The sequence below is a fragment of the Cavia porcellus genome, unplaced genomic scaffold (genome assembly GCF_034190915.1).
Source record: "Cavia porcellus strain 051 isolate PalLab524CR breed Dunkin Hartley unplaced genomic scaffold, mCavPor4.1 scaffold_1, whole genome shotgun sequence".
Lineage (NCBI taxonomy): Eukaryota > Metazoa > Chordata > Mammalia > Rodentia > Caviidae > Cavia > Cavia porcellus.
Genome location: NW_026947484.1, coordinates 45,998,424 through 46,286,781, shown reverse-complemented (window position 1 = coordinate 46,286,781; position 288,358 = coordinate 45,998,424). Strand labels below are relative to the sequence as shown.

At 40.0% G+C, this 288,358-nt stretch overlaps 2 protein-coding genes and 3 long non-coding RNA genes across 14 annotated transcripts; 1 reads left to right on the top strand and 4 right to left on the bottom strand.

Annotated features, from left to right (window-relative positions):
* Positions 1-41,821: 41,821 nt before the first annotated feature.
* Tmx1 (thioredoxin related transmembrane protein 1) lies at positions 41,822-53,958 on the bottom strand. Its single transcript, XM_003471822.5, has 8 exons — positions 53,738-53,958; positions 51,369-51,484; positions 50,325-50,370; positions 48,417-48,545; positions 46,095-46,140; positions 45,901-46,002; positions 45,559-45,625; positions 41,822-43,528 (listed from the first exon to the last, which is right to left on the bottom strand). Exons 1-8 carry the CDS (start codon positions 53,887-53,889, stop codon positions 43,350-43,352), a joined length of 837 nt encoding a protein of 278 aa, XP_003471870.1. The 5' UTR covers positions 53,890-53,958; the 3' UTR covers positions 41,822-43,349.
* Positions 53,959-146,868: 92,910 nt separating this feature from the next.
* LOC134475772 (uncharacterized) lies at positions 146,869-155,254 on the bottom strand. Its single transcript, XR_010047011.1, has 2 exons — positions 154,773-155,254; positions 146,869-154,322 (listed from the first exon to the last, which is right to left on the bottom strand). It is a non-coding gene; the product is annotated as an uncharacterized LOC134475772 (long non-coding RNA).
* A 186-nt stretch (positions 155,255-155,440) lies between these two features.
* Positions 155,441-263,168, top strand: Trim9 (tripartite motif containing 9). Of its 9 annotated transcripts, none has more exons than XM_005004537.4 (14): positions 155,442-156,431; positions 214,137-214,232; positions 216,587-216,709; positions 229,019-229,129; positions 230,183-230,336; positions 237,357-237,514; positions 240,472-240,610; positions 248,540-248,620; positions 252,247-252,435; positions 254,916-254,957; positions 255,475-255,498; positions 256,302-256,551; positions 258,808-258,970; positions 261,088-263,168. In XM_005004537.4, the coding sequence occupies exons 1-14, from the start codon at positions 155,610-155,612 to the stop codon at positions 261,148-261,150; spliced, it is 2,415 nt and encodes an 804-aa protein (XP_005004594.1). In that variant the 5' UTR covers positions 155,442-155,609; the 3' UTR covers positions 261,151-263,168. The 9 variants fall into 9 exon arrangements, with proteins under 9 accessions (XP_063103619.1, XP_005004594.1, XP_005004593.1 ...); XM_005004536.4 differs by having other exon boundaries at positions 155,443-156,431; positions 256,302-256,605; XM_063247521.1 differs by lacking the exon at positions 254,916-254,957 and having other exon boundaries at positions 155,443-156,431; positions 256,302-256,605.
* LOC134475774 (uncharacterized) lies at positions 243,338-247,320 on the bottom strand. Of its 2 annotated transcripts, none has more exons than XR_010047014.1 (3): positions 247,166-247,320; positions 244,690-244,757; positions 243,338-244,001 (listed from the first exon to the last, which is right to left on the bottom strand). It is a non-coding gene; the product is annotated as an uncharacterized LOC134475774 (long non-coding RNA). The 2 variants fall into 2 exon arrangements; XR_010047012.1 differs by lacking the exon at positions 247,166-247,320 and adding an exon at positions 245,527-246,376.
* Positions 263,169-279,485: 16,317 nt separating the features above from the next.
* On the bottom strand, positions 279,486-285,487 carry LOC134475770 (uncharacterized). The gene is made up of 2 exons (XR_010047010.1): positions 284,823-285,487; positions 279,486-280,313 (listed from the first exon to the last, which is right to left on the bottom strand). It is a non-coding gene; the product is annotated as an uncharacterized LOC134475770 (long non-coding RNA).
* Between the last annotated feature and the right edge of the window lie 2,871 nt (positions 285,488-288,358).

The following is a 288,358-nucleotide window of genomic DNA, read 5'->3' as shown; positions in this document are numbered from 1 at the left end:
CTTTCTACTCAACAAGGTTTAAAAAAAAAAATAGAAACCATGCAAGGTCTGGAAGGAGCACTTCAAAAAGCCAGTTTGCCCTTCTAGTAAGCCTTGCAAATCATGCAGGGCCCAGGAAAAGAGAGGCCAGATTGCCCTCCCCACAAGCCAATCAGCATGCGAGCTGAAAATCATGACCCGCCCCCTCCTCAAAAGCAACTGGCTGATGGGAGGACAGTTACAAAAACAACTAAATGCCTGTACTGTTTGATTGACTTTGCAGGCCCAAGGCCAGTAGTCTGAGCACCTACTAGGAGGATGGCAGTGTGCAGTATGGCAATTATGGGGGATTTCCCTCTAACTTGTTTTTGAAATCCAATATTGTTTTCACTGTTTTGTTTTGTTTCAATTTATTGTTTTGTTTTATTCAATGCTCTGTTTTGATTGGTTTTATTCTTTTTTTATTTGATTTTACTATGTCTGATAGAATGGACAACTATTGTGAGGATAATAACATATATTATGGTGGTCGTTGTTTATTTCCTGTTATCCTGCTTTGAAGTTCTATAACACTTTCACTGCTTTGTCTTGATTGGTGTCTTAGTTAATTTTTACTCTTAGCTGAGACAAAATACCTCATGACCAAAGTTGGGAAGGAAAGGTTTATTTCTTACAGATTTTGGAGGTTTCAGTCCATACTCAGTTGGCTCCATGGCAGGGTGGCATGGTGGGGCCGCAGTTCATGGCAGCTGCAAATGGCAAGGCAGAAACCAGCAAGAGAGGGAGACATGCCTTCTTCCTGCCATTACATTAGGAGTGGAACATCGTGGTTCCACTCTTAGGCCAGTGTAGCACTCGCACCCCTAATCCAAGAGCTGGACAATGAACCAATCACAAATGCATCGTGTAAATGCATGAGGCCTGGGGGCCACTGACATAAACGATGACAGTTGACTTTCCTCTGTTTTGTTGAGTTTTTTTCTCTTTAAAATAATAAACAAACAAATAAATAAACCACCATTTTCCCAGTCTACCTTGCAGCAAGAAGTGACTTCATGCAGGTTCTTACTGGTGGTATCTGCTAGGATGGCCTGACAATCATGGCAAAGTGGGGCTGATAGGAAAGCATCAACTTTCCCTCGTTGTCCTGCCTGAGAGGAGACATGGGGTCTGAGGTGGAGAATAAAGCCACAAGCGTGAGGGCAAAGTGGCCACCGGCTTAAGAGCAGCGGTAAAGACACAGCCCTGGGTGACGTCATCCAGCTCAATCAAGGCAGCAGCGTCTTACTTCGAGCCTTTCTGCCTTATTAAGTGAAGAGATGGGAAGGTCACGTTCTGTAAGGTGCTACTGGCTGAGTGTTGCCTTACTCACAGCCAAATCCAGGCGCTACACTGTCACTCAGCCAGCAAGCAGCAAAACATCAGGGGCCCAGAGACTGTTTCTTATGCTGTCTTCATTAAGTCAGAGAGCTTTTCTAGACTAAAGCTTTATAAATGTACAGCATCTAGAAGCAGTGCTAATGGAAGATGTACCTATGCATGGAAGAGAGGTGTTGTACAAATTCTTGCAAAAATGAAATTAGTACCTTGAGGGTACAGTTTCAGTCTGGAAACTATGTGAGTGTTTATGCAATATCCCTGTTACCCTTGTAGGACAGAAAAGAAGTAGAAGACCAGACACACCTCTGCCTACTTGTGAACCACACAAAATTGATACATAAAAGCTAAATAAATGTTAGCTACAATTCTAGTTTAGGGATACTACCACCAGCTGTCCTGTTGATTTACCAATGTCTACAGCGTCTGTGGACATGAATTTAGGGAGTTTTTTAAAAATGCATATTTATCTAAACAAGGGTTATTGCTATCTTTTTACAAAATCATAAGTAAGCTAGAATTATTCAGGCAGAGAAAACATCCCCAGAAATTAGAAAGACTGTTCCCTGCTGGAAGCTGGGAAGCTAGAGAACTACTTCTTACAAAGGACTCAGGACCAGGTGACCCAGACAAGGGCCAGAGGAGAGGGGACACACCCCCTACCCCTGCACTGGACATGGGAGGGTCTCATTCAGGCTCCTGCTAACACCATTCTATCGTTCCCAAGAGAGCAGAACATGAGTGATTAGACGCTGTCCTCTGCTAAGAATTTTATAAAGCTGTATTTTACAGAGCATCTTTGTAGCCACATCAGGTCGGCTCTGTCTCCCATTTTAGAGGCAGAGATTTGAAAATGCAAGATCACACACCAGCCAGCATAAGGAGAGCTCATTAAGACCCTGTGGGATCTTACCCTGCTGCTCTGTAACCTGGTGGTCACACTCTCCCTTAGGCTTCCCAGCCTCAGCCACCTTCCCCGGCCAGGCCTAAGGCACCACTCAGTCCACGCCCCTCTGACCTCTCATTCTGACCTCAACATCAGTCACTTGTTTAAGAAACCTGTGTCTCAGCCCAACCTCAGACCAGTTATCCTTTTGAGTTTCCACAGTGCTGTGTGCCCCTTAGTGCTTCAATTGTCATTAGCTAATCAATTGACTGATAGACTAAATGGATTAGATAATGATTTGTTTACTCTCTGATGCTGGCACCAGAGGGCTTGGTGTATTGAGGGCTGGGTATCAACATCTCCCTTATCCAAATAAACAGCTAACTGTGAGCAAAGACAAGTCATTTTGCAATAAAAGTCACCTTTGAGACAAGTCTCTATGCTACCCTTCTAGGTCTTAAAACCAGAATGCAGTCCCAATCTCCTCCCACTGTAAAAACTATAGATCCCTCTCCCACCCTGCCCCCCTACATCCCACCCCCAATCTCCCCACTCCCAATTTCCAGTACTGAGAATTGAACTCAAGGCCCTAGCTACATTGCCCAACCTCTTTTTTATTTTATTTTTGACAGGGTCTTGCTAAGTCACCAAGTTACCCAAGATGGGTTTGAATTTGTGACCCTCCTGCCTCAGCCTCCCAGACTGCTAAGATTATAGGCCTGTGCCACCAGACTCAGCTCTAGTCCCCTTTTTAAAAATATTTTCACTGGGATGAGCATGAAGGCTGTACAAAGGCACAGACAGTCTCTTCCATCCTTGCATCCCAGCACCTCACACAGTGCTTAGTTTGGTGGTAACTGTCTTAGTTACTTTTTACTGGTTGTTAAGACAAAATGCCTGACACCCAAAGTTAGGGAAGGAAAGGTTTATTTCTTACAGTTCTTGGAGGTTTCAGTCCATACTCAGCTGGCTCCAAAGCAGGGTGGCATGGCAGAGCTACTTTTCATGGCCCTGGCAAACAGCAAGAGAGACACACACACCTTCTTCCTGCTGTTACATTGTATCCTGGCTCCACTCCTAGGTGAGTGTAGCACTCACACTACCAATCTGATATCTAGACAACAAACCAATCACAAATGCTAGATTTGGATGACTCCATAATTGCATGAAGCTTGGGGGTTATTGACATACACTATGACATTCCGTCCCTGACCCCTAAAGACTCATACACATCTTTTGTATAAAAGACACTTAATCCATCTCCAAGAGTTGCCAAAGTCCTAACAGGTTCAGCATTGCTGAAAAGTCCAAGTCCCAAGTCTCCTCCAGATCTATGGCAAATTCTTAACCGTAACCCCCTATACAATGAAACAAAGTAAAACATTTCCAAAATGCAAAAGCACAAGATAAACATTCCCATTCTAAAAGTTACAAACGGGAATACAAAGCATTGGAAACAAAGTAAGTCCAACATCCAGCAAGGTGAACATTAAGTCTTAGAGTTCTCTGCTTGGCATCTGAAATGCTCTGTTTGCAAGCTCCAAAAGGCTTGGGTGATTTCACCCCCATGGCACTTCTAGGGATTTCAGCTCCTGAAGTTTCATTCTTAAGCCCCCTCTGCTCGACTTTTGCAGCTTTCCTTGGATGATCCACGTTCTTGGCTTTTCCAAACTTCTGGGGTCTCTAGCATGTACCTATGGCCTTGTGAGGTATACCATACGATCAGCAGTCAGAGGATGAGAAAGCTAGGGCTCTGCACATTATGCAGGCACCACTTGCAAGTGGACAGGTGCAGCATTACAGCCCCTACCTGGAAGATAGTGTGGAAATCCCTAAAAGATAGAAGGGAAATGGTCACAGTGGGCAGAACTTTGAGCAGGGCACTTGGCAGTACATTTTGCCTGGAAGAAGAAGTGGCCAGATGTGAGACTGTACACTGATTCATGGGCTGTAGCCAATGGTCTAGCCAGATGGTCAGGAACTTGGAAGGAACATAATTGGAAAGTTGGTGACAAAGGTATTTGGGGAAGAAGTATGTGGATAGACCTGTCTATATAGGCAAAGGATGTGAAAATATTTGTTTCCCATGTAAATGCTCGCCAAAAGGTAACATTAGCAGAAGAGGACTTTAAATAATCAAGTAGATAAGATGACTCATTCTCTGGACAATGGCCAACCTCCTTATCCACCACCCTAGTCATTGCCCAGTGGGTCCATGAACAGAGTGGCCATGGTGGCAGGGATGGAGGGTATGCATGGGCTCAGCAACATGGACTCCCACTCACCAAGGCTGATCTGGCTACAGCCACTGCTGAATGCCCAGTATGCCAGCAGCAGAGGCCAACACTAAGCCCCCGATATGTCAGCATTCCTGGGTGATCAACGTGCATCCTGGTGGCAGGTTGATTATATCAGACTTGATATAATCAGGGACCGCACTTTGTCCTCACTGGCATAGACACGTATTCTGGAAATAGATTTGCCTTCGCCACGCGATGCTTCTGTCAAAACCACCATCCATGGACTCACAGAATGCCTTATCCACCATCATGGAATTCCACATAGCATTGCCTCTGACCAAGGAACACATTTTATAGCTAAAGAAGTGGGCTTATGCCTATTTCCTAATTCAGACAGAGTGACATGTGGTCCAGAACCTTCAGGAATGAAGGTGTGGGTCACTCCACCAGGGGAAGAACCAAGAGCTGCTGAGGTGCTTGCTGAAGGCCAAGGGAATACAGAATGGGTAGTAGAAGAAGGAAGTTCAAAATACCAGCTACGACCCCATGATCAGTTACAGAAAAGAGGATTGTAATTACTATTTCTGCCCAAATATGGTTCTAATGTAACATAATGTTAGACTTAATGCTGGTTCTTGGGAGTTGTTAAACCTGTGTTATAATTGTAAAGTTATAAACTGATACGAGTAAGCATCAACCAAAGAAAACTTACATTCTATTCTGGTAAGGGACTTATTGCATTTCCATTTGTACAAAGAACAGTTATAACATGTTAGGTGCAATTATATGCATGTCTGTGTATCTGAACTAATTTAAAGAAATGACAAGTTGACAAGGGGTGGATTGTAGTGGTTGATTGATTGTGTCAGTTTGAGACAATTAGAAGCTTAACTAAATGGGTTTAGCATCTCTACACCCTAGGGTGTAGAAGACCCACCCTAGGGTGGCTCATCCCCTGGATGGTTTAAAAGGGAAGGAGGAAGGACAAATGCATTCCATTCTTTGGAGAAGCCCCAGTCTTCACCTTTGTTTGGATGTTGTCTCCTGGCTTCCAGTGTAGACTCTTCAGCCTTCCATCATAGCCCTTTTGGCCTTTGGTGCAGACTTGTACTGCACACTGGGGTGAACTCCAGACCTTGGATTGAATCCTTCAGCCTCCAGCATGTAGACACCCTCTGCACACTTCCTCATGAGACTCTATGGCTGCCCATTGTAAGCTAATCTTGTCATTTCTTTTACATTTGTATATCTTGTGTTATATCTGTTTTATTTAGTAAAACCTTGACTAATACAGTAACCAACACAGTTTTTGCAAAATAAATGAACAGGAAAATGAAAAAATGATTTAGGACTTTCTAGTGTCTTTCCACTACACCACTAGCCTCCTCCCAAACAGGATGCTACAGAAACAGCTGCCTGGGGTGGTCTGTTCTCCCAGTCTTCAATACACAGCCTTGGAAAAGCACATCCCCCAATGAACTATTCTTGGTTAGGGCTTCTGCCTCAATACTCTGTGTTCAACAGCCTCTCAGGACATGTGTTCCTGGGCTGGGAAAGTGCCAATGCGAAGGAGGCAGACCCAGCAAGAGCTTCCCAGCTGCTGTGAGAGGGCTGTGGCCTCAGGACCAGTTTATCATGGCCCTGTAACACACATCTCCAAAGAAGCAGAAGCAGCCCAGGAATCCTCTTGCAAATCAGTTTCGGAGATAAGGAGAGGCCTTCTCTTCATCCACACTGTCAATAGTTAGAACAAAATCTATTCCAGACCTTTTTTCCAAATCACCTGGAGAGGTTGCTTTGGGAAAGCCAAGCCCAGGACTCTGCACCAGCCCTACTGCACCAGAACGGCTAGTCCCAAACCAGGGAATCTGCTCCAAACAAGCACTGCAACACACCCTGACCCTTGCTAACCTGAGATGCTCATATTCCTAAGCCAACACTGAATCTAGGCTGAGCATCAGTGTAGGTCAGGCTGAGCCTGGGAATCCATCTAACCTGGCCTTTTTATATTTTGAAATTACAGTATAACTGTCACCAGCAGTGGCGAGTGGCCTGGGCCTGGCCCCACAGCCTTCTCCCAATCTTATCACAGTCAGGGTATCTCTGACCCTGCTAGAGGGAAATGAAAGGCCTGGGCCCTGGGTTGTGTCACTTAAAGACAAAGTTCACAGGAGCAGATTAAACCTGGATGCCATAGGAATGTGGTGGCTTTTCTTTGTTTATTTTGAAGAAGAGCAGAGACATTTGGACAGCCAAATGCCAACACTAAGAATTGCAGAGTCATTTGCTGAGTGCCTCTGCTCACATGTCCTTCTCAGTGACCACTGCGTGTAGATTCAGCTCCCTGCTAAGGCAGCACAGTCACCTAAAGTGACCTTTCTCTTGGAGGGGCCCTGGCTCCAAAGCGCTAGGGCTCTTTCCTGCTTTCAAACGTAGATACTTTTAATACAGCTGTGTCACCCAGGGCCCATCACTCACCTTTATGTCCCCAAGGGGCACAGATTCCTCTAGATTTTTCATAAAATTTGGGGGAGTTTCCTGGAGTCCCTTCATGGAACTCTGGTTACAAGTCCCAGACTAAGACCTATCATAAACATATTGGATACTGGAAAGCCCAAAATGTCTAGAAATTTTTTTACTCAAAGAAATTCAAGGTGTGAATGGGTAGGAGGAATCAAGAAACAAGTCTGTAAATATTTTTTATTCATGATTTGTTTGTTCATAGAAATCTAGCAAATATGTAAATATATGCCATATTTAATTTTCTGGTGCTTTTATTAACCTGAAGTATTTTGTTATTTTAGGGACATTAATAATTGATTTTACAGAACTTAATATGCTCATGAAATAATCATGCTTGGTAAGTTTAAAGGTATAATCTTGGAGAACATTAAAAATTTAGTAGATACATTCACTTTAAAATGTTTTATGTTTCATATGGAGTATTGAAACTGCTAGACTTTCCACAAGTCTATCTTGTTCTTGTTGTTTGATAAAAAGCACCCTCAGACAGGACACTACTTAAATAAAGAACTATACTTTGGGGCTGGGGATTTAGCTCAGCGGCATAAGCACCTGCCTTGTAAGCAGGCAGTCGTGAGTTTGATCTCCGGTACTGGAAAAAAAAAGAACTATATTTTTTATTGTAAATCCTTTGTTCCTCTTAAGTTCATCTCTAAGGGGAGACAGAATCAGCTCCCTCCATCCTCGGACTGGTTCCATCTCCTGTTTGCTGTCATTTAGGCAAGCAGTGCCATAGGCATAACGGGTGTTCCTGCTCTTACACTGCCTGGTAAACACACCAGGCCCTGCAGTGGACCTCAGAAGACGAGGCCACCCAACAGAGGAGGAATCTGGCCTGTTTTTGTTTTCCTGTGAAAATGGCAGTGGCTCCTGGAGTGTTGTAAGACTGCATTTGGACCATTTTCCATTGATCCTAAGACACATTTATCTTGCACACCACCAAGCTAGAGCAAACGCTATCCTTTACACTGCACAGCCTGAGGCTGTGTCAAACATAGTGTAATCTTTAGAGGAAACTTTTAAGTAGTTATTGAACTCAGCACCAACTGTAAACAATGTATGTATTTCAATTGAAGCAATGACAGTATGAATGGCTCTGCTTATGCTTTGACTTTATCAACTAATGTATCTCCACAGGCATGGCAGGCCCATCCGGAGATGCTGAGATGGGCAAATGTGCATTCTAGAGTCACTTAAATGTGGTTCCAGCTCCCCCTCTTTGTTAATGTTCTAGCAGTGGTCATAACAAAGATAAAGAGGAAAATAATTATGACTGAGAATAGGATATTGGTGAAGGAATAGTCTTCCCTGTTCCTATAATGTCCTGATTCATTTTCATGGTTTTTCTATGTTAAGGTCAAGGACTCAAGGTTAACTTGTTTTGTTTTGTGAAGGGGTGGGTACCAGGAATCGAGCTCAGGACCTCATACCTGCCAGGCAAGCACTGTGCCACTGAGCTATATCCCCAGCCCGCCTCAAGGTTATCTTTCTAACCCACCCATCCACAGTACGTCATGTATCTTTGGTATCACCTTTATGTCAGTATCCCCCCATAACTCTTTTCCCTTCTTCAATTTGTCTCTTTTACTCTTCTAATAATGTAGAAGTAAAGGCAAGTAACTGACTTCCTACTTATTTTACCAAAGCTAGTATCATGGCTTTGAGTTTGTGATCAAATTCCTCCCTCTTCTAATTTTTACCATGATTCCCATAACGCGGTTAAGTGACAGAGACAGGAAGAGACTAGGGTTTCTACAGATGATGAAACAGTGTGGTGGGAAAACAAGTCCTAGCACTCAGCGCCAACCCCCACCACAAACTTGTGTTTGCTCTCAGACCTCAAGGCCCCCAAGGGAAGAGCCAGCCCACAAACTGAAGAAACTGTTCCTGAGATCTCCAGAAGGATCTCCCACCACAAGCCAACCTCCAGGACTCCAAGAGCCTCCTTCTCCATGGCCAGCTTAATAACCACCCTAGAAAAGAACGCAAGTTGCACACTGGGCAGTGTGCTGCTCAGACTCAAGGATAAAAGTCAGGACCATCCCCCAGTGGCTCAATTTGGCAGTGAGGGAAGAAGCAGCAAGAGACTCTTCGTCTCGTGAATCAGATGACAGTTACAGGTCCCTGAAAATTGTTCCAGAATCTCTTGTTTACGCAAGATCCTATAAATAATGTACTTGGACTTAGGCAGTTCCTGGACATTACAGGAGTCATTCATGTCTGCATCGAATAACATCTAACCACAAAATTCACATAGATGAGCTTTTTTCTCATGGTCATTTCTGCCCAAGTACAAAGAGTGAGCCAGTTTCAAAAGGAAGCAGTGTCCCGCCTCTGGCATTCGGGTTTTCTTGATTAACAGCTGTTAAAGAAACCCCTTCATCTTCTCCCTCATATGTGGCATTCCAATTTCCTGGCAGGGGTTGATGGGGAATATTCTCTAGGATGCAGAGCCGCAAGGCCACTACTCAAATAACTGTAGGTCCTCCTCCCTGGGCCTGCCCGCAGCATTTCCTGCCGCCTTCCCACACCACCCTGTGCTTCACTTGCCTTTTCTCAGACCCTGGGCAAGACCCCTGGAGCCTCCTATTACCGAACTACCCCAGGGAAAGGAAAACTCCTCTTAAAGGGTCAGGGACCCCACCCTGCCAGGGCCTCTGCTAGGTCTAAGGCTGTCAGGAGTGTGTGGCATTTGTGAGTTGGCTAGTGGTTGGGGATTTTCCAGTCTCTTACTATTCTGGAAAAGCAACAGATTTTTTCATTTTAAAACAAGATGTAGAAGTGTCACTGGAGCTCTGGAGACTGACAAATGGAATCAGAACCTTGGCTTGGTGGAGCCAGAGTCTTTAAATCACTACAGACACAGACAGCCTGGCTTCTTCCCTGCCCCATAATACGTGAATATGAATATGGGCTTTTTATTATCTTCCCCACATCCTCTCTTGGGAAAGAGGACAGGGTTCCGGCCTTGGCTTTTCCTGCTGACCCTCAAGCCTAGTGCACAAAGGCTTTGTTGAAACTGAAATTGCAGCCGTTTTCCTATGTGTTTCCTTTTCCTCTGGATATTAACGCTTGAGAGACGTGGTATATAGGGGAGGCTGGGGTACAGCCTTATCTGCAATAGTCCTCTCTACAGTAACAGCAAATATCTATCTATATCAATATATTCATGCATCCTTTGTCCCTATTTTAACTTAGCTTCCTTTAATTTCCTGTTCCAATCATGTTGTAAGGTAGCAGGACTCAGATGGCACATTCAAAGAATTTAACTGAAAATTATTTAAAAGACAGGACAATTTTCAGAGGCCAGTCAGTCAGAGTCTCATTAGGAAAACAGAAACTACACCAATTAGTTTAATAAAGGAAATGTAATATAATGAATTAGTCTAAAAGGTTTGGAGCTACTGATGTGAGAGCTCTAATGCAGTCAGATTTTAGAGACAGAAGCAGAATGGTGGTTACTAAGGGCTGGAAGATAGAAAATTGTTCCAGATCCTCTTGGAATGAGTAGTTGTTTTAATGGGTACAGAGCTTCACTTTTGCAAGAGAAAAAAGTTCTGGAGATTAGCTGCTCAACAATGTGAATATAGTCAGTACTACCAAGCTGTGCACTTAAAAATGGTTGAAAGAGTACATTTTGTTATGTGCTTTTCAGCACGATAAAAAGAAAAAAAGGTTCTACATCTAAATTTGTGAAAGAGAATATATAAAAGTAACCCAGAAAAGTAACTGCAGAAACAGTTGTTACCACTCAGCCAGGAACAGAGGGAGGGTGCTGTGGGGTGTGACTGCCCAGAAGCTTGGAGTGGGCACAGATCTAGGATGCGGGCCTCTGCAGAAGAGGTGGGAGCAGTGGGTAAGCCCCCAGCCCAGCCCAGCCCAGCCCCAGGGGTGGATCTGGGATGGCAGAAATGCCCCTGGGAGGACCCCCTCCTGCTGCAGGGATAGGACTGCTGTGAAGGGGATTCTATCAGGAAGAGCCAGCAGGAGAGTCTGCCTCCTTCCTCCAGCCTTGCAGGCTCCAGTAAGCCCCACCACCACTGGTACACAGACAAGACAGCCAGCTGCTGGCCAAGGAGGATACGATTCCTCAAGTCCCAGCTCTAGTACTAAAGAGTGGGGCAGAGAAGGGTGGTGGAGCAACAAGAGCTGGATAATGAGCACAAAAGATGTAGGTTTAAGAGACAGGTAAAACAAACACTGGAAACAGCAGGAAGTAGTTCCCCTAAGCCTGAGGGGAAAAGGAAGGAATGATGTTAGGGGAACCTGTCTCATGAGGGCCAGGGCCAGTGCCCAAGGAGACTTGGCCACCTGACAGGACCTGGGGCCTTCTGCCTAAGTCATAGCCCGGCACAGTGAGGACTGGACAGAGTTAAGCACAGAAGCCCACTGGCCACTCCCTCCCCGACATACTGATCTGAAGCTGCCACAGCTTAGCCAAGCCCAAGCACCATGTTTAACATTTATTTAATTACAAATAGAATGGACCTTCTACCTTTATTTGCTTCTTCCTTTCCCTGCCTAAGGACAACAATGAAATGACAATGTTGAAATTCCTCCAGGCTAATGTACATCAACTCATTTTCTTCTTGAAATTTTAGCAATAACAGCACAAAACAAATTTGCCTTTGCTTTAAAAATCTAAAAATGGTGATTTTTGTTAAATTTACTTGCTACCACAATGTTTATAACCGCTTGTCACAAATTCCCTAGGTGTAAAGACTGGATTGAGTGTCTATCACCTGCTGCTTCTCTAGCAAACTGTTGAGACAATGCCGAGGTTTCAGCCTCCCCTCTAGCATGGGCATGATGATAACTCACGTCTCACAGACTTGTAGTGAGGCTGAAGTGAGAATGGAGGGAAACCCCTGAAAAGATAAATTTTAATTTCAGTTGCCTTTAGCTCTTCCTGGGTCTCGGCCTAAAAGGCCACCACCTTGTTATCACTGTCCTGTCATCATGGTTTCCGCCCTGCCATAGGGCCCCTTCCATTGCCCTCAGAACCTTTAAAATAATGTTTCAGAGCAACAAACTTTCTTGGAGGGAAATGGGAGATGCGATTTGGAGTCAGAGAGCGTGGTTAAATGTGGGCTTTGCCACTGACTAATTACAGGCTTGTTTTGTTTTTCATTAATAGGAATAGCCACCTACGACTCTTGCCCTCTTGCCTTTGCCTCTCCAGATCCATTGCTCATATTTTTCTGTCCTATATTGTGTCCCACAAGGGAGACCTTTACAGACCGAACAACTTGGGCTCCCTTATGTGTGCATTTGCATGAAGATGGTTTGAAGAAAATGAAATATAGAGAGCAGGAGAGCAAGGCCAGGAATGGCAGTAAAAAGATTAGGTGAGGAAAAAAGGGCAGAATAACATAAAACATTCACAACTAAAAATATGGCATGTTAAGGAAATGATACACAAAATTATACCTAATATATATCATTTGTATGAAACTCTAGAAAATGCAAACTAATGCGTTGGGACAGAAGGCAGCTCAGTGGAAATAGAAGGAAAGGTTGACCACAGTAGGGTAGAGGGAATTTTCTAAGAGTTATGGAAATATTTGCTTTTTTGATTGTGATAGCAATTACATGGCATGTACATTTGTAAGAACTCACTTACTTGTACAGTTTAGAATACCTAAGTGGATACAGTTCATTACATGTAAATTTTATCTCTATAAACTCATTTTTAAATATTCATGGGATAATACAAATGGAAGCTATGTCTCATGGAATTCTAGCTGTGATTTTGCTATCAATCTGTGCAACCTGGATGTACACATGCCATGGCCCAGTGAGCACATCTCTTGGTTCACAGATGACTGCTGTTTTATAAGCAACAATCAGGAAAAAAAATAAATGAGCTGGGTTCTGAAGGTTTCTGAAGATGGGACCTTCCCAGCACACCAAACTCACTGATGAGATTGCTCTTCACAGAAATCAGTTATAGAGGTTTTGAGAAAACAAGATGAACAAAGAAATTGTCTATGGGATCCTGATAAGGGTCTCATTTTAAAGTAAAAAGAGTACCAAGCAATGAATTTTTGAGTTACATAATGGAGGTTAAAGGGAGCAAGAGAACTCTCACTGGCAGGAATAAGTCAAATGAGAGTGTTAACTTTTCCAATTTCACTGCCTTACTGTTATAAACTAAACCTAACAGTAGATTTCAAATGTCAAGCTTTCAAGTCCCCAATTACTGCTAAGAAATACTTCAAAGACATACGAGTAAACTTCTATTGATTCAAACATAAAATGTGTTTGCCTCAGCTACCCTGTGCTAATTATTTGAGGAAATGTAAGACAAAATAATTAGCTCCATCTATTCTGAGCTAAGCAGGGCCCGTCCACTTTAGGTCAGGGCAGTGGCAACAGATTCCTAAAGCCAGCCTTGGACCTAAGACAGTGGGGGCCTGGGATGCCAGTCAGTGATGGCTGAGATGATCAGCTCATTTGAGGAACCCCTCCATGAGGCCTTCACTATGGCATTTTCATGCAGGCAAAGCAGTCCTCTCAGAGAACACTTTTCTGGAATAAAAAACAGTTTTGTGATATCCTGTCAGCACCATTCACAACTCCATGACCTTACAACTTTAAAGACATGCAAAGCATCTTCCATTCCCAGTGAGATTACACATACCTCAAAAGGGGAAGAAGACAGATTGGGTGGTATGGTATACAGTCTATGTTTTTCCTCAAAGAGCTTAATCTGAAATATTAGTATTTTGTTTCTCCTTTTCTACAACCTAAGCACTATTGTTTGAGTTGCTTAACAAACAGTACCTGACAAGCAGTGTTAGCAACTTAATGCAGGAAAGGTAACAGACCAGCTTGTGAGAAACCTACTTACACCTGCTTTGAGATCTAGACTTCTGAGAACAGAAAATTCAACTTTTTGTTCACTCTTTCAAAAAATATTCATTGCCTTCCTGTTATGAACAAGTTCTGTTCTAAGTGCTGGGAACACAGCAATGAGCAAAACAAAGTACTCTCCATTCTCAGCTTACAGTCCAGTTAGGAGGGACAAGTAAAACTCAACAACAAAAAGATACTGCCAGATTAATCACAACTGTAACATAAGAAATTGAAAATACGTTGGTATACAGTGAAAAGCAGAATCATGGCAGGAAAGGTATTACATAAATTTCCTATGCATGTGAAGCATCTAAAACAGTCACAGAGAGAATGGCAATTGCCAGGAAATGAGGGGGAAACACGGAGTTGCTACTTAACAGGTAGTAAGTTTCAGTTACTCAAGATGAAGATGTCCTACAGATCTACTGTACAAGGTTGTGCCTATTGTAAACAATGTTGTACTGTAAACTTAAATATTTGTTAAGGGGGTAGATCTCAGGATGCACGTCACCTCTGAGATGCAAGAACACAACCATCCACCAACTCCAAGTGAGTTCTACATTTTGCTTCCCCTTGGCATGGGGCAGCAGAGGCACAGACCAGCCAGCTGACCTGATCCTAGATGAGCACAACATCCAGGGAGAGAAGGGAACAACCAGACCTGGTGAGTGTTGACATTCAGGCCTACAGACCACTCAGACCCCTGCCCTGAGACCAGAAGGCTGATCATGTTTTCTATTACAAAGGGAGCAAGGACACTGCTTGGCTTGAACAATAAACAGTCTGGGGTGAATGGACACAGGAGCCTCTGGTGTAGAGAAGACACTTCAAAAACCCACAGGTCCTAAAGCTAGTGGAAAAATCATGAATAGCTGGATTCCAAGACTGCAGATCTTGGAAAGAAACTGACATAGAAGAATTTCTCTTTGATTCAATTCTTTTTTGATTTTTCTTTTCTCCCCCCCCCCCTTTTTGGGTTTTTTCTTTCTTTTTATTTTTTGGTGTTTTTTTTTTCTTTTTTAGTTTTTCTCTCCTTTTATCTTTTCCCCTTTCAACTTTTTGATCTTCCTTTTACTGTTCTTTTATTTTGTTTTTCTTTTTTCTTTGTTCTTTTCTGCAACTGCCAACACTACTTTTTTTTACTCCCCAATAGGACCCCATCTTACTTTTCTTCCTTTTTTTTTTTGTTTTTGTTTTGGTATTGGGGATTGACTCATGACCTTGTGCTTGCCAGGCAGGCACTTATGCTGCTGAGCTAAATCCCCAGCCCTATCTTCCTTCTTATAACCCATTAATTTCTTAAATTTCATTTTTTTTAATTCTTCAGTTCCCCATTCCCTCTCTTTTTAGTAGTATAACTACCTCTATGAGTATAATTAGTAATAAGCTTTATGACACTCTAGGTAGCTACTTAAGCTTATGTTATTGGCTATTGTTCTATTTTTAATAGAGCTACATTTATTCCATTAGTAGCTGTTTACTCCAGGCCAAAACTTAGTTTGTCTTAGTGTTCATACTGTAAGCATAGATTTATTTTCTACGGTTAAGAATGGTATATTATTAGTCCTTAAGATTTGTCAATATTCAGTTTGTCTTGGATGCTATAATTGATGCTGATTTTACTACTACAGCCAAGATGACATAGCTGTTGCTACTAATTGGTTTTCTTGGGATGTCAGTATCTGGAATGCCTTGGGATTGCCGACAATACTGTGGCCCACTTCCAGACAGCGGGGTACTGCCAACATGCTGCAACCTCCCATCTTAAGTAAACAGAAGTGGTTGCATCTTGGGACAGAAGCAAAGGCCAAGTAGACATTAACCAAAGAGGTCTCCATACTAGAAACAAAGCTTTCCACTATACTCAACACACAAGCCTCAACACAAAACAAACAGAAAACAGAAACATGAGAAGACAAGCCCAACAAAATGCCTCCAAAACTCCCAGCTTTCCCAAAGCTGGTCCATGGGGCATCAAAGTGGAGGAAATGAAAAGCCACATACTCAAATTATTCAAAATGAAGATAACAAAACAAAGCAAGAAGGTATCTAGCAAGCTCATAGAAGATAAAAGCATCAACATATTTGGCCAATTAAACAATATCATCACTGAGTCTACAGAAAACACTAATAAAGAGCCTGCACAGCTATATGATATAAAATATATTTAAAAATGACCAGCTTAGAAAAGAATTAGTCCGCAAAAAGCCTCCAAATAGAAGTTTAGGAGGTTAAAAATATTACCAAAGTATAGGCAGCAGAAGTAGCCAGTGTTTGGAGTGTCAGAACTAGAATACTGGGTTGTTAGTGACCAATTCATGAGAGATACTTTAAAAACAGCAAGGGAACATGAGAAATGGCTCCAACAGCTCCTGGATGATACAAAGAAGACTAACGTAAGATGAACTGAAATTAGTAGAAAATCAAAAGACAGCACAAATGGCATGAAAACCTGTTTGCTGAAATAATAGCAAAGAACATTCCCAGTAAGGGCCAAGGATTTAACATACATATATGTGAGATGTAGAGGTCAAGAGGGAGGAGGGAGAAGGGATGAAAAAGGAATGAAGATGTGTTACATCCATGCAACAACTCCTTACACAGAATGCAAACATCACATACTGCAAACCTGTTTTCATAAAAAGCTTAAAGACAGATCGTACATTAACTGTTCTTAATACAATGGGAAACTTTAAAATCTTAATAAATAAATGATGAAGGGTGGGCACCAGGTTATGGGTTGGACAGTGAGGTGATGGAAGTCATGGATGGTCACCCTGAGCAGGTGACACCTGAGCTGAGACTCAAAGAGAAAGAAACAGCATGCAGAGAGCGGGAAGAAGCAGAAGACACCCAAAGGCACCATGTACAAAAGTGCGGAGAGTTTAACAAAACCAGCTACCCACCCTTACCAAAGATGAGTGGGAGGAACAAAAAGCAGCCCTGCCTACAGGGCAAAAGGGAGGAGTTATTGGGGGGGGCTTCAGTAAAGGGAATGGGCAACCCAGCTAACCATCCAGGAAGAACATGGGGAGCTGACACTCTTGCTCTCCAATCTGCCAGTGTTTCCTACTCGCCACTTCCAACAGGAAGGCAGAAAGCAAAAATCCTTGTATCTGCCCACCTGCCACAGAGAAAAGCAAGAAGGGAGGCAACTGGCCTCCGGCAGGGCAGAAGGAAGGCAGCAGCCCAAACAGCAAGGGCAAATGCTGGGGATTGGAAATAGTGCAGCATGTTCAAGGAAGACAAAGCCACTGTGCTGGAGTCTTGTGGATAAGGTAGAGGATAAGGGAGGAGAAGACCAGACCAGGTCAGGCAAGGCCTTGGAGAACATGGTGAGGTGCTGGCACTTTGCTCGGCTGACTGGGAGGCCTTCAGAAGGCTGGGGTGGGAGATCTGATCCAATCCTCCACTCAGAAAGGTCATCATGACTGCTGTGTGAAGGATGTTCCACAGGAACAGAGAGGGGGACAGGCAGGAAGCAACCATTGTAGCAGGGGTACAACAGACTCACCCCAGAAAGCAAGTATGCAGAGAAATGAGACTCCCACTTGTCTAAAGCTTGTCTATTCTTGCTCACTGGCTCCTCCTCAACATGATGACAAAAAGGGTACAGGAGAACTTTAGGCCAGATGCAAATCTGCCTCTGGCTAAGTGTGCACCTCCCTAGGTTTGGGCATTACTCCTGCTCCCAGGACATAGTAGGGGAAGAAAAACGTGCATGCCTCATGAGTTTAGGGGGAAAGAGCCATCAAAACCATAAAGGGTCCTCTGGGTCTCCAGCAGTGTTCCTTGTACCCCCACTGCTGGTCCTTGGTGACATCACCACAGGGGATGGCTGAGATAAAAGCCAGTGTCCATTGGTCTGTCCTCCCTCCCAGCCCAGTAGGGTGCTGGTGATACCTGACTGCCTCATTCATCTTGGCTTCATGGGCTCCACGGCCCCTCCAAGAGTCTCTGTGACTGTTTATTGAGATATGTCAACCTGACCTGACTCGAGTGAGAACCACTTAGCAAGTTGGTAAGGCACACCTCTGGGCCTGCCTGTGAATGACTGAAACATAAGCCCGCAAACCAAGGGGTGAAGACCCACTGCAGTTGTGGGTGACATCGACCCATAGACTTAGATCCTGGGTAGAATAAAAAGGGAAAGAAGCAAGCATGCCCATTTCTGCAGACTCCAGTCTTTGCCATCACCTTTGAACATCAGTCCCATTTTTTCAGTCTTCCCAGGTGGACTCACACTGGCGAGTCTAGGGCTTCAAACTTGGGCTGGTATTGCAGCCTGGATCCCTCTCATCCTGCAGCACTCATCTTCTTGGCCCCAGCAGTGATTGGATCCTCTGGGTTTCTGGCAGGCGGCCAGCCATGGACCGCCCCCTCCACTCCCAGCCTCTGATCTTGTAAGCCTAATAAATCCCCTTGCATGAGTGTCCATATATTTCCTATTGACCTGGTCCCTTTAGAGAACTTTACACAGCTGTGGCCCCTTTCTCAGTGGATGCCAGAGGCCCTGCTGGCTGTCTACTCTGTGGCATGTCTTAGGAGAACAGAGGAAGGTTTGGGACTCTAATTAGACTGTCACTTTTCCTCACCTAACCACCTCTGTTTATTTCATCTGGTCAACCTCCAGTTTGGCCAAGAAGGTTGCTAAGGAAGCTTCTAGATGACCTCTTGCCAGTGTCCTAGACTGGAAGCTAGGCAGGTGTCCCTCTGACCCGTTTTCCTCAAGGCATTTAACAGACTCCCCTCTCTCCATCTACAGCACAGAGGGAAAACAAGATGCCTCTGCCTCCCTCCTTTCTATCTTCTGCCTCCAAAAGTCTCCTCAGGGCTGGGGATTTAGCTCAGCTGCACACTGTTTGCCTGGCAAGTGCAAGATCCTGAGTTCAATTCCTGGTACGAAAAGAAAAGAAAAGAAAGAATGAAAGGTCTCCTCAGGCTGGATCTTCATTACCATGGCTTTCATCTTCTGACAGCCAGTCTTATCCCTGGGCACTAATGGGAAATAAAGTCTACATGTTATAGAAGAGATTAGTAATCTTTCAGGGTAAATCTTACCATATAAATGTAAACAAAAAATCATAAAATCCTTTGTTTCCATGCATAGACTAGCTTTTAAGCCTATTGTCTTTTTTTAGAACCACATTTTTTTTATGTCAGAAGCTAAATCATAATTTTTTCGGCATTCTGTTATCCCCTCCTAGAGAAAAATGTTTTCAGAAGAGAATAGGATGGTAGATTTTTCGAACCCATAGCCAAAATCACAGGCATTAGGCAGCTCTCTGAGTGCTCTGGGTAGGAGATAAGCATAGCTTGTTATCTGGTAGAAGTGAAATCTAGAGAGTAGGAGGGGGAGAGAGGGCACAGGTAGCAGGCTGAGGAAAGAAACATTGTCAAGGTGGAATTTACAGAACCGGCGGATGAATCAATTAGATGGGAGAGGATAAAGAAATCAGGGGAACCAAGAGTGACTCCCAAGTAATAGACAGATGGTGGTCCAGTTCCCTGGAACAGAGAGTCCTGGAGAAATAAACAGACTTGATGTGGGAAAAGCAAGGGTTCTGTTTTGATCCTTGTAAATTTGAAATTCCAATGAGACATCTAGCGGGTAATGTCAAGTAGGTCGCTCACAAGAGAGGTCAGAGACAAAGAGCAATTTAGGAGTCAGAAGCACGCACAGAACGCACCAGGGCTGTAAGCATCTCCAGGCCAACTTGCCTCAATACACAGAAGGAAAACTCCAACCCAACCCCAAAGCTGCCTCAGACAAAGCTCTCAGATGAAGCATAGCACTTATGATCCAGATACAAGCACCACAAACGTCACAAACCTACCTTGAATGGAGGAATAACCACAGACAGAAAAGGACATGGGCATGTTGGAACTAGGTCCTCATTATTGTTCAAGCTTTTAGTGCAGAGAGAAGTTATCAGTTATCATGAAGAAAGTTCCTGTAAAGAGGGAAGCCAACAAGAAATAGAGTGTTCTCTTAACAACTTGGACTTTTCTATCAACAGAGGGGGTTGTGATATGCAGACTATTCAGCCCAGAAGCAACCTGGAAGGTGGCTGTCTAACTCTTCAAGATGACCTGTGGTTTAGGTTTTGGCTACACACATTCCTGTTTTTTGTTAGGTAGAAAAAGGGAAAAAGAATATGTGAACCTCATTGGGAAAAGGGTGGAGAAGGAACTGGGGCAGTGACATACTATTAGCCAAGGAAATAGGATGCTCAGGGAAACAGCCCCATCTGCTGAAACAAATTTCCGTCTAGGTTAGGGAGAAGAAAATGCGCATTCTTTTTCAGGAATTATTACTAACAACTATAACCTTCTCACTCCCTCTAGAGGTCAAAGGTATGCACAACATGTCTTTAAAAAATCATCGATGCCGCATCATTTTTCACAGCACCTTCCTTCGTCACTTTAAGTACTAAAGTAGGACAAAAGAAAAGCAAGAAATTAAAATTCCTCTAGTGTTCTGCATACTCGAACACTGCAAGCCAGGAATGGGAGAGGGGTTGCTTCATAAGCAACGCCAGAGTCATGGTACTAATCAAATCTGTCAGATTGGCCTCATGAGATGGATGGGGAGAAAATGCTATGCTGTGTTAGTCTTCTCTAACTTATTCGTCCAGACGACTGATTGATTATTCCAAAGATGAACAGGTTCAACTGCATGTATATTTAAGTGTATAAGATAGATAACCATATTACTGAGTTCTGTTGGATCATTGAACGGAATTGTTTGCAGTCCCACTGTTTGAAAGTCTACTTTATATGCTTTAAGTTTGTAACTTGAACAACTGTTTCTAAGATGACAATATGTAATCTATTAACTAATGATTTCCTACTGTTTATTTTTTCTGAAATTCTGTATAACTTGTACCCTTTTTCTGTTTTTTTTTTCTCCTTAAATAAAATTTTTAAAAAAAAGATGAACAGGTTTGTTAGGATGATGATCCCCCTCACATCAGTGGAAAGTCATGCCAGAGGAGCAGTCTGAAGTTGGTCTCAGCTCTCTGAATTTGAGCAGACACATCACTGTTGCCAGGCAACTTTGATCTCTGGGTGTAGGTGCACACAAAAGATAAAAGTACCTCACAATTCTAGGGAATCTACTGTGGCCATAATCACAGTGTAACATTGTGTCTACCTAGTGCAGCAGCTGAATGAAGGAAACAAGTCCAGGAACCAGGACAATAACCCTTAATAAAACTGGGGCCCAGGGGCTGGGGATTTAGCTCAGCGGCATAAGCACCTGCCTTGCAAGCAGGCGGTCGTGAGTTCGATCCTTGGTACCGATAAAAATGAAAAAGACAAAAAAAAAAAAATTCAAAAAAAAAAAAAAACTGGGGCCCAAGGGGCCATTCAAAGGTTCAAAGTGGCCCTGAGACTAACTTTAGGAAGCTTCATTTCAGCCTAATGATTTTATAAGAGAATAGACACTGATAATATTTGGACAGGAGGAGTAATGTCTTATAGCTGTGGGTTCAATTTGGGTAACTGCGTTTTACAAGTATATAGCCAGAAGGCAAATTTCTCTAGCTTTCAAGATTATTGTTGCAATAATTAGCTATTCTTTTAGGACAACACTAACTCAGAATGTTGTCTGTGACCACAGGCAACAAACAGATAACAAATTCCTCTAGTGTTTTCCACTTACTCTGAAAAAGTACATCATGACCAAGAATAAAATGAGCAAAAACTTTAAAGATGGTTTCATCTACCTTAGTGTATAATAAATGTGGTAAACCAACGGGGCAAAGAAGGACTTTTAACAAAAGGTGCCAAACCAGTGAGAGGCCATGTGGAGAAAGAAGTAAAATTAGATCTATATTTCAATCCACAGAAAAGAACACTCCAGATGTATCAAAGATCTATATATAAAAATAAAACCTTAAAAATGCTGCAACAAAACATGAGTGAATCTCTCTTCAATCGCAGTGCAGAGACCAATACTTAAGGTACAGGCAATACAAGATTGGTAACTGGATCATATGAAACATGTAATAAAAGCAAAGAAATACCCAACTAAGAAAGGCGAAAGTCAACGGATAAAAGGAGCAAATATCTGCATCAGACACTTTCTAAAATGTAGAGCACAAGCATGGCAGTGGTAGTGCAAGCCCGCCAAGCCAGGATCGTGAGCTTGAGGTCAGCTTGGGCTACATACTGAGACCCTATCTTTAAAAACCAAAAATAGCAAAGCGCTCTTAAATGCCAAAGGATAAAAGACCAAAACACCCAACATGAATAGACGACTCCAAAATATGTCCTTAAGGGGGAGAAGTTACAAGAGGTAGATATATATATATATATATATATATATATATATATACATACATATATATATATATATAACAATACTGAGATATTGTTTCTTACCTATCAGGTTAGCAAAAATTTTAAAAAGAATACATTTTATTGGAAAAGCTGTAGGAAAGTTTTTATGTATTGGCTGTGGGAATAAAGATTGGTATAACCCTCCTGGAAGAAAATTTAATTAAACAAAAATCAATGGAATAGTTTGTTCTACAGAGTGAATAGGTACAGGGCAGAAAATACAAATAGCATAGTAGCACTGGCAAAGATAATACAATTTTTCTATTTCACTACAGTTTAAAATAACTCTGACTCTTAAAACTATATTAATGCATATCCAAAATAAATACATAAAATCATTATAATAAGCCAGGATTTGGAGTAATTCAAAATGGAATAAACAATAACAAATGAACTTAACTTGTATTACAAATGAATTATATGGCCACATAAAGGAGGAAGGTATAGTTGAAGCTACCACAAGCACTTTGACTACTATAAAAAGAAGCAAAATCCAGAAAGGAATTGTACTTGTATGTGTGTGCATGGGATGAACAGACACATAAATATTTCCAAGCTTTATCTTCTGAGAAGGTCTGGAAGCAATGAACACATCTAGTTTCAAGATCTGGGTTTTAAATACCACTTTTTAATAAATAGAATCAATGCTCAATAGGAAAAATGATAACAAAAAGAAAAAGCTCAAAAGTGATAAGGGTAAGCTCAAAGGACATAAGAACTAGACGATTTCCAATGGCTGAAGTAGAACCCTTTGAATAATACATATGATACAATGGATTAATCCCATGCATCCAAATTATTTTAAAAACTCCAACTAATAGTGGAGGATTCCAACTAATAAATAATGAAGGAATAATGAATATCATCATTAGATGAATACCTTGAACCATCAATGGATGATAAAATAAATAGGCAAAAGTATTATAAAAAACAGACGATTTCTGTAGTCTCAAAGCATGTCCCTACAAAAGATGCATTACAGAGAAACAAAGTCACACTACAATGCAGAAATTTTGTGTAAAACTATTTTAATAATGTGATCAAAATAAAAAGGTCTACTGATGTCAGGTACACCCTGACATAACACACTGAGAAGGGCACAAGCCCCTTCCTCGGGATTCTTGCAAAAACTGCACAATCTCACTCAAATCATGAAAGTACATCAGACAAAGCCAGTGAAATAACTGACCAATACCTCCAAAAATGTGTAGGTCATAATAGACAAAACAAAATTAGAGCAAACACAGACATGACAACTAAAGTGTTGTGGGATCCTATTTAAGAGTTTGGACGACTACAAGGACCACTAAAATTTGGGAAAATGCTAAATTTGGGAAAACTGGGAAATTCGGGAAACTTAAATGTAAGAAAACTTACAATTTCAATTAAGTTTGTGGATTAGCTAATGGCATACATCAGTATTCATTTCCTTATGATTTTATTGAATAAATTTTAACACAAGAAGGCCGAGTTAAGGGTATACATGGGAACTCTGTATAATTTTTACAAATCTTTTCTGTAAATCTACATGTATTTCAAAATAAAGGAGTTCTACAAAGTGAAGGCATTTCCACGTGTTATATTTCTGAAGGGAATGGTCATGTGGAATATCCTTTTTATTATTACTGCAAATGTTGATGGGTAAATCATATAGGGAGAATGTTAGGCAACAAAAAAAAAAAAATCAGTGGGATGGTATCCGGTTTAAATCATCCTGAAATAATATGTAGCCCATTTGCTCATTTAGTGGGTCTAGGAGAATGTGACAATAATGTGCTCTGTATGCTACTCATTTCCAGAGGTCTAAGCAGAACTCTGAGGTCAATAAGTAACACTGAATGCATTCTCTGTGCTGAGGATGGAGTTGGGTTCTGCTCAGATCACAGAGTTATACCGAACATGAAGTTTGAGTCGTTCTGGCTTTACTTCTTAGTTAATTCCTTCATGGCCATGCTTAACTACAGGAAGTGAAGTCAGTGGATAAGCCAGAAGTTCTAAGATAAATAAAAAATAACATCCCATCTATAGTGAGAGTCCCGTACCTATTAGACAGCTCAATTCCACACCACAATGCTTTCCCTCCTGTCCCCCTGTTCAGTTGCTGACCCCTGCTCTAGCTTAATGGGATTACTTCCAATTACCTGCTTACTAACCAGCCTTTGTGTGAGGCTCTGCTTTGGAGAAGGGGAGGTCATAAGGAGAGGGACAGGGAGATTCAAACTAAGAGAAAAATACAGGCTTGCCCTTCAGGACAAGTTGCAGGGACAAATAAGAAATAATCAGAGGGAACACACTGTTAAGTTCACAAAATGCTCACAAAAACACCTATAAATGAGAACTGTATCCCAAGGAGCAATCTAATCCAAGAGGCAGATGATAGGATAAAACCTGAAGGAATCTTGGAGTAGGCCAAGCGGGCACCCACATCCACAGAGAGAGATCTCAGGGACCACAGCAGCATTTTCTGGGGAAAACATGACTGCTGGACGACTCCATGACCTCAGCTCTAAGACTTCATGTGTGCATGAGCTCTTTACCCTTAGTCAGCAATCAAGATGAAAAATGAAAGCGTTTGCACTTGAGAAAGAAAAAGAGGCATTTCAGGTCTGTTTATCTCAAAGGCAAGTCTGACTTTATTTTAAAGAGATTTCCTATGTGAAATACTAGATAAGAAGTATTTGTTTTTCATTTTTAAAAAGGGAGGTAGAAGAGCCTATTACACACAATCAAAACTTCTATTTGTCTACAAAAATAAATTCAATCATGCTGCTAATCTTTAACAAAACAGAATCACATTATCTTGTATTTTGCATACATAACTTCTGTTGCAGCTTTTTTCCCCACCTATCCCCAGTTGGTTTTGGTTTACTGCAGTGTGTGTGGGAGACTCTGGGGATAGAATCCAGGGCCTTAGGCTGAGAGTTTGAGGCCAGCCTGGACTACATAGTGAGTCCAGGCCAGTCTGAATTAGAGTGAAACCCTGTCGAGAGAAAGAGAGAGAGAGAGACAGAGAGACAGAGAAAGAGAGAGAGACAGAGAGAGAAGAAGGGAGGGGGAGAGGAGGAGGAAAAACAGCCAAGCATAGTGATATACATCTACAGTCCCAGTGTTCCAGGAGGCTAAGGCAGGAGGATCACAAGTGCAAGCCCAGACTGGGAAACTTGGCAATTTAGGCAGACCCTGTCTCAAAATAATAATAAAACAGGGGAGGGCTGGTGCTATAGCCCAGTGTAAAGGCCCTGGGTTCAATCAAGGAGGAGGAGAGGCAGGGTACAAATTAGGAAGTACAGCCAGCACTCAAGTTCCTTATGACTCCAAGAAGTCAACTAGAAAGAGCCAACTTAGATGGCAGGTCTCAAATTTGGTCTTCAAGAAATCAAGCAAAACTTCAAGGACAACTGGGCAAAGGGCTCCTTCTGCGAAACTGAATGACTGCTCCCACACACGGCACACATACAAAGGGTCTCTGTGGAAATGAAAAGAATACAAACCTGTCTGACCCTGTTGAGTTCACCTGCATCACCTCCAGTGCTCGACCACCAACACCTGATGGGGATGGTGCAAGGAGCCACAAGGTGTGTTTCCTCAGCATGTGGAATCAGGCTGCTTCCATTTATCTTTTTGTTTCTCCATCTGGGTGCCAGGCTGTTAAGAAATGTAGCATTTCCTAAAATGGTTCTCAAATAGCAAATCCCACTGGTAAAGTCAAGATCACCACATCCTGTTTCAGAGCTGGTACACTGCACAGATGTACCTGGTCAAAAGGAACCCAAGGGCCAAGGAGGCCTGAGCCCAAGAAAATGCAGGAATATAAATACATATGTGAGCTGCATATAATTTATGATTTCAAGATACCCAATCCTCATGAACCTAGACCAGAGCTTCAGAAACCTGTATGCTATTATTTTATCTAGTAAATGAAGAATTTTTTAAATTAATCCTGCCACAAGTATCAAATGAATTACAAACATGACTTTTCCAGGGTAAAAGGAAATTTATTTTTGCCAATTTAACGAACTATAATGTTCTCTGCTACAAAACATAGGTTTTTACCCAATTAAGACCTTCAAAGGATAGCTCTCTCAAACACTTTGTCTACCACTTCTCACCCTCCTCCTGTAAAGGCCACTCTCTAACCTTTATAAATCTAAAGGCTAGCTTTAAGGAAGGAACATACATAAAAGTTCCAAATTTAAAACTTTGTAATATTTATTTCGCATTAGTTTAAATTTTCACTAAAATGAGAAGAATTTATCAATTGAAGCAATTGGTTATAAAAGCTTAAGAGACTGAAATGACACAGGAAAACACAAATTCAGCTGCCAAGCCTAACTAATGATACTATTTGATAGTGAATGTAAGGAACACAAGCAAGGCATAACTTCAGGACTCAGCTAAAATTTTAAACTCAATTCTGTGTTTGTGTTTCACTGACCCTCTGCTTGTCTAAAGAGGGCTCCAATGCAATAGTGAAATTATCTTCTATGATCAAAGGTTTCTGGTAACATTTAATTTTCTTTAAACACCACCAAAGTAATAGGAACTTTTTTTTTTAAATTTTTAAGGATAAATGGGTAATACCAAAAGAGTACTTCTGTTTCTAGCAATGTCGTGGAGTGGATAACTTGAGAAAAACTACCAAGACAGATGCCTAAAAGCCTAAATGAATTTTTAAAAAATCTGTTTAAATTCATGACCAGGCATTAGCAAAACTCCTCAGAGACCAAAACTGAAGCAAAAACTGGAATCCAGTGCGGCAGCCAAATCTCACATCAGAGCCTCAGGCACCCCCTGGTGGACAGGAGGTTGCAGTTTCCCAGTCTTTGTGTGGACAGAAGCAGTGAAGGAAAAGCCTGGAGCACTCTAGGAAAAGCACTCTGAGCACTCTAGGAAAGGTCCTAGAATGAGGTCAGAGGAGACCCACCTGCAACTCACTCTGTGGTAAGAAAGGCTAAAGAGCCGCATATCCGTAATCAATAATCCCAGCCTTCCAGCAGGCTGAGGCAGACGATGCAAAGTTCAGGCCCAGGCTGGGAAACTCAATGATTTACACATCACTAACTCTCAAAAAGGGAAAAAATTAAGGGAAAAAGGCTTGCATATAGGTCACACAAGGGCTCTGAATTCAATTCCTAATACTGAGTGACAAAGACAGAGACAGACAGACAGCTGGCTCACCCACCACACCAAACAGATACTGGAGAATATGTGTCTATTTCACTCTGGCTCTGGAAGAAAAAAAAATACTATAGGTTTTTACCAAAAGTTGGTCCTGAATTCAAGGGCAAATTGCTAGTATACTTGGGTCTGAAAAACTATAAGTTGAGAAATGAATGCAAATCCTTAGGATCTGACTGCCAGAGTGCCAAGAATTTATGTGGAAAATATGGACTTCAGATCAAAAGTCTTTACACACAAGAGGAAACAAACACCATGACTGACACAGAGCACAATACAAAACACTCTGTCAGACCCACAGTGACTGTAAATACAGAAATGAAGACTGCAAGTTATTATTCTATCAAATGCATTTAAATATGAAAAGGTAGTACTAAAAGCATGAACAAGCAGGCTTCTCAAGCAGAGTCTAGAAACACACAGAATGTCATGGAATTTAGAAACTCAAAGAAGATTAAACAGAAGATGAGATGTGTTTAAAGAAAGAATAAAGACAGCTCTGAAGAAATTATTCAGAATGAAGGAAAGAATAATATAGAGAAAACATAAAAGGAAAGTTGAGAGAAACAGAAGTTGAGAACAGAGGGAAAAGCCAGGTATGATGGTGCATGGCTGTAATCCCAGCTCTCGGGAGGCTGAGGCAGGAGGATTGCATGAGTTCAAGACCAGCCTGGACTACAAAGTGAGTTCAAGGTCAGTTTGAACTGCATAGTGAGACCCTGCCTTGAGGGGAGCGAGGAGACAGAGAGACAAAGACACACAGAGAATAGAGGGAATATGTTTGACATAATACTGTACTACCAAAGACAATAGAGAACATGTGGAAGATTAACAACATAATAGCTAAAACCTTTTGAAAACTGATAAAAGGAAAATTCCTCAGATTAAAAAACTTGAAAAGCCCAAAAAACCTTAAATAATTACACCTAAACACGAAAGAGCAGATTCCAAGAGAAACCAGAGGAAACATGACAGATTTTCTAGAAAGAAACTAGTTAATGACTATTTTCAGAATTTCAGAAGATGTGCTCTAGGAATAACTAAAATGATTCAAAATGATTCTTCAAAAAGTAAGCAAAATAAAAGTAGGTAGGAAAATCCAAATTAATATCACTGCATAAGGCAACAACAATCATAACCCCTAAAGTGTGGGATTAAAATATACCAAACTAAAATAAAAACTAATGACATAGACCTTTGGAAGTAAGTAAAAATAGTAAGTAATTTTAGAAACTTTTAGTTAAAAATGCTTATTAAAATTTTCAGAAGAACCACAAAATAATTAAAATAGCATTATTTTCAATGGGGGAAAAATAGTTACAAAGAAACAATACAAAACTGAAAAACTCTCCATCAACCAAAAGGAAAGGGAAATATATAAAGCAGAACACTTATAAAGTACAACATAGGATAATAAAAATAACCCCTAATATATCACTAACAAAACCATCAAAGCTCTAAAGTCTTCTGTAAAAGAAAATGCTTGTCATTCTAAGAGCCATGCCCAGTACCTCTTTTGTAAAGTACTATTTAATCACACTATGGTTATTTACATATTTACAATTTACATACTATTATGACTGTTCTTATGCATCAATGGCAAAGTGAGCTCTTAAAAATCTCATTCTGGATTTTCTCTTTAATTATCATAAGTCTTTCTATGTATTTACCCAAGAAAGATCTGCAAAAGCTTTAAATGTTCTGACAACTTCATGGGAATCACAGAAGCCAAAGGTTTACAATCATTTCTGTCTCATTTTTCTCATCGATGGAACAAAATACCCCAAACCCAGCACCCAAGTTAAAGAAGGAAAGGTTTATTTAGTTCATAGTTTGTAGAGATCTTAGATCATCATCGGCTGGCTCCAAGGAAGAGTGGCCTGGCCAGGGACCTCACAGACCAGTAACAGTTTATGGCAGGCAGAAGGCACCAAAAGCAGGGAGTGACCACAGCAGCCCTCTTTCTGTCCCTGACATTGCATCCAGGGTACACGCCCTTAGGACTGGTAGCACTCACACCCTAAGCATGGACCTTCTTCCCATTATCCTCACTCAGAACCATGCCAAACCAATCAGTGGACTATTTTAATACCCACACTCTAGATCCAGCCATCTCCAAAAAGCTCCAGATGACCATGGTATGTCTAGACACAAACTTCAACACTCTCTTTTTACCTGGAGCAAAACCTATTGAGCTCATAAGAGCAATAATCACAAACTAGTTCTGCAGACCTGGCTTACGGATCACGTTTAGATTTGCTTTACACTCTGGCACTGCAGAACCTGCGGTGTGCAGGCATGCGCATTTCTCACATACCTTCTGTGCCCTTTTGTGAAGTCCTGTCACTCACCTTTCCTCACCTCACATTTCCATTTGCTGTTCATACTGCAGAGAAATGGGTGACTGTCACTGCTGTCCATGCATGATCAATCAAAACCTGAACTTGTCAATGTGCCAAATCTTAAGATTCACATGGGGAAACATCAGGAGGGAGATACTATAACACATCTTCAGATATGAAATGAAGCAAAATTTGTCTAGTCTGTCACTGCACTCACCAGAGCTTATTAGCTAGAAATGAGTTAATACATAAAGTATATTAGTTTTGAGGGCATTACATTTTTAGCTTGCTTTGGTTCCAATAAAGGATTCTTGACCTCAGAATTAAGACAGGACTTACAGGTCAGCTGGTGTGTGAAAAATGCACATGCCTGCAAGCAGCAGATTCTGTAGTGCAAGAATCCAAACCCAACCTGGAGACATTTTCATCATAGCAATGCTAAAGCACACACCAAGGTGACTACTAGGACCGGGAAGGATGCACCCAGCTTTCACCAGTTCCATTCGCTTTTGATCACATCAGGTACCTGCACTCACTCATTTAATAGGTGTATTAGATGGCTTATAAGAATAGCCAGAAATTCAAAATCTCCTATCACAGAGCTAGAAAGAAGCTCCTGCCTCCCCCAAAACAGTTTAGGACCATGTACAGGAGCTACCTTTCATACCTTAGCTTTGATACCTTTAACTTTCACAGTGCAGAGCTTAGAACTGCTGAAGAGATGGTGAATATTTGAATGCTTCATCCACTTGGACAGGTAAAATGCACTATTTCTCTTCCACTGTAGAGCTACCCAACCACTCTAAAGGGTCCCAAATCATTGCCAAACATTTGACAATTCCTGTAGTAATGGGGTGTGATTGGGCGACCAACGACAGGATTTTTAACACAGCTAGACTTGTAACACAAAAGACTATTGGCCACTACCTGAAAACTGATGTTTGTAACTGGTGAACCCCTGTCCTCAGGTTAGTTCCTGATATCATAGGTCTGTTTTTTACTAATTTCCCCTCCTAGAAAGAAACATATGATTGAAGAAAAAGTGGGCCTTGGTTTGAGAAAATGAAAACCTTTCAAAATGAATTCACAATTGCTATCTTTTCAAGCCTCTTCTCTTTACAAGGCCTGAGAGATAGAGGACCTCAATGCTTTGGTTAAGAAAAGCAGGACAGTTCTACAATGCCAGCAGGCTAAGAAATTCCTCACCCTTGAACTAAGAGCTCGTTAAACAGTGGTATCTCAGAGGAACATGTGCTGTTTTAGGGGAAAATAAGGAGTTATCTGCAGAGTTCTCTGCTATCTTAACTATGGCAGGTAATGCAAGATCTGACCACATGAATCAGTAGTGAACCCCCCTTTAGCATAGGCCAAAGACTGATGGTACAAGGGTGAAAAGGAAACATGCAGGAACATAAGAGATGGTTACCATCGAACATCACCAATGCAATTAAAATTAAAAAATAAACATTCATCCTTATTACTCTATCTTCACATGAACATGGAGATTGCCACTATGCTTGCTTAGGCAGTACATATACTAAAATTGAGATTGCTACTAACTGATAAGTTGCTTATGCTAACAGACCTTCCAGGCCAGGTTTGGGTTCTATTTAACAATACAAACTGGACATTTTACTTTACAGCTGTACCACTCGGCATGGCTTCCAAAAACTCTACTCAAAGCCTTGCAAAGTATGAAAAAATCAACTGGTTTTGACACCTGGATCCTGGACTCCCATTTGTCTTTCACGAGCTGTGTAGTGCAAAACTTCAGTTCATTCAGTGCTAATTCAATGAGTGGTTTCCAGAATAATCCAGAATTCTATGGCCCCATAAAATTCTCTGAATTCTAAAAAGTACCAGGGGATTCGCCCTGATCTGGGGACCCAGGCCGGTTCCCCACCGGACCAGGGACCAGGCCAGATCAAAGACTGTGGCAGTGGCGGCTGGAAGCTCTGCCCAGCCTGAGGAGACACTCTTCCTGGCCTGAGGAGCAGGCCATAGTTCCCTGCTGGGTCCAGTGAGTGGGGTCATCGAAGGGTACCCCATCCCAGGCTGGTGGATCTCTCTCCCACACCTGAAACAACACTTGAAGCTCCCAAATACAGGAAAATGACAAAATGAAAGTCCAAATTGCAATCTCAAACATCCAGCCTATCCCAAGAAAGCCCAGGAGCCATGTGCATAGAAGAAAACACATGCCACATGACTGAAATACCTGAAATAATGGTAACTGAAATAAAGAAGCAAGTATGGGAAGCCTTAAACGAATTCAAACTAGAAATATTCTCTCAGATGAAAGAAGAATTGATAAAAGAAATGAAGCAGATGATAAACATAGCTAAAGAAGATGCAGTTAAAAAATTGGAGGAACTAAACAAAAAGATAGAACAAAAAGATAGAATCCCTGGATGAACAATATAAGAAACAAACAGAATACATAAAACACATGCAAAGAGATATACAGGAAATCAAAAACTCCATTGAAAGTTGTAAAAACCGCCTCAATGAATGTGAAGATAGAATCTCAGACCTCAAAGACAAGATTGCAACCAGTGAACAGGAAAGAAAAGATCTTTTAAAAATAACAAGAAATCAGGAAATAACAATTCAACACCTACAGGATGATGCAAAGAGAAACAACATAAGGTTGATAGGGATAAATGAAAAAGAAGGGGACAACATAAAGGATGTCAAGAGGATATTTAGAGAAGTAATAGCTGAAAATTTCCCAAACATGAGATTGGAAACTGATATCAAGATCAATGAAGCATATAGAACTCCAAATAGTCACAACCAAAATAAATCTACACCCAGACGTATAATAATGACCATCCCAGAAATTGAACAAAAGAATAGAATATTAAAGGCTGTCAGAGAGAAAAGATAGATCACCTATAAAGGAAAACCTATCAGAATTACAGCAGACTTCTCTGCACAAACAATAAAGTCAAGAAGAGCCTGGAGTGATGTATTTCAGATCCTAAAGGAAAATGATTTCCAACCAGGCTGATGTACCCTGCAAAACTGTCCTTCAAATTTGATGGAGAAATAAGATACTTCCATGACAAAGATCAGCTGAAAAACTTCATGATCACCAAGCCAACCCTGCAAAGAATACTGAAAGACAGCCTAGATACATTTAGGAAAAAACCACTAAACAAAGCAGACAGTTGAACAGAGCAGAAAGATAAACATGCAACAGCAGAAAGATAATATGTCAACAATAAACCAATTTAAAACAGTTCTTACTATTAATGTAAATGGCCTCAATACACCAATTAAAAGAAACAGACTGGCAGAATGGATCAAGAAACAAAATCCAACCATATGCTGTCTACAAGAAACCCACCTAACTCAAAAGGATACTCACAGACTCAAAGTCAAAGGATGGAAAACAACACTTCATGCAACAGGAACCCAAAAAAAAGCGGGGGTAGCTATTCTGTTTGCAGACAAAGTCAACTACAAGCCAATAATGATCAGAAAGGATAAAGAAGGTCACTACATACTGGTTAGGGGAAAACTCCAAGAGGAAGAGATAACTATCTTAAATATATATGCACCAAACTCCAGAGCACCCAGTTATATAAAACAAGTACTAACAGAAATGAAAAACCAAATCAGCAGTAACACAATTCTGACAGGAGATCTTAACACACCATTGACACCAATGGACAGATCAACCAAACAGAAAATCAACAAAGAAATAAAAGAACTGAATTGCACCTGTGAACAAATGGACTTAATAGAAATATACAGAGTATTCCACCCAACAACAGAATAAACATTCTTCTCAGCAATACATGGGTCATTCTCTAAAATAGACCATATATTAACTCACAGAACATATGTAAATAAATGCAAAAGAGTTGAAATTATCCCTTGCATGCTATCGGACCATAGCGCCATGAAATTAGTAATTAACGATAAAAGATACTGCAAAAATCCCACAAACACATGGAAACTGAATAACACACTCCTGAGTAATCAGTGGGTCACAGAGGAAATTAAAAAAGAAATTAAGCAATACCTACAAACCAATGAAAATACAGATACAACTTACCGGAATCTATGGGATGCAATGAAAGCCGTCCTCAGAGGAAAATTTATTGCACTGAACTCCCATATCAGGAAAACAGAATGAATACAAATAAACAACATGATGCTACACATCACACAGCTAGAAAAAGAAGAGCAAGTCAAGCCCAAAGCCAAAAGAAGAAATTATAATAATCAGAGCAGAAATCAACGCAACAGACTAAGAAAACAATCCAAAGAATCAACGAATCAAAAAGTTGGTTCTTTGAAAGAATAAATAAAATCAATAAGCCCCTACCAACCTTATTTTAAAAAAGGGAAGAGCTCAAATCCATGCAATAAGAAATGAAAAAGGTGAAATCACTACAGACCCAATAGAAATACAGAAGATCATCAACACCTATTTCGAAAACCTCTACTCTCAAAAGTATGATAACACAGAAGAAATAGACAGATTCTTAGAAACATATGAAATACCAAAGCTAGATCAAGAGGATGTAAAACTGTTGAATAACCCAATCTCTGTTAATGAAATTGAAAATGTAATTAAGTCCTTACCCACCAAGAAGAGCCCAGGCCCAGACGGATTCACTGCAGAATTCTACAAGAAATACAAAGAAGACCTAATACCAACACTCCTCAAACTCTTCAATGAAATTGAAAGGGAAGCAATCCTTCCCAAGTCATTCCTGGAAGCAAATATTACTCTAGTACCAAAACCTGAGAAAGACCCAACTGAAAAAGAGAACTACAGACCAATCTCCCTAATGAACACAGATGCAAAAATCCTCAATAAAATATTGGCAAATAGGATGCAGCAAATCATCAAGAAGATTATATACCATGACCAAGTGGGATTCATCCTAGGCATGCAGGGATGGTTCAACATACGTAAATCAATAAATGTAATCCACCATATCAATAAAGCCAAAAGTAAGAATCACATGATCATTTCCATAGATGCAGAAAAAGCCTTCAATAAGGTCCAACATTCATTCATGATAAGAACTTTACAGAAAATTGGAATAGATGGTCTTTACCTCAATATAATAAAGGCTGTCTTCAACAAACCAACAGCCAGTATCATACTAAATGGCCAAAAATTGAAAGCCTTTACTTTAAAATCAGGAACAAGACAAGGATGCCCTTTATCACCTCTCCTATTTAATACACTACTGAAAGTACTAGCCAGAGCAATTAGACAAGAGAGAAAAATAAAAGGGGTAAAGATAGGAAAAGAAGTTAAATTGTCATTGTTTGCAGATGACATGACACTCTACATAGAAGACCCCCTAAACTTCATTGAAAGACTCTTAGATATAATAAATAAATTCAGTAATGTAGCTGGGTACAAAATCAATACTCAGAAATCAATAGCATTCTTATACACTAACAACAAAATCAGAGAGAGAAATAAGAGAAGCCACACTCTTCACACTAGCAAGCAAAAAAATGAAATATTTAGGAATTACTCTTAAGAAAGAAGTGAAAGACCTATACAGGGAAAATTATAATACACTGAAAGAAGAAATTGAAGATGATCTCAGAAAATGGAAAGACATCCCTTGCTCATGGATAGGAAGAACCAACATTGTGAAGATAGCCATTCTCCCAAAACTGTTGTACAGATTCAATGCAATCCCAATAGAAATACCGTCAACATACCTTATAGATCTAGAGAAATCACTCCTAAATTTCATCTGGAACCAGAAGAGACCTAGAATAGCAAAGGCAATTCTAAGAAGCAAAGGCAAGGCAGGAGGCATCACAATCCTGACTTGAAGTTATACTACAAAGCAACAGTAGTAAAATCAACATGGTACTGGAATCAAAACAGAGCAGAGGATCAATGGAATAGATTAGAAGATGCACCCACAACTACAAACACACTCAACCACCTTGTCTTCGATAAAGGAGCCAAGCAGGTTCACTGGAAAAACGACAGTCTTTTTAATAAATGGTGTTGGAAAAACTGGCTCTCCATTTGCCGAAAACTAAAACTCGACCCAAGCCTATCACCATGTACTAAATTAAAATCTAAATGGATCAAAGATCTGAATATTAAAACAGAAACACTAAATCTATTGGAAGACAAATTAGGTAGAAACCTTGAAGATATCGGGGTAGGTAGAGAATTCATGAACAGGACTCAAACTGCATGGGAAATACTTCCCAGAATCAATAACTGGGACAACCTCTTGTTAAAAAGTTTCTGTAAGTCAAAAAAAATCTCCAGCATAGTGAAAAGAAAACCCACAAATTGGGAAAAGATCTTAGTGAACTCCCCCTCAGACAAAGGACTTTTGTCTAAAACATATAAAGTATTAAAAAAAATCAGACCCCCAAAATTCAAAGACCCAATCCAAAATGGGCATCTGAGATGAATACACACTTCTCAGAGGAAGAAATGCAAATGGCAAATAAATACATAAAAAAATGTTCATCACCATTGGTTATTAGGGAAATGCAAATTAAACCCACACTGAGATACCATCTCACTCCTGAAAGGATGGCCAGGATCAAGAAAACCAACAAGTGCTGGAGAGACTGTGGGGAAAAGGAACTCTCCTACACTGTTGATGGGAGTGTAGACTGGTACAACCTTTGTGGAGGTCAGTCTGGAGATTTTTCAAAAAGCTGGGGTTGGAAGTCCCATTTGTTCCAGCTATTCCACTTCTAGGCATCTTCCCAGAAGAATCATACCACAGTGATATATGCACACCTATGTTTATAGCAGCACAATTTGTAATTGCCAGATCTTGGAAACAACCCAAATGTCCATCAACTGAGGAATGGATAAAACAGCTGTGGTATTTCTATATAATGGAGTACTACTCAGCTATAAAGAAGGATCACATTGAGGTAAATGGGTACAGCTTGAAACCATACTCATAAGTGAACTAAATCAAACTGACCTCTGTGAACACCGAATAGTTTCCCTAGTGTAGGAAATGATTCAAATATATAAAAGTACGTGATAACCATGATTCCCCATTATGTGGCCTTGAAGCCTTATAAAATTTTCACTCATTAATTGGAATGGCTTTATTCTGGACTGTTTGATATTATGGCCTGTGATGCAATGAACAGCTACTTTGAAGAAAATAAAACATCATAATAGCTAGTGCTGATTTAATACCATCTTGTCTTAAAGCCGCACCAAACTATGGCTCTTCTGTCTCCATTGATTTTATCATGTTGTAGCTTGCTGGATTTTATCGTATGTGGTAGTATAAACAAAAATTGTTATAGGCAAAGAGACAATATAGAAACCATTGATCATTTTTTCTGTTAGCTGGTTCTAAATACTCTACAATGCTTTCATCCACTTGAAGGGTGTTACACAGCCTTGAAATGTTTGATGCATAGCATATGAAGTTATATTCAAATATTTCAAAGAAAAAGACACTAGGGTAATTACTATTAAGTCGGGTTATTTGGTGAAGCACTAGGTTGCTGAAAGTGTCATGCTTTAACCTGTATTATGTTGTTATGCCCCCTTTTATCTCATCTTCTCCCTTATTCATTAAAAAATTATTTAATTTTTTAAATTCCTTTTTTAAGCTAAGGGGAAAAAATAAAAAATCTAGCAGGATATATTATAGTAACTTTTTTGATTTCCTATCAACCTGAAGTCCTGTAATACCCCCGTTTTCTTGCTTTGACTGATTAGACTATTCTGCTCTGGTATGAAAGTATCAAGTATCAGAGTATAGACAACTACTTTAAAGGCAATAAAATTCACTATCATGCCCATTCTGGTTTGACTATTATCCTCTTTTGAGATGCTGTAAGATTTACAAAGTTTAGGTTTTATTAGTCTTGTTCTCTACTGTTATGTTTAACTTTATAATACCTAAAGAGATAGACAATTCTTCTTAAGGATACAAGAGGCATTATGCTAACCATTGCTGATAACCTTGTACTCTGTTTTTACATCATGTGCTATGTCTACCCTTGGTTTTGACTGACAGCTTTGTTTTATCATGCTTGATTTTATTCTTACAAAAAAAAGTAGTAAGATCTAAGGGAGCAATTAAGCCCAAAATGTGTAAATTTTGTTGTAATAAAGAGAGGGAAAGTGCCCTGAAGGATACAACAGCAAGGGTTTTTATGTGTGTTACATAGAAGACCGTATCAATAGTTTGGATTGGATTACTGAACACAACTGTTTGCAGTCTCACTGTTTGCTTTGTGTGCTTTGATCCTGTGACCTGAAACACCGTTTCTAAGATGATAGCGAGTAATCTATTAACTGGTGATAGCAAACTGTTTTTTTGTTTTTGTTTTTTTTTTTTTTTTTTTGCTTTTCTGTAGTTCTGAATTACTTGTACCCTTACACTGTTTTGTTTTGTTCTGCTTTTTTTTCTCTTTTTCCTTTTAAATATTTTTTAAAAATAAAAAATAAATTTAAAAAAAGTACCGGGGTTTTAAAACTTTAATAAATAGGATATAATCTCACAATAAAGGACTGCTCCAAATATTACTGAAAGATGCATCATCCTACTTTGTGCGCTGTAGTTTCTGGTAAGTTCTTATCTAAGGGTGAGTTTGCATTTTAGTTTGCACATTCTAGGATTAAAAATCAGCCTGAAAGCTGGAGCCATCTCGAATCTTGCACTCATAAAGACTACACATAACCAGACAAGTCTGTTGCACTAAAACTTAAGTCTATGTACTAAAACTTACCAAGTGATTTGGTTTCCCCAGTAGTAAGGTATCAAAGCATTTGTTGCCAAGCTTGAAAATTTTTCAAAAATGACAACTCCTGACAAGTTTGTAAAATATCACTTCAAAATTTATTCAAATGAAATCCACTTTCATAAGAAACAATAACTATGAACCATTCGAGCCAATATAAACATACTTTACTTCTTCCTTCCTTTTTCCTAAATAGACAAAATAATTCCAATTTATATTGCTTCTATTCTCAGTAGAAGACTCAAGGTATTATGATATATAATACACTTGTCTGCAAAACATAGAAAATATGAATTTAAAAGCCAAACAGGGACCTTGGGCTAAAGGCCTGATTTCACACTAAATAGCTACTCTTGAAAACCTGACACACTAAGATTCCAGAAATTCATCTCTTAGTGCTTACAGAACTTAGTATAATAAATTATAAGCAATCAAAAATAGGTCCCCAAAACTATATTCACTTGTTTCCTTACTCAGCATGCCTGGTTTGGCCCATTAATTAGCTTCAACCACAAGCATACAATCTTTCTTTCTTGATCTCGAATGCCACAATAAGGAGTAAACCATGGCTTGAAGTGAGTGCTCTCAGATGACACAAGGGAACTGAGCCAGGTTAAGTAAACACACAGTGCTCACCAAGTCCAGAGAAATGATTCACATTCATACTTTAGTTTCAAACAACCAAAAAGCCTTACTCAAAAATGGTCAGGTGATAAGAAAAGTCTCAAGATGTGTGGAGGTAGGGTGGGCTAGGCCAGGGCTTGACATTCTCCTAGCTCATACTGTGGGATGACTGCAAAATTCTGTCACATCCAGATAGTGCCACACTTGAGAAGACAACTGTTTTTTCTGAACTTCAACTTTTAAGAAGTCCCCAACAAAGCTGGATAAACAGTAAACACCTATAATTCAGCACTCTGAGAGGCTGAGGCAGGATCACAAGTACAAGCCCATCTTGGGCAATTTAGCAAGACCCTGTGTCAAAAGGAGGGAAGGGGGCAAGGGAAGAGGGCGGAAGTGAGGGTACAACTCAGAACAAAGGTGTTGGGTTCAATTCTCAGTACTGTAAAAGGTCTCCAACATCTCACTAGCTCAATTTGGACACCTCTACTATCAGCTACAGGACTAGATTAGACCTAGTAGACAAAGGTAATGGTGTCAGCATCCCCTGAACACGTGGATGCAGGGAAATAGAGGACAACTTAAAAATATGGCCTCTGCTGTGAAGGATGAGACATTAGTACTGGGCCACAATACCACTGACCACAAGAAAAGAGCAAGACAGGCTCTTCCTGCTCCACTTCAGTAGACTGTGTTATGGGCCAATGACTCGTTTCTTTAATAAACATGACAATCAATGCCCAAATCTCTTCCGGGACGTTACTCAATTTGAGACTAATGGGCTTTCAAGACAGAATCAGGTTTTTTAGAGACAACTACATATGCAATGATTATTTTGTTAAAGGGCAATAAAAACTCAGAAATCACTTTACAAACAAACAAGACCTAAAAATAGTAATGTGCTAGCTCAAATAACCAGTATAACAAATGCAAAAGAACTATTACAAAACCTAACATGATTTAGCTAAGAGAATGGCTAAATACATTATAGTTTGTGAGAGGGAGAAAAAAAGACTGCAGGCCAGAAAGGACATAAAGAATTTAAGTCTTAAACCAACAGACAAAAACCAATTCATAAACACCTGATTCATTAAACGTATCAGGAATATTAATTGGGGCAGACGTAAGGTGTATAGTTAACAGCATTTAAAATTTCTAATCAAGAAACATATAGTTTATTCTGGAGGAGATAACTAAAGTCCAGGTAAAATTTCTTAGGAATTGCCAGGTAGCAGAAAGTTGAACCTTGCAAGTACCTGAACTGTTATTCTCCAATGAACTAGTAATCTTTCTACTAGCAACATTTCAAGTTGATTTTATTAATGGCTAACATACTGTTATCACCATATAAATGAATTTTTAAAATATTTTTAATAGGAATGATGTTCTGGCTCAAGTACCAAGCATCCAACTTCAATTTTTGTTGCTCCACTTTGACCATTAAATTTCAAATACAAAAGTTGCTAGATAGGCATTATCAGTTTCCTAATTCTGCAAAGATCTTCAAATTGTAAATCTTTACAATTATATAACCACTAAGATTACTCTTAAATTTCAGCCCCAATGAAAAGCAAAATATAAAAAATAATAAAAGAGAGACAGGAAGAAGGTAAAGAGATAAAGTCAGGAGGGAAAGGGTATAAAGAATTGAGATGTGTAATGTACATGCACCAACTCCATAAGGAATGTATTACGTACTGCAAATATGCACTAATAAAAAAACTGGAAAAACCCTCAATCCCAACCAACTTAATAACAACTCAAATCAGGAGTAACTTACTGGAAAAATTCTATCTTATAAAGTGAGCATTGAATACAATGGCCTACCTAGCTCTAAAATGAGTTAAAAAGTTCATTCGAAAAAGGTTATCTTCATATTTAAGTCCAGGGATACACATTTCATGCATTGGGTTGAAGGACCCACATTGAGAAAAAGTTGCTCTTAAAAACAGTTTACTTTGATATCTTTATGTCTAGTAGTAACCAACATTACAGGACAACAAATATTGAATAATTAGCATTTGTTGCTACATTCTGACAGAAGGGAAAGTTTTAAGACTAAAATAGCCATTCTTGAACTTTTAATACTCAAAAGAAAGCAACAAGAACAAAAAAAAGACAACAGTATTTGGAATCAGAATTACATTTGAATTCTTTTTCTACCATAACTTTGAGCCTATTCTGAAAAATGCTTACCCATGTGACACTGCAGATGTCACATGGAAAACAGCACCACTCCAAGAAATTCTCTGAGGGGGAGCTAGCTATCTGACATAGGCAGGGATCATTAGGACTATTTTCAGTCCTGTTGACAGTCAATAAGCAGTATGTAGCAGAACACTGCCTTTTCCATTAGAGATCAGACTTCATATAATTTCTATAGCCTCTGGTATCATATAGAAAATTATTCAAGTGTCTACAGTGACACTTTCAAGAACTCTGAGATCATGTTTATGGAAACAGTAAGAGACTACTTGTTCAGTATACATTTAATTTGCTGTATTATCTAAGCAAAAACAATGAAGTCAAAGACTTTAGAGCACTAGAAGGTGGAATGAATGAATGAGCATTATTTTCCTCAATCATCTCAAGTAACTAAAAAATTTTTATATTCTACCCTTAAAGCACTTAAAGCACACAGGAACTCACAATCACACATCTGAAACACTGTTAAATACAAAGAATTTAAGTACAGACCTTCAAATATCCATCTAGAAATCACACTGGTCTTTAGTGCTAGTGAAGTACTTAGAAAAGTTTATTTTGTGCTTAGAGTATTTTTCTAAGGCATCACAAATTACACATCCAAACTCTTCAATGGTAGAGTATTAAGAGTCTAAAGAACAGGCCTTTATACTGTTGTACATTACTATAATAAAAATTTAATGGATTCACACAGAGAGAACCTAAAAGGGGGGGAAGACATTACAGAAATCACCTATCATATAATGGCTGGATGATTCCGAGTACTTATGGTTCTTCCCTTTCTTGTGGCTAACAGTCCTGTATCACACCTGCCCTTTGCTGTCAGGTAAAAATTATATGGTCCACGTGGCTGAGATCCACCTGAGGAATACCACCCAGTATCAGCAATCAAGAGCAATAAAACCTGAAATCTGTCTTTTCAAAAAACATTAACAATTTTATCAATTTTATGCTATGATTTTAAAACATCAAGCATCCACTAACTGAAAATGCAATTAAGAATTCTGCATGTGATGAGAAAGATACAATGAAAACATATACATGTTTTTTCCTGAGCAGAATGCAAATGTTATTTTTTTACATTTTAAATTAAGCTCTGAATATCTAAAATATAAAATACCAAAGCTTTTCTATACCAAATAAAAATGAGGAATGTTCACCTCCATATAAAAACAAAAAAAACACACATACAAAAAGAAAAGTCAAGACAAGGTTCAACAACCATACTGTAGTATCTGGACTGATTGACCAAAGTTAAAATTTTCAGTAGTTCAATTTGATGAATCTTTGTAAACTTCAATGTAGAACAACAAAAGCTGTTTACCTATAGTAAATATAATAGTGATACTGTTCATAGCATCCAATTTGAAAAATGTAACCATGGCAAAAAAAAAAGAAAAAAAAACCCCATACAACTGAAAAAAGGAATAAAACAGGCAATCAATCTTCATAGGAATCAAGAGAACACCAAGGACTTATAAAAACTTAACTCAGTAGCATATCCTATATATGATGTTAAAAAGAAAACTATAATTAAAGCAAGAGTTTTGGTTAGCTGCATAATCTAAAAAATGAGAAATTTGTGGACTATAACTCTAAAAGACCAAAATTATCATGCAATATACATTTCTTGAGAAAAGGGGCAAAGTTCCCATTTATGGGAAATATGTTCTTTTTTTCACACAGTGAAACTGAGAAAAAATATATCAAATGAGAAATTTTTTTCTCTAAGTAATCTTCTTAAATACCCCCATTAATGTAAATCTTAGGAAATATAATTTTTCAATTCAGTCTTGAAAGAAGTTATTACTAAACACACACAAATCTTATTGCTTGGCACCAGATTTTCTACAATTAAGGAACTGTTTAAACCTCGATGGTCTCAGGTTGTATTTCAAGCTTTTATATCTGTTTATATTTTCTGGAAAAAAAAGTTCAATGTCAACCTAGACTGAACTCTGCAATACATAAATCATAGTTCACTTTAAAACAAAAGAAATAATCAATTTTGTTTTGCCAGAGTCATAGTATTAAGGTCTTCATAAAAATTAACTAGGATTTATCTGTGGGCAACGGCGGACCCACAAAGCGCTGTCGTACGGCACTCTGAAGAGAAGAGTCTGTGTTCATTCCTTCTTTATTTTCTGCTTCTTCTTCTGAAACATCTTCATCAGCCTCTTGTTCTTCCACCATTTTTTTCAAAGGCTGGGAAAATTCTGGTAATGATTTTTCTTAAAAGACAAAAACCAGATAATGTGGCTTTATTGATGTATCATATTTGCTTTAGAGTAGAATCAAAGAAAAACGATTTATTTCAATTTCTAAAGGGAACAAATTAAAAATAAAAATGGTAAAGATTATAAAAATTGGTTTGGAAGACATGTTTTACTTATCAAATTGATTCTAAATATGCACTTAATTCATACACTGAATTAATGAATCAGTTTTAAAGCTGTAAATGCAGAAGATGTAAAAAAGAAATAAAATAGAACTATCATATTAATTTGCCACTAATCTGTTGGTCTATTACTAGAACTCCAACAGTGCAGTTCCCAGAGAAGCAAGAAACACAAATGTAAGATTAAAGGGTATGTCTTCTCCATATTTTTTCTAGTGAAGTGTGCTTCCCTTTCATCATCCATGTAAATTTTTTTTTTTTGGTGCCAGAGATCAAACTCATGATCTCGAGCTTGCCAGTCAGGCACTTAAGCCACTGAATTAAATCCCCAGCCCATCCATGTAATTTTTTAAGGCATAATTACAAATAACAAAATATATATGAAAGTTGCAGGTCACCCTTTTTATTTTTTTCAGGGCCAGTTGCTAGTTAAGTTCACACCACTCTAAAACTACCAGTCATGGGCAACCTGCTGTTTCGTCTGCCTGGCATCCCTTTCACTGCTGAGTTAATAGACTCTGTCCTTTATCACACTCGGTGTGGTTCTATGTGAGCACACAGGTTATCTCCACCAAGAGCAGTCCTGTCCTCTAGACTCCGGAAGGGCTGAAGATAACTTCAGCTGTCATACCTAGGACAGTGCTATGCGCAACTAGCTTTACTGAAACTTTAAAAGTTGGTAAAGAGGGCCAGGGATATAGCTGAGTGGCACAAGCACCCGCCTGGCAAGGCCCAGAGTTCAATTTCTGGCATCAAAAAAAAAAGTTGGTGAATAAACGTTTTATAATTCATTTCACTTCAAAACCTCATCTATTAACTAATCTGTGCCTACATTTTTCCCCTACAGGTCAGTGGCCCTTGTTGGATAAAACAATTCCTACTTCTATACGCAACCCTCTTAGCACAAACACATCTAAGAATAAAAAAGATGACCTACTAGGTATTTGAAGGACAGTGTTGCCAATGAAATATCCATCATTTTCATTTCAGGAGCTTTGGCCTTGATAAATCCCAAGTCAAGAAAGGCATTATCAGAATAAATACCAGGTCATGAGTCTAATTTAGGTCTATGTTCAGCTAGGGCATCCTTCATCTCCTTTAACCTAACTACAAAAGGAGGCCGTATCACCTATGCAGTAAACCACAAAGTTGCTGAAAAGCAAGGGATCGTACTAAGTGAAAATTCTATACAAACTGCAAACAGGAGGTCCTCCATATATAGTACAATCTTCCAAGATTAAAAATAAAAGGCTAGATAAGCAATTATAAGTAGCAATCAATGCTTCTAAAGATATAAACCTCTTCTGTAGTATAGTATAATCAACTATATGAAATTTTCCCAGTATCCTTTCAAAAAAGTAAAAATTAGATACAATCTTCCAATGTGATCATTATACTAATGAATGACTTTAAAAGTAGAATATATTCAAATTTAAAAATTTTGTCTCAGATATATATATTCAAACAGATCCATGAATAACATACAATTCTGAAATACCAGATGAATGTTATTAAATTATCTATAGGCTATTATGTAATGCTGAAATTCCTTTTACTGTAAGAATCAAGAAAATAGTAGTGATCCAAAATCTACTGGACTACCACAAAGTATGTATTTCCCACATGAAACATGTATCTATCCCTTCCTTCCTTTATGCTATAGCCAAAAGAGATGACTGCACTTAGGAACCTGAATGCAGGCCAACCTGTTGAAAGAGAATGACTGTTTATAGCAATGAATAACAAATGAAAAGGGCTGAAGACGTAGCTCAGTGGTAGAGTGCTTGTTCACATGCACAAGGATCAAGATTGGATCCCTAGCAGAGCCAGAAAACAAAATACCAATACCTTAAATATACTTACTTGAAGGATGTGACTGCGGTTTGCGCCTTTTTGAAGGACAAAGGCAATCTGCCACAAATATCATACACTGCAAGGCAAAGAGAAATTTGAATGTATAACATAACACAACTAGTGCCACTGTACTAGTATATTTTAAAATATTCTGCTACATGTGGTGGCACATGCCTATAATGCCTGATTGGTTAATCAGGAGGCTGAGGCAGGAAGACTCTAAACTCAAGCCTAGCCTGGACTACACAGTATGTTTAAGTCAGCCTGGAATACATGGTAAGACTATGTCTCACAAAACCTAATAATAATAGTAATAAAATACTTTTCTCCCTAGTTTTTCAAAGTACTTACAAGTCCTAATAACAGTCCTGAAAGCAAAGTTGCTAAAGCAAAAATTGTGTATGATCCCCAAACTGGTAGTCCAAGGTCTTCAATAAAATAGTCATAGCAAGTCTGAAATTAAAAGAAAAAAAACTAGTAATTTGCTCATTTAAAAAAGTAGTAACATTACAAATATTTGAGGTAAGAAATTCTTTAATCCATACCCTGATATACATAGAAAGTCGAAAGAGTGCTGACATACTAGTCATCCTAAAATAAAAAGAGAAATGGTGAAAAACTGAGTAAGAGACACAGCTTTGTCTACAGCTATACATTCTATTTTCTACTCTATAATTTCCTCAACGTGACAGATCTTATGGTCTTAAGGCTGATGTGTATCAAGATTAGAGACACATCACTGACTTCATTCCTGTAATAAGGATTGCTCATAAAAAGTAAGTTTCGGAATTGCTATGTCACCTTCTAAAAATACAATACCTCATAATTTCCTTTTGTTTCCTCCCACTGCATCAACATTAATCTTTACCTTTCATCTGATTTCCACAACATATCAAGTAAAAGGTTATAAGCTCTATGAAACCAGATGAAAGTGGCAATTCTTACTATTATAATATTGCAAAAGACAAGCACAGAAGGGATTCTGAAGGAACAACTGGTAGGACTTGTTAATCCGATTCTTTCCAGTTAAGAATTATCTCCTCGGGGGCTAGGGATTTAGCTCAGTGGCATAAGCGCCTGCCTTGCAAGCAGGCAGTCATGGGTTCGATCCCCAGTACCAATAAAAAGGAAAAAGACCAAAAAAAAAAAGTTATCTCCTCAGTCTGGGGCTGTAGCTCAGTGGTAGAGCACTTGCCTAGCCATGCCCTGTATTCAATGCCCAGCACCTCAAAGCAAAAAAAAATTATCTATTTTGCTAAAATTAAAATTTGTAACAGCAATGGTATGATAACATTTAACAGCATACACATAACTACATAGAAAATTAATGCTGTCATCATAAGTATATTGCTTCTGCATAACGAAATTCAGCTTAAATGGCTGTTTAAAAAAACAAGGATTTGTATATTTCCAATCACGTTTCCCTCTGGTAAGAAATATAGCAGTTATCCCCCAAAGAAGACTTTTTCACACTGAAGCCAAAAGGTGGCTGGGTCTAACTGCGAGGTTCTGGGTGGTGGATGGTGAGCCTACTCTACTCATGCTGGGAGCTGCTGCTGCTGTTCAGCGGCAACACAAAAGGTACAGCAGGGTTGGGTTCAAGCACAAAGCTCTGGAGTACAAAACAAAAGTATAACCTGCTGCCTTGGGGGTTCGACAGAAACTCACACCCAAGCACTTTCTTTGACCTTGTTGCTTGTCTAAAAGGCTGAGTGGGAACAGCAACAGGAACTAAAAGGTAAAGCACTGCATACACATACGCAGCCTCATAGTCTGCACTGATTATGCTATACCAGGAGTGTCCTGGTAACTCAGTTGGACACGGCGATTGAGTGGGGTAAGTTCTGGCTGCTAATGGACAAGTCAAAGGTTGTGCAAGACAGCCATAAAAGGCCAAGTGTGGCGACGCACACCTGTAATCCCAGCACTCAGGAGGCTGAGGCAAGACTCCTATGAGTTTAAGGCCTGCCTGGAACATACAGCAAGATCCTGTCTCAAAATGAGCAAACAAAGAAAGGCATGAAAGACAAGACATACTGTACTTCCACTGAAAAATACACTTAGGGCTGCTCCTTCCACCACTTTCAGAATCCAAAGCATTTTTCTTTTATATGGTTGGTGTCCTGGCTCCCCATCCTCCAAGGGCCATATGGTAAGGGGCCACAAGGAAATCATAAGCTCCACAAAACTCACTATTCCCGAACATCTCTTAACTGACAAGTGAGGCCTTGTACCCCAAATGTGTAGCAAGAAACATGCCTGTCACCCCCAATCCTAAACATTAAGGAAACTGTAACTATATCATCCCATTAAGAGTCATTGTTCACTATGAGTCACATTCATATGACCAATCAAACTCAATCAAACCACTTCACATTAAGAACTAAAGTCTAGGGCTGGGAATATAGCTCAGCGACGTAACTGCCTGCAGGGAAGTGCAAGGTCCTGAGTTTGATTCCCAGTACCACAAAACAAAATGAAAAAAAAAAAAAAAAAACTAAACTAAAGAACTGAAGTCTAAAGGCAGTGTAACCACATAAAAGTCTAAGTCCCCTCATTCATATTACTTCACTCAAGCCAGAGTACTATCCACTATACTGTTCGCTATATTCTGGGAATTATTTACTTTGTTATGATGTATATGACCACATCCACAAGGTTAGAAGTATCACTAAAAAGGCATTAAATTTATTTCTATAGAATTCCTCTGTCTACTTTAACAAGCAATAAGATGTTTGACTTATATCAATTAAAAATATCAACCTTTATTTCAGAAGTTAAGAGCATAAGTACTTGCATGTCCTATGAAATATAATTATATATTCCCATTAATTCTGAGTAAGATTTAAAAAAATCATTATACTTACAGAATAGAACTTGGACCAAACCATGAGGAAACAGGTTCAATACTCTTCCATTCTTTTTCACTTATAAAGTTTATGAAGTCATTCTTGGTCCTTGGACCCTGGTAGCGCCTAATTTCACCATCTTTGCAGCTAAAGATCAAAAAAAGTATAAACTACTACTGACAAACAAATTTTTTGTTTTACTACTTCCTCACTCCATTTTACAACCAATCCCCCCAATATTCAAATACATTAGCAAAGCACAAAAAGCTTATAAATTACTATAGGGCTAGGGATGCAGCTCAGCAGCACAGCGCCTGCCTGGCAAACCAAGGTCTTAAGTTTGATTCCCAGGACCAAAAAATATTTTTAATTAAAAAAAAAATTACCCACTAAATTATGTTAGCCCCAAACATAAACGATCATAAGCCTTAAGACTTTGTTGCTAGTTTCAAATAATAAAATTATGAAACACACAGCAGATAAAACCTCAGAAAATTGTATTTAAGCCTTATTTGTAATGCACATATTAAAAACTTACTAGAATACTAGCTGACACATAATAACCAACTATTTTTAAAACTCTTAAGTTAAAAATTTAAGGTATTTTTCTGTTACATTTAGTGTTCAAGGCATTGGTAGAACGGTTCCCTCCCAGGGATTTCTGTGCTCCTATTCAGAGTCAACTGTATCCCCCTGCCTTCCCCATACCAGGAATACGCAGAGCTCTGTCTCACTTGCTCTGTCCCACAGCAGTGAACGCTCTTCCAGATGCACAGGACCAAGCACAAAGCCTCAATGGCTCCCTACTGCCAACAGCAGGGCAGAGGCAATCCCCTACGCATTCAGAGAGAGAGACCAAAGCACCCACACCACACCCTAGAACACAAAGTTTTGAAGAGCAAGTGGCATCCAAACTGTTCTTTGAAGGATGAGTATGATTACAACAGGCAGAAAAGTTGGAAAAGTAAAAAGCAAAAAGGAGGGGCCGGGGATTTAGCTCAGCGGCATAAGCGCCTGCCTTGCAAGCAGGCAGTTGTGAGTTCGATCCCTGGTACCAATTAAAAAAAAGAAAAAAAAGCAAAAGGGGAAACTGATTATAGCTAGCTAAAGGTAACATGGGGAAAATCACTGACTGAAAAAGGAGGGCTAAACATGTAGAGAGATAGGGAATAGAAATTTAGATATAAAAAGGGATGAATCCAAAAATTGGGCAAATAAAAGAAAAAAAAAAAAAAGAAAAGCAAAAAACAAAAGGAACTGCCAATTTGTTCTCCTAATGTTAAATGAGCAGAGAAATACCTTCTGGTATTCTGCCCACAAGCTAGGTGACATCAGAGTGCAGGGTAGGTAGACAAATTTGAGATTTCCAACCTTCAGTTTAGAAGATAAAATCAAACTAAAAGAAGTGACACTGCAGATTATACCAACTTGTTCATTCTAACTTGACACAACTGCATCACCCACTCTCTTCCCAAGGCTGTGCAATCACACTTGGCTGCTTTTCGAACACACCACGTTCCTACTGTTTGAGTTTGTCCTCAGAACGGAATGCTTATCCCACACACCTGCAAATGCAACTGCTAAGATTTCATCCTAAGCCTATGTTCTCAGAACTGCTCCAGCTAACGGTGATTTTTCCCTTCACCCAACCTCCCATGGGACTCACCGCCAATCTGGGACCACACCATTTCATATGAGCATCACCTCCCAAAACAACCACAAACTCTAAGAACAGGGACAGGTTCGTCCATCATTTGTCCATCTAAAGAACACACAGTACCACTCAAAGCAAAACAAATGCTCTAACAAACGCCTTCAGAATAGGAGATCATCTCTGCTCTTCAAACACAGTGCAAACCAGGAGCCCACTACTCCAAATACACTACATGCATCCTTCACCATAACTGAGAATCTTCAAATACTTACTGATAAATGGTAGGAAGAGCAGTTATGATAAATCGTCCACTCAGACCTACAAGTGATAAAGAATATTCAACAGGTTTTAAATGGACCATTCATAACTACTTACAAGATGATTTTAAATTTAAATACTAATAAGAATGTCAAATTATCCTAAAACAGTTACGATTTGCAATAAAGAATGAAAATATGAATTTTGTACTTAAAGAAACGTTGATGAGAGGAGCAACAATAAGGGCCACCAGCTACTGTATTACTAATCACATGTCAAGCTGATGACAGAAGATCAACCTCTCTGTGCCTCAGGTTTCTTAAATCTGTAAAGTGGGGATATTATATACTTTACTGGGCTGTACAAGTATTAAATAATGACTATAACCTTGGAAAGAGTGTTAGAATAGCTAAGTGCTCAATAAATTGCCCTTTTGGGGCAGGGTAGGCAGGCCACCAAAAACAAGCAGATGCAGGCTGGTCTGTGGAAGGAGCATTTCCAAGGGTAAGGCCCATCACCTGTGCAGGGTACCAAGCCAAAAGTGGGTATGACCCCACAACCACAAGGGATTGCCACATTACAATCCCACATCCTCCCAGCATAGGTATTCAATATGGAATTCAATTTCCAAGATTCAAATTTTGTCATCAAATGTGAGTACAACTTAAAAAAAAAAAAAAACCAGAAACCCATGTTCTTTATCCTGCAGCATAGTGTAGAGGGAAACGATCCCTCGACTGATCTCCACTTGAACCACAGTGTTCTAGGACTTCTGTGCTAGTCTGAAGCCGGGCACACAGACCAAAACAGGCAAAAGGAAGCTATGTGGGCAAGAAAGGGAAAGGGTGATGTCTCTAAAGCTCAACTAGAGCAACACTCAACCACAAATCTGCTTTTGCCGCTGTGCACAAAGCTCAGTGCAGGCAGGTGGCATCAAGTGGGCCTGACTAGCCAAGGACTGTTTTCATGCTTAACAGGTAAAGACCACGTAAGCTGGAAAACAGATAAACATAAACTCATCCAGCAAAGAAAGCAAAAGCAATCAGACTTAACAGTACCTGTCTGCTCTGTGACATCTACTTTTGCAACATTAATCTCAAGATCTTCTCCCCATTCAGCAAAACCTTCCCACTCTGGTTGAAGATTTTGACAAGCAGGACACCATGGAGCATAACTAAAAAATACAGTTAAAGAAAAAAGTTAAGCACCCGAACAACCATTTATCCTGAGATAAAACATAACATTATGAAGGTTAGTTTAGACATATAATTCATGACAGATATTTTATCTAAAAACACTAAAAATATGTGATAACTACATGAAAAAAGTGGTGTGTGGTCTCATCTGGAAATCTCAAAATACGAACTGATGTTAACCCCTAGAACAGCAAGCCTGAAAATAAATGTTTAAAGACACACGGCCTTTTCACATGCAAAATAGCTCCAGGAAGTTTAAGGTTTTTTTGGAGTTCAACAATTTTATTAGCTTTACACTACAGTCACAAATGTAAAATGTTGGAAAAATAGGAAGTGTCCCTGGGCTTGGTGAAAAAGGAAATGTAAGACACAGCTCAAGACCACAACACCAAGCAGGATCACCACAAGGGAAAGCTTGCCCAGGAAGGCAAGCTATTCATATTTTTCGACTTACATTTTAATGTAAAAATACTACTTCAAAAACTAACGCCTACACAAATACTAAGCAGGCTAAACAAAACTGTTTTGGTTAGGCTCAGGTCATCCTGTTTTCAAGGTTCTGGGTTTATAAACTCTAGGTCAACCACATTAGCATTTTAAGTACTTGTCTTGAATTTATTATCTTCCAAGTCCTAATTTTTCCCTAAAATTTTACTTTTCCACTTTATCACATATCTCCCAATGCACCTCAGCTTATAGAACCAGGAAGAATGATGCCTTTACTTGTTAAAACACAGATAGTTTCAGTATTTCACATTTTCTTAATTTGTTTAAGAAAGTCAAACTAAAAAAAAAAGCATTGTACAGCAAAACAAGCTAGTATTATATAAAAGCCAAACTCACTAGCAATAAATTGTATTACAATGAAAACAGCTCTGTAACTTCTGATCAGAAGTGAATTTACTTAAGTTACCAGGAATTAACAACAGATCAGAACTACTAACTTTTTCAATTTTATTGCTTCTTGGTGTGTTTTATAGACTTCCATTTTAGAACTTTAGTGAAGAAAAGGAAAACATTCTTAATAATTTCAGCTGAATGCTTTAATTTGGATTTAGCTCATATTCAATGTTTTGTTAGTTTTGTTAGCACTTCTGATGTAGTTTGACCAAACGAGTTAAAAAATATTCTTCAGAAATATTTGTATTTTGCACATAAATTCATAACCACTCTTGCATCACACATTGTTTGCAGCACTAAATACTGTATTTTATGAGCACAATGCAGTTAGGTAGGACAATGACTGAAAAATAAATGCTGTCATTGGTTTTATGTTCCCTCCCCAATGTCATTGAGTTGCGCATTATATGCATATTAAGTATTGTTCTCCGTATAAATATTCTAAGATTTTGGGTTTTTTTAATGACTTAAGAGGTAATGATTTTGGTCTTCTGGGTACTCCCTTGGGGAACTGTCCGCTTGGTTCCTAATGGCAACAACCCTAACTCTTAACTGTACCCTTGACATATAAAGGCACTAAGCAGTGTGTGGTTAATACTCAACAATGGTGCAGTATTAATATGGATAATATCACTCATATGAGTTGTCCTACGAACACCACCAGCAGCAATTTACCAACTTTTAAAAAGAACAGTTTATTTCTGCAGCAAGATATTACTAAAGAAGACATATGTAGTACTATATAAGACAAGTAATTTTGTCTATTGTGACCTGGAGCTCTTACAAAACGATGACTTAAACATGACTCAATTTCAATTTACTCAGCATTGACAATAAAAAAGGAAATGTACAGTACCTACCCCAAAATAAACCCCCAATTTCAGCACCACAAAATGGATAAATATAAATATTTCTTATGGTCAGAAAAAGATAAAGATTCTGCTCAACACTCTTTGCAATATCTAAAAGCTTGGCGAAGTCTCTTAAGGGTCGTAAAGTGAACTGTGTGGGAACATGTCAGACCCTCGGCCCAGCTCCCAATCTCATCCTCAAACCCATGCAGTAAAGTTAAAGAGAAAATTCGCTGCAGAACGGACCCCTGCAGCCACAGCCCTACAAACCAAACTCGGGCGCACACTTTGGAAATATTCACGGGCAGAGACGAGGAGCGGATACAGGCTCACAGAAGCCTGAGAAGTCGGGGAGCCGGAAAGCCGTCGCGGCGCCGTCCGCGGACAGCGGAGCCCGCAGCGCACAGCAAGACGAGGACGGGGCAAAAGCTGGGACCCTGGACCCCGAACCGCGCCGCGGGACCCCCGCCCCGCACTCACAATTCCACCATCCACTCTCCCTCCAGTAGCTCTCTCCAGTTCTGGTCCGTGAGGATGCGCACGTCGCTTCGCCGCCCGTGGGTCCAAGGAGTCCCCCAAAGAAGCAGCCCCAGGACTACGAGGGGAACCACGAGACTGCCGGAGGGCGCCATGTCGGCGGCTGGCTCACCCCTCCTCTGGAGCGATGGCCCCACCTCCTCACGGCAGCGCCCACTTCCGGCCTGGCGGGCCGCTCCGCTCATGCGCACTGCAGCGCGGCCAGGCGCGCAAGCCTACGAGAACTCAGTGCGCGTGACGCGACCCGGGTACCCGCGGACTGCGGCGAAGGGAAAGAGGCGCGACGAGCCGTAGTGCGCATGTCAGAAAAGCCGCCGCTGCCCACGTTTGGACGCTGGGGGACCCGGAAAAGCACGAGGGGGCGTGGCGCAGAGAGGAGGCGGTGCTTTTGGGGGGTGGTAACTAGCGAAACTGCTGGAGCTGGTATTTTGGTGCCAAATTGGGTGGCCGTTGTATAGAGCATTTTTGCTAAATTTTCATGGATGCAGTCGCCTTCATTGGTTTCCTTAGAAAGCTGTGTCATGAAGCCAATGAATGCTGATAGGAGTCTCCAGGAAATAGACTGGAGAAGGTGAGGAGGGAACTCTTTAGGGCATCCTCATTCTTCTGTCTCGGTATGAACAGTAATTAATAGAGCGTACCACATGTAAAACAAATTGAGGCGTCGATGTTTATTAGTGCGTTTTTGTCCAGTTTCGAATGTTTGTTGTCCCTCAAAAAACTGGTTGGTAGCGATCCCAGATTGGGACTTTATAATGGAAGAAAACATGGTTGGGTTGTAGAGAATATTCGAGATTTTCTTCCTCAAACATTTGTTAAGTGCAAATGCAAACCATAACATGCCCGTCTGTCAGATGAAAGTAGTTAGTATTACAGTTGCACACCTAACCTCCCCTGAGGCATGCCGTTGGCCAGCTTTCCCACCAGCATCAGCCCCAGCGGGCCATTCCGAGCCCAACGAAGTCAACTGTGCTTTCTCTGTATTCATCTCGGCTGAGTCCCAGCAGCACATCACTGTCACCCCACACACTGCAGTCATGCTGTATGGGTAGATCACATAGCTGCTGTTCCTCAAACTTCTTGAACAGTGGTCCTCAACTTCCAGACATTGTAGTACCTTGGGACACTGTACTGGTCCTTTATGTCTCTTCATAGCAATATAGTCCTCCACATAACTCAATTATTAGAAGCCTTCAATAACTCCTCTTTCTGATGTAAAAAAGTTTATTTGATTAGCTTATGAATAAAGCAGCCAGGTAAAGAGCTTGAGGTAGAGTTGGATGACAAACCACACAGATAACAATTACAATAAGAATAGACAGTGAACTAGGATTTGGGCCAAGAATAAACTTCCTCAGCCAACATGAAAGTCAAGCCTGCCCAGCTAAGCTCCTCAATTTTGAGGATCTTAAAATTCGAAACAACCACTTCCTCTAAAATCCCAGTTTCCTATAAACCCTATGAATTGAGTAACTGAGTTAGAGAGTTTGAGTTTTAATTGGTCATTTTAAATCCACAGAACCACCTGTGATAGGTGGCCCAAGTCTGCACTCAGTCTGTCCATTAGAAGTCTGGACTGAGGAGCTATGGAGAAATTCTACTTTTCAGGTTTGCCCCCAGGAGCAACTGGGAGCCTTTTGTTCTTCTCCTTATTTCCAATAAAAATGTCTCCTAACTTCTTCCTTTGATTTACAACTTCAATCTTCCATTTTTATGAAACCAAGAGCTTGATTTCTACAGTATTAACTGTCTCACTGAGGTAGATAAAATAAGGATTGGTAGAAAGGAGACAAAAACAAAAATTATATTTTTAAGAAGACTGCAACCCTAGGACGAAAAATTACTCTGGATTATCCATATCAGATGCCAGGCTTGGTGGCACACACCTGTAATCCCAGGACTTGGGAAGCTATGGAAGGAGGTCTGTTTCAAGTTCATTGCTAATCCGGGCTGTGAAATGAGTTCAAGGCCAGCCTGAACTGTGTAATGAAACACTGTCTCAAAAAGACAGAAAAAAAGAGATTATTCATATCCGTCTTCCCAAGGTTTGTTTATACTTCTTTTCTTCTAGGCCATCCCACCCAAATTCCCTTAAAACTACATAACATCTACAAATTACTTGATAAAGGACAGAAACCTGACTTTGAGATACAGGAACAGATTGAGAGAGTTCAAAGAATGTTTTTTAGGAGAAACATCTTAAGTTATCCCATGCCCCACTCCAAAAAAAAAATGGAGTTCATGTAAAATGGGTCATTATCTTTCTCTGGGTGGGTCACCTTCCCACATCAAAATGGAACTTTCTATAGATTCACAAATTCAACAGATTTCCACCTTCAAAACCATAAATACTCCCAGCTCCAGACACACATCTGATTTCTCTGAATACCCAACTCCACTATTCAATATGTATTTTAAAAATTCTGCCTAATAAACACTTTTACACCTCTTTCTAACCAGTCCTAAATGTTTGTTCAGCAATGGGGGTCAGCAAAACTGCTATTTAATTATTACATGGGTAGGGTGGGTTTAGGCGCTCTACCTGTGTACTGGAAATCTCCAGGACACTATCAGTTAATTAATGGATTCTGGTTCCACAGACTCCTTTTAGAGTTTCTTTCTAGGTTACTGTCCTGAATAGAGACTTGGACAAAACAAGTGTGAAGGGTAGCAAGGTTTTGTTATAGGTGGTTGAGTTAGTTGCAAATATTATAGGCAGTTAGACAGGGCTGAGCCCTCAAAGGAGCCAGTACAGAAGACCAGATACCTTGCAACATTGGAGAAGACAAACACCTCTGCTGTGGGCCAGACCTCCAGACTAGAAACAAAAACAAATGCAACCACACCCTAAGTATAAACATCACAGACTGATAGAATGGGTCACCTTGAGGAATCCAGAAGCCACTGTCCCAACTCCCTAGGAAAAGTCACTGCTCTTTAAGCATACCCTCTTGCTACGTGACTCACTTCCCCATTTGTCCCTGATTTGGTCAATTTTATTTGAACAATTAAATTTCTCCTAAAATTAAATTATATACCACAGAAGAAAGCTTTAAAAAAATCCCAGAAGCCAGAGGTAGTGTAGTACAACTGCCTGTCTCATGGTAAGGCCCACTTCTATCACCAGCTAATGCGGACTGTTTTCTCTTTTCAAAATATCAATAATTAAAACAAGCAATGTTCTAGCAATGTCTTTGTGATACCCTGTGTCAGGCGCTAGACCTTTAGTTTCCGGGGTAATCTCTTTGTGAGGAAGGTGGGGTTGGGGGAGAAGCCAGTAAGACTGCAGCAGCTGGGGGCTTCTCAGGGTAGAGGAGAGACACATGGTTCTGATAGGATTATTTCTAAAAGATGAAAAATATTTCCAAAAGATGAGAAGTATAAAACAAAAAGTGGCCTTTATTCTGAGAACATGGAGAGAGATGGCCAGCACCCCCCACCGCTGGTGTGTGGTGATGATCTCTCTAGCGGACATGTGGCATGAGGGGTATTTAAGTAGCCTCGGTTTGAGGTGGAACCTAAGGTGGGTATCAGGGATGCACAGGTAGCCCATTGGTCCTAGGTTTGGTGCCATAGGTAAATTCCCAGGGGCGGGAAGATGGCGTCACAGGTAAATTCCTAGGGGCGGGGATATAAGGGCTTCCTGGTTCCGGTTGAGGCTTTCCTGGCTACAGAGTCCTGTCTGGGCCAAAACCCTTTCAGGTTCTAGGTGTGCACAGTATAATATCTTAACTAGTGCAACTTTACTGTCACAGTATGGCTAACTAACATCTCAAGCTAGATTGTTCTTCCTCTAAGTACTAGCTTTTTCTTATTTTGGTTTATTTACTTAGATTTAGGACAAGGAACTATTTGTGATCTGCTTTCACTCCTTCTATTTACCATGGAAGTTCTAAAAAAATTATTAAATTTGAGTTACTAAAATCAGATGAACCCTCTAATTAATCAACTATCACGTCCTGTTGATTTTAATTTTTCAATTGATCTCATATCCACCTCTTCATTTTATAGTAATCACTTTGACAAAGACCATCGTCTTTTTGAGCCTATAGGATTTCTCTGTTTTTCAATGTGACATGTTCTTCACATATTACACAATTCACTATCCAGTGGTTTTTAGGATATTCGTGGACTTGTACAACCATCATCACAATCAAGTCTAGAATATTCTCATCCCTCCCAGAGAGAAACACATTCATGAGCAATTTCTTGTCTTTTCCGTCCACTTCTTTCCCCAGCCCCAGGCATATGCTTGGCTACTTTCTGTCTCTTGGTTTTGCATGCTCTGTATATTCCATATAAGCTGAATCATATAATTTCTAACTAACTTTTAAACTCCTTAAGTGCAGTTTCATCAAGTTCTTTGTTAAACCTGACATCTTGGCTCTTTCATGGGTAGCTTCTATGAACTCTTTTGTATCTCCCTACCCGTGGGTTACACTTTCCGGTTTCTCTGTATGACTTTTAATTTTTGGTTGAAAGGACATATTAGGTAACATATTGTAGTAATTCTGATTTCTCACTCCTTGCTTAGACTTGTGTTTAGCTGTCTGTCACTTCATCATTTAGTGACTTGGCTAGGCTAGTTTGCTATGACTTCTCCGAGGACAAAGCCATGGTCATCCCTGCAAATCGTCAGGGACGATAAGGGTTTACAGAGCTCCTGTCAGTAATCTATTTGCTGGATGTCCCTGTTAAACTGTCTGCCTCCTTTACTTTCATGCCCATCTGTTATGATTTATTAAGTCCTGGCTGATTACTCTATTGACAAAAACTTCCTGGGTGCCTACATTGTTTCATAATTTGATCCAATAAAATTTGAGGCCTGTCTTCGGAGTTTATCTTAACCTCAGAAGGGCTCTTCTTAGCTGTCTCCTTTCCTGGTTCTCTCTGGCAAACTAGGCAGCAAATGGGCTAGCTTCTTGCTCTTCATTAAAGGAAAATGTTGTTTTTGAGTGTGATTTGCTAGGCTTGAATAACCCCGTACTGTTTCACTGTTCCACATTCCTTTGGATAGAGTTCAATGTTTTTTTTTTGTTGTTGTTTGTTTGTTTGTTTTACACACTCTCCCTTTTCCTAGGCAAAGTCTCTTAGCCATTACTGTTGGCATTGGGTGGAATAGTGGACTCTGATCTCCTGGACTTGCTTCTCCCTAGATGGATTCTTTGCCACATGAACTAGGAGGAGTAATGGTGATTGGAGGTCCTGATGGTCTCTATCTGCTGGCCCTTGCAGTTTATGTGTGGGATCACATTCACCAGGAATTCAACCTCTGCAAGCAAGGGGAAAAGGTGCTGGTAGAGCCAGGGTGGTAGCACACAGCTACTCAGGATGCTGAGGAAGGAGGATAAGTCTGAAGTCTGGGAAAACTAGTAAAACTCTGTCTTAAAATTACAAATAAAATAAATAGGGCTGGTGATGTAGTTCAGCACTCCCTAGGTTCAATCTCCAGGAGTGCCCAACAAAACAAGAGGCAAAAATAGGAGAAAGAGGAAAGAAAAAGTGCCAGTTGCCTTCCCCACCCAGTGAGGTACTGTATCTCTTGATTGGAAGCTGAGGGGACAAGGGAGCCTGGGGTTTGGTCACACCCAGCTAGAATACCACATCCACCAAGCTAAGAAAGGAGGAGGGAGTTGGGACAGCAGGACTGAGTCCTTGGTGGGTCAGATGCCATAGATTCCCACTGTTCTTACTCTGTCATAATAGATTTATAATCTATTGCTGTATGTCATTAACAATAGTTTCTAGAGATTTTAAATGGTCATTTTTGGTTTTATACTTTTCAACAGTGTTATGGGATAAGCTGTGCCCCCCTAAATTCTTATGTAGGACATTCTAAGCCCCAGAAACCTGGCATATATTTGGAAACAGAATGTGTAAAGTACAGTTGAATTAAAATAAGTTCACAGAAAGACTTAATCCAGTAAGAAAAGGCTCCTTATAATAAAGGAAATAAAAAACCGCCATGCACAGGTGCAGAGGGAGGACATGGAAGATAATCATCTATAAGCGAGGTCATCTAGAAGCCACAGAAAGAACCAACCCTCCTAACAGTGTGATCTCAGACTTTCTGCCTCAAGAACTATGCAAAAGTTAAATTTTTTTATTTAAAAGTCACCCAACCAGTCTCCAGTGCTTTGTTAGGACAGCCCTGGCAAAGGACTATAACCCCTTAGGCTGGTTTTGCAGAGTGGGGCCCCAGAGCAGTTGGTGCTGCCATCTGAAGTTCAGCCTGTCATCATCCCGTCTCAGGTGGATTATTACAGGGTAAAGTTCTCATGCTCTGGATGCCTTTGGACTTGTATCCCAACCCCCAATCCTGCTGCCAAACCCAATTTCCTGTCTAAAACTGAAGTAATCGCCCTAAAACATAAGGGTGATTGTGTCATTATTTTACTAAATTCATTTAATTAAAATCATTATTCTCAGCATGAAGTTTCTAAACATAATCTCCAAGATTTTGCCCTGTCCGCCATTTTCTAATGACCCAGTCCTAATGTTTGCCTTTCTTTCATGCTATTTGATAACACTAGGGTTTCTCACAGTACCTCAGTGAAACCATGTTCTTCTAGGTCTTTGCAATGCCATACTGACTTCCTCCTTTCTGACCTCTTTGCTTCATTACCACCTAACAATCACGTTCACATCAGGTTGGGTTTACGTAACCCTTTCTTCAGGAAGTCTTTCCTGAGTCAGTTGGTTTGGGTCAAGTATCTTCCCTCTCACACCTGAGGCTAGAGATTAGGACTGGCAAATATGGTATGACCTGTCAACCACAAATATCCAGGAGATATGTGCCAAGCCCTGCCTCTGGAACCAACCAGAAAGGACTATTTTTAATTCTTCTCCTGGGAACTCAAGCAGGTTTTTGATAGGATGGTCTAGAACTGAGGAGTGAGAGATACATAGACACATTTAGTCAGTATGATGAAAATTTTATGTGTATTTATAACATAAACATAAATGGCAAGTATGAATTTCTTTTATCTTTTAAGTTGTTTAAAATTAAAAATAACCATTGCAGTCACCCCTTGAGATCTGCAGGAGATGGGTGATTCCAGAAATCTAACAGATATCAGAATTCTTGGATGCGCTGACATAAAAATGGCATGCTATTTGCATACAATCTATGTACAACCTTCACTGTAGTTAAATCCTCTCTGGGTTACTTATGATGCCTTATACAGTGTAAAAGCTATGTAAATTGTTGCTACACTGTATTGTTTGGGTAATAATGACAAGCAAAAAGAATACTGGTTCAGTACAGATGACTTTTTTTCTAATAGTTTTGATCTAAGATTGGTTGAATCTACAGACATACAACTGTGGTTATGAATGGCTGACTGTATTTGCAACCTTTGCCAGCAGTTTGATAAATCTAAATGGCACTCTTGGAAATAATTTGACAATATTTTTAAAGAATTGAACTATGCTAGCCAGGTATGATAATATGCATCTATAACTCCAGAATTTTAGATGCTGAGGCAATGGGATTGCTGTGAGTTTCAAGTCAGCCCAGGCTACACGATGAGTTCAAGATCAGCCTGGACTATATACAGAGACCCTGTCTCCAAAAAAAAGGGAAAATGAAAGAAAAGAATTAGAACTATATTCATACACCTTGGGACCTCACTCCAAGTACTTTGTCATAAAGAGTGAACTGAGCTTTTTCCGATATGTATATGAAAAGAATTTTCATATACATTATACTTACATGTGAATTAAAGAAAAGATGTTATATTGCAGATAGTAAAATAAATTGCAACACCAATGTTGTCAAACAAGAAAGGATTTTGTGTATCAGTGTTTGCAAAAGAAATTCTATTTCTTAGTTAGTGACAGTGGAAGACTGTCACTAAAACTAGAAAGAGACACACCCGGAAAAGCACAGGGTCATGTGTCACCAGGGAAGGACAGAGCTACTCTGATAATCTTGCAGCTTTTTAAACCAAGATTAAGAAGATTAATTGCACATTTTCCTTTCCAATCTACATGTAGAAAGGCAAAAGTAATGGTTATTCTAAATTTATGAGATTGGATTTAAATTTTAACTTTAAAGAAGCTTATTAAATATTTTACAATGTTCTTGTTCATGCATGAAATATTTAAATCTATCTAGAGAAAAGTCTAAATGTTCAGAGATCCTACCATGTGAAAGGCTAATGTAGAATTAATAAACAAAGATTTGGCCATATGAAAGGTTACTAATCACTGCTGTAATTACTTGGCAAATTACAGGGGATTCATAGCTCAATTAGTTTAATATATATTAGCAAAATATAATTACCCAAAAGGCATGCAGACATGAGCCATAGACACCAGATTTAAATTTTGAAATATGATCGATTTCAGAAGAGGAAGGAGAAAATGTTCCTTTACATTTAGCATTAAAATCTCTGACAAGCATAGCAGTTTTTCCCACCCTGATGGTCCAAGGCATAAAAAGGCATCATAAATGATGCAGAATCAGGACAACAAGACACACTCGACCACCAACCAGCCCAGAGATGGTGGGTAAAGCTCTCCAGGATATGAATAACACTATTTCTCTGTCCATTATTGCTATAGGCAGTTAAATAAAGAACCACACCACATATTAATTTGTATTTAAGAATTATACTATAGTATATAAATAACAAAATTTATATGTGTACTGATATACTGTACTTATACATAATTATCTCTATGAAATTTAGTAAATATAGAAAGTGACTACTTATTTTTTGACAACTTATTTCAAAATATTAAAGTCAACAAGTTAATGAGTGACTTATGTTTTCAGTATTTCCATTCTATGTAATATCAGGATCCAACAATATCAGGGGCACCTGCTTTTACAAAAGCCTGATGTATTAGTTATCTATTGCTACCTCAAACTCCCTCAAGGCTTAGTAATTGAAAGCAGAAATAAACATTATCTCTCCCAGTTTCTCTGTGTGTGTCAGTGAGTCAGCAGTGGCTTGATTCCTGGTGGTTCTGGCACGGAGTGCTTCCTGAGGTTGTTAAGATGTCAGTTAGAGTGCAGTCATCCGGAGGCTCTTCCAGTGCTGGAGGACCCACTTCCAAAGAGGCTTGTGCCCACTGTCAAGGCAAGTTGGTGCCAGCTGTGGGTGGGAAGCACACCTCTTTCCACACAGTCCTCTCCTAGATCTGCTTAAGGTCTGGTTTCCTACAGAACGAGCCATCCAGGAAAGCAAAGTAGAAGCAGCAATGTCTCCTATGGCTTCAGAAGCTGCCACCGTCAGTCCTTGTCACAAGGACCTAGAGGTCACACGCATTCGTTGCAGGAGAGGATCATACAGGAGTATGACACAAGCAGCTGAGGATCACCGGGGCCATCCTGGGGCTTGGCCACCACACCTAACAGCTCCCTTGTATGGTCATGGTAGTCAGGTCTACTGGCCAGAAACTTGGCTGTGGAGTCACATGGTCCAGTGTTGCAATTCTGACTGCATGCCTGCTAATTCTTTCTAATTCTCAATTTCCTTGTCTGTTGTAAGACAATGATAGCTATACTTCATAATTTTGCTGCAAGAAATAAATGAATGAATGCACACAACAAATCTTCATTCCCTGTATGCTGCCTATTGAGTAACCATTTGCCCAGTGTCATCCAAGAAGAGGATGACCCTGCAGTGTTAGTCAGTTTTCTATCACTGTAGCTGATACCTGAGAAACTTAAAAGAGGAAAGGGTTATCTTGGCTCATGGTTTCACAGGTTTCAGTCCATGGTTAGCTGGTTCCATTACTATGGGCCTATGGTGACACAGAGCATCATGGTGGCAGGATCACATGGCAGAAGAAACGTGTACACATCTTGGTGCTCAGGAAGCAGAAGGAGAAGGAGGGAGGACAAAATATAGGTCACATCCTCATGATTCATTCCCTTCAAGTAGATACCACCAACAAACTTTCCATCACCTTCTAATAATGCCAATGATGCTTTTGATCTCATGAGTGCATTAATCCACTGATGTGGAATCCCCATGATCTGATCATTTCCCCAAATCCCATCCTCTGGTAACCAAGCCCCAGCAAGTGGCCTTTGGGGGATTATGTCAGATTCAAGCATATTACCTGTTAAATCATATTGAGTAGATGAAATCTACACTGAGAGGTAGTCTGGTCACCATGGGAACTGCATTCAAAGTGCTTAAGAGTGGGATTCTAGAGTTCGATGTCTTTGAATCCTGCCTCTGCCAGTTAATAGCCTGTGACTTTAGAAGTTCTGCAGTCTCTTAGTGCCTCAGTCCTGGATTATTGAGAGGCTTAAATGGTTAATGAGAAAATTTAGTTGACTTGTTCAAATATTGTCTTCTTTATCACACAACTATGAACAAGTAGATGAAAGGATAGTTTCACCTAGCACCATTTTACCGTAACACTCCCTGCCCACCCTTCCTAGAATCAGAAGTTGGCAGAAAAATTGAATCATGTAGCAAGCATCTCAACACTTTACTGTGCATGATGGTAGCCAAAAATATTTCAAGAGATAATCCCACCTCCCCAAGTGTGTTCTCTAATTTTCAAAAGTCAAAATTAGAGAACACTACTTGTTGCCTTAAAACAAACATGATCATAACAGGAAGTACTATATAGATCACCTGGCTTTCTAGAACTGTGCTCAGGCCTTTGACTCAGACTGAAACTAAACTATCAGCTCCTGAGCTTACTAATTCACCCTTCAGAGCTTGGGCCTGCCCTCTTCCACAGCCCTGTGACCCAGTTCTCTATAATCCATCTGTTTGTCTGCCTGCTTTCTTTCTACACATACACACACACACACACACACACACACACACACACACACACACGCACACATCCCACATCCTAACTGATTTTGTTTCTCTAAAGAACCCTGATCAATAAATTTGTCTTCACATTTTTCTGTCTTGGTGAACTTCTGCCCAGAGAACATATATTTCTTTTAAGGTATTTTTTTAAAACCTACAATTTTTAAGATCAATATTTTTCTCTATTTTAAAAGCATAGAGAATAAAGTTCTTATGTTGCTGTTTCAAGTCTATCACAAAGAATCCAAGGAACATAACCATGGCCAAAAAGTCATAAAGTTTCTTTCTTTTTTTTTTTTTTCTTGGTACCAGGGACCAAACTTGCGACCTTGCACTTGCCAGGCCGGCACTTACGCCTGCTAAGCTAAATCTCCAGCCCTAGTCATGAAATTTCTTAAGAACCCTTCCAAGATGCTGTTAAAATTAAACATTCAATTCAATTAAATATTCAAATGCAGTTTGATCAATCCAGTACTAAGGGGAGAAACAATTCTAAGATTCCAAGTACTGGAAGTTTAAGGGTCTTGCTTTCTGTGTATCACTTTTTTAAAAATATTTACAGCATAAATCTTTTGTTTAAAATACAGTATGTGTTGTTTTTGGTTTTGGTGTCTTTCATTTTTTTCTGGACTGGCCATCAGACACCACTAGGTGGCAGAAGATGCTTCTTTTGGTTATAATGAGAAATTAAAAAGAATTCAGTAGAAAAGAGGTTTTTAGAAAACATCTTTAAAATCATCACATAATAGACTTTATTAGTTTAACATATTGCAGTATTCCAGGGCCCCAGCATGGGAAAATTTGGCCTTTTGGCTATCCTGTAGCAATACTGAGAAAAATGACAAAGTCAAACCACAACTAATTATGTACATATAGTGATGGACTGGCTCTGGACTAAGAGGACCTGTAGGGCATGCTGTGTATTTTTCACAGACTCAGATGAGATGGGCACTGTTCATCTCCATTTCACAGAGGAGGAACCTGAGTCTTGAGAGGTTAAGCAATGGGCCCAGGTCTCGGGGCAGGAGCAGAGGCAGGATACAGATACACCACACAAAGTCTGCTGGACTTCAAGGCCTGAGTGACCACAGTCTCACTCTATAAACTCAGCACTGAGAAAATTTTTAATTTTTATATTTGGGAGGCTTAAAGGCTTTATGATGGAATTAATTTTAGTTTGTAATGGCTTCAGACATATAGGCTTTTATTTTTTATGTCATGCTAGTATCAGTGAGCCCAGAACTTAAAGTCTTCACAAAATAAGTAGTTTATTAAGCACCTTTCACAAGGATAGCCCAGCCTCCCCTCTCTTTTATCTAATCAAGTTGAACCCATTCTCTCAGAACTTCCTTCCCACTGTGCTTTTATGTCTGGAAGAGTTAATTCATCCATTAAAGCCACTTTGTCATGGATCCTGTCCTCTGGCCACCTAGTCAACTTTTCTTTAGTGTATTTACCCTTCTGTTTCCTATTTCTCTCCTCTGGGGCTGAGTGGGTATGTAGATTTTAGATATATCTATGCAAATACTATTTAAATAATCAAAAGACTCTCTTCATGTCTTCATTTTCCTAGAAGTAGAATTTTGGGGTAAAAGGAAGATATCTAAATCTTATAAGTTTTTGATTATGTTAAGTTACAAAACTGCCCTCATATCATCTGAATTGAATAACTTCTACTAATTAATATAATATTTTACAATTTAGAAAATGTTTTTAAAACCTACTTTTTAAAGCTTTAAAGCCATGCTTTGAAATGGAAATTAGACAGATGAGAATGGAAGTGGCATTTCACTGCATGTTAGTAGTTCATTGGATGCTAAAGTCAACACTTATTGTGTTATTATTTTAGCTCACTACTATGGTCTAAATCTAAAATGTCCCTCCGAATTCTCAGGCAGTCAGACAGGCAGGCTTTGATCTGGGAGTGCTGTTCTCCTCAGAGGAGTTCATGGTTGGCTGTGCTCGCTGGAGGGAGAGGTGGTGGTTGGAGGTGGTCACTGTGGATGCCACTGGAAGGGCAGCTTCCGGACCCGGGCTCCTCCCCGTTTCTCTTTCTCTGCTGCCATCTGCCGTGCTGATTCTACTTGGAACTAGCAGGCTGTGCACCAAAGCCTCTGAGACGAAGCCAAATATGCTTCTCCTCCTTTCAGTTTTGTGTGTTTAGTAGGTGGGAAAGTGGCTAACATACTACATCTTAGTGGGGTTTTTTCCTTCCCATTTTCCACTAGTATCTTTGAATTGTTATAGTGGAAATGAAAATTGAGAATTAATTCTACATTTAAGTTTTTAAAACACTTAAACAATGTTGTCAAAGTTAAATCTCTAGTATGGCTGTACATTTTAGATGTATCAGTAAATTGGAATTTATATAGTTAAGTTTTTCATAAAAACAAAACTAAGAATCTAGTATCTTAGGAAAATGAGAGAAGGATTAGCAGTTTAAGGCTCCATATTACCACATTATTGATTGATCTTTTATATGTGATTTGCTGATTCCTTTTTCACTTTTAAAATTGTTATATTTACCTAGAACATTTTTGAGGGACTTCTCATCTAAAGAAATATTTATCTTCTAATTATACCATTTAAAATGCTACTTGTTTACAATGTAAATATCATGTACAATATAATTTTAACTCACTTATTTCTCTGTTGGGTTATGGTCTCTTCTATCTATTCTTGTGTGAAAAGAGATTACTTGAATTTTTAGGTTTTCCATATGTATATGTATATGTATACTAAAGTGATAAAATCATTAAAAGCCAGACATTTTATGTATTTGTACTATTTTCCTCTTCTTCGAACCTCTAAAATATCTTCTGTTTTCCTGCTAAAAATAGCTGATAAATAGGAAGGGTCATCACCTGTTGAAAATAGCATTTATTTATTTAGTATTTGAGATGCGATCTTGCTATGTAGTTCAGGCTGGTTTTGAACTTACTATGTATTCCGAGCTGGCCTCAAATTCATGGCAATCCTGCTGTCTCAGCCTCACAAGTGCTGAGATACTGGTTATAGGTACACTCCACTAGTAGTTTAGTTTTAACAAAAAGAGGACAGGCTTGGCAAAGAAATAAAGATAAAAGATTTCACGTTGTATAAGAGGTCCCCTTTCCACATAGGGTAGGTAAGGTCAACTACTGGGACAATGAAATCTTAAAATGTTGATGGCTTAATGCAACAGTTTATTTCTTGGTCCCTTGCAAAGTCTAATGAGGATGACAAGAGAAGAAGGACAGCATTCAGCATGGCCCTTAGGGAAGCTCTCCTTCCATCGTGAGCACCACTGTTTACCCAGGCTCCTCTTTTGCATCTCAGCCTTCCTTTTTGGGGATCCTTTTTGATGGGCTGGCACTTGGCGCTAGGAAAATGTGAAAGATAGCTAGGAAGTTCGTGTGACAGGCCTGGACATGGCCCACGTGATTCTGCCATCATCCACTGGCCATAGCTCAGTTCACACAAGGAAGGGAAGTGTTTTGTCTGTGGCCAGGCGGTAAAGAGAATGGTTTTACTGAGCACTCAGCAGTCATTGCCAAGCCTGTGGTAGAAGGACCATGGAGGAAGTTGCTTCCAGCAACTCAATGTCTTGCTTGTGCAGAAATGATTTAAAATTGATTTTACAGAATTTAAACCTAAATCTCTTTCCTGTCACCACACCTAATCTTTGAACCTTTGTAATGAACTACACGATAGCCCCTCCCCATCCACAGCAGACCAGTTCAAAGGCCCCTAAAATATCTAAAACCACAGACAGCACCAAATGCTATGCACTATATTTTTTTCCTATACATTCATAAACAGATTTAATGCCTTTTCCAGATTAGCCAGTCTCTATCATATACTGTAGCCATAACTTTTGCAATTTGAGCAAAACTAAGACAAATTCCCTTTCCTTTGCAATTTCTCCAATAGAATATTTATTTTTACTGCGAATCTTAGCAACCTCTGTGTATGATTTCTTTCTTTAAATGGAGAACTTTCAACTTTTTAATCTGAAGAAGGAAATTTATGGCTTTTTTTAAGGCATATCAAAATTCCCAGCTTCATCACTTCTGTGCTTTGAGACTATTAACAGGTAAAATAAGGTTACTTGAACATAAGCACTGCAGTACTGCAACAGAAGATGTGGCTGTCAAGAGAGCTACTAAGTGACTAGTAGCATGGGTGGGTAGCATATACAGTGTGGATACACAGGACAAAGGGATGATCCACACCTTGAACATGAGATTTGTATCAAGCTACTCAAAATGGCATGCAATTTAAAACATAATTTTTATTTCTAAAACTTCCCATTTAATATTTTTGGACCTTGGTTGACTACAGGATAATTGAAACTTTGGAACGGTGAAACCATTACGAAGGAATATTACTTGAATTAGGTCTTGCACGGAATGGGTCTTAAGCTCTAGAAAGCTTTAGAAAAGACAAGAGTTACATCTGGGTACCAACAAGGGAAGACAGACATGGAGTAGCCAAAGCAAGGTTTCAGATTTTCCTGTCGAGGCCATCAAACAAATGCCATCAGAAGACCTCTGCCTTCATCCTAGCTGGCTGACTTTTGAAGCCCATTTCCCAATACTTTTCCCCTGACCTAGACTTTGTCTCTGGCAGTCAGTGACCTCATGATCAATATGAACAACATTCATTAGTAGAACCGGCTCCAAAAAAACCTGAGCAAGAAAATTAATGAAATTATATAAGTTCATTAAGCAAATGTATTACTGAATAGTTTAGTGACAGTCAAAATAGATTAAAACATTGTTCCTGCCCTTGTGTTAAGAAGAATATTTATGCCTACTGCTGAATATGATAATTAGGCTATTTGGTTATTGAAAATTATATCCAAGTATATTGATCAGCTTTCTAAACTTTCAAGTTGACTGAATATAAACTTAATTTAATTGGATGGCTTAAATTTTAGTAAAGTCTTTAACTCCTTGTACAGAGATCAAGAGAAACATCTGTGAACTTCTTTTATTATTGTTACCATGGAAATGACAAGAGATTCAATCTTTATAAAGTCATAACTTAAGTAAATTGGCTTCTAAGCAATCAATGTTTTTATACATTTGTTCACTTCAAATAATATTTGAAATAACTTGTAATTTTTGTTCAAAATGAATATGGATTTGTTTCCATTTGCTTAAATTTTATAAATTCCAGGATCATAAGCTTTAAATATTAATTCATTGAAATATGCATTTATGAGTCTAGAGTTATTCATTGGGTCATCACAAAATGTCATGATTAAAAAATAATATAATAGCATAAATTGCTTCTATAAGATATAGATCATTAAAATCTGTCACTATAATGGAAAATTGTGTACATATAAAGCTTATTATAAGTCTTCCATACTTAGTTTTCTAGAATTCTATAGGATATATAGCATTCTGTTCTAAATTTCATATTGTTTTGTTGGTTTGGTTTTGTTGAGACAGGGTCTCAAAATATAGTTCAAGCCAGTCCTGAATTCACTATGTAGACCAAGCTGGCCTTGAACTTCGAACAATCGTCTTGCTTCAGGTTCCTAAGTGCTGGGATTACAGGCATGTGCCACCATGCCTAGTTTCTGTTCTAAATTTTAAAATAATATTTTGTTTATATATGTTAAATGCATCCACTAAAAGTCTTGATAAAAGTACTTTGCTGCTTGTCCATGTGGTCTCAGTACTAGTTTTGACCAGCAATATTTATTGAACTCTCATAGCAGACTCTGTGCTTGAATGTAACATTACTTTGCCAAATAATATCTTTTCATTTAGAATTATGACCTACTCAGAAGTCTCTGTGGAGACTTTGGAGAGAAAATTGACTTAGCCCAATGACTGTTAGGTTTCCATCAATTCTTTCATCTTAGCCAGAAATGAACTCATGCTAGATGTAATTTAAGAAGTAAATTCACATTGTTATTCTCCCTAAAATGTATTCAACACAACTCCACATACCGAGCCTGAGTTGAGCTAAAGCTCCCACAGGGGCTCAGAGGAGAGGCCCTTCTCACTCTGCCTCCGCACCAGCTTCCTACGCAAGCTAGAACTCTCCCTATTTATAGATTTATCAAAATAGGTTCTGCTGCAACAAGCGAAAGCCCTGTAAACAGAGATAAATTGGCGTCCTGAGAACTGTTTAAGTTTTTTGTCCCCACCAGGGAAGCATACAAGCTATGGAGTTTGTGTTTATCCCAGCTCAGCTATTCATAAATCAGGGAATCCTACACAAATGTCTGAACTCTGTTCTTCTGTCTCCTTTTAGTATAAAATGCAATGATGTAATAATAATATTTATATCATAGGCAGGGGTGCCAGGGTTTGCTACTTTTTGTGAAAGCTAATCGCTAAATTTTCAGGAATATTGTAAGTCATTGTTAAATATAGCCCCTATTAAAGTTAAAGTAGCAACCAGGCATAGTAGTACAAGCCTGCAAACCCAGCACTCGGGAGGCTGATGCAGAAGGATTACTATGAGTTCAAGGCCAGCCTGAACTACCTACTGAAACTTTGTCTCAAAAAAGCAAATAGAAAAATAAATACACTAAAGATACAATTTAAAAAAGTTCTCTTAAGTCAAAAGTAAATAATACCTGAAACCTATGACTTCCTTGGTGTTTGACTACATATTACCATGCTTTCAGTGTGTCTCAGGTTGGTAGCTTGAAACTAGGCCTTGGGGGCAATCAGCAACACTATGATCTCAGCATTTTCTTTAAGCTGTTGTTAAACTTTTTGCAGTAGGCTGCTCATAGTGTTTTCAGAATTTGTCATCCTTAAAAAAATGCTAAAAACATACATGTTGTGTGATGTATAACATATCTTTATACACCCATGGTGTATCTATGTTGTGTGTATGTTTGTGTGCATATAAACAAAACAACCTGGTTGGCAATTAAAGTTCTCAAAATCTATAGGTTAAAATTACTTCTGAATCATTCGTTCTTTTTTCCTGTCTGCGTGCCTTCCTCCCTTTCTCCTTCAGCTCTACTTCTTTTCTTCATTTTTCTTTGCCTTCCTTCATGCCCACAGCTGAAGCAGTGTGTATGGGCAGATAGGACAGTCACAGAAGTCACAGAAGTCACTCTGGGCTCCTTTTTTTTCTCCCACCTGCCGCTGGCTTGATTTGAAGCCCAATCCTGTGTATCTCTCTGACTTAGCACTAGATCATCAGCACCAAGCAATGAGCTTGCCACGGTCACCTCCAAAGAATCCCTGCTCCATGGATCCATCGGAGAGCAGGCAGAGAGCACGCTGCAGGAACCACGCGGGATGCCCGCAGATTTTCTCTTCCACACACTCTCGTATACCCAAGGTGGTTCCAGACAGCCAAAGGTGCAGCTACCTGGGGATGTAGCTCAGTGGAGCAGTGCCTTCCTGGGAAGCACAAGGGCCTGAGTTCGATTCTCAGTACAATGTGTGTGTGTGTATGTGTGTATATATATATATATATATATATATATATATATATATATAAGCTAGGCATTAGTGCTTCCAACACTGTTGCCCTGCCCTCCTGACCCCACAGGATTAACTAAAAGGCTTTTAGAAAACGGTCCAGAGAGTACATTAGATTAAATAATCTCAAGACAGTGTAAACAGCTGCAGTCTATTCTGTGAAAAAGTATGCAAATCTAAAGTCTCAGCCATGGTTTTCATTTGTTTCCAATTCTAGAAGCTCTTTGTCTTTCTCCTCCTTCCTCCACTGTGGGTACCTACTCCAGAATTTTCCTGCTTGGCAATTACCAAACTGTCTCTGGTTTTGAGAACCACGTGTTCTTGTTTGTCAGTCTAAAGAGCTGCTCCAGTGCAGTTCACAACTAGAAATCCCTCTGTCCCGTGGCCTAATTCGGTTTTCATTAATTTGCCTTTTAATGAAGAACTTTAAGATTTAGTTTTACCATGACTTGTCTCTGTTCTATTTTAAGTTGTAGGTTACCATTTTGCCCTAATTCTAACTACCAGTGACATGGTACATATGGTAGATATGGTAGATTTTGAGTTGCAGTGGGATATATAAAAACACTAATTTGCTACAGTACAAATACCTACAATCATATTTTTAGTAAACTAAGTCATTTATGGAGTCTAAAAATTATTTTGGTATGAGAAAACCTCATTTAATGTGATGATGTTAGACACTGTATTTTTCATGATAAGATACACTGTATTTTTCTCGTGAAGAGAAAGCAAATACTGTAGTTCAGATCAGAGAGATACATGCCAAGATTTTAGTAAAGAAAAGCTCTGCCTGGTCCAGAAGACTTAAACTCTAGGACACTTCAGGTAAAAGAGAGGAGTTAGATGCCAAACTCTGTGCAGTAACGCAGGTTTGTCTCCATCACTGGACCTCACACTTAGGTAGGGAACTGCTATTTTTGGCAGAGGGATCTTCAGTAGTAGCCTTGGATATCATCAATGATATTTTAATCATCAGGCCATCCAAGGAAGTATTTTAAAGGGGCAGTTGAGTATTTTCATATATACACAGTTAAGGCATCCAAATTTTTGGTGTTTTTAATATATAATTTTACTGCTTTTTTTTTCCATTTTGTGCAACTACAATAGTAGGTATTGAGTGACATTATTCTTTTTCTAATAGAACTAATTTACCCCACTTAGAAAATTCTGAAGTCTTGCAAAAAGGAAATATATAATGTGGGAACACACAGAAAAAATATATTGAAAACCAGTAGAGAATATTTTAACCATTATAAAAATGCGCGCGCTCTCTCTCTCTCTTCTTTCCTTTGCTTTTTGTTTTTTTAGATTTTTGAGACTGGCCTCAACACACAGTGATGCTCCTGCCTCAACCTCCTGAGTGCTAGGATCATAGATATGCCAGGCTTAACTGATATTCTTTAACATTTGAAAAACTGAACAGTAATTAGACACAAACTAGGTATGAAAAGTAATTACCAGTCATTTGCTTTACAAAAGAAGAATATAGCAATAAAGCCTAATTGTCTAGGTAAGTAACTGCCAGGTTCTTCTTTTGTCAATGCTATCAGCATTCACATTTGAGCTGGTCAACAAAGCACGGGCATCTTTAACACCCCTTGAAATAGCATTCTAACAAGAACAAGTACTACAGAATTCTATCCACTGTTGTGATAAAGCACAAATTAACCAGGTTAAATATCCGAGATACATGGGGAACACTCCAAAACAAAAAGACTATTAATTCAACGAACTTTAAAGGATTCAGAAAAAAAGTAGAAAATATTTTCAACACGAATAAGACAGTGCTTAAATAACTACTGACCTCACCATGACCTTTAAAATCATTACTCAAATACACTACAATATTTTTAAAATTTCATTTACAGGAAGAATCTATATGTACAGATTGCAGAAAGGATTCTAAAATTTAAAGAGAAAGTCCAAGGGATTTGAAGTATGTGACTTTTGCCTCAATCCTCTCTAGTGCTGTATGGTCAAAAAATAGCCCAGGGACCCATAACTTGCTCTTTCATTTATGTCAGTGTGTATGACATAGCGGAGTGTACAGACTTATACTGTGGATAATAAGATGAAACTCCAAGACCTTTATTTAATGACATAGTCTCATAAAGGACTTTTTTTAAAAAACCAATTAAATATTTTCATCTTAAGATTTTGCTGCCTAAATCATCCTAAATGGGCTATGGATTGATATTAACTGTTTCTCCAGGACAATCTGGCTGCTTTTTAGGTTAAAGGTGATTCAGCACCTGGCCATGAGTGGCCATCTGCAGGGCTAATTGAATTGTCCAACAGAGTCTGCTGTTGTCCCAGCTGCAAAGCACATGGTTCAATGAGCAGAGAGCAGTGGTGGGGAGCCAGCCTCTCTCCCTCTCCCTCCCCCTTTCTCTCCCCTTCCCCCTCCTCCTCCACCTCTCTTCCCCCCCCCCCATTTTATTTATTTTCATTATTTACTACTTGGGATCAAAAACATTCCTCCATATCTATGCCTCTCTGACCTCCAAGGAAGATCTGTCTTTCTGGGTACTAAAATAATACAATGACTTCCACATATATTTGAAAGAAGGTTCGCTGGGTTTAGGGAAAAGACCAGGTTAAGCGTTTCCTGAAGAACAGGTGTTGCAATGAGTTTGAACGGTGGGCCAGCTGCTAGGTCCTAGGAACCTGCTGGGCACAGCTGGCTGACTGCTACCTCGGGGTGTCCCCGATTAATATGTCACACGGAATCTATTAACTCCGTGGTTGTAGGACATGACGCCCAGCATGGTATAGAGCTGAAATTAGAACTGTGAAATGTTATTCTGTTTGTTAGGGCATAATGTGAGACTGAAAGTGTGCCAGTCATATCTGGGAATTTCTGCTTCTCATTACTACTTAGTAACACTATAAAATCTGTTATTTTCTTTTTTTACGCTGTGAAGATCCAAACACAATCTTTCAAAATGTAGGACCTCCTCCTCTACAAAATGCAATGCAATCAACTAATATTCTACACAAAAGCTTGTCTCCTAAAGATCAGATTAGCACCGAGTCTTGCATCCTAACCCAGATTGTTCCATCAGAATTTTGTATGACATTACCAAAATTCAGTATTCTATTTCACAACTGCAGTATGTATCCAAAATAAATTACTTCGTCTTAATTTCCTTTGAATGACATTTTTGTATCCTAGAAGTTCTTGTTCGTATCTTTGAGGGGAGTCTGTGTAGAGCCATTATTAATTCTTTTGAAGGATGTTGTGTGTTATCTGAGAAATCTGTCTACTGCCCTAACATCTTTCAGGCAGGCTGGTAAATTACTAGTAGTGTTCCTCATCATGAAATACGGCTCACAGGAACTAAACGACACAACTACTGGGGAAAATGTTATAATTGGATGGCAACTTTGTCCTCCAAAGTGAACATATTATTTAAACATAGGAAATAGCTTGAAAATATGAGCTATGATAAAAAAAAGCTATGGTGGATAGTAAAGGTAAAATTTTTAAAAATGTGTTACTGTAGAAAACGTTGTCAAACTCTCTTAAACATCTCCCTTGCTATAAAGACACTGACTGTAGTCGCCACTTTCTTTCTGAAGCAGTTCTGCAAATCTTTTGTAAATATCTTTTTGTGGTTGCCTCAATACTCCGAATTTGTTCAAAACATTTTTGGAAATTTTTGTCAAATAAAAACATCATGGTGTGTCCTCATCTACCAGATCTGGCATGGTGTGACTTCTGTCTCTTCCCCAAAGTCAAAATAACCATGAAAAGTCAACATTTTGATTCAATTTAGGATATTCAGGCCATGATAACATGACTAAAAACACTCACAAAAGAGGGGCTCCAGAACTACCTGAGAAAGTGGAGGAAATCTGAAAACAGAGCAGTGGTCTGCCTTCCTTTGTCAACCCCTTCCAGCTCTCCTAGGAATTAGTCATGAGTTGGTTAATGAGGAGGACACACTCCAAGAACTGTGTCATGACACAGCTTCGCTGCTGATTGTACCTTCGCAGACCAGCATGGTCCAGGTCAGCCACTCACTGTGGCCTCTTGCTGCAGTCCAGAAACAAGGTGAACATGAAATGTCAGGGGCTGCTGCTGACATAACAGAGTGCACTGTTTTACAGAAAACTGTTTTTCTTAATAAGTAGATGGTGTACAAGTTAAAATAATGACATCTAACATAGTACCATAGAAACCAGTAACATAGCACAGGGGTGTATGTATTATGTATCATACATAAGTGTGTGTACTATTTTTTATATGACAGGCAACAACAAAGGTTTATTTACAGAACAAACTAAAACCTGTGAATAATGGACGGCGATACAATGTAAACTGGGTATGACACTGTGAGACCACAGGAATTTTTAAAGCTCTAGTATAGTCTTCGGGACAATGGTGATGCATGCACTTCATCCCTAGCCAAATGTAATTGCGTGGCGCATCTCTGTCTTTGGACAAGCTGTAATAATGTGGCCATAGTCCTAGAGAGCAATAGCAACACAGCTGGTTGGTTGTTTGTGTGTTTTTTCTCAAAATTTAAGCCATAGACTTGGGCTAACCTTCTCCACTCACAAAGGATGCAGAGATGGAACCAGACTCTTGGAGTCCTGGCAAGCTGGGAAGAGTGTTTTTGCAAATTTGTGTATCCAAACACAACTTGAACTCTCATCCTGGCTATTTGAGACAGAAGACACAATGGGCCCAGGGCTTCATGCAGCAGCAGGTGGAAAGAAGGAAGAGAAGAGAGAGGAGGACGCAGGGAACACAATCTCAGTCCTGCCAGTGCATCTCTGGGACAAGCAGCCCTCCACGCTGTGTGACAGGGAGTCCTGCCTAGGGAAAGGCCCAGTTTGTAGCCATCTTCGAGAGGACAGGGCGCAAAACCCCCAACTCTCAAACAAAGACCTACTCTGCTTCATAAAATGCAACTAACTGCCCGCAGATCAGTTTGGCTTCCTCTTTAGGCTTCCGATTATAACCATCATTCAAAAGAACTGTCATTTATAAATAGTGAAATAACATTTTAAGGATTTTTCAGTTGCTCCATTCCTAGGTAACATGGTTCAATGGAGATTTCTCATGAAATACAGGAATTATTAAAATTAGACAAATTCAAAATATTTCTAAAAATGAAAAACAAATAATTTAAAGAGGTCATTTGTAATTTATCAAAGGAAACTGGAATCTAAGCTGTTGTTCAAAGGAGGTAATCTTTTACAAAACCTTGGAGTGATATAAAAATGGAAATTAAGCCTGGGATATAGCTCAGTGGCACAGCACCTGCCTGACAAGTACAGTCCTAAGTTTGATTCTTGGTACAAAAAGAGACAGAGAGGGAAAGGGAAAGAGGAAGAGAGGGAGAGAGGGAGAGAGGGATAGAGGAAGAGAAGGAGAGAGGAAGAGAGGGAGAGATAGGGAGAGAGAGAGAGGCATTTGAGCAGTGGCTCACAGCCAATTTTATATCATTTGAATTGAGAACAAATTGTGCCTCCCTGTCTATGCTTAGGAAATAATATCCTACCTGAATGAGAGAATAGGTAAAAGTGATTCATGAGGTACTTTTGAAAAGAATCTGCCTTCTGGAAAACGAATGAGGAACAATCAATGAAGCAGCTGTAAACAGTGAATATTAAAATTCAGGGAAGAAAATCAGTCCAATATAAATTGAAACAGAAGCACGACATGAATAAGTGAGATAATTTCAGATCAATACTTATCTCAGGCTCTTTGTACTAAAATGACCATAACTAAGTGTTCCTATTATTTTTCCAACATAGATGAATAGCTACCAGTGACTTGAACTTGAAGCTATTTTGTCTTTGTGTTTAATGCACTTAATAAACAACCAAAATCTCAAAGAAAAAATGCCCATCAAAGGGAACTCGCTAGCTACTTAGAATCTTTAGTTTAGAAAGACTGAGGTATCTGAACTGAGCCTTGAGAGTATGGTAATCTTAAACCAGAAGCTGTGCTTTAGGATCAAGGAGGTACCTTCTGTCAGCAGTAACTTTTTTAAAATTTTATTTAAGGAGACAGAAAAAGTGTACAAGTTATACAGAATTTCAGAAAAAATAAACAGTAGGAAATCACTAATTAATAGATTACATATTGTCATCTTAGAAATAGTTGTTCAAGTTACAAAATTAAAGCATATAAAGTGGACATTCAAACAGTGAGACTGCAAACAGTTCTGTTCAATGATCCAACAAAACTCAGTAATATGGTATTCTATCTTATACACTTAAATATACATGCAGTTATATCCTTTGGAGCACTTTTTTTCCTCTCTTTTGTACAATGACAATTGTACAAATTGACACATTTTGGGTTTTATTACTCCCACAGTTCTTATTACTTTTTTGAAGAGAATAAAACCAGATGTGACATAACAAAACAGAGTCAGTCAAATCAAAAGGATGGACATAATACATAATGTAAAAATAGAATACAAGGTGGTCAACAATGGTTACCATAATGCCTCTTGCTATCTTAAAAAGAATTGCCTATATCATCAGTTATAATAAAATTGAACAAAACAGTAAAGAACAAAACCAATAAAACCAAAACATTGGAGAAATTACAGGACTTCAAAAGAAGATAATAGTCAAACCAGAATGGGCATCATAGTGAATCTTATTGTCTTCACAGTTGTTGCCTATACTCTCAAACTTGGTACTATCAAGCAAAACAGAATTGAGGAAAATCAGTCAAAACAAGATGGTGAGAGCAATACAGGGTTTCAAATCAAGTTAATAGGAAATCAAAGGGGGTTACTATCATATATCCTGCTATTTTTAATTTATTTTTCCCTTAATTAAAAAGATAAAAATAAAACAGTAATTAATAGTAAAAGGAGATTGAGATAAAAGAGGACATAACAACAAAACAGCACAGGTCAGAACATAACCATTCAAGCAAAATAGTGTTTCACCACAAGATATCCCGACATAAAAGTAATTACCATAGTGTTTCTTTTCTTGAAATCTTTGAGTATAACTTTGTATTCTGTAGCATCAAACATATCAAGACAATGTAAAACCATTCAAGAGAATGACAGTATTACAGGGTATTTAGAACCAACTAACAGAAAATGAACAATGCTGGGCCACCATGTCCATCTTTTTTTTTTAACCACAGTAATTTTTGTGCCTGTATAGTTTTTATTGATGTAAATGGGGGAATGTCCCATCAGTTTTACTCATAGAACTTTAAATAATAACTAATTAATGACCATTATCAAGATTATTGGGTAAGGGGGGAAGTATATACTAGTGCATTGCACCAATAAATGTCACTTAATTAGAACATCCTATTAAGCTCATATACATGAAAGTTCTTTAACTTAGCTAACAGACAGAAATTCTGTATGTTTATATGCAGTAAATTATGCTGCACACTTTTAAAACTTTTTCTTAAAAGTCTTTGACTTAGGATCGAGGCAAACAATATGTATACACTGCTGATGTTGACAGGGACTGTGGAGATCTGTAGACATTTGAAATAAACTCACCCACTCTTTGCCTCACCTGGGATAATTGTGGGTGGAAGCTGGTAAATTCAACATTCACCCACCTGCCATTTTTACTTGGTCTTTCTTTTGACATAGCGTGCGTGGTATTCACTGTTAAGGGTAGTGTTCCTTTTTGAAATAATACAAGAAAAACAGCCAGAAATTATAAGCAACAGGGGAGAATTGGAGCACAGTTAGGAAGCCTGGGAACCTTAGCACCTTTCATAGGAACCAGCCTCCCCACGTCCTGCTATACTTCAGTCAGGAGAGTCCTGCTTTACCTCCTGTGGACTATGGATAGGTAAGACAAAAGCAAACATCTAACCAGCTCAATCAGAAAACTATCAAATAATTTCAAATATGATTTCCATACACAGTCATGTTTTGCTTTGTTTTTGGTGTCAGAATCAAACACAGGGCCTCCAGCAGGCTAGAACAGATGCTTTATCACTAAGTTATTTTTTAAATAATTCTTTCAAGAAGCCATGCCCTGAAAAGCTATAGAAAGAGGGGCTAAATGATTGCAGGCAAAATTTAAGCAACACATATAAAGAATTTCAGGGAGGAAAGACTGATCTGCAACTGAATGCTGAGCAGGTCATGAGAAAGCTATTTAACATATTTTTAAATATTTATTAAAATATGACAGTCTATTTGTTGGATGATGATAGCAGTTTGACTATAGGCAAGGCTCTAGACCAATGGCTACTGGATCAAAAATGCTTTACATAGTAGTAGAGGGGTGGCTCAGTGGTAGAGCGTGTTGAGCATGCATGATGGCCTGGCTTCAATCCCCAATGCTTGAAAAAAATGTGCAGAGTCTATGATTATCTATGAAATCCTTCTGATCTATCTTTAAGAGCCAGTGAAACAAATTTGTGTTCATATTCTAAGCATAAAATACTTGTATGTTGATGTACCTGTAATTTTCAGTCCAACTGAATATAGGAATGAATGGAACAATGCATTTTCCATACTGTTTCCCAAGCATGATAGATTCAAAAAAGAAAAATCACTTTCCCCACATCAGCAAGAATATCTTGTATTCCTCAGACTTCAATGTATTCCGGTTTATTTTCTATTCATTTAGTCATTTCATTTGCCAAAGGGTTGTCTCATAACACACCAAAAATGTATGAAATTAATGGATGCATAAATAAGTTAGCATAGCTAATAATTATATTCTAGAATATCTATGGCAGAAATTTTAAAAGTCACACACTGAAAATCCCCTGTAAGGTAAATATTCCTTTGTTCTTCTCAGTTCTATCATAGAGAACTAAGTTGTTACCTGTTACAGTTTGGGTCCGATGTCCCTGAAAAGCCTCATGCAGTCAGAGTTTTCTTTAGAGGTGGCTGAGTTTAGAGTGTGTGATTGCTTTGTACTGCAGTGCTGGGATTAAAGTGGATGATGGTTGGACTGGTCCACAGATTGGATCGGCACCTCCCTAATCCCTGTATGCTGGATATAATGTAAAGCGGGCAGAGAGAGGTTGTTGTCTCTCTTTCTTACTTGCTGCTTTTGCTGTCTTTCATTGCCATGAACTATGGCCCCTCTACCATGCCACCTTGCCTAAGAGCCAGCTGATTATGAACTGAAACCTCAGAAACTGTGAGCTTATATAAATCTTTCCTTCTTTAACTTTGGGTGTCAAGTACTTTGTCTCAGAAACAACAAAGTAACTAAGACATTACCTGACTCATGACTTACAGCATTTTAAAAAGGAAATGTCGAACTACTTTAAAAAGATTTCAAATGAGAGAAGAACCAAGAGAGAAACTGAAATAAATTTGGAGTAGAAACAAATCTATTGCTGAGAGCTCTCATTTTTCCTCTATTTATTTCAGGCAGAATTGTCTTCTACTAAATAGCCTCTGCCGAAGCCCAGTTATCACTGCCTTGAAATTTAACTTGAATCTATTCTCCTTTTTTTCTGCATGCAGTTATCAAAATATTACTAATTTTATTCTGGCTTCCTTCCCTTTGCCTATATTCTCTCTATAAATCAAGGTGATCACTGTTCCCACAAAATTTTCTGGTTCTAATCTTTTGTCTTCTAGTATGTAAATGAAGCCAGTCATCTAAAAAGGCACATTTTAATCTTCTCCATACTAACAAGCTTTATTCTGGGAGAATCATATTAATTTTTTCTAAGCTCAGACTTTGTTGTTAGAATTTTTTTAATGTAATATGCTGTGTTCCAGTATAATCAGCTTTGGCAGCATCTTTTCTTACTTAAGTCCAGCTATTTGATATATTTTTAGATTCATAGATGTTTGAGAGATCACACCCTGTTTAATAAGGATATTTCTAAGTATCCTATAATTCAACACAATTCTTATCAACTAATGTTTCTCAAAGTATCTTTTTAGTACATGTGCTGCTGAAGCAAGCACTCCGAAAGTATCTTGATGGACTACTTCTACTACTATTTCTTTTTTATTTTAAAGAGAATAAAATCAAAACAAAACAGAATAAAGCTAATTAGAACAGAAAAATGAAAGCAATACAGAATTTCAAAACAAGATAATAGGAAATCAACACTGGCTACCATGTCTCTTTTTTTTTCTTTAAAATAGCTGTACATATGATCATACATAATAAAATTTTTAAAAACTCAAGAAAGTAAAACCAATCAAAAGAGTGAAAGTATATTTTAAAGAGAACAAAACCAAAGAAAACAGAATAAAGCTAATCAGAAAAAAATAATGAAAGTGATAGATTACAAAATAGGATAATAGGAAATCGACCATTGCTACCATAATGCCTCTTGTTATCTTCAAAATTGCTGCCTGTTGTACCCTAAGAAAATAGCTTTGTTATATGTGTATTATAGCAAACCTGTATAGGGGCTTACTAAATGTGTTTGTTTTATCCTTTTTCCCTAACTGATATGTTAAGGGACCTAATTGATCTGTTGAGCAACACTCTCCTCTGTAAAGAATTGCAAGAATCTCACCTAATTGATATGTTAACCATTGTTGCTCTCTACAAACTACAGAAGCTGTGCTAAAACAAGCTAACAAGGGTTGTTAATCACTGCTAGGAGCCTCTATTCTCCGCTAAAGAGCTAAGGAAAACTAGAATGGCAATTAATTTACATTTGTTTAAAGTAACCTGCTTGTGTGCAGAGAGATTTGCATGTGAGTTTAACCCTTTACCCTGACCTTGACACATTACCGCCGTTTTCTGTTCTGTATGGCGCCTTATTGCCTCCCTCTCCCCTCACCTATCTATCTAGGCCATAAAGAATTTGGGTTTCTGGTGACCTCCCCCTGACCCGGTGATGATCTGTTGTAAAATGAGCCTGCCCCAATTTTAAGAACTGCTTAGCTTAAACAAATTACCGGGTAATACTATGGCCCAAACCCCAATCGGTGCTTTCCTTTTGTTCTGTATGTATCAAATGAGTTAGATATCAGGTCTTCGTAAAACTTAAGTTCCAGCGTCTCATAACTTGTGACCCCTTCGCACTCACTAGCGAAGACAAGCTGTCCTGAGATAATTAACTGTCCACTTTCTTCTCCAAATATTGCTGCAGACGTGCCACTCTGAGATAATGTCAGTCTGCAGGATGGAAATAATTTTTAAAAAACACCAGAAACTCCCTAGATTGTCAGAGCTAAGTGGACAGCAATACAGTTTCCAGACTCGGGTCAACAAGTTTGATGGCTCTACAGGTTTCTTTGTTTCTCTCCCCCCGCCCTTTCCTCCAGCCCCTTTTTAAAGTCCTCCCTGCAGCTTCTAGGGGACAGTCTCCAAATTGGCTCCCGGAGACTGGTCGCCAGGCCTGAAAATAAAGCCTTTGCCACTAAATTTTCGGTCTCTTGCCTCCTTGGATTTTATACCGGGGCTCAAGTTATAACAAACACATGCGGTCTTGAGAAGTCTTGCTAGCCCTGCAAGCTCTTGTAGCACTGACTAATACACACCCCAATACCTCAACCTAGTTCTGCCCTTGAAATAGATGCTCTACTTGTTCTGCTAAGATTCTGGCATCTCCTGCTAGGTCCGTCCTTCCTCATGAATGCCTTCCTTGCCCTTGCCCTATTCAGATTTTATCTCCAATCAGAGGGAAGTAAGAGCATCACACAGTCCTGAACCTAAACCACAGGGTCCAAACCATCTTTACAGGAGCACAACAATGCAGAATTTGGCACAGAGAGTGAATATTACCTTGTTTCCCTTTTGTTATTTTTTCTTTGTTGTATAGCTCTCTCTAAAGTCATCTGTAAGAGGAACAGGGCAAGAGGAAAGAATAATTGGCAGGAAAGATTGAGAATTATAACCTATTAAGTATAATGACCCTAATTTAAGCTATAAAATGATAAAAAAATGTAAAAAAATACAGAATTGTCATTGTATGACAGTATATGAGATATATTAGTCTTTATTATGAAAAACACCATACAGAACCCTATGAGTACATATAAAAATATTTAGGTTCACAAACAATCTAGAAGATAATCACAAAGGCCATATCTGATGGGTGAGAACTGCTTTTAATAATGGCTTTTAAATTTTTATCTCACATCTTAACGCTATAATCATAGCACTCTTCATTTTGCTACTCCACATGATCTTGGAAACACTTCAGTTTACAAAGGAAAGGCAAAGGAGAACTGGAGGTGCAGATTAGTGATAGAGTATTTGATTACCACTAGGTTTAGGTTTCATCCCTGAAAATTAAATAAAGATACAAAGCAAGAATAGACCTGTTACAACTTTTGTGTTGGTGTCATAAACTATGAGATTCTGCTGCTGCTATTGCCTTGGTTTCCAGTCTGCAAATGAAAACTAAACTGAAGATACTGCTGGTCAGCCAATCAGATTTAAAAGCAAGAACAGATTTTGCAGAAGATGAGGACCAAAGTTTGTTAGACTAAAACTTAGGTCATCCAGTTAAATTTGAATTTCAAATAAGTAATGAATAGTTTTTTTTAGCATAATCATGTCCCAGATATTACAACTTATTCGTTGTTTAGCTGAAACTCAAATTTAACAGTTTGTCCTGTATCTTTGCTTGCTAAATCTGGCAATCCTAAGTAATAAGAAAAGCCAAACGGTCTCATTTGCTTTTTTTTCAAGCCATGGAACCATCACAACCACTTTACCCAACAAAGACAATGTAACCATGACAAAACAACTGCACAGAGGGTGAGTTCTTCCAGATATTGATCAGAACTGAAATAAATTGATTTTAAAAAATGAGGGAAACAGGTAAGAAGTATCCTAGCCAAAAGAGAAACTGAGGGAGATACAGAAGGAAACAAGAAGACAAGACAAAACAAAAATACGAGGAGGAGGAAGGAAAGAAGAAGACAGAGGAATAGAGAGCAGAAGAAAGATTGAGTCAGGAAGGAAAGGACTTAGCCATTCCCACCACTCAGCAGAAGCAGGAGGGAGTCAAAGCCCACCAGAAGCGAACCATGTGACCATGCATTTTTTGCTCCAAAGCAAAAATAGCTGTTATCGCAAAGATAATCATCAGGTAATCATCTGATAAAAAAAACCCAGTAAACTTATTGTCCCATCCTCAAAGGAGTAACTCACTAAGCACACTTCCATCTATGCTCCATGTAAATAGTAGGCCCAGAGCAACGTCCCACAGAGAGTAGGGTGTGGCCGAGCTGGCTGAGGAAGCAGGCCTGACCTGTTAATTATGAAGATCCCAGAGCACCTGTGCGGAAAAGTTCCCAGAGGCCACCGGGTACACTGGACCTCTCGCGAGAATTCGAGCAGGTTTTCAATAGCATAGCCTGGACCTGACGTCAGCCTGAGGCCTGGGATTTCAGCGCTGCTTCTCAGGACCCGGATATAGAAGTTCTCGTGGGCTTTCCTGTATGGGGGGAGAGGGGGATGAGCCGTGAGGATTTGCCGCTGTAACTTTCCGTGGCAGCCCACGCTACTTTTCCCAGAAGTAGCGAGTACATTTTACTTCAGTTTTTTCCCTCCTTTTCTTTTACTAGGCCCAAGCTCGCTCGGCAGAGCCAGTTTTCCCCCACACTTTACTTTTGTTTTCTCAAATAAACTGTGTCACTATTCTTTTTCGTTTGCCTTTGTTTTTTGGTTTTTTGCTTTGCTTTGTTTTGTTTTGTTTGCTCATGTCATCTAAATCTTTATTTGAGATGGGAAGAACCTAAAATCTAACTCCAGAGGGACAGGCCAGGAACTCAGAACCTGGAAACCATTAGTGAGCGAGCCACATTTAGAAGCAGGTTATCTGATAACACTTCTGCAGCATTCTCTGTATCAGCTGTCTCCGAAATGAGCTTCTCCAGATGTGTGACAAACCGTGATCACAGAAATTGCAGAAAATGCTGATCCAGAGAGTTCTCTCTGATAAAGGGATTAATTCTAGGCCAACACATCTGGAGGTTTGGGTCAGTTAAGAAACTCACAGCAGACATTCTGATATTCAGATCTCCTACACTGCCAGCATCTCCATTCCTTTCTCGAGGGCAAGCTCTCTGGATGCAAGATCCTACCTGTGAAAGGGGGGCTGGAAGTTAATGGGAGGAGCCTCAAATACTCTCATTACCAGGACACTTTTGAGTCCTGGGATTTAAACTGGCTCCTAGGTGCTCCGTGGACTAAACTCAAGATAACACATTATTTATTTACTTCCTTTCGTTGTCTTACTCGCTTAGCAGTACCCTTGCCCTACTCGAATAAACTGCCCACCCTTGTCTGCCTCTGGGGAACCTAGACTAAAGCAGTTTCTAGAAATTAACTCTATCTAAATTTCTGACCAACGTAGATTATCACAATACATTTATTTAATAAATATCATTTTATTATACTTTGATAATATTTATTTTGTACATTATAATAACTGCTATTATATCACTTATTTTTTGAAAAAATATATATACACATATATATTGTGATAATTCAAAATTCTTTCATTCACTTATATTTTCTCTTTTATATGAATTTGTCAACCAGGAAAATGTCAACTGATAAGAGAAATCGAACTATTTCCATTTCTAGACCATTAAGAGAAATAACTATCACTAGACCATAAAGAGAAAATGCCAACTATAAAAACAAAGCTATTTAAAAAAAAGTAAGGCCAGGCAGACATACAAGAGCCAAAGTCTTGAAGGCTCTGCTGTAATTGAAGTTGCTAATTAATTCTTTCAGCAGACAAACGAGCAAGGTTACTGTTGCCTGTGTCCTAATAAACCACCACCTAAAAACTGCTCTAGAATTGGAAAGTTCTAAAGGTTTCTTGGTCTAAAAATGTCTTCTTAATTTGGTACAGAGAAATCATCTCAGTATTTCAGGCATTGTACTTCTTAAGCAAAGAGGAGGAAAGGGATTTGGGGGAGGCGGAAAATAACTTTATCTCAGCCTTGCTGGGTAGACAGTATACTTTGGCTGTCTTCTTCATTAGGACATCCTTTCTATGCTGGGAAATTCTCCATCTTTTGATTTTAGGCTTTCCTGTAACAAAGGCCAGACACTCATTCCCATTTTCCACGTAATCAGGCACCAGTGAGTGAAAAGCCATCCTAATGAGACACATGCAGCTCCTTCGATCAAAACAGGTGAGCCGTCTAAACTAGGGCTGCACAGATGCATGCTGGGAAGTGACTACAGAAACATGAATTTCTGAAAATTTTCTGGGGCATCAGAGTTGACTGTATCTGGTGACTCCCCAGGGTGTCCTGTGCTAGGGCACTACTCTGGTATCAGTGATACTCGTTGTATCACATCATCTGATATGTTTCCTGTTAGAGTAAACTTCTGTCACTTGCATCTTAAAAAAACCAACCAATACATCCTTTATATACATAACTACAATGTAAGAAATTTAAAGATGTACAGATGAACCCTGTCCTAAGGGTTTATAGGATAGCAGGAGACAGGGCAAGTAGCCACAATATTCTGTAGGCTCTGAGCTAATAGAAGAGTGTGAGAGAACCTGTAAGACTCAGATGCCTGAAGCTCAAATTCTGGCTCCACTCACCATTGCAAACTGCTTTTCCTCAGACAAATGATTTAACCTGCCTCAGTTTCCTTTTCTGTAAAGTGGGACTACCCTGTGACTGTCTTACAGGGTTTTGTGGTGCAGAATCCTCTTTGCTTCCCAAATCCACCCTCTCCTCTCTTGGCATTTCCAGGCTGATGCTGTTCAACTAGAGATTCTATTTTTCTGTAAAACTGACTTTACAATGCAGCCACGTACTAAATATGAGCAGTGGAAGAAGCACAGAAGCAATGCTCACAGCTTCAGCTTTACTGGGTTAGAAAGAATTCCTTAGCCTGGACTTACGCTGTGTCTTCCCTTCCCACCCAGCTCTTTGGAAATGATTGTGGGGAAGAGGCAATGGTGATGCTGAGCATCGCTGATGGCAGAGTCGTCCTGCCGGCCTGGCTCCGAGGAACAGCACCTGGTTTGAAGCAAACACAATGTTTTAGCTAGGATTAGACCCCTGTCTCCTTGTGGTATGAACACACTGAAGCCCCAATACATGAACCAACTGAGTCACAGTTATGCCAAAAATGTCAACATTAGGATTCAAGCCTCCTCAGCTGATCTACCATAGAACTATTACATGAGTTTCAGAATACAAGTTCTTTGGAGATATATATGTAATTTTACACAAGTTTTAGACCCACATAAAAATCGTGAGGCCCTGATACATCATACCATCCCTGAGAACCTGTATTTATTAGGGATCGTAGAAAGTGAAAGGGGGGGGTCCTTCCATCCCAGGTGTCACTTATTATTTTACTAGCACAGAAATGATCTGTCAGGGAATTGGAAGTGGGTGCTTCTGTCTGTTCAGAGTTGGGGCCTACAGAGAAGGAGTCTAGGCTCCCTGACATGGAGTCCACTGGGGCAGGAAGAAAGTGAAGGAAAGGACCATGGAGCTTTGAAACAGGGATGGGCCGCGTGACCCTCTAGAGCTATGAAGAACAAGCAAGGGACTGGAGAGACAGAACAATAAAGACAGCCGTCCCAGTGGGGAATCTCAGGCCTAGCACACTCTGTCTCAGTGTTTTTCCTCAGTGGTATGTACATGTTTATTTTTTATTTTAACTGAATGTTCCAGAGATCTCCACATACCCTCCTTCTGGAAGTAAACTGTTACACCAGCAGGTCCGATCATTCATTCTATGGTGCTGGCAAAGGGACGTAATCATTGAACAGTTTGTTTGCTCGGACTGACTTTGCTACCAGTCCAGGGAGCTTTTCCAGGCTCGGTTGCATATAGCTGTACAGATGACTGAACATCGATAGCTCTGCTCTACAGTGGTGGTGGAGACCTCAAGGATTGCTGTGCAAGAGGAGGGGAGAAGTAGGGTTCACCAAGCACCCACTAGTATACATTTGACATTTACAGCATATTCTTTATTTCTAACAACTCATGACATTTTATTATTCCAGTTTTGAAGGTGAGAAACCTAAATTGCAGAGTGGTTACGTAACTTCTTAAGGTTACAGATTTAGTAAATGAAGGAATGGGTTGGTGTTCACGTCCAAACCCCTTTGACTTCACAAAGTGTATGTCTTGCTGTTCTATTTTGTGGGCATACCCTTTAGGGTCCTGCCATTCTGGCAGAACTGAACTTCCTCCAGGAAACAGGGTGATAAACGTACTGACCTCATGTAAGTAGGTAAAATGAGATCATATGTACATATAGAACAGTGCCTGGCACCTAGCAGATGCTGAATCTTACACGTGGCCCTACTTGAAAAACAGGAATTTTCTGTATGTAACTGAGATGGTAAAGCTTTAATGGTATCTCACTGGGCAGTGAAGCTGGAAAGCCAAGACTGCCTTTTCAGTTTGGTCAGGTTCTTTGAGCTGGGAGTGGACACTTCGGACTACTTGTTCCATTTTGATATTAAGCGAAGAATTACTATTAAGTAGAAAGAAATGCGACCATAGTCTTCTCTTTGTTGCTCCAGAAGGTAAACAAGGGTGAGTCAGTGCAGATTATCGAGAAGTAGACTCCAACCATATTGAAAATGAGGGAGAACCCCACTTGTCAAACGTTTCTAAAGGAAGAAAGAGAGTAAGAGTCACTGAATGTGTCCCAACTGACCAGGGGACCACCTGACAAAGGTGGTCTGTGACAGCGTCCTGCTCTGGGCAGGGACATTGGACTGCACTGATCAGATCTGCTAAATTTCCATGGCTTCTCTGTAGGTTGGAGGGAACGGTTCCTGGGTTGACTTCCTGGGTAACTTCAGGACATCTCCACCTTGAAATTTACATGGGTTCTGCTGGATGGAAGGCTGTTTTCCTTCTTCAAGAGCCACTTTTCCCATTTGTCTTTCCCTGCACCTTTTGAGGGAGGAATCGTGTTGAGCATCTGCTCCGGGATTCATGTCCTGTCCTCCAGCTATGATGAACACCCCCGTTCCTGTGGGGGTGGGAGGCTTGGCTCTCCTTTTAGAAATTCCCTTCTGTGCTGCGCTAATCACACCCTCAGTACATTTCACATCTTATTTTTAGGAGCAAAGCATAAAGAATCCCAGCACCAACAGCAGTTTCTGTGGCAACCTGTATCGCCCCCCTCGCTTGTCCAGCTGTGCAGAATTAAATCCTAAAAGAGGCCATTTTACATCATGGAAAGGAGATTCACAGTGAAGGTCCTTTCTAACTAACGGCTTTCTTCTGAGTTGAGCGAGCTAGGTGGGAATTAGGTTGGGGGTGGGTGGGTGAAAAAAGACACAGAACCTTTTGCTTAGAACAAGAACTATTATAAAATCCCAGGTGTGCACAAGCATGTCCTAGTTGCCTTGATTTTTTTCCCTCCACAGGGCAGCTTGTTAGACACAAAAATAGCAGTTAGACCAATGAAAACTAGGTTTGAATATTTATATCAGAGGAGTTTGTTGATAAGTTCCTCTTGAGCCCTCCCTTCATAACCTTCCGGGCTGGACTAGATTACACATTGAAATGATTCTCATTTTTTCTTGAATAACTCTTTCAAGTCAACTCTCCCAGCTTCCAGGCACAGTGTGCCAAACGCCCTCTTTTGAATGCAGTCCTCACAGTCTGTGTCTTCCAGGGCCAAGCCTGAGGAGGGGAGGAGGAGGAGATCACAAAAGCAGCTCCCTGAAGCGCAGTTTTGGGGACACCAAAAGGTCACTAGTCTAAAACGATCTCTCCCAAGCCCATGGCACGTCCTAGGTTGTCATTCTAACCATTGTTTTTGGTTAAGTCATTTGTTTCCATATGAGTCTGAAAAATTGCAAGTATGCTGCTGGGAGGAATAACATTTTCTAATCGTATTTTGTATTCTACTTGCTTCTAAGAAAATAGGATGCACCCATAAGAAAAAAGATCTCCATCCCAAGGAAATTTATACAGACCACACCAAAAGGAATAAATATATGATGAAACCGAGACTAATATCATTACTATGTTTAAAAATTAATTGAACTCCAAGTTTCCTGAGGCCAGAAAAATAATATTTTTATTATAATTCATTACACAGTTATCACTTGTTAAAAGGAAAGACATCAGTTGATCCGGAAAGATTTTTTTTGACACTGTAATCTTAAAAGAGACTTTCATACTTAGGAAACAATGAATTTTTCCCCATTGTTATTTAGGGAAAAATAAAAAATCATTTTCCACATGGCCATTTATTATACTAACTGTAGATAAATCTGAAATGAAATCCTCAAATAAACCACAGTGAAGCCACCAATGGAATTTGTTACTCTGGAAATTGAGTTAATGTATTGATAACTATTAAATATTTTAATAAAGCACAAGCAACTCTTTCATGACAATATTTGGCAGTTTCCAATGAATGGACAAACACAACTCAAATGATTTTTTTTTTTGGTTCCATTAGGCATAAAACACACTTTGTAAAAATATTTCTTAGTATGTTAGTCTCAATGAAAATTATAGTCTCAAAACTGCGTGTCTAAGACAGGAAGTTTGTCCCTAACTTACTTACTGAACTTTCTTTCCTTTCACTGGAACTTGAAAAAGAAGTGGTTTCTTTGTTTTGTTGTCTTTTCACAAAGTCATTAGTAGTCTAGGAGTAAATTAACTAAATTCTGAAACATCTGAAAAGTGAACTCAAGTCACTTTCACACTGCAATGCATAATTTTTCATTAATGCCTTACTCAGGAGGTATGAGATGGGCACCGAAAAGGTTAGAGCTGATTTAAAAAAATTATATGGTGGTTGTCCTAGTTTATCTTCCCACAATTATGTAGAAGTTTCTTTTTTCCACGCACTGTCATTAGTATACGTTATTGATGGAGTTTTTTTGTTTTGTTTTTTTTTTGGTCTTTTTCACTTTTATTGGTACCAGGGATCGAACTCACGACTGCCTGCTTGCAAGGCAGGTGCTTATGCCGCTGAGCTAAATCCCCAACCCCTTGATGGATTTTTTTTATTTTATGGGAAAAAATAAAACAAAACATCATAACAAAATAATAGGAGAATAACAATAGTTAATACAGTGCATATCATTATCTTCAGAGTAGTTACTCAGAGTGCAAGATACAGAAATAAAAAATTCTCCAAGCAGTATCAGTACAAACATTTCTTTTCAATGAACTAACAGAAGCAAGTAGTATAACTAACTTGTATATTTTTTTCCTTTCCCACATCCTAGTTCCTCTTTCCTTTTGAACAATGTCTTCCCATTTCACAATATTTATTTACATTTTGGACCTTATTTACACTTCCAGTTTCTCACACCAAGGAAGCAATATGATGCTTTTACATGTGAATTTAATTTATTTCACTTATGAATATGGTCTCAAATTGTATCCATTTGCCTATAAATGTCTCAAGTTTATCCTTAGTTATGGCTCAGTGGTACTCCGCTGTATAAAAAAATCATATCACTTTATCCATTCCTCAGTTAATGGGCATTTGGTTTTTTTCGAGATTTAGCTATTACAAATTGTGCTGCTATAAACATGGGTGCACATATATCATTCTGTGATATGATGTTTTTAATTCTTCTGGGTAAATATTCAGAAGGGAAATAGCTAAAGCTAAATGGGACCTCTAATCCTAGTTTTTTGAGGACTCTCCATCCTGATTTCCACAGTCTATACTCCTACCAATAAGTGTTCCTATTTCCCCATGGCCCCACCAGCATTTGGTATTGGTTGATTTCTTGATGATAGCCATTCTTTCTGGGTGAGATGGAATCTCAGTGTTGTTTTAATTTGCATATCTCGAATGATCAGTGATGTTGAACGTTTTTTCATATATTTACTTTCCATTTGTATTTCTTCATCTGAGATGTGAGTATTCATCTCAGATACCCATTTTTAGATTGAGTCTTTGAACTTGGGGGGGGTCTGATTTTTCCATTATATGTTCTAGATAGAAGTCCTCTAACTGAGGGACAACTGGCTAAATTCTTTTCCCATTCTGTGGGTTGTCTTCGCACTCTGTTGGTGATTTCTTTTGCTGTGAAAAAGCTTTCTAATAAGATGAGATCCCAATTATTGATTCTTTGTAGTATTTCTTATGTTATCTAGATTTTGTTCATAAAGTCCCTGTCTATACCTATGGATATTTTTGAAGATGGCCATTCTTCCTGGGTTAAGATGGTATCTCAGTGTAGTTTTAATTTGCATTTCTTTAATGGTCAGCAATGTTGGCCATGTATTTACTGGCCATTGTATTTCTTCTGAGAAGTGTCTATTCATTTCAGTTGCCTATTTTTTTTTGAAAGGTAGGTAAACATGAGTCATTTGTAGGCAAATGGATGTAACTTGAGAACATAATGTTAAGTGAAATAAGTCAAACACACAAGCTTAAATATTGCATTGTTTCCTTTACAAGAGAAATCATATATATGTACATCTGTGTGTAAATAAATGCATATATACAAACACATTATATGTAGAGAGAGAGAACAAAATAGGAGGTAGACAAATAGGAAGTATTTCAGTTAATTCCCAAATTACCTATTCCATTGTTTCAAAAATATTTTAATACATCTGCTAATTTGTGTCATTTATCCTACTAGTTTCTCTTAGCTAAAATGTCAACAAAATGGATTCAGCTTATTACTGAAACCCTTATTTTTGGTCCCTTCATTTTTAAATTGTAGTAGCAAAATTGGATCCACGGTTTCAAGAGTGCACTCCAGCCAAAGCATTGTGATAGTTGTAGAACTAAATCTGAGCACCAACAGTTGCCACAATTCATGTGTATTTGTCTTTAATTGTGATTAGAGTTGCAGGGTCAGAGGAGAAAGAAAAATAGACTCTCCTTGAAAAAATCTTTTTTGTCCATTAGATGTAAATTTATTAAGGGCAAAAGACGCATCTTGTCTGTTTTGGAATCTTCAATATCTAAGGCAGCACCTTACCTACAGGCATCTCTTAGGACATTGTTACCCAATGAACTAGTAAAAAAGACGAGTTATTCAAAACACAATCCGCAACATCCCATGAAAATTCACTCTGGCCCTGGGTTTAAAGACTGTCACTCTATAACAATTTTGGAGGTGAAAAGGAAGTCTCCAAATTCCTAGGGGCTATGAGTGGAAAGTAAAGGCATCATCTCTACTTCTCAATCCCCTCCCCACGGTGGCCCCAGCAGTAACTTGGCGAGTCTTCTTATTTGGTTGTGGGAAATTGGAAATTGGGAAAATTGGTGCCGTGTTTCCTGGCACAGTGGTTAAAGCTGGGGGCACAAAGAAACCATACCAGGTGCTAACAATGGGAAAGAGCCCAGCCAAGATTCCTACAAAGAAGCCAAGGTCGAGATGGGAGTGAGTAATAGTAACAGCGGGCTTCTTCCAGCAAGCAGCACACACAGAAAATAAACCCAGGACATCCAGAGACTGAAGGCTTCCTTACTATTTCCACCCTTGAGAAACCCTAGAGGATGGCAGAGTCTCCTTTACCCTGGCAGTCACAGTCCGTCCTTTGTATGTCTATAGTGGTAAGCAGCCCAGAGATACTTAGGCAAATAGGGCTATCACCAAAGGTGTGGGAGTGGTAGGGTAGACACTGCATACCAAAATTAGATGGTTTCCAAGCATCTGACCTCATTCAGTTAAACTTGGCCTGTGTTCTTGGATAGAATTGGCTGTTCCCTCACTTCTGTCCTTCCCTGAGGGTTCACCTAGGGCTTTCTGGATGACTCAAAAGTAAATCTGGCCTTTTCTCAGCCTCTTGCTTTTTGGCTGAAAAGACTACTGATTTTTTTTAGCTTACTGACAGATACCTGGAATTTTGCACACAGAATTTCTTGAAAGTTCTTTGTTTCCTGGGAAAATTCTACCCACACCAAATACTTTCTGTTGATGCTCTTCTGAAGTTCTGTTATTCTTCACGAAATGCCCTAAATTTCCTTACAACAGCAGGCCTGACTCATTGTCTTACCTGACAAATGCTCACATATTTAGTGGAGGCATGTAGCCCACTTGCATTTATTTTAACCACCTATATATGTAGTCATATTCTTGACTTTTCATTTTTAAAGTCTTCCATTTTTCATTATTTTCTGCCATTTCTACCCCTTTCCTGATGTCTACCAGATGAACCAGTTTTTCTTTTTCTTCCCTTCTACAGCAGAGATGCTTTTTGCTGGTGCTGCATGACACACCATAGTCCTGGGACCCAGGGTCCTCTCTCACGGGTCCTGCTCTGTCACGTATTGCCCTCAGTGGAAAGGGGGAGGAGAAAGAAGAGAGTATGTCCTTCCTTTTCAGGTGGATAGTCCAGCAGACACACACATCATTTCTACATACATCCTTAGAATCAGAAATTAGTCAGGGGCCACACTTGCCTTGATGGGAGCCTGACATATCCAGACACACCTGGCGGCCATGCACCTGGGTACAAATCCCATGACCAAAGAAAGAGGATGCAGATGTTGGGGGCACACAGGAGTCTCCACTACCTCTAAAATGTGGGCTTTCTGATTTGCTATAAAAGCATTCACTAGCAACTAAAATCCCATATCTGATCAAAATAAAACTGCTAGCCTATTATCTCAGGTTGGATAAGTGTCCTCAAAAGCCCATGCATTAAGGAGCTGGTGAACCCTTTATAAGCTGGGGCTCAGCGGGAGGAACTTAGGTCCATGAAGGAGACTGTGGCCTCTTTCTCTTTGCTGCTTGGCTTCCAATTTAAACAGGTTTGTCACATGCTCCTGCTGTGACGCGCTGTCTTATCAGAGGCCCAGAGTCATTCCTGTCTCCCTCATTGTAGACTGCAGCTCCTAAAACAATGAATCAAAATAAAATTCTCTCTCAATTTTCCCAGGTGTTTTGTTGTAGTGACACAAAGCTGATGAATGCATATCTATAGGCACATTTAGAATCCAGTTCCACTTAAATGCTTTTATTTCCTGAGGCACAGGCTCTGCTAACTCCCAAAATACATTTTCAGAATCTCATAGCTTTTATTTAACCAATGCAACTATTTTATTGATGATCATTTCCTAAAATCTGACCTCCAGATTTCTTCTAGGACAATCATATCTCTCTCTCTCTCTCTCTCTCTCTCTCTCTTTCTCTCTCTCTCTCTCTCTCTCTCTCCATTCGTGGGGAAAGAAGCAGCAGAACATGGGAAAGACTCAATGTTTTTGCTTTGAAAGGCCTAGCTTTTAATTATGGTGATTTACATATGAGTTGTGTGCTCGGTGATGGACAACATGAAATGAAATGTTTGCTAATGTGACAATGACACTTGGGGAAGGAACAGCCCTCCTCAGGCAGCATGTGTCAGGGAATTAATTCCCTGGGGTGTTAACCATTCTCAGAACCTCAGTCGTCAGCCCCCTTTATGAATAATTTTCCATTTGTATGTATGGGCGTCTAACAGTTTGTTTACATGTGCTGTTAGGAAAAAAGCCAAAATTATTTGGCTGGCCATCATTAACTGTCTCTATATTTGTTGTCTGAAGGCTGCTGTTTCAATGCATTATAACAAGTGGTTTTTTTTTTTTTTTTAACAATGTATGAATTTGAGTCAAAGGGACTTGGGGAAAAGCTGGGCTGACGTGCACTTATTATAGGACAGAAAGGGATAAGACGTCATGTATTGTTTACTATGCCAGCAACTCTTAAATTAACGCTCTCCCTCCTTCAGAACTGAAGTATTCCTGGGGCTAACCAGGCACAAGCCCCTTGGCATGATGTGGTGTGTTTCTTTAAGAGGTTTCAAATCTGAAGTCATGCTTGAGTGATTCTCCACATTTTTTTTCTCATCCAGATTTTATCTGCATTCATTAGCATCTGGGCCTTGGAAAGCTGCTTCTCTCCATGGCCATTAGAGGTTTATAGTTCATTGTGTGGGAGGATATCTTGATCCAAGCAAAGACAAACGGGAAATGCAGAGTAGTTTCCATGGAGGCCAAAGTAACTCCCTTTTCTGCGTAGTTGTCCTCCTGTTTTTGGAAAATCTAACACTGAACATATTTTTTAAATTTCTTGTGATTGGTAAATTTGCAGGACATCATGATTATATCCATCATGAGAGCTGGTACACGTACCTACCGTATAATTCCCCTTATGACTATTTTTTTCTTACACAGAAAAAGAAATTTGGATTCTCTCATCAAGTTGTACCAAGCAGCTCCTGTAGTGGCAAACCAGCATATCCAAACTGCCTGCTGTTCTTTCTAGTGCTGAAGGTAGAATTCGAATTTTAGGTGACCAGATCTAAAAACCTGCCACCCAGGGGTCCATAACCAATTGCCGCATGCTGTAGTGAAAACTGAAATCTATACTGTGAGAGTCCTTAGCAGGTTTGGCTTAATCATTGTTTGTGGGAATTTATTTTATTAATTTTTTATTAGTACGTGATTTTAGTACGTGATTACATTCCTTGGGGGGACTGGTATACGCACATTACACATCTTCGGTCATCCATGCCCTGCCTTTCCCCTCTCTTTTGCCCCTTGCTCCATCTCTTCATTGCCTCCCCTTTTGCAAAAGATGTCTCTCCCTATTTCCTATTATCTATCTCTTATTTTGTAGTTTATATTTTCTGCTTCTCTTATAAAAGAAACCAGGGATATTTAAGCTTGCATGTCTGATTTATTTCACTTAATGTATGGTCTCCAGATGCATCCATTTTCCTATAAATGACTCATTTATCTTTCTTTATGGCAGAGTAGTACTCCACTGTGTATAACTGCTACCTTTTTCTTATCCATGTATCTGTCAGTGGACATATAGGCTGTTTCCAACATTTAAGTACTATGAATTATGCTGCTGTAAACAAGAGTATGCTTATATCACTATAATATGATAGAAAGGGAATTGCTGGGCCAAATGGAATTTCTGCTTTTAGGTTTTTTGTTTGGTTGGTTTTTGTTTCGCTTTTGTTTTTTGAGACATGGTTTTACTATGTAGTACTGGCTGGCTGGCTTTGAACTCACTATGTACTACAGGCTGGCACTGAACCTACAAGCTCCTTCTGCCTCAGCCTCCAGAGTACTGGGACCACAGCCACTATGCTGACTCTTAATTTTAGTTTTTTTAGGTTAGCAGGAATTCAATAGATGATATCTCAAGCTGCAAAACAATCAAGAAGTAGCAGTGTAAAAATGTTTTTAGAAATAAAGAAAGGCCAAGGTTGGTGGCCCATATATATAATCCCAGCACTTGGGAGGCTGAGGCAGGATGATCGCTGTGAGTTTCACGCAGTCTGCTCTACATAAACAAGACCAAGCCAGCCTGTACTACACAGTGAGACCCTGTCTCAAAAAAAAAGAGCTAAAATAGATTAAAGTGGTTACTTCTAGAGAACAATATCCAGCCCTGGATTACAAGGAACCACTTTTTTATTATAAAACCTAAGCTCCCCAATGACAATATTATTTAAAAATTTAAATTTTGAATACATGTAAACTTGAGAAAAGATGATCAGATTTAAAAGACCTGAAAGATGGGATTAGCCACTTACCTAAATGGCATAATTCAAAAAATTAAGAGCAGGAGAAAAGTGTTTCAGTAATGTCTGTTGAGATGATCATAACATTTATGGGCTGTCTGTAATTTTATTTGTTTCAAAATGTCTTTTACTGTTAAGTTCTGGAAGGGCTTATTTTAGGAGCTCTGAGTTCTAATTCTGACATTTACCAGCTGTGGAACTCAGGCTCGATTCAGGCTCGATTCTGACACGTCTCTCCCAGGATCCAGCCAATCTATCTGCAAGCAGAGGCTCTGTTCTCAGCTCAGTACCAGAGCCCTCAGCAAACACAGGATTTTGTAAAAAAGATACAATAAAACATGGAGTCTCTCAAACACCAGGACAGCTGAAGACACTCAAACATTTATACCGAATGCCTCAAGGAGTCTGCCTACTGAGGCACAAGACATCCAGAGAACTTTGACCACTAAGATCCTAAGATTGTCCTGCCTAATGTCCCTTATCTTCTTTTATTCCCCATAAAAAAAGAACCTATTTCTCTTTGTTCCTTAGAGATGGCCTTATCACCCTCTGTCTGCCTGTAATGAGGCACAATAAATTCTGTGTCACATTGCTTAAACCAGAGCCTGGGAATCTCAGCTGGTCTCTACCTTGTGCCATTTTTAACAGGTACAAATTACCTCTTGATTCACTTCCTTTTTGTCTGCTGAATTAGATATTTTGTCTTCACCTGCTGTGTGAGTTTTTTGAGGGAAAAGTTAGAAAGAAGCAGTAGAAAGCAAGAGAGAAAGAGAGAGAAAGAAGAGGAAATAGAAAAAAGGGAAGAGGAAGAAAAAAGAGGAGGAAGGTGAGGAGAAGGAAGACACTTTGGTAATGTAGAAGTAAAAACCCACAAAAAAGAGTATATACATTTGTGGATTTTTGGTGGTTTTTCTTTTGAGACAAGGTGGATGACCTTGAATTCACTATGTAGCCCAGGCTGGTCACAGATTTTGTGTTGCAGATAGATATAAAGCAAATAGCTCCACATTAACTTAGGAAAAGTCCCAAACAACTGAAGTAATACAAACACAGATGCTCCTGACTGAGATGTTTTCATTCGGTTTCGTAATATAAACTGGATGTGCCTTTAGAAAGACTATTCTTTTTTTTTTTTTTTTTGTCTTTTTCATTTTTATCGGTACCAGGGATCGAACTCACGACTGCCTGCTTGCAAGGCAGGCACTTATGCCGCTGAGCTAAATCCCCAGCCCCTAGAATGACTATTCTTTTTTTTTTTTTTTTTTTTTTTTTTTTTTTTCATTTTTTTTTTAATTTTATTTAAGGAGAAAAGAAAAAAAAAGGAGGGAAAGGGTACAAGTTATACAGATTTACAGAAAAAAAATGAACAGTAGGAAATCACTAGTTAATGGATTACATATTGTCATCTTAGAAATAATTGTTCAAGTCACAAAATTAAAGCTTGTAAAGTGGACATTCCATCAATGATACTGCAAACAGTTCTGTTCATTGATCCAATAAAACTCTGTGATATCATTTTCTATCTTATACACTTAAATATACATGCAGTTATATAGTTTGGAGCACTTTCTTTTCCTCTCTTTTGTACCATGACTATTACACATTTTGGGTTTCATTGCTCCCACGGTTCTTATTACTTTTTTGGAAGAGAGTAAAACCAAATGTGACATAACAGAACAGAATCGGTCAAGTCAAAAGGGTGGACATAATAGATAATGTAAAAACATAATACAAGGTGATCAACAATGGTTACCATAATGCCTCCCGCTATCTCTAATAGAATTGCCTATATCATTAGTTATAATACAATTGAACAAAACAGTAAAGAATAAAACCGACAAAACCAAAACATTGGAGACATTGTAGTCTTCAAAAGTAGATAAAAGTCAACAAGAATGGGCGTCATAATGAATCTCATTATCTTCACAGCTGATGCCTAAACTTTCGAACCTGATACTATCCAGCAAAACAGAATAGGGGAACATCAGTTAAAAACCAGATGGTGAGAGTAATACAGGGCTTTAAATCAAGGTAATGAAAAGTCAAAGTGGGTTACTATAATATATCCTGCTATTTTTTTTTCCTTTAATTAAAAGGATAAAGATAAAAAAGTAAATAATGGAGTGGAGATTGAGATAAAAGAGGGCATAACAACGAAACAGCGCAGATCAAAACATAACCATTTAAGCAGAATAGGGTTTCACCACCAGATAATCCTAACCTAAACGTAGTTACCATATTGTTTCTTTCTTTGAAATCCTTGAGTACAACTTCGTATACTGTAGCATTAAGTATATCAAAACAATGTAAAACCATTCAAGAGAATGACAGTATTACAGAGTATTTAGAATCAACTAACAAAATGAACAATGGTTTCTGTATAATCTCCTTGTCTTTAAAAGGTTTTTGCTTATACTATCGTACATAATAAAATCCAATAAGATACAGCCTATTTAGACCATTGGAGACAGAAGGACAAAAGCTAGATGAGACTTCAAAACAAGATGATACTAAATCTGTATTACCTATTAAGATGTCATTTTCTCCAAAATAGCTGTTCCTATCATCCAATCTTCTCTGCCTCATTTCTGTTAAGCTCTTTTTCTGTCCGTAGCTGTCAGTTTGTCTTCTTCATTTTGTTCTCTGCTCCATTCGTTGTGGCCTCTCTGCCATTATTTCTGCATTCTTTGTATTTTTCTTTTTTTAGAATATCCTGCAATACTCTCTGTAGAGTTGAATTGGTGGTTGCAAATTCCCCCAGTTCTTCTTTATCCTGGAAGCACCTTGTTTTTCCATCAATTTCCAGGGACAGTTGTGCAGGATATCTCAATCTTGGCTGGAGATTATTATCTTTCAATGCTTGAATTATTTCCCCCCACGCTCTTCGTGATTTGATGGTTTGTGCAGAGAAATCTGCTGTAATTCTGATGGGTGTTCCCTTGTAAGTGGTCTGTTTCTTGTCTCTTACAGCTTTTAATATTCTGTTCTTGTATTGAATTTCTGGAATTTTTATTATTATATGCCTGGGTGTTGCTCTGTTTGGGTTGTAGGTAGCTGGGGTCCTGTATGCCTCATACATCTGAGTATCTTTACCTTTTGCTAAATTAGGAAAATTCTCCTGGATTATTTCTGTGAGTAGCTTTTGTAGTTCACTTGTTTGTGTCCCTACTTCTTCTTTTATGTTCTTAATCCTTAAGTTATGGATCCTCTTATCATCTTCTTGTCTTTGTATTATTGCTGTTTGTTTCTTTGTTATTTTTAAGAAGTTTTTCATTTCATTCTCCCATATTACAAGTCTGCCCTCCAGTTCAGATAGTCTGTCCTTAGTTTCTTTCAAGCTGTTATGCCAGTCTTCTATAGACTTCTTAGTATCTTGGTAGTCCCTTTGAACCTGCTTCACGTATTCTATGCTTTCTCTGTTTTCTCCATCAAACAATTCTCCCCTTTTTTTCTGTTCTTCCATTCCACCACCTGTTTTTTCTTGGGTGGTACTTAGCATTTCTCTAACTATTCTGCATACTTCTAGCTTCAGGTCATTGATAACTTCATTCCTGAATTGGTCTATGAGGCTCTCTATATGGTGCCTTATGTGTATTGGTGTGGTGTCTGCTATTGCCTGTTTCTCAGAATTGGGGGCCGAGGAGCCTTTCTTGTTGCTGCCTCTTCCCATGCTGCCTCTTCTTCTCTGTTCCTTATATATGCAAGCTTATATAAGAGGCCCAGCTTCTCTCCCAGTCAGCCACAGCCTGATCGAATTGCGCCAGTTAGTTGTTCCCGCTCACCGCTGCGCACCAGGGAGTTACGGACCAGGCAGCCTACGCGTCTCCCCTCCCGGCCACCGTCAGGCTCTGGGATCTGGGTTGGGACAGCCTACCAGGTCCGCCGGCAGCTTCACGCAGGCCAGGGACTTTTCACCAATCCCGCCCGAGAGGGGGATGTGTGGCTGGAGTCGCCACCGCGCCCTGCTCCCGCAGGACTGCTCGGGCCCAGAAAGTCCTCTGCTGGAGTCAAACTGTGGTAGAGTGTCAGTTTCTCTCACTCACCTCACCACAAGTCAGTGCACACCTCCCTGCCGTTCGCAGATTGCCGTTCTCAGAGCTTCTGCACGTCTCTCCCCTTGCTGAGCCACTGTAGAGGCAGCCAGCCGCCGTGCGGCGGGAAACCCAAATCACGGCTTACAATGGCGCGGTTCCAGCCTCCACACCGAGTCTTTTCTGTTCCTGTTTTAGCACCAGGACTGCATTCCAAGTTGGCTTCTCTCAGCCCAGTTCGTTCCTGAGTCAGCAGAGCATATCTCTACCGACTTATGTCTCCTTAGTCCGCACCATTCCTGGCTTCTGAGCCGAGTCTTTCAGAGAGCCTCCGGTAGTTGCTGTTATCTGTCCGCCATGTTCTCCCGGAAGTCCAGAATGACTATTCTTAAAGAAAACTCTTTGAGTGCTGTTTTGAAGGGGCACTTAAGGGGTAATTATCAAATAACTTAGACTCTTTCTATTTCTGTTTCTAACGTGCTTTCTATTAGTTACTGCAACCGCCTTGCCACAGAGGAGATGGGACATCAAACCAAGTCTTTGCCAGTCCCACTCCACCACCAACAGCATCGTGAGGTAAAATGAAGAAAAAAGGACTTGAAGAAGAATGCTTCCTCTCTGAGAATGGCTGAGAGGGGCAGAAAGCTAGGCCCTTGAGAGAAACAGCATGAGGTATGCTACACGTCAAACATCAGGAAGGAAACTCTGTATGGCGCTAAGTCAGAATAAGTTGTCTGTAAGGTATTTCTGTACAGAGGCATGGTCAGTGGGCTCTACTTAGTTTTTTCTGGTCCAGAATTTTCCATGCTTAACTCAAAGATGGAACCTCTTCCTTGGACAACACTTGTTAATACCCACAGAATTGCACAGGAAATAGTGTCAGCCGGACTTCTTCTAGCATGCAAGGAACCACATCCTTGGGGAGATGGTGAGAACACATATTGGCGGCCCCACCCCCAAAGAGACAGTCGATCTGGGGTGGCCTGAGGACTTGCGTTTCTAAAAAGGATTCACACTTTGAATCCTGCCAGATCCAGGATTCACACTTTGAGAATGAGTCACAGACTGAAATGCTCTGATTCCTACTTTGTCTTTCTAGTGTAACACTTAGCAAGGAGTAGTCATTGAACTCATGTCCTGAGCAGTACTTAGAGGGCATGGTTTAAAAATATAGTGATGTTTAGATTATTATGGTAAAAGATGGATTGCCGTAAATCCTCCCTCAAAACACTCCACCTTTCTTTGAACACATTTATCCTATCATTCTTGCCACTTGCTGAAGCAGTTCTAGAAGTTTTCTTTCCTGAGTGTCTCAATTGTGTTGTCATGGCTGCCTCTATGTCCTGAATCAATTCAAGATGTTTACCTTTCCTGGTCATTTTGACTTTACATTGTGCCAGGTCTGGTGAATGATGTGGATGAAGACACGTGGTAATATTCTTACAAGCCTGTCTTTCCATGCTATGACACTGGGCCTTCATAGTCACCATATTTTTGATCATGCCTCATAAAGACACTTATGAATGACAACCTACACAATTGCTTCAGAAAGCGGCAACAGTTACATGATAAGTGTGCTCAAAATGAGGGGGGTACTTTGAAATGAATTACCCTCAAATTTGTCTTTTATTGTAATACTTGTTTAAAAAATGCAAACAATCACCTTATCTTTTGCTCACATCTCATACAAAGACTCTTCAGTCCCAGAAAGACAGAGACACCTTGATGAAGCAGATCCTAAAGATGAGATTCAAGAAACAGCCCGTGCTGGGTCATAGCGAGAGTTATAAAATCAACAAGCACGTAGTCTATTATTTCAAGCTTCCTGGTTGTGGTGACCATTTCACAAGCCCGTAGTGTTTTTATTTCCAAGACTAAACTACATGAAAGGAGATGGAGTTTTCCTCATTTCTACCAGCGCCCGTGCATTTTCTGCTGTCTTGCCACCTCAGGAGCCATTTGGGCACTCTGGCTTATGTTATCACAGCAGTTAACGTCTAGTCAATGAAATAGAAACTCAGTCAGTAGGCGAGCTAGAACAGATAATAATAAACAACTGGTGCTGCTGAGTGCCTTGGCTGGATTGATCAAATGCCTCAGAGACACAGCAGAAACCCGTCAGTTTGTATGACAGCTTTACATTTCTGCTTCTCAGTAATTACAGTGTCTATTGAGCCAGTCCTTCCAAAAGAATACTATGAAATGTTCTGAATTGTCGCTTCATTTATAATGTATCATTATCTTTATTATATTTACCTGAAATAAAGAATTACCAAAAGCAAACCTCAAGTGCATCAGGGTAGATGGGTGGCCTGTTCCCTGCCAAAGTTCACCTAGAGAAGTTGATTGTGCACACTGTAACTATTTCTATGTTTTGATGCAGTTCAAAAATGATATACAGTATCAGCCCACAAATCCAAATGTGCTTTCTTCCAAATTGCTTTAGGCACTGCCTCTTGGCACAGCTGCTTATAGCAATGAACCTCAAAAAAGTGGCAAGATCCCTCATTCAGTGTTTCAAAGACTTAGGGAACCAGCCATCTATCCATCTGGAACATGCATCTCATGACTGGTAGTGCTGAATTTGTGTCCCTCAGTAATTGGCTATGGCCCTAGCAGCTGCCACTCAGATCCCATCACCAACTGTACTACAATTGTGGCCACAGTTTCATGCGGTACCCAGCCCACAACAGCATGATGGAGCATTCCTGGGAAACTCAAGTGTCCTTGCTGTGGCTTGATGTGGTGTCCCTTCATCACCAAGAGGACAGTATTGGACAGTGGAGCCTCTGGGAGCTGACTAATTCGTGAGGGCTCCTCCCTCATGAAGGGATGCTGGATCTATAGAAAGGATCTGCAGGAGTGGCTCTCTCTCTCTCCCACCATCGGAGGATGCAGCAATAGGTCCACACCCAACGCCCAGTGCTAGTCGCTTCATCTTGGACTTCACAATCCTTGGACTATAAGGAAATAAATTTATATTTCATATAAATCACCCAGCCTAAAATATGCTGTTTTTAGCTGCACAAATGGGCCAAGACTGTCCCTTAGCGAATATGCTAATCTAAGGACTGCCCCATGGCCTGCCTGGCTTCCATATGGGTCAGACTTTGTTTTAGTCTGAAGTCTCTTTCCGCCTACTCCCACTCTTTCTCCTGTTTTCTTTGCCAGCCTTGTCCAAATAAATCTCTCACACATCTAATCTTAGCACTTACTTCTCAGGAGACTCAAACTAACACAATAACTAAACATCATATAAAAAAAAAACTTGAAATAACCTATAGTTTATGAATGAATTTTAAGTAATAGAGGAAATAATAATATACCTAAAATGAAGAAAGAAAAATATATGAAAGTTTAATAGCTTTTTTTAGAAGACTTACGTGCTAAAGTATTAAACCACTTGATGTATCTTGATAATATATCCTTTATATGTGGCATATCAAAAATCTAAGGTAGCACATAGCTATGATTAAAAATCTACTTAAAGACTGATGGAGTCATAGAAAACTCTCTTGTGTGAAAATGTGTAATCTTTGATCACTCTTACTAGTATATTTTAGATTTATCTCATTTCTTTTTTCTATTATAAAATATTTACAGTAGCTATGCAAATGTCATTTAAAAATAAAAATAGGCTGGGGGTTTAGCTCAGTGGCATAAGTGCCTGCTTGGCAAATGTGAGGTCATGAGTTCAATACCTGGCACAAAAAAATAAATAATTAAAAATAAAAATAATCACCACTTAGTTACATTACACAATGATCTACAATAAATTCATTTACCAGCTTAGTATGCTTTTGGCTTTTTTTATTCATATGTGAATACATAAAATATATATATATATATATATATATATCACACATAAGAATATTTTGAGGTTATATTTAGTATTAAATTTGGTATCATCCTTTTCCCTAGGGTACTAAAATTTTTATAGGGCCTGGTATTTAGCTCAGCAGCATAAGTGCCTTCCTGGCACATGCGAGGTCATGAGTTCAATCCGCAGTATAAAAAAATAATAATAATAACAAAATTTTTAAAATAAAACTTTTGTACAGTACTTTTAAGGACTGCATGCTATTCTATATTTATCTCACTATTAAATTCAGTATTCCTTTATGATTTATATTTAGATAATTTATAATTTTCTGGCTACTAGACACAGCCAATAATAAATATCAATAAGGCTATACTCTCATTTTGAAATTGTTCACTTTATATCTATTGGCCCTTTGATATCCTTCCTGGTTTCCAGATAAGTTTACGTCTTGAGAAGAATCAACAGGCTCGCTTCCCACATCCACAGAGCATTTCAAAAGCACTGGGCTAGCAATCAACAGACTCATTACTCTACTAACTAAGCAAGTCTCTTTAGACAGTGTTCATAACCGCAGAATCAGGGAGTTGGAGGAGACAGTCCCCAGTGTCCAGTCTATGTTCAATTGTCTTTGGTTTGCTCAGTGGTCCTGTCTCCTCCTCAGTGCCATCATTTTTCTTACATCCTTTAGGACTGCAGAGGCAGAGGAAACTCCATCAGTAATGGATCTAGGATATTATTACGCTTGATGCCCTACAGAACACTAAACTTCATATTGAAAGACCATTGCTTCTGCAGCTCTCTGCCTCACATAACTCATTGTCTGTGTGTTTTAAAATTACTCTGGGCTCCAAAGTGTTAGAGCCACGTGAACCTGCTCACTAGCCTTCCAATATGAACCAAAGCAAAATATTGTTAGCTTGAAAAGTATTCAACCTTCCAAATTTAAAAGTTTTCTTTTGAGTTCTCTGCTTTTTCATCTGACTAAATCTTCACTGTACAAAATGTGTTAATTACTTAACACATGCGTGTCCTTGTGCCAGGAACTGGGTTACAAGACACTGTTTTTGATGTCGAGAAATCTCCAATGGAAGCCCCAGACACAGAGGAGAAGTATGAAGGGCAAAGAGGCATCTGAACAATCAGTCTAAATGTCGGTACCTGCCAAGGGCTGCCTCTCATGGGAGGTCAGGAAAGGAGGACAATGAAGGATGCTGAATTTGGAGAATTCCTATTCTCCTGGAGAATTCCTGGTACCTCTTCTGCTCCTCAGAGAGACAATATGTGGGAGAAATGGGATCCCAGAAGTTTTTCAAATGAAGTGGCAAGATGCAGACCCTGCCAAAAAAGAATATTTCAAGATCTAGGATCTAAATTTGTGAAGCATTCTTCCTGTTACACATGGGCCTGCATCTGATATTCTGTAAAATGGAAATAAAACAGCTCTAGACTGCCCAGGAATGGCAAAAGCATGTTGGGAGGCCTCAGTAAATGGGAGAACAAACACCTAATGGCTGTTAGTGTAGAGAATTAAAGCTAAGTACTTGAATGTGCTAAAATGCAAAGGAGAAAATGCATTACTGCTCTAAACGTTTAATTAGGTGTCTTTATTGCTTTTTAATGATAAGCATGCTTTATGAAATACAGAAGTTCTGGCTATTTGCTGTCATATATTGTGAGATTTCCCTGGTTTTATTATCAAGGACTCTGAGAAATATAGGAAAGATATTGTCTCTTCTCTAACTAGATTCAGCATAGAAAGACTGAGATGTAGGTTTTAAGAAGGCTGACATCAATTGGTCGATGCTAGCCTAGGTTATCTTTTATGATGAGGATACGGTGGCAAATTCATTATACTGTGCCCAGTTGTATTAGTCAGGGTTTTACTAGAGAAAACAGATATAATACAAGACATACAAGTGTGTAAGAAACAACAAGATTGGCTTACGATGGTCAACCACAGAGTTAGATGAGGAAGTGTGCAGAAGGTGTCTGTACATTGGAGGCTAAAGGATTCAATCCAAGGTCTGGGGTTCACCCTGGTGTCTCCTGCAAGCCTACACCATCATCTTTCCTCCTTTCCTTTTATACCAGGTGATGAGGCACCCTAGGGTGGGTCTTCTACACCCTAGGGTGTAGAGTTATGAAAGCCATTTAGTTAAGCTTCTAAATGTCTCAGGTTGACACAATCAATCAACCACTGCACCAGTGTATCACGTTACCCAGATAGCAATTTTAGAAACCTGAAATTATAGCACAGAAGAGTTTTTAGGTTAGGCTGTCCTGAAAACAAAAGCCTAGACAAAGACTGGAGTCTAGAAGTTAGGTTGGCCCAGTGATTAGGAGGCTGAGGCAGGAGGATCACTGCAAGTTTGAGACCAGCATGGTTACAAAGCGAATTCAATGCCTGAAATGCATAGTGAAATCCTGTCTCAAAAAGACCAAAAAAAAAAAAAAAAAAAAAAAGGAAAGAAAGAAATCAAAAAGGTAAGTTGGGAGGGAAACCCAGGGACCAGCAATAAGATTGCTGAGAATGAGAAAGAACAGGATAAAAGCCAACATAGGGTGAGTTTTTACTGCTGTGGACATCAAAGACCCAATTCCATTGAAGAACCTTAAAAGAACTAAGTAGAGAATGTGCTTCAGAATATTTTGCTGTGTAACAGGAGGCTGGAACAGTTTATTCACTGACTTCCGTTTCTCATTCACTGACATTTGCCTGACTCAGCCAGTTCTCCAGAGGAGCACAACCTACTGGCAGAGAGACAGATAGAAGGCAGATAGGTGGGTAGCTAGATAGATAGATGAAAGATAGATAGATAATTGCTTGATAGATAGACAGGAGATTTATAATGGGAACTGGTTTATACATTTATGGAAGTTAAGCCCCACAGTCTACCATCTGCAAGCTGGATCTATAGTTCAGTCTGAGTTTAAAGATCTATGAATCAGTATCTCTAATGTCCAGTGGAAGGAGGGGGTGGATGTCCCAGCTCAAGGACAAACTAAGAACTCACTCTTCCTCTGTCTTTTTGTTTTATCTGGGCTTTCAGTGAGTTGACTGGTACCCACTTATACTTCTGGGGGAGGATTTTTTTTACTGGCTGAAATGCTAAACTATTCTAGGAATACCCTCACAAATGCAACTAGAAATGATGTTTTATCAGTTGCTTGTATATCCTGTAGCCCAGTATATTAGAGGCCTAAAATTAACAATTGTGATCCCCTACAACAGTAACCTATCCATACTTCCAGATCTTATTACATAAGAAGAACAGAAAGTTCCAAGACTAAAGCAGAGATGCTTTTGTGCATGCTTGAGGCAAGACATTGGCCATTTATAGGGAATATCCACTGAATAATTCCAGTGTGCCATCCTCAGGTTCCTGCTGGAATCACATGGCTAATGGGACACAGTCCAGAAGGAAGCCACCATTGACTTCTCAGTGACACAGCATTCCTTATTGTCTCCATAAAGGGATTTTGGGAGGGACCTTCCTGGGGAAGACAGCTATTTGTTAGATCTCTGCTGTCATGTAACCAATCTATTCTAACATACCCTTCTGACTCTCCTGTCCATACTCTGCTAAGGTAGCTGGGGTATTTCTGCCTTAGTTGTTACATGCTGTCATGTTCAAACATCAAAGAACCACTGGACCAGCAACCTATTAGGTCAGGAATTTAAATTCTGAGACATAGGAGGATGATCCCAGGTCAATAAACCACTTCCCTAAACAACTTTCCATTCCACCTCCTTGAGCCTAGTCTTCAAGATCCACTCCCCCGCATGTTATCAAGTTCCTGCCAGTACATATTAGTAAGATCCTACAGTTCTTCCAGAAGGAGCTGTCTGCGCCTGCAGCAGGCACCACTTGGGCTCTGCTCAGAGCTGATCCTAATTATTAATCTGGTCACAATGATGGGAGATGTGGGTAAATCTTGAAAAATGACAAGAAGCATTTTATACCTGAAGGTTTTGTGTGGTCAGTTGGCAAGAGGGACCATTGTTTTCAAGTAAGATGGAGGGGGGACACTTCTTCCAATCCAGATGGATACATGACTTCAAAATTCCCAGTCATACCCTCAAAATAAGGGACCTCATTTTTCAGCATCTTTCTGCTTTGGTGCAAGGCCTCCAAATTCACCAAAAGGCACCTGTCAAGGATGAGCAATCAGCCTCCCTACTATGCAGCACATCTGCCCCTCATCAGTAGGAGATGAGACTCTCTTTATGGCTGCCATGTACTTTCTGGAATCCACAGCATGCCCCAAATTGATGGATCATCCATGGTTCTCTTTCTTCAAGGTATCTAGAACAAACAACGAATGCCAGCCAACTCCATAGTCCTTGTATTTATCCTTCTGAGTAAAAGACCCACTAAGAAGTCAGTACATCCCCTTTAAGTAATTTTCATCTCCACCATCTGCCAGTGAGATTCTTGCTGACTGTGACAATACAGCTCACCATAGGTTTTCATCACCCACATATACCTGGCAGTGGGGTCCTTGCTGTTATCCAATCAGTTTGAGGGTCCTGTACTGAGGCTCTGCTATTCCTAGAGCCACTTCTCTTTTACACAGTTCTCCTAAGGCAAAGTCTGAAACAGGACTTGGTGTGGTGACTTATTTAAGAGGTGATCACAAGAAACTGAATCAAAGGACAAGAGTGAACTAGGAAAGGGAGAAAAGCCAATTAAACCCACATTTTAAGTTGGTAACTGAAGAGGGAAATTGGGACTCAGTCCTGGGACTGGAGTACTATGCGGACCGCACTTCAAAAATTGTCCTACCAAGGATGCAGAGCCCAGAAGAGTTGGGGTATTTGCCTATTTACTTTTCCCCCATTGGCTGTCCTTGGGGGTGTTCTTTCCCCACACTGATGCCCTGTACACACCTTCCAGACCCTCTGGGGAGGACTGAGAAACGCAGAAAGACAATATAGTGTGTTCCCGGGGTAGGGTGCTGGTCACACCTGTGGAATTGCTCCCATGACTGCACTGAAATCAGGGCTGTGGTTCAGGACACTCCAACCATCTGCTACAAAAAATTAATGAGTTAGAGAAACTGAAGGAAAACTCACTGATATTTTAGAACCTTGATTAATCAACTATTCTGCAAAAGTAAGAAGCAGTATAAAATTCATTAAAAGAATTTCTCCAGGCAAAATTTGAGGGATATCAATGACTTAAAGCTGAGAACTAAGGAGAAAAGTGCTCCCCTTTCCTGAATACTAGAAAACTGAATGACATAGCTCAGGTTTTTCAGAATAAATTAGGAAGGAAGGATAGTGATTATCCACTCACCCCCCCCACACACACATAATGGGATGAGGCCAAACAGGGAGTGGCTAGCAAGACATCTGTGAGTACTTTAATTTTCAGATACACCGCAGTACACTAATGTAAGAGCATATGTATTTAACACCGTTCAGGAAAAGTTTACATCCAGAAAGCCGTGTCCACTGAACAGCCTTTGCAGTACTGGGCATTGGGGGTTCTGGGCAGAAGGGTAAATGTTCACAGCAGGCAGTGGATCTAGGTTCTTTCTCATGATGGAGAAGACCTTGTTCCTCACCTCGGCAAACCTCAGCTGGTAGCAGCAGAAAGTTGTCCTAGAAAAACAACAACAGCACCTTCCCACAGAACTGTCTACTAGTCAGTCTAAAGATACTTTCTTCCCATGGAACTCGACAAGAAATAGCTTCAATCTGACCTTGGCTGTATGTTAGGATAGGATATGTAGTAGCACAGGGGTTAATTGCTGTAACGAACACCCCCAAATGTCGATGGCTTATAAATGCACACAAAATTTCATTTTTGCTCACATTATAAGCCAGTTAAATCAGCAAAGGACTCGCTCCATGTAGTACCTCAGAGATCTAGTGGCTTTTCTATCCCCTTGAGCCTTAGAGTCCTCTGCTTCCATTCAAACAAAGTACACAGACAGAGAGTGACAGTGAGGGCGTGTGGAGGACTTGGAGGCCTGAGGATGCTTTGACTTCTGTCTGCATTCTTTCCCACCGAGAGACACTTGGTCACACTTAGGCACAGAGGAGTGTCAGAGTGGTCTTCCAAGGAGCCCTCGAGCATCATAAAAAAAGATTGCAGAGAATCATCTTTGCTACAGATTTTACTGTGTTTACAAATCGCACTAAATGATGCTCCCCAGAGGAAAGAGCATCACTGACATAACCCTGGAGACTCAAATCTTTTCATATTTCTAATTTTGATCAAGAAGTTGTTCCTGTCATTTCTTTCAGGAGGTTAAATAGGACCTACTTTCTGGTTTTTCTCTCTTTCATCAACTTCTGGTCCAAACGTCACCTCTCAGGGAGGCCTGTCCTGAGCAGCCCATTTAGATTGGCAACCAACCCATCATATTTACACCCTGAACTCTGACCCATTTCCCAATGCACAAATCATCACCTCACATCATAAACCTCGGTTACATTTCTTTCTTATTGGATACTTTCCCTATATGAAGAATGTGGGTGGTGAGGGTAGGAACTTTTGTCTGCTTGAGTCATTGAGATGTCTCAGGCTAGAAATATGATTGATGAACGAGTGGATGAATGAATGAATGGATGAATGAGCAGGGAGCCACAGGGAGGTCCAAACACAGAGCTGATATTTAAATTTTTTTAAGAATTTACTACAGTAAATGACGCATTATCATTAGGCCTCTTGCTTTGAACACACTTATCTCATCAGAAATTTGCCACTTCGTGAAGCAGCTCTGGAATTCATCTTTCCTGAGTATCTTTACCAGCTATGATAAAAAAAAAAATATATGGTGAATGCTGTTGCCAAGTCCCATCCAACAGAAAGGCAGGGTCATAGACACCTTAGAGTGTCCTCCCTCACCTTATTCACTAAATCCAGCAACACCAGACCCCTGGTTTATCCCTAAGGTCAAAACGACCATAAAAGGTAAATGTTTTTAATTGATCCAGGATCTTGAGGCAGCCAGGACAGCGCAAATAAAGACACTCACAGAAAAGGACTTCAGAACTGCTTCAGAACATGCCAAGAATGATAGAACAAGTATGTTCAAAAGGGAAGTATTCTGGGGGAGATTAATGGCAATGTGTCTTTTACTGTAGTAACAACTTTTTTAAAATTTAAATTTCACCATAATTTTCTATTGCACCTCACATTTATCCAGTATATAATAGTGATATTATTCACAGTAGCCTACAGATGGAAACTAATTGGTTCTTCTAGCCTGGGGCTTAGCTATCTATAAAATGACACCCTCCCAACTTGGTACCAGATCCAGAGAAACAATTATCTCTCCAAGAGTAATGTCCATGTTTTCCTCTTTCCAGAGATAAATGTCCCACTCCCTTTTTGCAAGTGCACCGAGCCCTCTCCAATCCCAAGACTCCACACCCCCAAGCCTTCACCCCCAGCCCCCAGTAAATCTGTCTCCTATTTCACACAGGTAGATGCTCCTTAAAATTGTGGTTAATATGTAATTTTTCCCACCTCCCAAATTCCTCCCCCAGCCAAAACTGATAAAAGTAGTTCCACTTCTTTGTTCCAGCTGAGAGCTACTACACTCCTATAAAGCTTTCCCCTGCCCTCATTAAAGGTCTCTTCTTACTTTGTCTCCTTCTTATCTCTCATGCATCGCTTTAGATTGAGTGCCACAAAATATTCAATCAGAAACAAATCATGTCCTTTGACAGATGACCAGATAAACAAAATATGGTATGTATCATTATGCACACACACACACACACACACACACACCACAAACTATTATACACACACACACACACACACACACATTTATCCTGAAAAAGGAAGGAAATGATCCACAGTCCCATTTCTGGTATAAACCTGAAAGAATTGGAAGCAGGGTATAAAAGAGATGTTTGCACATTTATGTCTGTAACAATACTATCACAATAGCCAAGAGTTGCAGGTAGCACAAATGTTCTTTGGCAGATGAATGGACAAACAAAACACGATATATGCATGGAATATTATTCAGCTTCTCAAAGGAAGAAAATCTTGTCCCATACAGTAACATGGACAAAACTTGAAGACACAATAGTAAAGGAAATAAAATAGTTGTAAAAAGACAACTTAAAGTAATCCAATTCATTGGAACAAAAAGCAGAAGAGTAGTTACCAAATTAAGGGCTGGAGCAAGGAGAAAAGGAACTATTTAATTGATGCAGAGACACAGTTCAAACTGAGCATAGAAATACTGAATCACTTTGGGCTCAGATATGCCAAAACCACAGGACCACTCTCTGTCTTTTTTCTTTCCTTTTACTTTTTTCTTTTTCGTGTGTGTGTGTGTGTGTGTGTGTGTGTGTGTGTGTGTGTGTGCATGTGTGTTACAGGTGATTAGACCCAGGGCTTTCACACTAAACTACATTCCTCCCCTTTTTTCTAAATTTTGAGACAGGATCTCTCTAAGTCACTAAATTTTCCAGGCTCAAACTTGGAATCCCCCCCTCCTCAGCCTCCTAGAATCCTGGGATTACAAATGTATACCACATGCACCCACTGTAAAAGGATGTGGATCAAGAACATGCACCTTTAGTTCATTTCAGCAATTGTGACAGGATACCAGTTACTGTGCAGGACATGTCTGCCATGTGACCTGACGTTCTAAATGTCCACTATTTTATAAAATGTCCTTCTGATTGTGACAAGAAAGCCAGGGTGGGCAAAATACTTCTTTAAAGGAGCCAACTTGAAGTTATCACCACTGGATACATTGAATAATGCAAATTTAAAAGCCTACGATTCGCTGATGGAAGGAGAGAGAATAAGAGAGTGAGAAAGAAACAATCTCCTTTATAGAACAATTAGGATCAAAAACATAGAATAAATAATTTATATAGAAAAATCATCATTTTGAAACATTTATATCATAATTATTCAGGCAATGACTGGTTAAAGATACTAATACCATTGGGAGAAAGTTTGAGAATAGTTAGTTCCATAATCTCAATTTATCCTTCTATATGTTATTTTTATTAAAAAGGGTAAAAATGATAGATTCACAATGAATATGTCTAGCAGACACAACTTAAATAAGAGATCAAACTGTGTCTTTTAATAATAGAACAAATTAATAGTCTGTGCCTCTTATTTATAAACTTCAAAGAAAAAATACACAATAACACCTATTTGGTGTTCCTGCCAAATCTTATAATTTGAATGTAATTACAAAGGACAATCCAGAATTATGGTATACGGCAAAGATAACAATTCAGACTCTTCAAAAGGTCAGTGTAAAAAAATAAAAATGAAAAGGGAGTTTATTAGTCTTCTTTTTATTGCTAGGACAAAATACCTGATTCCCACAGTTCAGAGGAGAAGAGGTTTATTTGGTTCAGGGTTTCAGAGGGTTTAGTCCACGGTAACCTGGAAGAAACAGCATGGTAGAAGGGTTGAGGGAGGAAAAATGCCCTTGTGAAGGCAGTCAGAAGCAAAGAGAGAGAGACTAAATGTGCCAGAAGGAGACATTTTCCAAAGGCACATGCCCAGTGACCCACCAGTGATCAGTTCACTGATGAGTGCAGTCCCCACATGATCTAATCACCTTCTAAAAGGCCCACCTCTAAAGACATGAGACTTAGGAGGGCATTTTAGACCTAAACCATAGCGGGGGGGGGGGCACATTAAGGGAACTATAAAGGGCTATAGTAAGCAAATGTTGAGTTTGTTGTAAAGAAGTTAGAATGTCATCATTACAAATATAATTTGTGTTACAACTTATTTTACATATAAAGAAATATATACTTTGAATATATAAATATATCCAGAAAAATATATTTATATAAAAGATTACTTGTAGCATTTACAGTTTATGTACATATTTATGGTTTAGATCTAAAATGTACCCCCAAAATCTTATGTCTTCAGAGGCAGGGTCTGGTCAGAAGAGACAGGTCACTGGAGGCATGATCTGAAATGTATTCTTGTCCCTAGCTCCTTCCTCTTCTCTTTGTTTATTTGATGCCATGGATTAAATAGCTTTTTTCCATCACAGCCTCTGCCATGATATTTCTGCCTGGGAGCCAGCTAATCATGGACTAAACCCTCAGAAACTATGAGTCAAAAATAAACCTCTCCTCCTTAAAGATGTGGGTATCTGATATTTTGTACCAGTGATCCGACTGGTACAATTATATAAATTTATTATTTATATATTTATATAAATATAAATGGATGTACAGAAAGAAAAGACTTAAAAATTATGACAAACCTAGTAGCCATCAGTACCCTGAGAGTCCGTATTATGGTCTCAAAAACTATTTCTCACTAAAAGAGACTGGAGCTTCTGAAGGAAATGACTGATTCCCAGGTCTATGGCAGAAAATGACAAAGATGAGTTTGGAATATCTTGTCTCCCAAATACCAAAGATGCAATTAATAACTGCTAGAGTTATATCAAAAACTTTTAGGAGACAATTTGAAGAAACTCCCATTAACCAAATGTGGGACACTTACAACTTCAATAATGATCATAGTAATTTTAGTGAATTGAAAGTAATTAAATATGTTAAATCTATGAATGCATATATGTATATATAATTGATACTATAGGGAATCAATTCATTATCTTGTAAAATGGCTTAACTCATGTCAAAGAATTAAGGACCTACCCTGTATTCTTATTTGAAGTGTGTCACTGGGATATTGCCATATAATAAAATTTCAACCAACAGATCAAAGAGAAATTTTTAGAATTAGAATATTTCCATTTTGTAAAACACAAGAACTACCAGATATACATGGTAACCATGAATGACTGCTAACTTTACAAGAAGAGAAGCCAGCAGACTTGCCTTCTATGGAACTGTCTTGCATCTTTTAACCTTGGCAAAGGAATCAAACTAAAATGGATCCAGTCTCTGGATCCGGCTATCGACTTGCAGGAAGTCCCAGAATACAAATGAACACACTGAAATACCCCAGATGTGCACAATCAGCAAACCCAATCTGTGAAAAACCACAGGCCATGGACTGAGATGAAATATAAGATTTAAACTCAAAAGATGTCTTATTTCCTTGTGGTGCTAAAGATTGAACCCAGGGCCTCCTGTATGCAAGGCAAGTACCCTACACCAAGTTAACCCTTTTCCCCAGTCCTTTTTATAAAATTTTATTTTGAGACAAGATCTCACTCAGTTGCCTAGGTTGGCCTCCATGTTTCTGCCTCAGGCTCTTCAGTTTCTAGGAATGCAAGTGGGTGCCATCAGAACAGTTCAAAAGATGTATTTTTTAAATTAGTAAAACAAAACTATATCATCCAGAGATTAATGATTACACTGTTTGATGATTACACTATTTGCAAAGCAGTAATTACTACGAGAGTAATTGGAGGAAGCATGAATTCATCGCTATGATGAGGGCCCTCAAAAAAGGCTTCAGAAATGAAAAGCTATACAGTATGATTGGGTAATGAAAATGTGATATCCATATAAAATGCAATATGGCTCAGCTATAAAGAAGGACAAATTTGACACATTTGTAGGAAAACGGATGCACCTGGAAATACAGTGAAATCAATCAGACACACAAGCGCGAACACTGTGTGGTATCTATTATGCAAGTACAGTGAAATACAAACTAAAAGGAAAAGAAGGGAAGGATGGAAGGAGACAAGGAGATGGATCTCTTGAGGATAAATAGGGGTCCAGGGGACAGAGCGGGAGATAAAGGGGAAAGCTGGGGAAATAGATTCAGTGAAGTTATGCCAGGTACAAGAACCTCAGTGAATGTGGACATCATATGCCACAAATATGAGCTAAGATTAATAATAAAGAGAGAAAGGGGGATTAGAGGAGGAGGAAGGAAGAGGATTAAGACAAGAAACAAGCTGTACTGTGTACATGTACCCACTCCCCAGGATGACTGTAAACTGCATGTATGTAAACATGCACTAATAAACAAATTTTAAAAGTGGATAATGAATTTAAAAAGGAGTGAAAAGCAAAGTCTTATTTTTTTTAAATTTCACAGTAACAAAAGTTTTCAGTTTTAAAAATTCATTGTCATACATGTCTTTTCTGTATTTCAATACATTGTCTATTTTTTCTTTTATATTTCAAATAAAATGACTAAAGATGGAAAAATACTTTGGATACACAATTACCAAACCATGTGTAGACCTCCTATGGATGGCAATTTGAACTAACCAATTGTGCAAGGAGATATTTATGAGTTAATCACAAAAGGTAAATACTGAATAGATCTTTTGTGATTATTAAGAAATTATTTTGCTTTTAGGCATCATAATAGCATTGAATGTTTTAGAAAAGAAGGTTTTCCAAAAAAAGGTATGTATTGAAATATTTTCAGATAACATTTGGGGTTTATTTCAGAATAAACCACTGGGAATAAAACAAGTAGGAGTATAAGTGAAATAAATTTGCCTTATGTTATCTTAGCAACCTGTTCTCAAGGTACATGGCAGTTTACTGTACTACTCCCTCTACCTATATGCTTGAAAACTGCCACAAGAAAAAATATGTTTTATTAGTATGATTTGATTAGTAGTTCACAAGCTAAAGAAAGATGGGCCTGTCAGTTCCATAAGTGAGTTGCTCAGACAGCGTCCACCATCTTCCATGAACTGCTGGGGAAATTCTCCAACACAAGATAATAGTGTAAACAGAAAGCTCAGGGCCAGGTATTATCTGTCAGATAAAACGTCTCTGGCTACCAGCTATCCCAGTGCTTCTTTCAGATCAGACCAAGCAAAATAAAACTTGCTGTCACTTCTGTTAGGAGGTCTGGGGACTGAGGAGCATAGGCTCCCCCAGCTGCAAAGAGCATGGACGCTGGGACCTGGCGCCCACCCTGACGCACCTTGCACGCAAGAACCTTCCATTCCATGCTGCAGAGCTTAAGGTCCAGACCTGGAATCTGCCGGTAAAGATGCCTCCCACACTGATCCAACACCTGCTCACTCTCGAGTTAGCACCCGAAGTAAAACAAAAGAATGTGCTTTGTTTTCAAGGCCTCAATGCTTCCACTCTGTGGCGGCATCAGCACCATATGCCTACCGGGGTGGCGAATTGAGAAGAAAATGTTTCTATGACCATACTGCCAATTTTAAAAATAACATATTTAACGAGCCAGCTGTGATAAGACAAAAAAGCATTAATAATCATTTCTGATGTTTATTTCATCCTAAGTAGTTCTCAAATCTTACTGAATATTTTCAAAACTATAATACAGACATCATACAGATGGCCCATTTGATAGGGTCTATTGTAAACAGATCCTCCGGAAGATCACTATTTTTATTGAAAGATATAGAAAATAATTATCCTACATCAAGACGACAGAAAAAAAAAATATATATATATGATTTCGACAGATTCATGTCTTAGAAGGGAGCACTGTAAGCTAAGGGAGGTATAGTTTTCTGTCCTCTGGAATGTGAAAATGTTAAACCCTTGAAAAAAGGAGTTACACTATACAATCAATCTATAATGATCAGAACAGAGACTGCAAATCTACCAAGTAGCTAGCTGTTGGTTCAACAAGACTAAGCTACAAAAATATATGTATTCTGATATCCAAACTGTGTTCATCCAAAGCGTATGAGCACGGATGGGAGAGGGTCCTAGTCCCTCAAGAAATCAAAGGAAAATTGGGTCACTAAGGCAAGGCTTGGCTGTGTGCATTTAAATACTGTTTAGAGAACAGAAGCCCTAATCAGAGGTTGTGAATTCAGTGCATCTCATAGTAACATCATTTGTCCTATGAGCCTTGCATCAGACTATTGAAACTCAAGCAGAGGTCACCAAAGGAAACACTGTACCCCTCACTTTGGCTCCCAGACGGGTTTTTTGGCCCCTTAATGGTATTCTTTTTATCAAGTTAACTGAAACATTTCTAAATAAAAAATTTACATATAATTCATTCCTTATTTTCCTTGGAAATGCCCACATTCCCAGATGATACTGTTGAGGCAGAACTGGTAAAACCTGTGCCCCAGTGACTGCCCCTGGCTGCCTGCAGCTCCCACCTAGTTACCCTCCTTCTGTGTTCTTAGCTGCGTGGCTTTTGGAAGCTTCTGCATTGGCCATACCAGCCTACCATCTTCCATGAATCAGCTGCTCTGGGTTCTGAGTCACTGCTCCTCCTACAATTTTCTGGTTCCAGCTTGACTTTCTTTGTTGATCGGAGGACTCTTGCCAGTGTGGCAAATTTATGTGTCATGGGACAGTAAGAATTTGACAATTTGATTGTATTTTTTATTCTCTAGTAACTCAGCTTTAAGAAATAGATCCATTGCTGAGATGTCAAGAAAATCAAATAGTCTTCAAGGCTGAGGATCCAACCTTATAACTAATTCACAATAGTCACACTCCCCTGGGAAAGTGACTTGGGGTGGAACTACCCAGTGTTATCATCTGGGATGCTCTAGAAATCAGGCTTTTTCCACATTTATGTTTAGAAGGTACTTCATGCACTGATTTTGTTTTATTAATCATGTTTGCTTACAACATTCTACTTTAGTACGTAGTCATATATATCTGTGTATAATGAGAAATTAGGTTAGTGGAAGAGCCTATAAAGTTTCAACTTAAAACTAAAATTACCTGTGTCTTTCTAGTCACTTCCTCTGCAGAATGTTGGGTGTATGTTTTTGATTCCTTTATTAGTGTCATGCGGCATGACTCGAGAAATTGTGAAAGAATTTTTGCATTTTCTAATTCAAATTCTTTTCTACTTTGTTAATGCCATTGCCTCTGCAGTCACCCACTAGCCTCCTTTATTTTATAATTTAGAAAATGTTCACCTACATATTGTACCTTAATTGTGTTATCTGCCAAAAAGCAAGATGACTGAGAAAGAAAATCTTAAAAACACTTCCTACACATTCACACATTGCAGAGGTCTTACATCACAGGCATTTTGGAGTCCTACTGTGTCTGGGAGGATTTTAGAACAATTCATGCAGGAAAGAACTTAGGAAAAGATGAACTCTGGAAGATTCTCTTTAGCAAGAGAACTGCAATGCTGACTCACCTAACAGCTCTGAAATTTTTAAAATCCTCCAACTCTTTCCACACCACAGTCATAAACATAGGCAATTCATTCATTCATTCGTTCATTCATTCATTCACTTCTTCATTCCTCTAAAAGATGGTTAGCAAGCCTCTACTCTATAGAACTACTATGTTTCATTTTTCTGATGGAAAACAAAGACTTTCTAAACTCAGAATCATTGATCCTAATGACAATAGATAGAACAGGGTATTTTACTTTTGTAAACATCTAAGTGATTTCAGCTGTTTTGTTCCTGCGCTCCCCATAGAACCTTTTGATAACTTACGAAGATTTTCAAAAATTGTCAACAAAGCTACACGTGTGACCCATTAAGATAGCTTGGGATGTCAAATTGGAGATTGCTATAAAATTCAGGCTGAAAGCTGATAACTACACAGAGAATATTTCTGAGTACTGCTTCCAAATTATTGAAAAACAACAAAACATCAGGAATTCATTTTTCCATCACTGTCCCTCACTTATCATTCTTGTGTCAGCATCATGCATGGTGAAAACATCTTAAAGTAAACAGCAGTTATGTAGTATATTGAGAAAAATAATTCACTAGATTCCTCAATTGTATTTGAAATGTACCTTTTGGTTTTTTATTTCTTTTGCAGTTCTGGGGGCTGAATCCCAAAGCCTTCACACTGAGTATATCCCCAGCTTTATTTATTTATTCATTTTTCAGATAGGGTCTAGCGAAGTCACCAAGTTGCCCAGGCTGAGCTGAAACTTGCGATGCTCCTGTCTCGGGCTCCCACAGTGCTGGGATTACAGGCATGCACCACCACACCCAAATAACATTACTGGATTAATAAGTCAGTCATACGTAAAATGTTTCCAACCGAGCAAGCTTTCAAGGTTGACATTTAAAAACTAAAACACAGAGAGAACATTTCATCTTCAAAATGGAAAGAAGCTGACTGGAGATGGAGTTCATGATAAAGCACTTGCCTAGCTCAGGGTTCAATCTCAGAAAAAAGAAAGAAGGAAGGAAAAAGAGAGAGACAGAGAGAGAGACACACACACACAGAGAGAGAGAGAGAGAGAGAGAGAGAGAGAGAGAGAGAGAAAAGAAATGTGTTAATTTTTTGTTAAGATCACAAACTTTTTGGTGTATTTTGAGACTGATGAGAAAGCAGGAAAAAAGAATAAATATTACAAAAGAATAAATATTGATAATTTAATTATGGAATCAACAATCAAGCTCCAGTAATTCAAACCAGGCACTTTGGCATTGGTGCCTGAATGAGTTTTACTTCATAAAGATTGACATGTTTCCTACTTTCAGTGAGTACTTAGAATTCAGACTGAGACAGGAGCATCCTAGACATCATCGTGATGTAAGCATTAATGTAAAACAACCATTTTTGGTCGATATAGATTCGTTCAACTAAAAACCTGTTCTTTATGTAAACTGTCAGTAACAAGCCAAGGAGTTTAGTAACTTAAAAAATAGAGTTCTGGAAACTATGTGAGACAAAGTGTTGTTAAAAGCATGCCGAGGTACTGTTAAAATTTAAGAAAGAGCAGACAACTGTGCTGTTTTATCATAGACGGTGACAGGATAATGTTCATGTTTCATGGGGGAATTCTATAATTTCAAAACTGCCTTGGCATTTTACAGGTAGGCTTAGAAACCTGGAAGCCAATGGGGACATTTGATGGTCTCATAGGGTGCGTCTGATACGGCGATTATTATAGAAGGAAAAATACATCAAGCTGAATGGTAAGGATCACATATTCTGCCAGTATCCATGGTATTTCCTTCCAGGAGCAAGTATGCATATTTACCCATCCTGCTCAGAACCACCACCCACGGCTCCCAACTTGAAGTACAGATGCTATGTTTGGATGTGGTCTGTCTTCTGAAAAATCATGTGCAAGAAGGTTGCTCCCCAGAGTGGCAGTGTTGAAGTGGTGGAACCTTTAAGAAATGGAGCCTACTAGGAAGTTATTAAATCTTTGGGGGTGCCACTCACAGAAGGGATTTGTACAGACCTTGCACTGTGAGTTAGTCCTCCCAAGAGCAAGTTACTACAAGAATATGTGAGCCTGACCTCTGGATCTCCATTTCCACATTGCCATGCTGTGATGCAGCCAGGGAATCCTCACCAGAGGCCAGGCAGATGCAGCCACCCAGTCTTGGACCCTCAGTCTCCAAAGCTGTGAGCTAAATAAACCCCTTTTCTGTACAAATCATCCAGTTTGAAGTATTTTATTACAACAACACAAAACAAAATAATACCATGGATGGCCTTCCTTCCACCTGGTACTTGCTTTGACAGGCTTCAGAATTGGGCATACCGAGCCTGTATAATGTTGGCCAGTTTCTATAACCCAAGTCTAAAATTTTATCTATTGCATTAATAAACTATAATCTATCAACATAGAATAAAGATGCCTATCCTACAAAATAAGCTATTTGTCTTAGTTACTTTTTACTCGTTGTTGAGACAAAATACTTGATGCCCAAAATTAGGGAAGGAAAGGTTCATTTCTTACAGTTCTTGGAGGTTTCAGTCCATACTCATTTGGCTCCAAGGCAGCATGGTGTGGCAGGGCCGCTGTTCATGACTGCTGCAAACAGCAAGGCACCAAACAGAAAGAGAGAGAGAGACAGACATGCCTTCTTCCCTGCCTATACGTTGTATCCTGCCTGCACCCCTGGGCGATGAAACACTCACACCACCAATCGAAGCACTAGACAATGAACCAATCACAAATACTAGATTTGGTCAAGTCCATAATTGCATGAGGCTTGGGGGCCACTGCCATAAACCATGACACTATTATAATGGTCAAATGAGATTATGTGATTAGTAATGCACTTAATGGATAAAGAAGAAATGTATTACCCACCTCTCCTTCAAGGGCCACTGCTGGACCCAACGAAACAGAGTCATCACTTCTGATTCCTGTTTTACCTTTAGCTCATAAATGTGGTCACCACAGTGGAACTAGAACAGCTACTTCTTATAAGAAACTTGCATATTAGCAAGGTAATGTGTGAGTCCCTCTGGCTGACTTTGGTGAGATGTCGAGAGAGGGAATATGGGTGAATATGTACACCCACTTCTGTATGGTAGCCCCCACCCCAGTGTAGTTGAGAATAGTACTGTGTCTGCAGGAAACACAGGTGGAAATCATTTCTCACTATTAGCAGGGTTGAACATCCCACCCTTACTCATGTTTGTTTCCTCATTCGTGTTATTGTTCAAATATTTCCTTTGCATAAGCTGGGTATGGTGGCACACTCCTGTAATCCCAGCACTTGAGAGGCTGTGGCAAGAGGATTGTTGCAAGTTCGAGGCCAGCCTGGGCTACAAAGTGAGCCCAAGGCCAGCCTGAACTGCATAGGGAGACCTTGTCTCAAAAAGACAAAAAAAAAAAAAAAAAAAGTCCTTTGTAACAAGACTACCATTCAGACAATAACAGCCCCTTCCTCATACTGATTGTCCTTATTTATTCTGTTTTCTTCTTCTTCAGTCCCATTAATCCAATGGAGAACATTGTGTTCAAATGCATAATATCTGTTGTTTATCGTCTGTCTTTTCTAGCTACAATGTAGTGGGGGATACTTGTTTTGTTCTGAACTGATCCATACTGTATTGAATGAATGAATGAACAAATGAATAAACTTATGGAGATTTGTTCGTATATGCACAGGAAACTCTGGGAAGCTTCCTGAGTTAGTAGGTCAGAAACAGCTAGAGAGATGGTCTAGTTGTATTAGGGAAAAGAGTAGGAGGAAGATTTCAGTTATTTTAGGGTTAGGGTTAGGGTTAAGGTTGGGGTTAGGGTTAGGGCTAGGCCACTGTTCTGAAGTCATCAGCCATCCCTGACAGGCCTGACTTTACTCTCTCTGCTCTTTCCAAAGAGATCACTTTTCCTTCTCTTTTCCCTTAATTTCTCTGTCAAGCCTAAAAAAATCTAATGTTCTTCCTGCTACATATGCGTCCATACATATCTTTTCTGTGTAAATGAATATTTTAAGAAAAGTGTGAAAATGAACTTAATTTCAAAACACAGATGTTCTTCTCAAAATATGGAGCGTAACAAAGTCTTCAGTGAGGATTTGCTGAACAATAGCAACAAAAGAAGATGGAAATCAAGCTGGAAAAAAGAGGCTAACTATAGAGGGTTTTAAAAACTAATGGTACATGATTGTGCATGGTTCCCAGGGGTCAAGCAGTGGCAGGTCCCCTGAGCTGCAGGTGAAGTGAACACTGAGCTAGGGACAGGGACTCAGAGATGTTCTTTGCTGAGCGTTTTCCTGTGCTCCTGGGCTGCAGCCTCCCTCATTCCCATCAAAGGCTTGTGCTGTTATGACATGTGAAGCAAATGCCTTGGAGAGATTCAGAGAATACAAACAAGCAGATCTGTAGCACAGTGTGAAGAAAACAGAAGGGGCTTATGAGACGGCAAGACTTACACATCATGAATTCATTTCCGTTGTCACCAGCAGAAGCAATGTGATCTAGATAAGATGAAACCGAGAGCCCTACCTTCAAATCTCCAGCATGTTGGAATGTTAGGTGTCATTTTAAAACAGATACGCACTGCTCTTCCCTTCCAGACTCTCTTGTTCACCTCCCTCCCATGTTTTCCAGCCAGTTTCAGGGGAGTGAGTTATTATCCTAGTTAAATTCCTCCAGGAAGGAAAAGAATAACCTCAATTCTTCTTCATTTCTCTCCTCTGGCAAAGTAGGCAGGATAGTGATGATTATCAGTCTTTTATTGCCTTTTGCTACCAGTGAGTTAATGAACTTACATTAATATACCATGATAAGCAATGCAAAAATATGAGGCACAGCAAACTCATAGCAGTCATGAATTGCATATTTCTAACCCTTCTTATACAGAAAATGACTTTCAAATTACTACATTAAGATCTGACCAGCCCAAGACCCAGTTGGTGCTTTTTATGTACTTCTATGAATTTTAATTATACACATAATTAAAATACGAAGAAAGGAGTCATTTGAAATATAGCAGTTTATTTCAGATTTCTTGCAAAAACATTTCTCCTTATAAAGAAAAGTTAATGAACAGTAGTCCTCAAATATTGAAAACTGCCAGAATTACACTTTTCAGTGACCTGAAATGTCTTGAATTAAAATAAAGTCTAAAAGGTTTTATAATTGACTTGTTACTTTGTCTATTATACTGAATCCACTAACCTAGACAATCATGTTAGTGTAATTGGAAATTGAAAGCAGCGTTTTTTTTAAACTGCTGCCTGATATTCCTTGGTGTTTACTTTTGCTTCTTTCTTGAAGCACTGTAACAGCACCAATCCTTGAGAGCTGCCCCCACCACCCCTGTTCTATATTAGAAAAGACACCAGAAAAGAAACTAGCTGCATATCATTCAGGGCTTTGCCACCCTCCATACTTACTGCAATTCTTTTCCCACTGTAGGAGACACAAAGTGGAAAAGGAGTAGGCCCCATTACAATTCCCAGATTACAGAAACATCCTGCCCAAGGGAACCACCCACAGCCCCCGGGCAGCAGCCACAGGGAGAAGGCTTCAGGCCCCAGATTGTAGCTTTGCTCTTGGCAGTAAAAGGCTACGATCCCTCTTGTGATAATGCTAACATGCACTGCAGTCTGTGGATCTGGGCCTTCCCAGGGTGCAGATCAGCAGTCACAGCCCAGTGGTCAAGGGCTGGAGGAAGGGCCCAACAGAGCAGGAGCTCCAGGAGTTGCCATGGCGGCAGCAGTAGGACTCTGAGGGGTTTCCAGAAGCAGGTCTGTCTCAGGAGTTTATAACACAGCCATATGCTGTCTGCGTTTAACACATGCTGAAGGAAGATGTCTTCAGTCTGTTTCCCGACTCCCTCTGTCAGTTTGCATTAAGATTATCTGGTGAAACTCTGGCAAGGAAAGTTAGACAAGGTCTCTGCCCCAGGTCTTCAAGTGAATCTGCAAGAAACAAGGCTGGGCCCGTTCTCCAGCGTCAGCAGTAAACCCAGCATTGCCTATGTGTGTTTAGTCCAGTTGGCCAGAATGTCTAATCATGTTGTTACTTTTATCAGTCTCTAAATGCAGAGTAGTTGATTGAAGAGGAAAACTGATTCGATTAGTATAGTATTATTTGGAAACGCTAAAAGCTAATTCAAATGATTCTGGAAAATGTGCCTTCAATTTCCACTTGTCTCAGAAAAGGCAATGAAAAGACATTTTCTCTTTATTCCTATGATCCTTCAGTTTATATATCAATTTGAGTGGACTATGGGCTATTCAGATTAAATTTGTTTCTGAGTGAGGTTAATATTTGAACCTGCGGATTCAGTAAAGCAAACCCTCTCTTCTGTGTGGCTGGAGATTTTCAAATCCATTGAGGGCCTTGCATTAGCTTTCCCATCACTGAGAAACAGTATTTGACACCTATAATTTAATGGAGCAAAGGTTCAGTCCAATACAAAGTTTCATGAGGTTCAGTCCACGATCAGATGGATCCAAGGCACAAACATCATGGCGGAATTACGTGGTGAGCAAAGCTGCTTAGATCTTGTTGGCTGAGTAGGAGAAAATGCCAGAGGACAACAAAGGACCACATGTGGCACTGAAGGCCACATCTCCACAACCCACCCAGACACAACAGGAGAGTGTTTTACTAATCTGCTAGGCATTTGTTAATCCAATGAAGATGATATATCAGGATTAATAGACATAAACCTCAAAAAAAAAAAAGGTAGAGAAAGGGAGTATTTGCTCTTTCTTTCTTATTTCATTGCTTGATCTCAGAGATATCATCACATTTTCTGTCCTGGGATTGGAATCTACATCATCAGCTCCACTGATTCTGAAGTTTCAGGCTCATACTGCATTTCACCAATGGCTTTACCCAGTCTCCAGCTTGCAGTCAACCAGTCATGGAATTCTGAGCATTCATACTCACGTGAGTCTCTTTCTCCTAGAAATCTGCATGACTGTGTGTGTGTGTGTGTGTGTGTGTGTGTGTGTGGTGTGTGACTCTTCTACTGGTTCTATTTCTCTGAAGAACCTTGACTAACACAATCCCTCTGTACATAATTTGCAGAGGGGAAACAGGCTTGGCTTGAGATGCCAGTGCTTCCCTGGAATAAGTTGACAGATCCTACATATGAACCCATTCTCTGGATAAATTCCACCTTTTTCTCACCCCAAGAAAGTCAAATTAATATTTTTAAAGGTGGCAAAATATACCTGCTTGACTTGCACCTTTTTGAACTACAGAGTTCAGTGGCAGGAGGTACATTCCACATGCTGGGCAGCCGTTATCTACCTCCAGAACTTTTTTATTGTTCCAAACAGAAATTCTTCTCATGCAACAATAGCTCCCCATTCTTCCCTCCCCACAGTTTTTGGCAAAGACCATTCTACTTTCTATGGCTCTGAATTTGACTCTAGGTGCCTCATTTAGGAAGAATCATGTAATATTTGCCTGTTTGTTTAGCATAATGCCTTCAAGTTTCACCCATATTGTAGTGTGTGTCAGAATCTCATTCCTTTTCATGTCTTTTCCACTTTAGTTTATTAGTACCTGGGTGTAGCACATAATATTTACATTCCTTGCAGAAAGTTGGTACATATATATAGTACATCTTAATTCTTTTTATCATCCCTTTTCCCTTCCCTTCCTCCCCTAGCCTAATTCTTAAAAACTATTCTATTATATGGATAGACTACATTTTGTGTATCCATTCACCTGTTGACAGACATTCATGCTGTTTCTAACCTTTGGCTACTGTGAATCCTGTTGCTATAAACAGCAGCATGCAAGTGTCTATTTGAATCCCTGTTTCAATTCTTCTGGTATAAAATTAGGAGTAGAATTCATTGGATCATGTAGAAATAATGCACTGAACTTTTTGACAACCCACCAAATTTTTCTATACAGCACCTATATCATTTCACATTCCTAACAAGTTTCACATTCCTAACCCTTTTAGTGCCTGTGAAAAGTTGTAATCTCTCTGTCAGTTTCCCAGGTCTCAAGGTTCTGGGGGAAGATGGTAAGTAGAACCAAGCCTGTGAGTCAGTGTTGACACATTTTCCTGGGTCACCTTCATATCAAAAATGATACATTAAAAGCAGTAAATATTTGCTGAATGCCAGTTATGAACCCAGCAATATTAGAGATGAAAAGGGAGCTCACAACTTTATAAGGTGAATAAACATTTAAATGCAAAAATGTAGTGATGAATCCAGTAATAGGACAAGCAAGGTGATAAAAAGGGAGAAGTCTGCAGAAAGGATGATTAGACTTTTTGAATGATGTATAGGAGTTTCCAGGGGGAAAGAAGAAAAATTATCCTAGGGAACGATGGTGCAAAGGAAGATGCAAGAGAACATGGTTCATTATACCTACATCTTATCACCTGGCATCTAGTCTATTGATACTTGCTTAGAAACTCGGTGGAGAGAAGAGGAAATCTGTGTATGGGTAAGCTGTAAGCATGTGCTCATACGACATGTATCGGAAGGTAAGAAGTCACAAGCCTTCACCAGATTGCAGCCAGAGTGTTATTAGGCAGGAGCCCAGAAAGGCTGAGTTAGGCAGGTGATAACATGGTAATATCTGATCTTGTATGGCACTAACTAGTTGTTACCAAAGAAGAAATCTGAGGTACCTGGGTTCTGTATCCGGTTCCTTGTACTTTGCTCCGTGGCACGGTCCTGCTCTACTTTCTGGCATCCATGAGCTAAGCATCTTTGCCTTTTCATGTACTTCCACTGTGATATTCTGCCTTGGAGCCAGCTGATTATGGACTGAATCTTTTGGAACCATAAATCAAATTCAATCTCTCCTCTTTTGATTTGTGATCAGGTATTTGGATCCAGTGACAGAAAAGCTGACTTTCCTGGGATACAAGTATAAAGTACAGACTTTTTATCTCCTTTCTCGTTCTCAAACCAAGTCATACTCCTCAGCAGTAATCTTTGGAAATAATTTGTGGATGGTGCAAAGTATCAAAACTATTCAAACTTCAGTAGAATAAAAGCATCATCTGCCCAAGCAAAAATAGCAAATTTCCAAGGGGAAGATTTTCTGTATAGTTTTTGAAGTACCTACTCAGAAGATGAAAGGACAGAGGTTCATTAAGGAAGCAAAAGAAGGGATGACAGGGCAGCTACAGAGAAAACCTCCAGTGCCCCCCGCCACCCCCGCCTTCACACTGTGCCGTGGCTCAAACAGTAAACGTTCAGTGATACATTAAGAGGAGATTAAAAACTGAAATGATAACTTTAAAATAAGAAAAATGGGCTGAAATGAAGAAATCTATATAGGAAAAAATCTCTAATAGTTTACTTAGGAATAAAGAAGGAAAAATACTGCCATGAAAAATGTAAAAGTAAACAAAGGTGAAAAGTTAATGAAGTCACATTGAAAGCTAGTTAAAAGTCAAAATGAAGAACTATAAAGCTAGGCTTAATTATTTAAGACTGCCTGAAGATATGAGCTGACAATTCATGAGAAACACAGATGTCCAATATGAAAATATTACAGTCTAAGCTTCCTTAAAATTGACTAAATATTAATAAAAATTACAAGATGCTATTCCTTACCTATTAAAGTGGGAAAGGTTAAAAAGTTTAATAATATGAAGGGAAAAATTAGATTCATATACTATGGTATAAATTTCTATGTCCTGTTGATAGCCATTTGACAAAGATCTATGACCATTAAGTTACTTGAATTAGTAATTTCTAAGAATTTATCTTTTATTTGGGTACCTTATGGTTGTGTGCCTATATACATAAATGCAGTGGATACATTTCTATGTAAGTTAGATGGCTAACTCGCTACATAACTAGATCAGAGTTGATGATGATAAAACAATGTAGAATAACCTAAATGTCTATCAACTGGCAATTGATTATATAAGTGATTATACTTCCAATAAATATAATTTGTTTCTAGAGTATATTTCTTTCACTTGAAATAGCCTTCTCTTCATTTCATTCTTCAGGGAGACTTCTCAGAATATTCTATATATTCATGAATATTTAGTTAGTTAATATCCTCACCATATCAATTTTCACTCATTTTCTACCCTGAAGAAGTAGATTGATTTATTATTGGTTCCAATTAATGATCTCACTTCATGTGTTCCCTTTGTTTGGTAAATATGTAATTCCCAACTAATTTATAGTTCCCACACAATTTGTAGTTCCCACCCAATTTGAATCTGGACTTGCCATGTTGACTGCTTTGGTCAATAGAAAAGCAGCAAATTTCTTACACACACACACACACACACACACACACACACACACACACACACACATTCAGACACACACAGACATGTATGCATAGGCACATGCCTGAAGAATCCACACATTTCTGTTCCTGATCCCAGACACCTGTAATTTCCATAAGAACATACCTATATTAGTCTGCTGGGAGATGAGTTATATGGAGTGGAGCCCAGGCTCCAAATGAAGACACTATTGATCAGCACACTACCAGCTAGTGATCAAGCTAGCAAGTAAGCGATCAACATTGCACAGGCAATCATAGGGAGGACCAGCAGAACCATCAGCATCAACATGCAGATGTGGCAACTGGCTCCACTGGAGGAATTCAGGTTTCCCTACATTGCAGAATCTGGCAACCATCCCCGGAAGAATCTAGGACTCAGCAACCAGTACAGCTGGAGGAATCCAGGTGACCAGCCCCTCACCCTTCATCATTGCAATCAGGCCACCAGGGAAATGCCAGTCACACACAGTAGGACCCCAACTAGGGAGGACATGATGGACAGGCAAGACTAATGAGATGGAAAAGTCCAAACTACGAGCCAATAGTTGGAAAGTTAGGAGAACCAGTGCTGTGGCTAGGGACAAAGAACACAGAATAAAAGCAGGTGGAGGCCTCCGCCTTTCTTTTTAAATCAATTTTGTTTTATCTTGTTTTTGTCTTTCTTTCCCTTTCCCTTTTCCTTGTTTTCTTCTTTTCCTCTCTCTTTTCTAAGGACCAAATATAGGAGCACCCAACTACATAAGACAAATGTTAATAGACATGAAAAATCAAATAAGCAACAACACAGTTGTAACTGGAGACTTAATATCCCATTATCACAGAGAGATCAACTAGACAAAAAATAAGCAAAGAAATAAAAGAACTGAACCAAACCTTTAAACAAAGGACAGTCGGTATTTACAGTGTTTCACCCAATAAAATCAATATACAAATTCTTTCCAGCATCAGACAGGACATTCTCTAAAATAGACCTTATACTAGACCACAGAACATGATTAAGTAAATAGAAAGGAATTGAAATTATCCCATGCATATTATTTGACCATAGGGAAATGAAATTGGAAATTAATAGCAAAAGAAATTGCGAAAATTCCATAAACACATGGAAATTAAACAATACCCTCCTGAACAACAAATGGGTCAAAGATGAAGTTGCAAAGGTAATTAAACAATGTCTTCAAGAAATGAAAATGCAAATACAATTTAGTAGAACCTGTGGGATACAATGAAAGCAGTCCTAAGAGGGAAATTCATAGCAGTGAATTTTCACATCAGGAAAACAGAATGAGCACAAATAAACAACTGAAAGCTTCATGACAAGTTTCTAGAAAAAAAAAAAAAAGAGGAAGTCAAGCCCAAAAGGAGGAAAATATAAAGATTGGAGCAAAAATTAATGCAATTGAGATTAACAAAACAATACAAAGAATTAATGAAGCAAATGCTGGTTCTTTGAAAGAATAAATAAAATTGATAAACCCATAAGGTTACCTATCAACCTTATCAAAAAGGAAAAAAGTCTCAAATTCATACAGTAAAGAATGAAAAGTATGAAATCAGTGCAAATTCAAAAGATCATCATTACTCATTTCAAAAAATCTTTCCTCACATTAGATGGAAAACACAGAAGAAATGGACAGATTCCTAGACACACATGAATTACAAAAGCTAAAACAAAAAAAATACAAAAATTCTGAATAATCCAATATCAGTTAATGAAATTGAACACTTAATCAAAAACTTATGAACAAAGAAAAGGCCAGGTTTTTATGGATTCACAGTTGAATTCTACAAGAAATTTAGAGATTTAATGCTGATACTACTTAAACTCTTCAGTGAAATTTAAAGGGAAGCTATTCTTCCTAACTCATCCTGATACCAAAACCAGAGAAAGACACAACCAAAAAAGAGAACTATAGGTCAATCTCTCTAATGAACATAGATGCAAAAATCCTCAACAAGATACTAGCAAACAGATTATAGAAAATCATCAAGAAGATTATGCACCAAGATCAAGTGGGATTCATCGTAGGAATGCAGGGATGGTTCAACATATGCAAATCAATAACTATAATATACCATACCAATACAACCAAAGACAAAAATCACATGATAATCTCAATAGGTGCAGAAAATGCTTTTGGTAAAGTCCAACATTCATTCATGATAAAAATCCTAGAGAAAATTAGAATAGATGGTGTGTACCTCAATCTGATAAAAGCATCTATGACAAACCAACAGCCAAAATCATACCAAAGAACAAAAACTGAAAGCTTTCACTCTGAAATCAGGAACATGATAAGCACTATCCACTATCACCACTCCTATTCAATATAGTTCTGGAAACACTAGCCAGAGCAATTAGCCAAGAGAGAGAAATAAAAGGATTAAGGATAATAATGAAGAAGTTAAATAATCATTATTCTAAGATGACATGATACTCTACATAAAAGACCCCAAAACTCAACCAAAAACTTCTAGATTTCATAAACAAATTCTGTAATGCAGTTTTATAGAAATTTAAAAATTAATAACATTCCTGTACACAAGCAACAAACTCACTAAGAGAGGAATTAGGGTAAAAACACAATAGCATCCAAAAAAATATGAAATGCTTAGGAATCAATCTAAAAAAAGAAGCAAAGATCTATACATTGATAATTATAGTACTCTGAAAAAGGAGATCAAAGAGGGTATCAGAAAATGGAAAGACATCCCTTGCTGATGGATAGGAAGAACCTCAAACAACTAAGATTAGAGATTCCATTCAACCCAGCTATCCTCCTTCTGTGTATATTTCCAGAAAAATTAAAGTATCATACCAGAGCAATATATATGCACCCATGTTTATAGCAGCACAATTTGTAATAGATCTTGGAAACAATCCAAATGCCCGCTAATCTCCAAATGGATAAAAAAAGGTATGGTAATTTTATACAATGGAGTAGTACTCAGTTTTAAAGAATGATAAATTCTAGGATTTTATAGGCAAATGGACGCAACTTGAGACCATACTTATAACTAAAATAAATCTGACTCATATGTATAAATACATTATGTTCCTAGTGTAAAAAACTGAAAGAGTAAATAAGATCCAAAATGTACAATAGATAATGTGAAAGGGGAAGAAACTGCTCAAAAGGAAAGAGCAACTGAGATGGAGGAAAAAAGGAAAAGAATATATATACATATATATATATATATCATATATATGATATTTTTATTCATTAAAAAGAGAGGTTTGTGTCTATATTTTTGATGAATTTTTCACACCTATATTTCGTAATCTGAGCAACTACTTGGAAGATAACAATATGCAATATACTAACCATTGTTCTTTTCCTACTATCTTGTTTTGAAATTCTGTATCATTTTCTTTATTTTTTTCTCTTTAATATAAAAAAGCATGTAGACTTATGGGAAATAATAAGCAGGTAGTATACTAAGCAACTATATTTTAGAGTTATATGTATATATTCTTAAACTACATGTTTTTATTAATTGACATTCACAATCTATTTTTTAAAATACTCTAAAAGATAATACACTGTTAAGTTCAGAACACTGTACTTTCCTTATAGTGGTTTAACTGTATTCCCTGTAGATATAAATTATCTTCAGAATTTAGTTTTTTGTCCTCTTTACTCTATCTTCATTATTTGCAACAGACAACAAAATACACTTATATATACATATGCATATATCCCTTTGAAAAATAAAACGTTCAAATATTACATGTTTGAGATTTTAGTAGTTAGGATTTTTTGGTGTTACTAAGGTCAAACTACCTTATGTTCAACAATATAGGACTCAAGAGCATAGCAATTATCAGCAATGTAAAGAAAAAACCTTTGAGGATTTCCTAACACCACCAAATGTGGGTTTTTTCCTTCTATCCTACCCCAGCTTTATGAATGGTTCAAATCTTCAGTTGTCACAAAACTAGTTTTGAATACAAGAAACAGAGGCATACCACTATTCATTACCCATGGTAAAATAATGAATGAGTGAAGGTGTTTTTCAGATTTAGATGAAGATGCCTTTATTATTATTTTGAAAAAACTTCAGGCATTACAAGGCAGATAAAAATTAACTATTGTCCTCACTTTTACACTTGAAAAGCTAACAGATAATGTATATTTAAAAGGCGGAAATGTGAATGTCAATGTTTTTAATCCCTAACTTAAATCTACCAGCTTTTCTTTCTTGATGCTTTTACTATAAACCTTTTTTTCTCTGTATGCAGGATTTTTTAAAACAGTCTTCAATTTTACAAAAAAAAGGAGGTACATTAAGGCTGCACTACAGGCTGCAGAAGATAGAAGCCCCCTCAAAACTCTTGCAAACAAGCTCTCAAAGCAGTTACTCCTCGTTGTGGTAATGCAAAACAAACCACACCATTAATCATTTAATTCATTTCGCTTTGTGAAAACCACCAGGACATTCGGTGGGACACTAAAGGATAAATCACATTTGCCTAATGGATAGAACTTGGTAATTTCTCCATATGTTGTTACTAATGCTGACACAGCAGAAGGTGCCAAGAAGCCCCCTGTAGCTCTAAAGGAAGGAGTAATAGTTCTTAAATCCTCATTAAATGTATGATTCTATTTCTGCTATGAAATAAATTGCCATTGTCACTTAAACCTATGCCTGTAATTAAACTTCAAGAAAGCTGACTTCAGCATTTCTATTCTTGAAGCCACTCTGTGGAAAGGCGACAGTCCTAAAAAAAAATTTATGATGCTTAGAATACTAATGGATGGCTGTGAGTGTGACCATTTTATTTTAATGAAGTAACAGAAAGGGGTCTAGATCTGAGTCATTTATTCTCCAAGATAGCTGGTGCCTTCATTCTATCGGCAATAGAGAGAGGTATGCTTCAAAGAGGGGGAAATATAACAGTACTAACCATGAGCCAATGGGTCTACATATGTTAACTTATCTAGTCCACTTCATCATTCTGCAACATTAGGTACCATCACCTTGGGTTTATAGTTGAGGAAATTCAGGTTCTAAGAAGAGATTAACCCTTCCAAGGCCACATATAGAATTAGAATTTGATCCCAGGTGGATCTGACTCTAAAGCCAGTGATCTATCTACTTCTTAGCCAGTCAAAATACATTTTGAATGACATTTATAATTTACCATATGGACTGAAATTAATTTCCTCATCTTTCTTATTTAATCTCATCTCTATACATGTAATAAACCACTTTACCTTTACATCAATGCATGAAGTAGCCACTGTACTACCTCCATTCACAAATGAAGAGCTACGTTTGACCCTTTTTAGATGCCCCAAATTAAGCAATAATTTAAAATATGCTCTCCTGTTACAAGAACCAAAGCTTCTATGACAATCAGGAGGAAAAATAAACCTATTATACATACTCAGAGGAAATATTGTGGTTTAAATTGCTGGCTCTATCATCAAGCAGAACTATGTTCAAATCTTCAGGGGGCTGTCTGAGGACTAAAAAGTCATGTGAATAAACCATTGCTTAATTTAGCAAATGTTTACAGAGTGGCACGGAAAGCTGTCCTGATTCCTGCCTCTATTGGATGGCTGGGTGGAAGGAGATAAAAGGAATAAAAGCGAAGGGAGGGACAAGGCAAAAGCAGAAGGATCCTAGGGGCTAGGAAGCCAAAAGAAGCTAAGAGCACTGAGACGAAGCCATTCCTTTCAAAGTCAATGGCTGTGGCTTTTCATCATATCTGGGGCTTAATAAAGCTTTCTTCTCTGTAAGAGAGCCTTCCAATTCTCACTTAAGAAGGAAGCGGTGCAGCATGGAGGATAACAAGCAGCTCCGTGATGGCAATAATGCTCAGGCATCATGCCTGTTGACAGAACAAGCCGACAAGATCATGCCCTCCCTCCAGGACTGAGGATTCCCAAATGTGTTTTGCTACCTTCAAGAGTGGACAGATGTATGTGGAAGAAAATGATTTTATTACAGATTAGATTTTGCGTGTGTTGCTGAGCAGCCCCTGTTGTTTTGACAGGTGTCAAATGGGGGTGAAGGTAGGTTTGCAAATCTAGCCACAATGCCTCCTCCAACTGTACCAAGTGATCAGAAAGGTATGCAGATCTGGGTCCCACTGACGTTTGCTTTACCAGGGTAAGTGACAAGTGCTGGTTGGAAGAAGCCTTCCTAACCAAGTGAACCCCTTCCATCTTTCATTCTTTGTAGAGAATTCCTTTTGGGAGCTAACTGTGCTAAATACTGTTTTAAGTGCTGGATAAGTAATATCCCACTTTACCTTTATACTAATCCACGAGGTAGCTACTGCATTATCTCTATTTCACAAACAGAGTTACAGAGCAAATAAACAGATCACCATGAATGTAAGAAGGAAATGAGCCATGTTTTAAAACTACATAGAGGGACCCTGGAGTCCATACAACACACAGGTTTGTATCTGAAAGGCAGAAGCAGGGATCAAATACTGAGTTTATCTCTTCCTCAAACCAAATGTTACATGCTTTGAAAGCAGACTGTGTTCTCAGCCCTGTGCACTTTGAACACGTTTCTCATTTCATACAACTGGTGGAGGTGAATATCACCGTTAACCTTACGTATGGAAAGACTGTGCCCTAGAGGTGGTAAATAACTTGCCCAAGTTTACCGTAGTGAATTGATGATCAACTTAAAAACCAGCTGAACTGAATCAACATGGCGCTGAGCATGGATGTGCCACCCGAGGACTGTTGCCAGCGTAAAAGGAGACCTGGAGAGGAAGAGCAACATTGTGGGTTCTCCCAAGTGTTGTTTGGGGCTCTTGGTTCCCCTGGAAGAGTTGTCATGCTGGCTCCCTTGACATGAACTCAACTGTGATCATTGGAGGAACTCAGGACTTGTTGAGAATGGCTGTGGTTCACTTTGAGGGAGCTGTGGTCCTTACTTTGAGCATTGCTTTCTAGCTTCGGAGGGGAAGATATATATATATGGGAAGATATGTACTCGCCTGTTCTCATTGTCAGAGAAGCTTGGGACCTCTTTGTTGCTGAGAATGGCTGTGGTACTAAGGGAACCCTAGTCCTTATTTTGAGCATTGCTTCTTGGTTCTAGTTCAGATCCCTCAGCCTGCTGGCACAGATCCTCCGCCCTGCAGGCATAGACTTTCTCGCTTCCACTGCTGACCTTTGGGCCTTCCCAATGCAGATCCATGGAATAGACTTGCATGAGTCATTGTCATGGGCTCGGGGTTTTCAGCTGCGTTACTCTGAGTAGAGCTCTGGGTTACTGCCATGGGATCCAGACCCTCGGCTGAATTTTCTAGGTCTTTAGTGTTGTGGACAGACTTTTCTTTGTATTTAACTCCTTGGGTGACCATTATAAATGTACTATAAATTACATGTCCTGTATGTAATTGTTCTCCTTGCAACTCCTGACTACACTGACAAAGCTAATAAGAATTGGAGCCTACATTTTAAAACTCTGATGCAGAGTCCCTGCTCTTAAATACAGCAGTGCCCTGTCTCCACTCCTTACTAATCTGCCTTAGGCTGTGACCTAAGCCTCAGCTTTCCCATGTGCAGAATAATTACTGATGTCAGTAATTATTTCAAAAGATCAATGTGTGGGTAAAAAAAAAAATGGTGTGTGAATATGTTCTGTATTGCTCTATGCAGCCTGAATTACATTTGTTTTTTCCTGAATTGCTTTAGGTTTGTTTCTTCCTTCAAATACATATCCCCAGTAGAATGCAAGATTCTCAAAGTAGAAAAAATGGTTTCTCTGCTTATAATTTTATTTCCTATGGCACTGAACCTTTTCTGGGTATACAATGTTTAATACATGCTCCTTAAAATAAGCACAGACAGGACAGCAAAGCCAAAGGTTTTGGTTTCAGGAGAAAGCTTTGTTGAGCCATTTTGCAAAAGTTAACTTAGGCTTTTAGCCAACAGTTGTCCTATTTATAGTCCTCATGAAAGGCATGTATATTCTTTTAATTTAAAACAGCACATAGACTAATGTAACCCAACTTCAAATCAATACCAAAATTTAAGGAAGAAAGCATCTGTCATTTGACTAAGCCTCTTAACTTGAGGTGCCCTCCCCTCCATAGCCACTCTCAAGGATCACATGACTAGAACAAGGACACTCCATCCGCATCAAGACTCTTGAAAACATCTTGCCTTTTCTTGACTTTTCTAAACTATTCTCTACAGAGATACATTCTGTAAGTTGTGTATTGTATTTCTTGTAATAAGAGTACTCTATTATATTATCAATAGACACTTTCTACATGATATGCTGTAGGTTTATATTTTCTAAACAAAATGGTTGAATTCTTTACAAAGAATTTGGGCACATGTGACCCCTTCGGACTTATTGGGACAAGATATTTAGGGGATTGGAGGGAGAAAAAAGAAGGTGAATCATTTGTCTCATTATAGCAATGTTTTTCACCTCTTTTATGCTTTGCTCTTTTGAAGAGGCTGAGTTAGTTGCTTTTGTGTTTCTTTGTGTGCTTGCTTATTTGTTTTTCCAGGGCTGAGGATGAAACCCAGGGCCTCACTTACCTTTGGCAAGTACTCTCTCACTGGCTGTACCCCCAGACATCAAGTTGTGTCATGCAGAAAAATTGAATCCCAGATAGTCACTGAAGCATAACTTCATGTTTGGTATTGAAAACAACGGTGAGGGGCTGTCTAACTAATTCTCCAAACATGGCAGGTCCTTAGGTATCAGAGTCTTTGATTACACTCCTCCTCCTGCTGGGGTGCTTGTCCTCATACTTTTCCACAGCTATCTCCTTCCCATGTTTGGGGTCCCTGTCTCAGAGACCTTCATCCTTGGCTCAGTAACTCCTCTCTGAGCTCAGTGACCCTCTTTAAGCTTCTTCATAGCATTTCTCCAGGCCTGGAGCTGTCTCGCCTATGTGTCCACTGCCTGCATCACTAAACCTGAATTTAAGCTTTCTGAGGGCAGGGAACTGTATTTATTTCTCTGCCACAGCCCTAGATCCTTGGCACAAAGTAGGTGTTCAATGAGAGATACATGGCATTTATGCTATAGAGTCACAAAGACTGAATCAAATAGCACATGTACCAAGCTTAATCCAGTGCCTGGCACAAGGTAAGCTTGCAACAAATTGTAGTTCTGGATTTATTACTGATGCAACGTAATTTATACTTGTGCCACTAATCCATCTTCCATTGTAGACTTCATTAAATGATGATGACTTTTTTTCTTTAAAAAAAAAAAAAGACAAAAACGTGGCCTCTCAACTTTCTCAAAACTGCCCTTGTCTAGACAGTTCTGGGCAACCAATCCTTTGGAGTTGGCACACAAATGGAAGCCTATTATCCCTGCCTCACTCAGGAGACTCTTCACGGGCTGTCAGGCAGGATCATTAACACTGAGCTCGGTGTCCAAAAGTAAACTGGTAGTTAATTTTGCTTCCGGATGGGTGGCAGATTCAGCAGCATGCATGCATGGGCAGTCAGTGGCACAGGCAAAGAAAAAGTAACAGGAGAAGTGGGACTCATGACAGATGAGGCTGGTGGGAAGGTGCTGCTCCCTCCATTGCTTTTGGCTCTTGCAAGGTTATAAAAATAAGGACTCCAAAGGCAGGGCATGAGAAGTGCTCTAATTCACTTTCTCGGATGCTCCTTTGAATCAAACAGCTCTGATGGGAATTGGCGGGAGGGGAGGGGTCACCAGGAAAAGTCACCCCTGATGTCTATGGGCTTTCTGTGAGCTCTCATTGAACATTGCAAACACCCTCCTACATAAAAGAGCCCAACGGTCTTTATAACTTGTTTTTAAATGACAGTCTAGTAGGTCATTACTTTTCCTTTCCTTTCCTTCCTTCTTTCTTTCTTCCTTCCTTCTTTCCCTCCTGTTCCATTTAAAATTGACAATGGGGCTTCTTAAACAACTTTTCCAAGAGCCTAGAAGCCTGCTGCCTGGTTGGATAGCCATGCTCTCAGAACAAAAAGAGAAGTTAGAAAGATGAAATAGAGAATGACATTTGTACTTAATTTACTTTGTGAAGTTTGGTTGTACCAAGAAAGAGCAAATTGGATGGCACTGGCCTTCAGGCACCTGAAGGCCCCTTCCTTGTTCCTATCTTTGGTGGTTTTTCTTAACTCCCTAAAGGACTCTGAGTCTCCAACTTTCTCCATCAGTTTCATCATCAAAATTTTCCTGCATCAGAGCTGGGGGTGTAGCTCCATCACAGAGAGCTCAACTAGCATGCACAAGGCCCTGTGTTCTATCCCACCACTGAAAAAAAGTCTTCCTGCATGGAACTAGTTGGGAAAAACTAACTTATCCCAAATGGAAAAATTTAGCCCAGTTGTTGTTTCCTTTTATAGGCAATACACAGCTTTCATGGCTTAAGGACCACTGTAGGCTGAACTCCCAGTACCTCAACACATGACTCTATTTGGAGACAAGGTCTTTTAAAAAGTCGTTAAGGTTAAACAAGCTCATTGAGGTGGACCTTGCTCCAATATGGCCTGTATCCTTATAAAATGAGATAAGGACACTGGCAGGTGTTGAGGGGCTCCTGGGAGAACAGAGAGAAAAGATAGCCATCTACAAACCAGAGAGGCCTCAGAAGAAACCAACCCTGTTGCTCCCTGGACCTTGGGCTTTACGTCTTTAGATCTGTGAGGAAGTAGGTTCCTGTTGTTTGATCCAGCCAGCATGGAAACTTTGATATGGCAGACCTAGAACACTGATGCAAGCGGAGTGGTCAGACCTATGTTGGAATCTCAACTCTTCAATTCACTAACTGTAACACCTCAGGCACTGAAGGTCTCAGGGCTTCGCTTTCCTCAGCTACCAAGGGCAAGAATAAATGTGCCTCCTACCGTGGTTATGAGGATCATGACACATCGTCGTATGCTATTGGCAAGCATGGTGCTTGCAAGGCACTTAGAAGTTAGCATGAAGTACGTCTACTATTATTGTTGTTGACTGCAACTGGATTCTTCACCGGTATTTACACTGATACAGTAGATACCCAAAAATATTAACAAGGGCCCTTACTTCTCATACAGATGGCATCAGAAGCTACAAACACAACCTTTGTCTCCAAAATGCAAGTAAGAATCATGATAAATAGAAGCATAGTCTATTCTACAACAAAACAGGCAGAGAAAAATGTGATCTGTGAGAAAATGCCACTACCAACACATCAAACTTCTAAATTTGTAGACCTATGAATGACTATAGTTAAACACAAAGCTTGTTACCTATAAATGCTAATAAAGAAGCAGCTCATTTCTGACTGATTTGCTAGGAAAGCTTCTTAAATATAGGTTCTCAGATAAGCATAAACTTGGACAGTTATCTAAAAATCATGGTTTCCAGTCAGGCACATTAAATTACAAATAAACATTCTTATTTTCTATATTCAAATTATTGTTGGTAACAAATAGTTTCCCTAGTAACTTTCAACATGAGAAAGGAAGATAGCACTAAAGCTTGAACCACTTTTTCTACCTCACAGTTTTTTTTTATTTATGTGTGTGTGTTTGAGACAGGGTTTTACTACACAGTTCAGGCTGGCCTTGAACTTACTTTGTAGCCCAGATTGGCCTTGAACTAACATTGATCCTCCTACCTCAGATTCCCGAGTACTGAGTACTGGGGAGTATGGGGATTACAGGCATACACTACCACATCCAGCTACCTCACAGCTTTACAAAGCTGTTATCTACAAAATAGACCATTTATAATCCCAGCACTTGGGAGACTGAGGCAGGAGGATCTCCATATTTTTAAATCACATCTTGTAAAGACACAAAAGACGACTTACAGAACTGCTTCAAAAAATGGCAAGAATGATAGGAGAAATGTGTTTGGTTTTTTGTTTGTTTGTTTCTTTTTCATCAGTACCAGGGATCAAACTCATGACCACATATTGCAAGGCAGATGCTTATGCTGCTGAGCTAAATCCCCAGCCCTGAGAAGTGTGTTTGAAGTAAGGTGGACTATTCTGAGGAACATTATGGCAGAATGTCTTACTGTACCAAATTATTTCACCATATATTTTTTATCACACTTCTCATATATTTGTATAAATGTGAACATATTTTTACATATCTTATAATTTAGATTCTGGATGCTATCAGATTTTCCCTAGTAGCAAGGAGTATTCTGAGTCTTTCAGTAAATATAAGGCTCACAAACCTGTTTCTGCCCTTTTGGAAAAAGTCTGATTGCTTCTTCCATCCATATGCTTACATGTAATTGTATGACCAAAACAGTAACTCAAGACTGTAACACCAGCTACTTACTATGTGTTCTATTAAACACTTCCCTATCATAGCTCTTTCTTTGGAAATCCAATTCGCAAAGTTTTCCTAAATGTACCCATTTCTTGGAATTCACAGTGTTATATCATGAACAGCTTTTGTCTTATTCTGTCAAAACAAATATTAACTCCACAAGGGCAAAGGTGGCTTCCTCAAGTAGCTCATAAATAAGCAACAAATGTTTTTTATTGAACTATGAAACTGCCTGATTGAAGGAAATGTACATGGAGAGTTTTGGAGGAAAAACAAACTGGCTTGTTCGGGTCCTCATCAGAAGCCAAAAGGTCAGTAAAACAAAACCAGCTGGGGTTTAAAAATCAGCAGTGAAATAAAACTATCCAAAAAAAATCTTCATCAAGGTATCCTAACACAGTATCCATTAGTCACATGAAAGAAAGAAATACGGAGTAGTAAATATTAGCCATCTTTAAAAATTTAGTACCTTGACTTACTACTTAACTACCCAATAAATACTGATAAAACTAAGACAGTGTTACATAGTACAATACCAAAAATATTTACTAAAAGATATGGCAACCAAATATGCCCTTGTCACACTGATTTAGATAAACCAGTATATGCTCTGAGCATCCTTCAGGGCAGGGGATGAGCCCCCGCCCACTACGTAACTCTCCAGGCCTGAATTTCCCTACAGTGACAAATTCACTAGTGTTGGGAGAAACAAATGACCTCAAATATGTCAAAGTGTTAATGAAAAACAAAGCAGCATGCTGGTGGTCTCTTTCTCTGCTTAAATTGTCAAATTAACATTTTGTTGCATTAAACTTAGATTTTATTTTATGGCCTAAATAGATATTTTCTGGTTGACAAATTGAATAAGGATGTCTTTAGCAAAGCACAGAAATTAATAATAAAACAGCTAGTCATGTCTTAGCAGCGTCCCTTCCTGGAATGAGTTTAACTCTATCTTGTTACAATGTCACTTAGCTAGTAATTCTGATCTTTTATTTATTGAAAGAACATGTACAGGACACGAAATACTAAGTGGACTCAGGGCCCATCCTATTTTCAGCAAGCTGGGGGGAAAGTAATGAGAAACATTTTTACTCAGTGGAGACCAGAGGACTATTCTCTTCCTCCTCCTCCTCCCCTTCTTTCTCTTCCTCTTTCTCATCTCCCTTTTCTTTTTCTCCTCTGCTCCACTCCTTCTTTTTCCCTCTTCTCAGAATTACAATGTACGTACTGAAGTGAGAGATCTGCAGAACCATGCGGACACAAACAACCACCAAGTTTACATTCTTAGGAATTGCAAACTTGGTGCCCATACAGGCTCAAGAACTGTACAAGGAGACAGCTTGCACAATCCTGGCAGATAAAATTCCAGAACAGTGATCAGTACTTTGACTCTTTATTGAAAGAATCGGTCCATCTATGACCCTTCTATTGAAGTTTATGGTCTTTAAAAATTCTCTCATCTTGCTCTTCACCTCATGAACATGTTTTAAAAATTTTTAAAATGATTGTATTCTTTTCTATGAACTCAGTGTAGCAGAAAGATTACTGAGCCACGTGTCAGAAATCTTGTCTTAACATCCTGGCTCTGTTCTATGCTATACAATCCTAAAGAAGTCACAAGATTTAAATCCTAGATTTTGCACTAAAAAAATAAAGATGCTTTTCTCCATTACCTCTCAATATTGTAAGAAGAAAGTTAGAAAATAATTTGAGGCAAATGAAAATGAAGACACATTAAAACTTACTGAATACAGCAAAAAAAAGTACTACAAAGGAAGTTAATAGCATGGAAAAAATCCTACATTAAAAAGGAGAAACAATTTCAAACAACAAAACCAAAATGTTCTATCTCAAGAACTAGAAATTAAAGAGCACTGAGATAATGAGCTACTTTCACTTAGCAACATGCGCGGAAGGTTCCTTCATACCTTCTTGTGATGTGGTAGTTCATTTCTTTTGCATCAATGAAAAATACTCTGTCGTACTGCAAAAATGGTTATTCATTCAATTACTGAAGGATAGCAAGTATCATAGTTATTAATAAAACATCTATAAACATTTATGCTATTATTTCAATATTTGTGTCCTCCTAAAGTTTTGAGGTTGAAATCCTCATCCCCAAAGTGACATTACCAGGAGATGGAACCTTCAGGAAGTGATCAGACCACAAGTTTGGAGCCCTCATAAATGGGATTAATGACCTTTTGTGAGAGATCTCCGAGAGCTTATTCATCCCTTTGTCACATGAGAGCTCTCATCAAACAATGAAGCTTTTGGCACACTGATCTTGGTCTTCCCCAGTTTCCACTCCTATAAGAAATACATTTCTGGTAGTAGCCCAAATAGACTAAGACAACTTATGTATAGGTTGTTATGTGGACATACATTTTCAATTCATTTGCATAAATACCAAACAGCATGACTGCCAAATCATTAAGACTTTGTAAGAAATGGCCAATCCGTTATTTTTTAAATTCCAACAGTGATAAATGAGAGTTCCTTTTACTCCACATCCTCAAAGGACTCAAGACTCACATTAAGTTCCAACATGCATTTGTACCATCCCCCTAAAATGTTCCTCTTCTTTGTATTTCTCCAAGTATATCCTGAGACATGAATTTAAGTGCAAGTATTTTATTTGGAGCTAATTCTGAAGAGCACCATGAAGGAAGTGACATTTTTAAAGACATTATCATCCCACTGGAGAACTCGGGGTTACAATGTGGGATCTGCCTCAAAATTATCACAACAACAAAAAGATAAGAAACCTAGATATTTATCCTTGACATCCTCACACAGCAGCACTATTTCCTTGGAAGTTCTGACTTTCCCCGCATGTGAACTGAGTTTTCTTCTTTAACTAAAAAAATCCCTAAAAGACTCACATGATTTTTGTACTAAATGACCCTTAGCATAAAGAAGCATACGTTAAGAAAAAATGGTCAAGGCACAAACAGTATCTGCTGCAATGGAAATCTCAGTATGTAAATGGTTGAGATATGACTAAATAATTTGATATTTATCTTGATTATAAGGAAAAAGAGCAAACAAACTAATCAAAAAAGACAAATTTAAGTTTATTGTAAAGATACTGATAGGTTCTGTAGCATGCATGTAGAGAAACCAAAGTAATACCAAGCCTGATGGGAACTAAAATTAACAAACTATTCAGAGCCACATTCATGGCTTTTCTCTGCCCACTTCTTCCTTCACGTCTCTTTACTACTCTATTAGTCAGGTTAGGCTAGGCTATGTGTATTAGTCAGTCACCCTTCTGTTGCTGGAACAAATTCTCTCACCGTGCTCTTTACCTGATGAACCTGACATACACAATTTAATGAAGAAAAGTGTTATTTGGGCTCATAATTTCAGAGGGTTTAGTCCATGGTTGGCTGATTCTAAGTCAAAAACAGCATGGTAGAGGAAAGCAGCTTAGTTCATGAGAGCTAGGAAGCAGATAATAAAAAGACCAGAGTGAGGAAGGAACTGGAGATAGGATATATCGCCCAAAGGGCTGCTCCTAGTGACCTGCTTCCTCCAATTAGGTCCCACTTCCTAGCCGCCCATTCAACTATGAACCCATCTGTGGATTAAATTTTAATGAAGTTAGCATCTCGGTAATATAATTACTTTAAAGCCCCACCTCTGAAAACATAAGCCCTTCAAGGGATGTTTCCGATCCAAATCATAACACTACCTTACAGTAATATACAACCCTCCAATCTCTGGCTTAATGTAACAAGTTAATTTCTCCTTTATTGTTATTCAGATAGTGGCTTGGACTAGTCAGCTTTCCTGCCACTGTGGCACAATACTCAACACCCACAGTGGAAAGGAGGACAGGTTTAGCTTCGTTCACAGTTTCAGACAATTAGTCCATGGTCAGGCAGTTCCAATGGAAAAAAATATGGCAGAAGGATATGGTGGAGCAAAGATGTTCAGCTATGGCAGCCAAGAAACAGAGCAGGGGAACAGTACCAAAAAGGAAGGGACAGGAACTGTGTATATCACCCAAGATCATGCCTCCATGATTCATCTAGACACATTTAGAAGTATTATGAGTCTCCTAGACAATTCCCAAGCTAACAAACAATCCAGTTCGCACAATTAAGACTAAGCATTACATGACCCAATAGTTCTGATAAATGTCCTCCATGTAGAGCTTCAAACACCCAAACAGCTTTGACCTTACAGCTCAAAAAGCTCTGTAACATTGTTTAGGGGATTTTTACTATCTCAGAAAATAATGTATCACTTCTACATACATTTTTGTGGGCAAGAACTACCCACAAAAGAGAAAAAGATTAGCCGATTAGACATTGTTAAGCACCAGTAATGTCTACCACATCTAACACAGTCCTTGAAAGTTTGGCTTCCACATAACTGTATTGGGTAATCTGGCCTCTTAGGACATCTCATGACATTTTTACCCAATCTCCTCACCCAACTAACCTGTCCAATCTTTCAGTTTTTCAATTTCAAAATCCTAAGAGAAAACGTTCTATATACTGTGTCTTCCAGCATTAACAAAAGTGGTAACAGTTAAATCAAAATGAAATTGTGGGGCAAATAACTTCTGACTTTGAGCATGGATTTAAAGATTATAGAAGAGCCTGGGGCAACATTTATCGAACACTCACAATAAAAAGATTCTGCCAACGAGTTTATTTTTCTAGCAAACTAGTTTCGTTTTAAAAGAAAAGAAAATATTTGAAATTTTACAGAATGTAGAGAAAGTTACCAGGAAGACAGCTCCAGAGAATATTAGAAAGAATGTGGAAGCTATACCGGGAGGCTTACAAAGAAAATAGGTATCATTTTTAATGAAGAAAGAATCACAATACAAATTGGACTAACAGTTTAATAGCATTCATAATGTAGAATTTTAAAATTAGAAACATGAGATGAAATATTAAACAATGATTAGGGAAAATGTGAATCCCAAAGGGGTGTTCATAATCCTTCAGAAATTAATTTAAAATTCCTTTTGATCAGGTATTTTCAAATTATAACAAATTCATAACCATGCTTATTATAAAAAGTGCAACAACCTAGTCAAAATGCATAAAGATAATCATCTGCCTCTTTTCTCCAACCCCAATCAGAAGCAATACTAATGACACAGTATCCTGACAGCCTTTCTTGTACATTCATATAAATACAAGTATGTTTCTACCTAGGGGTTGGGGTGGGTTGTGTGTTTTTTAACAAAGAGAATCATAATGCACACATTCACCTGTACTTGCTCTTTTACATTTGACAGTATATTAGAATAAGCAAAAAACAGATATGTGTATATGTGTTTGTATAGAATGTATAGTCACTCATTAGTTTATTAAGAGTAGAATATCCTGTATCTAGGGAAGTAGAAACGGTATGTTTTTAATAGCTTCCATCTTCCCCTCCACTGCTACCTATCACTCATCCCCTGACCTTTCCAAGTAACCATGGTTTCCAGCTTGTTATGCTTTAATAGATTTCTACATTTTCATGTAGCTCTATGCAAACATATGTACATAAATAGTACTTTAAGGGGAAGCATCATCAGTCCCCCAAAACCTATAAAAATTATCTTGTATATATTCCTATGAATCTTATTTTTCTCAGTCCACAACATCTGATGGAAATACCTTTATTCTGTACACTTTTTATAGTTTTCAGTGTACTGATCTTTTACATTATCTTGTTAATTCCAACCAAGCTTTTTTGATGCTATTAAAATGTTATATTTTAAAATTATGGATTGTTAATTGTGCATACCTAGTAGAAATAGATGCCGTTATGTAATGCATCTAGATGTGCCCCCAACGCCTTGTATGCTCATAGGCAGGGCTTTTTAGAGGCGGCTGGAGCTAGGGTGTGTGGTACTAGATTAGACCACTGATTATTTCAGCACATTCTGGGTGTGGATAATGGGAAGGCCCACCCTAGTGGGACACCATCCAGAAAGCCTGTAGCCCAGATGTAGTAAGAGTTCAAAAGGCTGACTGCCTGCTACTTCCTGCCCTTGCTTGTCATGAACTGTTCCTCCTCCGCATGTCTCTCTGCCATGTCACCCTGCCATGGAGCCAACTCAACTGTGGACTGAAACCTCTACAAACTGTAAACTAAAATAAACCTTCCCTCCTTTAACTTTGTGTATCAGGTATTTTGTCTCAGCACCAAGAGAATACTCAACTGATTTTTATATATTTCATGAGTTACCTTCATTCTGGTTGAAGGAAATATGAATGATTCCCAGTCCTATGTTGCTCTGAGCATTACTTCCAGTAATTGTCTTTTCTTTAGAAGTTATTATTGCCCAACCTGGCAGGGATTCACCCCACATGCACAAATTGTGTTCCAGGACACAAGCAAACTCCCCCCACCATATCAGAACACTCACTCTGTCTATCCTTTCCCTCCCTACGAATACTTCCTTTCCTGGACTTCTCAAAATCCACTCCCCTGTTGCCTCAAGTCACAGATACCATGGACTATGTTTGGGTTCCTCTTCTGTGTGCTTAAGTCTGGAAATTTTCATCTAGTAGAAACCCTGGGATGTCTTTAATCTTTCATATAATGCATTGTGATAGTTTTCCTGATCCTCTACCATACTTGCTATCCTAAAAAATATCCTTACTTGGTCATAGCTCATGAATCTTGATACCATGCTAATACCTTTTTGCTGATATTCAATTTAACATTTTTGAACCTAATAGTTTGGGTTTATTCATTAGGTTCTTTACTAATTATATAATCAGATTTTATTAGTGAAATTATGATAGCATTATTAGTGGACTGTGGAACGTTATTTTTTCTTTAAATTCTTTCAGTAACATTAAAATTAAATTTCTTACTAGCCCCCAGGGATCCAATCTAGGGCCCTGTACACTGGGTCCATATATACCCCAGTCATAGTTATGCACTTTATCACCAAGCTACATTCCTAACTCTAAAACTAATTATTTGTAAAAATTTAACTAGAATTCATCTGTCCTTTTCAATAATAATCTAAATGATCAAATTCCCATAATCTTTTACTTTTGAGAGGTTAATTCAGTTACATATTTTGCCAGGAAGTATCCATTTCTTCTACATTTAAAGCATTTTTCCAATGGTTGTTAATTTGCAAGCAATACTGTACTTTCTGCTATATTAAAAGTTATATTTCCTTTCCCAGAGCTCATAATATATGTACTGATTTACTATTAGGTAAGAAAAAATACCAAAATCATGCCTCTAACCAAAACATTCTGTTTCCTGCTTTTCCTTTCCCATTTCATTTTTTTTCCCAGTATCAGATAATTAGGACGCTTGTAATTCCCCATTCTCTCCTAAGCCAGCCTGAGGACTCTCTCAAGATTCATTTTTTTCTTCAGTTGCATTTTTCTCATGTGGAATAAGTAATTCCTACGTTCTCTAAGTTCTTGCAAATATCTTTCTTACCTGGCAAATAAGTTACCTCTTGGTTGGCTAGAAAATGCATAGGGTGTGCTGTGGTACAAATGTGTCCCTCAGAGTTGATGTGCTGGGGAACTTGGCCCCTAGTACAGAGAAGTATGGAAGGAGAAATCTTAAGAGATTTTGGGATCATGGAAGCACTACCGTCATGGGTTGAATAGTCCCATTTTAGCAGAAATGGGTTCCCTATAAAGATTGAGTTACCAGCTCTCTTGCTCTCTTTGCCTTTCCCAATGGAACGATTCAGAAAGAAGCTTGCACCAGACTCTGGTACCTTGATCTCGACTTCCCAGCCCTCAGAATTATCAGCCAATATATTTCTGCTTGTTATAAATTACTCAGTCAATGTCATTGTGTTACAGCAGCACGAAATGGACTAAGATAGGCTGACTTCTCAATGTAGAATTTACTTCACATTTTCAACGTGGCATAAAGAAGTCTAATGTCAATCTGATTCTTTTTTTCTTTATAAGTAAGTTGTGGGTTTTTTTTTTTTCTGCCTAGGGTATTGTATGATGTTCTTTTCTTCACATTGATCTGTATATGCCTGGGTCATTTTTCATAAATGTCACCTATAGTTCTAAAAACTCTTTTATCTTTTTTTTTTTTTTTTTGGTTCAGAGAAATTATTTTCTCAATTACAGTTCTACCTATACATTTCTTTTCATATTCTAAAATTCTTAGTAATCTTAAATTTGATCTCTTGGATATATTTACCTCCTGTCTTATCTTAGTTCTTCTATCTATCTTCTTCATTTTCTCAGATTCTCAACCCTTCCCAAAATACTAGTTTATATTATTGACAGAAATACTGTAGAATTTATATAAAGTCACCTTCCAGTAGAAATAATCACATGATTTAAAATACCGAGAACTTAGTGAGATCTTATTCCAAACAAACAAACAAAAAAAATTTTTTTAAAGGTTTGGGATGTAGCCCAGTGCAAATCTTGGGTTAAATTATCAATACTAAACTAAATAAATTATCAAAGAATATAAACATAAATGTTTTAAAAAGATAATATAGAATATTTAAAATATAAAACCTAAATTACTGAGCTAAATTGTGCCATAAAGAGGGTTCTTCATAATTTCTTTTGAAAACAGAAACATCACACCCAACATTTTTCAAATGATTCAGTTTTTATAAAACACATTTAGTCAGACCCTTAATCATTAACCAAGTAAAAAGTGTTGTGGGGGGGTCAGAGAATTTTAAAACGTCAAAGCCTACGATCAACTCCTTGCATTGACTTTACCCCCTACAAAAAAGAAGAGGTGGGGTTAGAAAACAATGTAGAGAAATAATAAGAGTGAGAATCCTCCGTGCTCATTCTTTAGGTTTAGAGACTGTTGTGTCAATTAATGGTGAAAAATGGAAAGATATCTTTCATGTTTCATTGGAAAATGGCAAGCTTTTTTTTTAAACAAAAATATACCAACAAAGCATACTGGTATATTTTAAATTTGCTTGACTTACTACTGAGAAAACACCATTTAGGTGAATAGTAAGTTTCAGAGGCTAATCAGGCATTTTACCCAAATGAGAACATCCAAAATCACAGGAGGAATGATGAAATTACAAGGCTAACCATCCTCATCGATAGATCGATCAGCAGCTGGATAAAAGAAAATATTACCCCAATGGGATAGTACCTCTATAATATCATCAATTACATCCTGATACTCATTCTGTTTTAAAGATACTTCACTGGGGACTTTAAAGTACAGACACTATAGCCTAATGGTACACCATAAGAGGAAAATCTTCAAGTGCCTATTCAAATATTTTAGAGAAGTGAATGTAAGAAAAATAAAGCAGAACAGCACAGAAGTTAACCATGCTCATTTGGAAGGTATTTGTCACATAAAAAAACTGACAGAGGTAGAAGACTACATTCAATAAATGAATGAAAAAAAGCAACAAAATTTCATGCACCTGAAATCCCAGTCTCACCAATATTGGACCTTTAGTACTTACTCAAGTGTATTTTCTTATCAAGTCATTAACCTGAAAAATGATGATACAGGGCTTGGACCAACTAATGCATACAAGTAAATAAACCTGCTGCCTATAACAGGGTGAATTCTCAATAAATGACATTCTTTCTAAGCTCTCCTAGGGATGAGTGATTTAGTTAACTCCTGATCAGTAGACCTTAACAAGTCACCTCAGGATATTTCCTAGTAGTTCTTGAGGGCAAGCACTCCTTCCAGACTTTTGTGTACAGGAATCTATACTGTGCTGAATCTGTACTGTACGGAGGTCTGTGTACCCCACACTGTATCATACCACCTGCCTTTCCTTTGAACTAAGCTTAAGCTTTCCGCTGAGATGCAGGCCTCTTAGCATGCACAGTATACACTGTGACAAAGTCCAAATTCAATTCCTTACTTCACTGGCCTAGTCACTATGATTTGCAGCCAAATCCATACAAAAATCATGAAAAGATAGTAACTTACAATGGTAGTGACACTTCTTCCTAAAAGTTTCTCAGTAATTAACTACCTGGTATGAGAAAATTCTCTTGGAACCCATAAATTAGACGCGTCTTGCAAAGTACAGATAACATCTCAACCATGTTTGAAAAAAGTGTATGTCCTTAAATCAACAACATACACTTTTGAGTGCTCTGGTCTCAACTAATTATCAGCCAGGTTAAAAGTAAACTGCGAAGCATTTGTGATTAACACATTTTAAATAAAAATTAGGATTTTCCCCCCTTACAGCAAAAAAAAGGCGTTGGAAAAATCATCTTGCTTATTGTTCCGTTTCTCCACTGATAAGACTACAGAAAGTCCATTTTCTTCCCTAGGCAATATAGTGATTCTAAATTATGTTGCTGCATGTAAACAAGTTACCTTTTCTGGGAGATAGTAATTTGGAAAATTTTCTCAGAATTTGGAAATAATTTTTGTCACTGCCTGTATGAATCACTCAGCAAAAGTCAGCCATGTACTATTTCCAATAAGTTACTACTTTAGCATGTCACTCGATTCAATGATTTTTTTTTTCTGTCACTGTATCAATGGTTTTGCTGACAAGTGTCATCTCCAGCGACACCTGGGGGGAAGAGAGAGAGAGATGAAGATTACTTAATACGTAAGGGCTCACACTGGAATACATCCCCAAACATTCACCACCACCATCAGCAGCACCACACACCCCTCACAAGAGGAAACAGAAAGAAACCCCCATGCTGGTGCTGGATCGATGTTCAGGGCACGTGACAATAATATTGTTTGCAGACAAACGTAGACTCCGCAGCCATACAGTAATTCATTCAGAGCTAGTTACCAAACGACAGGCACCCAGAATAGGCAGACTCGACCTGCCTGGACTCAACGCACGTTGCTGCAGACCTTGGGAAGCTCAGCTAAGCAAGGGATGAGGCTACAGCTTTGGAGGCAGCAACCGCGAGGACGGTGGGGATACGAGGATGGGCTGGGGGTTCGGAGCCTGAAATGAAGGTGGCATCGATTTCGACTAATGCAGAACCTTTATACTAGTTACCTCGCTAAATCTCATGCCACGCCAGGAAGTCGCGATTATTAACCCCCTTCTGGAGATGCGGCGTTGGGCTGAAGCAGGAGGTTTTGAGGCTCTCTCCACGACTCCCGCCCAGCGCTGTCTGGCTCCAGGTGGGGGCGCTCGGGGCTCCGGCTTCTCGGAGAGGGCGACGCCGTGCGGCTGGGGTCGCCCGGGGCAGCGGAGAAGGGGCGTCCACCGCTGCGCTGCTCCGCCCTCGGTGGAGCCGAAGGCTCGCGGCTGACTAGAAGCATCCGCCCCCCTCCGCCAGCCCACTCGCGGCGGGGAGGAGGTTCTCACGGTCCCTGTTCCTGGGTGACTACTTCGCAGGTCGGAAGGAAGCGGGGTAAGGGATGAGTCATCCCGCCTAATTCCTCCTTCCTGAACCCCCCTCTAGTCTCCGCACGTCGGCCCCCTCCCGAGATCCTGCAGCCGCGAGCGAGCTAGAGAGCAAAGAATCTGCCCCTCCTCAGACTTCACCAAACCCCCGGTGGCCTGCGGATGAAAAGAGACAGACAAGGCATGTGGCCAATGAGAACTGCGCTCTGGCGCCCGCCCTCCAATAAGCTCGGCTCCCGGGTGGGGCGGGGCTAGAAGGGCAGGAGGGGGCGGTCCCTGGCCAGCGCTCGGTGAGGTGCCTCCGCAGATCTCACAGCCTGGGAGTCGCAGGGAGTCGTCGCCAGGGGGACGCGGGAAGGCGCCACCACAGCCGCCGCCGCTGCTGCTGGCCAAGGTGCTGGACGCGACTGGCCCGTCAGCCCCCCTACCAGCCCAGATATCCACGGCTGCAGCTGCTGCAGCCTCGCTTCCCGCCAGGTCCCCATGGAAGAGATGGAGGAAGAGTTGAAATGCCCCGTGTGTGGCTCCTTCTATCGGGAGCCCATCATCCTGCCCTGCTCCCACAATCTGTGTCAGGCGTGCGCTCGCAACATCCTGGTGCAGACCCCGGAGTCGGAGTCCCCCCAGAGCCGTCGGGCCTCGGGCTCTGGGGTCTCCGACTATGACTACCTGGATCTGGACAAGATGAGCCTGTACAGCGAGGCGGACAGTGGCTACGGCTCCTACGGGGGCTTCGCCAGCGCCCCCACCACCCCATGCCAGAAGTCCCCCAACGGAGTCCGAGTGTTTCCCCCAGCCATGCCGCCACCGCCCACCCACCTGTCACCGGCCCTGGCCCCGGTGCCCCGCAACTCCTGTATCACCTGTCCCCAGTGTCACCGCAGCCTCATTCTGGACGACCGAGGTCTCCGCGGCTTTCCCAAGAACCGCGTCTTGGAAGGGGTCATTGACCGCTACCAACAGAGCAAAGCTGCGGCCCTCAAGTGCCAGCTGTGCGAGAAGGCGCCCAAGGAGGCCACCGTCATGTGTGAACAGTGCGATGTCTTCTACTGCGACCCATGTCGCCTGCGCTGTCACCCACCCCGGGGACCCCTGGCCAAACACCGCCTGGTGCCCCCGGCCCAGGGCCGCGTGAGCCGGAGGCTGAGCCCGCGCAAGGTGTCCACCTGCACCGACCACGAGCTGGAGAACCACAGCATGTACTGCGTGCAGTGCAAGATGCCCGTGTGCTACCAGTGCCTGGAGGAGGGCAAGCACTCCAGCCACGAAGTCAAGGCCCTGGGGGCCATGTGGAAACTGCACAAGGTGAGTCCTGAGAAAACCCACCCCTAAGCCTCAGATCCTCCCGCTTTTGGCGCAATGGGTCCCCCTCTTTTGCTCACAGCGCATCCCAGCGGGGGCGCGTTGAAGGTGACTTCGACGTAGGCCTTCCCAATCTGGTGCATTGCAGAAGGCTCGGGGGAGCTTAACCTGCACACAGGGAACTTGAATGTCCCCAGTGAGTTGGTGCGGGGATGCCTTAGAGTGGGTTTCCCGGGGCGCGCTGGCTGTGAGCTGCACCCAGGGCGCCCCCTCTCCGCCACGGATCTGCAGCCCGTCCGTGCCCAGAGGGTGGCATGAGGCTACATCGTTGGGCAGAGCCCCGCCTGTGCCGAAGGCCTCCAGGCAAGCTTCAGAGAGCCCCGGGGAGGAGGCAGGTCGGTCTGTCTCTGCTAGATGGGCGGACGCCTGGAGACGCCGCGGGTGGAATACTGATGAGCCAGAGCTGGGGCCGATCTGGCGCTCAGGGGGGTAGGGATTCCAGTCCGGGTGCCCACTGCCAGAGAAGAAAGGGCAGGGTGGGATAAAAAAACAAAAGTCCCTCGGTCTCTATGGCAACGCGGTGAGCAAGCTCAGGCTTGACCCTCCCAGAGCCAGACCTGAGGCTGGAATGACAGGAACCAGTTTTCTGTGTGGTCGCCCACTGGTCAAGCAGGAGCATCTTCCAGGAAAACGTCTAGCTCCCAAAGGCGCTTAAACCTGTTTCTCCAGGCTTCAACCCTTGTTCTCTTTTGATAGTTACCTGGGCAAACTTTGGGACACCTGTTATCAAGTTATCTTCTTGGTCTCTTTTGATGGTGCCTCCACCATAGCTAGTCAAGAGGAGTGGCTTAAACAAGTGAGATGGGTTCACTGCTCTACCCAAAATCATGGGGTGGCTTTTCACGTGTCTTTCAGACTGCCCTGAGACTGACCTCTCGGAAGCTGCAGGACCTGTTCCTTTCCACTCACTGCCCCCCCCCGCCCTGCAATTTCTGCTCAGAGGTCTCCTGTAGAGTCAGACTTGCCTAACAATCATGGTTGTCACTCTCCGCAGACACCCCACTTCCCCCCCCCATTAGTTTTTCCAGTAGCACTTAACACTCTTGGGCATGGTTTCATGTCCTATGCTACATGTTAATTGTTGTATTATTTTTGTATTTATCTATTTCTGCTCTCCACATAGAAAAATAAACTTCATGCAGAAATACAGGATTATGCCCGTGTTGGTCAGAAGGAAAGGAACCACTTTTCCAAGATGTGCTTAAACTCGACTTTGGCTTCTTAAATAATACACCCAGCTGGAGGTGTCTAAGGCAGAGGTGCAGGTTGACTGGTGGGAAGTTTTGTTTGCATCACTGGGTTGAACCCAAGGATGAGGCAGGGCAAGAAAGATGGTGCCAGGCCTCAGCGTGGTCCCTGTGCTTAGTTTCCCAGCATTCGTTAGAGACCCGAAAAGCTGGCCTTTGAGAGGTGCCAGCCCTGTGTTAAGGCTAGAACAGTGACAATGTATTCAGAGCAATAAAAGGGCAAATGTCACCATTTTCAGCAATTTCTAAGTGTTTTTCTTCAAACTCTGTGTTCCAAATGAGTGTGATCCGTGTTAAAACTTTTGTAGTCTCACATACTACTTGTTAAACCATATCAGCACTGATGAAGATTTAATTTGGCACAAATCTGAACACCACTGGGCACACATTTCTGTTTTTAAAACATTTCAGTTTATATTTTCTCTAACGACATTTAATTTTGAAACTTCGGAAGTTTAGTTCACAGCCACGGTTTTCTTCATACTGTGTTTTACTCTTCAGCTAACTACAGTCTCTGCTGAACTGCTCTGCAGTGTTTCTGAGAAATCAAACGCTGTTGAGACAGCTTACAAACAGAGGTTAATGGATATGGTCAAACCACACCATCACATTTCTGTGGAGAACAGCCTGTACTTTATCCATTAATAAGAAAAGGAATCTTTAACTGTCAAACCGCCACCATGTACAGTTGAAATGGTCAATCATTTGTTTTAATTGGTAATGGAAGTTGTGAGTGTACACATTTTTTGCAAAAGAGCAAGTAGATTTCTTTTTTGGCCTAGTTAATATCAAGATAAACTGCCTAGAATAAATAAGGCAGAATGATGACAGATCTTAACATTCAGTTGTCATCTGTTAGATGAACAACAAACATTACTCCCCAGCCTTATTTCATTAGTGAGGTAGTTATATGTTGACACTCAATATCGTTGCATAGTTTGTGACTTAGTTCATAATACCTCTGTCTCTACAAAAGCTCACAGGCCAGGATTTCTATGCCTTTCAAAATGTAACAGAGCAAAGAATTATACTTCCAAAGTCGAGCAGTTAATTGTCAACATAGGTTTGTGAGACCTGAAACTGTTCATTAATGTTCTACCATCTCAGTCATTTCTCCTGATAAAGAAAACACTATGAATAAGTGTTTCCCACAGGCGTAAGTGTCGGACCTTTCATTCCCAAAGAACACAAAATGGCTGAAATTGATATTTAGGTTTTAAAAAGAAATGGTTAGAATTTATTAATTGTCAGTTTAAATGTTGTCAGATGTTTGTGACCATTATTCATGAAAAATAATAATCTTTGAAGTAGCTTTTTACATCAAATATCTGGTTTTATTTACTCTTATCACTTATTACAGCCTGATATAAAAATTACAACAAATTTATAGACATTTTTAAATAGGCATTTATAGACGTTTTTAAATAGGCATTTGGAACCACTATTATTACTTGGTAATTTTAAGCAGTTCACGTTTCCAAATCCTCACATGATATTCCTTAAATTCCTGGCATGGTTTATCAGCCACTGAATCAGTAAAGATTTGTAATCATTCTTTTATATTTGAGAAACGATTTTTCTGTCTTAACATCTGGCCATTTATTCTGAATTTGTGCCAAATGTTATTTTTCTCTCACCTTGTTCTTTTTAATGAAGATTTGAAGTTTGAGCATTTTAAACTAAGTTTTCCTTTCATTCCCAAAGAACTCTGGAGAAAACTAACCACTTAGTTGTATAGTGACATCTCCTAAACTATTTGTATAGCATAATGTATTATATAATGCCATTAAAGTGATTTTCAGTAAATAAATATGTATATACACTCTGTAGATCAATATCTATACAGTGAATACATTATAATCTGTATTTTCCTGTATTCAATCTAATAGGTTCCCCATGTTCATGGTTTTTTTTTTTCTTTCAGTTTACTTCTAATGCAATCAGAACATCCTGTGTATATTGGGAACATTCTTACAGGTCTTAAAGAGAATGTGACAGAAAAAGAAAATTGTTTCTCTTTGTACTGAGACACAGGGAAAGGGCTGGGTAGCAAGAGTTCTATTTCCATGACACTGATACTTATACCCTAGAGATTTTCCACAAGCCTTGTACTTCCCTATGTTTCTCATCCCCAAGGATTTAAAGGAATTAAAAGCAAAAAGTAGTATGGAAAAAATAGTTTAATTGTTTATAATTTATTAATTTCACTTTGATACAACCATGAACTGTTTGTGTAAGATAGGAGTTTTAGGTCTCACTATTCAAAAAGATGTATAAAAATCTCACTCTCCAATTTGCTCCTGCAAGAGCACCAGATTTGATCCAAAACTGCTCTGGAAGATGGCCCATATCCTCTTGGGTCCAGATAGGATGGTCATTTGAAGTAAGCTCAATGGTTATGAACACTATGGAAATATTTACATGTTAAGCAGTAGTATTTTGTTTTTTCATAACAAAAATAATCAATGTCTCCATTTTTTGCCAGATTCTCTGCAGAAATATTATCACTTCAAAGTAGTTGAAAATTGTTTTCTCTGGCTACCCCATGAAAAGATGCTATTAATTAGAATTTCAGGTCAAATCACAGTTTGCATAAAGTAAGAGAAAATGATTATGGCCATCTGTCATTCTGTAACAAGAATATTGTACAGAGAAAACCACTCTACCATCAATATAATACATTTCACTTCTCTCATTAAACCAATTAATAGAATTTTCAGTGTGTATATAAATATATAAATCAAATACCCATTATCTAAAATGCTTAAGAACAAAGATTTCAGATTTGGGGAGATTTTGGAGTATTTGCCTATAAATAATAAGATATTTTGGTGGTAAATTCAAGTGTAACACAAAATTCATTTATGTTTAATGTACCTTAGTCAGATAACTTGCAGGTAGTCTCATAGAATATTTTCAGTATGCCTTTGGTCTATCATGTGAAGTCAGGTATAGCATTTTCCCGTTGTGGTATCATATCCTCATTGAAAGAGTTTTGAATTTTGGAACATTTGAGGTTTCAGATTTTCAGATTAGGTATGCTCAACCTATATCTTACCTTAGGCATAGAGGAAGGTAGAATTTATTGCATGATAAATGTTTAAGAAAAAATATGTCTAAGTAATATCATTCTTGTCAGTTTTATCAAGTGTGTTAGTTGTAAGAAACAGAAACTCACTTAGGTGGTTTCAGAAAATTTCACAGAAAGTGAAACCAAATCCATGCACAAGGACAATAGAACATGAAAGTCAGAAACTAAATTCACTCTCTGTATCAGTCAAGTTTTGCTGCGGTAACAATTTCCTAATCTCAACAGCACGAAATTTCTTAGTCATGTCAGCATCATCAAGTCTTATTTTCTTTTTCTTTTTTTTTTTCCTTTCTTTTTTTCATGTTAAGTAGTTTGTACTGGTTTTCTGAGACTCAAGTAAGTGCGGACTTATGAAAGCACGCGACTTAACACATGACCGTTTGAATTTGAAGATTCTAATTCGTATTCATTCCAGAGATTGTCCCAAAAGTACTGTAATTAGAAGACAGTGTTCTAGTGCCATAAATACAAGTTGAAAGCTAATTTTGGTTCAAGGAAGCAGAAATTTTATAATATTTAATGCTGCCTATGTGCTCATTCCTAGAGCCTTTACTTGCCTTTAACTAATTTCTTCAACTTTTAAAAAAAATTTGGGTTTGCCTACAAAGAGGCTTAAGGAATCCTTTTTAAAAAAATAATACACAGTGAATTACTTAGTGTGTAGTGATGGCACTTAGAGGGGGACAAGGAGGTTCTAAAATAAAACTGTCAATAATCAATTTTATTTCTTTTCGAAGGAAAGAAACCTGTGAAGAGATGTATGATTCCTCCAGAATTCATTTTGTTTTATCACTGAATTTCTCATGTCCCGTGTCACTGGACTATCTCTCATATATATTTGTTCCCCTCATTTCTGTACTGAGTAGGTGCTAAAGATTGATTTAACGAAGAAAAGAATCAGTAAGAGGAAGATTAATAATCAGCAGTCTAACCCCAGAATTTTAAGTTTCTTATATAGCCAGAGAGTAATTCTTAAATTTGAGAACTTGTGTTTAATGCTTTCTGTTAAAATGTCCAGAATGCCTACTACATGCAAAGTACTCTTCTAAGCCATTTTCACATTTAATGTTTATAATTCACACATCTTCCTATGAAGAAAGTCATGGACAGAAAGGTTATACATCACACTGATTGTACATAAGTGGTGGAATCAGAGTTTGAATCTAGGCTTTCTGGTTCCAGAGTTCATGTATTTAGCCATTATCCTGTCCTACCTTCTGACAAGCCCAGGAAATATGTAATCTACAAAGCACTATTTTATGGTATAATAAATTTTAGTGACATAACAAATAGAGGGGATCCTTTAATACTTATTTGTGAAAATTGCTGAGAAATTAAAAGCCATTTTTCTCCTAAGTTTCCTAGAGACAAAGTAAATTTAAAGAGGAAATCACAGAACAAGGGAAAAGAAAAGACAAGTATGTAGAATATTCCATAAACCAGAGTATCTGAAGTAATGAGCAGGAGAGATTAGCTTGCGAAGATCTGGCCTGCTGCGCTCTAATTTCTATGGAAGAAATAGGCAGAAAGGGTCTATCTGCTCAGCCATGAGGTCATTGTCTGCTTCCAATAAAATAGTGCATTTTAAAATTTACAGACAATAATAACAAATAATTATATAGATTTTAAAACAGAAGTGGTATATAAGCATTTTGAGTATCTTTATTTCTGTATACTTACTATATTTATAAGTTCTTCCACTACCCATCCCTTGACTCACTGTCGTAGTTACTTTTCTCATTGCTGGGACAAAATACCCAAGCCCCAAAATTAAAAGAGGGAAGGTTTATTTAGCTCACAGTTTGTAGAAGTTTCGTCCATAGTAGGCTGGCTCCAAGACAAGGCAGCAAGGTGGAGAAGCAACACAGAGGAGAAACAGTTCATGGTGGGCAGAAAGCAGCAAAGGCACCAAGCAAAAAAATGGCCACAGCAGTCCTGTTTCTGTTCTTATCCTGTCCAAGCTACATGCCCTTAGGGCAGGTAGCACTCACGCCCAGGGAGGGCCTTCCCATTATTCACTTTCCAGAACCACGCCAAAACAATCAGTGGACTAATTTAGTAATCACACACCCTTAATCCCAGCATCACACACTCTAGATCCAGCCTCCTCTAAAAAGTTCTACCTATGACCACATGAAGTTTTGGTGGGGGAGCATCTAAATGAAAGTCATAACAAGGGATCAAACTTAAGGAGCACTCTATCTCTGAGATACATCCTCAGTTCTTTTTAATGTTTTATTTTGAGAGAAGATTTTACTAAATTGTCCAGGTTGATCTCAAAATTATAAGCCTTCTGCCTCAGCCTCCTTAGCAGCCACAAGTATTTGCCATTGTTCCTGGCTATCAGTTCACTTTTGAAAACAAAATATGTTTGAGGCTACTCTTTGTTTGCTGTCAGTTTTTTCCTGAATTTTTGGTCTGTCACCTGCTTTTCACCACAAATGTGAAATTTGTACACTAGAAAAGGCTATTGTTTTAGAATGGATTTAAACTCTGCCAGGTAGAATTGTTTTATATATGTCTTGCTGCTGTAGTTAGAATGTGTTCCCCAAAGCTTTTATGTCAGACACTTAATCTTCCATTCAACAGTGTTGAGAGTGGGACCTTAAGCAGAGATTAGGTTCTGCCCTCATGAATGTATTAATGTCATTACTATGGGAGAAGGCTAGTCATACAAAAAATGGATTCCTGAAAAGAGGAAGGGTTTTTCCCTCTCACCACCCCATTGCCCATGTGATACCTTCTGCCATGTTATAATTCATCAGAAGGTCTTCCCCAGATATAGTGGCTTTTGGTCTTAGATGTCCCAGCCTCCAGAACTCTGAGCCAAATATATTTCTGTTCATTATAATTGATTCAGTCTTCTTAGACCAGCATGAAATTGACCAAGAATCTTACATAGAAACAGAACTGTGTGTTTTTTTACTAACAGCTCTGGTCAAAGAAGAAACTGTTCCTTCCAAATGGCTCCAAATAATTAGACTTGGAAATAGATTGCTAAAGGTTGTTCTTTGGTATGGAAGTAGCTACCTTCCACTACTAGCAGTACACTGTATAGATGGTTAATTCTCATCCACTACAGGTTTAATTCATGTGAAGCTGATTTTCCAGTCAATAGCAGCAATTGGGCTTTATTCATATTTTTATTCATTCCTATTTACTCTTACTTGGCTATAGCCTGCATTTCAAGAAGCCACTGCTTGACACCAAATAGGCCTCCCTGTATCCCATCCTCCAGGAAAAGCCTGAGAAACGCTAACCCCACTCTGACCCGCCATGTGTGTCAGCCTGAGACATGCTCTCTTCTCTCAACAAAGCAGCTTGCAGAGAGGAGTAAATGTGAATGTGGGGGATGAAACAGTTTCCACCTAGCACAGCTTGTCTTCATCACAGGCTTTCAGATTCTGTAGCGAGCAAAATCTTAGAAAGTCAAATATAGGCAGGTTCAACTGTAAGCACAACTCAACCTGTGCCAAACAGAAGCGACTCTATAAAATAATCTGCCTCTTTAGATCATCTTTACCTTTGCTCCTTTTCATTAGAACAGATAACAAATAAGTGATTTCACTACAGATCTGTGCAGTTAATTTCACTGTAATGCCGGTGATATTTATGTCATCACCAAGACAATGATTCATGAAACTGATGAAGTGTTGTTGCTTATGCTATTTCATCCTCCCTCTCACACCTACAAAATGTTATCCCAAGACCATTAGTCACATAAAATCAAATGTAAAATTGGACTTCCATCCAATCTAATAAATTTTGCCTGCCATACATAAATCCGTGGTGCATTTAACAAGTAGTTATTGATCTCACTGACCATCAATCTTCCAGCCCAGACTTACCAAGGAAATATGATAGCTCTTAGCACATAATCAGTATGGTATGAGGAAGCATGACATGTGTTCACAGGAAACTTTGTGTTTCATGGAAATAAAACATTGATACATGTTAAATAAAATCTTATCCAGTTTTCTACTTCAAGGACCAAGAAGTATGGACTACTGAAACTTGTTTGAGCACGGCATTTCCATGTTGGCTTCATCAAGATCAACTGGAATGGGTACAAATTGTGACAACCATTCCACTACAGTTCAAAAATGTCATATGCATTTCTAGCCTGAGACATAGATTTTGGATTGTTTTGGTCACTATGTACTATAAAAGTGTACAATTTTTAAAAATTTATAGTAAGCTAAAAACTACATTTCTAAAAGTTTGGTATTCGTCCCAATCCTCAACACTATTGCATTGAAGATTAAGTTTCCAAAATATGAGTTTGTGCACAAATATTGAACATGAATTTTTTTAAAAAGGACTATCAAGATGTAGAGAAAATGAATACTTCTAGTGTAGAGAATACCCTCAATTCCTACATTACATGCACTATAGGATTCTAACACAACATGTTGAGATTGCTACTATTATTTCAGAAAGGTCTGGTGATTGCCCACAGTCACAAGACTTGCAAAGACAGGGCTTGGACCCAGGCTGGTGTAACTCTCAAATTCACATTCTTACCTGTCATACAACAGTAAATACTAATTTTGCTTTTATATTTTCCAAATTGTCACAATTTCACATTGTTTTGTAATGGAGCTCATATTTAGCTGTTAATCAAATTTTGCATCAAATGCCAACATTATATTTATTCACTGGCTCCTCCCTTTGGAGATACCATAACTACCCGCACTCAGTATTCACTAAATTTACTATCTCTATTCAAATGTAGCACACTGATTTCTTTCTCTTTGAATAGGAACTGAAGAATACAAACATTTTAATTCGATGGAGGGGTTAGTGAAAAATGTTGATGCAAAGCATTTCAAAATTAGGGTTCTCAAATTCAGCACATAAAATCCACACATACAATACTTGCAAATATTGGCATCAGAAAACAGCTTGATAGAGAAAAGCATCAAGTTCTAGACTATCAAATAAAAAAGACTTAGAAGGAATCTTAGAATAACTTTAACAATTTGACCATTTTCTGAGCTCTTACCATCCAATGTTCTAGACCTGATCCAAGACCTTTCTGTACATTAATGGATGGATTTCCCACAATTCTATAGTGCAGGGATCATTATTGTCCTCATGTTATAGATGACAAAACTAAGGTAACAAAAAGCCAGACAGACCTCACAAAGGGCCAAAGCCAAGTTTTCCCGCTTAAAGAGATTCCACATTCTGTGCTTTTACCACTATGACTATTGTCACTGGACAAAAGAGATCTTACAAATAGCTTTGTTCACGCTCATCCTGCTACCCAGTGGCTACTTGACAATATTGGTCCATCAAGACCTGCTACAAATTTCCTGTCCAATCATCCCTAATAAGCCAATTCTGAGGCAGTGCTTGGACAGGCTCTGTCAGAATTGGACCTGACAAATAGAAGACATGGAAAAACACAAAAAGCAGTAAGCAGAGATGATTTTATTATCTAATCTGTGGATACTGGAGTTATTCCTCCACCTCTACCAAGTTCTGCTTGTCCCTACTTTGGTAATGGAGCTCACATCATAAAATTTCAGGGCTACTATCATTTCCGTTACTTAAGGATTACATACAGTATTCAAAAAAGTCACTGTAAATGTCAAAATGGTGAGGTTTTCATACATGTGTCCATTATAAATTGACAGAATTGGGACACAGGATCTTAGAAATCATTTCTCCCAAATCTGAAAAACACTTGAGCACTTTACTAAATTACCAAAGTCGCATATTTAAAAAAATTTCTTTGTGGAATGTATATATTTTTTTTTCCGCAAAGTCCTCACATTAAATGTGGAATGTATATTAAGAATTCTGAACAAGTCCAGGGAACCATTTGAATTGCTTCCTTCCTTTCGCCTCTTTCCTCCCTCCCTCCCTCCTTCATTTCTTCGCTCTCCTCTCCTCCTCCTCCCTCTTCTGGTATGTGGGATTTAACCCAGATCTTCCCTTGCACATGTGCTCTTCCATTGAACAGCACACCCAGCCCAATGTGCCTTCGTCCTTGGTTGTCTCTCTAGCTTGCTGTCATCAAAGTGTGTTCATTTTTTCAGCCAGATCCTCCCTGTTGGCGAGGAATTTCAGAGGTGTCTCTCTGCCCAGCCCATTTGCCTTGTGTACTTTTGGGAGCCAACCTATGATCTTGTACCTGACCAAGGGGCAATGAAGATGATACACAAAGAGACACAAGATAGTTAAAATCTAGGGGGCCAGAGGCTCTTGCCTCATTTGGACAGTGAGCCCCTAGTGACTGGTGCACCTTAGCTTCATTCACTCACACACTGGCACAAGCAATCAGGGCGAAACAGATTGCGACTGTCTCCCACCATGCACAGTTCATATTCAAGTAAACAACAGGATCTCCGTTGTATTAATTTTCCCTGCAACATGTCAGCACCCACTCACCTAGTGTTCACAGAGAGGCCAGTTGAGCCTAAATCTTCCTATCTGGTCTCCATGGTGCATCCTCTGCTCTTAGCCTACCTCTGGCTTTCCCAGCCTTGGCTTAATTTCTACTAAAGGTCTCAGTGTGACAGTCCCTTAGATCAAACCTCCTATGTAGCAGCTTTAGGGCTGGCACCAATCCCAACAAGAGTTTCTTGTAATGCATTTGGCTAATAACCTACAATGTTAAAATGAGATTACAGCATATACATCTAGGTTATATAAAAATGTACTCATGTAATTCTTTTGAAAAGTGCTATACAATGAAATCAGTTCAAACTTCACCTCTAATCTAAAACATCTTATCATAGTCATCATGTCACCTGCAGATATGTGAAACTGTCCTTCTAACTCCTAAATGCAATTGGTCATTTATGCCACTGTACAGTAGTTAAATCAATGCCTTGCTGGCAAAACAAATGTCAACAAGCATTATGACAATATACATAAGCCAGGAGAATGTGAGGTGCAAAACAGGAATTCAGGCAACAAAAGCAGAGAAATGGGAAGTTGAATGAGCATGACAGAAATGTGAAGTCTAGTTTCCGGTGTAACTTTCTTATGTCAAGTGCTAAGGTAAGAGGGCCAAAGGACAGGAGCCTGGGATGGAGGCTTTGCCTGGTAAACTGCAGGTTTTTCCTGGTAAGCTGCCTGGGTAGCCTATGTGCTATCCGGCAGCTTTCTAGTATAGGGCCAAGAAAGCTGGGTTCGATTCTGAATCTACTGCGATTCAGGAAGCATGGTGTGTGGGTTGAGTATATGGTAGGCCTTGCAGTTTGGGGGTGAGGCTAAGTGATTAGCTGTGCATAAACAAGTAAGTAAGTTGTCACATAAAAATGATATCAGTATGATACATGCTTCAATTTTCTGATCTGTGAGAGACTTCAGTTTCCTTATCTGTATGCTTCAGTTTTCACATCTGTGAAATGGATGGAGATAAAGATTGGACCTACCTCCAGGGACTGTTGTTGACAGTGGAAGATATGGAATACAAAAGGCTCTTGGAACAGAGCCTGGCCAGAATAATTTCTGATTAATGTGAGCTCTTGTTACCTGTTAAATGTTGCTGGAAACTGGGGCCTAATGAGAGGGTGGCTGTGAGAGGAATCATCTTGTAATAAATCTAAGTTTTCATTATGGTTGTGTACTATGCAGTAGAGGGCCACACAAAGCATGGAGCAAAGGCCGCAGTGCTTGTAGATGGCTTCCTGCACAGATATCCCTGAAACCCAGAACCCAGGAACAGACATGTCCTCTGGGCATGAGGGAATGCTGAGCAGCCAGATGTCCAGTCCTCTTCACAGAACATGCAGAAGATGAAATACAGAGGCAAGGGAACCAAGAGGCAAAATCTGTACCAGCGATTATATCAGTGCCTCAGAATCACTTCTGAGCTTGAGAGTGAATCATTCCTAGAAGAAAGGGGGCTGGTACATGCTAAGAAGGAACTGAGCTTTGGAGACAGAAAAACCTCACCTTTATTCGCTTGATTGTCTTTAGTAAATTAACTGCTCTGTGTCTCATCTGCAGAATAGGCAAGCACTGCCTAGATCTGTAAGGCAGGCTCAGTTAGCTTGTTTTTGAAAACAATAACAATAACATGACTCCAATAAATAACTGTTATGACTCTAAGTTCATTCAACTATACTGGCTGGTGCTCTGTTACTCCTGTAGAAATTGGGGATATAGCCAAGGGTTATGGATTAAGAACTGGTGATCAACTTAACACCAGCTGAATTAAATCAGCAGGACACTAAGCATAGATGTTCCATCTGAAGAAAGTTGCCAGTATAAATAGAGATGTGGAGAAGGAGAAGAGAGGCGTTAAGGTGTTGAGGCATTGTGGGTTCCCCTACGAGTTGCTGTTTGAGCAATTGGTTCTCTTGGAGAAGCTCTAGTCCTCACATCGAGCATTGCTTCTTGGCCCTGGAGGGGAAGACATGTGCTGCTTGGTCTCCAGGATGAACTTGTCATGCTGGCTTCCTGGCATGTACCCAGCTGTGCTTGTTGTGGGAAGAGCTCAGGGCCTCTATGTCACTGAGGATGGCTGTGGTGCTTTTCAGAACAGCCCTGGTCTTTAAGAGTGTGACTTCTCGGCTCCAGTGTAGAACCCTCAATCTACCAGCACAGCTCCTTCACCCTGTTGGCATGGACTTTCTGGCTTCCACTGCTGACCTTTGTGCATTCCTGGCATGGATCGGTAAAAGAGACTGGCGTGAGTCCTTCTTGTGGGCTCTGGACCTCCAGTTGGACTCGTGGGAGGCATTGTTGTGAGCGTTGGGTCTTCATCTGGACTCATGTGGGACATTGTTGTGAGATTCAGGCCCTTGGCTAAATATTCTATGTCTTTAGTATTGTGGATAGATTTCCTGCATTTTCTTGTGTTAACTCTGGGTGACCATCATGAAACAATACTATAAACTCCATGTCCTGATTCTAATTGTTCTCCTCACAATCCCAAACTACAACACCATGAACAACAACAAAAAAAGGTAACAGATACTTAAAAATCTCTACCCATCTGCCAAAGGCTACTTAATGCAACGTCTGTTGGATGTCTGCTGAAATCACCTGTTAGGATATATGACCAGACAGCCTCTGAAGATTTTTGCATTCGATGAATTTTATACTAAATAAAGGTAGAAGCTGTCTTGGTTAGAATTTGGCCAAGAACAGTGGAAAATTCAGATAGAACAGGCCCACTGACCATTTCTAGAAGTCTTGAGAATTAGGGCAGCTAGCCATCTTCGGTATCGCTTCTGTTTCCTTGAGATCTCCTTAAGGCTCCCTGAATCCCACTCATCAATAGATATTTGCAAAGAATTTAGCCCATGACTTAAGAAGAGCAGCAAAAAATATAAATGATGCACAGACCACAAGCTGCTAAGGAATATTTCCAACATGCCACTCCAAGTGAGAATGTGTTCCTGAAAATTGTGTGTAAACTAAATCAGATTTTAAATGCATGAGAGATATTTTATATATATAAACTTTGGCATATACTTTAAATGTAAATGCCCATCCCAGATCCACATTGCTTACATCTCAGGACACCAACAAGTCAAATATAGGTTTTTCTTTTCTTTTTTTTTTTTTTCCCAATACAGGAATAAATAAGTTAAGAATAAAAAACAATAAATAGACAAAGAAAGTTTACCAGAAAAAGACTTGAAAGATACATCTTACTCTCGCACACATGGAGCAGAGGGGAACCAGGGGTTCATCGAGGAATCTGGAGTTGTGGTGGCCAAGTGAAATTGAAAGGGAGTTTGATGCCACTGTTGTTTCTCTTGGAAAACTCACTTAACTCCCCTGGGCCCCAGCTCTCATACATAAAGCAAGGATCAGGATCAGATGAGAACTAAGGTCTCAGTCAGTGCCAGATTTAATTGGACTCTAGATTATTGATGTTTCTCTGACTCGATTCCTGACAAGGGTATCTTGGATAAAACTATCAGCTGCCTGCTGCTTGTACCTTTGTAAAAAGGTTCTTTAAATTTCCTCCTCTTTCAAGTTTCTCAGTTGGGGCTTCTACATTTTGAGATTAAAAGATGATAGAATAGATAGCTGCAGCCTCTTCCATTCCTCTGCTTTACCTGGGCCTTGGAAGTGCAGGGTGGGGTAGGGGTGGGGGGTTGTCTGCAGCTCTGTGGCTGGAACAAAGCAAGGCAGAATGACAGGTGGGGACCAGAGATCCTTGCTGACAGGCTTTGAACTCTGCTTTCCCCGTTCAGGAAGAGCAACCCACTGGTTTATCTGTTATAACTTTGGGCTACAGACCACACTATGGCCATTTCCTTCAAAAAAAAAAAAAAAAAAAAAAAAGAAGAGTGAGGAAAGAATATATAAGCTGGTTTTTGACTATTTTTTCTAAAATGATTGAGAGAGAAAAGAAGTGAAAACAAAATAACTATGCTAGGCCTTCTCACTCTCCATCAGGGGAATTTTGAAAATGGAGTTAGGGTTTGAGTTCTTTAGCACAGGGTAATAGAGTATCACTGTGTAATTTGGGGCTAAATTTCTAAGGGATGTAAACTATTGTTCATTTCAGATGACAGATTCCTTCTACATCAAGGGACCATTAGAGTGTTTTATCATGCAGGAGAAACAGATGTTGGTTTTTTGTTCTGTTTTGTTTTGTTGGTTGTTACCATTGCTGATCCTCAGAGGTGTGTGGAAAGCCCTGCTTTGTAGCATTTGCCATGGCCAACTTGGTACCACCTGCCTGAGGTCACTAACCTTGGAGTTGGGCAAGGTCATGCAAGCGCCCTCCAGCACACCACCAGTTGTTAATTTGCAGCCTGATGTCAGACAAGAGAAATAGCCAGATTGCAAGTTTCCTAAAATTATTTCTAAATTTGGTTAAGACTGCAGCTGCAAAAAAGATAACATTACATAAAATTTTAGTGTAGAAATCATGAATATACAACTGAATTTTTGCAAATCAATGACACCTGTGTAATTAGCGCTAAGATAAGAAACAGAATCACCAGCCCCCAAAAGCTGCCTTCATGTCCCATCCAATCAGTGCCCTCCCCTGACCCTTGCTCAGGGGTATCTAGTACCCTGACTTCTGACAGCATGCTCTTTTTGTATATCATTAAATATAATCATACAGCTTATACTCTTATGCATGCCTTCTCCTGCTGAACTTTACATTTTTCAGATTCATTTATATTGTTGTGTGTGGTTTCAGGTCATTCATTCCCATTGTTGTATCCCACTTAATAAATCCACAGTTTATCCATTCTGTTATTGGTGGGCCTTTGGATGGTTGTCAGGGCTGAGCTATTGTGAATTACATAGATATGAATATCATGGTAGCTGTTGTGTACAAGTGTAAGCCTTTCTGTTGGGTGCAGGAGAGGAATTTCTGGGCGATGAGGTACTCACACACTCAGCATCAGCACATGCTGCAAAAGTGTGTTAGTGGACAGTGATACCCTTTTACATCCCCACGAGCATCATCCTCCTTGACACCAATACTTGCTACTATGTTTCATAACTGTCCCCGTGGGTGGACACTGGCATCACTGTGTGGTGACAACCAATGGCATTAAACACATTTTGTATTTTTTGGTCATTTGAATAGCCTGTTTTGTGTGGTATCTGCCAAGTCATTGGCCCACTTTTCCATTTGATTGTCTGCCTTTTTCTCACCCATGCACCCCTTAAATTTCTTTTTTGAATCTGCAAATCTTAATAAAAGCAAAAACTTCGAAACAGAAAGTAATTCTGAAATGTGCTACTTTTCCCCTGTAGTCTTGTGTTGCGAGCCAAAGGCACCGACTGGGAAAGATTCACTACCGGTTTTCTCTTGGAGTTTTTCTCACACTCCAGATCATCTCTTGTGCCACTCACTGCCATCTTAGAGAATATTCCACAGTGTCACTTAGATATATTATAAAGCAATTTAGAGAAAAAGGTTCTTCAGAACAAACCGCGAAAATGCAAATACATTTTTCAAAAGAGAACATTTCTTTCTTAAATGCAAGTAACAGTTATTCAAAGAGTCTCTAAGAAAAAAGGCAATTTACAGAAAACTTAATTGCCTTAAAGAAGTAATTCTGATTTCATATTAAATATAAATCAGGAAGTTTCCAGGGTGGTTCTGCTTTTTCATTTCCATTTTCTCAATCGAAAAACCTTATTCTTTAGCTGTCTTTTTAAAAAGTTTTGTCCACTAAAAATTGCAGTCTCCCATGTATTGTGTGGACTCCCTTATTTTTTTAAATTCAGTGTTTATATATATAAGAAATTTATTAATGCTGATTCTATGCAAAAAATAGACAAGTAAAGAATAGTTCACCATTTCAGAGAGTGTGGAGTTCCGGGTGGAGGGTTGGCTGTGGGTCAGTCATGACAACCAATGTAACTGCTTTACCTTCCTTCAATGTTCCTTCTTCTCTAATAAAATGATAAGTGTAGTCATAATATGAGGATTTCAGGAGAGAGAGTCATGTCTCCTATGAAGAAGAAGAAAGACATTTTGTACGTTTTGGATTTTATGTACAGTAGACATTATAAAATGGGAAGAAACTGTTCAAAAAGAAAGAGAAACTGAGATGGGGAAAAGGAGAAAAAAAAGAAGGGAAAAGCAAAAATATACACCTACAGTTTTAGACTGATTCTGTCTTCTTTGTGTTTTCCCCTTCCCCTTCCTTCCCTCTTTCCTTCCCTTCTTCTTCTCCTTCCCTTCCTTCATCCCTTCCTACTTTACCCTCTCCTTCATTTCCCTTTCCCTTTATTCTTTTCTGTTGTTTCAGTGGCAATGGGAAGTGTCCAGAATCAGTAGAGAAAACAATGGTCAAAGAGTCAGAAAACAGAGATTCCTGTATAAGTAAATATGAATAATCGAGGTTGGGGAATACATACTGATAGGGAGGATGGATCACAAATACAATCTTGGAAAATATTGGCAAAAAATTTTCCCCTCATGCCTGCTTCCACAGCACATATACTAAAATTTTATCTTAAACACCAACTCTGATAGGTTGGTACTGGTGGCTCCATGTGCTGTATTGCGAATTCTGAGCTCACTAGGTGGCCCTGGATTCGCTGCTGGGTACCATGACTGACTGTGTCAGCTGAGAGGAGAGCCAAGTGCTGACAGGGCAGGACAGCAACAAGGGAAGCAGAAAGCATGAGGAATGCATTAGAATTGTTCTGCAGTATCCGTGTTGTGTGCAGCACAAAGTGTCCCTGACGAGACTGGGCAGACCTGGCTTTGGGAAATAGGATTGTCCCTTCAGTAACACCCTCAGTTCTTTCTGAAAATGTCTTCCTCTTCCTCCTCTTCCTTCCCTTCCTCTCCTTCTTCTTCTTCCTCCTTTACCTCCTCTTCCTCTTCTTCTTTTTCTTCTTCCCAATACCATGCTATTTTTACCACTGTAGCTTTGCAGTATAAGTTCAAGTTCATAATTTTCATGCCTCCTGCTTTGCTCTTGTTGCCCTGGATTACTTTGACTATTCAGCGTCTCTTCTGGTTCCATATGAATTTTACAGTGGTTTTCTTGAGTTCTGTGAGGAGTATTGTTAATATTCTGATTGGGATTGCATTAAATCTGTGTATCAATTTTGGAAGCCTCTTCGTTACCTTTCTTGTCACTGAGACAAACTACCCAACACCCAAATTTAAAGGAGGAAAGATTTATTATGACTCACAGTTTGTAGAGGTTTCAGTCCATAATTAGCTGACTCTAAGGCAGAGTGGCATGGCAGAAGGGCATAACAGAGAAGAAACACTCCATGGCAGGGCAGGCAAAAGGCAGTGAAGCAGCAAGCAGCAGCAACAAGCCTCCCTTTCCCTTTTATCTCATCCAGGCTACAAGTTTATTGATTGGTGCCACCCACACATATAATGGGACTTGCATTATCCACACTCTTATCCTAAACTTGTGAGTTATCACATATTCATGATCCAGCCAACTTTGAAAAACTACACTGATGAGTGCATGAGACTTTGGTAAAGCAACTAAACACAAACTATAACAGGAAATATGATCATTTTGACATTATTGGTTCTTCCAATCGAAAAAGAGGTGATATGTTTCCATTTTCTGATGTTTCCTTTGATCTTCTTTATCAGAGTACTGTATTCACTGTAGAGGTCATTTATTTCCTTAGTTAGATTAATTCCTGAGTATTTAATTTTTCTTGACACTATTGTGAATGGTACTGTTTTCCTAATTTCTTCCTCAGTGAGTTTATTATTGGTATACAGAAATACTACTGATTTGTATGTGTTGACTTTTGTTTTTTGAGACAAGGTTTTGCTATGCAGATCAGGCTGACCTTGATCTCACTGTGTAGTCCAAGTTGGCCTCAGATTTGCATCAATCCACTTGCCTTCACCTCCTAAGTGCTGGGAATAAAGGCGTTCATCACTACGCCCAACCCCAGTTTTTCTACGTTTAACATGATGTTGGCCCCTAGTTAATCATAAATGGCTTTTTTCAGATGAAAATAAGGTCTTTCTATACCTATTTTCTTCAGGGATTTTAGTAATGAATCGATGTTATATTTCGTCAAAGGCTTTTTCTTCATAAGTTGAGATGATCATGTGATTTTTGCCCTTGATTCTGTTTATATAATATATTACATCTCTTGATTTGCATGTATTGAATCATCTCTGCATTCCTGGGATGAATCTTAGCTGTTTGTGATGCATGATCTTTTAACCGCCCTTGGTATCGAGAATCAAACACAGGGCCTTGCACTTGCCAGGCAGGTGCTGTCCTGCTGAGCTATATCCCCAACCTGTAGGTTCCTTCTGATGCATTCTGTTTTCCAGTATCATGTTGATGATTTTTGCATGTATGTTTATTAGAGAGATTGGCCTGTAATTCTCACTGTCTTTTCTTTTTTTGATTGAATCCTTGTCTGGTTTTGGAATCAGGGTATGGTAACTTCCAGGAATGACTTTGGGAATAGTCCTTCCATTTGAATTTCACTAAAATACTGGCGTTAGAGTTTCCTTAAAGTTCTTGTAGAATTTGGCAGTAAATCCATCCGAAGTTGAGCTTTTATTAGTTAGTAGGTTTTTTTGTTTTTTCCACCAAGAACTTACAACCTTGCACTTGCCTTACAAGTGCTGTGTCACTGAGTTATATCCCAGCCTAGTTTTTATTGTTATTATTAGTTCTTCAGTTTCATCACCTGCTTTTGGGTTGTTGGGGGATTTTATATATTCTTGGTTCAATTTTGGTAGTTCATATGTGTCTAATAACCTATTCATTTTTTCTGAATTCTTCAGTGTATTAGATTGCAGGTTCTCAAGGTATTTACTAATAATCTTTTGGATTTCAGTGACGTCTGTTGTGAGTTCACCTTTTTTTATCTCTAAATTGCATTGATTTAGGTCCTTTCTTTCTTTCTTTCTTTTTCTCTTTCTTTCTTTCCTTTTTTGTGGAGTAAGATTGGATATGGGTTTCTCTGTTTATTCTTTCAAAGAACCAGCTCTCCAATTCACTTATTCTTTATATTTTTAATCTTAATTTCATTAGTTTCTTCTCTGACCTTTATAATTTCCTTCTTTGTTCGAGCTTTCGCTTTGGGCTGTTCTTGTTTTTCTAGGATCCTTAAGTGCATCATTGGGTTATTTAAATTTGGACTTGCTCTGTTTCTGTGATGTGGGCATTCACAACCTTAAACTTCCCTCTTAGAAATGCTTTCACTATATCTCATAGGTTCTGAGGTGTTTATGCCATTATCATTTGATTCTAGAAACTGTCTAATTTCTTTTGTAACTCATTGTTTGTTCACAATAGAGTATTGTTTAATTTTCATGTATCTGCATAATTTCTGTGGTATCATTTCCCGTTTGTTTCTTGTTTCAGTATACTATGATCTAATAATATGCATGGCAAATTTTCAGTTCTTTTGAATTTGCTTAAGTTTGCTTTTTGGGCTAGTATTTAGTTTGTTGTGGAGAATGTTCCATATGCTGCAGAGAAGAATGTGCATTTTGTTGTTGAATGGAAAAGACTGTAGATATCTATTAAGTCTATTTGTTCAAAGATTGGGTTCAACTTCGATTTTTTGTTGTTTTTAATTTTTTTGTCTAGTTCGCTGGTCCATTTGTGACAGTAGGACATTGAAGTGCTCCACTATACCTAAATTGGTATTTGATCTTTTATGTCCAGTAGTGTTTGTTTTGTGAAGTTGAACTTGCACACTGGTGTTTGGTGCATATATGCTTATAATTGTTATCTCTTCCTGTTAAATTGTTGCCTTACCTAATGTGTAGTAACCTTCTTTGCCTTTACTGATCAGTTTTGATTTGAAGTCCATTTTGTGTGAAAATAAGATAGCTACTCCTGCTTTTTCTAAGTTCTTATAAGATGGGATATTGTTTTCTGACCTTTAATTTTTTAATCTCTGATTTTCTTTGTGGATTAAATGTTTCTTCTACTTGGAATATTTCTTGTGTACAGACTATTGTTGGGTTTTGTTTCTTAGGCCATTCTGCCAATCTGTATCTTTTAGTTGAGGAATTATTTATTGTCCCTTTGCAGGATATCCTTGAAAGTATTTCGTAGTTTCAGTTTAGTGGTCATAAGTTTCTTGAGGTACTTCTTGTCATGGAAATGCTTTACTTCTCCATTAGTTTTGAAAGATAGCTCTTCAGGATGTATAAATCTGGGTTGAAAGTTGTCTTTTTTAAGGCTAGAAACACTTTACTCCAAGGTCTCCCCACCTTTAAAGTTTGTATTGAGAAATGTGCTGTAATTCTAATGAGTTTACCTTTATGAGTGATTTGTTGGGGTTTTTTTTTCACAGCTTTTAGATTATGTTAGTGTGTTGGACTTCTGAGATTTTAACTACAATGTGTCATGGAGAGGTTCTTTTCTGATTTACTATTTGGGGTTCTATGTGATGCACTTATATGTATGCTTAATTTTTTTTCTATATTTGGGGAGTCTTGTGTTATTATTTCTGTAAACAAATTTTTGATGCCATTTGTGCTGTCTTCTGATTTTTCACTAATTCAAATTAATCTTATATTAGTTGTGCTAATATCTAGAAATTGTTGGATTCATTTTTCACGTTCTCTTGTTTTTAAAGTATCTATGATTGACTAGTCTCTGCCAGCAGCCCTATCTTCTAGTTTTGACACTCTGTCCTCACATTGGTTGCTTCTGCTGCTCATACTTTCAATATAATTTTCTCCAGTATATATTTTCTTCAATATAATCTTCTGTTTGGAACCTTTTTATTGATTCTACTTCTTTGCTAAACTGACATTAATTTTTTGTCATTTTTATCTAGTGCAGCTAGCTTTCTATTAGTATCTCATTTATTATCCTTTTGCATAGTTTGTCTGGTGGCTTTTCATTTCCTCCTCCTTGATGCCCCTCAGATTGGCATTAGAGGAACTGGGAATTTTTAGAGGCATTTTATTGCCTTATCTTCTCATTTTTTATCATTTTGTTTTTGTTTTGTGTTGAGGTTTGTGGTTGCTTATAATGGAAAGACTTTGTTGCTAATATGGAGATCGCTTCAGTTAGTATTTACTTTTCAGTGATATACTCTAGATGTGATTAACTATAGATCTTTACCTGTCCCAAGATCCAGTCACTGCTGTTAATTTGAGAGGAGAGGATGCAGTGTAGCTGGTATAGCACCCAGTTCTCTAGGAAAGGACCATAGTATTATTAATGACACAAATGTAATCCAAATATTGGCATTCATAGAAAACCTAATAATGTCAAGAGCTATGCCACCCTAGCAAGTAAATCAATAACAATAATATTGTTAAGGACAAACTTGACATTGTGATACTTAAGAACTAATAATGTATCACATTTAGCTATAGAAAAGAGATCTATAATTATAGTATAAACATAAAGACAAAGTGAATGTTGAAAACAGTAAATATCTACTAAATGTGACAACTATACATCCATTAAAAATGCAAAAGAATTTAACAATAACACATAGAGTTAACTATCTGTCTAAAGATTAATAAAGTTTAATGGTTATACCATTGAAGATTAAGGGGTGAGGAATAAGAATGAAAGAAGCAAACTTTGAAAAAATAAACAATGGAAAATGAGAAGGAAGAAAGAAAACTGAGACAAAAGATTCTATTAAGGAATAGAAGAATATTCATAAAATTTGATACAGGTAGCAAAAGAACAAACAAGGAAAACAAAACAAGAGGAAAAATGGGGGAAAATGAAAATAAGAATATATGAAAAGGAAAAAAGAAAAAACAAGGAAAGACAAACTCTCAGTCTCCAAAACCAGTGATTAAGAAAGGGGAGAGAGAAAGACAGAGACAGAGAAAAACAGAGAGAGACAGAAGTCCCAGCAAAGAAAAAAAAAATATTCTGTGTATTTTTGCATGAGTAGTTTTGTTCAAGGATCCACAGTTTTGATATCCAGCAAGTCATATTTTTTTTGGCCTAGATTTATAGCCTGTGAGTTTGTGAAGTGCCCTTCTGTCCCAGCAACCCCTCTGTCTGTTCCCCAAGATATGGCACCCATCCAAGCCGAGATGTGTCCTTGTTTGTGTTGGTGGATAGGCAATCAGATCTCTGATCTGTGCTGTTCGTAGGCAGCAGGGAAAGCGTTCAAGCTGCCCACTCTACTTACTGTCAGCTCTTTTAGAACACAACACAAGCTGGGCCTGATTTCTCACCATGGAGGGCAGGGCCCATATCCTTCCCAGTCTGAGATTAAACTTCTCAGGGAGTCTATGTCCAGCACATTTCCTGACAGTGACTATTTCCCTTGGCTCTCTCTCACTGGACCCAGGGATTTACACCGGAGCCCCGAAGTGGTTTTATAACTATTTTGAGCCTCACTCTTAAATAACCCTTTCCTGAAATGACTCCTAATCAAACACACTCCGGCTAGCACCACACTGGATTCCCTCTCTTGCTATTGGTGGCTGTGTGGAAGGAGTCACCTTGGACGGAAAGCTCAAGCTGCTTTTGCAGTTCACAGGAGCCATGGGCTCCTCCTGGGGCCAGAATAATGGGTGTAGCCTGCTGTTTCTCCCTGGAGTTGCTGCCCCTGAGGGCTTACCTTGTCTGCTGAGACTGGTTCCCCTTCCTGGGAGCCAGGGCAAGCTTCCACATTGCTTTGTTCTTTTATCTGAGTTGGAATCCATCTCTCCAACTTCTCTGGAGCTTGTAATTTTCCTGTCAGTTCCTTCCCAATTCTAGGAGATCTACTTCTTTTTTTCTTTTTGCCAAATAATTTTCCAAGTGTGTTGATGCTGGGTCTTGGAGAGCCTGAATTTTGCTGCTGATTACTACTTGGCTATTTTTGCAATCCTCTCTGTTCATTTTTAAACTTTTTCCTGTCCATATTGAGTAATTGCTGTTGATGTCTTATCAGAATCCTTTTTTCTGCCTACTCCATGTACTGATAAGCCCATTAAATTGATATGTATTATGGATGTATGTTTTGGTTCCGTACCATTGGTTCTTTTTATAGCTTCCATTTCTTCACTGAAATTTCCCATCTGTTCATACATAATTACCATAATTTTCTTTAAGTCACTGAACATATTTAGCAGTTTTGAAGCTTTTCTATTAATTCCAACATCTGGATTATTTTAGAGCTAGTTTCTATTGCCTATCTTTTCCCTCTTTTTGCTTCCTCATTATGGATCTCATTTCCTATTCCTCTACATTTCATCATGTTTTATTATATACTGAACATTGTGAGAATTTTGATTTGTGTTATCTTTATCAGAAGAATGTGATTTTCCCCCAGTATACATATAAATTACTGGGTAATATTTTTGACTTGGTAGAGGCTTAGTGTTCTGCATTGTTAGAGTGATCTTTGGAAATTCCAAGGTAGTTACCAACTACTCCATATTGGCCAGATTCAAGTCTGATTCTTCTTCATTGTGTAGATGGAGTTATCTGCTTATTATGATACTCTTATACCTGTTGGTTTCTTTTAGGATTCTCAGAATCTTTCTAGGCATCCACAGTTCCGGGGGATTTAAATGCATATTTTAAGGATCCCCTGTCTGTGGCACTCTCCTTCATGGAATAGACACTCCCCTCACCTGCTCAGTGTCTAACCATTCTGGTAGATATGAGTTTTGTCTTCATTCATCTCTAGAGAATAAGACTTCAGTTTTTCTACCTGCCATTGGCTCAGAGGAAAACCCACAATAAACATAGATCAAAGTGTAATTACTTTCTGTTGTTGTTGCTGCTGTTTGGGGGGTTAATCCCAAAGCCTTCACACTGAGCTACATTCCCAGCTGTCCCCTCCTTTCTGACATAGGATCTTGGTAAGTTGCCCAGGCTGGGCTTGAACTTCTGATCCTCCTGTCTCAGCCTCCCAAATTCCTTCCACTTTGTGCCTTATATTTTTATAAATATATGTATATATTGTAATTGATATCTGTACAAAGAATGTTCAGATGAAACTACTCTGCTGCTAGGGAAACTAATACTTCCTTTGTCCTTTACAAAACAATGCCTGGCAAATAGTCACAATTGAGAGTCATTTGAAGAATCAAGAAAATGTGACCTTTGTTGAGACAGAAAGTGGTAATAAAGCAGACCCAAAGATGGTCCGGATGTTGGTATTATAAGAAGACTTAAAATATGTATGATAAGCAGATTAACTGATTTAGTAGAAAAAGTTGGATATCCTGCATCAACAGGTAAGTGACTTCAGCAGACAGAGGGAAATCTTAAAAGAAGTAATAGAAACATTAGAAATCAGAAGCACTATGTCATAAATGAAAAATTGGTTCTTTGGGCTTAATGACAGATGAGATAGCAGAGGAAAGAGTCAATGCACTTGAATAAGAAATCAGCTAAAGTGACACATCAAGAGGAAAAACTGAAAAGAAGTAAAATAAAAAAGGCAAAGTGTGAAATTTATATGACAGTGTATAGAATAAAGAGGTTAAAAGAGGTAACAATAGAAAGGTGATGCTGTAACACTTCAAAAGCTAGGCAAAGGGGTGAGAACTGACCGAATTCAAAGTAAGAAGAGATTCTTGACAAAAAATAATCTGGTAAAAATTCTTTACTTGAAATACTAACCTAAAAGCCAAGTACAGTTTGATTTGAGGAGAGAAGAAACAAAAAAATGGAAAGCCCACTTACAGATTCTGAAGATTTCCAGGCAGAAGATGATTTACCTGTGTATTCCAGTTTGATGAAATTCTACGTTTGGAAAGAAAGACCTTCAAAATTATTAAAATTAGCGTAAAACAGGATTTTCATGTTTTCCTTCTAATACATCATTTGGAATTTGGTTGTGAGGCCTTGCTCTAGTAACCATATTCTGAAGTTGTACCAGGGGGTAGCTATACCTTGCAGAGGATTGGGGTGATGGTTTTTTATTCCCTTCGTTGCACTCCCAGTTGTGTGCCTCCAATTTAAATATTAGAAAAAATAGGAAGAAGTAAATGTTAAAAGAAAAGGCTACCTTCAGTGTATGTATTTTTCACAGATGGCCTGCATTTCTAGTTATTAATAAAGGCACCTGGATAGACGGTATGCTTATTGGCTTTCACAATTGCTGTTTCTGTAGAAACTAATTCAGAAGTCATGTGGTAACCATAGTAACATAAGGGCAAGTTGGAGAAGTGGTGTTTAGGGGAAATGAAAAATCTCTGCCATTTCTCTGCTCTCTGATCCCCTGTGCTCTGGTTTGCCTTACACTCCTTAGAGGAGACAGCTGATTTCCCAGGGCTGCTGAAGAGGTGGGGGCATACTAGGGAGGTCATGCTGATGTCGGAGCTGGTAACAGACCAGGCAAAACCCATTGCATTTTATTATTTATTCCTTCATAGATAAATTCTATCCTGCTCTAGAGAAATTAGAGAACTGTGTGTTGATTTCAAGGTTCCTTCATCTTTGTTTCCCTGGACAATCTTTAAAGAAAAATGCAAACTATCATATGAGCATTCTTACTTAAATGTGGAGTGTCAGGAATAGAACCCAGTACGTTTAAGAAGCAGCACTGTTTTTTCCCCCCAAATATCTCATAACAAATCCATTCCATAATCTTCAGGTTATGTGTCATTTTGAATTAATTTGATAGAGACATACCATATGTAACTGAATTTAAAGAGCTTGAGCAAAATAGAAGTTTATTTCATGTAAAGTCAGCTGAATATATCTGTTGTGTTGAAGCCATCATCAGGGTCTGTGTATCTTTGGTCTCTTATCATCTGCGTGGCCCAGGGTGGCTCACTGTGACACTACAGCCTCACCACCACAATGAGAAAAAGCCAGAGAAACACAAAGACAGAACAAAATACAAGAGCAATGAATAGGAAGTAGGGAAAAATTCAAATACTGTACCTCCCCAAATTACAGATTGCCTTGTTTTAAAATATTTCAATGTATATGTTAATTGGCTTCATTTACACTACTAGATACTAGTTTGTCTTAGTTCATTGAAAAAAAAATTGTGTTATTATCTTTTTCTTTTTTGTAAGAATTTTTCTGGTTTATGTCTTGTACTCTTAACTCCTTTGAAGATAATTATACACAGATTGTTATTTTTTATTATTTGACTATGAAATCCTGTTTTATATTTTCATAAAATAGATTTTTTTTTAAGGCCAAGGTAGGACATTCCACACGTTTCTTTGATCAAAAGTTAGTTTTATAGGCCACACCCACTGAGCAGAAGCAAAGACTTATAGTCTCCATTCTGGGTGAAGAGAATTTACATGCAGCTGAACCAGTAAACTAACTAATACAGGCATGATTCTGTTTGGTTTCCCCACTCAATGCTTTTGACACTGGCAAGCGGAAGTAACTCTTCCACTTCTACGGAAGTAATGGTCCCAAGGCCCAAATGACTACTCAAGGGCATTCAGATGGAAAGTGGTCACATCCCGGCCAGACCTTGGTTTTGTCTCAGACTTCCTGCTATTATTCAGGAACTGTCTGAGGCTACTGAATGAGCCTGACTTGTGCTAACTGAGACTCCATGGGATTCCCTGCCAGCACCCCCACACTTGTTTTTCAGTCCCCTCTCTGGTAAGCGATCACCTGTAATCTGATTACAGAAGCACCACTTTCAGTTCATTGTAGACTTACAAACAAAAAAATCAAGTTTGTTGAAATTTAATTTACAGCCAGAGGAAATTGGCTTGGAATCAGGATTCAATGTTCTCACCTTTGAATAAATTATCATTATTTGCTCTTCAGTGGATAGATTTGTATATCACCTTGACTCAATGGACATCTTTCCCATTTATCTCCTGTTTTGCTCTACAAATATTTTAGCATCAAATAATTTAAACATAAGATTTTTTAAATAGGGCCTTTTTATAGTCAAAAGGTTATATTAGCAGAGAATCAATAAATTCAGATTAAAAGGCCAAGATTTTTATTTTGCAACAAAATAGAGAGGAAAATAAGCCAAAATTATCATGCCTTCTGAAATTTCTAATGTGTAGTGCTATTTCTGCCTCTACGTATCATATTTTGAATGGGTCATAAATAAACAGTCTGCAAGCATATTTTAAAGGTAAAAAATTAAGGGCAACTTAAAATATGACACATTTATACTTTAAATTTAGTGGATTTTGTTTAAGCAGATAGAATATTACTATAAAAGGAAATTCAAATCTTAATAACACTAATCAACTGCCAAGAGTCAAATCTCTTCATCTGTAAGAGAAAATAATTTCAGTTCCATTGTACACTTCTGAAAGACAATTTTCAGGGAATATCTGTAAATTATTTTGAATCATTCAGAAAATAAAAACAACATGTCCATTTTGTAAAAAGAGCAGCATTCATAATAATTAGGTTAATAGTGATAGTGGAACAGTTGATTATCTGCTATCACAACCAGTCAAATGACTGCTTCGCATTGAAAGAATTGTGCAGTCTTAGGATGATGAAAATAAGGATTGGAAAGCTGAAACCATAGCATCGGTGGCTATCTGAGGCCCTTTGCTGTTATGCTGCTATGCAGCTACCCAGTCTTTTTAAAGACTACTTAAAAAAAAAGCAGAAGGCTTCAGAATGATTTCATTAGTGAATGGGCTACAGATTCATTTTTCATTTAGTAACAGGTACAGGATATGGCCTGAAATTCCTACTTCACCTTAATAAATATTGGCTTCTGTGTTTCTAAGCTGAAAACACTGACCTTTGTTGTGGTTGGAATTGAAAGGCTCCAGAACATTGCATTATGTATGACAAGACAGTAGTGAAAAAAGAAAAGAAATTAAAGAATTCTTTGATAAGGTCAGGTGAAAGTCTTAGACCAAGTGCAGGGAAGATCCTGGAATTGTGAAAATAGGAAGCAAGACTACCTGGGTCATTTATTTTTATTCAGAGTGGGTGCCTGCTAATGGATAGGTCTTGTGCACAGGCAAAGTAACGTTTCCAAATAGCTTGGGAAATGTTGGATTCATTTGTTGAATGTCAGGTTTTAGATGTAAGATTATGAGATCCGGAACCTAGAGTATAACATGTCTAGCATGGGAGATTATTTCACAATGAGTTTGTTGGTTTTTGTTTTGTTTTGTTTTCAGAAATTCAGCTTTAGATTTAGTGAGTGCAGTTGCAAACAACATATTCATGTAGAATTAATGTCTCAGATACTGGATCCAACGTTAATACAAGGAGTTTGACTTATTTTAATTTGAAAATACCAATAAATCCCAATATTTTTCATTTCTTTGTAGGATAAAGAATCACTGATCATAAATTAATGTATGATCTAGATGGAGAGATTTTGGGGATCAAAGATTAACAAGCCATAAACATACTTGTGGTCCCATTCTAAATTTGCTTTTCCACATCTGTGATAAACAAGAGTGAACTAAACGTCAGAGACATGAGTAGAGTGATGGATACTGAGGTTAGTTTTTGTACATATCTGAGTTTATAGGGTTTGTTTGTTTGTTTTTTAAATAAGGTCTTGCCTGGATTCACTGTGTAGCCCACGCCGGCTTTGAATTAATAGCAATCCTTCTGCCTCAGCCTCCCAATTGCTGGAATTGTAGACATGCACCATTACACCTGGCTCAGTTTAAAAATCTTACTGAAGTCTGTTTGTGATGAAAGAGGAGTGCATTTTGAAGCTGTTCACTGTTGTCTAAAATAGTTATTTTAGAATAAAAATTGAATAAGTACTGAGAATTTAAATATTTGGTAAGCTTCAAATATTTTAACTTCAAATTCATGCACATTATTACATTAGGTTCATGGGTTCTGAAATATTACTAGGACCTAATCTGTTTCTTTGAGTTTCTACCTTCTAGAGGCCACCCACAGTCCCTCGCTCATGGCCCCTTCCTCCATCTTCAGGTTTCTCTCTGGCCATTCTTACTTTATGTCTTTGACTCCTTCTCCCACTGTCAAGGGCCTGGTGCTTACATTATGATTATAATCCAGGGTTTGCCAGATTACTTAGGAGAAATTTAAGTTCAATTTAAAAAACTTTAATTTCCTTTTGCCATGTAACCTAACAGATTCATAGGCTCCAGGGATTAGGACATGTTTGGCAGGCTATGATTCTACCTTCTACCCACATTTCTTTACATTGTATACTTTCAGTAATCAAGACATATTTTACAGTCAATATAAAAGAATGTTTCATAGTTAACTGCCAGTGCTTTTTTTTCATTTTTGGGACATAAAATAGGAGGCCAGTTATAATTAATGATTTTAAGTTTAATGAAATGAGGTTTTGTTTTTGTTTTTGTTTTTGTTTTTGTCTTTTTCCTTTTTATCGGTCCCAGGGATCGAACTCACAACTGCCTGCTTGCAAGGCAGGCGCTTATGCTGCTGAGCTAAATCTCCAGCCCATGAAATGAGTTTTTAAATAATAACCAATCCTTCTGTGTTCATCAAAAATCATGTTCTCAAAATGATATCAGAATTATTTCCACAGAAAGATTAATTCTGTGATAAGCTCAACGTTAATTGCTGTATTTTAAGATAACCAGGTTGAAAGTTTAGGTTGGAACTCTTCTATGGAGATAGTAATTGATTAAATTGATAATGTTCTTTATTAAAGACTTTAAAGACATCAGACTCTTTGTGTCATGGTTTAGATATAAAATGTCTGAGAGGTGGAGCTTGTGGGAAACAGCTGGGTCATGGGAGCACAAGTGGTTTATTATGTTGCTGATGTTGTAACTGAGTATTCTATTAGGAGATGGGGCCTGGCTGGAGATGACTTAATGGGGTTGTGACCTAGAAAGGTGTATTCTTGTCTCCCACTCCTTCTTTTCTCTCTGTTCCTGGCTGCCATGAAGTGGGCAATTTCCCTCTCCCATGCCCTTACCACACTGTGCCTACTTTGAAGCCAGCTAACCATGGATTGAACCCTCTAAAACCGTGAGCCCAAATAAACCCCTCCTTTTTTAACTTGAATCAGGTATGTTGCCTTAGCAATGTGAAAGTGATATATTTCCTTTACATTTTATAGCCAATTAGTCTTTACTCTTAGATAATAATTTGTAATATCTCTCATCAGTAAGTATACCTGTCCTGATCAGTTTTACAGTTGAGACTGTACGTCTGATACAGTCTCAAGAATGAAGTGTGAAGTACACACTGAGTTTTGATTGGAGTTTTCTGCATTTGATCTGAAGCATCTCCAACTGTCACTGTACTCTACATAGATTCCCCGTCCACTAGAGACCCCCTCCAGGAAGACTCAGCTCTTTAAAATGAAGTACAGTCATACCACACAATGGTGTTTCAGTTACCAATGGATCAAATATAATGATGATCCCATAAGAGTACATCACCTTGAGATACTGTAGCCCTTACCTTGTGTAAGTACATTCTGCAGTGCTTGTATAATAACAAAATCACCTAATAGCATGGTTCTCAGAACTCATCTCCCTTGTTAAATGACACGTGACTGTAGCAGGAAGAAGAAGAGGATTTCCCTCAGGACTAGGGAGGAATGAGCTTTGAAAAGTTGACTTCTCTCAACCCTCTTGAGTGTCTAATACTATGAGAAAGCTCAATATAAAGCTTTCTGTTATCATTAACAAAATATTTTATAAATATGAAATGAGAGTGCTTTGAGGAAGACATATTTCCAGACTCTTTTTGATTCTGAGTTATGTTTTACTCCTGATAGTAAGACCACAAGTTCACTCCAGGAGATATGACGCTCTAATAAAATGATGTGACCCACTGACCTAGTGATTCATGGGCAGTGATGTCCATAGATGGCATCAAAAGTGGGGGCTAACGTGGGATCTGCTTCAGTGATGGAGTCGTACCACACCTAAAATGAATGTTACGGAATCTTGGCAGTCTCTGTGCCTGTCTGGAAATTCCGGCTTTGCAATCAAGGACTGCTGTTACTGCAAAGATAATATGACAGATAGACTGCACTGTTTTGGGCAGTCAGAATCATTTTCTTCTCATCCAAAATCTAATCTGAAGACATTAAGTATAAATTAAATGTTGCTAATAACAACAGTAGTCAAAAATAAATATTGTTAAGGCTGCTGATCATTCAATTTATTTCCAAGGAGGGGGAACAGGACTTTCCAGCAGACACACATTAGGAATAAAAGGGTTCTGAAGAGGTTGTTCACTGAAACAGAAAGTTCCTGATTATGTTGCTAGATCTCATTTTTAAGAGGTTTCCTCAAGTGTTAGGGAGTTGATAGTTGGCTTTATAATATTTACGGGTCTTTTTCTAAAAAACTATATTCATGATCTTGGAAAACAAATGAGAAAATGAATTTAATGCCAACCCACCTAAGGATATTAATGGAATTCAGTACCTGCATCATTGTGCTTATCATACCAAAGAAGTTTAGTATGAATTGCTTGACTATTTCATCTTTAGCTTTAGGGAGCCCACATTTGTAGCTCATTAACAATCCCAATTTAGGGTAATTTGCATTATACTCCTCTGCTAATTACACCCACACTGGAAAGTTATGTAAATGCAAATCTTCCTGGGCACTTTGTGAAAATCGCTCATCCTCTATGTGTGTTAGAGGGCTCCCCCCACCTGTCCCCTCTCCACTGTGGTCGTTGTGACTAAGAGAATCGCAGGTCCCCTGAGAGGCCTTATGTAGACTAAAGAATGTTAAAAGTGGGATAAAGAATACAGCAAGAGCAGAAGGAAACAAGGGAAAGGGATGAGAAAGAGATTGAGAGACCAAGCATGCAAATTGGAAGAGATGATCTAAAGAGACAAGAGAAGAGAGAAATGATATATAAAAATGTTAAGGACAGGTAGAGTTTGCTGTAGTTATGTGGGTGTGATAATATTTTTTTTGGCACTGGTAAGTCAGATCATATCAATTTGTTATTAAAACTCTCCAATGATTTCTGTCATACTTAAAATTAAATCCAGCCTCCTTATGATGACCCACAAAGTCTTACAATCATTGTCTAGTTCACTAGATGACTTAGTGGCTCAGAACATTATCACTTACACTTTCTGTGGTAGTACTGCTTGGAGTCTCTCATGGGGTTGCAGACAAGTATTAGCTGGTGCTACAGTCATTGAAAGGCATATGCAAAATCCATTTCCAAGAGGATTCATTCATATGACTGGCACATTGGTGCTGGCTGGCTGAATTCCACTGGTAAGCATCCATGGAAAAAGAAAGACAAGGAGAGCAGGAGAGGGGAAAGGAAGAGGAGAGAGAGGAAGGAAGGACAGAGGGAAAGGGAGAGCGATTGAAAGCCTGGACAGAAGCTGTATCCTTTTTGTAACCTAACCTCAGAAGTCATGTGGGATCACTTCTGTCATACTTCATTAGGCATGGCCTCTTTGGGAAACACAGTGTTCCAAGGGGATGGTTTATGTGGTCGTTATAATAACTCTTGTGTAACTAGTAACCTGTTTAATGCTGTACCATGGCTTCACGTCAACCGCTTCCAGATTTTATACCTACAGAGTCTTACATGATCCAGCCTTTCACTCTGAACTCCTCTTTTCACCTTTTTATCACTTCCCACACATACCAATTCATTCCCTCTGCCTGGATGATTATATATAATAATATAAAGATACATTTATACTATATATTATAATTATAATTACTATTGTTATGTATCACACTTGTTGATTAGATGAATAAAAAACAAACAAAAAAGAGGTAACCCTTTCCAAGGGCATTTTCAACCTCCAAATCTCTAAAAGTGGATGTGACAGTGGATGTGACCCTCTTTCACAACATTTCAATAAACATCCCCAAGAGGGTTGGGAAGGGTAGGAGTCCTGTGTGTCAAGGTTCCAAGTGCTAAGAAGCATTCATGTTTCTGCGAATCACAGTGAAACCTGGTAGAATCATTCCAATCTAGGTAAAAGAATAAGAGAAGCACAAACTAAGCTATATTCATGTAAATGATACGCTGAGGTGGGATGAATTTTAATTTATGATTCGAAATCTAACCCAGCCATTTGCTTTTGAATTTTCATTGATTGTTCAGGTCAAAGGATTAAACATTCAGGGATAACAGTGTTCTACAGTGGATTTTAAAGACAAACTTGCCTTGGTAGATTATTCAACACAAGGTAAATTGTATTGCTGATGAAGACCATAGTTCAGATCTTTTCTGAAACCTAGCAGAGGAAAATCAAGCCTAATGCCTGCTATTACTATTATAAAAAATTTAACAAATTAGAAATGTTGACACTACAGGAAACAGAACCATCCGGAATCCACTGGACCCATGTTCCTCTTGGCATTCCCTGCACCACACTGACTGTTAAAAGTCCCCACCAAGCCAGGCAATCAGGATTCTCTCAGTTGACTCTGCAGCACCTATGTACACCCCAGCAAGCGCCACAAAACTTTTGTGTGTATGTTTTTTCCATGCTTCTCTCCTGGGACAGCAGCTTCTTAAAAGCAAATTCTATGTCATGTTGTACCTCATGTCCCTAATGGCTCACCCGTGACTTTTACCTAGGACACACTCACTGTTATGGAAAGACTTGATGAACAAACCAGCACAGGCAGACAGACAGGTGCTCCATCAGGAAGAAATCATGAGATTGCATTTGCTCAGAATCCTGGTACCATGATCACTGGGGAAAAGATCGGTAGCTGTCATGGCTTTTGTCTAGAGACCCTCCAAACCCTCATCCACTGATAGGTGGGGCTTTTTGGAGCTGGCTGGATCTGGGCTGTAGGATACTGGGTTAAGGGTGTGTGGTTCTAAATTAGTCCACTGATTGGAATTAGCATAGTTCTGGGTGTCACTGAATGGATTTGCCGAAATAGAAGACCCACCTGCGTGTAGGTGGCATCACTCAAAAGGCCTGTAGTCTAGATGGAATAAAGGAAAGTCAGGCTTGCTGCTGTTTCTTCTCTGCTTTCTGTCTGGCCTGCCATGGACTGTTTCTCCTCTGCAGTGCCCCTCTGGCATGCCACCCTGCCTTGGAGCCATCTGACTACAGACTCAAACCTCTACAAACAGTGAGCTAAAATAAACCTTTCCTTCTTTAAGTTGTGGATGTTGAGTATTTTGTCCAAGCAACATGAAAAATAGCTGAGACAGTGGCTTTCTTCCTAGACTGTCATATAAATCAGCTATAACTAGCTGTAACTCCTGTAAGATGAAAATTCTCAGGACTGGTCCTTGGGGACACAGCCACCTGATACTCAGCACAGCCTGTATAAAATGTACAGATAAATATTCAAAAGGCCAAATGGAATGATTCTTCCCAAGCTGCTAGAAAACCATTTAACTCTGAAAACCTCTGCACTGTGAAACAATTGGGGAATTTAATTTGGTGTAGCTGTGTATTCATTCTAACATTAGCCACACAGTTGGGTGTGAGCAGAATTAAGGAAATGGCATCTTGAAATAAGCTCCTAATCAGGCAAGAAAATGTTACCTCTAGGCACCTAAATGAGGACATGAACTGTACCTCTACAAGATTTGCTACGGAGATTTTTTTTTTTAAATCACATAAGAATACCTGTAGCATTCAAAATAGGTTGTTCTGTCAAAGTAACTGATTCAGAAATTTGAGTTAAAAACTGTATATGCCCTAATTAAAAGTTTTGTCCTTGTTCTTAGATGTTGCATTATTCTATCACTTAGCAAAAGAAAAACGATTCTGCCAAGATTCACCCATGACATTGGGTACCTCTCCTTTGGCAGTTTTTCAAACCACATACAGATTGTGCCTTTCCTATGAGGTGCCTTCTGTCATTTGAGTATGTGCACTTATCCTGCTTACAAGAGGTGACTGAAGCATATGGTGAATGTTTAAATTTTAAAAGTTTATTACAGTGTAAGACATGTTGCCATTAATCCCCCTATAAACACACCTCCTTGCTTGGAACACATTTATCCCAACCATGCCACTTTCTTTAGCAGTTCTGGAAGACATTTTCCCCAATTGTCTTTATGAGGTGTGATAAAAAAAAAAAAAAGCAATACAATGAACGTTGCTACTGAGTGCCCATAAAACATTACAGTGTGTCCTCATCCACCTTATTCATTACAACTGGCACAGTGCAACGTCTGGCTCTTCCCCAAGGTCACAATGACCACAAAAGGATAGACCTTTTGGATCAGTTCACCACATGGAGGCAGCCATAATAGTGCAACTAAAGATACAGTGATATATGTTCACACTGCAGAGTCCGGACCATAGCCCAACAGACTACAGCATGAACATTAAATCAAAGGTCAATTAAATAATTTGTTGCAGCCTTCTTGATTCCTAATTTTGCAGCATCAGATAGAATCGTCCTCTCAACTCCGTGTTCATTCCTTTAAAGTGAGCTATTGCACCCCACTCCTGCTCTTGATCTCAGGGAGCTCTGGGGGGAAACAGCCATGGAGGAGTGAGAGCAGCAGTGGAGGTGGACGGAAGTGCTGTCGGAGAGGAGACCAACCCTGTTACCTTGGTGGGGCAGTCACAGTCAGCATCTTGGAGGAGGTCATTGTTCAACGACATCTTCAAAGATGAGGAAGGATTGCTGAGAATCCAGGGAAAGGGAATTCGAGGGAAAGTTCTGAGTGTGAAAATGTCTAGGGACCGGAGGCAGCTTGCATTTTCATCTGCATTGTAGTACAGGTGGATTCTATCCAGGGCCTCATAGTGTAGCAACACAGTACAAAGGCAAAGGTCCCCCTACCCCTCATCGGAATTTGTATTTATTACCCCCATATATTCCTTTATAGTCTATTTATGCATCCCTATTCTGATATCACCTGTTTTTATACTTTGTAATGTTCATATAATAAAATCCAATGATTTACCAGGCACTTAAAATGTGCTTTGAGTACTGTTGAAAACATTGCATGTATGTTGAATCAATTAATCCTGATGACTCAGTGATGTGGGCACCTATCATGTCCCATTTTATTAAGAAAGAAATGCAGGCCCAGAGTTTTTGTTTCTCCAGAGTTTCAGAGGTCATCTGTGGGAGAGCCAGTACTCAGCCACAGACAGTCTGGTTTCCCTTGGCTCTTAAAGTAATATTATTAATGAAAGTCACTCACTGTTTCTGTGGGCATAAAACCTTTAAGAATTTCTATCATGGGGCCGGAGATTTAGCTCAGCAGCATAAGCGCCTGGCTGGCAAGCATGAGGCCATGAGTTTGATCGCCAGTACCAAAAACAAAAGAATTTCTGTCACAAAACAGAAAACTGAGAATACTTTCTAGGCCTTTCACTTTGTGTGTGTGTGTGGTACCAGGGATTGAACTCACAACCTTGTGCTTGCTGGATAGGCACTAGCCACTGAGCTAAAGCCCCGGCCCTAGGCCTTTAGCTTTTGAAATGGTGTTTGTTTCTTTTTAAATGTAGCTAACTGTACATTCATATGCAGTTGTAAGAAAGGCCCTTGAAACCTTTCCAGATTTCTCCATGGTAACATTTTGCAAAACTACACTGTAATATCAATATTACCAGGTAGCTGTATTCGTAAAATCCACTCCCACTTTTACCTGTAATTATGTATGCATGTATATTAAACTGGATACAGTTTTGTCACCTGTGTAAGTCTGTGTAGCCTCCATGCAATCAAGATAATGAATAGTTCCAGCCTCACAGGTATTCCCTGTGTTGTTTGTTTACAATCACACCTCCTTCCATCTAGCTCACCTACTCTGGTCCATCCCACCCCAACTCTTGTCCTCCATTCTAAAGCACATTCCAAAGCCTTCATTTTTAACCTATTATACTGCAGTTGGCTTGTTTTCCCCAGTGAGCATTATATTTTCAATATTTATGCATTGTTTTTATGTATGCTGCTGTGATTGCCCCCCATTTGTTTACCTTTCCTTCCTTTGTGAGACATAGAGGTTGGCTCCAGGCTTTTCTTTACCATTTACACACAGCTCATATACATGTCTCTTTGTGCATGCTGTTGCTTCTTTGCACTTGGGCTGGGGGCTGCATTTAATGACCAAGGAAAGGTGAGCCAAAAAATTATTATAGACAATGGCCCTATTCATTGTATTCAAGAAGGTTTGGATGAGAGCTATTTCCTGTTATTTTTTTAAGAAACATCCAGATTACTAGATTGACCCTATAACTTTAAAGGAAATATGTTCCAATCTCATTTCTTTTTTTTCCCCTGTATCAATTTATGCTGCATTGTTCCCTGAGTCATAGAGTATCTTGTTAGAAGTGACCTTCTGTGTAACCCAGACCAGCTTGGTCTTGAGAGCCCTCTATATTGCCTCAGCCAAAGCTTGACGTTCTGTACTCAACCTCCAGGTCAGGGAACTCCATCTCCCTCCAAACCTGCCATCCCAGCAGCTCTGAATTAGGTGCTTCATTTTATATTAAAATGAAAATTGGAGGATTAGCTCATTGCGCACAAGCGCCTGCCTGGCAAGTGTGAGGTCATGAGTTCAAACCCCAGTACCCACCCATCTCCTAAAAAAAAAAAAAACAATAAAATGAAATCCACTTTGTCATCAGCATTCTTTAGCTAGTGTCACCCTAACAAGGATCCAGAGGATACATTTTGTGTCCTTCAAATATTTAGAGACAATTCTCCCATCTTACTCTGCCCATCACTCTCATTTCCTGACCTCAGGCTGCCCAGGACCAAACAATGCTGTAAGAGCAAGAGGACTGATTTCTCAGCACGGGCCCAAGTTCATGAGAGGAACTGGCATGGCTTGCATGCTGAAGCCAGCCTACTGATGAGTCGCAAACAGCCCCAACAGTGTCAACCCCTGCAATGCTCAAAATGTCTCCAGCTTTCCTCCTGAGGGTAGTCAGCTGGAATTGAGAAGCGGTGACCCCATCTTAGACAGATGAATTTTCCAGTTCAGCACAATCCTCACCAACCCAAAGGTGTCTGGCAGGTGCAATACTGGGCTAATGCTAGAGGCAGCCTGGATTTCTCTTCCTCCAAAGAAAAACAAAGCAAAAATTTCTACTAATAGGAACATCCCCTCTGTGGGGCAGATAGGAAGCGATGGTAGTTGAAGCTACGTAGTCACAGAGGGCATTTTTGCTCACTTTTTACTAGTCTCCTGTGCATGCTAGAATTGGATTTAGACGCATCTAGACTTGAATGAAACAATTACTTTTTATTCAGACAGTGTAAGTACAGAGGTGGCAGTTTACCGTGGCTACACTGTGATCGGGCGCCCAGGTTCCTTTTGAATTTCAGCCCAACATCCTGGGAATCTATTAGCCACTCTCCAAGTTACCACATGGCTCCAAATGACACTTAGGGAGCCAGTTGCTGAGGCCATCACCCAGATAGGTAAAGAAGGAAAGGAGCAAAAGGCGATGGCTCAGCTCTTATCTGAGTCATTTACTATAGAGAGCTTTCTTAGAATGCACTCTCAGAATATAAGCTATATTTCAGTGGCCAATCATAGCTACAAGGAAAGTTACTGGTGCACTGATGTTCCTAATAATATTAGGATCTGTTTGAGTGGAACAGCGGGAGGCTGGGCATTAGGGAAGGTAATTAGGAGCCACTGAGAAACTGGAATTGTTGATCCTGCTAAAGACACACATCTCCTTCATCAGTTAGTTTAGCTGAATGTGTACATCACTCTGTGAACCACAGCCCGCTGTCTAAAATATCTGATCCTTTACATAAGTCTGAAGAATCACGTGTTATGACCAATGCTTGTACCTGTGTTTTTAGATTTTATCGCAGGTAATGCACTTAATCTAGTTCAATTCAGATGAGTTCGGCAAATCTATCAGAATCTGCTAGATCCTAAACCTGTCAGTTAACTTAAATATATCTACATGGATGCAGCCTGTTTGCCTTTAAGCCCTCTACTCTACTGACATAAAAATGTTCACCCAAACACAACCATCTTTAGAAGTCTGTGTTATGCCTTCAGAAATCCCTTCTGCCATATAAAACATTGTGATCCACCCAACTAAATTCTAATCTAGCTAAATTTTCTTTTTATTTTCCACAAGGATACCATGTTAAATTCATTAAAATTCCTTTGTAAAATAATGTTAGTAAGATAGTTGGACAGTATTTATTTCATGTGAATTAGTAACAGTTTCTTGGGATCACTGTTTTCCTTCTAAGGGAACACAACCCTATATTTTATAATCATTTTGAGACTTCATGAATTTTACTACCTTTATACTGAAAAGAGAATTGCCCACATTTCAACTTTTATGTAGGTTTTATATAAATGAAGCCCTTCTCCATTTACAAATAAGACTGACTTTTCCTTTTTTCTTAGTTGCTTTATAGATGTATAATTTACATACCATGAAATTCACCTTTTAAAAAGTAAATTTTAATAAATTTTATTGTATTCACAGCATTAGGCAGACATCACAACTATCTCATTCCAGAATATTTTAATTTCCCCCCAAAGAAACCCTGTGCCCATTAGCAATTATTGTCCATATTTCCTTTCCCCACCCTCTAACAACTACTAATTTACGTTTCTACTTTTCCCCCTGTTCTGGACATTTTGTATAATTAGAATAAGATACAACATGTTTCTTTCACTCCACATGTTCTCAGGGTTCATCAGTACTATAGCACCAAAACCCTTTCTTCCTTTGGAGAGCTGAGTATGGGTCCACTCATCACCTGATGGACATGTCCACTCATCACCTGTTTCCATGTCTTAGCTATTGAAATACTTTGGTGTGGATGTATGTTCTGGTTCTTGGGTGTATACCTAGATGCAGAATTGTTGAATCACATAGTGACCACATCTAACTTTTTAAGGAACTGCCAAGCTGTTTTCTAAAGCTGCTGCCCACCAGCAATGTGTGTGAGCTCCAATCTCTCCATCCCTCCAACATTTATTGTTTGCTCTTTTAAAAGTATTAAGTGGATGTGAAGTGCTATCTTGATGGGTTTCTGTTTGCATCTTGATTTGATTTTTATGTGTATGGCATTCTGGTTTATGTGTATGGCATTCTAGAATAAGCAAAGTCTTATTCTAGAATTAACTGTTGGGTGGGATGTAGTTCAGTGCTACTGCACTTGCCTAAAATGTGCAAGGTCCTGGCTATATATGTATTTTCTACAGACTTCTTATCCTTCCATTCAATCAAAGAAGTTGAATGAATAGGAGATATAATAGATGAACAGATAGGTAGATAGTGAGATGAAAATTGGATGGATGAACAGATAGGGATTCATTACTAGAATTGGACCTTACACAATTGTGGAAGAAACTGATTAAGCAATAGAGGAACAGAAGACAACTAAGGTTAAGGGAGACAGAGAAAGAAGCCAGGAGGAGACAGTGTGCTCCCCAAGGGAAGGTCAGGAGAGGTCTACAGGAAGAGAAGCTGCCGCAGGTGGATCTGTACCAGCACAGGTCAGGTGCGGGGTCCTGGGAAAAGCTATGTTAAAGGGACATTACTCCCTCTGCCCCAGCTGCCAATAGCACCAGGCCCCCAGTGGCCTCCAAAGGATGTTTTTTCCCCAATGAAGAAGTTGCCAAGGCAGCTGGAGGGAGGACAGTTTCATCTTTGCAAGCTAATAGCAAGTTTGGCTTTGTAGCCAGCAGGATAAGACTACTGTGATTTCAAATTCTCCTTTCCTTACCAAAACTCTACCCATCGTCCTCCACATTTCCAAGAATTCTTTTAACATGAAGTCTTTCATTTAACATCTAGAAATAAAACACTGTTTAAGCAGGAGATTTTTGATTTAGGTAAAAATTTAATGTGGTTGAATTTCAGTGAGAGGATAATGGGTTTCAGATCTTTGCTAAACTTTAAGAAGACAGGCAAGGATGAAAGCTAACACTAGAAGATGGGGACAAGGGGAATACACAATCTGGAGAGCAGACTTTACCAGCCTTGGCCAATGGATCTTCTGCTGGGTAGGCACAAGGACAAGCTGGCTATCAAGGGAATTCTATCTCACACTTGCAGTGGCTTTTAGCAGCTGGCTCACTTAGCATGGTGCACTCTGCAAAGGGGTTCATCACAGCCTTGAATATCTGCATCCTCCTGCAAAGTTGTGTGCTCAGATCCGAGCCAAGGACACACCTGTCCCTAACAGCACTTGCTGCTCCAGCAGGGACTTCCACTGTTAAGAGGAAATCCCCGGCCTAGCAGATTCAAGGATGCAGATCACATGGAGTTTGGTTTGTTAACTGTATGCTGCTAGATGGATCGCCATTTTGTCTTGTAGGCTTTTTTGACAGTTACGAGTGTGTAAATGTTATCAGGAAAATATTTGCAAAACATTATTTGGAACATGTAACATCATGTTAGATTTTAAAATTTTAAAAAACTCTGAAAATGTTTTTATATATTTTTCAAAGTAATAGAATAAGACATTACTAAGAAGGAGAAATGGCAATAAAGGAAAGGAAATTCTTGACCAACAGCAGCTCTTATTCTTTTGGAGAGGGTGGGCAGGGGCTTGAACCCAAGGCCTCACACATGCTAAGCAAACATCCTACTACTGAACTACATTCCAGGGCTTTTTTTTTTCATATTTTAAGATGAGATCTTGCTGTGGTACCTAGGCTGGCCTCTATTTCCAATGCTCCTGCCTCAGCCTCCTAAGTAGCTGGGATTACAGGCATGCACTTCCATGTTGGTCAGTAGCTCCTAATCTTTATGCAGAAAAAAATAATAATTAAATTTATACCATACTGAATGTGTTAAGATCTGCTCTGGGGATTTCAAAGAAGTAAAAGTTTCTGGAGATAAAAGGCCGTTGGGGCTGATGCTGGCCATTTGTCCCGAGGAACCTTGAAGTTTCTCATTGTTGATATTCACAGGATGACCAAGTGGCACAGCCCAAACCTGGTGGGGAGGAGTCCAGCCAGCTTCCGCTCACCAGTCACGTCCTGTGCTTGGTCCTGTGTGATGTTACTGCGGGTTGGGCAGTCACCTTGAGTCACCTCCCCTTGCTTTTGCAAGCTTATCATGGACTTTTCTCTGGAAATGATTGCACAGTTATTTAGTCGTTTACAAAACCAACCAATTCCCACGGCGAGACTTTATATCCGTGGGAGTCAAATGTTAGATTCTAACTAGCAGAGAGAAAACTGTTGTCATGGAAACCATTCCTGTTTTCACTAGGCTGGAGCTGCAGCTCACTGGCATGGAAACGAACTGACAGAGATGCTGAGAAGAAGAGTGGAAAAAATCATACATAGTTTCAGTCCATTTTTCTAAATAATACTGTTAATTGTGTTGCAGAGGGATATTATTCTGTAAGACATGAATCCTAGCAAACCTTCCAATACTGGAAAGCAAAAACCTAAATGTAATATAAACACTATTTAGGTATCCCAAAGAGTTTTTCTTTTGCCAACAAAGATGGTTGATTGTTAGTATAAGATTGCATTTTAATTTGTTCCCAGAATGATGGAAGCATTGCAGTGAGAGGGAGAGGCATGCAAAGTCACATTGGGAATACTGAGAAGCAATGTCTGGTTCATTGTCAACATAAAAGGCTTATATGCCTCTCAAACTCATAGGTAAAAGAATAGAGAGTACCTGTACACACAGCCTTCTTATGACCCTATGGTACCTGAGTCATCAGAAAGGGCACGGTGTGTCACAGGCCTTATGGCATTTATGCCTATCTGACGGTTAGAACACTTCTCATGCTGTGTGGCGATATGGGCTGAGATGTAATGTGTCACTGATTCCTTACCCCTCCGTCCAAGCATTCTAACTCCCCTGGAGAATAATGGCCACTCTTCAAATTAAGCACAACAGAGCCTACAGAACTGATGGAAAGGTCCTCAGCTTTGTAAGACTCCTATGGTTAAATTTGGCCCATCCAGACAATCAAGATCTTTAACTTTAATCGTGTCGCATAAGAGAATATATTGACAAGCTCTGGGGACTGAGGCATGAGCATTATGGGGCCATTGTTCTGCCTACCACAAAAGAAAGAGAACAGATACTAAGCTGATTGGGTCTGGTTGCCCTGGTGTCATTGGCTGAGCCTCGCTCTTGCTGATATTTCTGGGCCACAGAGCTCATTTGAAATGAATGTTGGTTAATGCTGCTTAAGGGTGTGGTTCTAGCAAGCATGGCTTTTATCCTGCCTACAGAATCTCATTGGCTGAGAGGTAGATGAAAACATTGCTGATATTTTTCTTATAGTGAATTTTAAAGGAAATTCTTAACTTTGATCTTAAATACTTAGTTTCTTGTCTATGAGCTATCTTCAATGTTATTGTTAAAATTTTTAAAGACAAGTCAAAGAGACTGTATATTTTGTCACAGAATTCATAAATCGTGTGTGTGTGTGTGTGTGTGTGTGTGTGTGTGTGTGTGTATGCACGCACGTGCGCGTGCACATGCAGTGCTGGATTCCAACCCAGGGCTCTGTGCATGGCAGGCACAGACATTACTGGAGATATATCCACTTTTAACTTATACTGTAATAACAGCACTGAACTTGGATGTCATCTGGCTGCCATTGTGAATGAGCTCTGGAAGTATATGAGAGGGAAAAAAGAACCTATGACCCTTCTTGAAGTTTAAGACGTTGAGGAGAAGAGACACTATGCTCCAGGTTTGCCAAGTTCCGCTTACGAATAGTGCTTCTAGTGGAAAAGAGACAGGTGGGGACCATCCAAAAGCAGATAAATGATCAAAATACTCCAAGAGATCCCTCAGGGATTGAGCATGTTTTGTGTTTTCACAGAAGAACAGAAGACAAAAATAGGGACCCAGGGCTCACATGCAGCTGCAGAGTTAAATATGCAGCAGCCACAAACACATGGTACCAACACAGATGTCCTCAGCCTCCTGCAAATGCCCCTCACACTTGTAGTCAAAGCTCATCAAGGAGTTGCCTCCAACCAGTCACTCCCATATTTCTATAGAGGACCTGGATGGAAACTTTTAATGGGATTTTTTTCTGTACTATTTCCTCCTTTTTCTTTGTTCAAGGATTTGCCCACCTGACTTGCCCTTTGCCAGAGCTGAAGCTCCCTTCTTGCTTAAGCAGAAATCCCAATAAAATCTTGTCTGGCCTGTATTCCTCTGGATTCTGTCTTATTTCTGGATCCAAGAACATGGCACTGGTAACAGGAACACTATTATAAAGGGCACTTAGATTTCCCAGTTAACCCACAGTGTAAGTGACTGTCCTCAATATGCATAATTTATAGAATTAGTTTCATTTCCTATTTGACCTAGACATTATTTAAAATAATGTTTGTTAATTTCCAAGAGGTCATGACTATTAAGTAAAGCATTTTGTAGAACAAAGTGGCATCATGGGGTGGTCAAAGGTATTTTTTACTTCTTACTTAATAATGGACCAGTGTGAACCTTCTTTATTCACATGATGAAATGCAGGAATGTAACAGTTTGCAAAATGAAGAAATTTTGCAAAATGCACAAGTTATTTTGATTAGCAGGATGAAGCTATTAAAAGAAATGTGAAAAATCCATAAAGGAAAAAGTGTTTTATTACAATTCACATATACAATATGGAATAAAAGCCCAATATGTCAACTAACATAATAAATATAACTAGCCCAAATTTCCCTATGATAAGGGGAAAAGCTATTGCATTACCTTTAAAAACAAATCTAGTTTTAAAATAAAGTGCAAAACTTTATAACAGGGAGGCTAGAGGGATCAGGGATATATAATATCAACGAAAAGGATTTAAAGCCATGAAAGAATATAACTAATGCTAAAATGTATAGTGCATACACAAATAAAATATAATAAACAACATAGCTGCAGATTATATAAGAAAAAACTTCTAGCAACAAGGAAGAACATGATCAGAGCACAATCTTCATGAGAAATTGAGCCACTTGTTTATTTTAGAATATGATAGGTTAAGGAAACTAATAATAAGCAAGAATATAGCTTATCTGAATAACCTAATTAACAAGTTCAATTACATATATGAATATATTGCCAATTTACATTATGCATGCTCCTTATTCTATATGTATTCTCTTATATAAAAAGGGAATCTTTTTTAAATTTTTACTTTAGAGAGAATAAAACCAAGCAAAATAAAACAATAAAGCCAATCAAAACAAGACAGTGTAAGTGATGCAGGATTTCAAAACAAGATAACAAGAAATTAATAGTGGTTACTATAATGCCTCCTGTTGTCTTAAAAATACCTGCCCATACCCAAACATAGTAAAATCAAACAAAACAGGACAGAATAGAACCAATAAAAACAAAATAATGAATGCAATGCAGGACTTCAAAACAAAATAATAGTAAATCAAAAATGGCTACCCTAATGTATCTTGTTATCTTCAAAACATCTGCCCATGCCATCAGATACAACACAATCAAACAAGATAAAACAGAATAAAACCCAACAAAACAAAACAATGAGAGTGTTACAGGATTTCAAAATAAGATAATAGGGAATTAACAATGGCCACCACCTTCAGAAGGAGATTCCCCCATATATATTACGTTGTGTATTGTTGACCTCTGAATAGATGATCAGACCACTGGCTTTAGGCCTGCAAAGTCATTAAAACACCAAGCACTGCAAGTGCTGAATTGTATTTTACCTCATTAGCTATTATCACTGCCTGTGTTTCTCTGGATCAGCTGATTACTTAAGGGAGGTGAGGAGTAAGAAAACTTGGCTGTTCTTGTCTCCCTGCTCGCATGCCAGAAGTGGCCAGCATTGGCTTTCCCCCAGTCAGCACACACATCGTGCTGACTCAGAAGAGGTCTTAGCTTCTTTTTGACTTCTTGTTCTCCTCCCCTGCATTCCATGAATGGCACTGTCTCACAGGAGAGGGCTGGCATGTGGCTCTCCCCTAGTCAGCCCGTGCATGGTGCCGACTCACAGGAGGACTTGGCTTCTTCAGGAATATACTTCTTTAATGCCCATTGAATGTTTACCAGAGGATATCACATATGTATATCTATCTACAAAATAATGATTACAAAATCTAAAGGATAGAGATTCTGTGAACCATATATTCTGATGATTATCTATCAAAACTAGGCATCTATGGCATTTTCCCCCCTCTCACCAGACCACTGAATTTTCCAGTTTTGGGCCCCTAATGTTTCTTGGTGGTGAAATGAGCCTTGAGGACAAGGGAGACTAACTTTTAAACAGACACTTAGGCAATACTTTATGTGCTGGAACCTCTACTAAGTGTTCTACAAATGACAGCAATGAAAACTTATCCTTTAACTATGAAAAGATCATTAAGAAGGATTTTTTTAAAAATAAAAACCCCTAATAATATTTAAATGTGACTTTATAAAAGGAAATTCCTTTCTTTTCCTATCTGATTACAAAAACACAAATGTATCACTGATAATACATGGAGTCAGATATACAGGAGGAAAATCAGTCTTTTCACCTTTAGTGAGAGTATAAATTCGATAACCTCAGAGGGGCATTTTGATAACATGATTTTTAAAAGCTTCTAAATAGGAAAATTTGTTGATCAAGCAATTTCAGTTCAGCAAACAGGAATAATCAAGAGTTTGTTCAAATATTTACAACATGAATTTCATTTCAGCTCTTTGCAACAAGATGAAAACAAACTATGCTAAAATAGAAGATGAATTAAATAAACCATGGTGACCTATACAGTTAATTACACTACAGCTGAGCAGTTAGTAGCACAGCTTGGGGTCCCAGCCTGCCTGAGACTGAATCCCTGCTGTGCTTCTTAAAAGCTTTGTGGCTTTTGAACCACTACCCTTCTTTTTCCTCTTCTATCTCCTGTAAAAAACTGTTTTGAGAAGAATGATGATATATTTAAAGCACTGCAACCAGAGCTTGACACATACTAAGTGTAATCGGAGTGTTTTATAGCTTACAGGGAGGCAGTTGCATATTTAGTATGATGAAAGAGTGTTTGTAACCTATTAAGTGAAAGACAGGCAAACGTGGAAAGGTTTCAACACAGTGATGATGGATATACCCCCAGTTTTGTTGATCTGCTTTATATAGAAATAGGCATATGTGTATATATAAATATATACAAGGTTTTAAAACACTGCTGTTTATTACCAAGCTTATTTATAGTCTCTGGTAAACTGAGCTTTCTGTCTTATTCTAAGTCATTTTTTTATTACCTGATTTTCCTGAAATGAGTGCATTCTGCTTTTACACTTAAAAAAATTATTTCTGCTAGCTATTTAGCTCTTGCTGGAAACTGGAGGGGTGAATAAGAAGGCTACTGTGTTTTAGCAATATTTAATACTTGAATCTCTGGAAGAATACGGCTGAAGCATTCTTGTACAAAAAATATTCCTGTGATTTTTTTTCCCTTTATCATACATATTTCTAAAAGCATGTTTAATTAGTTTTAAAAATCCCCAATGTGTGTAACTGAGATTTTCTGTGTTAAGATTGAAAAGTCATAGATCTCCAATCAGTTTTATTTATCTCAATGATGCACCACCTGCAAGGATGCAGCAGCCCAAGGTGGAAAAGAAGGGAGCTGGAGGAGCCATACAGGAAACAGCTTCTGGAAAAGACTGAAAGCCTGCTGGCTAGTGCCTTCCATAAAGAAAAGGCAGCATGTGCAAAAAAGGTGACCCATTCTGCAGTCCATCTCTGGAGCATAAAACTCATATGTACACAAGTCTTAGTCTAAGGAAGGTGTATTTTTGACCCTGGGTGAATATACTTGGTTACTGCCTAACGACACACAAACCAGGGTTTAGAATACCCACAGAAAGGCATGCTTACTGCAGAGCCTTGGGCAGGGTGCTGGTGACCTCATAGCTGCCTCCCTGGCAGTTTATTAAAGTTTCATGCCTTTAGTCACAGCAACCACTGCATGGATCCTTTCACTGCTCCTAGAACGCCAAACAAAATCACAGAGCCACTGTCAATCAATTTTCACCCAAAAAATTATAAACACTGGATGAGGTCACAGTCTATTTTTGTTGTGCCTTGAAACTAGAAATGATTCCCTCTGTCTTACTGCAGAACGTACCTGCAGTGTTGATGGGTGTCTCCAATGTGAAGGCTTCCTGTCCAGGATAAAGAAATATCTAACTGTTGGTGGATCAAAGCTGTGCACATATCTCTGGATTTCTAATGGTGGCCAGAAGTAGCTTATAGGGAAAGCAGATGGTTTATATTTTCTTTGAGAGGTAGAGAAGCTATGTTTCTGTGGTTGGCTGTTAGAATATACTACATGTCTTCTTTATTGAAACAAGTGAACTTTTAAATGGACATTATTAAGCTCAGAATGGTGATCATTTCAGAGCAATGATGGTTCTTGAGGAAAGGGAACTCTTTTCTTCATCATTCTTTCCCTAGTGTAAATCACTCTCTCATGGTCAGTGTCGATACATATTGATTAAGTTAACCAATCATGAAGAAAAAATTACAATTGCTATCTAAATTAGTTCCACTGCAGTAACAGCCCTAACATCTTAAGTATCATATGTTTTTCTCTTACATGAGAAACCCAAAGCATAAATAAAAAGCAAGATAAAAGATAGATAATAGAAAAAGTAGAGGTTGTTCTTTTGCAGAAGAAGTGGAGACCAAGAGATGGAGGGATGGAAGAGGAAGGGAAGTGGAAGACCATGAAAAAAGAACTAAGATGCATCATGCACATGATGAATATAATCCTTATATTCTACAGATATGTATCAATAAAAATGTGTACAAAAAATCCTAATGTCTCAGTGGTTTATCCAATAAAAATTATTTATTTGTTGCTCGTGTTATATGATGGAGGCATTCCGTGGTTCTGTTCAACGTGTCTTTTCATTTCAAGGCACTCTTTGGGATAGAATTAGTGGTGTGCTAAACTGGGTTACTACAACTCAAAAGAGCCAAAATCTCTTGCCAACTTCATATTCAGTAATGCCATGTTGGTAACCTAAAATCAGCTAAGTATTCATCCCATAGTAATTAACAAATACTATAAATTGAAACAGATTTGTGTTGTTGTTGAGAGCTGGATTATCAACATGCCATTGATATATGTAACAAATGGGGCAAAAAAGCTAACAGAAAATCAGTGTCTTTTAAGCTAGCAAAAGTCACATAGTATCTTGGTTGTTTTTCTGTCGTTGTCAGGACAAAATACCCAACACCAAAAGTTAAAGATGGAAAGGTTTGTTTAGCTCACAGTTTGTGGACGTTTCATTCCATAATCAGCTGGCTCCAAGGCAAAAGTGGCTTAGCTGAGGGGCAGCAGTTCATGGTGGCAGAAAGACAGAAAAAGCAACAATAGCAAAACTGCAAGAGAGCAAATCTCTTTTCCTCCCTTATATTGTAAACAGGCTACCCACCCCAAGGGCATGCATAATACTAACACCATCTCTGTGCCCTCCCCTTGCACAGGCTGAGAATGTTTACAAAGTGAGGACCTAAGTGACTCCCTGCTGAGTCACTTAGTTAAGCTTCTAAACTTCTCAAGTTAACAAATATATCAACCATTACAGATAGCCAGCAATGACAATGGAGTATAACACATACTGTATCAACAGGAAGTCATGTGACAAAAATGGAAAGGGACCAAACAGTTGTGAACAACACACTACAGTCTACCCCAATGTTTGAATAATTATAACTGCTCAAGGCACAAATCAGGACATGTGTGTGACAATGTTTCAATGGCTTGTGGATGTATATTTTTATATTATTCCTATGAAAATAATACATGTCGAATTCTTAAACCTCCTTAGTATTATGCAGAAGAACTTTCTATACACGATTTCAGAAAATGCTGATTACAGTCCTATAATGAATTTCTGTTATCATCTCCATGTTGCACATAAGGAAACTGGAGCTGAGTATTCTGGACTGGGTGCCCTGGATACAGACTCCGAGAGTTGCAGAGAGGTGGGTTACCATTTAGTGCTCTTCCTTATAGTGCACCTCTAAGACAGTGAAGGAGCCAGTAATGAACAGAGGATGAAGCTGACCTTCCATGGCCTCAGCCAAGAGTTCAAAAGCTGGATACTCCTTCCGCACTGTCCCCAAATTGAGGAAGGGGGCCCTAGTTGGTCACTGACGACTGGATATGCATAGGAGGGAGTATAGATGTCAGCAAGGCAGGTCTTATAGTCAAAGACAATACCTGGTGTCATCCATCAGCAGCTGATGTTCCCAGCAACAGAGAGGATACCTGGCCTTTTAGAGAGGATTCTGTGCTGAGCTGCTCTGTATCCATCAGTTATCTAAGGAGTCCTTGATCAATCACACAGCTAGAAAAATGCTGGAATTTAAACCTAAATCTGTGTGACTCTAAAGTCTGTCTTCAGCTGTGATGCCATATTTGTCCCCATTGCCCTATCTGTCTGATTTAGTTGCTATTGATAGAATAATGGCAACTGTAGTACATTTTTTACAGTTTAAACAATGAAGCAAACAGCACCAGGCAGGAGCTTTTGCTGTGTATGTTTGTGCATGCAGATCTAGCAATGAAGAGAATGAGGGGACCATAGATAACTATGTGTTATATCCCAATTCTGCCCCCCACACAGCTCATAGACAGGATCACAACTGAAATGGTGAGGTCTGCGCCTGTAATCCAAGCACCCTGGGAGGATAAGGCAAATTCAAGTCCAGTCTGGGCAAATTTGTGACTTGCCGAGACCTCATGTCAAAATAAACAGGGCTGGGGAGCAGCTGGTCTTTGCTCAGTACAAAGGTCCTGAATTCAATCCCTAATCTGAGTTTGCTAACTGGTATTTCCTGAAGTCAGGCTCCTTAGTCTCCCACAAAGGCTGGAGATAGGGACCATCTCATCAGGTCTTGGCAGGCACATGCAGTACATTTTTTTGTCAACCATGAGTTTTCTAAGACAGGTGCTTTAAGTGGAGTGAGGGTCGGGCTAGGGATGAAGCCTTGAGCTGTTAGATTCTGTTGGGGTTTGTTCAGATCTTTCTAGGCAAAGATTAGGGCCTGCTGCAGAAAAGACCTCGGAGGAGCCTGGTTAGAGTTTGGGCAAGAAGAGAATCTTGTCATAGTCAGTAGTAAGTGTGGTTTAGCAAACTACCTCCTATCCAGAAATCCCTCTGACAGCAGCCTTCCTGTACTCCACAGGGGAGTGTTCTTGCACTCTCAGGCTTGTGTTCTTGCACACACATGCAGCCTGACACTCATTCTCACATACATGTCCACATTCTCATAGAAATTCAGCCATCACGTACATACATTGACATGCATAAAAACTTACTCACACTAGTACACATATTAACACAACACACACATACCTACTTTTTCCCTGGACTGGGTGCTTCAGTTTCCAGGTCCAGCTTTTCAGCTTGCCTCTGGGCTTAGTGACTGGCTGGCGTGTCCAGGCAGGCTGATCTCCGAGGACTCCTTCCCACCCAAGTACAATGAACTGGGATCAGGGTGGACCCTAGATCTTCCACTACCTCAGAGCCCCGAGGTGAGACTGCTTCATAGGGCAGGAAAGGTACAGGCAGGAAGGATGGAAATTTTACCTCGATGGAGAGTCAGGCTCGTTGGGTGGCTCAGCTTGAAAGTTCCCCAACACGGGGCATCAGTGGATGCTCATTTCTTCACCTCACTCCACTCTCTGCCCAGAGTCTCGGGCCAGTAGGGGACCAAGCTACACAGGACCCAATCCATAGTTTCTTCCTCCTTGCCACAATACCCCCTCTCTTTGACAAGGGTCTTTTTCAAACTGAGAGGAAGAAGGGAAGGAAGGAAAAAAGGAGGAAGGAGAAGGGCAGGGGAAAGGAAGGAAGGAGGGAAGAATTCAGAAAAACAAGGATAGGGCTTCTGTATTATATATCTTTATATATATATATATATATATCTTGATCAGATCCCCTTGTAATCAAACATGAGTCCTCATCAGCTCACCTTCCCTAGTTTTATATGCTCGCACCATGGGTTGTTTTTTTCCTTTCTCTCAGATCCAAGTGCAAAAGGCACAACTTTGGCATCACACTACTGTCTGTGGTTTGGCTCTCCCATGTGGGCAGAAAGAACTTAACTCATATGGTGTCTCCTTTCTGACCCTCTGCAACTGGCAGGGTGGTGATTGGGGTATGTAGGGTATGTGTTTAAACCACCTTCCAGAGTTCCTGATTCATAACAAATGGCTAATATACTATAAGCACTGGAGCATTTTGCTTTTACTTTTTAATTGTGTAATACCAGTAATGCAGTGAGACTACAACTCAGTATTTCTTCAGGAAAAATATATGCTGTTCTTCCAAGTGCCTTCCTTTAGTGTCCCATTATAGCAATGGCCTCCTTCCTGTGTTTGCCAGTTACCTTGGTACCCGGGAAGCAGGTGGAATGGGCTCTGGCTCATGGGCCTAGCAATGCCTACAGTGCCCGAAGAAGGAGCACTATGATAGAGACACAAGAAACAGCAGGGTCACTTCTAGGACCTTTGAGCTGCTGCTGTGTGTTGACAACTTTGTTTTGTACTGAATCCATGGGTGATCCTTTTCAACCTGCCCCAACCCTGTAATGTTGGATCCCAAATAGTCAGGAATTTTCACCAATTCTCATAGTAGATTGAGAAGACAGTGGTATCTTGGTTGTGTTTCTCTCATTGCTGGGACAAAATACCTGACACCCGAAGTTAAGTAAGGAAAGTTTATTTAGCTCACAGCTTGTGGAGGTTTCAATCTATAATCAGCTGGCTCCAAGGTAGAGTGACTTGGCTAAGGGGCAGCAGTTCATGGTGGCAGAAGACAGCAAAAGCGACAAGCAAAACTGCAAGAGAACCTCTCTTCCTCCCTTATATTGTAAACAGGCTACCCACCCTAGGACAGGTGTAACGCTAACACCACCTCTGTGCCCTCCCCTTGCACATGCTGAAGATGAGAACCCTGGCTCCATGCTGAGTCACTTAGTTAAACTTCAAAACTTCTCAAATTGTCACAATGAGTCAATTATTACCACAACCTAGAGCGTGAACACCCACCTCAGGACAGGTCTTCTTCACCCTAGGATGTGCAACTGCTGAGTTACTTAAACTTCTGGACTTCTCAAGCTCACACAACATATCAACAAATACAAAGTGCCAGGTGAATAATGTGGACAGTGGAGAAAGGGAAGGAGACACAGCCTGCTGTCTGGGCAGGTTCAGCTGGATGCATGCAAGTAAGGAGGCAGTCAGGGTGGACTGAATTCCATCCCCTTTGACCTAAGAAATCAGTTCTGAAAAGTTACACAGTGGCTCCCTGCTTGAACTGATCTCACTCATAATGTCGCTGCTTTGGGTGGCAAGGGGAATGGGACTCAGGGGTGGAAACTGAAGGGAAAAGAATGCAGGGAGGGAAGGAAGTGACAGAGTTCTGTGTTTCTCACCTTCAAGCTCCAGCAACTTGCTGTCTTCCTAGGAGCCTTGCTTATTATTCCAAGCATGCTGTGCTCCAAGCAAGCTGAGAACAACTTGACTGGAATGGGTCGGTGCTCCTACAGCAGTGCCACTCTTCACCTCTCATTCTCTTCGACACTTTTTCAGTAAATTAGAGAACAAATATCCAACAATGTGGCTGTGTAGGCACTATAACAACTTTTAGAACTGTACCTTTTCCCTCTACTGATTGCATGTACACCCAGAGATGCCGTAATGGAAACACACTGTGTTTTTGTACTTTCTGTGCTCTGGGGGCGAATTTACAGGCTGCTCTGTGGTCCTGAATACAGAAACGTCTCTGTTAGCACAGACCTGGATTTTAAATGTTCCAAGGAAACCAGATCAATCAATAATAATGTGCTGCTACATCAAGGTTTACAAATGCAATCCAAAGGCTATCATATGAAAGCAATGCACGTATAAATCCTGACTAAAGGGGACATTTTCTCATGATAAATAGCTTTCCAGGATTTCCCATTGTCTCTGGCTCAGTTTCTATAAGAAGACAAAGCTCAGGGGAAAGGTTTCTACATCTTTATCTTCTAATGCAGTTGTTTATCAAATACCAGAATCATCATTAGCCAGGTGAGCAGCACTGGGGCCGAAAAGGACACAGAGAGGAAATCTGGAAATAAATCCATTTTTGCAGTTTCTTATTGTTTTGCTATAGCCACTGCTAAAAGAAGCCGGCACTCTTTGTCTACTATTTCATAACATTTTTTTTCTAAATACATAGCACCTGTCAACAAATCTCCGTGCGTGCCAGGTCTGACTTGCATGATACAGACACAGTTAATTGCAAGGCTGAAAAGTAATGATCAGGTTACTTCATTTCTGTGCAACCAAATGGAATTTGGCTTCTCTATTCAGACTTTCAAGTGCCTGTGTCCAAGGCACAGGTTATAATAAAAAGGGGAAGAAAACTGTAGTTTTCATCTATTCAAAAAAAGATATGTGAGTTCTAAAAGTAGCAATGAAAAAAATTCTTCTGTAAGTAATTTGTCTCTCATTCTACAATTGTGCTTCCAACTGACAACCTTTTTTTCCTCCTTTATCTCTTGGGATCCTGGAGCATGTTCCCGAGGTGAAACTCTTATCCCAAATGACAGTGTAGCTAAGCCCCATTAGTAAAGAACTGAATTGCCTGGTAATTTTACAACTGTAGCACACTTGGTGCTTTTTCTTAGTTACACTGGTCTACCCTCCTGCACTCTGAGTACCAGAGGAAAGTCCAGGTGACCCCAGATATTCTCTAACACATTTCATCCCAGAAATCTGTGCTTCACAGCCGCCTGGTCCACCAATGTTTGTGTGAGCTGGAATAAAGAAAAAAAAACAAGATTGCATGTCAGCCAAAATTTGCTAAACATACACCATACATTATATACTGGCAAGGTTCTGGGCTTTACATGTGTGTAGTATATCTCATTCAAAGCCCACAACACCCCAGAGTACTGTACTAAGATTCTTCTCATTTTATGAAGGCAGTAAAACTATGTATAAAAGATTGTGCAGCCACTATCTGGCAGCATTTATGAGTTCAGGATAGTTCCCTTAATCACCGCCCTTTATTAGCAAGAGCTTTCACACAGATTAATGCACTTAACCCTCACAATAACCCAAGGACAAAATATTAGTACATTCTATTTTTTTCTATTGGAGTAGTTGAGGCTGAGGTTACTTTCTCAAGGTTACAGTCAGAGCCAGGACTTGAACTCCTGCAAAGTCTGTGTTCTCTTCCTCCATCCCACTTTGCTCCCAGTCAGCACTTGGTATGCACATTTTAAAAAAGAATCAGTGCCCTGCTTTGTATTTAATAAGACAATGGAGAGAAAACCATGCAGAGGACCAAAGGATATAATTTTAAGATGCTGTCCTTTTACTGAATGCGTAGGGTAGACGAAACATGGTGCCAGCAAAGATGAGAATGTGGCTTGATTTCCAAAGAAGGCGCTGTAGGAAAGGGAGCCTGTTGCTACATGCGGGAGGGAAGACTATGCCAGGCCACCAGGAGAAGGAAGTTTGTATCAAATACAATGCTAGTGGCTGCAAACAATGGAGAAGTGCAGCAAGGGACTCACATAGGAGTTTACTTTCCCTCATAACAAGAAGTCTAGTGGTGGGAGGTTCAGATGCTCGCATAGATGCTCAGCAATACGTAGGGAACCCGGGCTCCCTCTCTCTCCCGTGCCCCCAACCGGTACCACGCTGGCCTTGGTATGCAGGTCAACAGATTCCCACACCCACCAGAAGTCAGGAACCAAATGGGAGAGGCTGCACCTGCCACACTGGTCGCAAGTCTGCAGAAAACGAGACGCTTTCTCAGACCCCTCCATCCTCCGGATGAACAACAAAGCTGGGCAAGCAAGTGCTCCCCTGGGCACAGTGCCTCCCCAGCAGAACATGTCCCTACGTCGTGTAGCCTGTGAGATCCCAGGAAGAGAGTAGCCTCAGCTAGGGGGTGGGTGTGGAGAGCAGTTAGGGCAACAGGGCTGTACTTGGGAGGAGGACCAGGATACCCACGTGGTGGCAGGTGGAATGGCATCCTGCCCTTGGTCTTGTCATTACATTTAAGTGGTCCCAGAGCATCACAGCAGACACAAACCTTTCTTTCTTGATCCTGTTCTGGATTCTCATCATTCTTTCTGTCCCATTCCCAGACCAACTCCCCTCCGGACTAAGTGGTATTAAGGCTCTGCAGTGTCTGGCTCACAGTTTTCGGCTTTGGTTTGTGTTTGTGTTTGCTTTGAACTTGGGGCCCTTTGCATGCTAGACAAGCACACTACCCCAGTGTTTTCATAACCTGCCTTAGCAGATAGGCATCCAATAAATGGTCACTTCATCAAGGGGATGAGGACATTCTAGGTAGACATTAGCTGGTGAGGGCCCTTGCCAGGCCAGATGTTTTTACTGCTGCAGAGGAGAAAAACCACTCAGGAGCCCCTGAAAAGTGTCTGAACAGCACCATTCCCAGATGCACGTGTACCAGTGTTGGCTCAGTGACTCAGCTTCAGACAGGACTCTGAGGCAGTTGATGACTCTGGGTCCTGGGAACTTTGGCTCTGAAAACAACACTGTGAGCCATTCGGGGACTGTGCGGGGAGAGAGCCAGGCTCACAAAGAGGTGCTCCCCACCTGTAAACCAGCGTCATGGATAGGCCACTGCTAGAAGGGGACAGCCACACCCAAGGCTCTCTCCATGAGTCAGGGCCATTCTTGGACTAACGGGAACAGAACCAGGCCTCAGCAGGAGGTGATCCCCACCTGGAAACCACATCATTTTCATTATTGTCTTGGATTAGGTTTTATTTTGTTTATGTTAAGTCTGATGGCATGAGCAGCTATTTAAAAGATAACAAGACATATTATGATAGCCATTTTGGATTTACTATTAGCTTATTTTAAAGTCCTTTGTTGTATTCATTGTTTTGTTTCTCTATTCTATTCTGTTCAATTTTTATTACGTCCAAAGGTATCTGCAGCTATTTTGAAGACAAGAAGAGGCATTATGGTAACTATTGCTGATTTTGTAAGATTTTAAAGTCCTGTATCACTTATGCTAATTTATCTTGATTGGTTTTATTCTGTTTTATTTTCCTTGGCTTTATTCTCTTTAAGATAAAATTTTTTAAAATGCAAAAAACGAGAACAATGCTGTGTGACCCTGCATGATTCCGGCTCCATGGCTTCCTTTTTCTCTCTGCAGAGCCAGCTTTCCCAGGCACTGAATGGACTTTCTGACAGGGCCAAAGAGGCCAAGGAGTTTCTGGTGCAGCTCCGCAACATGGTCCAGCAAATCCAGGTAACTACATGGCCCAAGTCAGAGGGCAGACCCTGGGGGCCGAAGCATAACTGTAGTGGGGAGTTTGCTTCTGCTCTATGATGTTTATGTCTTCTGGGAGGATCCCTAGTACGTTTTTTCCTGCCCTGTGTCTTCCAACCACACAAATACGCATTCAGACTAACTGCAGACTCTCCCCTTCTAGAGGTGGTGGCCTTTTGCCAACAGCCAGAAAGGCAGCCTAGTTTTCCAAATGGCCCCTGTCTTCCACACTGAGGTCCTAGTTCTTTACCACTGTGTATTTAGAAAGGGGCTTTTTCTTTGTGAATTCGGGTTGTTATTCTAGGTGCCCCTAAATGATTGTGTCACAATCACATCTTATTTAATCGAAGTAAGAGGTCACTTGGACTCGTCTGTTTTCTTTCTTTCCTACCTCTTTTATGTCTTCTTTGCTTTCTCCCTGGCCTACAATAATACTTCTCCTCAGCTGGGATACCTTCCAGCCATGGTCCCTTGGTGGCTGTATCTCAGATTGCTTTATCTGGACACAATGAACAGCAGGTCAGCCAGCATTTGACAACTCATAACTTTCTTCACTGTAGCTGGAAAAGAGAAGCCATAAAATGTATGAGATACTAAAACAATGACACTCTGCACTGTTTACCATTCTTATGGTTTGAGGTTTGCCTCACAGAAATACCCTTAACTCCTGCCTCCACTAGATTGGCTTTATGAGTTAATATTTAGCCCTTGTCAAGGCAGAAATGGGTTTTTAAATGTAAGCCAGTCTTTCACACTGATTTCTTTGCTTTGCCTTTTTTTTTTTTTTTTTGGCATGCATGCCCGTGTAAAACTTTTCATTCCCTAACAGCCTAACAGTTTCGTATACTTCCTTCTGTTTTTCAAAGCGGCAGAGTTTATCAATCAACCCTTTCTTTGCTTTTGCTGGCATAAAATGTGCAGCCCCAGGCTTGCCTCTGTCTTGCCCCTTCACAGAGCAAGCTTTCTTTGTACAGCAGAACAGTGCCAGAGCCTTCCCAGGGAAAGGAACCCCCTCCCATCACTCTGCACAGGACACAGACAGCTCTTATAGGATGCTTTCCAAGGGCCTGCTCTGAGAACTCAAAAGCAACTGCCGTGAGAGCCAAAATTCAACTTCCACAGACACCAAGCAAGTAGCTACTCACACAGTTACTAATGCACACCTAATAAGAAGACCTTGCATTGACAAAGGTTGACAAGTGCATCAATCTACTTTGATACAGAAATTCAATTCTTTATGGCTTTGGGAATAAATCTGATAAATTAAGTGGTTCCTTGTGTGCCCCTCCCCAAAAGTTTACTGTTTACTCAATTAGGTGCAATTTTTTTTTTGGTTCTGTTAATGTTTGTGAGGAGCTAGCCTTCATTTACTGTAAGTTATAGTTTTTGGTTATGATTTAAGAATCAAAATCACAGAATTGGGGATTTAGCTCGGTGGCATAAGCACCTGCCTTGCAAGTGCACAGTCATGAGTTCAATCCCTGATACCAAAAAAACAAAACAAAACAAAAAAGAATCAAAATCACACACACTACTGATTTAAAAGAGTATCTTTAATAAATGCCTATAATCCAGCTAGAGAATTGCTTCAATAATATGTATATTGATTTGTTTTGTTTCTGGTACCAGGAATCAAATTCAGGACCTTGCACTTGCCAGGCAGGTACTAGTGCTGCTGAGCTGTATCCCAGGTCCTAGAGTTGTATATATTCACATCGAAATTTTAAATACCCAGCATTTAATCTGAACATTGTGAGAAAACTCTCATTCATTTAATGCACATTTAACAGCAAAGGAGTGCCTGTTACACACATTGGTTGTCCCCTACTATGCTTCCCTTAGTGCAAGGGACCCCCCCACTTTAGCCATTATTATGTAGTCTAGTGTTGTCATTGGCTTGTTGTTTAATATCAAGGCCACTGCTACCCTTTGTCTCTGAGCTGCATGATTCATTCTCTCCCCTGCTTTGACCATACCTTCATTCCTCCCAGTCACCACATTCCACCGTCTACCATGGCCCACGTGGCCCAGAGAGACTGATGTGTCACTGTACACATCAAGGCTTTGTGGCTTTGTTTTCCTTACTGTCATTCAAACTGCAGAGGTGATCACCTCTTGGGAGAATGTTTTATATAACAAAATCTTATCCTTTCCATCTAACTTTAAAACAGAACATGGCTATTACACAGTGATGGGTACCCAACTGTTTGACAATAACCCAGAGTGCTCTGCAGATAGGACTCCTTCCTGATCCCCGAGGCAGGGCAGCTGCCCCGCACACGGGTCTGCTTGCCCCACCATCTTGTGCCTGAGTCTCACTCTGTCTCATGCAGGAGAACAGCGTGGAGTTTGAGGCCTGTCTGGTGGCCCAGTGTGACGCCCTCATTGATGCCCTCAATAGAAGGAAAGCACAGCTGCTGGCTCGGGTCAACAAGGAGCATGAGCATAAGCTGAAGGTAAGTGTGCCCAGGAGGGGACGCAGAAAGCCATGAGCCAGGCTCAGGGCCAGATGGGTGGACTGGGGGAAGAGGGAGTTGTCCTGTCTTGGATAGAAGGGTACAACACTCACAACCTGTGACCTGGCCAGAAAGGATCAGGTGCAACCCTCATCCACCCCACCTGCCCTCATTTTCCAATCCACTGTGCACTGAATGCCTCCTCTGGGCTCTGGTCTAAGTGTAGGAATAATAAGTGCAAATTCCTGCTTTCTTGTGTTCTATGGGGAAGGATTATCAGTAGCCAGGTAAGTAAGTAAAAGATGCAGTCAGGTTAGTGAAAGTGCTAAGCAGGAAAAAAAAAAAAAAAAAAGCAGGACTGCAGTACAGACATTTGTCACCACACAGTGGGTGAACTCCACTAACTGTAAGTCTGGGGAACCTACTGGCACAACTGGCCCTCTAGAGACATCTGCTGTCCCCTCCATCGCGCCATGGGAGATGGGTCGTGAGACGCAGAGCAAGGGTCTGTGGAGTGAAACAAGAGGAACAGAGCAGCAGGCAGTCAGCGGGCTCCACCAGCCTCGGGATGGCTCCAGGGGGTGTGGGTGGATGGCACACTGTGTGCATCCAGGTTAGAGCCGGAGAGGTGAGATCAGGTTCCTGCTGAGGTCCGGCAGTCAGCATCAGAAGGCTCAGTCCCAGGGTGGCTAAGCCCTGGATCACAGTCCAGGAAGTGCAGGCATCATTTAGCAGGTCTGTGACAGGAGTGGGTCCCTGGAGAATGAGAAGGCCTGTGTGTCAAGAATGAGATCTTGTGAGTGAACCAAGGACGGGTTTCAAGCACAAAGAAATGAGAGATCACAGCTTACAAGATTTGCAGCTAGAGCTTGGCAGACCCAGTTTGGTTACCAGTGATTACCAGATAGACACCAAGGCAAGGCACCAGGATGCACTGGGGCAACAGGCCTGGACACAGCCTGCTGCAAGTAGCGGGGCTGCTCTTCCTTATGTGCCCCGCCTTCATACCAGGACCCTGGGGCCCAGGGAGCTCTGCTTGCTAGGAAATCAGGGAGCCAGGAAGCACCCCAGAGAAAACTTTCCTGGGTTTCCTTTTCTGGAAAGCTTCACTGTTCATTCCACAGAACAAAACCCCAACCGCGGCCTCCTCCCCTAAGACTCCCTCCTCCACGTCCCACCTGCAGCTTCGCAAAGCACATTCAGATTTGTGCACCTGCTTCTTCCTTCCCCAAAGGAAGGGCAGTAATGTAGCGGCAGTGCAGACCTTTCCCTCCTGCTTTTGTGAGTTGCCTGACTGTCATAGGGGAGGGCAGGAGTAGAAATGTGGTAGTCAAGGCACCAAGCTGTGACAACAGCTTAAGACAGAGCCTGCACCCCAAGGTGCAGTTTGCCAGCCTGACATCAAACCAGGGTTCATCAACGCCATGCATCTTGGATGCTTGTGACAATCAGAAACAGCACAATTGTATCTGGGAGAGGCACGTGGACTCCTAGATAAAGAAAACTGTATATTTTAAAATTAGAACAGGATCCATAAATCGGGAATGAAACGTGCCCAGGGTTCTAATGCTCAAAGGGCCCTAGCCTACTGGTGTAGGCAACAAACAAAAGATGGTCATCCTAATGGTCCTTCCAGAGGGGCCATTAATGTGTCCTAGTGATGCATCTCATAGAAACTTTTCTCAGGTTTGCCTTAGAATGAAATAAGGAGGGAGGGCAGCACTCCAACTTCAGCTGAATGGAGTCTTCACACAGGAGCTGGGGGTGACAAGGTGGCCTTGGACTTTCCCAGGAAGGGACCCCCATGGCCTGGGCATGTGTGACCATGATGAGGAGTTTTGCTGGGATGGCTCTCTGGATCCTCAGTTCTAGCTTCTATCTCTCAGTGCCTACAATCCAGCTATTCATCTTTGAACTCCTTAATGGGTCACCAGTGGTGATTTATGGCCACATGTGTACTGATTTATAAAATGTGGGGAGTAACCTGAAGGTGGTATTAAAGGTACTTAACAATATTTATCCAAAGAGTTTCCTGAAAGTTTTTCATGTGGATACCAGTCTTGTAGATTTACCTGCAACGACCAGGAAAATGATTCTACCCCAGAAAGCCTTCCTCCAAGGCACTCAGGTTTGATCTCAATGCAAATTCTTTTCTCTAGAATCAACATTAAAGATATGAATTAAAATCTGGAAGAGTTGTAATATGTGACTCTGCAGTCGCCCAGACAGTGACACAGACTGGACATGTGTGGCGACCACGTCTCAGCTTTGATGATAGCAATAGCAAAAGTTTGAGGATGCTTTATGATACAAAAATATTATGTTTAAATTTTTAAAAGACATTAATCCCCTTCAAAATGCTTCAAAAACTTACATCATGCCATTATTCTTGCCATTTTCTGAAACAATTCTGAAAGTGTTTGTGAGTGTCCTTCACTGAACTGTCATGGCTGCCTCAATGTTCTGAATCCATTCAAAACATTTCTCTTTCATGGTCGTTCTGACTTTGGGAAGAATCAGAAGTTGCACCATGCAAAACCCAGTGACTAAGGCGGATGACATCACACCATCAGGTTCTCACAAGCCCGCCTTTCAGCAGAATGGCGCTGGGCAGTGGCAGCATCCACCATAGTTTTGATCACACCTCATAAACACAGAGGTATCCTGTGGTTAGTTCCCGAGACCCAGTGGACATTTCCTGTCCTCATCACCTGCTCTAACATGGAAGATTGTCACTGCAGCCCTTCCTGTTAGCACTCTTCAGATAAACAGAATTTCACCCTTACAGCTATCTTCAAAATACCATTTCAGTCACGTGTAGCTATGTGAAATAAAAATGTACATGGCTTTGGGAAATGACCAGGATGGCTGGAGTTTCCCCTGCTAAGCAGTGGCGGAACCATTTACATATCTAGCTATAAAGTTTAACTTTTTCTCATTGGATGTTGCTAAACACTCTGGACAGGCCTGGGACTGTCTCCATGGCCTCCCTTGAGGTCCCCTGTGTGGAGTGGACACTCAGCAGGGCAGCCTGGTGCACAGGCACTCACCTGCCCTCATCTCAGAGGACCAGAGAGAGGAGAGGCAGGTGTGTGCTGCCCCCCACGGCAGCAAAGCTGCTCTGTCTTCTGTCTCCAGCAGTTTGTTCCTCTACTGTTTGCATCTGTCACTGCTCCTAACAACAACGTGTGAAAGCCCTGCTGCCACCATGAGTACTGACAGGGCCTCTGTCTCCCTCCCACGTCTATGTTCCCTGTCTTTTCCCTTTCTTGTCACTTTTGTTGCTACCGAGAGTTGTGAGGAAAGACTGGCCTTGTGTAGACGTCACTTGCCAAGCACCATACTTCTTCCTGTCTTTGTTGTCTAACACATTGTCACCGCACTGCAAAGCTCTTCCGTTCTTCTTCCCCTTGGCTGTGCTCTCTGGGGGCGGCCTTTGGCTGACAAAGGAGAATGCATGTGTGCATGTGCATATGTGTGTGTGTGTGTGTGTCTGCGTGTGTGTATGTGTATGTGTGTGTGTGCGTTTTTCCCAGCAACTTTCTCTCCTTGAACAATTAGCTGCAAAATGTGTATTTACAGTCTCTATAATCCACTCACGGCCCTCCTGACTCAGAGCCCAGACCCACAGCTGGAACAGGTCTCCTGGTTCTGATTCAAGAGCAAGATGGGCTGAGCAGGGAGGACCCCAGATTCACGTCCTAGAGACCTGGCTGAGAGGTCACACTGTGTCACTCACTAGGTATCTAACTCTAAGCCGTTCTATGGCTTGGTTTATTTTATCTGTGTAAAATACAGCTAGCAGGAACTCTTACCTCATGAGGTATTACAAAGCTCTTAGCATGGTTCTCACTATGTATTAGCTCTTATTTTTGCTAATCGTTTGCGAGAAGATAACTAGAAATACAGTTGCAGTCAACACCCTGAAGAAGTGTTTCTGGGAACTTTCCCCCATAATGCCCTAGTGCATAGGGTATAATTAACCCATACATTGAGCTTCCTGTCTCTGAATCCGAGGGTTCATTAGCGATCTGAGTTTATAACTGATCATTCTCTAAAATACTGCCCAATTTTAGTGAACTATTAAGACAAAAGAGCTGTGAGGGGTATGCAGATGTGGTCACCTTGTAGCAATCCTGTTTAAAATGGAAATTATAGTTCTATTCCATGGTTTGAAAATAATACTGGGACCCATAGGTCTATTTTCAGGATGTAATGAACTAAAGCAAATATCAGAAAGCTACTTGATGGGGAAAATACTATTAACTTACAAGAAATATTACTGGCTTGTATTTGGAATTATATACTCAGTATCCCAATAACTGTCTGAGCCAGCTGGGCCCCCGGGATTCTTGTCCTACCTGTATGTTAAGTTAAAATGTCCTTCCTGAGCCTTCTGTAGGAAAAGCCCTAATCTCTCCTCACGATCTGTGATCCTCACAGGGAATGTATGACCATGTTAAAATTTGAGATCAGTGATATCTTTAGAAACTTTATATGTGTCATTTTCTCTTAATAAGCTCAAAATAATACCTGGGAATTATTTTCACATCACATCTAAAATTTGAAAGGATTCTAAAATCATGTCAAATGTGTTCTCCTTTCAGCATTTTAGAATGAATAGTACAAGATGATACATGTTTGTTTGGGTTTTTTTGTTTGTTTGTTTTGTTTTGTTTTGGTATCAAGGATAGAACTCACAACCTTGCGTTTGCCAGCTTATACCAGCTGAGCTTATACCACTGAACTAAATCCCTGGCCCAATACATGTTTTCTTGGCTACTATTTAACTCTAAGATTCTCTGAAAGAAAAACATGTTATTAAAAAGAAAGAAAAATGTGTTATAGTTTTTATAGTCATGCTGGAAAAAATCTAATCTTTGATTTCCATGTGTGGCTGGTAAACTTAACATACCAACTCAATGAGGATGCTAAGTCATAATGATAAGGCTTACCACAATATACATGCCAACTATAGTTTACGTGTAAGCTTAGTGTCCCATAGTGTCTTGTCAGAATCCTTATTTTTTTCAGTTTGTATCTCACCATGCACTTAGCACATATTGCCTGTCTCATTGTCATTATGTTTGCAAATAATTAATTACCTGCCCATATAATTAAGAGTGCAAATTTCCATTATGAATCTTACTGCCTTGTGAAACTGCTTATCTCAACTATTTTGTCTTTGCTTCCCACTAGGTAGATAACTCTGATTCAGGGAGGAGAGAGAGAGAAAAAAAATCTGTCCAAGCTCACAAAGAAATTTAAAATAACTGGATATGATTTGACTGACTACAGCCATTGCTAGCAAGAAAAAGTAACTAATTCAAACCAATCCAAATAAAACGAATGGCAGAAAGTTGGACTAGTCCATTAGAATGAAGATATTGAAAAATTAGGCACTTGAAATAGTTAGAAATCTTCCACTACTTGCAGTAAAAAATAGTAAAGGGGCCTACAGTAATAATTTAATCCTAATTTCTGCTGATTGAAATCCATCATTAGTGAGAAATTCCTTTCAGAGTTTCATTTGGTGAATTCTGTGATCTTGCAATTTGAGATCATACTCATAAGTGAAATAAATCAGATTTGCATGTATAAGCATCATATTGTCTCTGTAGTGTGAGAAGCTGAAAGAGTAAAGAAGATCCAAGATGCACAATAGATATTGTGAAATGGGAAGAAATTGTTCAAAAGGAAAGAGAAACTGGGATGGGGGAAAGGAGAAAAGTAGAAAGGAAAAACATCATCATCATAAATGTATACAGATAGTTAAGATAATTTAACTACTAACTTAATTCATTGAAAAGAAAGGTTTGTGCTAGTATTATTTGTACAATTATATGCCTATAGCTTGTACTCTAATTTAAAGATAATAGTACATGATGTATTAATCATCATTACTCTCCTATTATCTTGTTTTGAAATTTGGGGGGGGGTTCTCTTTAAAGTAAATTTTTTTAAAAGTCTGCAATTCTGTGCTTCCATGTAGGAGCAAAGGGACAGAGTGCCCATGGTCCCTATGAAATCACTAGGAAGCCATTCTCCACAGCAGGGACACTCCTAGTTTAGGGGACACACCCTGGAAGAGCCCCAGATCACTCTGAGAGTGCCAGTGAAGGATAGTCTCAGGGTGTCTTCAATGTGCTTCACCTGCACCTAGATGTGAGTGACACTTTGTACCTTCGGGGGGCACCTAACTCACACTTTGAAGAGAATGGAATGCACCTCTATACCTCACATCCTACAAAACATGATGTAGCCTCACTTTAATCGCAACCCACCTTCCATGTGTGGGTGTGACTGCACCTACATGCTTGTATTAGACACCCAGTAACTTAGATTTCATTACCAAAAAACAGCATCCCTGTACAAGAATATAGAGTGCTACAACCCAAGACTCTGCTTTCCATATTCCGCTCAGTGTTTATGGATAAAGCTGCTGGTAGTATTCACACTTCTGGAATAGAAAATTCACAGCTTGACAGGTAAAATTTCCAACCTTCAAACAGCTGCTTGCTTTATGTAATAAGACTACATGAACATTTGATTAAAAATGCAAACTTCAAATTTATCTTAGCAAAGTGGGTAAATTAAAATAATGGCACAGAGAATAGTATCAAGAGGGTGAGAGAAAATATTTACCTGAAATCCTGTGAGAGAAAAGTGGCATATGAGAAATTTATAATGCTCTTCCATAAATTCCTTAAGTTTCAGCTAATGTGACAACAATATAGCAAATAATATTCTACTTAAGGAAGAAACAAAAGAATTCTTTAATTTACAACATGAACCTAACAGCCAAAAACTTGACCTGTAGCTCACATGAGTCAGTGCAAAGCATCAGTTGGCCATAGTGCTTAGGACCGCCCAGTTGGTCATAGTGCTGTGGAATAATAGTGGGACACATTGACCCCCCCACACACACACAAACAAGATCAACCAGAAAAAAACCTATGGAGAACGAATTCTTCAAACTTTCTTAAAAGTATGAGTGCCTTAGATAGAAACAAGCAAACAGAAGGATTAAGGATTATCTTATGCTTAGAGGAAATTGTTTTAAGCTGTGACAGACAAGCATGTATAGGAAAGAATTTTTGAAACAGGAGAGACAATGTTAGCATTTATGTAGACTAACATTTTTAAGTGATATCCCTACAGATTGCACAATGGGGGAAAGTGGTACGATGAAAGTATTTATTGAACATGCTCTCAAGTGCCACTGTTGCTATCACTGACTTTACTCTGGTGTTTATTCAAAAGTATTTATTCAAAAGAATAACAGAAAGCTAAGACATACCTGTGACATGGAGAGGGAATGGATATGGGGGGAAGTTATCAAAGCTGGATGAAATAGTAAAATTCCTCTTAGTTAAAATCAAGTCTACCTGTCGGATAACACGGGATGACTGGAGGAAGAAGCTTAGTTACCAATAGGAAATTAGCTACAGGCAGGCAGAACAAATTCTCACTTACATAAACTCTACTGGACTGTTCCATGCTACTGTAAAGTCTGAAAATTCAGAGGGACAAAACAAGCCATTCTCAGACCTTAGTGTGTATGTGCATGGCATTGAAAACCCAGAGCCTTGTACACAGTAGGCAAGTATTATACCACTCAGCTGTGCCCCCACCCCTTTTCAAATCCTTTTTGTTTTGAAACAGGGTTTCACAAACTTGCACAGGCTGGCCTTGAACTCCTGATCCTCTTGCCTCAACACCTGAGCTGGGACTACAGTTGTGCACCACCAGGCCAGGCTTTAGACTTTCCTTTTCTAAATAAGTGTCCTATTCTCGTCCCAAGAAGTGAACTTTATCAGTTTGCCACTGAACAAAATAAAACTTCAAATACTTAGTATGCACTTGTCTCCTGATCAGTTAGCAAATCTGCTGATAAAATTTTGAAAATTTTCTCTGAATTTTTGACCTGCAGATTAATTCACGGTCTTTCGAGAACTGATGCAGGCAAGAGTGCTGATGAGAGCAGGAACAGTGTTCTCCCAGTGCCTCCTATGTCATTCCTGCAATGTGCACAGTGTCTAGGAACAGGAATTCTCGAGTCCAGCTGCAAACATGGTGCCCAAAGGTTCTCTTTCGGGCTCTAGAGCCAAAGCACAGAAATGTGTGACTCAAGGAAAAAGTGAGATGACCTGGCTTCCCAGGAATTGTTTTTCGTAAAAATACAAGCGTAAAGATAAGTAGTATAAAAAGTGGTTTGAATAATACAGGTAGGAAAAAAGATATCAAGTAATGAGCTGATAAAAGGCACTCACCAAAAAGGAAAAAAAAAAATACTTAAATTTAATTATCTGACTGATCTCCATAACATAGAAGCCATAGTCAATTAGTTCAGAAACTAGAAATCAATTAACATGCACCCCAAATGCTGCCCTGGAAACCTACAGTTTAAAGTTTAGCAGTGACTGTTACTGCAGGCTATCATAATCCTTGTGGAATGGATTAAAGTGTAAAACACCAGAGTAAAGTCAGTGATAGCAACAGTGGCACTTGAGAGCCGGAAACTTGGGCTACTCAGCTCCAAGAAGCTGGAGCCACAGTGTAAGGGACCAATGACAAATGCATGTACTCGGTGGCCGTGCAACAATTAAGCAGCTTGAGGGAGAAGGCAGCATGTTCCATGCCCAGACAGCACCTTCAGAGTCAAATAAAGCTTGCTCAAGAAGAGAATTTAGCCAGGGATACAGCTCAGCAGCACAGTTCCTGCCTGGCAAGCATGAGGTCCTAAGTTCAATTCCCAGTACCAAAAAAATAAAATAAAACAAGGATGAATTTATAGAGGCAAATATAGAATTTTGTGAGGACTCAGTACACATATGTATATAATAATATTATCATTGAACTGAGTGGCCTAGAAAGTGAACACAATTCAGTCATTTTTGTCTCCAAAGTAGACTCCCTCCCTTTGGGTTACAGTGTTCAGATCTGGTCTATGTTTGTCCTGGGAGCTTTCAGGACCAGTTGTCCAGAGCTGGTGCCATTTGCATATTGAAATAGTGACTGCTGAGTTTCTGCTCCATCACAGCAGTGATTTCCTGGCTACCAAAATATAACAAGGTCTTCTATGAACAGAAGTTAGGCCTTATAAAGTAGAGGGGGGTTAGCATATTAGCAGCAGGTCACCTGTCTCGAATTTTTAAATATTTTATTTGGGGCATATTTGAGTAAAATAGCAGAATACTTCTCTTTCTGTATATTTTCTGAATTTAAAAAAAATTGTGTTCCTTGAGCCTAGATCCAATAGGTGGTAGCAATTGTCAGAAATCCACTGGATGTTAAAAAAAGAAACAAAGAAATGTGCCAATCAATGAATTTTAAATTTGATTCCTCCCCTACAAAAATCAACAAAATCACCTGCACATTAAAATTTGTAACTTGAGTTTCAAATTCTATATTTTAATTTCTTGTAATTATCACTAAAAGCTTAAAAGCAGTAGCCAATCATCTGCCAAAAATTAAGAGACCCAAATCAGCCAAAACAATGTTGAACAAAATTGCAGGACTTAAACTTGATTTCAAAACTTACTACAAAGCTACAATTTCAAAGCAATGTGGTACTAGCATAAAGAGAAGCATAAATCACTGGAACAGAATAGTTCAGAAATAAGCTCTCTCATATATGATCAAATGATTTTCAATCAGGTGTCAAGATCATTCAATGGGGAAAAGACAGTTTTTCCACCAATGGTATGAAGGAAACTGGATATCTGTATATCAAAAAATAACATTAGATACTTACCTAATACTGTATATAAAAATTAAGTCTAAATGGATCAAAGAGCTAAATGTAAGACCTGAAACTACAAGAATTTCAAATGAAAACAAAGGATGAAAGCTTAAGGATACTGGAGTTGCCAATGATTTATTGGCTTTGATGCTAAAAACTGGCCAACGAAAGAAAATAATAGATGAGTTGGACTTCCTCATAATTAAAAATATTCATGCCTCAAAGGACACTAGCAAAGAAACGCAGAGGCAACCTATGAAACAGAAGGAAATATTTGTAAACCATATTATCTGGTAAGCAGTTGATATACAGAATACATAAACAACTCCTAAAACTCAACAACAGCAACAACTTAATTTTAAAAAATGGGTAAAGACTTAAATATACTTGTCCAAAGAAGATACACAATAATCAACAAGTACATGGAAAGGTGCTTAACATCATTAGTCATTTCAGAAATGTAAATGAAAGCCATGATGATATACTTAATTGGGATGGCTACTATACCTTTAAAATTAGAAATAGTAAGTGTTGAGGATATGGAGGAAATTGAAATCTTTACATACTGCTAGAAGGAACGTGCAATGCTGCAATTGCTGTGGAAAACAGTATAGCCATACTTTAAAACTTAAACACAGAATTTACATGTAATCCAGTAATTCCACTTCTGAGTGTACACTATATCCAAAAAGGTAAAGGCCAGTGATCACAGATATTGCTTGTCCATAATACCTTCATTCACAAGAGCCAAAAAGTGGAATAACCCAACACTCCATGGATGGATGAATGGGCAAACACACTATGATGCATACATTTAGAATACTGTTTTGTCTTAAAAGACAGAAATCTTGACACATGCTACACCATGAGCATATTATGTTAAGTGAAACAAGTAGGTCACAAAAGACAAGTTATTATAGGTTTCTCCTACGTGAAATTCCTAGCATTGTCATATTTCAGAAAGTAAAATTGTGGCTGCCAAGATCTGGAAGGAAGAAAATGTAGAATTACTGGTTAATGGGCACAGAATTTCAGTTTGGGTAGAAGAAAACATTCCTGAAATGGAGAGTAGTAATACAGTTTGAAATTTTAATGTATATTAATTCATATTTTAATATACATTTATACATATAAACATATATCCACAACAAAAATGGGAACAAAAATCACAAATAATGAGTCATTCAAAAATTAGGAAGATGTTAAATATCGAATTATAGGGGAACAAGAATGATTAAATGAATTATGTTAACCCACTCATTGGGATATTTATGTAGCCAAAGATATTTAATGATGGTAGGAACTTAAAAAATGCAATGATATAGTACTACATTTGTGGGGAAGGGTAAAATTATCATATACCATAATTGTAACTATAAATTAAATCTGGCTCATGGAAAAGAACTAGAAGGAATTATCAAAGTGCTATAAAAATTTATATTAGTATAATGAAATCATTTCCTTTGTTTTCATCTGTCTTCCAATTGTTTTAGAAAGCAGATACAGTAAACTTTAATGAAAATGAACTTAAACATGCAAAGTTGTATGAAGAAAAACTTTTAAATCTTTAAAAACTTAAAATCTCTTAAAATGATTATCCAGACAAGCCTTTGGATATTATTGAGGCTTCTGCAGAGTAGTATATCATGAAGCAAGTGATAAAACTTCCTAGAAAATCCATGCTCAGTTCTCTGCTTCCAAAACCATTCAGGATTCAGGTCACCGAGCAGAGGACCCATGGATGAACACCTGTAAAGAAAAAGACTTTTCAAGGAATGTCATGCACTTGTCACTGGGCAAAGACAGCTTCCCAGAGGCAGAAATTACAGATTCAGAGAGCTGCCTATCTAGGTTAAAGCAGACTCACAGCTTGGCAAATAGGGCAACCTTTAAAAACGCTTCCCAGAATGACATGGTGATTCTAACTGGGTCATTCTGAGAACTTTGTTCTCCATCTGTTGTCCTTCTCCAACTTGTTGACATCATTTTATTGTCCTTCACAAGCTCCACCTGGCCCTCTCCAGCCCCCTACCATCCACCAAAGAAGGACAGTCAAAATGAAAGCTCCTGCAGCCCTGGGGAAGGCAAGCAGAGGGAGGAAGCTGGTCCAAAAGACTCCGCCTGAGGCAGGCAGAGGCAGGGAAAGTGACCAGGGTACAAAGCAGTGTGACAGCCACTCATAAGGAAGCTATCTGTCCCTAACAGACTCCCAAGTCCTTACTTAGCCAGCTCACAGGAGAGCCAGCCTCCCACATAGAACAGGGTAAGAGTACCACAGAGGGCATGCTTTGATGTGTCAAGGTGACCTGATCCACAAGGTCCCAGCCTCTGCATTCCTCTCCAATGGATGCTGTCCTTACCTGTTGTTTCCTCTAAGAGCCTTACCCAGTCCGTCTTCAAAAGCCATAGTCCATGCAGACACTGCCACAGAGTATTGCCTGAAGCCCAGCTTCATTCCACGGTGCTCTTGGATTCTGGTTTGAAGGATCCTCCAAAAGTCCCAGCTGGCTTCTCTTCTCTATGCCCTGCCATTTTGGATGGTTCTCTTCTCTCATCACTCCTAGGTGGTTCGAGATCAGATCTCTCACTGCACAGTGAAATTGCGTCAGACAACGGGTCTCATGGAGTACTGCTTGGAGGTGATTAAGGAAAATGATCCTAGTGGCTTTTTGCAGGTAAGTGTTAACCATTTGTTTGGCTTCCACATGTCCCATGAGATGAGTCTAAGATGCCTGGGTGGGGCATAGAGCAGCCCTGGCCAAGCTTCGTCACCTCAGTAGCAGAACCAACTGTCACACTGCCTTGGGTGTGTGGGCACCTGCTAAATAAGCTCGCCGACTTTCTGGAAGTCTGTCCCCAGGTGTTACATGGCTGCAAAGTGCATATGCGTTTTGTTGTTTTTGTTCTTAAAAAATGCAACTCCCCGTAAGTTCTTCCAAAGTAGAGTTTTCCCCTGCGCTAAGAATCTGACTCCATTGTTATCTCATGGACAGTTTCGTCAGCCAAAAATGTCCTATCTGCAAGTCTCTGCCTGGTCACCTCTTCCTGGCCTATTGGCCAGTGATTTCTCTAATGTGTGAAACTTACTCATTTTTCAACGTTAACTTTTAGTGAAATGTTATGATTTAAGTCGCATGTTATTTAAATGTAAGGAATATTTTGATAAAGGACATGAGAATCTCTTCCAATTTACATTCTGTTAAAATGACTAAGAGTGACCCTGGATGACTGAATGTAAGAAGTGAAAGAATTTTCTATCAAAGTCCAAAGCAGTCATTGCAAAAAGACAGTGTCTTTAAAATGTAATAAATCCTGTATGCAGCCTCTCTAGTTCACGAGTCTTGATATACTACCCACACCTCAAAATAGAAGCTGAGATCTGTTGATTCTAATTAATTTCTCACCAACCTGTATCATTCTTTACAATGGTGGGCTTTAAGTGGATCAATCATAAATAGCATGATCACATATACAGGTTTGTCTGTTAGATTAATTAACACCTACTAATTAGTCACAGAACTCTCCCTCTGACTCACAAAACGTATTCAGACTTGCTTGAGAAAGCTCGAGTCCTCCTACTCATAACGGGATCCTTCTTACCATCCACTCTGAGACTGGAAGTGTGATTCCCACAACAGATTGGTGGTAACGCTCTCAGAGAGTCAAGGAACGACATTGTTTCCAGTGTGGCACTGTGTTTCTTAGGCTGTGGTCTTTGCTGTGATTAGATTTCTGACGCCCTCATAAGGAGAGTGCACCTGACAGAAGACCAGTGGGGGAAAGGCACACTCACTCCCAGGATGACCACAGACTTTGACTTGAGTCTGGACAATAGCCCTCTGCTGCAGTCCATCCACCAGCTGGACTTCGTGCAGATGAAAGGTACGTTGCATGCTGTGTCCCCCAAGCCGGGCAGCTCCATCCCAACTAGATGCTGGTGCTTGATGCAGGGCTAGTGGCCACCAGGTGATGGTTACAAAAATCTAGAGTGGTTCCTATCTAACCAGATACTAAAAATGCCTTGTACCTGTGCAGTCTCCCACAGAGGAGGTCAGATAAATTCACATGTGTTTGACTCTTTGGGAGTTTTAGAGATTACATATGCTCAGCATCAGGGAACTGCCATCGAAGGAGGTGGGAGGAAGGGGGAACATCACTGCCACAGAAATAAAGCTTTGCTACAGGAAGTAACCAGAGATACTGATAAAAATCGAGGCAGTGCTGAATTGAGACAGCTGTTTCCACATGCACACAGACAGCAAGTGTGGATGAGGGGGAGCTCGCGAGGATCACAGCCTGCCAAAACCAGCAGGAAAAGACCAGCCTGGGTGCCAAATGCAAATTTGAGATAAACTTTAAAGTTAGTTTATGTAACCAAGGGATAACAGCAAGGTCTCTTGAGATTTAAGGCCAAGGGCTGAAGGGAAGTACAAGTACTTCCAATTATACTCAGGAAAATGAAAACTCAAGTGGGCATTACTTTTATGGTGAAGTAATAAGAATATTACTTAGGGGATAATGTTTCTGAATTTTAAAAATGTTTTGTTTTGAAACGTGCATTCACAGGAAGCTATGGGGGTAGTGAGGAGAGGTCCTTTCTACTGGTTTCTCTCAGTGGTGACATGTGGCACCCTATAATATCAACACCAGGAATCTGACATTGGTACAACACATGTGCATGGTTCTCTGCCATTTTATGACCTGTATAGATGCACACAGCCACCACAGGGGTCAGGATACAGGACCACAAAGCCATCCCTTTGTGGTCACACTCCTACCCTACGGGTCTCCAATCCCTGGTAACCACTAATCCGCTCCATCTCTCCCATTTTTTCTTTCTCTGATCTTTCTTTTTTCTTCTTTTTTTTTTAACTAAAGAAACTGGTTTTCTCTTCACAGCCCCTGATCTAAGCTTCCACATAATAAGTGATTTAGCACTCTTCTCTCAACCTCTTGGTGGATTTTTGCTCTGTTATTTTCAGCTTTCTCATTTTTTTATTTAATATGTACTCTTTGAGAAGATGACAATCAAGTTTTGATGTGTTGTATAGTGATAAACTAAAACGTTTTCTTATAGCAAAAAAAACCTTGCTGTTTACTGAGTACTAACCAAACCAGAGGCCCTCCTAAGTGCAGTGTTACCTCCTTGTGTTCTCACAGCCCCAGCAGTCAGCGGAGAAGCCAGGCTACAGGAAGCCTGGTCACTTCCCAGAGCCCGCAGAGCTAGTGTGTGACAAGGCCAGTGCTCACCCCAGGGAGTGTAGGTCCACAACACACTCCTGCAGCTTCTGGTTCATCTATAAAGCTAGTTCCTTCCTCCAAGGCTTCTTCAGAGAACATCTGAATATCTTTCATGTACTTAATAAATGTAATCTTTTTGTGTTGCAGCAGTTCTTTCTTGCTGTTTAAATTATTCTTTAATTCCCACATAGTAGCCTATTAAATAAACCTAACCCTAGCAGAAATGGAGCCCTAAGTATGTCCACTCCCATCAGCCTCTCTCTCTGTCCCCAATTCTTTCAATGAGGTAAGGTCACTGAAAGGTTATGTTGCCAGTGGCTTGGAGGAGAAAATACATCACAAAAGGCTTTTGATGGAGGAGGAAGAAATCATCCAACTCCATTAGCCCTGGTGAGGGCACAGGAGAAGGAGGCAATGAGAGGGTAAAAGCTTTGTGCTTTAATCAGCGAACAGAGGAGCCCTCCTCTCTGCATGCATTATGCTTCTGAGTCCTGTCCATTTGCACACTGGAGTCCAGGCCATTTGGCAGGATGGTGACAATTATGTTAGAGTTACTAGACCCTTCAGCTCATAGAAGTGCAGGTTCGTGCACCTGCCATCCGAGACCCCATTTCCCAAGCACTGATACTCGGTCACTTAGCGGCCCTCTCAGAAGATTAGGCATGTGTGTGCAGCCTGCTCGGGTCCTTGTCTGTGACAGACACACACGGTTTCCAAAGGCCACGGCACAGAAGCCCCTCCCCACAGCAGTGCGCCTGCAAGGCGAGATATCCAGAGCGCTTATTTTTTGAAGTTAATAAAACAGGCCATTTGGTATGAGAGAAGGATTATTCTGTTTTTCTTTTAGCACTTTATCTTAATTTAGTTTACTTCTTATAATTATCTCTCTGCTTATTAATTTGTATGCCTTGCTTTGTGCTCATTAAGCTTAATTAATTCAGTGAAAGCCCAGGGCTTTGTAGAAGCTGAATAATTTTTACCTGTCAGATGCTTGAAAAGAAAAGAAAAGCCAGAGGTCATGATGTGCCAGAAGTTGACTGGCTGTGGCTAGGACATCTCTTCCTGACCCCTGCAATGTTGTTAACGCGTAGACAACTGGTCTTAGTATTCCCTCAGCTTTTTTGTTTACTAAAGAAATTCCTAATTTAATGAAGTACATTTTCACAACTTGTCAGTAAAAATATTCTCCAAGAAACTGCACCTTAAGATCCACAGACAAATGGCCAAAATGTAGGTAATATTTGGAGTGGTATTAATGCCATCTGGCCATTGTGAAAGTAACAGGGCGTGTAATTCAAAATGTGCTTTCTAATTGTGCTAAGTGGATTACAGTAGAATGTCACTTGAAATACACTTAACTGAAATATCGGTTTACGTTTTGATTCAAAATGTTAGCAAGCATCTCTCCTGTTTTGCAATCATCACAAATGTCCTTTTTGTTATTGTTGATACTGAACAGATAGGTTTGATGATGCTTTCTACATATTTCCACTTGTGCCAGCTACTGTTAAATGTTTAAGAAAACATGGCTTAAAGCTCTTCTCTTACTAGCTAAAGATTTAACTGAAGTCTATGCGAACCCTAAGCATTTGAGATCTAGCTGGAGAATGTTAGTACCTTTTTCATTCAGACATCTCTAAATTGTAATGATCTTTGTTCTGGTTGTATTTGGGTTAGAAAATTACCTTATTTTCTTTCCTAATGACTGGAAGTAGGGTTTTGTCTTTCAGAGTTTCCTTTTATAGAAAACATTATATTAAGCTCCGTTCTGTGTTTATTAGAAATAATAAAAAAGTTTCCCTTTAATTCTAAGTTAGTATTATCAGTTCTTCCTCAAGTCATAGGAAACAAGTTTAAGATTCTTTTCCTAATCTGCCAATGGTTCCCTACTCAGTTAAAAATAGATTTCAGAGGGGGTTGGAGATTTAGCTCAGCGGCATAAGCACCTGCCTTATAAGCAGGCAGTTGTGAGTTCGATCCCCAGTACCGATAAAAAGGAAAAAGTCAAAAAAAAAAAAAAAAAAAAAAAAAAAGATTTCAGATACCTACACCATCTCAAAAAAAATTGCCCAGAACTGTGAAAGTATTTGGAGTATTCCAACACCTGTGGGTCATAGTGCTGAAATAAAATGCCAGTGTGTTCATTATAAACTAGGATAAAGCCATGATCCAAAACGCCACCAGCCTTTCTAGCACATAAACCAAATGACTATTAATTTCTTCAAGTGTTTCTACTCCCTGAATGATGTATTTGTCTTCATTAACTTGGCTCAAATATAAGAGCCCTGAGTATGCATCAAGATCATGGGCAAGGCTAGTGTGGTCCGAACAGACTCCTCTAAGTCTTAGAGAGGACCTTCAGGAGAGCTAGGGGAACATGGGGTGACATTCACACTATGTGCTGTCTGGCTTGTGCAGTGGTTTGGGGACCGGAAATGCATGTTCTCAAAACCCACGTTCACGTTTATCCTTCCAAAACCTTTCTCCTTCATCCTCCCCAACTCCTGTTTATTTCACAGAGCTGCTCTGGAGAATTATGAGTGTGCACAGTTAGAAAGATTAGTGGGGAAAGTTAAATAAGAATGCTGAATAATTTGAAACAGAGCAACCTTTAAGAGCAGTAGGACATTTGAAAATATAGAAGCCGCTATGGCAGGGCTTCAGCAAGCTTAAAGCAGGATAAAAGACAAAAAACAAACAAACAGGAGAAAACAAACAAAAGCAAAAACAGAGGCACATTGTCAAATTGGGCAGCCTCTAGAGGTTAAAAGAAAAACAGGTCAGTCTAGAAATTTATAATCACAGAAAACATTCTTGAAAAATAAAAGCAAAAATATTCACTGCATTTCTCTATTATGGCTCATAACTATGAACTGCATCTCAACCAAATCCTCCTCAGAAGTCAGTAAAAATAGCTGTTCCTGTATTTAAGACAAGAATTTTCAGCTTGATCTTGCAGGCTTAAAGAATGCTATATGCCAGAACACTGGTCAGCTCAGGAAAAATTCACTAATAAGAAAAAAGAGGTCCCAGACTGAGCGTATATGCTTGAAGATCAAGCTGGCTATGGCAGTCTCTAATGACAGGTGTTTCTGTAAAATAAAAACTTCTTTTTTAGACACCAGTCCAATTCCAGAACATAAAAGACAGATTAATCTGAAAAGACTTTGAGTTTGTTGCACACCATTTATTTTATACATAAGAAAAGGAAATAGAATAGCATTACACCCACTGTAAAATCTAGCTTTCTAAATTTCAGCCTGAGTTTTTGCTAAGGCTGTAATTTTGTCATGTTTGCCTTTTATATACAACGTCATTTGGGAGTAATAAGGCATAGATAAATAAAGAAAATGAAAAAATAATTCTTAACACATAGATGGATTTAGATACATGCCAATGTCTCTGCATAAATTCTTCCCTTTCTTTTTCTTTTTTGTTCATTCACTTATCTGTTTAAATTTGGGATAATATTAAGATCTGAAGATTAATAAAAGTTAGATCTTTTTTCTATCCTTTTGTTCTTTTAAAGTGTATCCACTGAGGACCTATGCGTCAAATTCTAATGTTTAATAACCCATGATATCATGTATTCTAGTTAATCTGTTAATTATACCTATGTCTATGTTGATTATACCTATGTCTGTTTATAATCAGACATTGCAAGCATTTATATGATTCAAGTTAAAACCATCTTGTGATTTTATTTTTCATTTTATAATTTATGAAATGTATACTTGTCTAAAACACAAAGAAAAAGGAAGACTAATATGGAATGAAATGAAATACATGAACCCGGGGAATTGTTTTATGGTAGGTTTTAATAAAGACAGTTCAGAGCAAGTATCTCAGAGAGAACCATTCGTGTCTCTAGAAAAGCCTTTGAAGAATGGTTGCTTAAACTTGTACCATTTAACTTCACAGTAAATAAGATAAAATGAATTCCTTTTACAAGGAAACACCATCTAAATAACAAAGTAAGTCTCTAATACTTATGTTTTAAAGGTAGTGATCCAATTCCAGCTCCCGGGTTATGCTTGATTCTATGTGAATAATCTTTAGCATCATTTGAGGAGTTACAACTTCTGTCTTCCCTTCTTTCCATCTAACTCTTCGTTAGAGTTTCTTTGTTGATCGAGGCAATGAATTTAATCTCCTTTCCTCAAAATTCAGATGTTCTGGGACTTTGGAGCCTGTGGTAGACACAGTTCTCTGATAAGATTCCATTTGAAACATGCACTATAGACACTTGAAACATGATTTCCTCTCCTAAACAGATCACAACCAATTAAAATAGTCACTAAATTTGATTTATTTATGCTTTAATAGCTCTGACATGGTTTTATTACAGTATATCATGATCCTTTTCTTACTCTAAGTTGCATACTTCACATCTCATGTTACAGCCACTACTTTTGTTTTCTAGGTTTTCCAGCATAAAACTTGGTTCTTAAATGGCTGTGAAGCCAAATATCTGTTTGATTGGGGTGACTGACAAGACGTGTGTTTAATTCAAAGCACAACACATGAAGCCAGACTTTGAGACCGAACATGAAATGTTCCACAATTAACATTTGTTCACTTAAATATCCCTGAATATGGTCCAAGACATTCTCTCCTGTTGTTAAAGTTCTAAAAAATAATAATAATAAATTACCATTTTGGTGCTAAAAATTTTTTTAAACAGTTGGTAAAACTAATGTTCCCAGTTAGATGTATTAAGTCCATGTGCTAGGAACTAGCCTTACTTGTTAACCAGTATTTCTATGTCTGAAGGTTTAACTACTCTGCATTTTTAAGTTATATGAGAGAGTCTCAGCATTTCATAAAATATACGCAAGGGTATTATGACTTCCAAGTAACATGTGACAGATTCTCCCAAGGCTGCTGGGATACCTGGGGCCTCCTGCCATGGCCCAGTTGGCTGCATAGTACCCCCAGGCTCTCAGCCAGATGGTCTATGCCTGAAACAAAGAACTTGACCTTGTGCTGTATCTGAGGTCCAACTGCCTTAGGAGTATGATATTGGGGCTCTTAGAGGTTTCCAAATGGAGAGATTATCATTTGTGTCACTTGCTACCAAATTTCCAAGTATCTATAGCTATTTATGGACACTAGACATGGAATAGAATATATTATATATATATATATTAAAAATACAATAGTTTCAGAACTATTTCTCAGAATAATCCTCAGTTTATAAACTGGTTTAAATTTCAATCAATTTTATGATAAAAGCTTCAGCCATGTTAGACATTAAAGAAACTCAGTTTAAATTTCAATCAATTTTATGATAAAAGCTTCAGCCATGTTAGACATTAAAGAAACTTTGGGGGGCTGGACAGGGAAATCTATTCCCCATAGGAGCAATGCCATCTATGCTTCAGGGGGTAAGAACAGAGCCATTCTGTGAATATGCCTGCCCCCCTCCAGCTGCCACCACTACCGTAGGAGGTGGCACCATGAGCTGAGAACTGAGCCTCACAGGAATCCAGGAGCCTGCGCCACCCAGTGAAGCCCTGAGAAGGGTCTCAGTGAGGTCCCTGCTGCACCCTGGACTGACTCCTCCTGATTGCGTTGGTGTCGGGGCTGTTTGTGCTTCTTAAGATCCTGAAATAGATGCAGCTTCACAGAAGCCACAAAGTAACACTAATTTCTGTTTAGCTTCCTCTCCAGTCCCGGCAACCCCCATCCTCCAGCTGGAGGAGTGTTGTACGCACAACAACAGCGCCACGCTGTCCTGGAAACAGCCCCCTCTGTCCACCGTGCCCGCTGAAGGGTACATTCTGGAGCTGGATGACGGCAGTGGTGGTCAGTTCCGGGTGAGTAGACAAACTCTGCTTTTAACCAAAGCCAGTGGCATGCGCGCACGTGCGAGCTCGTGTGTGTACACACACATGAACATCTTCAACAGGACCTGCTGTGGCATCTCAAGCAAGGCTTTCCCATCTCTCTGCCCGCCCTTCAGCTGAGGTCTGTCCTCTCTTCATGCCATCCTAAGGGGGCAAAAGTCCGAAACCATCTTATTCATCCTAAGAGACAGTCCATGCAGTCCTGCCAGAATCAGAGTGCCTGCCTTCTTATCTGGTCTCCTCCACACAGCTGTATGACAGGGCTTGATTCTCACTTCTTGATCCCTGCATGGCCTCATCTATGAACCAGGATAATAACAGGAACATGTATCTCATTCCTTGTTGCTAAGAGCCCATTGGATCGCCCAGGTAAGATTCTGATCTTACTGTCTGGAACATGGCAAGTCTTCAGTGGTAGCTATTATTCCTGCCCTTATTTATTGCCAGTAATGTCATTAACCACTCTCTACAGTCTGTCCCTACAGCCACTATTTCTAAAATCTTTGATTGGTATCCCTCAAGTTCTTTTGTTATACCCTCCCTATTCTAAGGAACTTTTCTAGCAGAAATTTTCCAAGTTGTCTTTCAGGGTGTTTTGTTTTGTTTTGTTGGTTTTTTGTGGGGCCTCTCACCAGACAGAACCAGTGCCCGAAGATTATTCTTGTCACAAGAGCAGGGCATCCTAATCCTGCTGGGGATCTGTGGTGCCCTCTGACAGCAGAGCAGGATGCCCAAGCATGGCCGTGGTGGCCCGTAGGTTGATGATCATGTGTGTCTTTCTGTCCACGCATGTCTGCTTTTCTCTCATGTGCACACAGCCTCACTTGCATCCATTTTCACTTTCTGCCTTGTTTTCCACCTGATTCAACTCAGGCTTATCTGAGTTTTCTTTCCTGATGGTCTGATGCCTGGGACCTCCCAAGGGAACAGGCTGATGCCCAGGCCAGTCCTAGCAAGACAAAGAGAAACCATGTCCAAAAGAGACCTTCAGAGCGCTGAGGATGACGCTTTCTTCAGAACAGGGCCACAGCTTTTGGGTTCAAAGCCTTTCAAGGCCTGCTGTTCCTAAACGTTTGATACCCCCCACACACACACACACTGGAGTTAAGTGCTTTTAACCAGGATTGTTTCCGGTAATTCTCAAGGACAAGGCTGTCTCGTGATGGAACCTTTTATCTACATATGTGTACCAAAATCAAGCCTCTACCATTCTGAAATAAGAATCAGTATTGGGTTCTAGTCCGGGTTTTTTTTAACTCTGTACATGCATTTGTGCATGCGTGTAGGCATGTGTGTGTGTGTCTCTGTGTGTGTGTGAGTGTGTGTGTGTGTGTGTGTGTGTGTGTGTGTGTGTGTGTAAAATGCCTGTTGCTTGGTCGGTTTCTCATCTCTGACTTTGCCTTTTCCATTATTGTTTCGTTTTGAGGGCCTTTCTCCCTCTAATCATTCCTTCTCTCTCTCTCTCTTTCCTCCTGAGAAACTAATTCTGTTTTTCCCAGTTGTTTAAATCAATTCTCTCATCTTGACTTTTCTGCCAATTATTAGAAGCTATCCTGGCATGGTTACCTTCTCACGGTCCCGGGATCTCATGTTCCTCCTGCTTTCTCACTGTTTTATATCTAACCCCTCCCAGTCTACATGTCTCAAGCAGGCTTCTCTACTGAGAGTTGGGCTTATATCTCCACCTTTCTAGAATTTTCCATTTCTACATCCTAAAACTGCCTTATATTAAAGACATTTTGAAATAAGCCCATAATTTTCTTCCAAAACTTAGTTCTGTATCTTCTATTTTCCAGTTGTCCTATCTTAGCTAACAGACTCAGCATCATAGGATCGACCATCTCCTCTTTCCTCCTCATGCGTCAGTAACATCAAGGAAGCTGCTGCATCCTCTCCCGATGCCCTCTAGGCCACCCATCTGGTGCTCCCGCCTGGATTCCCTATTCTTGCTCCACAGGCTCCCTGAGAAGCATGACCAACCCTGACTGCTGGCCTCACTACTTAAATGGAGTCCTCCCCACGTGGGATTGGGAACTTGTTAAAAATGCAAAATCTCACATTCACCCCAGACACTTTACAGGATCAGAAACTGCATTCAGTAAGAGTCACAGGTGATTCATATGCACATAAAATTTGAGACAGACTGAATGAGAGGACATAATATTCAAATTTTTGTTACGGTTGCAGTAGTGATGCATTGGTGGGCAATCCAGGACCTCAGTCTTCTTAGAAAGTTGTCATTTTAAGGTTTTCTTTGAGTGCAAATTATTTTCATTCATTACATCAGCATAATTTTGCAAAGTGTACGGCTAAAATATGAAGCAAATGCCTACCCTATGTAAAAGCTGCATTATGCTAGGGTTTATTTTAAGCCTTTGAAATGTCATTCTTCCTCCCCCTTCCCTCTGCACTCTGGTGCAAACCTATACTCCTGTAACTTTGAAGGCTAGTCTTTACAACAGTGCTTGAAGATATCAGCACAGTTATAAATATAGCATACCGACTGCCCTTATGTGTTCGTGTCTCCAGAATGTTTTTCACAGACCATAGTGATGGATAAAGAACTCAGCAGGTATGATATGCTGTATTGTTGCCAAGTTAATATGGATGACCACCACCTCTACTATAAGCATACACTAGATGCTAATAACTACAACTCATTAAGTCATGGGTCCATGCTAAATTAGCACCATGCTAATCAATCTACTCACCTTCATAAGGTGAATAATGTCCCCATTTTATATATGAGGTAACTGAGTCTTTAAAAGGTGAATTAAATGGCCCAATTATTCCAATATCTCATAGGAGTGAAACCCAAATCAGACTAGTACCAAAACTCTTGTGCCTAACTGGTGGGCAACACTGCCTCTCTAACCCCTTATGAGGCTTCACATTAAGTGATCTGTTTTTTGCTGCCCCCCACCCAGGAAGTGTATGTTGGAAAAGAGACAATGTGCACTGTGGATGGCCTTCACTTCAACAGCACGTACAACGCTCGAGTCAAGGCCTTCAACAAAACAGGAGTCAGCCCATACAGCAAGACCCTGGTCCTGCAGACGTCCGAGGGTAAGGCCCTTCAGCAGTATCCCTCAGAGCGAGAGCTGCGAGGCATCTAACGTGGCTGGCCAGCCTGGAGGTAACCCCACCACTGCCCACATTCCTCGAGCCTTTCCATGACTTGCTCTGCATCCTGGCCCAGAGCCGCTCTTCCTCTCCTGCCTTTAGAGAGCCCATGGGATGTGGATGTGATCAAACCAAAGATTCCACATCGGCAGTTCAGTGGCTTGGGCCATCGGCCTCCTTTGATAACCCTCTAAGTCAGCTACATTTGAAGAAGCTGAAAATGAAGGCCTGAATGTGGCCCCGGTGTCTAACGCGAAGGTGTCTAGGCTCTAGAGCAGGCTCCCATTCTCCATCAATCCCATCTGTTGCCAGTTTTGCCCAGATGAATCTCAGTTTCTTTGTAGTGCTTTCTTGTTCCTGGGTTCTTTCCAGCTGTGGATTTGTATGACTGAACATGTTTCCAATGGGTGTGGGGTGCTAGAGCCATTCAGAGGAGGCCTGTAGGCCACCCCTGGCTTTTCCAGCTCGGACAGCTTCCATTTCCTACCTAAAGCCCAGGCCGCCAGCACCAAGACTGAGACTTCCTGTGGCCACTCAACAGGAAGAGACCAGCAACTCCGCATTACCTCGCCATGTGCATCTTTACCAGTCCCTCTAGTCCTGGTTAGGCTGCCTAAGGCCACCGGACAAGGGTGATCTCTAGAGGATGTTTGCTTCTTGGCTATACTGTAAATAGTTAGGCCATCAAAGATGTATTATCTGTCTCAAAAGAGAGGCTTTTGATGGTCAAGTATAACCTCTGAGGCTCTTAACATTTTCATTTTAAAAGCAATCACAACACATGAAAAGAAACCATGAGGAGGTATTTGTGGCTGGTGCCAAAGCAGGTTTAAGAACTTTGGGTGTCAGTTTAATCATAGAAGTCACCTCCCACCCCACTGGCATTTTCCATAACTTCCCTTCGCAGAACTAATTCTGTTGAATTTGTTCACAATGTTAGCTAAAAGAACTGTGGAGGTGTTTTCTGCCACTTCCCAGGAACCTCAGCATGTGCCAGTCACCCCTCAAATGGTTCACATGGTTAAAAACAAGCACAACTTTGAATCCCACAGCAAGGGTGAAAGGCCCCTTCCCTGTGAAAACAGTGCTTTGGGGGCGGTTGTAAGGCTCAGTGGTACTGTCTATCCAAAGAGAAGGATATGTTGATGGGAGAAGGCTGGCATGACCTATTCCCATTTGAATCACAGTGACATGATAGCTACAGCCTCCCCCAGAAGTATCATTTTAGCAACTTCTCTCTGGGATGACCTTTAAGTTTGAGAGCGGTTGCCTCTTTTCCCAAAATACCATGCTAAATACCGAAGGCCTCCAAGAGCTCTTCCTTTCCAGAAGCAATGCTGAAGGCCCTTTATGGTGCTGGCCCCATTTCCATGTGTGCACAAGGCCTTTTGATTGAAGAGAGATGTGCGTGCCGGCAGAGCAGAGAGAAGTCTGCAGCAGTGTTGCTAATATTTGTCATCAGAACTATAGGAAAACTTTCTATTCATAATACACTATGGAGATCACATTACTCTTGTGAAACAAGTTATTAGTATAGCAACCCAAGTACTTCTGTCTCTCATCCTACAGGAGAACGTAATTGCTTAGTTTCTTTTAATGTTCATAAAATTATGGTAAAATTACAGGATTTGGAATTGCTGTCCCTGGTACCACAGTCACAGAACTGGGGGTCATTTTTTAATCGAAACTAATGGAACAAGTTCTCTTCCAACAAAGAAATGTACTGTAGAAATTAATTCCTCTCTGAATTTTATATATTGTGTACAAATATAAGGTATGTATCTGAATACAAAGCAAACCCTATCATCATGTAGATATCAGTATTCTCTGTTACTGCACAGAAGTGATTTTCTCATGATGAAATAAAGTTCACACACATACTTTCTCCATAACTTTGGTTTGTTCTATTTGTTTCTCCCTTACTCTAATTCACTCAAATAGTGAGATAAGATTTAAAAGGCAAGAAAAAAGAGTGATTAGTTTTACTGATCAATCTACTCTCACAGAGAAAGCCTATTGAGTTAACTATATCTTTTCTGTTTTTTCAAACCCGTGAGAAAAATGTTGTTAGTAATTTGATACATTTGTTACACTTATAATTACTAATGTTACTTTGAAACATTTATTACACTTATAATTTACTAATGTTACTTCCTACAGTTCCTGGAAAGTGCTTTAGAGTTTTTGTTTTTTGTTTTTGCTGGTATCAAGAGGTGGGGTGGTTCATTTAAACTTTCTATAAGAATAAACCTCTTTCCAAAGTTCAAAACAAAATATCTATATTGCAGAAGGATCCAATTTCCTATGTGACAACAAACCTAACTTGTACATGCATTTAGTCCAAGGTTTAGACCACGTACCAATATCTACTCTGAACTGTCACAAAGCCTTCTACTGGTACCATTATACAGTGGAGACCAAATGTCTACAGTATTATGAATTCTGATAAAGTTTTTCCTCAAAATCCAATTCATCTGTCTGTCTGTCTGTCTGTCTTTTTATTTACTTGCTGGGCAGTGTTTGATAAGTACCCACTGTGCTGACCGTGGGTGTGAAATGTTGATGTTTTCAGGCTAGTAAGAGAAGCCCTGAAGAAATCAACACACAAACAGTAAATACATACTGTAATGAACATTATGAGAAAAAAAGACAAGGAAAATCAGTCGGGAAAGCAATGAAAAACCATTTAATTCAATGGAAATCATAGAGAATGTGTTATTATAAGGGAAGGAAGGAAAAGGGAAGGAAATACATATTATATGAGCTCGTTTGTTTAATTCCCCGAAGGCCAGTTCCTGGGAGAGATCTAAGGCAATCATGCAAATAAGGGCAGGTCCAGATGCAAACCAAATTATTCTAACTTAAGAAACAGAACTGTAAGCAGTTAATAATTTCAATGAAGTTTTAAAATAAAGTCCGTGAACTTGGTTTTGCATACATTTATAGTTATTCATTTAATAACCATTATGACTGTTTGACAGTCATCAAAACTTTCGGTAAAACAGTAGCTATTGAGAACATTATGTAACAAAGCTGCTTGATACACAGTGTCCGGGGCCTCATTCTGCATGACAGATGATATTCCTACCAAAAAACAAAGCAAAATGTTAGATAAGGCTGAGAACAGGGTAGGAGATGTTTTTCCCCTAGTTTCTCTCTGCTCATCTAAACAGGCTATGCTTTTTAAAAAAAAACTAGAGAGACAAGAAATAGAGAAAAGTTAATATTTCTGGGCTTGAATATCATGGGGCTGCACTCCACTCAGTCCTTCCAAGCCAGCTGACACTTCTGGCCACGTGGTGGGGAAGTCGCCTTTTGACTGTCCTCAGCTGTCCTGTAGGAGAGGAAACACACAGGGTTGCAACCTCTGTGCAAAGATATTCCTAACACCAGTCTGGTGTGGAGAGATTGTTTGCTTTGAGCAGATTTTTGGAAGTGGAATTATTGCACCAGAGAATCTAAACTTTACGGTGGCCCTTTATCTGTGTTTGCAAATTGCTTTCCCGGAAGATTGTACCTCAGGAACATGCAAACGACTCCACTGTAGTATATCACTGTAATTCTGCTATGTAGGGCCTAATTTTGACTACCAGGCACACTGCTAAAAGTAAAAAATATTTCTAAAGTTTTTCACTTTGTAGTTTCATAGATGTAATATTATGTGAGGTAAGTTACAGTATTTTGCAGGAGAAATTCACATGCTCTGAAGGGAAAGGCAGGCTCACAGAGAAGGAAGCACAGGGGAGAACAGGGGAGAGTGAGAGAGGGAGAGAGTGAGATAGATCTAAACAAAAGAATGTCTGCATGCAAAGCAGGAAACAATCTGGGCTGTCACCGAAAAGGAACCTTATCATTCAAAAGCTTGAGTTCAGCCCTTCAACTCTATGGGTGACTGAGTTAGCCCTGGGCTCACAGCGGCATGTCCAGTGCAGTATCTACCCAGAACTCAGGGGCTTCACTGCCTCTCTCCCAGCCTTCACGGCACCTTGCTCAGATCACCTCAAAAGTATGGCATTGCTTACCTCTCTGGACTAAGATACCCATTCTGTAATCTCCATTGCCGTCTTATAACTGCAAAGAATAATGGTCCCTGATTGGGAAAACAGGAAAAAAAAAAGTCCACGTCAGACTCCTTTATTCAAAATTTATGCAGAAACCCGATAAGCTCTCTGACTCACTTCCTAAGACCAAAACTGAAAGTACCAAGTTAGAGGAGAAGCGAGGGATTGCTAGAGAAGTTAACAGGCTGTCGACAGCACTGAGAAAGGGTGGTAACGGGAAGAACTGAGAAAAGGGCCCCAAGAAACAAAAGAGAGCATTCTGTGGCAAATGTCCTGACTCAGGAAATCAGAAAGTATCCAATAAATTTTGGAAAGAAAGTCAATATGTCTCTGGAACCCTGGGTAATGGGGCATAGCATGTGTGTCCCAAGGCTCTGTGGAATCACAGCATGAAATAAGCCTTACCCCTTTCCCCCCAAAAAACCCACTTTATTTTGTGTCCAGCTATTGAGAACTTTCTCCATGGCCCATCAACAGAGTCTGAAGGATGACAGCAACACGAGAGCCAGCAAACATTTTCAAGATACTGACATACATACAGTGGAGGAATTGGGTAAAACTTATCCATCCCATGTTTTACAATGAGGTCCTACAGAGAAAAATGCATATTTATCTACCTACCCTTAGGCAGTTAGATAGACCACCGACCTCACTTCTGTACCCTCTGCTGATGTCTGAACCCCTCCGTCACTCTTGCCGCAATGTTCTAAATCTACCCTGTGTATTAGTCTTTTCCTGCTGCTCACTCTGGTTTAAAACAACACAAATATGCCATCTTAGTAGCAGTCAGAATCCTACCAGCTCAAAGGGAGGTGCCAGCAGGATTGTGTTCTTCAAGGACTTCCGGGGCAGTGTTGGTTATCTTGCCTTCCCCAGCTCCTAGAAGCTGCCTGTGTTTCAAGGCTCCTGGCCTGTTTCTGTGCTAGGAGCCAGCAGCATAGCGTCTGCCAGTCTCTTCCTGACCCCTACCCTCGTGCCTTCCTTACCAAAAGGCTCTGTGGTTACACCAACCCATCTGTAGAGTTCAGAATAGCCTTCTTCTCGCAAGATACTTGATGCTTAATTCAGGCACATCTGCAAAGTCCCTTTTGCTATAAAAGGTAACAAATTCAGAGGTTTCTAGGAATTAGGACATATTTTTGACTGAGCAATTATTCTACCTACCACACCCCCTGAAAAAGATATATTACTATTACTATTATTGTTATTATTTTCCTACTATGCATGTAGGGAAACTGAGCCTGCAAAGTTAAAAGCCTCTGAGACCCAGTTCTTTTAGCCCCAACACCCTGCATAGCTCAGTTTGGAGATGATGTGTGAAAAGTGCTGTTTACATTTAATCAAAAGGAAAGAGAGGGAAAACTACCCTAAGTCTGTCTGCTAGGTGTCTAAAAACATACTGTCAAGGTGAAGCAGCACTGTGTAAGCTGCCTTTTGTGTTCATCCAGAAAGCCAGAAATAGGACTTTAATACATTCAAAGAGGCAAGTTAGACTTCTGTCACAAAGAGTAACCTTCCCGCTGTAAGAAGATGTGGAAGGAGCTGTCATTTTCAGCATGATATCCAAGCCCCTCTTCAGTTGTGTGCCTGTTTCCATGCGTGCATGCTTCCCCCACAGCCCTAGCAGCTCAGGAGGGGGGCCCTCTTACCCAGGATACAAGGATCTCTTGGTGGGCTGTAAGGGTTGACCACATAGAAAAGAAAGAACAATAATGTCAGGGCCAGTTCTCTGAGGCCCTTGAAAGCTACCCCACCCAGTGAGATCTGGGTCTTGGGACCAGGCTTAGGTTAAAAACGCAAAGCTATCTGTTCACAGAAGCCTTCCGGTCTTCCAGAGCTCAACTGGCGGAAAAGTGGAGAGAAGAAAACAGTAGATCAGGATTTAGATACTGCTATAAACTCCTGCACTAACCAGCAAGTACACACCCAGGGCATTGAAGAAAAGGATGTTCTCAAGCATCCTCAGTTGAATGTTCAGAGTAGCCATCTACCCAACATCTTTAGGCTTCCTAATAGGCATAAATAGGTTGGGATTCTGGAGAGTACGTCTTTAAAATTATTTCTAAAAAGTGGGAAGTGTTATTCATGAAGAATAAAAGTCTACTTCCCTGCTTAGATCTCAGCATCACCTTGCCCCTCCATGTCCTACTTCCTTTTCCCACACATCAAAGGAAACCACCCAGAAAGTACTCAGTGGGTATCGGCACAGTAGAGACTTCTGCTTCCATTTGTCTGAATGCCAGATGGCCTAAGATGTGTCTGTCCTGAATCTCTTGACAGATATCATTTGATAGTGATTTTGGTCTAGCTTAAGTTAAGTATTTTGCTTTTAAAGCTTGATGTACTGAGACACCCTGCCCCTCAGAAAGCTGTAACCCTATTTGGGAAAAAGAACCTTTCAGGAGAACAACGTCAGAAAACCCCTCAGCCCACCTACCATCTGTGGCCAGAAATCCAAAGGGGAGTGATGATGCATCTGCCTTGCAGTCCACTGAATAACTCTGTTTGGGAAAGAGATGATTCATTTTTATATAGCTGAGAGTTTACAGTCAATAGGAGGACATCTAAACAAATGTGTCTCATGACCCATGGCATAAACTGTACCTTTTGCATACTTCCAAGTCACAAAAGAGCAATAGCTTTGTTATCCCCCAAATTTTATCCTTCAGGATTAGTCCTGTCCAAGTCTGCATCCCACCCTCCAGCCCCCACCCCCTATAGCGGTTGTCATTGTGGCTTGGATGCATCCCTTCACCTCTTCGGACCACAAAACTATAGACTTAGAGCAGATGACCTCTACATTCTTTATAATCGGTACCTACAGCTTCTCTCTACACCACCACTATGGACAGCTGTTAACTATTTCAGAGAACACCATGGAGAGGCATTAGATACTGCCCACCTCCTTCAAGAGTCAAATTCAACACTAACAGAAAGTAGCGGATAAAGGATCACGTAAGGAAAAGCATATGATCCACTCAAAATATCTTCTCCCTACTCTTTCTTCTCTTTGCTCTTCTTAACCCACAGTGTCTGGGCCTCTCTAAAAATAATTTAGTTCAAAGAACATGCATTTCCAGGACAAAATCTTCAAGGTAGGTAAAGCATACCTGATCAAATTTGAATAAATTTTATAATCCCAAAATTAGAGGCATGATGACAGGTTTCAGAGCCCAGAAGGAGAAATACTCTGTCCCTTTTCATTTTGACAACACACAAGGTATCCTATGAAGTTTCCTAAATATTTCCATAGGACCATATTGGATCCAGAACCCATTTGTGGTTGTGGGGAGCATGCTGTACCGCTGCCAATCCAAGCAGCGTTTAGTCCTTTGAAATTTTCTTTAACCAAACTGTAGGAATTTTCAGTTCTTCCGTGATAGTTCCTTCTAAGCAATGTCATGGCATTTTAAATCGGACTGGAGGATTTACCAGGGAAGTATTCAGCTGTTCTCTGGGTGGCAAGGGCTGTTTTGTTCTTGTAAAAGGAGGTTTTCAAAAGAATTTGTTTCTCACTTCTCAGCTGTAATTAATGCCACATTTAAGGAAGCTTAAAATACCACCTTTTGTTATAAATTATGTACCAGCTGGACAGAATTGTGACTTTGGTTGCTTATTAGATCATTTTTAAAAATTCAGCCTCCTTCTTCATTTGTTACTTTATGTCTTTTAAAAACCTTCTCAATAAAAGCAAATTCTTTCTGCAGCAGGTTTATAATGAACTGAAACTCATCCTTATACTGCTTTTGGAATTCTTAGTGACAGCTCTTGCTTTACCGCACTCTGAAATGCAACCCTCTTGTTGGAGCAGGGCCCAAGGGCTGCCCAGTTATGAAACCGTTCCCTGCCAGACAGGAAGACACACAGGCCTTCAACCAGGACGCAGAGGAAGGTGGGTTAGTGTCCCGTGTCATAGAAACCTCTGTAAGTTTGCTTTTCCTCTTTAAGCCCCCAAAACAACACCTCATAGATTGTACTTTACATTTTTAAATTATTTTACAACATTTAGAGAAATCTTTAGTACTCTGCATGTACTGGATGTACTGCATCCAGTATGTACTGGAACTGGTCAAGAAATGCTACCTTTAGCTATACAAAAAACAATAATAAATGTCACAGATTTTCTCCAACTTATTTTTCCCCTCACTGGCCTGCTGTTCTGCCAACTTCATTAGTTTCCAGCTACTCAGTTCTAACACAGCATCTAATAGACATGATACACATCCAGTTAGTGACAACTAATGAACAAATAACAGAAATAACAAATAACAGTGTACCAAACAGAGATACCACCTAGATAGACTTTCTCCCTCCTGAACCCCTCACTTTCACTTTGGTAATTTTTGGCCACTTTCAGAGGCCCCGTCTTTAACTATAGTCCTACTCCTAAATCCAGCTAAATGCAGGTCAAAAGGGAAAGAAGAAACCTAGAAAAAGCAAGAGGAAAATGACGGTCATTGGCAGAGCTGACACATTTGTGTCCTGGACACAGCCCCTGCCTCTGGCTTACAGATGTGCACAGAGTCTCCCCGTACAGCTCTGATATATCATTTTCCATTGTTCTTCCCACTAAACGTTAGCAACTCTTCACCCAGACAGGAGCACTGTGTGTCATGACACATGGTGAGATATTAGCAATCTCTTATAGAGCTCCTTATCTTTCTCCGATAATCTATATGTTTAAAATGAATCACCATCATAGGTATCAACTACAGACTAAGACACAGCTCCCTAGCATGTATTCTGGAAGCAACATCATTCCCCTCGAAGTGACTAATGAATTTGAATGTCCGAGAAGCTTTTCCCATGTCTCAGTAGTTGTTTTTTTGAAGGGGAGGGCGTAGCGTAGCGTACACACTCACATAGGTGTGTGTGTGTTCAGTGGGAGTAAAGTGTGATTTGGGTAAATCAGGGAGTAGAAATAGTTTTCAATATTGTCATATTGCCTTTGATTCATTTGAAGTTCTTACATAGAAAAATGATTGGAAATAAACTCCACATAGAAAAGGGAAGACTTAAGGAGGATTGGTGACTGACCTCAGATACTTGAAGAACTAGCGATCTCTTCCATGTGGCCCCAGACAGAAATGCTACAGTTGGTGAGTGGAGCTCCCAAAGGGGTAAATCCCACTAATACCAGCAATAACTACAGACGAAAAGCAGTGGCTGGAGGCGATTAGTTCCTCGTTCCAGGAGACAGCAAGGGAGGCTTGATGGTTCCTCCTCAGTTGTTATTGATATAAATGTCCTCCCTCTGTATGCCTGCAATTTAAAGGCATCTAAAAAGGCCTAGATGACCTGGAAGCAATTGACTGAACACTTGTAAGCGTCCACAGGAAGGGGAAGGGAGACTCGCCCAGCTACTTTGGCTGTAATCAAGGTGCAAATGTTCTCATTCATTTAAAGAATTTTCATGATTTAGGCAGTTTTTTAAAAAAATAGGAGCTGCTTAGAGAAAACAGGGTAGAAGCCAGGTGAGAAATGGGAAATTGTAAGTGGGGCAAAAAACTATAAAAACAAAAGAGGAGTGGTTGAGTAATACGGATATTAACCATTTGCCTGAGTAGGTGGCATAGTTCAAGAATAAGAGGAGTCAAGGAAAATTGAGTCATCAGTAAACAAAGGATCCATGTAAAAGCTTAGGAAACACAGCAGTCATTCCAGTGTCATTATTAATTCCAGTAACAGTTGTAGCTACCTGCCTGCCCCCCCCATACAAAGTGATGCCGTCACCCCCTCCACGTTCTTCCTGTTGCTGAGACTAGAAAAGGTGAGTACAGTTTATGATGAGAAGAGACACGAGATCATTGTGTGGAGATTCAGTATGCTCTCACCCTTTACATCGTCTCCCTTAATTTTTAAAGCAACAAGTGTTTTCAGTATAATTAACTGATTGTCCTAACTGGTGACAATATCTTTCAATCAAGTCCTTATTAATAAAAATCTCCCATTGACATAAATATAGATGTAAATGCCTTCCCTCCCTAAAAGAAGCCCACGTCTGTTAGTGGTACTGTGTCATTATATTTCAAATTTCCCATTAAACAGAAGACTGATTTCCCCTTAAATTGATTATAATATAAATCATTTTTAATTGACCATAACCGAACTGAGAATTGATCATGTATGTCAAGTCTCCAAACTATATGAAGTGTAGGTAGAAATTTTCACTGCACTGTTATTTAAGAACATAAAAATGTACCTCTATAAATAGCGATTGCCATTTTCTGTGATCTGATTTATACTTCGATAGAAATATCTTCCCCCATGATGAGCCTGAAGTCAGACGCTAACTTATTGTAAACTCAGAAATGAAAGTGGGGCTCCCTTTGGCAATATTAAATCTTACTGAGATCTTCAAATAGGATCACATTTTGCACACACACACACACACACACACTCCCATTACTTTTACTTGAACATGCACAGAGTAGCATCTTGCAACCAAGAGCTGCTAGCAGACTCCAGTCAGAAAATACCCACAGTAACACCTCCTGGTCACCAAGAAAAAAAAATTTTTTTTTTGATGAGAAGAAATTTTCTTGGGGTTTTGGATATGAAAAGTCACCTTCTGTAATCCGTCATCTGTGAAGTCTTAAATTAAGAGGGCACCAATTGATAAAAACCCACCTCTAAGCAGATTACACCACGGCACACAGCCAGCTGTTGTTAAACCAAACAGACAAGATTGGCTTCAGTAATTTAGAGAGCCTAACCCACAGCTTTCTAATCAGTCCAGGGGCTGGTGAGTCCTCACATGCTGGTCCTGACTACCTAAAAAGAAACCAAGACAGTTCACGCTAGTGCACGTCCCCGAAGCCCACAGTCTGCTTGTGAGTTACAGAACCAGAGCTGGTCAGTGATGTCCATAGGATATGACTATAATTCAGAGACAAAGGTCAGGCACATTCACGGTCACTTGTCCAGTCTTGATTTTTAGGACACCGCACACCACCATTACTATTCAAAGTCTTGAAGGTACTGATATAAAGAAGCATCTCATCCATCTAGAAATGTATATGTATATGTATATGTATATATTATAGACATACTATACATATGTATGTGTATGCATTTTGTAAAAGTTATCCCCCCCTTTAAGAGACCATGGTTAAATGCACAAGTAAGTCCAGCGCAGCTAACACTGATGAAGGATTGATTCCCTCTTGTTCACCAATGGGTAAAATTTACCTCTAACATTTCTAAACTGAACTCTAAATTTCATTTCATTTAAAAGAAACCTTCCAACATCCCTTTTCTAAAACTAAACATTGGAGGAAATGAAAACAACTGCTAGTGACATCAGAAATGTCCTCTGGTCTTGGGTCCTGTCCTGCTGAAGTTCCCTGCCAGCCCCCAGACCCTCCGACCCCTTGGTTTTGTTAGTGCCTGTGTGTGGCACCTGCGGGGGGACAGAGGAGGCTTTCTGTGAATGCGTTAGTGAGGCAGCTGTGGGGGAAACCGTGCTGGGCAGGGAGCAGATTTCTGATCTCTAGTTTGCATTGATCTTACATTTAGACACAGATTCCGAAGAACAGACCCTCCCTTTTCCAGTGCCTTCGGAAAGATTGCCGCTCCGTAGAATGAGTCCTTTCTCCTCCACCCTTAATCTGCAGCCCAGCTTCCCCGGGAGATCCTACTTTGATTTCCGATCCTCACCCCACCAGATGAGCTTGCACTCCTCCTTGCAGTGTCTCAATGCACCGGGTGAGCCCAGCTGTAGACCTTTCCTCTTGCTCTCTGTGCCTTGACGGCCTCTCTGAAACACCTGTTTTGTTCTTGCCGTTTATGTGCGTGTGAAGGGGACAAGCTAGTCTCTGTGTCTGTGGCCTGCTTCCTGTGTGAGGAGCGTTTGGATGGTGGCACTTTGTGGCTTTCTTGTTTGCACGGTGTAGGGACCCCCTGCGGGGCCGTGGTCCATGTCCAGTGGTATTGGAAAGTGACGAGAGAAGCGGTTCTTTTTGCACAAACTGGTACCACCATGGAAAACTCGCTCTGTCATCACATGCAGTGGCACAGCACACACAGGCGCTGGCTTGAGGGTAGGCCGTGGCAATAGTTTGGAGGTTGCAACCCTTCTGTATCCAGGAAACCAGCTGCGACTGGGAGACTGGATCGGTGCATCCAGCCTGGAGTGGTCTGATTAAACATAGACTCAAGAGATCTTGAAAGAATAAAATAGCATGGGGAAAAAAAAAAAAAAAACAGAATGCAGAAGCAGGCAAAGCAGAGGACAGAAAGTGAAAGCACTTCCTGCCAAAGCCTGGCTGCTGGTAGGATTGGCGGGCTCTGGGCTGATTGCTTTCCTCTAAAGGGCAGGGACCACTACTAACTGAATTAGAAACCCTTTGCTCCTACTGCCTAATGTCCAAAGATCTGGGCAATCAAAACCTGCAGCCTCTGAGAAGCCTCTCACAGCCCATCTGGCTGTGAACAGGGCTTGTGGCTGATGTCAGGGAAGCTAGACTTGTGTTACTTTGCAGCGAGCTCTGTCTAGCAAACAGTATCCTAAAATATCTAAAATGCAGACCTATTTGATCTCTTCAGGACTATATTGTAATCGTGGATACACATGATGCACATTTCACATTTCCAAAAGTTTCTTTTGGTTTTATTTCATTCTTTTGGCTCATCCCACATCCCGGAATGAAGAAGGCCACAGCATGACAGTGCAAAAAGGATGCAGGGACTTCAGGCTATTGAAAATGACAGTTTTTCTTTGTGCTTTTCTGTTTCTTATTGTTTTTCTGTGCACTACTGGCTTTCCAACATGCTTTGTTATTGGATTCTCCTCACTTGTGTCTAATGTACTGAAATATTGTTAAGTCTTTGTAATGTATACTGTCCCAAGAGTAAAACACATGTGGGTTTGGGGGTATTTGATGAGTATATTTAACCGCATTGTTCTAGTTGTATTGTTGCCTCTTAAATGTACGGTGGTGTGTTCTAAGTAGTGTAAAAAAAATTTCAGAACATTTGTTGCATAAATGATTTACAAAAGGCATGATTCATTTAAAAATTTTAAAAGCCCTCTTTAGAGTCTACAAATTGTCTTGCAAAGCTGGATATGAAATTCGGTTTCAAAATTCTGGGTGTTTCATACTCATTGTGCTCTATAAACCCAGGAAGAGAAATTGAAATGATGATGAAGAGAATCTAAACTTAAAAATTCATCTAGAGAAATGATTCCTTTGTTTGTAAATTCATCTCAGAGTAAAATAAACCAATCAACATTAAGGCCATAATCTTTAAATCTTGTTTTTAACTCAGTCCTCTGTCCTCTTTTGCAATAAGTTGCTTTTTAATTCTTATAAAAAAATCTTTTAAGTCAGCATATTATCTGCTTTAGAAATTATAGAGCCCTTACTAAATTGAAAAAAAATACATTATCCTATATCCCTTAGTGCTCATCAAACCTGCATCTTCAAGACTGGTCCTCAATACCACTGCACACTGTAGGTCACACGCCCATAAATATTTTAAGACTAGACTACCTTCTTCCACCTCTTCAGGAATAGGGGTCTCCAAATCTTAGGGAGGGGCATGGTTGGAAAGTTTTCCACAAGTGATTCCACTATATCTCTGATACCTTTCCAGTGCCCACCAGCCCTTCTCCCCATGCTCAGGTGAAAAGATAGATTTATATAGCAAAACAGCCTTAAGAAGAAGAGGTAAATTTTTGTTTTTCAAAACATTCAATTCGCATCCTTATTGTCAGATGCATTCAAACGTGAATTACATTACATGTCTAGTTAGGTTGGGTCCCATTTACAACAAGACCTTTTGTCAGAGTTAGAAATGCACAGAGTAATGACACAGAGCAGAAGTGCATTAAGATCCAGTGATCTCTCAATTCAGTTGCTCAGATTTTTCTCACTGTAAAACAGCCTTTTAGTATAGAAATGACAGTGGACAAAACTGAATTTGGAAGACAATGAAAATTTCACCTGCAGAGTTTACAATCAACCGGAGAGGGTTTGTGAAAGGGTAAAACATATGCTTGTCATTTATAAAGAGTAGAGAAGCAGTTTTTACTAAGCTAAGAAAATGAGCGTTAAAAGGGCTTTGTTTTTTCATGAATCAGGCCTCTGGTGATCAGTTCAGTTGGTGCCTTTAAATGTGTACAAATAATTGTTGATCAACCTGCTTGTTGCTTCTTAGCTTTGATGTGTAGTATCTCTTTATAGGATGCAATTTTGAGACACAGTCTGCACCTTACTCTCAATTAGGCAAGTATATCTACTGTAATTGTTACCTTTTCCTTAAAATGTGGCTGGTGTGCTAAATTCCCTTCACAAAATAAATGGTAACAGCTTGTATTATGTCAATAATGTTGTCTAGTTGTCATTCTAACCCCATTATAAACAGTTGCTCAAATTCTTTTTTAAAAAATGGGACAATGGAGCTGGAGGATCGGCTCAGTGGCACAAGTGCTTGCTCGGCAAGCACGAGGTTGTGAGTTTGATCCCCGGTGCAATAAAAAAAAAAATTTAAAAATGGGACAGTGGTCTGTATTTTTTAATGTTACAATTTGAAGCTTACTTTTCATACTAGTTTTCTTATGTTTTAGTGCAAAGCATGCTTTATGAGCACTAAATACAAGTGAGCCCCTCGGTTACAGTGTTTGTAACATTTTCACTGGCACACCTTTCTGGTATTAGTCCATCAAAAGAGACATGTTTTCTTATCAATGTCAATTTTGCTTCCTGTTTCTCTCCCCCATGCCTTTCACTGGAATGACAACAGTTGACATTAAAAAGCTATTGGCAGGTATGGAATCATCTTATTCTGTTACAAATAGCAAAGACAGAAGCACGTGGGAGCTGGCTCTTAAGTTCAATAAACCAGCAGTTTCATTTCGTAGGCAGCATTGAAAAACTGGTGCACAGCAATGTATTCAAAGGCATCATTTTCTCTGCACCTAACATCCAAACTACCTACTGATCCAGCAAAATACATCACTGAAGGAAAGTAGCACAAATTTTCAGTTATGGAGGAACTGTCTCACCTGTCTTATACCCAAGTCATATGCACTCATGAAAATGAGTGGATGTTGCTTATAGCATCGCAGCTTGGGAGGAGGCACAAGAGCCAAGGAAGTTTTCGAGACAAGTAGACAATTGCACTTCTGCTGAAGGGAGAGCTCAGACTTCACTCAGTGTGTCTTATCCCTCCTCCATCTAGGACTCTAGATCTAGGCTCATGCCTCAGGGGTTACAGGCATCTTAGCGCATCCCCTCTCCCTTATGTCTCTGGTGCACTGTTCTGCCAGTCACCAGGTGGGGACTTGTGCCTTCCAAAGCTGAAGCCACTTCACTCCCAGATCACCTGGTTGGGAGTGCAGTCTAAGCCAGGTATACCCCTGGTGAAGCCCTCGGGTGTCCTCCATCTGCTTCTGGTGCAGAGCGCTGACTCCCAGGCGAGTCCCTCCCTGCTCACTTACAGCTCCCCCTGGCCCCTGACACCTCTTTCCTGCATGGCAGCATGAAACCACAACACTACACTCCAGGAGTGTGTCACAGTGCCGAGCCTGATGAGTGCATCTTAATAATCTAATTCCCTTCTGTCCTCAGTGGCCTGGTTTGCTTTCGACCCTGGCTCAGCACACTCCGACATCATCTTCTCCAACGACAACCTGACAGTGACCTGTAGTAGCTACGATGACCGAGTGGTGCTGGGAAAGACTGGCTTCTCCAAAGGCGTTCACTACTGGGAGCTAACGATAGATCGCTATGACAACCACCCCGACCCTGCCTTTGGCGTGGCTCGCATGGATGTGATGAAGGATGTGATGTTAGGAAAGGACGACAAAGCTTGGGCAATGTATGTGGACAATAACCGGAGCTGGTTCATGCACAACAACTCGCACACCAACAGGTACCCTGCAGCCCCCCACCAAGCCTTCTTCACGTTGGCTTCTGGTCACCAGGGAGAACCCTCATTTGGAGACCAGTTACATAGACAGCATTAAGGAAGCTGGGCAGGTGGTCTCCATAGAGTCATACTCTTCTGAGTCCCTTCTGCTTGGATTTTTTGGGGCATCAAAATAGCTGCAAGCCCTCTTCTTGGTCATTCATTTCAATAGTTCAGCTAGAGCTAGAACCTAAGGTCCCCAGGCAGATGCTTTACAGGATTCTCAAACCCAGACCTATAGCCTACCAGAAAAAGGCGTTTGGCCAAGGTCATTTGTTTTTCTTACATTTTCATTGTGAATCTTCCAACTTAGCATTCCTTAAATGCAAAAATGCTTCACATTAGAAGCATCTGAAAAATATTATGATTAATATCACACTATTGCTTGGAATAGAATCTTATGGAGGCCAATTTGAGTGAGTTTATCCTTGTAGAACTCCCTTATATTAATTCAGAGCACCCAGTTTAATGAAGAGAATTAAATCATCTCTTTAAGGTTTCTATCATTAAAATATAGATAATTATAATTTAACACATAGTATAACTTTTTCTTGGACTTCTTTTTCATTTGCATGTGTTATCTTCAAATGTATTTTTCACCCATTTCCTATGCTGAGAAGTGTCTTTTATAGACACTAGTACAATTTATTTCCAAAGGTTCACCTAGATAAATTTTCATGGTATTTCATGGGGGGAAATCCAGTGTATCAGCTCAAAGGGCAGACAATTTGGGCAGTGACGGGAGAACTGAGTCCACTCTGAGCTTTCCCTGCATGTCCATCACTGAGCTTCTCTAGCCAGCAGCTTCCTAGGGTCTGCTGTTCCCTGGGGTGTTTGCTACATCTCCCATTAGGTGCGTATTGCTCACTACGCTGAAGTGAGCACACAGATCATCTCACTTAGTATCAAATGCTACAGGGCATAGATAAGCAGTTATCCTCAGATATAGACTTTTAGGGCACCTCTCAGTCACTGGATTCCTGATATTATCACCCATGGACTAAGCCTAGCACCTTGATTTTGGACTGAAGCAGTGAATAAGAACAGCCATCGCACCCTGCAGAGAAACATACTCCTAAAGCCGAACATCTCTGCTTGCATGCAAACTGCATGTCACTCGTGCTGTCCTTGTCAAACCTGTGACTAACAAGATGCAGTTTGTAAACCTGGCTTCTCATGACTGTGTCCAGAATGTATTCCGCATGCAAGAGGAAATGAATGATGTTTTTCAATCTCTGTGCTCTGCTGAGCTGATGGTGAAGCTTGGTATTGTTAGGCCTCAAAAAGGAAAGGAAGACAAATCTGATCATCCCTGCCCAGTGGCATTTTGTGAAGTCATCAATTGACACCTAAGACACAATACTTTGTAAAATGACATCAGTACCAAGTTTCTTTAAAATACTATATTTCCTATAGTTTAATTATCTCGATTACACGGAAGAACCTTCCCCAGTGTTGTCATTTTCCAGAGTTTCTGACTTCTTAGTTCAAATTGGACATGTCAAAAAATTACCATCTTTCTGAAATGAGTTTTACTGTGTAATACGAAGCAGAGGGCCAAAAATTGTTTTTTCATGCACCGATTATAGGTACAACCTAGGTGCTTCTTTATTTTAACTATCAATTAAGTCATTGTGTATTTAATGGCATTTAATTTACACCATGCTTGCAAAGTGTGGAGTGTGGCTGGAGTCAGAGCCCTGAGGGCCAAAAGTCCTTATGGCTTCCTGGTCATCAATGCTTTGCTTCCCAATGTTCAGCTCATGAGCAGGTTCACTCTCAGCACTGCAAAGCAGCCGTGCATTCTCATCAGAGGCAGCGGCGCCACCTCTTTCCATGAGAATGGATGGAGAGCAAAAAGAACCAACTTACTTTTATTACGTACAAAGCACAGGTATACACACACATAGTACATAAGCACAAATACATGTGCAGTATATCTGTGATATTTAAAATTCTGCATGAAAAGCGGTGCTTAGAGAAAATATTTTTAAAAACCAGGGGAGGGGCCACAAAGCAGGCATTTGAAAAACTTTTAAACAGGTTGCAAAGTACTGATTTAAGCATACCAAAAGGGAAGTTTGGGGAATGATAACATGCAAGTGAAACTCTTGTTTTGTTTTGTTTTGTTTTGTTTTGTTTTGTTTTGTTTTTCTTTTCCCACAGAACTGAGGGAGGGATCTCGAAAGGGGCCACAATTGGGGTCCTCCTTGACTTAAATAGGAAAACCCTGACATTTTTTATCAACGATGAACAGCAAGGTCCCATAGCCTTTGAGAACGTGGAGGGTCTGTTCTTCCCCGCCGTCAGCCTGAACAGGAATGTGCAGGTACGCACCCCACCCTGAATCCCACCCCTCCACCCCCTTACCCTACCCCCATCTCTGCTTCAAAGGCTGCCTCACGGGTGGTCAAGTCAAACTCTCAGAGGGAAGCTGACCTTTTAAGGCCGAGAGCAAGATGGGAGGAAAGCAGGAGAAAAAGGGATGATCTGGAGGACCACAACCCAGCATCCCCTTCCCTATCCACGCAGGCAGACTTGTTAACAGCCAATGAGGGACCGGAATCTATTCTATTCATTGTTTGCTCTAGTTTTATTGCTAGGTAGAAATGAATCCAACTGGCAGGAAAAAAAATTAGATGACTCACACAAAGCTCTCTGGGTACCTAAGAAGTAAAGAAGTAGGAGTGAAGTATGAGTTCCCATGCCAGAAAATTTGGGGACCTGCTGTGTCCTGCTGCTCAGCCCTTAAGGCTGTTGCAGGAATAGAAAACGCAGTGCCTGCCTACAAGTTAGTTACTTACTAATGATTTACTGTATATATAAAGCAGCAAATTCTCCCCATTCATTCATGTATATATGCATTCCACAAATATCTTTGGAATGCTTTTAATATGCCAAGCACAATTATAAGTAGTGGTATACATCAGTGGGATAAAACACACACACACATTAAAAATTTTGCTTTCCCAGAACACATCTTCTAGTCATAAGACACAAACATTAATAATATGGTGTATTAGAAAGTGGTGAGTACAGTGGAAAGTGACAAAGGGTAGGTGACCAGGCAGGCTAGAGTGGGGGTTTGCAGTCTGAAATAAGGCTGCTTATCACCTGAGCCTATTACAGTCCCAAGTGAGCTCTGCCTAAGGGCAGGCAAGGAGGGAGTGGTTTGGAGCCTTCCAGGCACAGGGAACAGTTTTTGCAAAGCCCATAAGGCCTGAGGGCGTTTGGATTGCCTGGCACCGTGGTGAGAGGAGAGCCAGAGCCATACAGGTGGCAGAGCTGTGCCCTGGCAGCCCGTTAGGACTTAGGATTTCCCCATCCTCCTGAGTAGGGCCTCTCCATACCAACCATGAACTTCATCCTACAAGAGGTTGCCCTAAACCAGGACTTGGGAATCGAAACACTGCAGGTGGTCTTTGCCCTTTCCAGAACCATGGCCTCAGAAGCTATTTTTGAAGCTCATTTTCATTTATCAATAGAAGCAGTAAAATTGATTACAAACTAGTGACTCTTGCCCTTCTCTTTCCTGCAAGATGATTGGTTTTCTGGGAAGATGGAGTCTTAAGATCACAGAGCTCAGCCCCAACGTTAGAAGAAAGCAAGCCATACATACTGATAAGTGAAGCTCTCAAAACCCTAATGCAGGGGCTGGGGATTTAGCTCAGCGGCATAAGCACCTGCCTTGCAAGCAGGAGGTCGTGAGTTCAATCCCCGATACCAATAAAAAGTTTTAAAAAAAACCCTAACACAAAGTTTTACACATTTCTCTTCTAATGATTGTCAGAAAAGATGCTCCTCGGGGGTTCCCAGGATGTTCTATGTATCTTTAGAAGAGGACTCAGGCTGGAGAAGACAGGCAGGAAGGGGGAAAATGGTAGTAACCCTGAGTGAAATGGTTCTAGCCTGGTCCATGAAGCTATCCCCTGATGTTTGTGGCTGAACAGAAACTGGTGAAATAATACAGACACTACGTCTCTTCCTATCCAATCACCAGTGCATTGCCAGAAGGCAAGGTTTATCCTCGTTTGGAATAACCAATGGGCAGGAAATAGAGCCAGGGTTGTCTCTGTGAATCTGTCCACCATCCATGGAAGCGGCAGTGGTCACTGCAGTGTAGCCAGCAGATTTCGCTCCCTGCAGACCAGTGCCTGTGTCTCAGTCAACCGGCACACAACCTCCCAGAATCCATTAGAAGAGGCTAGTGACAGGGAACTTAGTGATGGGGAAATCCTAAGTCAAGCATCACCAGGATGCGAAACCCCACCATGGTGGGCAGGCTCTCCCGTGGCTAGAATTCTGTATGTCGCCAGCTAGAATAGACCTTTGAGAGAAGGGAGCAGCCCCCTTTGTGAATTACGAGCACACTCACTGTGCCCCTGATCCCTGGCCTGAGATACCCATATCTACGGTGCCTGCAGAACTTACAGTCTTGTCCCCTAGGTCACGCTTCACACCGGGCTCCCGGTGCCCGACTTCTACTCCAGCAGAGCATCAATAGCCTAAGGATGTTCTGTGAGGACTCCAGCTGCCTGTTTCCCTGGACTGAGAGCAAGAGAGGAAGGAGCTCCGCCCACCGGCCAGATGGGAGGCGCAGTTGACAGGAGAAGGAGCCAGAGGAGAGAACAGCTGGTCCTCTGCAGACTTGGCACCCTCAGCCCGGCCCCTTTCCCTCCAGTCTCTCCACACTGTCATGCTCGTGTTCACTTCCACATCCAGCGACGCTAACCAACCAAGGACCTGCACACCCACATCGCTTTCTTCCTGCCCACCCCCAGATTATGGGTTTATTTCACTTAATTTTTTGTTGTTGTTGCTAGGTGAGCTCATTTCATTTCTTTTCTGATCATGTTATTGGTGGCTTACTGAACTGGCACCAATAAATAAATTCTCCTGATGAGGTTTTCCTTAAGCTTTGGTCAAACACAGAGGTTGTAGGGAAGATAGGGGAAAGCGAGCTGAATTTGGAGTTTATCATTTCTCCTCTAGAATGTCTTGCCCTAACATCTCTCAGGCAGTGTTAGCACTGCAGAGCTAATCTTTGGGAGGTGAGCATGGTGGGTCTAGAATTAACAGATTTTACTGCCTGGGAAGGCACAAATTATCAGCTACACAGGTTCTCAGCAGGGTAGGAGCCTTGGGATAGCCCCATAGGTAAATCAGACCACAATCCCTGGCCATTGTGTGAACTCGGAAAGTCTCTACAAAGAGCCAAACCAGGAGATTTGATATTTGATTCATTTATTTAGTACGAATTTTTAACTGAGAACAATTAAAGCAGGCACTGTTCCAGATACAAGGACACTGTTCTAGACACAGTAGAAACATGAGGTGAAGAGATGAGCACAATCTCTGTCCTCCTGGAGCCTACAGTCCAGTAAGAGAACAAAGTAGAAATTACATAATTACAGACAGTTATGAGTGCCAGAGAAGAATTACGAGGGTCAGAGAGGCTCATGGACAACATCTTTAATGTTCCCTAGAAGGATGCTAAAACCCACACCTTTGTCCTGGCACTGGAAATGTACAACTCACTGCCTTTTCAACTGCATTATGTTAATTAGGGTCCCTGCTGCCCCTCACCACAGAGCTGGCCTTTGGTAGACACACTTTCGGCATTCTCCCTCATTAATGCTGCAGTGATTCTAAGCCTTAAACATGGGTGGTTTAAAAAATGGTGACCCGAGGGCAGAGGACCGTTCTCTGTAATGGGACTCTGCAGTTGCAGTGCAAGGCATATTCACGCCCTCAGGACAAGCATGCCACCCCCTGTGTCCTGTCTGTACCTGTTACAAACGAAGACCCATCTTCTCTGCTGTCATTTACAGCCTGACTTTCCAGAGCAGTTCCAAGAAGGCTGGCAAACCAGAAGGTGCTACACCACTAGAACAGTGCTTACCGTTACTGAGTAATGCTTATTACTTACACACTTAGCCTTCTCATTCTTAGTCTCCCATGAAGTTCTAGACATTGTAAGATCTGAGCAAGGGAAAGTTCTAATTAGCAGTTTAAGTAGTTTCTACTGAGTCAAGAAATTCCCCATTTTAAAAAAAGGCAAGAAAGAAAACAATAGCAAAAACATAGCAAGAGGTCAGATGGGAAAGCTAATAAAGTTTTGGCAAAAAAGTGGTATATGTAAATAGTTACTTATTTACTTCTGTGCTTCCTGTGTTTCAATCATTTCTGTTGGTTGTGATTTTTTTTTTTTTTTTAGCTAGAACCTAATTTATGGAATGGGTGCTATCCTGTTTCTGTCCGCCTCAGTCTCCCATGGTAACAGAAACGCTGTTGCTGGACAACACTGGTTTGCTGTTTGATTTATGCTCCAACAAGACTTGATAGCTGGGTCGCTGTAGACTCATTACTCTGATTCTCTGTCAAAGTCATCCCGCTAATTAGATTTCTAGTGACTCGTAACGTGTAGTTTACACTGAATCGCGATGATAGACATATACAGCCGCTGTACTGGGGGGAAAAAGATCATTTTCAGCGTGCCAATAAATGATTTTTATGAGAGAACAAAATGTCTCCATAGAATTTCTTAGTCTTTACCTGTGTGGGGAGCAATTACCCTTCATCAGAGCAGTGCTTCTTCAGTAATTGTGGTTGGAAAGATCTCAGAGCTCTTGAAAGTTCACACTGTTCGGGGCGCTTCCTCGAGAGCACGGTGCTGCCCCCCCAGTTTTACAAACCTCCTGAGCCTGAATCCGATGTCACTACCCACAGCAAGGATGGCTTGGGCACCTGCATCCAAGATCAGGGAACTCTGACTCACCTGCTTCTTCAAAAGCCTCAAACCTGTGCTCCAAAATAGTATATACTGACTTTGCCAAACCTGGCTCCTGGGACCTTTCTTTGGATAACAACACCATCCATCTCCCTTACATTATGATTAGCCTTTATCAGTTAACTCTGTTTGTTATTAAAAGAAAAACATTACTTAAAAGTAGATGATCTGAGTTGAAATCTCAAGTGGGTCCCAGTACAACAGCAGCTGCTGCTGCTCTCTGTCCATCCAATTTCTTCACTTTTTTCTTCTTCCTCTGTGATTCCATCTCTTTTCTGCTGCTTTTTTCTGTTCATTGAATCACTCAACACATTAGCCCCTTTGGTTTATTCTGCCAATGGTAAAAGGTTAATGGATCTTCTGATCGCCTCCATTTCTTCATAAAAATAATGAAATGATTTTCAGAAACTACCATGTTTTCCTGCCTTTAAAGTATGCATTCATCTTTTGCCCCTGTATTCAATGCACAGATAAGAAAGGGTATCTTGCTATTGAATCAGGACTTCTGATTAGACTCAAGGCAACCATAATAATGAAACAAAGAACTTCTCAGATCAAACTCCCTTATATTTTATATGAAATATTAAAAACACCTGCTACTTCCACCAAGACTGGTGTTAAAGGAAGCTTCTGACACAATACAACACACAAGTAAGATTGCCCAAATCTTGCCTTTGTCTGAAGAGTGAGGTTTTTAGATAATCCACCTAGTGCATGGAATGTGGCTACAGAATACAAGTGAACAACAGAACAATAAAAGACACAGATACAGCAGTCCAGCCCTTTATTATTACTGTACCCTGCCATGCTTAGCGACAAAACACTGCAGAAATAGATGGGGCGCTTTTGGGGGATGAAAAGGGGGCCAAAATTTTATCAAATTTCTTTTATAGAATCATATATCACAGAATTAGTGGCAATGCCTATGTCACCTTGTGAATATACTACACATACTAAAACCCACTGAAATGTATTCTTTATAAGGATAAATTATATGGCATGTGAATTATGTCCCAAACGATATGAAAGGAAAGAACAAATTCATCAAGCTTTCAAAGGATTTCCTGAGCAGGAAGCACAGTGCATGCAGGTACCAAGGCCCGTCAAGCCCGCTCAGACAGGATGCCAAGCTTTGTCACGATTCTTGGGGAAATCTAGGCATAAACAGTAACATTCTGTTGTAATGCTTGAAAGACTCATGCACATCTCTTTATGCAAAATACATTTAGTTCGTCTCTGAGTTGCCAAAGTCTTAACAATGACAGTGTTGTTGAAAAGTCCAAGTCCAATGTTTCAGAGACTCAAGACAAGCACTTAACTGTGAGCCCCGACAAAAATCAAAAAGAAAGTTAAATAATCCCAACTTACACAGAGTTAGAATTGTCATTCTAAAAAGAAGAAATAAGGGGATAGAGACCAGTGGGCCCAAAACAAGACCAAAACCCAATAGTGAAAACATTAAATTCTGTAGCTCCATGTTGAGCATCCAGGACAAAGACGTGAGCTCCAAAGAACCTGTGTGGCCTCACTTGTACGGCATCGCCAGGCACAGTACACATGGTCTCACTCGTGGGCGGGATCCACTCAGTGCATGCAGCCTTCCCCTGACATTTCATGATCCTGATTCTCCAACTTCCTGAGGTCTTCACTGCACTTCTGCCTTTACTCTCACAGCCTCAGGCACTGCCCTCCCCTGGGGCACACTACCTGGCACCCCCGTCTTGCTCTGAAATCTGCATGGAAGCCTCTCTGATTCCTCAACTCTTGTATTTTGCAGGCCCATAAAACCAGCACTGTGTAAAAGATGCCAAGGTGTGCTGCTGGAGAGGCCTCCACATGCCTGGGTGGTTGATCTCTAGGCAACTCTTTAGTAATTGTCCCTGAGTGAATGGGCTCATTGGGGCTCTCTTTTCAAATTACAGCTCTAGAGCTTTGCTCCCACAATTCTGTACTGTCAAATGTTCTTCCACAGAACTATACTCCCACTCCCATGACTCTGGGAAGGGAGAAGTCTCACTGGTTTGGGTAATAGCAAGGCATATTTTTCTCTTGTCCTGATTCAAAATATTTGGCTTCTTTGGTGCCATGCATGGGACACTGGAGGGAGAACCAGTTGCCAGCCTTTTCCCATGAGTTGGCACCATTCGCAGACTGTGGGGGAGGAGAACACAAAGCCAACACAGGGAGAACACAAGCCCTCCCTGTGAGTTGGTGCCATTCCAGCACTTGGGCTGGGAGACAAGAAGAGCCAAGCTCCCCTCCCCCCACTGTAAGAACAGAAATTTATTTTTGCTCATGTTTCAGTTCATGCTTAATACTCTCCAATAATGAAACCACATGGTGAAAGGGCCTGGGCAGAGGAAAGCTGCTTAAATCCTGGTGGCCAGGAAGAATAGACAGAAGGGAGGAACCAGGAAGAGAAATATGCCCCTCCTTGTCACACCCATAGTGAACTGCCTCTCTCCAAGAGCAAATTATTTGTAGTGTTTTACAGGTCAGTCATTTTTTTCAGAAGCTCACTATAAGCACACGAGGCTCTTGAGAGACATCTAAATATAAATAACATTAAGGAAGTCAACTTGATGGGAGAAAGCTTCATGAGGACATAAACCAGAGGTTTTCACCGCCGGCTAAGATTGTTTCATAAAGACAATATGTTCAATATATAATTATATTCAGTGGGTGTTTGAATTGGCAGCTTATACCAAACTCTATAACTTTCTTTTCTGTCCTAAGCATTTGTCACACACTGTTTCATAACTTTTTCAGTGTGAAGCGCAGCAACAAAACTAGTACAAATTTATTTCTTCACAATTTCACAGATCGAAGATTCACTTTTTAGATTTTAGCAACCCATCACGCTGGTTTTTCTGCATTAAGTGGAGGATTTTTCCAGTAAAGAAAGCACATTACTGATTCTCTTTGGTATCTCTCAATTACCAACATCACTACTCATGTATTTTGGGGGCAATATTAAGTTTAATAAGGGATACTTGAGTATAAGCACCAATATAACTCAAGTCAGTGTATCTGACAATCAGAATAGCTAAGTGTCTAACGGGTAGGTAGCTTATATAGTGTGGATACAATGGACAAAGGGACGATTCACAACCAAGGCAGGAAGGAACAGGATGACACAAGACTCCATTACATTACTGAGAAAGGAATGCAATTTGAAGTTTTTAATTGTTTTTTTCTGGAATTTTCCACTTTACATTTTTGGACTATCATTGATGGCAAATATCTAAAAGCACAGAGAACAAAACTGCTAAAAGCGGATTGCCATATGTTCTGCATAGAAAATGGGCATACAGAGAGATAAAGCGTATTAAATTGCTTTGTGTAATGAAAGACTCATTAAATATAAAAATCAATCATTAAGTAGCCTCTACAGTCTGCTCTATCACATGATCCTGAAAATTGTGAAGTCTTGGATATGACTGAAAAATACAGTAGATGTCTAAATTTTTAAGTGTTTATTATAGGAAAAGACACACTGCCCTTAAACCCTCTCAAAATAGTTCCCCATCCTTCAAACACATGGAGTCCACCTTTCTTGCCATGTTCTGAAGCTGTTCTGAAAATCCTCTTTGGTGCACCTTTAGTTGTGTTGTAATGGTGTCTTAGTCAACTGAAAACATTAACCTTTTATGGTCATTTTGACTTCAGAGAAGAATCAGCAGCCACACAGTGAATGAAGTGGATGAGGACACAGGCTCATGTCCTGAGGAGCCTCTCCACCGCGTGACGCTTGGCAGCAGCCTATCATGCTGCTGCTGTACTTTTGCCATGAAAGAAGACTTCCATAACTGCCTCGGAGAGTGGCAAGATACGGTCAATATGTTTGAAGTAAGGGAGAGTCATGTCAATGTGTCTTTTACTGTCACAATTTTTTATTTAAACACATTTTATATTTTGATCACATCTAGTACTGTACAGAGACAGAGCACAGAATCCAGCAGTGATGGTGCCCTGGCTCAGGTCTCACCTGTGCATCCTAGGGTAAGTATCAAACACTTACCCACAGCTGCCACATTTCTAAAGTGGATATGATAATAAGATTATTTTGAGGATAAAACACTCAAAACAGTGCCTGGCATACACCAAGAACTGCAAAGAGTGAGGTATCAGTACTCTCTGGGCAATCCGTTAGTGACTAACAAATTTTAGCTGATTCTTATCACCTTCCCGTCTTGACATCTTACTCTTACCTCAGTTTTACTTCCTGTGCTTTGCAGTCAACCACAATTCAAAAATATAAAATGGAAAATTCCAGAAAAAATAAATTGAAAAATTTTTCAGAGACAGGTTTTTCCTCAAACGAACTTGATAAAATATGTATTTGTTAAATACCTTCTCCACAGATTAATAGAAGAATGTAGCAAAGAAACAGAAAAGGCAGTGACTTGTATGACACATAAAAAGCAATTTTAAAACAGTAATAATCACAATGGCACGATACTACAAAGATCAAGTACAGGATAATCCACGAAGACATTTTTGTACATCTTGAACAGTAGATCACAAAAGAAGAATGAAAGTTACTTTCAAATGGTGAAAATATTATCCAAAAATTGATTAACTGGCAAGCAAAACCTATTAATAACTATATCACATTCTAGATATTAAAATGTTAAACATAAAATGCAGATATTTACTGGATGTTTGTCAAGGAGGTTTGAGTCACTACCAAATACTTTATACAAATGGGCTTCCCAACTTTCTAAAATTCCTAACTTCTATTTTGCATCCTAAACCCTCCTTTGTATCCTTGCTCATGAATCATAACCATTTGTCTTCTTTAATTAACTGCTCCCATCTTTACCCTATCTAAACCCACTTCTAGTACCAAAAAGTTACTGAATTTATTGACTTATTCTATGCCACAATTTAACAAACTACTTTGAAGGAAAAATGAAGGCATTAAATATGCACTACTTTTCATTCTGTTTCTAGACCATTTCAACTTTAGTTAATGAGTTTGTAGTGAGTGAGTCCTCCACAGGGAAACAGGGTCCTCCTGATCGTTCCTGCTGTAATGCTGATTTTCATGCTCAACCTTATTTACCCCATTGCCTGGTGGGTAGAGTGGCTGTCGGGCACTCAGTTTATCTCAGCAGGGTGGTGCAGTATGTCAGCAGAAAGATGACAAATGTCTTCCACAGAGAGAAATCATTCAGCCCTTAACACTTCTGAGGTCCTGCTGAAAGTCCATGCCACAAATTCCACATCTTCAAGATTTCGAGTCAGGCTGTGTTTCCACCTCTGAAACACAGCTACTGGTCAGATAAGTCACCCATCAGCCCAGCTGAGGGGAAATTTTCTTTGATCTCAGAGAATGCAGCCTCTGGGATGGGGAGAAGGGAGTTCCCAGTGGACCAGACAAAGCACTAAAGTCCAGCCCAGGAGATGACATCAGGGGCCCAAAGGCAGCCAAAGCATACAGAAGTCAGAGTACTGGTGACAAGGGGATCTAAGTGCTCTTCTCAGGGTGCTTTTGGTTTTGTTCCCCACCCCCCACCCCCTTAGAAGTCTCAAGTATCAGGTTTTATTCACCCTTATGTGTCTTGCCAAGTCTCGTGGTGTAACCAGAGGAAACCATAATCACCAGGCCTCAGAGAGAAACTTCCAAAGACACAATGGAAGCAAACAGCTGCGAACATCAGTTTGCTCCTAGACCTGTTTAACTCAATCTGGAATCTGCCATGGGCTCAATCCATCATGCGCTAGAATAACAAAATTATCCACTGTTCTTATTTTTCAGATGTAAAGCTTGTCTTTTCAACTTGAGTTTTCATATTTAACATCTCTGCAGTAAAGACACAGCTTACAACATACCCCTAAAGAAACTCGCAGACACTGTTAGAGCAGTGTTTCTTTGCCTCCACTGTATACCATGGTCATCCGGGAACCTTAGAAACACTGATGCAGGCCACTGATTTGCTTAGTCTGGGCTGCTGCCTGACAAGTGCAATTTTATAAGTTCTCCCGGTGATTGTAACAGGTATCTGGGTTGAGGGCCCAAACGTAAGGGACCAGGGATGGCACAGAGGCGGTTGCCAGGGCCCGTGTACTTGAAAATATGACAAGATGGGTGGGTACTCAATTCCCAGGGCTGTCGCTTCTGTGGAGTCATTTGCACTGACAGCTGGTAAACCTAAATCCACCTCATAAATAACATTTAAAAGGCCTTTCAAAGAGGTTTGTTATAATGCAGCACAGAAAAGGTACACTGCATAAGCACAAAATTAATAGTCATCCACTGGGAAGTACAACTGAAGGCAGTGAAATTGCCATACCCGAGGCAGGTGTGGTTCTGCACGCCCTCAAGAGGCTGAGGTAGGAGAACAGCAAGTTCAAGGCCAGCCTAGAGTACATAACACGATGCTGTATCAACATTTTTCAAAATTTGCTATGTCACCTGTATGTATGATATGCAACAATATGCAATGTAATAGTTGCCTCTGTGTGTGTTTGGACCTACTATCATCTCTGATGCTGGAAAACAATTTAAGAACACTTTTTTGGGTGTGTGTGGGGGGGTATATTTTCCTTTTGATTATTTCATTTCTATTATTGCTGTTAACTGAATTCTAAATAACTGGAGGTAAAACAGCTTCTCTGCAAAGCACCTGGCAATTTTTGACAGGTTTGGATATTTGAATGTTATCCACAAACAACACACAACTTCTTCTCATCAAGTATTTAGGGCGCTACTTATTAGGCATGAAACACTTAGAACTGAGCAGCTTCCTGGCTAGCTGTCATCAGCAGAATTCCTCTCTTCCCCAATCCTTTCTTCTTGTTTTTTTCTTTTTTAGTGTGATGGGTGCTGGAAATTGAACCCAAGGCTCACTGAGTACATCCTCAGCCACTGTTCTTAATTTCATTTTGAGCCATGGTTTCGTGAATCTGCCAAAACTGATTTAGAAACATGATTCTCTTGCTTCACTCTCCAGAGTGGCTGAGATTAAAGGTGTGAGCCACCCTGCCTGCACGTGTTCGAATCTTTTTTTTTTAATATTTTATTTAAAAGGAAAAAGAGAAAAAAAAGCAGAACAAAACAAAACAGTGTAAGGGTACAAGTCAAACATACCAAGACTGTGTAACACCATTCAAGTGGATGAAAGCATTGTAGAGTATTTAGAATCAGCTAACAGAAAAAAAAAATGATCAATGGTTTCTATATTATCTCTTTGCCTATAACAATTTTTGTTTATACTACCACATACGATAGAATCCAGCAAGTTACAACATGATAAAATCAATGGAGACAGAAGAGCCATGGTTTGGTGCGGCTTTAAGACAAGATGGTATTAAATCAGCACTAGCTATTATGATGTCTTATTTTCTTCAAAGTAGCTGTTCATTGCATCACAGGCCATAATATCAAACAGCCCATTCTAATCAAAGCCATTCCAATTAATGAGTGAAAATTTTATAAGGCTTCAAGGCCACATAATGGGGAATCATGGTTATCACATACTTTTATATATTTGAATCATTTCCTACACTAGGGAAACTATTCAGTGTTCACAGATGCGAGTTTGATTTAGTTCACTTATGAGTATGGTTTCAAGCTGCACCCATTTATTGATAATACCTCAATGTGATCCTTCTTTATAGCTGAGTAGTACTCCATTGTATAGAAATACCACAGCTTTTTTATCCATTCCTCAGTTGATGGACATTTGGGTTGTTTCCAAGATCTGGCAATTACAAATTGTGCTGCTATAAACATAGGTGCGCATATATCACTGCGGTATGATGCTTTCAGTTCTTCTGGGAAGATGCCTAGAAGTGGAATAGCTGGAACAAATGGGACTTCCAATCCCAGCTTTTTGAGAAATCTCCAGACTGACCTCCACAAAGGTTGTACCAGTCTACATTCCCACCAACAGTGTAGGAGAGTTCCTTTTTCCCCACAGCCTCTCCAGCACTTGTTGTTGTTGGTTTTCTTGATCTTGGCCATCCTTTCAGGAGTGAGATAGAATCTCAGTGTGGTTTTAATTTACATTTCCCTAATGACCAATGATGATGAACATTTTTTCATGTATTTATTTGCCATTTGTATTTCTTCCTCTGAGAAGCGTGTATTCATCTCAGATGCCCATTTTTGGATTGGGTCTTTGAATTTTGGGGGTCTGATTTTTTTTAATTCTTTATACGTTTTAGACAAAAGTCCTTTGTCTGAGGGGAAGTTCACTAAGATCTTTTCCCAATTTGTGGGTTTTCTTTTCACTATGCTGGAGATTTTTTTGACTTACAGAAACTTTTTAATAAGAGGTGGTCCCAGTTATTGATTCTGGGAAGTATTTCCTGTGTGGTTTGAGTCCTGTTCATGAATTCTCTACCTACCCCGATGTCTTCAAGGTTTCTACCTAATTTGTCTTCCAATAGATTTAGTGTTTCTGTTTTAATATTCAGATCTTTGATACATTTAGATTTTAATTTAGTGCACGGTGATAGGCTTGGGTCGAGTTTTAGTTTTCGGCACATGGAGAGCCAGTTTTTCCAACACCATTTATTAAAAAGACTGTCGTTTTTCCAGTGAACCTGCTTGGCTCCTTTATCGAAGATAAGGTGGTTGAGTGTGTTTGTAGTTGTGGTTGTATCTCCTAATCTATTCCATTGATCCTCTGCTCTGTTTTGATTCCAGTACCATGTTGATTTTACTACTGTTGCTTTGTAGTATAACTTCAAGTCAGGGATTGTGATGCCTCCTGCCTTGCCTTTGTTGCTTAGAATTGCTTTTGCTATTCTAGGTCTCTTCTGGTTCCAGATGAACCTTAGGAGTGATTTCTCTAGATCTATAAGGTATGTTGATGGTATTTTTATTGGGATTGCATTGAATCTGTATAACAGTTTTGGGAGAATGGCCATTTTCACAATGTTTATTCTTCCTATCCATGAGCAAGGGATGTCTTTCCATTTTCTGAGATCATCTTCAATTTCTTTTTTCAGTGTATTATAATTTTCCCTGTATAGGTCTTTCACTTCTTTCGTAAGAGTAATTCCTAAATATTTCATTTTTTTGCTTGCTAGTGTGAAGAGTGTGGCTTCTCTTATTTCTCTCTCTGTGATTATGTTGTTAGTGTATAAGAATGCTCTTGATTTCCGTGTCCGAATCTTTTATCAACCCTTTTACACAGTGTCTAAAGCGAGGCCCCTGCTTTCCCCTCATTCTGAACTGACTTGCTAAAAAGTATGGCCTCTGTCCAAAAACAGAAGGTGAGCACTGCCCCGGGGGAGGTCGACTTCGGTCCGGGTGGAGGAGGGAGAGGAGCGCTGCTCCCAGGAGAGTGAAGTGGGTGCTGGGGAGCAAAACAAGCAAGGAAATCCTTCCCGCGCCTCTTCCTAAAAATTCCTGAACCTGGGTGGGGTAGGGTCCTTATCTGAGCTCTGGGAACCTCCTCAGACCCTGCCTGGTGACACTGAATTAGTTCCAGGTGTCTCAGGCAGAGAACACTGGTTATATGTATGTGGTGTTTGAATGAATAAATGAATGCAGTTTTTAAGTTCATGCTTTTCATTTCTGGGATGTGTTCTTTTTCTGTTTTTTATTTTTAACAAAGCAAGTGTTTGAGAAATGGCAGAAAGCAAGGAGGCATTTACACTCTCAGCAGCGAATAAACAGTGAGAGGGGAAATTCTCTCAAGTATTGACTTTATGTCTCAGAATGCCAAACGCTCACAACTGATTTAACTCAAAGACAACAGAGCCTCCGCAGCTCAGCAGAATTGGAGGCCACTGCCAAGTTACTCAGGGCAGCTTCTCCAGGCAATGAACACAAGAAATCCCTGCCTCTAAGGTCTTGACACTGAGCTGGGATTTTTTTTTTTTTTAAGGTAGCATAAAGAACCACACAGCTGGTAATATAAAACAAACCAAAACACTCATTTTATTCCCTGGGTCCAACTGACCTGAAAATCCTTCTCAGGGTGGACTCTAGGGTCAGGAAAACCTATTTCCTAGTCCAGATCACAATTATTAGACAGGAACATAAATTAATCAACTTCACTAGTTTCCATTTTTTAAAACTACACTGGAGCTAGTAACTATACCAGGATACAATTGTGAGGATTAGGGTTAGCAAATGCATTGAATGCCTATTATTGCCTATCTCATTGGGATTCTTCTTGATTAAACTGTTTTCCTTGCTTTGGGGAGTGGTCAGTGTATAATTAAATACACGGCGGTACCTTGGTTCATGTACTTAATTTTTTCCATGGTTCTGGGGAAAATTCACTCAGGGAAGATGGCCAGGTCGTGCTGGTCACCCGACATGGACTTCATGAATGGAAGCAAAATTTTGCTAAATGCTTCTATTCGTGAACTGAGTTATTCATGAATAGAAGCATTTGTGAACCAAGATATTGCAATACTATTATACTTGCAGTGGGGGAAAAAAAAAAGGTTTGCAAAGTGTTTTGACCTGGAATAACTTTAAAAGGTCCCAGTCTCTTGACACTTGTTCTCACTGATGCTTCCTAGCACAGGTGATAATAATAACTGATAATAATAACTGCTACTATACCTTAGGGTTTACAGTGTGTTGGGCACTAACTTAAGCTCTTATTTATTAACTCTTTGATCCACACAATAACCTTATGAGGTTGGCATTACCAGTATCCTCCATTTTTATGTTTTGTTTTTTTTTTTTTTTGTCTTTTTCCTTTTTATCCGTACCAGGGATTGAACTCACAACTGCCTGCTTGCAAGGCAGGTGCTTATGCCACTGAGCTAAATCCTCAGCCCCTATGTATTTATTTTTGAGACAAGTTTTCACTATGCAGTTCAGGCTGACTGTAAACTCACCATGTAGCCCAAGCTGGACCGGAACTCACAGCAATCCTCCTGCCTCTGCTTCCCGAATTTCCATTTTAAAAATAAGAAAAAATACAGTAAGATCTATGTGTATCCCAAGATCATACAGCTAGTAAGCGGCAGAGCTGGGGGATAATTTTTTAAAACCCTGCTATTACCAAATTGAGGACACTGTAAAAACCTGCTGTCAGAACAGACTTTCTTTTTTTCCCCCCTTCCTTCTTTTCTTTCTTTCTTGTCCTCCTTCTCTTTTCTTTTGTTTGTCAAAATACTTTAAATCCTTTAGTGGAAGTTCTGGTTATGCAAAAGAAGACCAGTCCAGCAGAGGTCACTGAGACAACATGGAGCTGAATTCCCCTGCAGACATAGGGTTTGTTCCCTTTGAAGGGACTTCCTCCTCCTCCTGGGAAGCCTGGAGATTACAGTTCTGGTCTCAAGGCAAGAAGAAATGGGGAAAGCCACGCTGATGCAACAGAGTGCTCCCGGGAGCACAGACACAGAGCAAGAAAAGAAAGCCGGCAAGGAATCCCCTTTGACATAGGTGGCCATGGGTGCAATGAAGACTGATACCAATTTCAGGATATTTATTATTCTGAGATTGTTCTCTTCCTGACTAAGTACTTATTCCTCAAGTAAAGCGTCCCCAGTGCTGAGGATGAGTTACCTAGGATGTTACATTACTTTCCCAGCCCAAACTTCCGGGTTTAAAGCCTCACATTTGGAGGGACCCAGGCCAGGAGTTATAGTTCCAGCTTTTCCTAAGTGCCACTGTGAAAGCCCAGGAAATGACCTTCAGTAACCTAATTTTCCAGCGAGTCATGATGCCATGACCCCCAAAACCATGCTCATGTCCAGTAGTTTGCTAGAAGGAGTCACAGAGTTCTAAAAGAATTATATGCACACAGCTTACTGCATTGCAAGGACACAAAGCAAAGGAAAAGGTCACACAGCAAAATTGGACGGAAAGCAAACATAAGCTTCTAGAGTTCTCTCCTAGTATTTCGTTCCTCCAGCCATGACATGTGACAATGCACAAAAATCCTATCTGGTAGGATTCCTTGCCTGCAGTTCTTACTGAGGTGGGTCATAGAGGAACTCTCTGCCTAGCACATACTAAAATTCTAGCTCCTAGAACAAAAGCAAGAGTTCAGCATAAACCACACTGTTTTATAGCCTAGGCACAGTAAACCACACTTATCACCCCCAGAACAGCGGACAAACTGAAATCCACATTCCCAGATACTGGCCAAGAGCCAGTCTGGCAAGCAGGTCTTTCTGGGGACAGCTATTTCAAGGTTGTAATGTTAGCTTTTCCTGCAGTCACCCTGAGATCTCCCAGCCCCCAGCACTGACCTCGCAGTTGTTCTGTTTTGTCATGTAGCTCAAGCTTGAGAGACCCTGTAAGTGATGGCAGGATTTTCAGTCCCATCCTTTTGTTATCAGTACACAAGAAGTTCTGGAAACCATGTATCCTGAATAAATTAGCTATTTTTATAATGGGTCATTCGAAAGCTGAAATAAAACTCCAAAATATTCACAAAGGATAATGCTATGCATGTGACTTTTTATTTTTATATTTCATATGTTTTCCAGATTTCCTAGAACACAAGCTATTTTTATAATTAGAAAGCAAATTAAAGTAAACATCAGTTTCCGATAAATCTTTTAAGTGATGTGCCTGTGGATTAGACCCAGAGTCTGCAGCATTAGATCCAGATCTACTGGGTAACTGGGACCCCAGGGGGACTTGGCCACCCACACTTCAAATAAGCCTTTTCCTCTTTGAACTCAAACTGAGCACCATTTTCTTCCATTCAGCCTTCATAATTTAAATCATAAAACACAGTGGCCAATGCTTCAAACATATTTATCAGCTTATTAACTATGTTAATCATCTCTTCTGTTGTTGGGACATAATATTTGACACTCACAATTTAAAGGAGGAGGGGTTTAGTTTGGCTCATGGTTTCAGTGGGTTCCGTGGTCGGACGGCTCAGGCAGAAACTGCAAGGTGGAAGGAGCTGGGGGAGGAAAGAAAGCTCCTCACATCAGAGGGCCCAGGAAGTAGGAAGAGAAGGGAGGATCCAGGGTGAAGAATGCAACCCTTCCAATCACATCCCCAGTGATCTCACTTCCAACCAGGCCCTGCCTCTGAAACCCGAGACTTGGGGGAGAGGGGGACATTTAGATCTAAACCATAACATTAACCAAAATAAAAATTTTGAAGATCCACTGATGCCTTTCAGTTTCCAGCGGTAAATGCTGTAAACTGTAGGTTGTTACAATCAACTTTTCCATCCACACTGATAAAATTGTTTTTAATTAAAAATCACTTTCCTAAGTATATCTTTCTGGAAATCAGATTAAAAACTAGCTAGGTTGAGTTATTCTGAAAAATGTTCTAAATGGAAGTAGAAAAGTATTCTACGAGTTTTAAAATTTGACATAAGCAATGCAGTAGATATATTGTTACCACTTAAATAATTTATGGCAGCTAAAGAGAATTCAACACTGATAGATGCCAAAATCAGTATCTAGCTACCCTAAATAACATCTACTCTTATCTAGCCTCCCAGTCAAATATAATTTCTTCATTTGCTTCAATATCTTCACTTCAAAATAACTGAACGTCTGTACCCAAATGTCTCAGTGAGTTTTCTTTCATTGTACCAAAATATCAGAAACTAGGTAATATATAAAGAAAAATATTTGTGTAGTTCACAATGTGGAAGGTAAATGTATGCAATCAGACAGCCTCCTGGGCTACATCACAAAGTAGCAGGTGCTATTATGGTCTTATGGTAGAGAGGAGTCGCTGCAAGGCAAGACAAAAAACAACAGGGTTTGGGGGCCAGGCTTGCTCTTTTGATAACAGTTGTTCTCCTGGGAACTAACCAGGATCCTGAGGAATTCCTTCTGCATTAATCCCTTCTAGGGTAGGGTTTTTAAGTACTTTTAAGTACTTAAAAGAGAGTACTTTTAAGATTTTTCCAGTGCTCTGTACTACCCTAGTCACCTTCTATTAGGCGTCACTTCTTAAAAACTGTAATACCTCAACATTGCCACCCAAAGGAACACACTTCCTGCATGTGAACCTTTGGGGGACACCTCAAAGCATAACCAAACCATAGCACCAAACTATACTTTCCATATAAGAAAGAAAAACACTTTAAAGCTTAGGCTAGATCTAACAAATATACTCCCAAACAGAAACAAGAGTGTCTGTGTACAAAAGTATGTATTAAAAAGTATTATGGCAGTCTGGCTTATCATACCCCCAAATTAGATGCAACTCAAATGTCCATCAGCAGTACAATAGATACACTCAGGTGTACTGCACTCATACGAGGGAATGCTGTTCAGTAATGAACAAGTAAAGAGTTTGGCAAGAATGTAAGAGAAACTTACAGTCGTAGTGTTGAGTACAGGAAGTCAGACAAGTAGAGATGTGTTGCATGAATCCCTTTGTGCAAAGATAAAAACAGGCAAACAGTAACTTGCACCGCTGGAAATCGGGGAAGCAATTATACTGAAGGAGGACGAATGTCTAGAAGGGGCCACAGGTAGCACTTCTTAGTGACTCAGAATATTCTGGGGCTCAGTCTGGGAGGGTGAAGTTTGCATGAGATATTCACTCGTAGAAAGTCACTGCAACACAGAACTAAGAGTTATACACCGCTCTGTATGTTTAGCTGCTATAAAAATATGGAGCGCTGCCAAAGAGGAAGTGGGGATTTACAAAGCGCTTATATATCAAAAGAGACATCATTTATGTAAGCACATCTAGTGAGTGATAACTCTAGGAACATGGAAGATGACATAGCATAAATAGCATGTATATGTTGTCTTACACATGATGTATATATGTCACGCATGTTTCTTCAGTCTTCATGAGTCTGAGTCAGATGACAACCCCTTAACCCAACACAAACGGCACCAGTTCTTGCTCCCATTTGTCTCACCAAACCTCTGCGCATGCCCTGCTGTGTCCTGCATTTCTGGCAGTCTCCAGAAGGTGTCCACTTGAGCCCCCACTCTGCTAACAATGCCCATCCTAGGCACTGTGGTTAGTCCTGCTTCTCCTCTATGGTGTGCAGGACAGGACAAAAGAAAATGACCCACCCATTCCTGTTGAAAGATAAAACATTGCTTCTGGAGTCTGAGTATTTTTTGTATGCAGTGGGAAAATCACATCAGTGTCCTCAAACAGCGCTCTGCATTCCTGTGGGTATGATTGTAGTTTGCTGGATCAGGGAACACAACCAAGAACTGCTACACTGCTGGTTCCCTCTGATGACCAAGGCTTTTCCTAGAAGTTAATCACTGGGCTCCTCCTGCCCTCAGGCTTGATTCTCACAGAGGAAACTTCACAGTCTTCAACAGTCACCCACAGCTTGCTAAAATGCCCATAGGTATCCACATCCCAGCAATATCCTGACATCTCTCAGCGATGACTCCTCACCTGCCCAGAGTGACTTTACCAGACCTCACTAGTTGACAGATTTGCCCAGACAGGCTTAACACCCAGTGCTAGAGCCAGCTGTGCTCTGTACTCTAATCCTGCAAAGAGAAATGGTTGCCTGGGAGACCCAAGCCACTACTATATCAAGCTCTGAGTATTTTCTAAATCTAGCCTAGGAAAGTTGAGATTTTATGATTTCTTGATCTTTTAAGATTTTTCCAGTGCTCTGTATCAAAATAAAGTAATTTCTTTAGGTGTCAATATATTTATAACTAAGATGGAGAAAGCACCTCTACTTTACACTCTAGTCACAGTGATATAAAATAATCAAGTTTTCCTATATTTTCTTCAGATTATGGGGTCATTCTATCAGAATGTTTTGGTCCTTGAGTATCCAGAACAAAGAAAGACTTAAAACTGTGATTAGCATTGCAGTCACACCCTGCTGAGCCTCTAGGTTTACCTAGAGGTAGTGTTCAAACGGCAAACTTCTCCATCTGCTGGCATCAGCCTGCCTCTGCAGCTCACACACTGAATCTTTATCAAAAATGTGAAGGATGACGCTTTACAAATTGGAATGGGGTGCAAGTTCAGGACTTCATCTTAAGCTGGAAACATATTGTGGTCCAATGTCTCTCATTCAAGAGTGATGGAGGAATCCAAACTCCAGAAAGAAACAGAAATGACCATTATCATTTGACTTCAAGACAAATACATGATACTCTTTCCTGTAGCTGAGATTTAAAGTTTGGGCTACTTGCATAATTTGTTTTCTTCTTTTTTTTTTTTTTTCCTTTCTTTTTTCCTTCTTTCTGTCTTTTTTTTTTTTTTTAGCATAGTCTGGTGGTCTGTCTCATATTTGCATGTGAATGTGGTACCTTGAACTCATTTTGAAATACTTCATTTGGCAGAGTCCATGGTCTGTAATTCTTTCCACCATCAGCAATAAGCACAGACTTTTGTATACAGTGGTACTTGTTCAATGGTAGCTTTGTTGATGTTCCAAATTAAACCAATACTTTCAGATCCTTCTTCCACCTACCTATAGGGAGGTCCTATGGTGATGGTCATAAAATACAGGTCAGGTTTATATGGCTTGTGGGGAGGGAGAGATAAAGGGAGTTCCCAGGAAATGCAGCCTTGGGAGGAAGATGATAGGATTCTTTCTAAAAGATGAGAAGTATAAAACAAAAGAGGCCTTTATTCTGAGAACACAGAGAGAGATAACCGGCACCATCACCCCCCTCCCCACGGCTGGAGTCTGGCCATCTCTCTGGCAGACATGTGGCATCGGGGGTATGTAAGTAGCTTCTGTTTGGGGCGAAACCCAAGGGGACATCAGGGATGCAAGGGTAGCCCATTAGTCCTAAGTTTGGCACCACAGATAAGTTCCCAGGGGCGGGAAAGATGACGTCACAGGTAAATTCCTTGGGGTGGGGGAGATAGGAGCTTCCTGGTTCTGGTTGAGGCTTTTCTGGCTACAGAGTCCTGTCTGGGCCAAAACCCTTTCAGAAGATACCTCCTTTTTTTACTCCACAGTCAGTTTGTTTTCTTGATATATTCCAGGTAGCCAGTGATAGAATTCTGGTGAGGCTGAAAAGATAAGAAGTATGAAATATAAATGACCTTTATTTTAAGAATGCGGGGAGAGACCCCCTGACCCTCTGGGGTCTGGCATTCTCTCTGGGGTCTGGCAATCTCTCTGTTGGACACGTGGAGTGGGAGCATGCATGTAGCTTAGGTTTGGGGTGGTACCTGAGGGGCATTAGTGATGCACAGGTAGTCCATCGATATTCATTTTGCTCCACAGGTAAATTCCTAGGGTCAGGGAAGATAGAGCTCAAGACAGAGCCCCCTGGTTCCGCCTCCAAGCTTTTTACCAGCTACAATGTCCCAACTGGGCCAAAATCCTTTCAGCCAGCACCAGTCAATCATAGTGGCTTCACAAATACAAACCCCACCAAAAAAATGTATATATAATTCAGCAGTTCTCCATACTAATAAATGTCTGGAAGCTAATGGTCACCACTTTGAGCACCTCTTATAATTGTAGATGCCAAAGGTAATTTGCATTAACCTCATGATGTCTCAGTAAGTGTAGTATTAAAATATTTATAAAAGTTTTTCTTTTCCTTTTCATTTTTGTCAGACTATTTTCCCAATAATCCATAAAGTAAAAACACTGAATTTGAAAAAGAGGTCATAATATGCAAAATTATGCTCCATGAACTATAATCTTAGACAACAAAATATGCAAAAGGAGAAAGTCCTGTGTTTGTATATAATGTTGGCTTTTAATATATCATACATACTCCCGGCCTACATCTTTGAAAATATTAAGTGAGAAACAATTTTCTTTCCAGAGTTTTGTAAGTTTTAAACTAACAAATGTTACAGTTTGTACCTAAGCACTTTGCTAGTTAGAGTTTTAAGAATGATTAACTAAACAACACAGAGAGGGTCATTGGATGCTTGAAAACCTGGTGTTATGGCTGTGTCTAGATGTTCCAGCAAAGCCTCATGTGGTAATAGGTGGGACTTTTTCAGAGGTGCTGGATCTAGAGTATGTGATACTGGAGTTGATTCAGGTGCAATGCTAGGATCAAAGGCACTAGGATAGAGTGTGAGTGCTACCTGCACTAACAGGAGGTAGCCTGGATAAGATATAAGGGATCGAAAGAGTTATTGCGTTTACTTGTTTGGCTACCTTCTGCCTGCCAAGGATTGTTTCTCTTCTGTGATGCCTGTCTGCCATACCACCCTGCCTTGGAGTCAGCCAATTATAGGCAGAAACCTCTACAAACAGTGAGCTAAATAAACCTTTCCTCTTTTAACTTTAGGTATTGGATATTTTGTCTCAGCAATGAGAATAGTAACTGAGACAGAATTTGGTACCAGCAAAATGGGGTTGTAGCTGTGACTGTACCTGACAGGGTGGTTTAGGAGCCTTTAGAGTTGGCTTGTGGAAAGAGTTTCAAAAGGTTTAAAGATGCCAGTTGAAAAAGCGGAGTCGGAACACATTAGGCTGTACCTGATGGAAGATTTTGGTTGGAATTTAGAAGACTGGAATACTGACTAAAATGATCCAGTTAAAAACAAGACTGGGGAGGTTTCTGCTGGGAAGGACTGCATTGGCTGCTGGACTCCGATAATGTGTGTGTTATATCTTGGCAGAAAGTCTGTTTGTATGTTGCTCATGTTCAGAGACTGTCTGAGACTGAGGTTAAGGGCAGTGGACTAATTAATCTTGCAGAAGAAATTTTAAGGCAGTCAAATGTTAACACAGTGGCATGGCTACTGCTGGGGGCTTTTTGCCAATCTGTGTTGAGAATCAAGAGCAAAGAGCCCAACAGAATGATTTAAAACGTGAGTTTGGCCAGAGCTGAAAAGATAGAGCAAAGGAGATCTTGATTGCTGAAGAGGAACAAAAAAATGAAAAGATGGCCTAAGGGCATCACAAGAAACAGCAGGACTTCACCCTTTGCAGCCTCAAAATTGCAAAAGTGGAAGACTTTGCTTTGAAAAGAAAGCCCAGAGCACCACGTTCAAGAATGGTGATGGCCTAGGGAAGTTGTTCTTTGGGATTTGGTTCATAGGCACTGGACTCTTACAACCAAGAGAGAAAGAAGCCTGTATTCAGCTACTGCTCCAGCTGACAACAGACTTTAGTGCCATCCACATGGTGCTGGTTTTAAGTGCATGAAGAATGCAAGAGTTGTAGGAGCAAGAATATTTCCACCAAGATTTCAGAAACAGCCCTCGGAGGCCAGGCAGTGTACCCCTGAGAAGGCAGTATGTCAAGTTATGAATGTGAAGCAGTGGAGACCCCAAAAGGCTGGAGAAGCCAGGAACATGGATCACCTGAGGAAAGCTGCCAGGAACAAGCAAAGTTGGCCAAAGAAAGAAGTCATGGAAGTTACATCCACCAGCAGAGCCATAAGGGTGGAGCCACCCAAGGCCTTTGGCATTCACATCTTGCCACAGATTGCCTTGGATGCTAGAAGTAGACATGTGGAATTTAATTATGAGTTTTGGACTTGGTTTGGTCTCATTCCTTTGCATCCCTTATTTGTATCTTTAGAATGGTAATGTTTATCTTGTGCCATTGAATGTTAGAGATGGTTAACTATCTTTTCATCTGTATAAGGGCTCACAACTAAGAGTTTGCCTTAAATCTCAGAGGAGACTTTGGACTTGAATTTTTCATCAATGCTGAAACTTAGGACTTTGTCAACTCTGAGAGGAACTAAATGCCTTTTACATAAAGGGATGTGCATGAGTCTTTAGATGGGCAGGGGTGGAATGTTATCTTGTGTGTCTGGATGTCCCACCATGGCCGCATGAGGTCAAGGGTGGGGCTTTTTCAGAGGCTGAGTGTGTGAAGCTAGGATTGATTCCTGGTGCAACACTAAGGTCAAGGAATCTAGGATTGAGGGTGAGTAGCTTGAATAAGATACAAGGCACAGAAACAGCTGTGGTCTTTGCCTGTTTTGCTACTTTCTACCTGCCATGATTTGTTTCTCTGTGATGCCCCTCTGCCATGCCAACCTGCCTTGGAGCCAGCCAATTATGAACTGAAACCTCTACAAACTGTGAGCTAAATAAACCTTTCCGCCTTTAGCTTTGTGAGTAATGAGAAAAGTAACACTGAGTTTGGTTTACTCTCTCAATGGAACAAAATTCTAAAAACCAATAATGTTTTTATAGGTGACTCTGTGTTTTGCAAAGTCAGTTCCTGTGATTAATCAATTGGGTACAAAGAGCAACTCAAAATTCGGGCCAACAGTGAGTTAGGTTTCACACAGGCCCTGAGACAAGGTGGCAGGGGGCTGTCCCTTGAGCATATTGCATCACGACCATCCGTTGAAACCCTGCGATTAGCACATTCTTCACTTTCCTTCCTCAGTCAGGGTTTGCTCATGTCTCTTTGCAAAATATTCCCAGAATTCATCTCTTCATTTGTTCACATATACAGTCGAATGTTTTTTTCTGAAACCTCAGTCTTGCTGATTACTACTGCATTAGTAGTAATAGCAGAGTAAAACAAATACATATAAACTCACACGGAAAGCCCATGCAGTTTCCTGTTTATGTCAGCCTAGTTTCTATGTCAAGTCCTCTAGGATGCAGGAAAATCTGACCTCAATCGGTCCACTCAACTGGCCCCTCGGCAAGGGCTCCCCAGAGCCAAGTGGCTGGTGTGGGGGTGGCGGTAGAGAACCTCCAGCCCTGCTACTTCTCCCATGGGGTCCTGCCACCTGTCCTGGCTCTTCCTCAGAAGTGGAGCTAAGTCCCTTGCTCTCCAAGATGCTCGGGATACCTGGGGGGTCTAATCCTAAGAAAAAAGTTCTAGACTCTCGGCTCCAGGATGGGTAACATCTCCCCTCTGCCCCCTACCCCACTGCTACCCTTCTCCTTGGCCTTTTCATTACTGCCCAGTCTCCTTGGCCTTATTCTGAATGTGTCTCTTCCATGTTCACTTGAAGTTTAGAGCCAGGAAGCCACCTGGCCAACCTCAGAGCCAGTAAGCACTTCTAGTGGCAGAGTAGCTCCTCCAGGGAGAGAAAGGAAACTCCTGGGAGAAAATTCAAACTTGAGTCAATATTTCAAAATGTAACACCCAGAAGCTTATGTCTTACTGATGCTTTTAGCCTTTCCTGGACCTTCTCCCTCCAGGTCCATCTTTTCTGAGCTAAGCTGTGTCTTGGAGCGAGAAGGACAAAGCATTACCCTTCATTTGCAGAATCTGAAATTGAGACTCTGAATCTCCAGCCAGAGCATATTCCACAGCAGATGCATTAGACTTCCAGTGATCTGAGGCACAGGGAGGAGATGGGCTCTGTATCTTTCCAGCTTTTCAAAAACTCCCCCAGGACCACACCTACTAAGCCAAATTACTGTACTGGGGAGCAAATCACACACGCCAGGAAGCAGAAGTGATGGCAATCTGTCGGCTGCCTGTCTGCAGGTACTAAGGACATTCAATAGTGTAACAAATCCAGGAGCTCAGTCAGCCATCTAAATATTTAAAACCGCAGAACCTGGATAGTAACCTGGATGGACAGAGTCATCCGTTAAAAATGCTGAGCAAAATGTACTTACTTCCATTCACTGAGCATAAAACTCAGCTCAGAGTTTACACCACTCCTCCTTTCCAGGTTGCCAGTGACCAGTACTGGGTGCCTCTCAGGCTCTGTCGAATTTCCCCGGGCTTCAGAGCTGCCAGTTTGTAGGTCACAAGGTCAACAAACAGCACAAAAGTACAGAGTGAACAGACTAAGTAGGTTAACTGAAATGGAGTAACGATTGAGGTTTAATGAACTGATCCCAACTCCCATTTCAGGAAAGAGAAACCTCTTCTGAAGTGAACTTGAGCAAGCTATGCAACTTTTAAGCCTCGGTTTCCTTATTTGTGACATGGGAACCAAAAACAGAACTTGCATCATAGAGCTGGTGAGAGGACTGAACAAGGTGACACATTGGAAGCACCAAGCCAGAGCCCTGAATTTGCTAGTTGAGGTTCAGATGAACTTGAAGTCTGTCTGCCACCACAGTAAGCCCAGCTCTGAGACACAAGGGACAATAACCTGCCTTGATTCCCAATATCTTTCTGTGGTGGTGGCCACCAGAATGGGCCACACAGACCCACACATGCAAGAATAAGCAGACAGCCTCACTGTGTTTGCTCAGAGGCACCAGGGGCTACTACCACCAGTAACTAAGCTGGGTACCAGGGACTCCCCTAACAGCTGATTTTGCCCAGTGGCCTCAATGGATCGTCCAGAGACTGCAGAGCAGTCTGGGATACGCCCTCCCCGCCCGCCCCCTTCACTCTGGTCTGAACCCCTCCTGGGCTAGGCTGGCTCCATCCCCATTACCTCTCCTAAGGGCATTCGCCCAATAAAACCCTGGCACGTTTAATCCTGTCCTGGCATCTGCCTCCCTGAAGACCTGAACCAATATACTTTCCTCGGCTCCTGTCTCACAATGGGCAGCTTGTATTTGTTTTGGAGACCTTTCAGTCCCTGCAGCTATCCATAGCTACTATTCCACAGGGAAGGCAGGGAAGCCGCAGAGGAGAAGCAGGAATAACACAGGTCAGCACAATAATGTGAGTGCAAACGTGGGCAATGAATTCCAATACTTCTTCAGGGATTTCCAGTTGCTGGTGATTCTGGCAGCTGAAAGAGGGGCAAAGATGTTAATCTCCTTGATCAAGTAACTTACACTCTCAAGGACTCAGATCCCTAGGCCACGACAGAAGAAGCAGATAATAGATTTTGGAGGGACCTGCAGACATCAAACTCCTTGAGTCTCAAAATTCAGTGACACCTATATCATGCTTTTATGCCACCTCACATACTGCCTGATTTATATTGTTTTTCTGGAATTAAATTCACTTTAACTTAAAATTCAAAAGAAATGGTTTAAATGGAAACATAAGCTGGAGAAGTATCACTCAGCATAAATAGAAGAAGACAACATTACTAAATTCTAGTTAGATGCTAAAATCTGAGAAGATTAGAGTCAAGCCTGCTTTCCGATAAAAATATAGACGAGCAAATGCTAAAGACATACAAAAGCCAAAGGCTTTCCAGAAAGACTAAAAGAGAAGGGGAAAGGGAACAGAGCCTGGCTTGGGATTCCTCAGCATGTAGGATGCAGCCTGGAGCAGCCCCCAGTCACCTAACACTGTCCTGTCCTCCTCAGTGTGGCTCGATGGCTCCCCGTGCAGGCTGCATCCGACCTGTTGAAGTTCACAGTTTTTCCCCCCTGGAGAGATGCTCAGTTCAGGCTGGCTGAATGCTGCATCAAGAAAACATACGCCATTACTTCACCCTTGCACCAGTTTCCTGCATGACTCCAGTACACCAAAGGACCTTGGAGCCAGGGTCCACCTGTCGAAATGGTCTGCAGCAAAACTAAGAAACAGTAACTTTGCATTTGCTGTGTTCCATCTCTTTTTTTGCACCTCCTCAAGGCCCACAGTATAAGGAACAGAGGTTTACTTTGGCTCACAGTTTGAGACCTTTCAGTCCTGGCTTGGGTCACTGGCTCCAAGGAGAAAGGGCATGGTGGAAGGCTCACCTCATGGTAACCAGGAAGCAGAGAATGAAGGAGGGAACCAGAGGCAGCTATAACCTTCCAGGCCACAACCCCAGTGATTTACTTCTGCCTCCCAACAACACATTGGCTATAAACTCATCAACAGACTGATCCACTCATGAGCACAGCATCCCCATGAGCTAATCACCTCCCCAGAGCTCCACCTGTGAGTGCTTCAGGCTTTGTATCAGGCCCCTAAACAAAGCATAAACCACAGCAGACACCATATCCACCAGCCACAATGTAAAGGAGAAGAAGTCTAATTTGGCTCAGGTTTTAGGAGGATTCATTCCCTGGTTGGCTGACTCCAAGGCAGAACTATGGAAAAAAGGCACCGTGGAGCAAAGTTGTTCACTTCACGGTGGCCAGGACTGGAGCAGGGGAAGTGGCAGAGAGAATGGAGCAAGGGACATAAACAGACGCCCCTCCCAGCATGTCCCGACCTACCCAGACACGGGAATGTGGCTTACTCACCCCTGGAGCCAGCTCCCTGCAGGATCCACCTCCACTTTCACAACCCTGGCTCCTCACTCCCCATCCAGGGGTTCAGCCTTTATTTTGCCTCTGCTGCTTCCTGGCCCCCTTCAGAGCAGCCTTCCTTCATCCTACAGCCCGGCCAAGGTTTTCATCTGCCTATCAGAGCTGCCTGGACACTTTCACACTAATATATGAATGATGGCCAAACTAGCTTAAGGCTGTGATTACCCTGTGGACACTCAAAGCTGATAAAGTGACAAATTTGTTTTGGCTTTGTCATTTGTCAAGGACTTCAAATTTCATCACGTCAACCTCATGTAATTTTAAAATGAACCATTTTGATGGGCTCCACTTTCCCTCTTAATTCAAGCTATTTCTGGCCTCCTCCTAATGCAAACCCGCATCCTCCTCTGCTATCATGCTTCCCCGCACTGTTCTGCAACACTGCATGCATTGCACGGGGCCCACCCCATCTCTGCTCCGCCCTGCAGGCTGGAGCCGAAACCCCAGAAACTGGACAACAAAGGTCTAGGAATGCTGCCAGACCTACAGGCCTGGAACTCTCGTTTCGACAGTGAAGCTGCAGTGGATCTGAAGGAAATAATCCTGCTCCCCACTTACGTACCCATTTAAAATAATCAGCTGTGGAGACAAATTTAAAGAACTCTTATGTCCTAATATGTTTGCTTTCACCAGGGTTTAACACACACACAGACACATACCCGGAACTGCAAAGGGAAGAGTACAAAGATCAGCCTGTGTACAGTGGAACACAGAGCGGTTTGTTTCACACAAATAAGGTAACTGGGGAGGGATTCCTTCCTCTCTCCCAACACACATGCTCGCACACACACATGCACACACACACCCATATCACACATGTACACACGCAAACACACACAATACACAAATATATGCACACATACATGCACACATACTCACGCGCTCTCCTCTCCTCTCTCTGCCCTTCCCTCTGGCACAGCAAACAAGGGGCCTAAGGCTTCCAAGTCACAGACCCGGTTCTCACCAGCCCACCCCCCAAGACTGCAGTGCAC

What these genes read in the sequence shown, in the direction of transcription:
- Tmx1 (XM_003471822.5), bottom strand. Translation starts at nt 53,889, where the DNA reads ATGGCGCCCTCCGGCAGTCTCGTGGTTCCCCTCGTAGTCCTGGGGCTG. An exon ending in GACTTTCTATGTATATCAGG is followed by an intron (nt 46,003 to 46,094) that starts GTATGGATTAAA and finishes TTTTAATTTCAG; the next exon opens with ACTTGCTATGACTATTTTAT. An exon ending in CAGGACTGTTATTAGGACTT is followed by an intron (nt 45,626 to 45,900) that starts GTAAGTACTTTG and finishes TTTGCCTTGCAG; the next exon opens with TGTATGATATTTGTGGCAGA.
- Trim9 (XM_005004536.4), top strand. Translation starts at nt 155,610, where the DNA reads ATGGAAGAGATGGAGGAAGAGTTGAAATGCCCCGTGTGTGGCTCCTTC. An exon ending in GCAGTGGTGGTCAGTTCCGG is followed by an intron (nt 237,515 to 240,471) that starts GTGAGTAGACAA and finishes CCCCCCACCCAG; the next exon opens with GAAGTGTATGTTGGAAAAGA. An exon ending in TGCACCTTACTCTCAATTAG is followed by an intron (nt 254,958 to 255,474) that starts GCAAGTATATCT and finishes GAATGACAACAG; the next exon opens with TTGACATTAAAAAGCTATTG.